The sequence below is a fragment of the Theropithecus gelada genome, chromosome 12 (assembly GCF_003255815.1).
Source record: "Theropithecus gelada isolate Dixy chromosome 12, Tgel_1.0, whole genome shotgun sequence".
NCBI classification, from domain to species: domain Eukaryota; kingdom Metazoa; phylum Chordata; class Mammalia; order Primates; family Cercopithecidae; genus Theropithecus; species Theropithecus gelada.
In genome coordinates this window covers 51,163,156-51,451,513 of record NC_037680.1, presented here as the reverse complement: position 1 = coordinate 51,451,513, position 288,358 = coordinate 51,163,156, and the positions used below count along the sequence as shown (strand labels likewise).

The 288,358-nt window shown below is 38.7% G+C and overlaps 1 protein-coding gene, 2 non-coding genes and 1 pseudogene across 9 annotated transcripts; 1 reads left to right on the top strand and 3 right to left on the bottom strand.

The window, feature by feature from the left end:
* Window positions 1-49,202: 49,202 nt before the first annotated feature.
* On the bottom strand, window positions 49,203-49,311 carry LOC112636763. Its single transcript, XR_003122240.1, has one exon. It is a non-coding gene; the product is annotated as a U6 spliceosomal RNA (small nuclear RNA).
* An 8,306-nt stretch (window positions 49,312-57,617) lies between these two features.
* Window positions 57,618-57,723, bottom strand: LOC112636765. Its single transcript, XR_003122242.1, has one exon. It is a non-coding gene; the product is annotated as a U6 spliceosomal RNA (small nuclear RNA).
* A 17,595-nt stretch (window positions 57,724-75,318) lies between these two features.
* On the top strand, window positions 75,319-275,473 carry CHN1 (chimerin 1). 7 transcript variants are annotated; one of them, XM_025405368.1, is made up of 13 exons: window positions 75,319-75,732; window positions 126,374-126,412; window positions 133,967-134,026; window positions 158,799-158,826; window positions 162,228-162,341; window positions 197,326-197,614; window positions 229,632-229,709; window positions 251,720-251,804; window positions 262,597-262,770; window positions 263,492-263,569; window positions 265,973-266,110; window positions 273,059-273,164; window positions 274,565-275,445. In XM_025405368.1, the coding sequence occupies exons 5-13, from the start codon at window positions 162,238-162,240 to the stop codon at window positions 274,734-274,736; spliced, it is 1,224 nt and encodes a 407-aa protein (XP_025261153.1). In that variant the 5' UTR covers window positions 75,319-75,732; window positions 126,374-126,412; window positions 133,967-134,026; window positions 158,799-158,826; window positions 162,228-162,237; the 3' UTR covers window positions 274,737-275,445. The 7 variants fall into 7 exon arrangements, with proteins under 7 accessions (XP_025261153.1, XP_025261152.1, XP_025261157.1 ...); XM_025405367.1 differs by lacking the exon at window positions 229,632-229,709 and adding an exon at window positions 75,858-76,056; XM_025405372.1 differs by lacking the exon at window positions 197,326-197,614.
* Window positions 225,872-226,523, bottom strand: LOC112636595 (annotated as a pseudogene).
* Window positions 275,474-288,358: the final 12,885 nt, after the last annotated feature.

The window sequence follows — 288,358 nt, the reverse complement described above, 5'->3', positions numbered from 1 at the left end:
GCAGTGAATGAACGTGCTACCCAGCTGAGGAAGCAGCTTTTTCCATGGAACTATGGAACCCACGAATCAGAAGATTCCACTCACGGACCCACGCCACTGGGGCCTAGCGTCCCAACCCTGAAAGGTGCAGATTCTTACAGCCTCTCAGCTGGAATCTGCTTAAGCCAACTGATCTCCCAACTGACCTGCACTGGCTGCGGCTACTTGCTGTGTAAGCGGTTTGAGCTCCTTGGGGGAGGGGCAGCAGCCAGCACTGGGACTCGCTACTGCCTCACAAGCTAAGCTCCCTGGGCGGGGGTAGGGTGGCACCTATCTCTATAGATTCAGGCTGCGCTTTGTCCCTGCTGGAGCCAGGGAGGCTGGACGGCTTGGTTCCAAGAATTGTCCCCACAGCCCAGCACACCAGCTGTGGTAGACTGGCATGGCCCACACGTGCCTCTGTGGGCCAGAGTGTCTGTGGCCAGAGTGCCTCTTCCTCGCTGGGTGGGGATTCCCTGCAGAATCTCCAATAACCCTAGCCAGAGGCTTAGGGACACAATCCAGATCTCCCTGTGCCTGAGCCCCTAGCGGGAGGGGTGGCGGCAGTCTCTGTGGAGCAGCAAACTTACCCTCTCCTAGCAGTTCTGAGAAATCCAGGCAGCCCGGACAAGTGGGTTCCCCCCAGCGAAGCACACTGTCTCCACCAAGGGACAAAGTGCTTCATTAAAGAGGTCCTGTGCCACCCAACTGGGCGAGACCCTCCAACAGGGGTTGTCAGACACGCTATACAGGAGCGATCCTACTAGCATCAGGTTAGTGCTCCTTAAGGTTAGAGGTCCCAGAAGAAGAAGCAGGCACTCATCTTTGCTGTTCTTCAGCCTCCTTGAGTGACATCTCCAGGCGTGGGAGCAAATCAGATGAATAGGGCCTGAAGTGAACCCCCAGCAAACTGCAGCTGCCCTACAGAAGAGGAAGCTGACTATTGAAAGAAAAACAAGCAAAAAGCAACAACAGCAGCATCAACAACAACTAACAGCCCCCACAAAAACCCCATCCAAGGGCCAGCAGCCTCAAAGACCAAAACTAGACAAACTCATGAAGATGAGAAAGAATCAATGAAAAAATGCTGAAAATCGAAAAGACCAGAGTGCCTCTTCTCCTCCAAATGATCACAGCGTCTCTCCATCAAGGGCATAGAACTGAGTGAAGGATCAGATGGTTGAATTGACAGAAGTAGGCTTCAGAAGATGGGTAATAAAAAACTATGCTGAGCTAAAGGAGCATATTCTAACCTCATGCAAAGAAGCTCAGAACCTTGATAAAAGGTTACAGGAATTGCTAACTAGAATAACCAGTTTAGAGAGGGACATAAACGACCTGATGGAGCTGAAAAACACAGCACAAGAACTTTGTGAAGCCTACACAAGTATCAACAGCTGAATCAACAAAGCAGAAGACAAAGTATCAGCGTTTGAAGGCCACCTTGCTGAAATAAGACATGCAGACAAGAATAGAGAAAAAAGTATGACAAAGAATAAACAAAGCCTCCAATAAATATGGGAGTTCATAAAAAGACCAAACCTATGATAGATTAAAGTACGAGAAGGAGACGGGGAGAATGGAAACAAGCTGGAAAACACACTTCAGGATATTATCCAGAAGAACATCCCCAACCTAGTAAGACAGGCCAACACGCAAATTCAGGAACTATAGAGAACACCATTAAAATACTCTATGAGAAGATCAACCCAAAGACACAATCGTCAGATTCTCCAAGGTTGAAATGAAAAAAACAAACTGTTAAGAACAACCAGAGAGAAAGGCCAGGTCACCTACAAATGGAGGCCCATCAGACTAACAGCAGACCTCTCAGCAGAAATTCTATACAAGTCAGAAGAGATTGGGGGCCAATATTCAACATTGTTAAAGAAAAGAATTTTCAACTGGGTGTGGTGGCTCATGCCTGCAATCCCAGCACTTTGGGAGGCCAAGACGGGCAGATCACGAGGTCAGGAGTTCGAGACCAGCCTGGCCAACATGGTGAAACCCCGTCTCTACTAAAAATACAAAAATTAGCCAGGCATGGTGGCGGGCACCTGTAATCCCAGCTACTTGGGAGGCTGAGGCAGGAGAATCACTTGAAACTGGAAGGTGGAGGTTGCAGTGAGCCGAGACTGTGCTACTGTACTCAAGCCTGGGCAACAAGAGCGAAACTCCATCAAAAAGGAAGGAAAGAAGGAAGGGAAGGGAAGGGGAGGGGAGGGGAGGGGAGGGGAGAAAGAGAGAGAGAAAGAAAGAAGGGAGGGAGGGAGGGAGGGAAAGAAAAATGAAAAAAGAATTTTCAACCCAGAATGTCACATTCAGCCAAAGTAAGCCTCATAAGCGAAAGAGAAATAAAATCCTTTCCACACGAGTGAATGCTGAGGGAATTTGTCACCACCAGGTCTGCCCTGCAAGATCTCCTGAAAGAAAAACTAAATATGGAAAGAAAAAATTGGTACCAGACACTGCAAAAACACACCAAAATATAAAGGCCAATGACACTATGAAGAAACTGCATCAAGGGCCGGGCGCGGTGGCTCAAGCCTGTAATCCCAGCACTTTGGGAGGCCGAGGCGGGTGGATCACGAGGTCAGGAGATCGAGACTATCCTGGCTAACATGGTGAAACCCCGTCTCTACTAAAAATACAAAAAAAACTAGCCGGGCGTGGTGGCGGGCGCCTGTAGTCTCAGCTACTTGGGAGGCTGAGGCGGGAGAATGGCGTGAACCCGGGAGGCGGAGCTTGCAGTGAGGAGATCATGCCACTGCACTCCAGCCTGGGAGCCACAGCGAGACTCCGTCTCAAAAAAAAAAAAAAAGAAACTGCATCAACTAGTGTGCAAAATAAACAAATAGCATCATGATGACAGGATCAGATTCACACATAATAATATAAACCTTAAATGTAAATGGGCTAAATGCCCCAATTAAAAGATACAGACTGGCAAATTGGATAAGGAGTCAAGACCCATCAGTTTGTGGTATTCAGGAGACCCATCTTATGTGCAAAGACACACGTAGGCTCAAAATAAAGGGATGGAGGAAAATTTACCAAGCAAATGGAAAGAGAAAAAAAAAAAAAAAGCAAGGGTTGCGATCCTAGACTCTGATGAAACAGACTTTAAACCAATAAAGATCAAAAAAAGACAAAGAAGGGCATCACAAAATGGTAAAAGGAACAATCCAACAAAAAGAGCTAACTATCCTAAATATATATGTACCCAATACAGGAGCTCCTAGATTAATAAAACAAGTTCCTAAAGACCTACAAAGAGACTTAGACTCCCACACAATAATAGTGGGAGACTTTAACACCCCACTGTCTATATTAGATCAATGAGACAGAAAATTAACAAGTATATTCAGGACTTGAACTCAGCTCTGGATCAAGTGAACCTAGTAGATGTCTACAGAATCCTCTACCCCAAATCAACAGAATATACATTCTTCTCAGTGCCATCAAGCCCAGCTAATTTTTGTTTTTTTAGTAGAGATGGGGTTTCTCCATGTTGACCAGGATGGTCTTGAACTCCTGACCTCAAATGATCCACCCACCTCAGCCTCCCAAAGTTTTGGGATTACAGGTGTGAGTCACTGTGGACCTGGCCTTTCAAACATACTCTTATATTAGACAGAAGAATCTAAATTTTGAGAAATGTATTAATAATTACTGGGTGATGGTAACACATGTTGGGATCTAAAAACACTAAAAGAAAAACAATTATTGGGTGAGTGTATTAGTCCGTTCTCACACTGCTATAAAAAACTACCCAAACCTGGATAATTTATGAAGAAAAAAGCTTTAATTGAGTCACAGTTCCACAGGCTATACAGGCGGCATGGCTGGGAAGCCTCAGGAAACTTAAGAAACATGGCGGAAAGTAAAGGGGAATCAAGCACATCTTACCATGGCAGAGCAGGAGAAAGAGAGAGAGTGAAAAAGGAAGTGTCACACACTTTTAAATCAGATCTTGTGAGAACTCACTCACTATCATGAGAACAACAAGGGGGAAATCTGCTCCATGATCCAATCACTTCCCACCAGGTCCCTCCCCAACACTAGGAATTACAATTCAACATGAGATTTGGGTGGGGACACAGAGCCAAACCCTATCAGTGATTATCCATTTGAGTCTATCAAGCCTTTGTGAGGAGTATGGATTTTTTTTTTCTTGAAAGTGATGGGCTGGACGCGGTGGCTCACGCCTGTAATCCCAGCACTTTGGGAGGCCGAGATGGGCGGATCACAAGGTCAGGAGATCGAGACCATCCTGGCTAACCCGGTGAAACCCCGTCTCTACTAAAAGTACAAAAAACTAGCCGGGCGTGGTGGCGGGCGCCTGTAGTCCCAGCTACTCGGGAGGCTGAGGCAGGAGAATGGCGTAAACCCGGGAGGCGGAGCTTGTAGTGAGCCGAGTTCGCGCCACTGCACTCCAGCCTGGGTGACAGAGCAAAGACTCCGTCTCAAAAAAAAAAAAAAAGAAAAAAAAAGAAAGAAAGTGATGAATATTCCCACTCCCAGTCATCCTGGGAACAGCTCAGGGCTCATGAAAAGGTTTTGACTGGAGTGAGTGACAGCGTCCCAGGGTACTGATTGGCTGGGATTTGAGGCATGTGGACAGCACGCTACTCCTAACTCAGGAGGGCTGAGAGTGAGGAAGGGACCACCAGGTTAGGTGCCCTGGGAAGGTAGAAGTAATGCGTTTCTGGTTTTTGGTTTTTTTTTTTTTTTCTTCCTGTAAGGTACTTTCTACCCATCATCCCAGGACTTTCAGGAATGTTTCATTAAGTATTATTAAATGTGCCCACCTGGTCTCAGCTATTGCTGTGGGTAACTGAGGCAAAGTTGGTGTGGGGAGAACAGCCGCAGCTGGAGAACATAGTCTGGCATCATCAGGCTGAGGTGACTGTGACAAGCAGAGAGCCCTCGTGGCTTCTTAGCCCCCACACCTCCTCAGGCAATCTTCGGACTCAGTAACCAGATGTGGTTGCCACTGAGAGTTGGCTGGGCCTTGCGCTCTGGGTCTGGAGTCACCTGTGGTCACCATGGCCAAAGAGGCTCCGGGCCCAGACCTTGCCACCTGTGTACCTTCTGCTCAAGAGGAAGAAGCCCAAGGCAAAGCTCCCATAGCCCCTGGGCTGGGACTCCTTTTATAGGCAGATTCTGTTCCTCGCTCATTTTCCTAGGGGTGCTATTGCCATTGGTATTTAATCATTGGTCCAGAAGAGTTATTGAAACTGTGCTAAGTGGCAGTGGAATCACAGAAGGAAAAGCCCCAAGTCCACAATGCCTGCAGTCTCATCAAGGAAGCCCTGGGGGTAAACATTTGGTGCTCAGAGTCCTTTGGAATGTTTCTTGCCAACTTCTTCCAACAGTTCTCTAGATTCTACTGGTGGGATCTTAGGGATATAATTATCCGTGGAATTAGCTGAGGAGTTAGCATGAATGTGGAGTGCCTTATGTAATTGATGACTTTGTGGAGCCTGTTTGTTTTCCCCAAAGGTCAAAGATAAGACCGTTTGTTTCGTGGAATTCCAGAAGAAGGGCCTGGGGAAGGTAGACTGAGTGGTCACCAGTGGTTCAATCAGAGAAACAGTGGGAGCTGGATGACATGAGATGACAAATACCAGGGGCTCATTTGGGAGGAGAACAGGTTTTGGAGACAGTGAAGATTGCTGTAGCTGGGTGGGATGCTGTGGGGTCTCTGCCCTGTTCCACCCTCACTCTTCAGCAAAGTCACAGAGCATCACAAAGTATGAAATGTGTTTGGAATTCTTGGGACAAAGGAGAAGGGATGGAACTTCACTTCTGGGCCTGATCCACAACTGAATCCAAAAGATCTAGGCTCGGGCCAGGCGTGGTGGCTCATGCCCGTAATCCCAGCACTTTAGGAGCCCAAGGCCGATGAATCACTTGAGGTCAGGCATTCAAGACCAGCCTGGCCAACATGGTGAAACCCCATCTCTACTAAAAATACAAAAATTCACTGGGCATGGTAGCGTGCACCTGTAGTCCCAGCTACTCAGGAGGCTGAGGCAGGAGAATCCCTTGAACCCGGGAGGCAGAGGTTGCAGTGAGCTGAAATCATGCCACTCTGCTCCAACCTGGGTAACAGAGTAAGACTCCATTAGAAAGAAAGAAAGAAAGAAAGAGAGAGAGAGAGAGAGAGAGAAAAAAAAGAAAGAAAGAAAGAGAAAGAAAGAAAGAAAGAAAGAAAGAAAGAAAGAAAGAAAGAAAGAAAGAAAGGAAGGAAGGAAGGAAGAAAAGGGAAAAAAGCTCTAGGCTCAGGAGCTCAGGAGCTGAAGAAAGCGAGAGAACACAGTAGTAGAAGTAGTAGGGGGGACTTTTGAACTCATCCAGGTTCTGGAATTGGTGTTCAGGCCAGGTTTCACCAAGGTTTCTGGAGGAGCACAGAGGCCCCAAGCAACCAACAGCCTAAGGATCTTTCTAGTGGTGGCCTTCAAATTAGTTTACTGCCTGGATCATGGGGACCAGCAGAAAAAACATGGCATGCTTAGGCAATGTGACAGGAGTTTAATAAAGAAACTATATACGGAGGTGTGGGCAGGACATAGGGATTCTACAAGTTTAGTAACTGGAGCCAGTGGTGGTGAGGGCAGAGGAAGAGAGAAAACTGTGTAGGGAGCGCTGGATGGCAGATCCGGAGCTCAGCTGATGGTTGCAGCCAGCAAACAATGACCCCCCACCAAGGAAGGGAGCTGGACAGACAAATATCCCAAGCTCTTTTTTCTCCTTCCCTCAAACTCAGTCAAAAGCCAGAGGGCAAAGAAACCTGTTTGTGCAGTCTATACAAATCAACCCCTCAGAGCATGAAACAAGATAGAAACAGGCGGACACTGGACCCGTGGTGGAGGAAGGAGAGCGAAGAGAAGAGGAGCCACACAACTCCCGTATGTTATTTAACTTTTTCAAGCAGAAATATCAGTGAATCTAAGATGCCCTTGTACTTAATACCTACTATCTATCATACTATCTATCAAGTGTTCCATATCACCACCCCCATGCCCGGCTAATTTTTGTATTTTTAGTAGAGATGGGGTTTCCCCATGTTGGTCAAGCTGGTCTCAAACTCCGGATCTCAAGTGATCCACCCACCTTAGTCTCCTAATGTGCAGGGATTACAGGTGTGAGCCACTGCGCCCGGCCCCACGTCAACACTTTAAAACATTTTTTAAAAAGTCTGTTCTAACAACCCTGGGAGGTGGATATTAGCATGCTCATTTACAGATGAGAAAGCCAAGGTTCAGAGAGATAGAGACTCGCCCAAGGCCAGAGAGCAGCTGAGCAGCAGAGTTATGATGCAAACCTCAGTTCAACATAGAGGAAAAGGAAGTCTTTGGGTTAATACGTAAAATCCTCTTTGCATCAGTGTGAGAGAAAACATATTTATTTTATTTAAATAGTTGTTTTTTTAATTGAAAATACTTTCTTACATGATCCATAATTAGGCAACTTTGGTTTTTAACAAAGGGTTTTTAGTAATAAACTTACAGAAGATTTAGTGTATCCATCACAGGAGTTGCAGGAACTGTTAATTAAGGAGACTAAAAGGTTAGTATGTATCTTTAGTGTAAAAAAAAAAAATGTTGATTTTTTAAAAACACGAAATGTTTATTGAAAAGAAGAGTACAAGAATTATAAATACACAATGGTTTCTCAAGCAGGCATAGATTCATACTTCTTATAGAAGGCTGCCTTCTGCATCGTTCCATTCCCCTGGTCTTTTTAAAGGGAAGAAAAAATGCACATTCTCATTTTCACTGTATTTAAAGACAAATAAAACAGGGTGTAACACTTGAGAAAAGCAAAGTTTTCATTTATACCATAGTTGGTCTAGAAAATTGGAATTAGTGAGAAAGTAAAGATTAAAACCAAAATGCAGCAGGTAGCATGTCTACTTTTCACTGTGTGTCCTGAAACAGGAGTCAAAAGGAAGTTTTACTCTTGAATTAATTGAACAAAACACCACCTAGTGGTAGTGGAAAATAAATACTTCGGAAGTAAAGAGAACATTCATTGTTTGCAGAAATGCAGGGTTTGGGGCTGTAACTAGCCAGGCAGGTCCGATCCTGTTGCACGAAACATCATTGAATAATCTTCTTTATGCATGTGTTCCAATACAGTGTAGATAGCCAAGGGGATAGAGTCTCTACTTTGAAGCACAGAAAAATCTCTTTCCCAAATTTCAGATTTTTCATTTTCAGAACCAGAATATGATGATAATTTGCTTTATTAGGCCTATCAATGAGTCCCATCATGTTCCCCTCTCTGTGAAGCCCTAGTAGTCACCTCCATTCTTCTCTAGCCTTTATCCATGTCCCCGTCTCTCTGAAAGAGATGGCTTTGCTTTTGCTTCACAGAGCAAAGGGGAATCTTCAGATGAGACCTTGCTCAACTTCCTGCCCTGGATGTGTACGCTGACATCTAGACCCATCTTCTCTCCTTCCCTCCTCTTTGGAGAGAAGAGTTTTCCTCTTCCTCTCTGATCTCAAGCCTAATGCTTCCACCAGGACCTGGGTATCACTCCTCAGCCCCCTGATGATCTTTGGCCATCTACTCATCTCTACTGTCCAGTACCTTCCTTCCTTTCTCCCCACTGACTTGTTCCCAGCTTTGTTAAAATGAGAGATAGCTCCCGTTCTAAAAACAGACTAACCTCAAATTTATTCCGTGACTCTCTAGCTTTAGCTCTATTGTCCTTTACAGCCAGCCTTCTTTAAAAAGACTGTCTACACTTGCTGTCCCCAATTCTTCATCTGTTATTCATGCCTTAACCAAATGGTATCTGGACTCTCAAGGCATCTCTGCAGCATTTGCTTCAAGTGGTCTTTTATTCCTTACTGAAGTGATTTTGTCCCTTGACTTTTATGACATCACATGCTCCTGGTTTCCCCCACCACTCTCGCCTCCTTTGAAGTCTCCTCTTCTACCTGCCCTTTAAATGTTGATGTGTGTTGGAGATGGCTGTGACTCTCCTACATTCTCCCTGGACATTTAATCCATGCCCATGGCTTGATTTCTTAGAGGAGTCTACAACCGATTAGTGCTTGCCATGTTACAACCACCTCAATATTGTTCAAAATATTTAACACATTCTTTTGAGTGTTCATTTGTACTCCACCTTGTTGCAAGATGGAATTGGGTGTAACTGTGTGCCTTCAAAATCAAGAACTATGTGGTACATATGGTGCTGAAACTTTAGATTAATTATCTCAATCCTCAAAGCACACTCACAAAGCAGGTTCTGTTTATTTCTTCTATTTTGTAAATGATAACACCGTAGAACTGGGCAAACAAATAATTTATCCAAGGTCACACAGTCTAGGATTCTGTAATGGTTAATGTCCTAAATTAAATTATACAATTTGTATTCCTTTACTCTCCCTCCCACTCCAGCTATCAAGCAGTAATCGTTTTCTAGATGCATGACCAACAGAGGAATGCTGGAAACAGTCTAGAACAAAGAAGTTATTGCCCAATTTTGACTTTCAAAATAGGCATTTCAAAGCCCATGGTAGAAAAAGTAGTATTAAGGAAGCCTTTCTGTTACACGAACTAAGCCCTTGAATGCAATAAGAGGTTTTGCTATACTTTCAAACACTTGAGAACTAAGCTTAGAAAATTAATCACAGAGTGTACCATGAACCACTGAGAAGGGAAATTGCAGAATGTGACAACCAAGTCAAGCTTCCTAGTTGGGGGAAGAGCTTGGAGAAATCTGGGGACATGAGCATTTGGGGAAATGAGTATATGTGTGGTCCTGTTCCTTGGCCTCCACTGCTTTGGGGTTAACACTCTGATGTAAGGGAGCTGTAATGGTCCCCCGATAGGTTTGGAGAAACAGGTAGATGGGCTTGATTCCTGCTTTCCAGTACATGGCAAAAAAAAGTCGCAAACTTCCTAGAAACTTGCTGTGTTTGGAATGTTGTCAGCACTATAGGACCCCAGGAGGTGGAGTAGCAGTAGATGAGAGAACTGTTTAGGCGAATGTGCCCTGGGGCAGCTTCATAGAGGCCTATACCCTCCAGAATGGGACAGGGAATGCAGCTAAGAGGGCCTGGACTCCAAAGAAGGGACACAAAAGGGCTGAGAGACTTAGGAGCCCGGAAGAGTCATAGGGTCAGGATGTGGGGCCTCAGGGAATTGTGAGCTCACAACCAGACACTTAGGCAAGACTCATCAACAGCAGCGCAGAAGTCTGTGTACCATGATCAAAGACCAGGTGGCTTCAGTCCACAAGAGGGAAAGACCTCAGGGGATTCCAGCAAGGATGAGATGACAGCCCGGGGACTGAGCCATCCTTCCTTATTGCCATTATGTTATTTGAGGTTTCCTCTGAGCCAATATGCCCCCTTGGAAAGGAGAGCAGGTGGAGTTAAAGCAAATCCCCTGAAAGATGGAGCACTAATGCCAAAGAAACCTGGTAAACTTAGCAGACACGGGTGCTTAGGGCAGGGATTTAGGACAGAGTGAGATAAGGTTCCAGGCATGGAGCTCTCAGGTCATGGAATAGTTCCCCATGTCACATGTCCTGTAGAGCTGTCTTTGTTTTTCTGCTTTGTCCCTTTGAGTGACCAGTCACAGTCGCCCTGGTGGCCAGTGGTCCTGAACATATTTGGAGCAGGACTTTACCACTGCTGTACATATTATGTTTGCTTTTTCTTTCTTCTCCTTTTTGGGAGATTGAAGGGCAAGAATACTTTTTGGGTGGTAAGAAATAAAGTTGGTCTTATTAAAGTTTTAGAGCTAATTAATTTGAGACATTCATTGTGAGAGTTTGTGTTTGCAGAACATCTCTGGGTCTAATCAAACAACTCAGAGTTAAATAGAAGAAACTGATCCTTTTCTTTCAGTGTCCACTGAGTTCTGCCCTCAAATGCCATGTCCCTCTTCTGGCTCATGTTCTGGGCATCCTGATTAGGTTTTTCATCAATGGAAGTCATCTGTGTGTGTATGTTCCTCAAGACCCAAAGGGGCTGGGTGGTTAGAACACTACAGAAACTGGCGTCCTGAACAGGTCATAAGGAATAGACCCCCATTTCATTGTGCATTCAGCCCTGACTTTGTTCAGGAATCGAGCATACAAATGCTTCAGCGAATGCACCTCGACCCTGCCTCAACCAGTCATTGTGATCCCAGGCCCTTTACCAGGGATTAGTTTAGTCATGGGCTAAGTTCTGTCCAATAATCCATAAAGAAAGGGCTGCCAGAGAGGTCCTGGGAGAGCTTTGGGATGGCATCTGTATTTATTTGCTGAGGCTGCCATAACAGAGAATTACACAATGGGTGGCTTAAACAACAGAAATTTATTGTCTCATAGTTCTGAAGGCCAGAAGTCTGAAACCAAGGCGTCAGCAGGTTGCTTCCTTCTGAGGGCCATGAGGGAAGACTCTGTTCCAGGTTTCTCTCTTTGGCTTGGAGACTGTTGTCTTCGTCTTCACATGGCGTTCTCCCTGTATGCGTGTCTGGTCCAAATTTCCCCCTTGTAGGACACCAGTCATACTGAATTGGGGCCTACCCTAATTCCTAGTTTTAACTTAATTATTTCTGTAAATGCCCTGTCTCCAAATAAGGTCACATTCTGAGGTCCCATATGAATTTAAGGGGAGCACAATTCAACCCATGGCAGTATCTCTTCCAGTCTTCCAACGTTGTTGAATCTGTATGTGCCAGGCTGCCCTGTCTTTTTATTATGGCCCTGAGAGGTCCTGGAGGTCTCTCTTATTTCTCTGATCTGACAGTGTAGACCGATACCTGGGAAAGTTGCCATCACCCTGAGAGCTCAGCTTGCCCTTCCAAAGCCACATTCCGTTTCATCACCCATAACTGCTCCACTTTGGAACCCTTATGTTCAAACATCCCTCTCTCTGGCCCTTAACCCATAAGCTTTCCATACTTCACTTCAGTCACTCCGATCACAAGGGACTCCCCTACTCATTTCTTCTCAGCCCCTCATCCTGTGTCTTCACTATGTTCTCTAACCGACTAAGATTCTACGGTGCATCACTTCTGTCACACTCTTTCCATGATTCTAAACTCATGTGTCTTGTTAAACTTCTGCTGCACCTGCCCAGCAGACCCAGCCTTCATTCCATTTTCCTGCCCACCTCCTTGTGCTCACATCCAGCCTGAAGAGCACAACCAGGAAATCCACATGCAGAAAAGACTGGTGTTCCTGTGAGTTCATGGACACCAATGTCAGCTGACCATCAGTGACATTTTCCATCCTATTTCCTGCATTTATTTAAATAATTCCTATTCTCTCTTTTCATGAGCAACAGACTTCCCTTGACCTAGGTTCCCTGAGTGGCTACCATCCTATTTGCTTCTCCCCTTTGTAGTCAAGCAGTTTTAAAGTTACTGATTTCTACTATCTTCCACTCTCCTCCCTTTTGCTTGTGGGCTCCCTCCAGCTGGGTCTTTACCCAACCCTTCCACTGAACCTGCCATGGTTGAGATTTCCAACAATCCTCACGCTGTCAAATCTAATGAACACTTTTCTTTCTCTATTGCCCTTGGCATACTGCGAGCATTTCAAACCATGGCCTTCCCTTCTTGTTTTCACTTCCAAATCACTGTACTTTCCTTGTTTTTCTTCTACCTCTCAGTCTCCTTGTCAGGCTTGTATTCTTGCATTCCCAAAGTCTCTATTCTAAGCCCCTTCTTTTTTCTGCTCTAGCCACTGTCACTGGATGCTTTTTGGCACCAAATGGCTCCAAAGACATCTACACACTGACGATTCCTGCATCTGGATTTCTCTCCTGGATCTCTCTCCTGAGTTCCAGACCCAGATGTGCAACTGCCTGGTGAACATCTCCACTTGGATGTTACCCAGGCCCCTTAGACTTATCATGCTTATCAACTGAATCCATCATCTTCCCTCAGAAAATCTGCTCTCTTTCTTGTCTCTTATCTAGGTAGATGGCACCCTACAGGGTAAAGGTCCTGGAGGCAGACTGCTTAGGTTTGTAGCCCAACTCCACTGCCTTCTAGCCAGTAAGTTTGAGCAAATTACTTAATTTATGCGTGTCTTGGTTCCCAAATTCCTAAAATGTGAATAATAAAATTTCCTCTATCAGAGGATTGTCATGAGTTTAAATAGGAGAATACCCATGAAACACTAAGATGGTTCCTGGCATATATTACCTTCTCAGTAAGTTTTAGCTATTGATATCACTGCCCAAGTAACAGCCCTGGGATTCAGCCTCGATTTCCATAGCCAATGAATCACAAAATATTTTGATTTTATCTCCTTAATATCTCTTGAATATATTCATTAGAAGTGAAGGGGGGTTATTGATAGAAGTGAAAGTAAATATATCTCCACTGCTACTACCTTCATTGAGGCCACAATTATCTCTTGGCCTGTCTACTCTAAACCGCTTCCTAAATGGTCTCTCATCTCCAGGAATGCACTCCCCAGGCATTTTTCCACACTGTAGCCTAAATGCTCTTTATACACACAAATATTATAAGATTTACAGCCATTCGATGTTTCTTTCTGCCTTCAAAATAAACCCACAATTCTTCAGAGAAGATTCAAGTTCCTCATGATGAGGCCTCTGCCTACCATTTCAGAACCATCTCTTGCCATTTTCAATTTTGCATTCTAAGCTCCAAGTATAGGCTGCAGTTTCATGAAAGCAACATATTTATTTGCATACACTGTTATCCCTCATCCAAAGTCTCAGTTTGGAGGTCACTTTCCGCAGAAAGTCTTCCTTGACCAAGTTCTTTGTATGGTTGTACAATTCTTGCACTGCACATCTTAGGGGCTGCTTCTCATAAAGACTTTGACATGCAGTTCTCAACCTGCAGAACCACTCATGGCAGCCTGTGACCTTGTGAGGACATTTTGGAAGTCTCTAATAGTTTGAATATATGTCCACACCAAATCTTCTGTTGAATTGTAATCCCCAATATTGGAGATGGGGCCTGGTGGGAGATGTTTGGATCATGTGGGCAGATTCCTCATGGATGGCTTAGTACCATCCTCTTGGTGATAAGTGAGTTCAGGCAAGATCTGGTTGTTTAAAAGTGGGCTGGGCACAGTGACTCAGGCTTGTAATTTCAGAACTTTGGGAGGCAGAGGTGGGTAGATCGCTTGAGTTCAGGAGTTTGAGACCAGCCTGGGTAAGGTGATGAAACCCCGTCTCTACTAAAAATACAAAAATCTGCCAAGCGTGGTGGCGTGCGCCTGTAGTCCCAGCTACTTGGGAGATTGAGGAGGGAGGATTGCTTGACCCCAGGAAATCAAGGCTGCAGGGAGCAGAGGTTGTGCCATTGCCCTCCAGTGTGGATGACAAAGAGAGAACTTGTCTCAAAAAAAAAAAAAAAAAGTGTGTGGCATCTCCCACTCTTTCTCTCTTGCTCCTTCTGGTCATGTGACATGCTTGCTTCCTCTTCAGCTTCCCCCGTGAGTGAAAGCTCCTTGAAGCCTCCCCAGAAGCTGAGCAGATGCTGGTACCATACTTGTACAGCCTGTAGAACCATGAGCCGGTCAAACCTCTTTTCTTTGTAAATTACCCAGCCTCAGACATTTCTTTATAGCAATACAGGAACAACCCTACACAGTCTCTTGTGGGTTTCTATGACACCCTGAACATATTTCCATCTTCTTACCCTATTGTAATTGTCTGTTTTTTCCATTAAACAGTAAACCCTATGAGGGCATGGATTATTTCTGTTAACTTTTCTCTGTATCAGAGAAGTTATATGTATGTATATTAGAGAAGTTTTATATGTATAATTTTATTATCTATTATTGATATGTATATATCTTTATTATCTGTCTTTCTGCAGACCTAACACACAGTATATTCTCAATGAATATGTACTGAATGGAATAAATGAATCTAACTAGAATGTGAATATTCATTTAAAAAACTAGATGCCTTGCAGCTCAGTAATATGCAATTCTATTTAGTTTTACATAGTGATTATGAATATCCATCTTTAGGAGTTGAAATATTGGTTTTCAGAGCAGGAAGAAACACGTCGTAACTTCTCCAGCTGGCTCTTTCTGGTGGGAGCACATCATTCCTGCAGAGCTGACCCTCTTTGTAAATCAGAGCCTGAGTGATGGGTTCATGGCTAGCCTCTGCTAACAGTTTTTCAGTAGAGTCTATGCCTCAGGAGATACGTGGTTATCTCCTCGTGGTTTTTGTTTTTTTACATATCCTGCCATTCTCTCTCTGCCCAAGTAGTTAACTGGGATGTTTCCCTTCTATCAGCCCTGCATGGTACAAAGACGCACCCCCACGCCAGATATGTACTGCTCTCATAGTGAAGCCTTACTGTCCTTCATAAGTCAACAATTTTTTATTTTCTCCCCAAAGTGAAAATGAACCTTGAATAAAACTTGTATTCGTTTTGTGCTCCAAAATTCCACTACCAACTACACAGCACATAATTCTGGACACATACAAATGTAAGATATCAGTGTCCATGCTTATGAAACTTCACACTGGCCTCAGACCCTCTGCTATGCTGGTGCCAGAATGATATCGGATCATGTCACTTTCCTGCTTAAAATTATTTAACATACTTCTCAAGATGTATCCACTCAATTTTCTTAATGACTCAGGATCATCATTATAATTATCATTTTTATGTAGTAATATATAGTTTATGTAGTAATATAGAGTTACCTTTATTGATCTTGGATGTATAGAAACTTTAACAATCTGGAATATGAAAAGGGAGTAGACACCTGTGCAGCCATAAAGAGTGGAATGTACTGTAACCAGAAGCCTGGTCAGTAAGTCAATACCAGATTTAGACCAGTGATTAGAAGGGAAGAACATGGCTGATACAGTCAGACACACTCCAAGCAACAGGAAGACACTTTATAAACTAAAAAGAAGTAGAGGAAGAGAAAGAGAATGAATCTGACTGCATGAGGAAAGAAGGGATATGGAAAAACAATAAAAAGAAGACATAGGAATTTAAGCACCATAGGAATTTGGGGCCACTTAGTCACCAAGATAAGCCACTTTACACATTTCAGTAGACCAAGAGATCGTTCACTGCATTATAGTTCAGTATAACTCCTGATGTTTCCAGTGGCAACTTTGGACCATGAACAGTTTGATGATGCTCAACACATTTCATTTATGATGTTTTATAAAGAGCATACAAAAATCCCAGAAGAGGCCTGGCACAGTGGCTTATGCCTGTAATCCCAGCACTTTGGGAGGCCAAGGTGGGCAGATCACCTGAGGTCAAGAGTTCGAGACCAGCCTGACCAACATGGAGAAACCCCATCTCTACTAAAAATACAAAATTAGCCGTGCTTGGTGGTGCAGGCCTCTAATTCCAGCTACTTGGGAGGCTGAGGCAGGAGAATCACTTGAACCCGGAGGTGGAGGTTGCGGGTAAGCCGAGATTGCGCCATTGTATGTTAGCCTGGGCAACAAGAGCCAAACTCCATCTTAAAAAAAAAAAAAAAAAAACTTAAAAGAATAGCTATTCAGTGTAGAAGTCATAGGTTGCAAATTGGGGTTGGTGGGGGCGGGGCTTGCTGCTAACAGCTAGTGGTAGAAGTCAGGGATGCTGCTAAACATTGCACAGTGCCCCCTTCCCTTGGCAAAGAATTATCCAGCCCAATAGTGCTGAAGTTGGGAAAATCCTGGCCTAAAGTGTCCTTGCTCCTTTTTAAAAAAATCTTCATTCGGCATGAATAGAACTTGGTAGAGAATTGGGAGTAGTGGTATAGAATTGGGGAAAAGTCACAGGATCTAAATTTCTGTTAGATACCATATTTTATAAACCAACAATGAAAAGTCATTAAAGGAATTTTCCCTACCTCAGGATCATTTCAGCTTTCATATTAAGCAGCTTAATGTATACTTTACAGACTTTTTTTACTTAGTGTAAGAACGATGAGATTTATTACACAACCAAAATGATGACACTCTTGTCAGAATAACTTTTTCTAAAGCAACCTCTTGCCTTTGCTGACAAAGCAGAAGACAGTACTCTAGGCTGCCCGAGTCTCATTTTACTTAGTAACCTGCTTCTCATCACATCTTCACCCCTTTGTTAGGGTAGTTGGGGTTATATGTAATACGTTTCATGCATTTCTGTCAAATATTGATCACGCCTTTGGCATGCTAATGCTAGCAGACTCTTTCAGGGGCTCAGACCAGACAATAGCTTTCTTTGAAGGGGATGTTGAGTAAAGAGGACCCATTCTGCAAAAAAGACTGTCTTCCCTGAGCCAATTGAATATCTACCCTGTGGGGAAAAGAAAGATCAGACTGTTACTGTGTCTATATAGAAAGAAGGAGACATAAGAGACTCCATTTTGTTCTGTATTTGAGATGCTGTTAATCTGTGACCCTACCCCCAACCTTGTCCTTGCAAGAGACCTGTGCTGTGGTGACTCAAGGTTTAAAGAATTTTGGGCTGTGCAGGGTGTGCTTTGTTAAACAAGTGCCTGAAGGCAGTATGCTTGTGAAAAGTCATCACCATTCTCTTAATCTCAAGTACCCAGGGACACAGACACTGCCAAAGGTCGCAGGGACCTCTGCCTAGGAAAGCTAGGTATTGTCCAAGGTTTCTCCCCATGTGATAGTCTGAAATATGGCCTCATGGGAAGGAAAAGACCTGATGGTCCCCCAGCCTGACACCCGTGAAGGGTCTGTGCTGAGGAGGCGACTAGTATAAGAGGAAAGAAGGCCTCTTGGCAGTTGAGATAGAGAAAAACATCTGTCTCCTGCCCGTCCCTGGGCAATGGAACATCTCGGTGTAAAACCCGATTGTATGTTCTGTTTATTGAGAAAGGAGAAAACCGCCTTAGGGCGAAAGGTGGGACTTGCTAGCGCAATGCTGCTCTTTATGCACTAAAAAGGTTTATGGAGATGTTTACATATGCATATCAAGGCACAGCACTTTTCCTTAAACTTATGTCACAGAGATCTTTATTCATCTGTCTTACTGCTGACCTTCTCCCTACAATGATCCTATTATCCTGTCACTTCCCGTTTTCTAAGATGGTAAAGATAATGATCAATAAGTACTGAGGGAACTCAGAGACCGGTGCCAGCGTGGGTCCTCTGTATGCTGAGCGCCGGTCCCCTGGGCCCACTTTTTCTTTCTCTATACTTTGTCTCTGTGCCTCATTTCTTTTCTCAAGTCTCTCTTTCCACTTAAGAAACGCCCACAGGTGTGGAGGGGCAGGCCACCCCTTTACTACCCAATGGGGAAGGATGGAGGGGAAGAGGCATTGGGATGCATTTATCTCACAATTTTTGCAGAGATTTCAATGTATAATAACAAGTCAAAAAAATTGTGTTGAAAATGAGAAGACATGAATAATACAACACTATTGTCTCATACATCATGACATTCACCTTTAGAGAGATGGGGGTCCTGACATGGGTCAACATTCTATTATTTCTCTTTTGTAGTTTAACCCTCAGAACTAAATTTCGAATATCTGCCTGTTAAGTCTTATGTAGATATTAAAATGTAAATTCAGGCAGAATATAGCAAGACTATAATGCAGTAGGTTGCTGTAGAAAAATCTTGAGTTCTGCAGCCAGTACAGCAATATTTGAATCCCTTAGGAATTTTGTCTATTATAAAATAGGGAAATGCGTTAAGGTAGCTAAAGTACTCAGCACATAGTAGGTGGTAACTATAACATTAATTAAGCACCTATTATGTGACAAGGACTTACCAAACACAAATTACCACAAATACACTAGAGGAAGGATTCGTTTCTTTTACAAACTAACCTTACGATTTATTAAGATTCCAGTTATGCTACCATCTATATTTTCCGAAATTTTTATACATTCAACTTACAAAAGGTCTTCTTCTCTTTTTTCCACTCAGGTTACCGAAAGCAGGAATCTTAATTTTAAAAAATTTTTTTATTTTAAGTTCTGGGGTACATGTGCACAACGTGCATTTTGTTACATAGGTACACATGTGCCATGTTGGTTTGCTAGACCCATCAATTCGTCATTTACTTTAGGTATTTCTCCTAATGCTATCCCTCCCCCAGCCCCCTAGTCCCCAACAGGCCCCGGTATGTGATGTTGCCCTCCCTGTGTCCACGTGTTCTCATTGTTCAACTCCCACTTATGAGTGAGAACATGCAGTGTTTGCTTTTCTCTTCTTGTGTTACTTTGCTGAAAATGATGGTTTCATTTCATCCATGTCCCTGCAAAGGACATAAACTTATCTTTTTCATGGCTGCATAGTATTCCATGGTGTATATATGCCACATTTTCTTTATCCAATCTATCATCGATAAGCATTTGGGTTGGTTCGAAGACTTTGCTATTGTGCACTGTGCTGAAATAAACACACGTGTGTATGTGTCTTTATAGTAGAATGATTTATAATCCTCTGGGTATATACCCAGTAATGGGATTGCTGGGTCAAATGGTATTTCTAGTTCTAGATTCTTGAGGAATCACCACACTGTCTTCCAGTATGGTTGAACTAATTTACACTCCCACCAACAGTGTAAAAGCATTCCTATTTCCCCATATCCTCTCTAGCATCTGTTTTTTCCTGACTTTTTAATGATCATCATTCTAACTGGCATGAGATGCTATCTCATTGTGGTTTTGATTTGCATTTCTCTAATGACCAGTGATGATGAACATTTTTTCATAAGTTTGTTGGCTGCATAAATGTCTTCTTTTGAGAAGTGTCTGTTCCTATCCTTCACCCACTTTTTGATGGGGTTGTTTGTTTTTTTCTCGTAAATTTATTTAAGTTCTTTGTAGATTCTGGATATTAGCTCTTTGTCAGATGGATAGATTGCAAAAATTTCTCCCATTCTGTAGGTTGCCTGTTCGCTCTGATGATAGTTTCTTTTGCTGTGCAGAAGCTCTTTAGTTTAATTAGATTCTATTTGTCTATTTTGAGTTTTGTTGCCATTGCTTTGGATGTTTTAGTCATGAAGTATTTGCCCATCCCTATGTCCTGAATGGTATTGCATAGGTTTTCTTCTAGGGTTTTTATGGCTTTAGATCTTACATTTAAGTCTTTAATCCATATTGAATTAATTTTTGTATAAGGTGTAAGGAAGGGATCCAGTTTCAGCTTTTAGCATATGGGTAGCCAGCTTTCCGAGCACCATTTATTAAATAGGGAATCCTTTCCCCATTGCTTGTTTTTGTCAGGTTTGTCAAAGATCAGATGGTGTATTTTATTTTCTTTGTAACAATTGTGAATGGGAGTTCACTCATGATTTGGCTCTCTGTTTGTCTGTTATTGGTGTACAGGAATGCTTGTGATTTTTGCACATTGATTTTGTATCCTGAGACTGCTGAAGTTGCTTATCAGCTTCAGGAGATTTTGGGGTGAGACGATGAGGTTTTCTAAATATACAATCATGTCATCTGCAAACAGGGACAATTTGACTTCCTCTTTTCCTAATTGAATACCCTTTATTTCTTTCTCTTGCCTGATTGCCCTGGCCAGAACTTCCAATACTATGTTGAATAGGAGTGGTGAGAGAGGGCATCCTTGTCTTGTGCCAGTTTTCAAAGGGAATGCTTCCAGTTTTTGCCCATTCAGTATGATATTGGCTGTGGGTTTGTCATAAATAGCTCTTATGATTTTGAGATACGTCCCATCAATACCTAGTTTATTGAGAGTTTTTAGCATGAAGGGCTGTTGAATTTTGGTTAAGGCCTTTTCTGCATCTATTGAAATAATTATGTGGTTTTTGTTGTTGGTTCTGTTTATGTGATGGATTACGTTTATTGATTTATGTATGTTGAGCCAGCCTTGCATCCCAGGGATGAAGCTGACTTGATCATGTTGAATGACCTTTTTGGTGTGCTACTGGATTTGGTTTGCCAGTATTTTATTGAGGATTTTCACATCGATGTTCATCATGGATATTGGCCTAGAATTTTCTTTTTTCTGTTGTGTCTCTGCCAGGTTTTGGTATTAAAACCTCATAAAATGAGTTAGGAAGGACTTCTTCTTTTTCTATTGATTGGAATAGTTTCAGCAGGAATGGTACCAGCTCCTCTTTGTACCCCTGGTAGAATTCGGCTGTGAATCCTTCTGGTCCTGGACATTTTTTGGTTGATAGGCTCTTAATTACTGCCTCAAGTTCAGAACCTGTTATTGGTCTATTCAGAGACTTGACTTCTTCCTGGTTTAGTCTTGGGAGGGTGTATGTGTCCAGGAATTTACCCATTTCTTCTAGATTTTCTAGTTTATTTGTGTAGAGGTGTTTATAGTATTCTCTGATGGTAGTTTGTACTTCTGTGGGATCAGTGGTGATATCCCCTTTATCATTTCTTATTGTGTCTATTTGATTCTTCTCTCTTTTCTTCTTTATTAGTCTGGCTAGCGGTCAATCTATTTTGTTGATCTTTTAAAAAAAAAAAAAACAGCTCCTGGATTCATTGATTTTTTGAAGGTTTTTTTGTGTCTCTATCTCCTTCAGTTCTGCTCTGATCTTAGTTATTTCTTGTCTTCTGCTAGCTTTTGAATTTGTTTGCTCTTGCTTATCTAGTTCTTTTAATTGTGATGTTAGGGTGTCGATTTTAGATCTTTCCTGCTTTCTCTGGTGGGCATTTAGTGCTATAAATTTCACTCTACACACTGCTTTAAATGTGTCCCAGAGATTCTCGTACATTGTGTCTTTGTTCTTGTTGGTTTAAAAGAACATCTTTATTTCTGCCTTCATTTTGTTATTTACCCAGTAGTCATTCAGGAGCAGGTTGTTCAGTTTCCATGTAGTTGTGTGGTTTTGAGTGAGTTTCTTAATCCTGAGTCCTAATTTGATTGCACTGTGGTCTGAGAGACAGTTTGTTGTGATTTCTGTTCTTTTATATTTGCTGAGGAGTGTTTTACTTCCAATTACGTGGTCAATTTTAGAATAAGTACGATGTGGTGCTCAGAAGAATGTATATTGTGTTGATTTGGGGTGGAGAGTTCTATAGATATCTATTAGGTCTGCTTAGTCCAGAGCTGAGTTCAAGTCCTGGAGATCCTTGTTAATTTTCTGTCTCATTGATCTGTCTAACATTGACAGTGGAATGGGAGTCTAAGTCTCTTTGTAGGTCTCTAAGAACTTGCTTTATGAATCTGGGTGCTCCTGTATTGGGTGCATATATATTTAGAATAGTTAGCTCTTCCTGTTGCACTATTCTGTTTACTATTATGTAATGCCCTTCTTTGTCTCTTTTGACCTTTGTTGGCTTAAAGTCTGTTTTATCAGAGACTAGGATTGCAAACGCTGATTTTGTTTTTGTTTTTGTTTTTGTTTTGCTTTCCATTTGCTTGGTAGATCTTCCTCCATCCCTTTATTTTGAGCCTGTGTATGTCTTTGCACATGAGATGGGTCTCCTGAATACAGCACACTGATGGGTATTGACTCTTTATCCAGTTTGCCAGGCTGTGTCTTTTAATTGGAGCATTTAGCCCATTTACATTTAAGGTTAATATTGTTATATGTGAATTTGCTCCTGTCATTATGATGCTAGCTGGTTGTTTTGCCCATTCGTTTATGCAGTTTCTTCATAGCGTCAATGGTCTTTACAATTTGGCATGTTTTTGCAGTGGCTGGTATCAGTTGTTCCTTTCCATGTTTAGTGCTTCCTTCAGGGACTCTTATAAGGCAGGCCTGCTCTCAGCATTTGCTTGTCTGTAAAGGATTTTATTTCTCCTTCACTTATGAAGCTTAGTTTGGCTGGATATGAAATTCTGGGTTGAAAATTCCTTTCTTTAAGAATGTTGAATATTGGCCCCCACTTTTTTCTGGCTTGTAGGGTTTCTGCAGAGAGATCTGCTATTATCTGATAGGCTTCCCTTTGTGGGTAACCTGACCTTTCTCTCTGGCTGCACTTAACATTTTTTCCTTCATTTCAACTTTGGTGAATCTGAAGATTGATTATGTGTCTTAGGGTTGCTCTTTTCAAGGAATATCTTTGTGGTGTTCTTTGTATTTCCTGAATTTGAATGTTGGCCTGCCTTGCTAGGTTGGGGAAGTTCTCCTGGATAATATCCTGAAAAGTGTTTTCCAACTTGGTTCCATTCTCCCGGTCACTTTCAGGTATATTAATCAAATGAAGATTTGGTGTTTTCAGAAAGTCCCATATTTCTTGGAGGCTTTGTTCGTTTCTTTTCACTCTTTTCTCTCTAGTCTCGTCTTCTCACTTTATTTCATTAAGTTGATCTTCAATCACTGATGTCCTTTCTTCTGGTTGATTGATTTGGCTATCGAAACTTGTGTATGCTTCACGAAGTTCCTGTGCTGCATTTTTCAGCTCCATCAGCTTGTTTATTTTCTTATCTACACTGGTTATTCTAGTTAGCAATTCGTCTAACCTTTTTTTCAAGGTTCTTAGCTTCCTTGTTGGGTTAGAACATGCTCCTTTAGCTTGGAGGAGTTTATTATTACCCACCTTCTGAAGCCTACTTCTGTCAATTTGTCAAACTCATTCTCCATCCAGTTTTGTTCCCTTGCTGGTGAGGGGTTGTGATCCTTTGAAGGGAAAGAGGCATTCTGGTTTTTGGAATTTTCAGCCTTTCTGCACTGGTTTCTCCCCATCTTTTTGGTTTTATCTGCCTTTGGTCTTTGATGTTGGTGACCTACAGATAGGGTTTTGGTGTGGACGTCCTTTTTGTTGATGTTGATGCAATTGCTTTCTGTTTGTTAGTTTTCCTTCTAACAGTCGGGCCCCTCAGCTGCAATCTGTTGGAATTTGCTGGAGGTCCACTCCAGACCCTGTTTGCCTGGGTATCACCAGCAGAGGCTGCAGAACAGCAAATATTGCTACCTGATCCTTCCTCTGGAAGCTTTGCCCCAGAGGGGCACCTGCCAAATGCCAGCCAGAGCTCTCCTGTATGAGGTGTCTGTCAGCCCCTACTGGGAGGTATCTTCCAGTCATGCTATTGGGGGGTCAGGGACCCACTTGAGGAGGCAGTCTGTCCATTATCAGAGCTTGAATGCTGTGCTGGGAGAACCACTCCTCTCTTCAGAGCTATCAGGCAGGGAGGTTTAAGTCTGCTGAAGCTGCGCCCACAGCTGCCCCTTCCTCCAGGTGCTCTGTCCCAGAGAGATGGGGGTTTTATCTATAAGTCCCTGACTGACGCTGCTGCCTTTTGTTCAGAAATGCCCTGCCCACAGAGGTGGAATCTAGAGAGGCAGTTGGCCTTGCTGAGCTGTGGTGGGCTCTGCCCAGTTTGAACTTCCCGGTGGCTTTGTTTACTCTGTGAGCACAAAACTGCCTACTCAAGCCTCAGCAATGGCAGACACCCCTCCCCCAACCACCAAGCTCCAGCACCCCAGGTTAATGTCAGACTGCTGCACTAGCAGTGAGGATTTCAAGCCAATGAATCTGAGCTTGCTGGGCTCTGTGGGCACAGGACCTGCCAAGCCAGGCACTGGAGGGAATCTCCCGGTCTGCTGGTTGTGAAGACCACGGGAAAAGCACAGTATCTGAGCAGGAGTATACTGTTCCTCCCAGTACAGTCTCCCACTAGGAAAGAGAAATCCCTCACCCCTTGTGCTTCCCAGGTAAGGTCACGCCCCACCCTGCTTTGGCTCTCCCTCCATGGGCTGCACCCACTGTCCAACCAGTCCCAGTGAGATGAACCAGGTACCTCAGATGGAAATGCAGAAAGCACCCACCTACTGTATGGATCTCATTGGGAGCTGCAGACTGGAGCTGTTTCTATTTGGCCATCTTGCCTGACCCCCCTCCACCCCTCAGGAATCTTATTTTTAAAAACAATCTTTTTCAGTCTTTCCTTCTATTCTGGGTTAAATTTTGAAAGTGATCACATTTTTTTATTTTGTTAAATTAATGGCTTACAAAGCAATTCTAAGAAGAAGAATAAAGTCAGAAGCATCACATTAACAAACTTCAAAGTATACTACAAGGGTACAGTAACCAAAACAGCATGGTATGGTTCAAAAAGAGACACACGGACCAATGGAACAGAGTGGAGAACCCATAAATAAAACCACCTACTTTAACCAACTGATCTTTGACAGAGTCAACAAAAATGAGCAATTGGGAAAGGATTCCCTATTCAATAAATGGTGCTGGGATAGCTGGCTAACCATATGCAGAAGAATGTAACTGGACTCCTACCTCTCACCATATAAAAAAATTAACTTAAGATGGATTAAAGAGGGGCAGAAGGATGGAACAGGATTGTGTAATAGAAGGCTGCACTGATCCTCCCTCCCTTGCAGGAACACCAAATTTAACAACTATCTACCCAAGAAAGCACCTTCATAAGAACCAAAAATCAGGTGAGTACTCATAGTACCTGGTTTTAATTTCATATCCCCGAAAGAGGCATTGGAAAGGATAAGAAAAACAGATTTGAATTGTCAACACTAGCTCTCTCTCTCATCCCTTGGCAGTAGCTGTGTTGTGCAGAGAATCTGTACTTGGGGAGAGAGAATGCAGCAATTGTGAGATTTTGCACTGAACTCAGTGCTGCCCTGTCACAGTGGAAAGCAGAATGTGGTTGTACTTAGCTGATGCCTGCCCACAGAGTGAGCATTTGGACTGGCCCCAGCCAGAGGGGAATCACCCATCCCAGTGGACAGAACTTGAATTCTGGCAAACCTTGCCACTGCGGGCTTCAGTGCTCTGGGTCCCTAAATAAACTTGAAAGGCAGTCTAGGCCACAGGACTGCAACTCCTAGGTGAGTCCTAGTGTTGAGCTGGGCTCAGAGCCAGTTGACTCAGGGGGCACATGACCTAGTAAGACAGCAGCCAGGGTGGCTAAGGGAGTGCTTATGCCATCCCCCCCAAACCCAGGCTGCACAGCTTATAGCTCCAAAAGAGACCCTATCCTTCCACTTGAGGGGAGGAGAGGAGAGGAGAGGGAAGAGTGGGGAAGACTTTGTTTTGCATCTTGGATACCAGTTTATCCACACTAGGAGAGGGTATTGGGCAGCATCATGAGGACCCCATTCCAGGCCCTAGCTCCTAGACATTTCTGGACACAGGGGCCAGAAGGGAACCCACAGCCTTGAAAGGAAGGACTCACTCATGGCAGTACCCATTATCTGCTGAGTAAGAGCCCTTGGGTCCTGAATAATTAGCAGCAATATACTGTGGACCTTGGGTGAGACTTTGAGACATGCCGGCTTCAGGTGAGACACAGCACATTCCCAGCTGTGATGGCTACAGTGAGAGACTCCATCTGCTTGAGAAAAACAGAGAGAAAAGTAAAAGGGAACTTTATCTTGCGCCCTAGGTACCAGCTTAGCCATAGTGGAATAGAGCACTAGGCGGGCTCTTGGGATCCCTGATTCCAGGGTCTTGAACAGCATTTCTAGACCTGTCCTGGGCCAGAGGAGAGCACACTGCCCTGAAAAGTGAGTCCCAGGCCTGGCAATATTCACCACAGCTGACTGAAGAGCTTTTGGGCCTTAAGAGAACATCAGTGGAAGCCTTACATCCCCCACGATATGGGGAGTAGTATCACCCTCTCCCCGTCTGGATATTATGAACCATATCACAGGAAGGTGTACACCCCCCACAATATGGGGAGTAGTATCACCCTCTGCCCCCCTGGAAATTATGAACCATATCACAGGAAAGTGTACAACCCCCACGACATTGGGAATAGTATCACTCTCTCCCCCACTCCCTGGATATTACAAACCATATTACAGAGGGGTATACACCTTCTGAGATATTGGGAGTAACAGCATCCTCTCTTCCACTAGATATTAGGAACAATATCACAGGGGGAATGTACACTTCCTGCAATATTGGGAGTACCATCATCCTCTCCCCCTCGGATATTAGGAACAATATCTCAGGGTGGGTATACACCCCCTACAATATTGAGGGTAATATCAACCTCTCTTCTTCTGGATATGAAAAACAATATCACGGGGGAGGTACACCCCCTGGGATATTGGGAGTAATATCATCCTCTCCCTCCCTTGATTTTAGGAACAATATCACAAGAGGGTTGTACGCACCCTGCGATATTGGGAGTAATATCATCCTCTCTGTCACTGGATACTAAAAACAATATCAGATTTAGGGTATACACCCACTGTAATATTGAAAGTAATGTCATCCTCTCTTCTCCTGGATATTAGGAAAAATATCACAGGTAAGGTGTAAACCCCCTGTGATACTGACAGTAATATCATCCTCTCTTCACCTGGATATTAGAAACAATATCACAGGATGGGTGTACACACCCTGCAGTATTGGGAGTAATATCATCCTTTTCCCCCTGGATATTAACAACAATATCACAGGGGGCATGTACACCCCTGCAATATTGGGTGTACAATATCATTTTCTCCCTCACTGCATACTAGAAACAATATTACAGAGAAAGTGTATACTCCCAGTGATATTGGAAGTAATATATTCTTCTCTCCCCCTGGATATTAGAAAAATATCACAGGGAGGATGTACACCAGCTGTGCGATATTTGGAGCAATATTATCCTCTTTCCCCGTGGATATTATGAGCAATATCACATGGGGTGTGTACACACCCTTCAATATTGGGAGTAATATCAGCCTCTCGCAGTTTTGAATATTAGGAACAATATTACGGGGGGGGGGCGGTGTACAACTCCTGTGAGTTGGGAGTAATATTATCCTCTCCCCCTCTGGATATTAGAAACAATATCACACAGGGGGGTGTACACCCCCTGCCATATTGGGAGTAATATCAGCCTCTCCCTTTTTGGATATAAAGAAAAATATCAGAGTGGGGGCATACACCCCCACAGTAATGCGAGTAATATCATGTTCTTTGTCCCTGGATATTAGAAACAATATCACAGGGTGGGTGTACACCCCCTGCAATATTGGGAGTAACATCATCCTTCCCCCGCCCCAGATATTAGGAACAATACCACAGTGGACGTGCACGCACATTACTTATTTGAAGTAATATCATCCTTTCCCTCATTAAATATTAGGAACAATATGATGGGAGATGCACACCCTGTGCCATATTGGGAGTAATATCATCTTCTCAGCCCCTGAATTTAGGAACAATATTACATGGGGGGGTGTATACCTGCTGTGGTATTGGGAGTAATATCCTCTCCCCCACTTGAAATTAGGAACAATATCACAGTGGGGGTGTAAACACCCTGTGATGTTGGGAGTAATATCATTCTCTCCCCCCTGAATATTAAAAACAGTATCACAGTAGGGGTTACACCCCCTGAGATATTGACAGTAACATCATCCTCTCCCCCCACCCCTGGGTATTAGGAAAAATGTCACAGTGGGGGTGTACATCCCCTGCAATTTTGGGAGTAATATCATCTTCTCAACCCCTGGATTTAGAAACAATATCACAGGGAGTTGTACAGCTGCCACGATATTGGGAGTAATATCCTCTTCCCCTCTGGATATTAGGAACAATATCACAGGAGAGGTGTACACTCCCGGCAATATTGGGAGTAATATTATCCTCTCTCACCCTGGATATTAGAAAAAATATCAGCAGGGGTGTACATCCCTGCACTTTTGGGAGTAATATCATCCTCTCCCCCTCTGGATATTAGAAACAGTATGACAGGAGAGTTATACAGCCCCTACGATATTGGGAGTAATATCATCCCATCATTCCTGGATATTAGGAACAATTTCAAGGTGGGGAGAACACCCTTCATGATATTAGGAGTAATATCATCCTGTCACCCCTTGGATATTAGGAATATCATCACAGGGATGTTGTACACCCCTTGCGATGTTGGGAGTAATGTCACCTTCCCCCTGCCTTGGATATTTAAAACAATATCACAGAAGGGGTGTACACCTGCTGGTGGGGGTGATATCATCCTCTCCCTCCCTGGATATTAGGAACAATATCATAAGGGGGGTGTACACCCCCTGCAATTTTGGGAGTAATATCATCCTCTTTCCCCCTGTATATTAGGAACAATATCACAGGGCGTGGTGTAAACCCCCTGAGACATTTGAAGTAATATAATTTTCTAGCTACCAGGATATTAAAAACAATATCACGGGGGAGGGGTGTACACCCCCTGCGAATTTGGGAGTAATGTTATCCTTTGCCCCACCTGGATATTAAGAGCAATATCACGGGAGGGGGTGTACATCCCTGCGATATTGGGAGTAATATCACTCTCTCCATCCCCTGGATATTAGGAACAATATCACAGGGAAGATGTACACCCCTTGTGATATAAGGATCAATATTATCCTCTCCCCAGTTGGATATTAGCTCCAATATCACAGGCAGGAGTGTAGACCCCCTGTGATATTGGGATTAATATAATCCTTTCCACCATTGGATATTAAAAACAATATTACCGGGTGGGTGTACACCCCCTTCGATAATGGGAGTAATATCATTTCTCCACTTCTGGATGTTAGAAACAATATCACGCAGGGTGTGTACACCCCTAAGATATTTGGAGTAATATCATCCTTTCCCTGCCTGAATGTTAGAAACAATACCTCTGAGGGGTGTACATGCCCTGTGATATTGGGAGTAATATCATCCCTCTCCTCTTGGATATTAGGAACAATATCACAGGTGGGGCGTACAGTCCCTGTGATATTGGGAGTAATGTCATCCTGACCCCCCTGGATGTTAGGAACAATATCACAGGGGGGTTACACTTCCAGGGATATTGGGAGTAATATCATCTTCTCCCTCCTTAAATATTAGGAAAAAATCACAGGGGGTTGTACACCTGTGTGATATCAGGAGTAAAATCATCCTCTGGCCCTCTGGATATTAGAAACTATATCACTGGGGGAGGTGTATATTCTCTGCCATATTGGGAGAAATATCATTCTCTCCCCCCATGGAAATTAAAACACATTTCACAGCAGGGGTGTACACTTTCTGCAATATTGGAAGTAATATCATCCTGCACCCATCTGGATATTAGGAACAATATCACAGGGTGGGTGTACACCCCATGCGATATTGGGAGTAATAGTCTCTCCCCTGGTGAATATTAGGAACAATATTACAGGGTGGGTGTTCACCCCCTGCAATATTGAAAGTAATATCTTCCTCCCTCCGCTGGAGATTAGGAACAATATCACTGTGGGGGTGAACACTTCCTGTGAAATTGGGTGTAATATCATGTTCTCCTTCCCCCGGATATTAGAAACAATATCACAGGGGAGGTGTACACTCCCTGATATGTTGGGAGTAATATTATCTTCTCTTCCCTGGGATATTAGGAACAATATCACGGGGGGGGGGTGTGTACAGCATCTGCAATGTTGGCAGTGATATCATCCCCCACCCCGATATTAGAAAAAATATCCCAGGATTGTTTTACGCCTTCTGCGATATTGGGAGTAATATCAGCCTGACCCGTTTGGATATTAGGAACAATATCACAGAGGGTGTGCACACCCCTTGCGATTTTGGAAGAAATATCATCCTCTCCCCCATGTACATTAGAAACCATATCACAGAAAATGTGTACACCGCCTGCGATATTGGGAGTAATATCCTCTCCCTCATGGATATTCGGAACAATCTCATAGGAGGGATGTACATCCCCTGAGATATTGGAAGTAGTGTCATTCTCTCCCTTCCTGGATATTAGGAACAATATCACAGGTGGGGTGTACAGTCCCTGCGATATTGGGAGTAATATCATCCTGTCCCCCCCCCCGGATATTAGGAACAATATCACGAGAACGGGGTGTCCACACCCTGCGATATTGGATGTAAGAAAATCCTTTCCCCTCCTTGCATATTGGAAACAATATCTCAGAGAGGTGTACACCCCTTGAGATATTGGGAGTAATATCATCCTCTTGCGTTGTGGATATTAGAAACAATATAACAGAGCGGGTGTACATACTTAGCGATATTGGGAGTAACATCATTCTCTCCTTCCTTGGAAAATAAACAAAAAATCCAGGTTGTGCATCTGCTGCGATATTGGGAGTAATATCACATTCGGATTCCCTGGATATTAGGAACTATATCACTGGGGAGTGTACACTCCCTGTGATATTGGGAGTAATATTAGTCTCTTCCCCTTGGATATTAGGAACAATATCACAGCAGGGGTGTACACCCCCTGCGATATTGGGAGTTAAATCAGCCTCCTCTCCCCTGGATATTAAGAACAATATCACAGGAGGGGTGTACACACCCTATGATATTTTGAGTAATATCCTCCTCCTCTCACCTGAATATTAGATACAATATCACAGAGGTGGTACACACCCTGCGATATTGGGAGCAATATTATTCTCTCTCCCCCTAAATATTAAGACCAATATCACAGGGGAAGTGTACAGCTTCTGCAATATTGACAGTAACATCATCGTCTCTTCCCCTGGATATTAGGAACAATATCACAAGAAAGGTGTACACCCACTATGATACTGGAAGTAATATTATCCTCTCCTCTTGAAGATATTAGGAACAATATCACAGAAGGGGTGTACACCAACTGCGATATTGGGAGTAATATCATCCTCTCCTCTCGTGGATAATAGGAAAAAAATCACAAAAGGGTGTACACCCCCTGTGATATTGGGAGTAATATTATCCTCTCACCCTCTGGATATTTGGAACAATATCACAGGGGGGTGTATATCCCCTGTGACATAGGGAGTAACATCATCCACTCCCTTCCTAGATATTAGGAACAATATCTCAGAAGGGATGCACACCACCTGCGATACTGGGAGTAATGTCATCCTCTCCTCATGAATATTAGGAACTATATCACTGGGGAATGTACACCTCCTGTGATATCTTGAGTAATATAATTCTCTCTCCCCCTAGATATTTGGAACAATATTACAAGGGATGTGTACAACCTCTGCTATATTAGGAGCAATATCATTTTCTTCCCCCTGGATATTAGAAACAATATCAAAGAAATAGTATACACCCTCTGTGATATTGGGTGTAATGTCACACACTGTGATATTAGGAGGGTAATATCTCCCCAGAATATTACAAATAATATCCCAGGTTGTACACACATTGTGTACACTCACTGTGATATTACTATCTCCCCATTATATTGTGAATAATATCCCAGAGTGGACACACATGGTGTAAACCCACTGTGACATTAGAAGAGTAATATCTCCCCAGGATATGATGAATAATATTCCAGGCTGTACAAACATAGTGAACACCTACTGTGATATTAGGAGAGTAATATCTCCCCAGGATATTATGAGTAATATCCCAGGATGTACAAATGAGGTATGAACGCACTGTGACATTAGGAGAGTAATATCTCCCTAAAATACTACGAATAATAATAATACTACAAATACACCATGTGTGTACGCCCTCTGTGATATTAGGAGAGTAATATATCTGCAGGTTATTACAAATAACATCCCAGGTGTACACCCCCTGTGGTATTAAAAAAGTAATATCTCCCCAGGATATTAGGAATAATATCCAGGGTGTATGCACATGGTTTACATCCAATGTAATATTAGGAGAATAATATCTCCCCTGGATATTACGAATGATATCCCAGGGTATACACACATGGTGTAGACTTACTGTGATATTAGGAGAATAATATCTCCCCCAGATATATCCCAGATGTACACACATGATGTACACTTACTGTGATATAAGGAGTAATATCTCCCCAGAATATTATGAGCAATATCCCAGGGTGTACACCCACTGTGCTATTAGGAGTAATAATCACCCCAGGATATTATGAACAATTTCCCAGGGTGTACACCCGCTGTGGTATTAAGAGTAATATCTCGGCCGGGCATGGTGGCTCACGTCTGTAATCCCAGCACTTTGGGAGGCCGAGGCGGGTGAACCACGAGGTCAGGAGATGGAGACCATCCTGGCTAACACGATGAAACCCCGTCTCTACTAAAAATACAAAAAATTAGCCGGGTGTGGTGGCAGGCGCCTGTAGTCCCAGCTACTCGGGAGGCTGAGGCAGGAGAATGGCGCAAACCCGGGAGGTGGAGCTTGCAGTGAGCTGAGATCGCACCACTGCACTCCAGCCTGGGCGACAGAGCGAGACTCCGTCTTAAAAAAGAAAAAAAAAAAAAAAGAACAACAAAAGAAAACAAATACTATTTCAGTGTGTACACACAGCATGTACACCCACTGTGATATTAGGAGTAATACCTCCCCAGGATATTACAAATAATATTCACAGGGTGTGAACCCACTGGGACATTAGAAATAACATCCCCCTATGATAACACGAATAATATCACAGGATATACACACATGGTGTACACCCACTGTCACATTAGAACTAACATCCCCCTAGTATATTACGATTAATATCACAGGGCATACACACATGGTGTACACTCACTGTGACATTAGGAGTAACATACTCTTAGAATATTAGGAATAATATCACACAGTGTACACACAGGGTGTGCACCCACTGTACCATTAGGTTTAACATCCCCCTAAAATATTACAAATAATATCACAAGTTGTACACACATCGTGTAATCCCCTGTGAAATTAGCAGTAATATTTCCCGAGGATATTACAAATAATATCACTGGTGGTTTACACACATCGGGTATACCCCCTGTGACATTAGAAGTAACATCACTGCCGGGCGCGGTGGCTCAAGCCTGTAATCCCAGCACTTTGGGAGGCCGAGATGGGCGGATCACGAGGTCAGGAGATCGAGACCATCCTGGCTAACACGGTGAAACCCCGTCTCTACTAAAAATACAAAAAACTAGCCGGGCGAGGTGGCAGGCGCCTGTAGTCCCAGCTACTCGGGAGGCTGAGGCAGGAGAATGGCGTGAACCCGGGAGGCGGAGCTTGCAGTGAGCTGAGATCCGGCCACTGTACTCCAGCCTGGGCGGCAGAGCAAGACTCCGTCTCAAAAAAAAAAAAAAAAAAAAAAAAAAAGAAGTAACATCACTTTAGGATATTATGAATAATATCACAGGGGGTGTGCACACATGGTGGACTTCCCCTGTGACATTAGGAATAACATCCCCCTAAAATAGTATGAATAATATCACGGGGTGTAAACACATGGTGAATATAATATGAATATATGAATAATACAACAGGGTGTACACCCACTGTGACATTAGTAGTAACATTCCCCCAGGATATTATGAATAATAATCACAGGGTATATACCCTCTGTGACATTAGGAGTAACATGGTGTACACCCCCTGTGATATTAGAAGTAACATCCCCATAGAATATTACGAATAATATCACTGGCGTATTACACACATGGGGTACACCCCCTGTGACATTAGAAGTAATGTCACTTTAGGACATTACGAATAATATCACAAGGGGTGTGCACACATGGTGGACATCGCTTGTGACATTAGGAATAACATCCCTCTAGAATATTACGAATAATATCACGGGCGTGTACACACATGGTGTATACCTCCTGTAATATTAGGAGTAACATCTGACTAAAATATGATAAATAATATGACAGATGGTGTACACACACAGTGTACACCCCCTGTGACATTAGGAGAAACATACTCTTAGCATATTATGAATAATAACACAGGGCTTGTACACACATGCTATACAACCCATGTGACATTAGGAGTAATGTCCCTTTAAAATATTAGGAATAATATCACAGGTGGTATACACACATATTGTACACCCTAAGTTACATTAAGATTAACATCCCCCTAGGATATTACAAATAATATCACAGGGCTTGTACACACATTAGGAGTAACATCCCTTTAAAACATTAAGAATGATATCACAGGTGGTGTACACACATGTTGTATGCCCTAAGTTACATTAAGATTAACATCCCCCTAGGATATTACAAATAATATCACAGGACTTGTACACACATTAGGAGTAACATCCCCCTAGGATATTAGGAATGATATCACTCCCTGTGGTGTACACACATGATGTACAAACCTGTTTTGTAGTGTAACGTCCATTAAAATATTAGGGATAATATCTCCCTGGCATATTATGAATAATATCACAGGGGTTGTACACACATGGTGTACAATCCCTGTGACATTAAAGGTAAAATCCCCAGGGTTTATTAGGAATAATATAACACAGGGTGTACACCCCAAGTTACATTAGGAGTAACATCCCCCGAGGATATTACGAATAATATTACAGGGTGTGTACATACATGGTGTACACCCCCTCTGACATTAGGAGTAACATTCCCTTAGGATATTATGAATATTATCATAGGAGGTATACACACATGGTGTCACTCCCTGTGACATTAAAAGTAACATCCCACTAGGATACTACAAATGATATCACAGGGAGGTGTACACATATGATGTACTCCTGCTGTGACATTAACATTCCCCTAGGATGTTACAAATAATATCACAGGGTGTTCACCCACTCTGACATTAGGAGTAACATCCCCCTAGGATATTAGGAAGAATATCACAGGGTGTACACCTTCTGTGACATTAGGAGTAAAGTCTCTTTAAAATATTATGAATAATATCACAGGGTGTACACCCTCTGTGACATTAGGAGTAACATCCCTCTAGGATATTAGGAAAAATATCACAGGGTATACACTCCCTGTGACATTAGTAGTAACATCCCCATATGATATTATGAATAATATTACAGGTGTACAGCACCTGTGGCATTACAAGTAACATTCCCCTAGGATATTATGAATAATATCACAGTGTGTACACCCCCTGTGACATTAAGAGTAACGCCCCCCCAAAATATTACAAATAATACCTCAGGGTGTACACTCTCTGTGACATTTGGAGTAACATCCCCCTAAGGTATTACGAATAATATCACATCATGTACACCACCTGTGACATGAGGAGTAACATCTTTTTAGGATATTACGAATAATATCACAAGTTGTACACCCCCTGTGACATTAGGCATAATATCCCCATAAGATATTATGGATAATACCACAGGGAGTACACCCCCTGTGACGTTAGGAGTAACATCCCAGTATGATACTATGAATAATATAACAGGGTGTACATCCATTGTGACATTAGTAGTAACATTCCCCTAGGATATTATGAATAACATCACAGTGTGTACACTCACTGTAATATTAGGAGTAATATCTTCCTAGAATATTACAAATAATATCACAGGGTGTACGCCAACTGTGATATTAGGAATAATATCTCCCTTGAATATTATGAATAATATCACAGTGGGTGTACACACATCATGTGTGTACTCCCAGTATTACTGGGAGTGCACACACGTTGTGTACACTCACTGTGACACTAGGAGTAACATCCCCCTATGATATTATAAATAACAACACAGGATGTACAAACATCGTGTACACCCCATGTGACATTAAGACTAAAATCCCCTAGGATATTACAGGTAATATCACAGAGTGTACACCCACGGAACATCCCCCTAGGATATTATGAATAATATCACAGAGTGTACACACATGGTGTACACCCTCTGTGACATTAGGAGTAACATCCCCTTAGGATATTACAATTAGTATCACTGGGAGTACCCACACATTGTGTACACTCACTGTGACACTAGGACACTAGGAGTAACATCCCCCTATGATATTATGAATAGTAACACAGGATGTACAAACGTCATGTACACCCACTGTGACATTAAGAGTAATATCCCCTAGATATTATCACAGAGCATACACCCATGGAACATCCCCCCAGGATATTACGAATAATATCACAGAGTGTACACACATGGTGTACACCCACTGTGACATTAGGAGTAACATTTTTCTAGGATACTATGAAAAATACAACAGGTTATACACACATGGATATATCTCCCTGGATATTACAAACCATATCACAGGGGGTGTACACCCCCCACGATATGGGGAGTAGTATCACCCTCTCCATATATGATACAAACCATATCACGGGGCGGGGTGCAGTACTCCTTTTGGGCCTCTGGTGATGGTGGCCACAGGCTGAGGCTCCTCTACCTGTGGAAAGACGAACAAAGAGTGGGAAGGACTGCATTTCCCGGATTGAGAGCCAGCTCAGTAGCAGTACAATAGAACCCCAAGTCGATTTCGAAGGTCTTTGACTCCAGTCCCTGGCTCCTGGACAGCCTCTGTGGACCTACCCAAGGTTTAGAGGAACTTACTGACCTGAAGGGAAGGACACAAGCCTACCTGGCTTTGCCACCTACTGATTGTAAAGCAGTAGGTCCTTGAGAAAATATAGGTGGTAGCCAGGTGGAGGTTACGGTGGGCCTTGGAAGTGGCCCAGTGCTGTGCTGGCTTCAGGTATGACCCAGCACAGTCCTAGTGGTGGTGGCCACAGCGGTGCTTGTGTCACCCCACCTCCAGCTCCAGGCTGCTTAGCATAGATTAAGAAAGATTGTGTTTGTTTAGAAGAAAGTAAGAGAAGAGAACAAGAGTCTCTGTCTGGTAATCCAGAGAGTTCTTATGGCTCTAATCAAAGACCACCAAGGCAGTACTTTACTTCTATGAGTTTACAAGAGCCACAGGGTTACTGGGTTTGGGATGCCCCCTAATGCAGACACAGCTTAGATTATGACACCCAAGTCTTTTTGAATACCGGAAAGATTTCCGAAGAAGGACACAAAGAAGGGTACAAAGAAACCCAGGCTGAGAAGACTACAACAAACACCTAACTCTTCAATGCCGAGACACTGATGTATATCTACAAGCATCAACACCATTCAGGAAAACATGACCTCACCAAATGAACAAATAAGGCAACAGGGACCAGTCCTGAAGAAAGAGAGATATGTGACCTTTCAGGCAGATAATTCAAAATAGCTGTTCTGAGAAACTCAAAAGAAATTGAAGATAACATAGGGAAGGAACTCAAAATTCTGTTAGATAAACTTAACAAAGAGATTGAAATAATTAAAAATAATCAAGCAGAAATTCTGGACTTGAAAAATACAATTCACTTATTAAAGAATGCATCAGAGGCATTTAATAGCAGAATTGATCAAGCAGAAGAAAGAATTAGTGAGCTTGAAGACAGACTATTTGAAAATGCACAGTCAGGGGAGACAAAAGAAAAAAGAATAAACAATGAAGCATGCCTACAAGATCTAGAAATAGCCTCAAAAGGGCAAATCTAAGAGATATTGGTCTTAAAGGGGAGGTAGAGAAAGAGATAGGGATGGAAAGTTTATTCACTGGAATAATAACAGAGAACTTCCTAAATTTATAGAAGTAACATCCCATTAGGATATTACCAATAAAATCACAGGGGGTGTACACACATGGTGTGTACCCCCTGTGATATTAGGAGTAACATTCCCCTAGGATATTATTAATAATATCACATGGTGTACAACCCCTGTGACATTAGGAGTAACATTAGGATATTATTAATATCCTAAGGAATATCCTAAGATATTGATATCGAAGTACAAAAAGGTTATAGAACACCAAGCAGATTTAACCCAAGAAGACTACCTCAAGGCATTTAATAATCAAACTCCTGCTTCCTTTTGGCTGGAGTTGCCATCTTCCAGTAATTCACCAAAATGACAAAAACAAAGGGAAAGAAGAGAGGCACCCAATGTATGTTGATCTTTTAGAAAACATAGAGTTGTTCTTTTGGCCATGTATATGCAAATCTGTAAGGAAGATGATATTGTAGACATCAAGGAAATGGGTACTGTTCAAAAAGGAATGCCCCACAAGTGTTATCATGGCAAAACTGGAAGAGTCTATGATGTTCCCTAGCAAGCTGTTGGCATTGTTGTAAACAAGCAATTTAGGGCAAGATTCTTGCCAAGAGAATTAATATGTGTATTGAGCACATTAAGCACTCTACGAAACGTGATAGCTTCCTGAAACATATGAAGGAAAATTATCAGATAAGGAAGGAAGCCAAAGAGAAAGGTATTTGGTTCAACTGAAGCGCCAGCCTGCTTCACCCAGAGAAGCACACTTTGTGAGAACCAATGGGAAGGAGCCCAAGCTGCTGGAACTTATTCCCTATGAATTCATGGTGTAATAGGTGTTAAAAAATAAATAAATAAAAGACCTCTGGACTGTAAAAATGTTTCTCTTCATTGAGCAGAAATTTGGTGTCCCCTTCCCCCAAAAACAAATTTAAAGTAAATTCTAATTGTGTCCTAATTCATTATGTAATGTCTTTACTATTCAAATTTAATGTTCTTCTTGCTGAAAAATGTGAGGTGACTTACTGTGCAAAAAATTACTCAATTCACTAGAAAGTGGCCAGATATTATTTATGAAATATTTGTACTGGTTTGAAGATAGTTCCTGTAAATCATCATGGAAGAAATAAAATAATTTTAAAAAGTACTTGACCTCCCAAAAATCAAGAATAAAGAAGGGATCCCAAAAGCAGCAAGAAAAAAGAAGCAAATGAAATCCAGGGGAGTTCCAGTTTGTCTGGCCGCAGACTTTTCAGTGGAAAGCTTACAGGCCAGGAGTGTGTATATGAAATATTGAAAGTGCTGAAGGAAAAAAAAACTTACCCGAGAATAGTATATCCAGTGAAAATATTCTTCAAACATGAAGGAGAAGGAAAGACTTTCCCACAGAAACAAAAGCCAAAAGACTTCCACACCAGACCTGTCCTACAAGGATTGCTAAAGAAAGTTCTTCCATCAGAAAGAAAAGGACGTTAATGAGCCATGAGAAATCATCTGGAGGTACAAAGCTCACTGATGATGATAATTACACAGATTAAAAAAGAAAAAGAATATTATAATGCTGTAACTGTGGCGTGTAAACTATTCTTGATATTTTAAACAGGAAAACAAAAAGACGAACCAGTCAAAATAATAACTACAACAACTTTTCAAGACAGGCAATATAATAAAATATAAGTAGAAATAACAAAAAGTTAAAAATCAGGGGAATGAGGTTAAGGTATAGCATTTTTATTACTTTTCTTTGCATTTGTTTGTTTATGCAAACAGTGTTAAGTTGATATCAGCTTTAAATAATTGCTTATAAGATAGTATTTGCAAGCTTCATCATAACCGCAAGTCAGAAACCATACAGTAGAGGTGAGTGGATCACCTGAGGTCAGGAGTTTGAGACAAGCCTGGCCAACATGGTGAAACCCCATCTTTAATAAATGTATAAAAATTAGCTGGGCATGGTAATATGGGCCTGTAATCCCAGCTACATGGGAGACACATCCCTTCGTGATTCAAACAAACAAACAAACAAAACTCTCAAAAAACTGAGTATAGAAAGAACATACCTGCTGAGTGCAATGGTTAATACCTGTAATCCCAGGACTTTGGAAGGCCAGGGTAGGCAGATTGCTTGAGCCCAGAAGTTCGAGACCAGCTTGAGCAACATGATGAGAGTCTGTCTCTACAAAAAATACAAAAAAATAACCAGGTGTTATGGCACATGCCTTTGGTCCCAGCTGCTTGGGAGGCTGAGGCTCCAGGAGGATCACCTGAGCCTGGGAGGTTAAGGCTGCAGTGAGTCATGATCACACCACTGCACTCCAGCCTAAGACCCTGTCTGAAAAACACACACACATAAAAAGAAGGAACATACCTCAACATAATAAAAGCAATGTGCAACAGACTCATGGCCAGTATCATATTGAATGGAGAAAACTGGAAGGCTTTCTCAAAGATGTGTAACATGACTAGGATATCCACTGTCACCACTGTTATTCAACATAGTACTCGAAGTCCTAGCTAGAGCAATCAGATAAGAGAAAGAAAGAAAGGGCATCCAAACTGGAAAGGAAGAAGTCAAATTATCCTTGTTTGCAGATATAGTCTTACATTTGGAAAAACCTAAGATTCCACTAAAAAAACTTTTAGAATTGATAAATTCAGTAAAGTTGCAGGATACAAAATCAGCATACAGAAATCAGTAGCATATTTACATGCCAACAGTGAACAATCTGAAAAAGAAATCAAGAAAGTAATCCCATTTATGGCCAGGCACGGTGGCTCATACCTGTAATCCCAGCACTTTGGGAGGCCAAGGCGGGAGGATCATTTGAGGTCAGGAGTTTGAGACCAGCCTGGCCAACATAAGGAAACCCCATCACTACTAAAAATACAAAAATTAGCCGGGCATGGTGGCACACACCTGTAATCCTACCTACTCGGGGGGCCTGAGGGAGGAGAATTGCTTGATCCCAGGAGGCAGAGGTTGCAGTGAGCCAAGATCACACCACTGCATTCCAGCCTGGGCAACACAGCAAGACTCCATCTCAAAAAAAAAAAGTAATCCCATTTACAATAGCTACAAATAAAATAAAACACCTACCAATTAACCAAAAGAAAGAAAGCTCTCTACAATGAGAACTATAAAATGTTGATGCAAGAAATTGAAGAGGATAGAAAAAAATGGAAAGATATTCCATGTTGATGGACTAGAAGAGTCAATATTGTTAAAATGTTCGTACTACCTGTATCAGTCCATTTTCACGCTGCTGATAAAGACATACCCGAGACTGGGAAGAAAAAGAAGTTTAATTGGACTTACAGTTCCCTATGGCTGGAAAGGTCTCAGAATCATGGCGGGAGGTGAAAGGCACTTCTTACATGGCAGCAGAGAGAGAAAAATGAGGAGCAAGCAAAAGCGGAAGCCCCTGATAAACCCATCAGATCTCATGAGACTTATTCACTATCATGAGAATAGCATGAGAAAGACTGGCCCCATGATTCATTGCCTACCTCTGGGACCCTCCCACATGTGGGAATTCTAGGAGATACAATTCAAATTGAGATTTGGGTGGGGACATAGCCAAACCATATCATTCTGCCCCGGCCCCTCCAAATCTCGTGTCCTCACATTTCAAAACCAATCATGCCTTCCCAACTGTCCCCCCAAATCTTAACTCATTTCAGCATTATCCCAAAAGTCTACAGTCCAAAGTCTCATCTGAGACAAGACAAGTCCCTTCTGCCTATGAGCCTGTAAAATCAAAAGCTATCTAGTTACTTACTAGATACAATGGGAGTACAGGTATTGGGTAAAAACAGCCACTCCAAGTGGGAGAAATTGTCCAAAACGAAGGGGTTACAGGGCCCATGCAAGTCTGAAATCTAGCAGGGCAGTCAAATTTTGAAGCTCCAGAATAATCTCCTTTGACTCCAGGTCTCACATTCAAGTCTCACTGAATCAAGAAGTAGGTTCCCATGATCTGGGGCAGCTCAGCTCCTGTGGCTTTGCAGGGTACAGCCTCCTTCCTGACTGCTTTCAGGGGCTAACATTGAGCATCTGTGGCTTTTCCAGGCACACAGTGCAGGTTGTCAGTGGTTCTACCATTCTGGAGTTGGACTTATAGTCCCACATGGCTGAGAAGGCCTCAGAATCATGGCAGAAGGTTAAAGGCACTTCTCACATGGCAGGGGCAAGAGAAAAATGAGGAGCAAGCAAAAGCAGAAACCCTTGATAAACCCATCAGATCTCGTGAGACTTATTCACTACCATGAAAATAGCATGGGAAAGACCGGCCCCCATGATTCAACTATCTTTCCTTGGGTCCCTCCCACAACATGTGGGAATTCTTGGGGATACAATTCAAATTGAGATTTTTTGAGATTTTGGTGGGGACATAGCCAATACCCAAAGCAATCTACAGATTTAACACATTCCTTATCAAAATACCAATGACATTTCTCATGGAAATAGAAAAAACAGGCCGGGCGCGGTGGCTCACGCCTGTAATCCCAGCACTTTGGGAGGCCGAGGCGGGCGGATCACAAGGTCAGGAGATCGAGACCACGGTGAAACCTCGTCTCTATTAAAAATACAAAAAATTAGCCGGGCGCGGTTGTGGGCGCCTGTAGTCCCAGCTACTCGGGAGGCTGAGGCAGGAGAATGGCGGGAACCCGGGAGGCGGAGCTTGCAGTGAGCTGAGATCCGGCCACTGCACTCCAGCCTGGGCCACAGAGCGAGACTCCGTCTCAAAAAAAAAAAAAAAAAAAAAAAGAAAAAACAATCCCAAAATTTATATGGAATCACAAAAGACCCATAATAGCCAAAGGCATCCTAAGCAAAAAGAACAAAACTGGAGGAATCACATTACCCGACTTCAAATCATACTAGAGAACTATAGTAGCCAAAATGGCATGGTACTGGCATAAAAACGGACACATAGACCAATGGAACAGAATAAAGAAGCCAGAAATAAATCCACAGATTTACAATGAAATCATTTCCAACAAAGTTCCAAGAACATACAATGGGAGAAGACCGTCTTTTCAATAAATAGGGCTTGGAAAACTGGATATCCATATGCAGAAGAATGAAACTAGACCCCTATCTCTCATCATATACAAAAATCAAATCAAAATGGATTAGAGGCTTAAATCTAACACCTCAAGCTATGAAACTACTACAAGAAACATTGGAGAAATTCTCCAGGACACTGGTCTGGGCAAAGACATCTTGAGAAAGCCCCCACAGGCACAGGCAACCAAAGCAAAGACAAATGAGATCATATCAAGTTAAAAAAAACTTCTGTAAGGCCGGGCGCGGTGGCTCACGCCTGTAATCCCAGCACTCTGGGAGGCCGAGGCGGGCGGATCACAAGGTCAGGAGATCGAGACGACGGTGAAACCCCGTCTCTACTAAAAATACAAAAAATTAGCCGGGCGCGGTTGTGGGCGCCTGTAGTCCCAGCTACTCGGGAGGCTGAGGCAGGAGAATGGCGTGAACCCGGGAGGCGGAGCTTGCAGTGAGCCGAGATCGCGCCACTGCACTCCAGCCTGGGCGACAGAGCGAGACTCTGTCTCAAAAAAAAAAAAAAAAAAAAAAAAAAAAACTTCTGTAGTAAAGGAAACAATCAACAAAGTGAAGAGACAACCCACAGAATGGGAGAAAATATTTGCAAACTAACCATCAACAGGGATTAGTAGCTAGAATATATAAGGAGCTGAAAGCACTCTATAGGAAAAAAATCTAATACTTTTTTTTTTTTTTTTAAACTGAATTTCTCTCTTGTCACCCAGGCTGGAGTGCAATGGCACAATCTCAGCTCACTGCAACCTCCACCTTCCAGGTTCAAGCAATTCTCCTGCCTCAGCCTCCCAAGTAGCTGGGATTACAGGTGCCCACCACCACACCCAGCTAATTTTTGTATTTTACGTAGAGACAGGGTTTCACCATGTTGGCCAGGCTGGTCTCGAATGCCTGACCTCAGGTGATCCCCCCGCCTTGGCCTCCCAAAGTGCTGGGATTACAGGTGTGAGCCATCACTCCCGGCCTAACAAACTAATTTTAAAAACGGACCAAAGACTTGAATAGACATTTCTCAAAAGAAAACATACAAATGGCAAGCACATATATGAAAATGTCCTCAGCCGGGTGTGGTGGCTCAAGCCTGTAATCCCAGCACTTTGGGAGACTGAGGCAGGCAGATCACCTGAGATTGGGAGTTCGAGACCAGCCTGACCAACATGAAGAAACCCCATCTCTACTAAAAATACAAAATTAAAAGGGCGTGGTGGTGCATGCCTGTAATTCCAGCTACTTGGGAGGCTGAGGCAGGAGAATCGCTTGAACCCGGGAGGTGGAGGTTGTGGGTGGGCCGAGATCACGCCATTGCACTCCAGCCTGGGCAATAACAGCGAAACTCCGTCTCAAAAAAAAAGAAAATGTCCTCAACATCATTGATCATCAGAGAAATGCAAATCAAAACTATGAAGAGATATCATTTTATCCTAGTTAAAATGGCTTTTATCCAAAAGACTGCAATAAATGCTGGTGAGGATGTAGAGAAAAGGGAATTCTTGTACACTGTTGGGGGTTGTAAACTAGTACAACCACTATGGAGAACAGTTTGGAGGTTCCTCAAAAAACTAAAAATAAAACTACCATATCATCCAACAATCCCATTCCGAGGTATATACTTAAAAGAGAGGAAATCTGTATGTTAAAGAGGTATCAGCAGTCCCATATTTATTGCAGCACTATTCACAATAGCCAAGATTTGAAAGCCACGTAAGTGTATATCAGCAGATAAATGGATAAAGAGAATGTGGTACTCATACACAATGGAGTACTATTCAGCCACAAAAAAGAAAAAGATCCTGTCATGTGCAACAACATGGATGGAATTCCAGGCACAGAAAGACAAATGTCACATGTTCTCACTTATCTATGGAAGCTAAAAGTCAAAACAATTGAATTCATGAAGGTAGACAGTAGAAGGATAATTACCAGAGGTTGGAAAGGATAGTAGGGGGAAGTGGGGATGGTTAATGGGTACAAAAAATAGTTAGAAAGAATGAGTAAGACCTAGTATTTGATAGCACAACAGGATGACTATAGTAAAAAAAAATTTAATTGTACATTTTAATATAATTAAGAGAGTATAATCAGACTGACACACAAAGAATAAATGCTTGAGGTGATGGATACCCCATTTATCTTGATGTGATTATTTCATATTGCAAGCCTGTATTGAAACACCTCATATAACTCATAAATATTAATATCTACTATGTACCCACAAAAATTAAAAATAATAATTTTGTTTTAGAAAAAGAGGGATTAAAGAGTTAAATGTAAGACCTCAAACTATAAAAATCCTAGAAGAAAACCTAGGAAATACCCTCCTAAACATCGGCCTAGACAAACAATTTATAACTAAGTCCTCAAAAGCAATTGCAACAAAAACAAAAATTGACAAGTGGGACCTAATTAAATTTAAGAGCTTCTGCACAGCAAAAGAAACTACCAATAGAGTAAACAGACAACCTACAGAATGGGAGAAAATATTCACAAACTATGCATCCAACAAAGGACTAATATCCAGATTCTATAGGGAACTTAAAGCAACAAGAATAAAACAAATAACTGCATTAAAAAGTGAGCAAGGGACATGAACAAACACTTCTCAAAAGAAGATATACAAGGGGCCAAGAAACACGTGAAAAAAATGCTCAACATCACTAATCACTGGAGAAATGCAAATCAAAATCATAATGAGATACTGTCTCACAACGGTCAGAATGGCTATTATTAAAAAGTTAAAAAAAAAAAGAAAAAACAGACGGCAAGGATAAAGAGAAAAGGGGATGCTTATACACTGTTGGTGGGAATGTAAATTAGCTCAGCCACTGTTGCAAGCAGTTTGAAGATTTTGCAAAGAACTGAAAATGTGATTACAATTCAACACAGCAATCCCATGATTGGCTATATACACAAAGGACAGGAAATCATTCTACCAAAAGGACATCACAGCACTATTCACCATAGCAAAGACATGGAATCCACCCAGGTGCCTATCAATGGTGGATTGCATAAAGAAAATGTGGTACATACACGTTATGGAATACTATGCAGCCATAAAACAGAACAAAATTATATCTTTTGCAGTCACTTGGATGCAACTAGAGGCTATTACCCTAAGCGAATTAATGCAGAAACAGAAAGCCAAATATTGCATGTTCTCACTGATAAGTGAGAGCTAAACCTTGAGCATACATGGACACACAGATGGCAATAATAAACACTGGGGACTCCAGGAAGAGGCAGGGATGGATGGGGACAAGGTCTCAAAAACTTCCTATTGGGTATTTATGTTCACAATCTGGGTGATGGGATCAGTAGAAGCCAAAACCTCAGTATTATGCAATATACCCTTGTATCACATCTGCACATGTACCCCTGAATCTAAAATTAAAGGATAAATTTTAAAAATAATAAATGAATGGCTTAACACTAAAACACAAACTAATCTGAACTATTCTAATGATTGACAGTAAAAGCACTACTGAAAAGAAAAGGATACTAATTGACATCTAATTCAAGTGCTTCTGATACAGCTACCATGCCTGGTTTTGTGAGACTAAAAACAGAGAAACATGGGCTTAGAGTCTGATTTAGCCTACAATTGAGAAGAAAAGCTAGAATTTGGGGCAAAGAACTAAGAAGAAATGCCATGCAAGAATTTTTAGGAAGTTCCAGGAGCTGTCATCCAAAGAGTGTGCAGCTAGGAAGCTGCCACTAATTCACCTGCCCGTGGACACTGACCCTACACACTAGACTCTGCGCTGTTAGCCCTGTGAATAGTTTCTTTTCTTTTCTTTTTTTTCCTTTGAGAAAGAGTCTTGCTATGTCAGCCAGGCTGGAGTGCAGTTGTGCCGTCTTGGCTCACTGCAACCTCCGCCTCCTGGGTTCAAGCAATTCTCTGCCTCAGCCTCCCAAATAGCTGGGATTACAGGTGCCCACCACCGCGCCCGGCTAATTTTTGCATTTTTAGTAGAGACGGAGTTTCACCATCTTGGCCAGGCTGGTTTTGAACTCCTGACCTTGTGATCCACCCACCTCAGCCTCCCAAAGTGCTGGGATTACAGGTGTGACACACCGCGCCGGGCCAGTGAATAATTTCTTAATGATACCTCAATCTTTGCGTTATTGCTCAAGAGTTAAAGCTGCAAGTGGTAGCATCTGATTGGCTGAGCTCAGCCCCCAAGCTCCTCATGCTAACTCCTTAGGGATGGTGAAATGGGTACCCTCCCCTTAAAATTCTGTAGTGAGAGGGAGACCTTTTCCCACCAAGATTTATGCAATAGAAGACTCACCCAACAGAGAAATGAAGTTTGAATGCTCAGTAGCCAAGGAAACTAACAAACATCCACCATAGTGAAATATGAAATTGAAGCATCAGAAACAAAACTGAGTATAAGCTAAAACCCAAAATGCCTAGAACTGCTTTTCAGGTTGAAATGGCCTAGGAAATTTAGGGACACTTCACTGATTTAGGTAGGAACAATTTCGAATTTGTTTACATTTCAGCTGAGCAGGGCAGGACTGGGAAATACCTTATGGGGGATACTTCCATGAAAAAAGTCATATTTCATGTAAGGAGCCTAGGAAAAGCAGAAGCAACTCTGAGGACTCAGGAGCTGGCTGGGAGCAGCAGCCAGGCAGCTGGGCACATGGGCACAGTATAGTTGGGACTCTGGGTCCACCTGCTGGTGCAGTTTTTCTTCAACTTTTCTTTCCCTGAGCGTTTCACTGGATGGTTCACATTTCCCAGCAGTGTGGCAATGAGCAAAAATGGGCCCAGATACAAAGTCTAATGTGAGTTCCCTGCATGACAGTGAAAGAGTGGGTGATTAATCAAGAAGACAGTTCTTCATGGGTCGGGATGGGGACCTGCCAGCTCCGGGAGTGCTTTTCATTTAGGGACACACAAAACACTTCAGTACTGAGGTACAGAATTTCTGTGATTCTGAGACTGGATGCCCAATTGACACCAGAGCTCTTAGGGGTCTCCAACTCATCCTTAGGGCCAAGATAGCAGACAGACACCTGCTAGAGCTGTGGTCCTGTGAAGCCCCTCTTGGTTCATGCGTCATCCTTCTTCCCTCTTTCCCACAATCCTCTTCTACGGACTATATCAGCAGAGAGGCTGCCTGAGCAGCTCTGCTCTCATTGCTGTGTCTCTTATGGCCTTTGACCACGGCTTCTCTCTTGCCCAACACTTGTACGTACCACCTGATTGGCTGCATTTAATCACTGCTTCCTAGGTTTCTCATACTTTCCTTCTCCAATTTAAAGGTCCAGCACTTTTTTCCACCTGCCCCTTTTGGTTTCATGTTAGGGTTTCCTGTGACTGTGCCCCAAAACTTAGAGATGTACCCAGGATGACATCAAACAAGTTGAGGTTATTGCTTGGAGACTGACTTACTGCTAAACAATGTCAATAAATGTCTCTGGGGTTGCTACCCACAGATGTCCTTGGCTGTCAGTATCATGGAATCTCTTTATCATGGCAGTGATGCTGTGGGCAAGGCCCCTGGATCTCACCACCTTTATTCAAGAGACAAGCTGAACCCAGCCAACTTTCTTAGAAATGTAATTTAGCAGTGTTTTTTCTTTTTTAAATAGATTTAATTAAATTCAGTAAAATGTATGTATCTTAAGTGTAAAGCTCAGAGAATTTTTATGGACATGTGTCCCCATATAACCATCACCCAAATCCATGTATACATGTAAATGAAGTTTGAGAGTGTGAGTCAATTAGAGCTAATTTCTACATTAGGGGGAAAACACCTAAGACAGTGATTCTGAAACTTTCGTATGCTTCTGGATCACCTAGAGGGCTTATTAAAACACAGATTGTTATTCCCAGGTAATATTTATGCTGCTTGTTCAGGGACCACCTTAGGGAATCCCAGGGCTCAGGACTGCTAGTAAGCTCTAAACCGTCTCCAATTCATAGTCCTACAAAGAAGGAAACCCCATTAGCAAAATAGTTTTAGTTATTAATTTTTCTTTTTAAAATATACAATGTGTCATGAATTTGTGTGTCATCCTTCCATAGGGGTCACGCTAATTTTCTTTGTATTGTTCCAATTTTTTAGTATATGTGCTGTCCAAGAGAACACAATTTTAGTAAAACTGAATTGGCCATATACTTAACTGAGGATCTTTAAAGGCTAGCCTTCTATTTTCTGACCCAGAATTTTCTGAGTGCGTCTTGGTTGCCAGCAAAGGAGTCAACAAAGTTATAAGCATAGATTGCATCAGAACAATGCCCTTTTGACACTACTTTCCAATGAATTAATCAGCGCTGAGTATGTGAAGAGCTTGAAAGGATCAATATGCTTTTAAAGACTGGAAGACTCATCATACCCTTTTTACAGTCAGAGCAGGGGTATTGGTAAATTGCTCTGAGATCCTCAGAGGGAGATTAACCAGCCAGCACTTATTGTTAGGGCATTTAAAGCATTTTTAAAAAGTAATACATTTAATAAATGTAAAACTAACCACCTAAAATATGTACTTTTTTGTTTTATATTCATTCTGTGGACATAGAAAACCTCATAATTTTCCAGATTTTCCTATTATGATCGTATATTGCTCTTATAGTCAGAAAAAAAAAAAAACCCAAAACAAAAAAAATAATCCAGGGTGACTCACCCCTCCTGCTGCCTCTATTTAGTTAAACAAGCTGTATTTAATTAAGGTTTTTCATATTGCAAGATATTTACTCTTTCTTTTTTTTTTTTTTTTTGAGACGGAGTCTCACTCTATCACCCAGTCTGGAGTGCAATGGCGTGATCTCAGTTCACTGCAACCTCCTTCTCCCAGGTTCAAGCAATTCTCCTGCCTCAGCCTTTGAGTAGCTGAGATTATAGGTGCCTGCCACCACGCCCGGCTAAGTTTTATATTTTTAGAGACAGGGTTTCACCATGTTGGCCAGGCTGGTCTCGAACTCCTGACCTCAGGTGATCTTTGCACCTCGGCCTCTCAAAATGCTGGGATTACGGGCATAAGCCACTGCGCACAGCCTGATACTTACTTTTTTTCCCCCTACAAACACACATGTATATCAAAGTATCCATGGGCTGTTTTTCACTGCTATTTAAATCTACAATATAGAAGAAATAGATTTTTTTTTTAACAATAACCTTTTAATATACTATCTTCTTATATGTATATTTTTTCTTTTTAAAAAGGTAGCATTAGAGGTGGGGCAGCTTTTGAGAACAAAGTTCTTTTTTAAAAGAAAAAGTAAGCCACTTTCACTGTGGAGTAAATAAACAGAGGAATTCAGATCCCCCTGATTTGTTTTAATTCCTTTGTGTTTACTTAGTGTGGGCTCATCTAGGCAGTCGTTGTTCTATGAGCAAATAGTCTGGCAACACCTTCTTTAGAAAGAAAATGCACTTGCAGATGGATTTGCACCATCTACTCTGTCTCCTATGCCTCCAAGGCTGACGGCAAGTGACCAGAATGAAAAACGATGACCCAGTGGTTTCACAAGTCTTCATCTTACACAGGGGCAGGACCACAGCTTCTTCCGCATCCTTCCATGGCTATGGCCACAGGCATCAGCAATACAGAAAGTAGACTCAACTTTGACCACGTGGGCACAATCCTGAAAGTGAGACCAGTTGGGAGCAATCTGTCCCAGGAGGCAGTCATGCCTCTTTCCATTCCCATGGACTTTTAGGGCCAAAGCCAACAGGCAGCTGCTTCTACTTTTTACAAACTGCAATTCATTGGTCTAGTGTTTGGTTATCCTCCTTTAAACCTAAACAAAAATCTCAAAAAAGAGTCATGCATTTTTAGAATATGAAATGAAACAGAGCAGGCCTGAATGATCCACCTATCTTCCATTTAGAATTCCTTGTTCATGTGTCCCTGAAATGACATTTACCTGGCTCCTCTTGGGACCAGTGGATTGCGGCCCTCCATCACCAGGCAGCTGGCGCTGGGAAAGAGCATGTCCTCCCACTGGGCCGGAGTCTGCACCAGGCCCTTCCTCGCAGGGCTTCAGGAGCAAGTCAGAAGAAGTCCCATCTCTCTTCTACAGGACGGCACTTCTGGTATCTGAAGACTGTTATTTCATCTGCTTTGCATCTTGTGTTATTCAGAACAAGCCTTTTAAAGGCTCTCAACTGTTCTTCAAATTACATGGTTGTCTCTCTTCTCACCCTCCTCCAGGGCTTTCCAGCCCCTCAAAGTGCTGAGTACATACTCTATTTTGATGGGTGCTGAGGAGAGAACTCAAAAATTATAATCTTCCATAATCAAGACACACTACTTCTAGCAATGGAGTCTCATCTTTGCAAGTTTTATAATAGCCTTGCCATTTTAACAGCTCAAAATGGACTTGACATCAGCTAATCTCATGTCAACTTCCTAACTCAGGGTCTTTTAAAATTTTTTAATTTTTTCATATTTTCTTTTTTCAAAGCAAGATACGGAGTAGGAAGACTTAGAGTCTTTAATCCATGAACTTCTGTTAAACTGTCTTATTTCCAGGTATTTGAGCCTGAATATGAGACTTTATATTTGCCTGGTTAAATAGTGAAAAAAAAAAAAAAAAAAAACTGCTTCTCAGGGAAGTTAGGCATTTCATGCAGTAACTGAGTAACTGAGGTTTTAGCATATCATTCCTTGATATCATATCAACACCTTTTCCATCTCAACTCTATCATTCAAAAATTATGAGCACGGGCCAGGCACGGTAGCTCATGTCTGTAATCCCAGCACTTTGGGAGGCCGAGGTGGGCAGATCACCTGAGGTCTGGAGTTCGAGACCAGCCTGACCAACATGGAGAAACCCCATCTCTACCAAAAATACAAAATTAGCCAGGCGTGGTGGCACATGCCTGTAATCCCAACTACTTGGGAGGCTGAGGCAGGAGAATCTCTTGAACCCGGGAGGCAGAGGTTGCAGTGAGCCAAGATTGCGCCATTGCACTCCAGCCTGGCAACAAGAGTGAAACTCTGTCTCAAAAAAAAAAAAAAAAAAAAAAAAAAGCATGAAAATAAAACAAAAATAAAAAAAAATACTTGCATGTGTCAGGCATTGTTTAAGTGCTTTTTGTAAATTAACTCATGTAATCCTCATAACAACTTTATGGGACAGGTCTTATTATCAACAATATTTTAAGCTTGAAGAAGCTGAGACACACAGAAGCTAATTACATGCCCAAAGTCACACAGGTAATATAATAAGTGACAGAGCTAGGATTCAAACACAGCAGTCTGACTCCAGAAGAGGTGTGCTTAAGGACTATGCCTCTCAAAGCAACCCTTCTAGTTTTTTGTTATCTATAGATTTGATTAAGTGTCTTTTATTTTATTTATTTGTTTGTTTGTTTATTTATTTATTTATTTGAGACAGGGCCTCACTCTGTAGCCCAGGCTGCAGTGCAGTGGCATGGTCTCTGCTCACTGCAGTCTCAACCTCCTGTGCTCAAGCAATCCTCCCACCTCAGCCTCCTGAGTAGCTGGGACCACAGATGTATGCCACTATGCCCCCAGCAAATTTTTAAAGTTTTTGTGGAGATGGGGTTTCACTATGTTGCCCAAGCTGGTCTGAAACTCCCGGGCTCAAGTGATCCACCTGCCTCAGCATCCCAAAGTGCTGGGATTAAAGGTGTGAGCCATTATGCCCAGCCTAAAATGTCTTTTATTTTTAAGAGGATACTAGTTTATTTATTCAGTACTTGCTGATTCCCAGACCTTATGCTTGGCACTGGGTACATGACACACAGAACAGATGTGGGGAAGATTGGGCACAGGGTGATTTCAATTGTAACTGAGAGAAATATGACTCAAACTAGAGTAAGCCAAAAAGTGGAGTTATTGGCTCATATGTCCAAATTATTAGAGGAATAGAGTTTGGTTTAGAGGCAATGGAATCTAGAGACAAAGATGCTGTGGTAAGGGGGATGGGTGAAATTTGTTACCAGTACAAGATGAGGAAAAGCCTGATTTTCATAAAATCATAAAATCAGCTAAAGAGCCAGGCTCACCAGGAGCAAGAACCAGGGCAGCTTTAGGGATCCAAGGAGCATGAGATTCACTCAAGTAATCTTTGCTAGACNGGCCGGATCTCAGCTCACTGCAAGCTCCGCCTCCCGGGTTCACGCCATTCTCCTGCCTCAGCCTCCCGAGTAGCTGGGACTACAGACGCCCGCCACCTCGCCCGGCTAGTTTTTTTGTATTTTTTAGTAGAGACGGGGTTTCACCGTGTTAGCCAGGATGGTCTTGATCTCCTGACCTCGTGATCCGCCCGTCTCGGCCTCCCAAAGTGCTGGGATTACAGGCTTGAGCCACTGCACCCGGCCTTCCTTGTGTTCTTTCACTGAAGATTAATGAGGCATCTCTGCACACTAGTAGAATGGCTAAAATTAAAATGACTGACCATACCAAGTGTTGATGAGCATGTGGAGGAACAGGAACTCTCATATACCATTGGTAGAAATGTAAAATAGCACACAACCTTTTCGCAAAACAGTTTGTTTCTTAAGAAGTTAGACATGCATTTATTATCTGACCCAACCATTCAACTACTAGGTATTTATGTAAGAGAAATGGAAACATATGTGCATAGTAAGACTTGAATATGAATGTTCATAGTATTTTGCTCATGATATCCCCAAACTGGAAACAATCCAAATACTCATCAGAAAGTGAATGGATAAACTACTATATCTATGCAATAAATTACTACTCAGCAATAAAAAAGCATGAAGTACTGATGTACACAATGACGTGGATGAATGTCAAAATAATTATGCTGAATAAAAGAAGCTAGACCAAAAAGATTGCATACTGTATGATTTCATGTATATCAAATTCCAAAAAATGCAGACTAATCTATAGTGACAGAAAGGAGATCAGTGGTTTTCCGGGGATGGGGAGTGCTGGAGGAAAAAAAATACAAATGAACACAAAGAATACTTTCTGGGGCCGGGCGTGGTGGCCCACGCCTGTAATCCCAGCATTTTGGGAAGCCAAGGCAGGTAGATCACTTGAGGTCACGAGTTCAAGACCAGCCTGGCCAACATGGTGAAACCCTGTCTCTACTAAAAGTATAAAAATTAGCGGAGCATGCTGGCATGTGCCTGTAGTCCAAGCTATTTAGGAGGTTGAGGCACGAGAATCACTGGAACCCAGGAGGCAGAAGTTGCAGTGAGCTGAGATTGTGCCACTGCACTCCAGCCTGGGCAACAGAGCGAGACTCCATCTCAAAAAAGAAAAAAAAAAGGAAACCTTTTTGGAGTGATGAATGTGTTTATTATCTTGATTATGGTGATGGTTTCACAGGTATACACATATGTCTAAGTGTATCAAATTCTACACTTAAAATATGCATAGTCAACCAGGTGTCAATTATATCTCAAAAAAAAAAACTGCTAAAAAGGTTTTTAATAAGCTGTTTAAAATGTTTTCTAGTCTCCATTACAGAACTGGAAAAGAGATGACCATCCCTCTCCTCTTTCAGTCACCACCCAGTCTTAAGATAATACTTTCGGCCGGGCACGGTGGCTCAAGCCTGTAATCCCAGCACTTTGGGAGGCTGAGACGGGCGGATCACGAGGTCAGGAGATCGAGACCATCCTGGCTAACACGGTGAAACCCCATCTCTACTAAAAAAATACAAAAAAAAAACTAGCCGGGCGTGGTGGCGGCGCCTGTAGTCCCAGCTACTTGGGAGGCTGAGGCAGGAGACTGGCGTGAACCCGGGAGGCAGAGTTTGCAGTGAGCTGAGATTCGGCCACTGCACTCCAGCCTGGGCGACAGAGCGAGACTCCGTCTCAAAAAAAAAAAAAAAAAAAAGATAATACTTTCTTGGAAATCATATTATAGTGCGCTCATGTGCAGTGTCCACTTCGTGGTTTACATTATACAGAAATAGTTTGCTTTTCTATTGAAATAATTATTAAACATGTGCTAATTTCTTAATGAGCTTTTGGTAAATTAGTCTTTGAAGGTGTTGACTTTGGTGGATTTTAAATGCCTTTGGGGAATACAATATTTGATTAACGGTTTCATACAGCCCAATGCATTTTTACATGGGAAACTGGTAAATCAGTAAATTCACTAGAACTTTTATGTTTGTAAAGGATTTTTACATTTGTAGGAACATTAAAAATCATTAGGAAACATTAGAAATCATCTACTTCAACTGTGACATTTAGGCTACAGTTATTTGACTAGGTTTTTTTTTTTTTAATTTATGATATAATGAATTTTAAAAGGATCTTGCTGGGCAATGACACACCCCCTAGAAATAAATAATAACAATCTTGTCAGACCTTAAAATTTATTTGAATGGTTTCTGCTTCTACAATCTCTGATTTCTTCGGTGTAGAGACCTTGCTTTTTCACAGGTAAAAAAGGATGGGAAAGACATGGTTGTCACTTGCCTGATGGTGCCTTTCTGAATTCAGCTGGATTTTCCTTTTCTTTTCTTTCTTTCTCTCTTTAATTTCTTTTCTTTTCAACATGGGAAACCTTTACTTTTAAAACTTTCTGGGTGATTTTTAAAAATACTTAATTGACAAAGATTGTATATATTCAAGGTGTACAATATGCATGGTGTAAGGATTGCCACAATCAAATTAATTAACATATCCACCACCACCCATGCTGTACCTTAGATACCCAAAACTTCTTCATCTTATAACAAAGTTTGTACCCTTTGATCAACAGTTGTTTCTTCACCAAGTTCTGGAGAAGGATTTTGTAAACATGGTGGCCTCGGGGAGGCTCCCATATTCTTTTTGTATCGATGAGCCATTAGGTAGAGTAATCTTGTTGGTATGATCCTAGCCTTTGGTCTGTTTTTTAACAGGTAAGGAACAACAACAAACATATAACCATGAGAAATTTCCAACAATTAGGAAAACATTATTTCAATAGCAGTAGTTGTCAAAAGTTTTTTTTTTTTTTTGAGACGAAGTCTCACTCGTGTCCCCCAGTCTGGAGTGCAGTGGCGCAATCTCGGCTCACTGCAACCTCTGCCTCCTGGGTTCAAGCAATTCTCCTGCCTCGGCCTCCCGAGTAGCTGGGATTACAGGTGTGTACCACCACACCCAGCTAATTTTTTGTATTTTAAGTAGAGATGGGGTTTCACCATGTTGGCCAGGCTGGTCTCAAACTCCTGTCCTCAGGTGATCCGCCCGCCTCGGCCTCCCAAAGTGCTGGGATTACAGGCGTGAGCCACCGAGCCCGGTGTCAAAAGTATTTTAAATAGTCTAAAAATTAAGACGTCTAGTTCATTTCAATAGCAATTTGCGCACATGTTCAATTTATTTTTCAATCACATTTTGGGACAACTGGCTAACCTTTTGCAATAAAATACAAAATAAAATAATGTGAGAGTTCTAAAGCATACCTAATATAAAAATTTATTTTAGATATATGGAAAGTTTAAAAACTATAAGAGTACTAGACTAAGATATATATGAATGTGGATTATATTCTTTTATGGCAAAGACTCAACACATATCCCATGTGCCCTGTGAGAACAGCTCTTTCTGTACATGCCCTCGTCAAGATAAGCCCCTCGTATCTTGTGACTTCCATACTCCCTGGCCACAGTTCATTTGTTGGGAGAGGGCGGAGATGGGAACTTGATCCCTGGACCAGCCAATCTACTAGATGAACTGTGTGAATCAGCTTCTGTTTCCCACAAATTGAAATTGGGGCACAGAGATACCAGTCCACTTGTCAGTAGTTTTGGAACTGAGGTGGCCACATCAGTGATGTGTATAGATAAACAACTTATCAAAGAGGAGGAAAGGAGAATGAAGCAGTTGCTTAGAGAGAAGCAGAGAGGAGAGAGAAGGCAAGCTTAGAGAAATGGATAAGGATGTTTTGGTTCTGGACAAGGTTTCAATTCCTGGTTCCCAATATCTCATGAAGCCTGGCTAAATCTTCTACATCTGGGTTCCAGTTCAAATCCCCTGTATTACAATGAATTTCCCTTTAATTAAGGCTTCTTCTATTGCTTGCAAACAAAAAAGCCTAGACTGAAGCAATAATCTTGGCAAAATACCAAGTATGATATTAAACATAGAACCTGTAAAGAAAATGTTTTTAAAAAATCTGTTCTTATAAAAATTAAAAATGTCTTTATCTAAAAAAATCATAAACAGCACTAAACTGAAAGAACAACTGGGGACAGAGAACTATACATATATGAAAAACAGCAACATTTTAAATATCATTGAAAATTCATACAAAAAGGTAAATATTCTAATAGAAAAATCATCCAATGTCTTAAATAGGCCATTCCCAATAGAAGAAATACAAATGACCAATTTATATATAAAATGTTTGGATGGAAAATAAACAACAAAGAAATATTAGTTTTGGTCAAGCAGATAGGCAAAGTCTTCTACCTGCTCTCCTACTTCGAATATTTTTAAAAATGTATTTTAAAAATATTAAATACTTCAGGAACTTGCATGTCATTCTTGCACAGGATCATGCTAATTTTCTCTATATAGTTCCAACTTTAGTGTATGCACTGGCAGAGCCAGCACATCCTACTTCCAATTTTACTTTCACTATACAGTCATGCTCTGCATAACAATGTGTCAATCGATGACAGGCCACATACACTACAGTGGTCTTGTAAGATTATAATACTGTATTTTTACGGTAGCTTTTCTGTGTTTAAATACACAAATACCATTGTGTTATAATTGCCTACAGTATTCAGTCCAACAGCATGATGTACAGGTTTGTAGCCTAGGAGCAATAGACCATATAGTATAGTCTAGGTGTATAGTAGGTCACACCATCTAAGTTTGTCTAAGTTCACTCTACGGTGGTCACACAATGTTGAAATCACCTAACAATGCGTTTCTCAGAATAGTACCCCATCAATTAAGTGATGCATGGCTGTAGTCTTTTCTTTTCTTTTTCTTTTTTTTTCTTTTTTTTTTTTTTTTTGAGACAGAGTCTCATTCGGTCACCCAGGCTAGAGTGCAGTGGTTCCAACTCGGTCATTGTAACCTCCGCTTCTCAGGTTCAAGCGATTCTCATGATTCAGCCTCCAGAGTAGCTGGGACTACAGGCACACACCACCATGCCTGGTTAATTTTTGTATTTTTAGTAGAGACATGTTGGCCAGGCTGGTCTCGAACTCCTGACCTCAAGTGATCCACCCACCTTGGCCTCCCAAAGTGCTAGGATTACAGGTGTGAACCATTGCATCTGTCCTGTAGTCTTTTCTTAATGCCAGGGTGCGCCCTTCAAATCATAAGTGGGAACAACATACTCTTCTACTAAAATCCCTCTAGTGGCTCTCCATCTCACCAAGAAAAAGCCACCTTCCTCAAGATGACGTGGCAGCCCTCATTACCTCACTAACCTCATCTCCTAGTCTCCCACTTGCTCCGTTTGCCCCTGCCTTTGCATACTGCCTTGTTGCTACTGCTTGAACATAACAGGCATACTCCAGTCTCCAAAACTTGGTCCTGGTTGTTTTCTCTGCCCCAGATGCTCTTCCTGCCCAAACCCCTCTGCCCCTACCAGTATGCCTACGACTTTTTCCTTTACCTTCTTCCAATCTTGGCCGAAAAGCCATCTTCTCAGAGAGGGCATCCCTGACCCCTGCACATAACATGGACGCCCCTCACCTCCTGCACTGCCTGTCCCCTCCTGTGTCATGTGTCTCCATGACATTTGCCACCTTCTAGTGTACAATACCACTTACTTATTTTGTTTATTGTCTATCTCTTCACACCTAGAATGGAAGCTCCACTGTGGCAAGGATTTATCCCCAGCCCCTAGTACATAGCCAGGCACATAGTAGACACTCAATAGAGATTTATTGAATGAAAAAGTAAAAAAGGATAATATCAGAGTTGGACAGAGTCTAGGAAATGGTTACTTTGGCATACTATTAATGAGAATGTAAGCTGGTGCAGTATTTCTGAAGGATAATGTGGCAATGGGGATTAAAATCTTAAAACTGTATCACTCTTGTGTAACATTAGTTACTTTGAGAAACTTATCATAACCAAATAATATGTTAGTTAGAGCCCTTTGGTTGCAAATAACAGGAAGAAGCACTTGTGCTAACTTAAGTACTCATGGTGGGTGGTTTGTTTATTTTTTTATTTGTTTATTTTTTTACTGAGATGGAGTTTAGCTCTTGTTGCTCAGGCTGGAGTGCAATGGAGCGATCTCGACTCACTGCAACTTCCACCTCCCGGGTTCAAGCTATTCTCTTGCCTCAGCCTCCCGAGTACCTGGGATTACATGCATGCACCACCACACCTGGCTAGTTTTGTATTTTTAGTAGAGATGCGATTTCTCCATGTTGGTCAGGCTGGTCTCAAACTCCTGACCTCAGGTGATCCACCCTCCTCAGCCTCCCAATGTGCTGGGATAACAGGTGTGAGCCACCACACCCAGCCAGAGTGATTTATTATGATACATTATATGCCACATTACAGAGGAAGAAAGCAAGAATGCATTATATGGGACATTTAGACTGCTCTACCAAACCCACTGGCTTAAGTTAATCTTCCCAGGAAACAGATGGAGACGGAAAGTTTTCTAGGCAGTGCTCTTTGAATCAATACCTGTAACAGAGTGAAGGAAGCAGGACAGAGCAAAGGGCAAAGTTGAACTGAGATGCCAGTGCAACCCATGCTACAGTTAATTCCATGGTCAGCTCTGGCATTGTTCCCTTTTGAGGCAAGGGACTCAGACCTTTATATTGATATATTAACCAATAATTGCTTGTAGGATAATCCTGGAAAGAGTGTGAAGCCTTGGTCCAAACAGCTGCCTTAGTACAAGGGCAAATCCTAGGAACTGACTCAGCTTTGAGCCATCAGTAACCGACTCTCCTGGCATCTCGGGCAGTGGATACCTTGGGCCTGATGGGGAGGATCTGGAAAGCAGCATACCGTAGCATCTGCTCTACCAGGGAAACTAAAGAAAGTTTAGTTTCCTCCAGGCCTTCGGATAATTGGAACCAAATACTTGGATGCTGCCAGGGCTCTCTCTCGACCATTTCTTTCTATGCATCTCTCTCACTCTGGACTGTTTTCCCAGTTTCTTATTTCACATGGTCAAAGATTATTTCCAGCACCTTCATCCTCAGAGACAGGGTAACTCTGAATGGTCCAGTTTGGGTCACTGTCCGTCCATGGACCTAACCACGTAACTCTAGTAGAGGGTAATGTTGTTACTTAGTATTAATATGGTGGCACCTGCTGTAACTATTTGTATTCAAAGAAGTAGAGAAAGGGGGCAAACCCATACTTGCATGTGCCATATCTATAGAGTCAGGAAAAAAAATCTCAAAGAATATAAAGTGTTAACAGTAGTTACTTTTTGGTAGTAGAATTGACAATGGTTTCTTTTTCCTTTCGTATACCTTTTTTCATTGTTATATGTAGAATCATATTTTAGTAATTGCAAATTTTTTTTTTTTTTTTTTTTTTTGAGACAGAGTCTCGCTCTGTCTGGAGTGCAGTGGCCAGATCTCAGCCCAGGCTGGAGTGCAGTGGCCGGATCTCAGCTCACTGCAAACTCTGCCTCTCGGGTTTACGCCATTCTCCTGCCTCAGCCTCCCAAGTAGCTGGGATTACAGGCGCCCGCCACCTCGCCCGGCTAGTTTTTTGTATTTTTTAGTAGAGACGGGGTTTCATCGGGTTAGCCAGGATGGTCTCGATCTCCTGATCTCGTGATCCGCCCATCTCGGCCTCCCAAAGTGCTGGGATTACAGGCTTGAGCCACTGCGCCTGGCCGCAAATAGTTTTAAAAAGGAAAAAGTAGATACCTGTTTCTGTCTTCTGCATGAAAGATCCACTAGTTATAGGCTGTAGGAAGAATATTCATATCAAGTATGATGTTCTGGGAACTGGTATAGAAAAAAAAATCTGGCTTAACTTTGCAAGCTTATTTCATCAAATTGCAAACTAACTAAACAGGGGTGATTTTTAAATAAAACATTTAATTGGCTCATGATTCTGCAGGCTGTACAAGCATGCCTCCAGCATCTGCTCCTGGTGAGGGCCTCAGGAAGCTCGCAATCATGGCAGAAGGTGAAAAGGGAGCAAGCATGTCACATGGTGAGAACGGGAGCAAGAGAGAGAGGAGGGGGAGGTCCCAGACTCTTGTAAACAACCAGATCTTACATGAACTGAGCAAGAACTTGCTTATCATCAATGGATGGTGCTAAACCATTAATGAGGGATCCACTTCCATGATCTAGTCACCTCCCACCAGGTCCCACCTCCAACATTGGGAATCACATTTCAACATGAGATTTGGAGAAGACAAACATCCAAACCATATCATTCTGCCCCTAACTTCCCAAATCTCATGTACTTCTCACATTTACTACAATCATGCCTTCCTAATAGTCCCCCAAAGTCTTAACTTCAGACAAAAGCCTCAAGTCCAAAGTCCAAAGTCTTATCTGGAGGTGAGTTTCTCCGCATATGAGCCTGTAAGATAAACAAGTTACTTACTCCCAAGATACAATGGTGGTACAGGCAATGGGTAAATATTCCCATTCTAAAAGGGAGAAATTGACCGAAAGAAAGGAGCAATAGGCCCCACACAAGTCTGAAACCCAGCAGGGCAAACATTAAATATTAAAGCTCCAAAACAATCTCTTTTAACTCCACGTCCCACATCTTACTGTGAGGGGTGGACTCCTGAAGCCTTGGGCAGCTCCGCCCCTGTGACTTTTCAGGGTACACCTCCTGTGTCTGCTGTCATGGGTCGGAGCTGGGTACCTATGGCTTTGCCACACTGAGGCTGCAAGCTGCTGGTGCCTCTACCAGTCTTGGGTCTGGAAAGCAGCTGTCCCTTTCCCACAGCTCCACTAGGCAGTGCCTTGGTGAGGACTCTGTGTGAGGGTTCTAACCCTACATTTCTTTCAGCAGTGCTCTAATAGAGTTTATCTATGGGTGATCTGTCCTGCAGCAGGCTTCTGCCTGGGCACCTAGGGTTTTCCCGTACCTCCTCTGAAATCTAGGCAGAAATTGCCAAGCCTCCTTGTTTGCATTCTGTGTGCCTGCAGGCTTAACACGTGGAAGCCACCCAGGGCTTATAACTTGTGCTGTCCAGAGTGGCAGCCCAAGCAGTATCTGGTGCCCTTTGAGCCTTGGCTGTAGCTGGAGCAGCTCGGATGCAGAAAGCAGTATCATGAGGCTGTACAGGGCAGCAGCACCCCAGGTCTGGTCCCAAAACCATTCTTTCCCTGTAGGTCTCTGGGCCTGTGATGGGAAGGGCTGCATCAAAGATTTCTGAAATGCCTTTGCATTTAGTCACACTCCCTTTTAGTCATGTTAATCTCTCTAGCAAATGGTTGTTATCCAGACCACTTGGATTCTTTCTCTACCTCAGGACCAGGCTGCAAATTTTCCAAACTTTTATGCTCTGCTTCCCTTTTAAATATGAATTCCAACTTTAAGTCATTCCTTTGCTCCTGCATCTGATTTAGGGTGTTAGAAGCAGGCATGCCACTTTTTGAATGCTTTGCTGCCTAAAAATTTCTTCTGCCAGATACCGTAGGTAATCACTTTTGAGTTTAAACTTCCACAAAGCCCTAGGACATGAACACGATGAAGCCAAGTTCCTTAACTGGGGAGTAACAAGGGTGACCTTTCCTCCAGTTCCCAATAAGTTTCTCATTGCCATCTGAGACCTTATCAAGCTGGCCTTCATCATCCATATTTCTATCAGCATTTTGATCACAACCATTCAGCCAGTCTGCAAGAAGTTCCAGACTTCCCCTCATCTTCTTATCTTTTTCTGAGCCCTCCAAACTCCTCTAGCTTCTGTTACCCAGTTCCAAAGCTGCTTCCGCATCATCAGGTATCGTTTCAGCAAAGTCCCACTACTCATTATCAATTTTATTAGCCCATTCTTGCATTGTTATAAAGAAATACCTGGAGCTGGGTAGTTTGTAAAGAAAACAGGTTTAACAGGTTTACAGTTCTGCAAGCTATACAGGCATGCCTTCAGCATCTGCTCCTGGTGAGGGCCTCAGGAAGTTTCCAATCATGGTGGAAGGCAAAGGGGGAGCAAGCATGGTGAGAGCAGAAGCAAGAGAGAGAAGGGTGAGGTCCCAGACTCTTTTAGACAACCAGATCTCATGTAAACTAACTGAGTGAGAACTCACTTATCACTAAGGGGATGGTGCCAAGCCATTCATAAAGGATCTGCCCTCATGATCCATTCACCTGTCACCAGGCCCACTTCCAACACTGGAGATCACATTTCAACGTGAGATTTGGAGGGGACAAAACATCCCAACTGTATCACCTTCTTACCTCCTGGTGCTCCTTAATCCTCTATGGTGTGACCCCGCAATAAATACAAACTTTAAACAAAACCATCCATTGCATTTGCCAAAATGTAGGCTGAAACAGGACAGTGTAAACCATTGACAAGGATGTCTTCAATATCCTAGCACGCTACCTGCTGGGAGGTCCCGCACAGCAGTGGCCTATTTGAAATCACTATTTGAAACATAAAATCGCTTTTATGTTTATATTAACGTATTCATCCATTCATTTAACTGATGTTGGTGAGTACCTATATGCTGGGAAATACAAAAAAAAACAACAGAACCCTACTCTGAATGAGCTAAGGATCCAGTAGACAGAATGGTAGAATATGTGTGTAAGTGTGTGTGTACAAAATATATATTTGCATATATACTGAAATAGTTATAATAAAATGTATGAAACATTAAATGCATTAAGATCCATCTTGAATAGTTCTCTGAGTGTTAAAAAAAGGATGAGTTACTTCTGGGTGGGCTGGCTTCATGGAGAATTTCAGTTTAAATGATTGTTTTGAGATTTCAGCTGAACAATATCATTATCTATCTAAATATATATATATGTGTATATATATATTTGTTGTTGTTGTTCATTTTGTTTTAACCAAGCATCTGGATTATCTCCATACCAGTGGGATGCACAGGTTTTAAACAAAGGTGGGACCCTAAAGAACTAGTATTAAATGTTTTTGATTAAATTAAACTCTCACAAGTTTCAAGGAGGGAAAAGAAGGATGAAGCTTTAAGGCCCTGAGGGTCTGGGAGACTGGGAAGGACTGTGGAATGTGGAGGCTGTCAAGGCTGATTCCCTTATGCTAAGAAATGCCTGGGTCTGAGACTGATTACCCTAAGATAAGCAAACACCAGCTCTTCCCTAAGAAGACTGTCCTATATTAAAAAATATAAGCTGGAGAAATGAATTAGCTGCTCCATTAAGTAATGGGATACAAATGTATGTTGGATGGTAGAAAGCCTAATGTTTCCCATTACAGTTGGAAAGGAGGCCGAGCTTTAATGTGGAGGGAAAAACTTAACCTAATGCACTGAGGACAGAAAAGAGGTGGAGAATACAAAGGTGTGGCCAGGCTGATTGAAGACCGGACATGAGAAGCTTTTTCTCATTCTGGATGTTTTCTTCTTTGGGTTGAAACTAGCACTTTACTTCACCCTGTCTCTGGAGGTTATCTTTCTCCAATTTGCATTGTTCCTCAGAAGAAACACAGGAAACACAGGAAGACATTCCCTAAGACAGCTGGCTTCCCCTCACAGCTAAGAGGTACCAGGCACTTAAAACACTTTTAAAGCCAAAGAATCAGACTTCTTTCTGACCCAAGCTCAGAAAGAAAGGGGTATTAATGAAATCACTTATGGGTACAATAGAAACTCAACAGAAAACTCTTGGTTCTACCTTAGAGTGGAATTTAAAAATTTTACTTTTCAGTAAAATAAATTTCATCCTGTCACTCAACTGCTAAAGAACCTATTATCTTGTCATTTCTGGGCCAGCAATATCTGGGCATTCCAGTGACACTAATGGTCCAATGACAGGCAGGTTCTCAGGACCCCCTTCCCTGCTTCCTTTCCCTCTCTGCTCTCAGCCAGCTGTCTCACCAGCTACAATTATCCAGAGAGATTTAAGGGCAAGAGTTGCAGGTTAACTCTCTCCCAGCAGGTTTTCAATTTAGATCTACTCCAATTATATAATTTTTTTTTCAGTTGGTCTATTCAAATCCTATGTAAAAATTTTCTGTTAAAGCTCTTTGCAGAATACTAAGTTCATAAGCAATATTTTATAAATACCTGTTATTTGCTTTATTACTTGGAGTTTATCTTTTTTATATCTGAACTTCTAGTAGTGACATGGTTTGACTGTGTCCCCACCCAAATCTCACCTTGAATTGTAATAATCCCCATGTGTCAAGGGCGGGACCAAGTGGAGATAATTGAATCATGGGGGCGGTTTCCCCCATACTGTTCTCTGATGGTGAGTGAGTTCTCACGAGAGCTGATCATTTTGTAAGGGGCCTCCCCCTTCTTTTTCCTGCCACCATGTGAAGAAGGGCATGTTTGCTTCCCTTTCCACCATGATTGTAAGTTTCCTGAGGTCTCCCCAGCCCTGTGGAACTGAATTAATTAAACCTCTTTTCTTTATAAATTACCTATTTTGGGGTATTTCTTCATAACAGCATGAGAACAGACTCGTACAGGTACATTATTATCATCAATGAATGTTTTGTCAAATGAAAATAAAGGTGGAATTTCGAAACTGGATTCTAATTGGAGCATCAACTCTAAACTCAATTTTTTATAACAAAATATTTGTTTATGGTATTAGGCTAACTTTTACAGTAAAGGATACTGAATGAGCAAACTATACCAATGTATGTGAATATGCCAATGATAAAAATTTGTGGCTAGATCCTTTCCTATAGAAAGGTGATGTGCAATGGAGTTCTGAGTTGAAAGTCCTGGATTCCAGGATCTACCCTATAAGGTTGCTGAGAGATTAAAAAAAAAAATGTATGCAAAGCATTCCACACAATCCCTAACATTCACTTTAAGCTGGGGACAATATTTATTAGAATTTTATCTAGGCCATATTTCTTACTATTTCACCCTCCCACATCAAATTTCTCAGCTTTTTTAGTAGTGTTGAATCAATATGGTGGGCACAGAGAAACTAGAACTGGAGGCAGGAAGACCAGGAGGAAGATTCTTGGTTGCTGTGCCAGTTCCTGAGTCCCCTTTACATAGGAGAATTTAGGTAATACTTGAAGGTTAAGGAAAGTAAACAGAAACCAGGGGAACAAAGCTACATAATAAGAAATAGGGGCTGGAGAGAGGGGCAGGAAAGTCATATAGGCTGAGGTATAGGAGAGAATTTGTGGGGTTTGAGAGTGCTCTGCTCCAGAACACTCTGGAGTGTTCTGTGGGGTATGGCAGAAAAGGAGGAAGGAAATTTTAAGAAGAGTCTATATATTATACACTATAGTATTCCTTGTGAAATGCAAGTAAAGGCTACAATTCCTTTTAAATTCCTTTTGCTACATAGACTCTTGCTTAGAATGCAACTCTGCAGACACTAGGCCATTTGGGGTCCTGGAATCTATTTATCTTATTATAAACTCTATAGTTGGTAGCCAGTTATGAACATAATTAATACTTACCCATCCCTGTATAGCAATTTATGTAAGTATGCTCCTATAAAGCTTACTGGTTCATCACATACAGGCAGATGTGAAATTCCATTTGAGGCTCAACTGGAAATCCTAAAACATATACAAAATAATGTTCCTGATGTTGAATAAATTATATTTTAAGAGGTTTAACTTATTTTGAATTTGAAAAATATGACAAAACAAATGGCTGATTTAATGAAAAAAATCCAACTATTTGGATGGCATTGCATAGTAGAAAACACACTTTGTGAAATAATTGATTAAGTTTTTATTTCCAAAAGGTTGTGTTGGTGATGCTGCCATGACTGTATATAGTCTGGGGAGCAAATACTTATGGGGTTAAAGGAGAAGGGCTCTGCTCTGGCATTTCAAGAGACTGTTTCATAAAAAGAGGACCTGAAGCTGAGTGTGGTGGTGTCTCACGTCTGTAGTCCCAGTTACTCGGGAGGCTGAAGCGGGAGGATCACTTGAGCCTAGGAGTGTGAGGCTGCAGTGAGCTATGATTGTGCCACTGCACTCCAGCCCGGGTGACAGAGTGAGACTCTGTCTCTGAAAAAATAAGTAAACAAAAGATAAATGAAAATATTTAAGACTTTATAAGAAACTGGCTTTTACTGAATACTGAGGAAGATAACCCACATGGAGCGAGGAAGAAAAATATTCGTTGACTGTCCGCTCTGTGCTTTTACTCCTCAGACTGACCCTAGAAGCAGACGTGTGCTAGTTGCCTGCCTAGTTCCTTTTCCGTTCTTCTAGCTGTTGCCTGGTATTTCTACAGGAAATTCACCTCAGCCATGTGGTTTGAGATTATTCCCCTCAGGTTCAGGGTGACTCGTGATTGGCTTGCACTTACCTCTTCCCCCTGGCCACAGTGATGAGTCATGGATGGGCACACAACCCAATTCAGGCCAATGAGAGAGACAGAGAGAGAGCGAGAGAGAGAGAGAAAGATTCCAAGATGTATGCACAACTCTCTTCCCTTGGATGGAGAGGTGGGACTATATGATGTCTAGAAGCTCTGAAGCCATTCTGCTACCAAAAGGGGAGAGTCTGGAGATGCCATGAGTTGGGATGCCCTGTGGTATATGATACAGTGACTACAGAAATGAAGAAACTAAGTCCTTGGGGACATTCTTTGCACAGCTGGATCAGCCTCCCCTGAAACTCACCTTGACTCTGTTCTTTCCCATTACAGAACAAACAAATTCTCTTTGTTCATTTAATTCAAAGCCAATTTGAGTTAAATTTTCCATCAGTTGCAACCAAAATATTGCAAACTGATACAGAAGGTACCCTTATTTTGCAGAAGAAGAAACTGAAATCCAGAAAAGTTTAAGCATTCTCCAAATCACATAGGTAGTGAGAGTTGAAGCCAAGATTCAGATCCAAGTCTTTCTGACCAGTGTTTTTTCAAGATGACTGTGGCATTCTAGAAGTCCCAGGGAAGTGGCAGATGAAATGATGAGCTTAATCTCAAGGGTATCTTGTGCCTTAAGTTATTAGCTTACAATAATGGCAAGTGTGTGTGTGTGTGTGTGTGTGTGTGTGTGTATTCGACAGTTTTACTGTAACTCAAAAATGTGTTACTGGAAAATAGGGCACTACAAATAATCTGAGGCCAGAGTTTTACATAATGAATCCAAATTCCTATTTGCCTTAAGTACTTGTAGAAAGCAGGTTTCAGACAACGTAATAAGCATCAACTCAACAGACTGGCCTTCTATGTCTGTCCTCAAACTTGCCTGTGTAGCCTCTTCTTCCATTTCTTCCTCTCACGAGTCCTTTGCTACAAACTGTCCTGCCAGCAAATTTTCTCTCATGATTTTCCTCATGTTCTGACTTTCACTAGAAAGTCTCAGACTTTCCTCATGCTCTCTCCTCTTGCCTAAACTCCATTTCCCTTTTTCTCTTTTCTGTTTGCCTAATTCCTGTTCAGACCTCAAAGCACAGCTTCATCTGTCATGAACATTTTACCTATTTCATCAGCTAGAAATCATCTTTCTCTTTTCTGAACTCCCACAAAATTTAATCTGTGCTCCTGTTATGGCCTCTGTCATTGTCCCATTTTCCCCAGAGACTATTTTTTTTTTAAGATCTGGATACATGTTTGATTCATCTTTTGCTTCTTTGCCAGAAGCTAGCATGATGCCTGAAATATCATAGGTACTCAGCAAATACTTGTTGAATGGATGAAGGATGGATGGATGATTTTAAATATGTGCATTGTCTCAAATATCTGACACAGGTCCTATTTTACAACAGAATACAAAAGAGCTTTATGAAAACTCCATCACAGCAGTAGACGAGTTTCCAATCCAGATTGTGATTTTAATCACGGAATTTCACTTGTCCTGTTTTTCAGTTCTGTTTTCTAATTAGAGATTGTGTAAGTCTCATCCAGAGTTCATAGCTATTTTCCTGATTTATAACTCACAATGTAATCAACTTGAATAAGTCATTCTTATTGTGAACACCCACGTTAACCAAAAAAACCATGGCCATGTTAGGGAGATTTGATTTGTAGCCAAATCCACTTATACCCTCTTGAAAACTAAATCTGGCAGAAATCCAACTGCTCCAGTCAAATAGACATTTAGCCACACTGTGCATTAGATATGCCTGGTGACCTCAGAAAAATACACTTGAATAGAAATGCTGGCTTAAAGTACTATAATATGATTGTAGTTCAGAACAAAAACTTTTACTTAAGAGCAGCCAGAATCATTCTTCTGTTATCTAATGTGTACTTGAAAATGTATTTGACTTTAAGCCTATACAAAAATTCCAAAAGATCTCCTATACTATTAACCAGGAAATAACTATTCTTTTAAAACATGTATTCAAAACACATTGAAAACAGACCTTTTCTTTACCCACTCCCTTCCTTTTTTGTTCCACTCCAAACCAGTAGTGATTTTGACATTATATCAAAATAAATCGTATCACAAAATTTAAAAAACTAGAACCCACGTCTTTTAGAATATTCTAACCTAGGGTTTACAGTAATATATGCAGTTTTATTGCCTATTGAACTAAGAATTCCTCTTGGTGCTGAGCAGTGAACAAGAACTCCATTCTCCTGGGTCAAGGATAGAAAACCTTATTTTCATTCCGATTTTCAATTCCAATTTCCCCTCCCTTCACACCTACACACAACACACACACACACACACATACACACACACAGCTCCTACAAACACATTTTCTTTTTACTTTGAAAGTGATATAATAAGGGCTAAGCAGTGTTTCCTCAGTAATAATCCAATTCCTAATCTGTTCCTAGCCAGATGATAGCCACCTCTCATTTTAGCATATTTTTGGTGACAGTATCTTCTGCTAATATAGCAAACACTGTGTAGGGGAACTGAGAAAGTTTTAAATTCTTAAGGTTTCTTATGTATTTCTCAAACTGAGTTTTACTTCATTTCTAAGGCCCAATATTACTACTATAATTTAGGCGTGATGAACAGAACACAAATAATTCTTCTAAACATTGAGTTTTTTAAGCTTAATGGGCAATTTTATAGTTTATGACATAGGTTTTTTTAAAAAAATAAATAGTGTTATAACGGCCGGGCGCGGTGGCTCAAGCCTGTAATCCCAGCACTTTGGGAGGCCGAGATGGGCGGATCACGAGGTCAGGAGATCGAGACCATCCTGGCTAACCTGGTGAAACCCCGTCTCTACTAAAAATACAAAAAACTAGCCAGGCGAGGTGGCAGGCGCCTGTAGTCCCAGCTACTCGGGAGGCTGAGGTAGGAGAATGGCGTAAACCCGGGAGGCGGAGCTTGCAGTGAGCTGAGATCCGGCCATTGCACTCCAGCCTGGGCGACAGAGTGAGACTCCACCTCAAAAAATAAATAAATAAATAAAAAATAATAAATAAATAAATAAATAAATAAATAAATAGTGTTATAGTCTAAATCTTTATGTTTGAGGCAAGCGCTGCCTTAGTTACTTGTATGCATATGGCTTTGTCCTGTGAAAGTGCTATTTGTAAATCATGGAATGCCACACAAATTACAGGTAAGGTATTAATTCAGAAAGTCTGAGATAAAAAACAAGAAGGGGGATAAAAAATCATCGGAATTAAGTGTTTAAGGAAAACGTTGTTAAAAACAAGCCAAATAGTCTGGGCCTGGTGGTTCACATCTGTAATTCCAGCACTTTGGGAGGCCAAGGCAGGTGGATCACTTGAGGTCAGGAGTTCAAGACCAACCTGGTCAACATGGTGAAACCGATCTCTACTAAAAATACAAAAAGTTAACCAGGTGTGGTGGCTCATGCCTGTAATCCCAGCTATTCAGAAGGCTGAGGCAGGAGAATCACTTGAACCTGGGAGGCAGAGACTGCAGTCAGCTCCGAGATTGCATCACTACACTCCAGCCTGGGTGATAGAGTGAAACTCTGTCTAAAAAAAAAAAAAAAAAAACACCTAACAGACCAAATAGCCCAATACAGTGGCTCACACCTGCAATCACAGCACTTTGGGAGGCTGAGAGGAGTGGATTGCTTGAACTCAGGAGTTCGAGACCAGCCTGATCAACATGGTAAAACCCTGTCTCTACTAAAAATACAAAAATTAGCCAGGTGTGGTGGCATGCACCTGTGGTTCCAGCTACTCCAGAGGCTGGGGTAGGAGGATCACTGGAACAGGCGAAGTCAAGGCTGCAGGGACCTGAGATCGCAACAATGCATTCCAGCCTGGGTGACAGAGTGAGACCTTGTCTCAAAACAAACACAAAACCAAAAACAAATCCACTTTAAACAAATTCACATAATGGAAACAAACACTTTCACTAGCAACATAAATATGGGATAGAGAGAATGTCACATATTGTGAATATCTAAATAAATAATTTTAATTTTCTTAATCTTTAGCAGAAATATACTGTGTAATTTTTCTCTTCACTAGCAAACTTCTGCACTATTTTGGGAACTGTGCTAATGGCACTGGTATTCCTAGTGTTTAAAGCTGTGCTGACATGATAAAGTGCTATAATTTTAACTTGTTATTGTGAGGCAGAAACCGCCTCGTTAATTTCTGCTTCATTCAAAATGAGGAACAAATCAATGTTTACCAATGGGAATGAAGCTAAATAGGTAACAAAAAGAAAACTCAAAACACTTGTGATAAGTCATTAGTTTAAAATGTAGGAAAACCATTTTAAAGGGTTGTCTAGGTTCTGTTTAGTCAACAAAACTTAAATAAAAATGAGAAATTGTTTTAGTAAATTTGAAATGGGTTGTTCAGCGCACACTTTTAATTTTAATCCCGTTAAACCAGAAAAAGGTTGCTTTCTACATGATTAATGTAACATTATTAGTACAACACACTGCAGAAGAAATAGCAGTACCAGTGGTTTAATAAAACATGACTTCTTTATTACATTAGGTATGTATGAACTTTAGATATAACAGTACTTTAAATATATTGAAGATTCAAATAAAAATATCCTGTTTTATCCATAAACCAGTTAATTTAAAGATTTTAAAATATCACAGAATGACAGATAAACCTAAAAGGGATATTAGAGATAACTTAGTACTATCCTTTCATTTTACAAAGGAGAAAGATAAGAACTAGAAAGAGTAAAACATTTGTCTAAAAATCTGACAGCTAGTTAGTAACGAGTAAACAAATCTGGCTCTTCTAAGCACTTGCATGTTAAGCACAAAATGAAATCGTTGAATGAAAACATAAATAGTTTGAGAAGTCAATTCATTCTTTGCCTTCCTTTTATAAACAATCTAAGTCACCACCCGTAATAATCACCTCCAAGTAGTTAACGCCCTTCCTTGCATTGAATCTGCAGCTGAAAGGCTGTGGCTTTATTTTCAGCTAAGTGAGAAAAGAAGCACATGCAATAGAATAGGAGTAGCTCATTGAAAAAAATACGCTATTTTAGACGGAGTCTCACTCTGTTGCCCAAGCTCTGGAGTGCAGTGGGGCGATCTTGGCTCACAGCAACCGCCGCCTCCTGGGTTCAAGCGATTCTCCTGCCCCAGCCTCCCAAGCAGCTGGGATTACAGGCAGGCGCCAACATGTCAGGCTAATTTTTTTGTATTTTTAGTGGAGATGGGGTTTCACCATGTTGGCCAGGCTGAGTCTCGAACTCCTGACCTCGTGATCCACTCACCTTGGCCTCCCAAAGTGCTGGGATTATAGGCTTGAGCCACCACGCCTGGTGAAAAAAATACACTATTCTAAAAGCCAATACTATTTCCAAGACAGGCACTTTGATCAAGTATAGAGAGCATTTTGTTAGAGCATCAAACCATTTGGAAGTCAGTTGAAAGGAATGGCTTGTGGAAAGCAGGATGCTTTAAAGGGAAACATAGCAACATTCACACTGTTTTGTTCCAAAGTGTACCTTAAAAACAGGGGTGGGTGTGTGTGTGTGTATGTGGGTGTGTGAGTAGAAAGGGGAGAGGAAAAGGATCTTCACTTGAGTTTAAGCAGGGTGTCACTAGGATTCAGCTGTACTTGGCCAGACTAGTGAGAGGAAAGCTGGTCCAGTAACCAAAGGCTGGCTGTATGATGGGAGGGTAAATCTGAGCATATGGAAGCTCATTTCCCTCTGTCTCACTCCCAGGACAACCTCGCAAGGGATGGAGAGAGCTACTAGCAAGCCCAGCTGCAGCACCAAAAGCCTGATGCTCTAACAGAGCTCAACAAAGTGAGAAAGGCATTGTTTCTCTTTTAGCATGATTGGACACATAGTTCTGAGTAGAAGGGCATGTTAATAAAAACTCTTTGAGACGAAACGCAACTTCCCAAACCCTATGCAAAATGGCTAAGGACAAAATACTCTTGTTATTTTGTTTCTAATACTAAACAGATTTTTCTTTTGAAATTCAAACCATGCAACGTCTAAATTGATGCGGGATGGGGGTAGGGAAGGTGGTCGGTGAGAACACCAGAACCTATTTTCCCATTGGTTCTGCTACTAAATAGGTGAACACATTTGCGAAAATCTTTTAACAATGGGGAACTCAATTTTCTTATCTGTAAATCATGGGAGTTTTGGTCTTTTCCTATTCAAAATTCAATGGTTCTATTCTGAAGGAAAATATTTTCTTTTAAATTATAAGGGCAAAAGCTTTCTGAGATTACAAAAAACACTTCCAGGGGATAACCTAAGGTCCCTGAAGAGCCCATAATCCCCTTGAAATTATGTGAAAAATTTCCGGTGAATGTGTGTATGTATGCAAGCACTTTTCTAAGAGGAGGAACAGTATTTTCATGAGAGCCTCAAAAGGAAATTAGGTCCAAAAATGTTGAAGACCACTGGTTGAAACAGTAAACGGAGTCTTCAGTTTCTGATTTATTTGGCTGCAAAGCAGATTAGCAGCAATCTTTATATTGTTATAAAATCTATCCCACAAAGCTTTCGTGAGTTTCTCATTTATCTTTATGAGCTGTGTGTTTGTAATTTTTCATGAGCAGAAAGGTTGTTCAAAATCAAGAGCCCATTTTCATGAAAGATTTTAAATTCTGGAGATTTTAAAGATTTATTTTGATTAGTGGCCAAAGAGAGCCATTTTACATCACAAAATTCCAAGCATATAGCATCTTAAACACTTGCCCATTCATGTTGAATCATTTTAATATTTCTTTCTTTCTGAGTTAACTGACTTGAAACAAAAGGCTTGGCTCCTCCTTCCAACCTGCTTTTCTTCTGATGCTTAAGTCAGTTGTGAAATAATGATGGTGAATTAACTGTGGTTCCATTGGAAGTACTGTAGTAATCCCCCACTTCATCACGACTCGGTCTCTAAGATACATTAAATACAAGATCTTTCTATAATATTCTTAAATAATTATTTGAAAATCGAAGAGAAGAGGGAAATGACACCAGGGAACCTGAGGAACTAAGAGCAAAGACGCCTGTAGAAAGAAAGGAGAACCAAAGAGAAGATCTACATGATCAGATACCAAAATAGTACCAAATCCCTAAGCAGAGAAACAAGGAAAAAGAAGGAATTTCTTAAACAGGGCACACATATAGCAACTAGAGAAGAATGACTTTTTGAATACATTAAACGACAACGACGGAAAACATCATAACCCAGCTTTTCAAGAACATCTTTTGGCTGACAATCTCAAGGCGTTGTATGGCTCCTCATGGCAGAGACAGAGGTGAGGAGAGAACATCACAGAAAGGAGGACGTTGCCGGTGATTATCAGATAAATACAAGAAGCTCAGGGGAACAATCTTTTGTGGCAAATAAGTGCCAGTCAGTGACACATGCTGATATTTTTTTCCCTTGAGACAATATCAAAGAGGTATAATGTAAAGGGAAAAAAATCAGGTGTAAGGTAATTTTAACAAATTATCTGAGGTAATCTCAGATGCTTTTTAAGCGACTCCTGTTTCCTAATGTGTGACAATTTGATCAGAATTACTCCTAGCGGCTCCTAAGTCCAAACGGAGAGGAAAGCAGCATTCAGTGCCTCTGTTCCTTCCAGAGCCCTGCATCTTCAGGTCACTGGCTCCAGCCTCAGTGAACCCGGAGGGCGCCAGAAGGAGAAATATGTCCTCACACGCACCAGGTCCCCAGATGACCCTGCCCGGACGCTGTATTCACGCAGCATCCTCCTGTGACTCTTCCTCTTTCGAGTAACACCGTTTTTCTCCTCTCTGCGCCTCCTCAAATTCCATTCAAGAAAAAACCTGGGCTTTCAGCTAAAACGCACACCGGCCCCGCTCCATCCCCGCTCCCGGCGGCCGCCTCTAGGGGGGTGCGGGCGGCTCCTCGCCGCCGCGTGAATGAGGGCGCACCCCCGCGCCCCCGCGCGCGCCCGTTGCCATGGGAACGCACTGGGCCGGGAAGCCCGAGGGAGAGGCGGGAGGCGGCGGCGCGGCCAAGCTCGTGGGAGACGCTATCGCAAGATGGCGTCGGCGAGGCCGCGGGATGCGGAGTGAGCGCGCCCCGCCGGGGGCTGTGCGAGGCTGCTGCTCTCCCCGTCGTCGCCGCCGCCGCCGCCACTGCGGCGCCGCCTCTCCGCCTGCCACTGCGCCGCGGCCAAGCCTCCCGCCTCGCAGGTACCTCCTCCCGCGCGCACGCTCCGCGCCTGATAGCAGCGACAAGTGCCGGCTCGAGGAGAGCTAGCGGGGCTCCCTGGGCCCGTTGCGCCCGACAATAACGCGTGAATAACTTTTTCTTGCAGCGGTCCCCCGCGTCCCGGCCTGCAGCCTCCCCGGGCGCCGGCGCCCCCAGCACGCACCATCGGGCACCCCACTCCCTCCGAGGTGTGGGTGCGGCGGGCCGATGAGGTGATCCCTAGCCCGCCTGGGAGGAGCGCGTGGACTCGGCGGGCGGCGGCGAGCAGGCGGCGAGCGCCTTTACAATGGCCCTGACCCTGTTTGGTAAGTGCAGCTGCCTCCCCGCGCCGCCGCAGGTGGGCCGCTTCCCGGGGCTGGCGGGCGGGGACCTGGGGGGTTCTGGGCGCCCGGGGACGGGGCGCGGCGCGTGGGGTCGGAGCGGGCCGGGGCCGCAGAGTTGGGGCGCCCGGGGCGCCGGCTCGCTCCCTCGCCCCTCTCCCATTGTTTCCTCTCCAGGCACGGCCGATGGGCGTGTGCTCCCTTGGCCAATTCTCGGCTGGGAGGCTCAGAAGTCCTGGGTGTTTTGCAAACGCACAACGGTTCTTTAAGATGCCAACTTGGGAGTGAAGTTAACCGGTTGTTTTCAAACCTCCCTTTCCCGTCGGTAAATAAAGGTCCTTGGAAAGTTTATTTATTTTGAACGAGGTATCTGTGCATCCCCAGCCTCCTTGGAATTGCCAAATGCATGTGTTGCTTCCTGTTGGACTATTGGGGAATTTTTTTTTTGGACTCAGTATATTCCGTTGGAAATAAGTATGATTTGTGAACTGAATATGGGTTAAAATTGAAAATGTTTGCGCTAACGACTGAGAGCAGACAGAAGAAAGTTGGTTACCGGAAGGTAACTGTAATCTCAGGAGACTGAGTATTCATTAAGAAAGAAATGTTATTTTTGTGGTGTAATTACTGCAACACTGTTGCTTTTAGTGTTTAAGACTTCAAGGTGTTTTTTTCTCAGTGACAATGAGAAATGACAATGGGTTGGGAAAAAGGACTGAAAAGATACATTCTTTCCTTTTACAAAACTGGACTATGGTACATACGTACCTGACTTTAAGAAAACTCAATATATGAACATTTAGACGTTCAAAGTATTCAGCGTTTTCGAAGAAGCAATGTACAATGATATGTAATTGATAGCTACAAGAACAGCCTCAGTAAGTTATTCACAATATCGAGTTTCCAGTTCAGTTTTAATTACGTCATTTGATTCAAGCACGTTAGAGGTGTTACATACCTCAAATGCTTTTTGATGTAAATACCTCCCAATGAATTAAGCTGCTGGAATCAAAATGTTACTTTTATTTAACTATCTTATTTTATAAATTAAACTTAGATCCAGAGAGGTTGTTTCCCAAGGTCACAGGGCTCTTTTGTGGCAAAACTGAGCATAGAATTCACTTCACTAGGCTTCACTCTGGCACTGTGTTTACTATGCCCAAGTACGTTACTAGAAGTGACATTTCTTACTTGGTGATGATCCTCCATAGGTACTTAAAAAAAGTTTATTCTTTTTCTGAAAAATAGTAAAATTCTCGCTGCTTCTTAGTACTTTGTATCTAAGTATTATTTAATAGCAGCATTTTCCTTAAATGTGGAACTTTTTGGTACAAAAATTTTGTTTCCTAAAGAGATATTGAGCGTGTTCAAGGTTTGATTTCAGAAGTAAGGTTTACAAGTCAACTTTTCAAATACTGGCTTTCCTGATGAATAAAAAAGATAAATTGGGGTGAAAAACGCCCTTTTAAAGGATTTCTAAATTCTAAATCTTTAACCACTGAGGTGAAGATGAGGAAGGGAAAAGTACGGAATGTGGCCTGTAGAAGAAAGTATAAGAAATCACTCCCAGCCTTCAAAATGAATAATGTATATTTAAAATGTTAAAGTCTACTTGTGGGAAAATAGAATTCACTTCACAAAATCCAGTTTGTTACAGTGTGAACGTTTCTGTGTTATAAAACCACTCTTGAGTGCAGAGGCTATTTGGTAAGTAGTGATAGAGCAGCAGCTGTTTTTAAAAGTGATTGTACACGACTCATCAGTCATCTGGGATGTCTGTTAAAAATGTAGATTCTTAGGCCGGGCGCGGTGGCTCAAGCCTGTAATCCCAGCACTTTGGGAGGCCGAGGCGGGCGGATCACAAGGTCAGGAGATCGAGACCATCCTGGCTAACGTGGTGAAACCCCGTCTCTACTAAAAATACAAAAAACTATCCGGGCGAGGTGGCGGGCGCCTGTAGTCCCAGCTACTCGGGAGGCTGAGGCAGGAGAATGGCATAAACCCAGGAGGCGGCGCTTGCAGTGAGCCGAGATCGCGCCACTGCACTCCAGCCTGGCATAAACCCAGGAGGCGGCGCTTGCAGTGAGCCGAGATCGCGCCACTGCACTCCAGCCTGGGGGACAGAGCAAGACTCCGTCTCAAAAAAAAAAAAAAAAAAAAAAATGTAGATTCTTTTGCCCAAAGACATGGGGGAAGGGGATTTTAAAGTGACTCCCTTTGTGATTCTTACGCTCACTCAAGTTTGAGAACTGTTGTATTAAAGATAGATACTAGGAGATTGGGTCAAACTTGCCCAATTCAAAATAACTTTTTGTGTATGTTGAGAGACATACCCACGGGTTAGAAGAAATGGATTTTATTTTAGATTTTACTACTTTTAACTAGTTGGTTTTAGTCAGAAGTGCCTCACGTCCCTTTATATTTACTCTTAATGACTTAGAACAGAAGAGCAATGGAGCAATAAAGTTCTGTGAGATGGTAGTGAAAAGAGTTAGAGGCAGGGACCTAACCAGATCAACGGAATTTGTCAGAGCTCAGCAGAGTTTATACCTGAGGCTCCCCAGAGTAACCATTGTCAGGGCCGTATCTTTTGTATCTTGGTTAATGAGTTAGCCCAGTCCAGCAGTAGAGTCTAGACTAGTTATTAGCTTTGTGTTTTACATTTTCTTTCAGGCTTTTTATAAATTTAAGAAATGTTCTTTTTATAGGGAGTTGGTGACTTAGTTTTAAAAAGTGGAACCTCTAACATTACCTGATTTTGCATTTGCATACATTTAATTTTTTTCACTTGTTAAGTATGTTATAGGAACTCAAATACTTGTTAAATTAAGCTGAATGGCTAAGACTGTCTTATCTCTCCTCCTCACTGTTAATCACCTTTGCCGCTTAAAATGATATTTTTAATGCATATTTGTTTTATTTTGGGATAGAAGAACCAGACCCCAATCTTGAATGATTTTAGTCTCATTTGGGAATTGAAAATGTGCATTTTTGAAAGCTTAAGGATTTGCACCCATTTTTCTTCTCCTTTCAGATGAACTCACATCTCATTATCAGCTTCGATATAGTTTTTAAATCCCCCAATTTCAAAAATTATCCATATGTATTACAGACTCTGCTCACTCACCCTGTCATTTGTTCAGCAAACATCTGTCACAGTGTACAAGAGACATGGTCCTCTAGTGGCACTCCAGAGTCTTTTCTAGAACTATAGCAAATGCACCTAATTCACTAATTACCTAATTCCATATAGTGAGTGGCACTTAACTATTAACTAATTCCATATAGGCTTTGTGAGAACTTCCTTGGTAGAGAGCACATGTTTTCTAGTAATTACTGGGATAAAAGGAAAGTCTCAGATCCTTGAATGTGGGAATTTGTAGCTGGTGTACCTGACAAAATGTCCTGATTGGCCACACCAATAGAGTCTTAGTTGGCAGAGCTGGGTGAATAAGCATTCTGCCAGCTCTTGCCTTGGCAGGAATTTCTGTCATTTATAGCTTAATGGGGCTGTGGTTTATAGCCCAGACCAACTGATGAGATTGGGAACTCAGTTACCATCCACTGGCCTGGCTGAACCTTGAATAATGCTCCTCGATCTGGGTATAGTCACCTCTAGCGTTGCCACTCACCCTCCTTGCCTCTAATTTTTCTATTCTTGTTATCAGTTAGTCACCATCGTTACTACCATGGATCACTTCTAATAATACTTACAATTTTGCTATATTTTTATACCATCTTTCCTCAGACGCTTCTGCCATGGAAACCTTTTCATTATCTCACTTTATTCAGCATCTGTCACTAGCCTGACAAACCTTCCTATGGACATCTTTTGGAGCAGTTAAATAGCAATGGCATATCCTTTGTGATATAGTTAGGAAATCTTCTGATTTCCCAAATGAGTGTCCTGAAATTAAAATGTATTTTTTAAAAGACAAGTCAATTGAACATTTTCAGTATGCTTTATTTGACTGAAAGCTAATTTTATAGGAAATTCCCACTCAACTATACTCTCTGCTGACATTTTTATTTTTCAGTTATCCAAAGAATACGAGAGGGTGGCCCAGTGGTGTGAGCTCATCTGCCGTTTTCAGAATATATTCTTTTCAGCTGTCATTTAAATAATCATCCTTATTTAAATTTTTCTCCGTGTTCCTTCTCACACTGGTGTCAAAACTTAATATTTTAGTCAGACATGGTGGCAATGTGCCTGTAGTCCCCGCTACTCAGGAGGCTGAGGCAAGAGAATTGCTTGAGTTCAGAAGTTCAAGACTGTGGTTGCACTATGATTGTGCCTGTGAGTAGCCACTGCATTCCAGTCTGGACAACATAGCAAGACCCTGTCTCTAAAGAGTAAAAATAAGAAAACCCAGCTGAGCATAGTGGCTCACGTCTGTAATGGGTGGCCCATGCCTCCTGGCGCTTTGAGGGGCCGAGGCTGGAGGATCACTTGAGCTCAGGAGTTTGAGACCAGCCTGAACAACATAGGGAGACACCATCTCTACAAATAATAATAATAATAATAAATAAAGGCTGGGTGCAGTGGTTCACACCTGTAATCCCAGCGTTTTGGGAGGCTGAAGTGGGTGGATCATTTGAGGTCAGGAGTTCGAGACCAGCCTGGCCAACGTGGTGAAACCCTTTACTAAAAATAAAAAAATTAGCCAGGTATGGTGGCAGGTGTCTGAAGTCCCAGCTACTTGGGAGGCTGATGCAGGAGAATCCCTTGAACCCCGGGAGGCAGAGGTTACAGTGAGCCAAGATCGCGCCACTGCACTCCGGCCTGGGAGACACAGGGAGACTTTGTCTCAAAAAAAAAAAAAAAAAAAATCAGGCCGAGTGTGGTGGCTCATGCCTGTAATCACAGTACTTTGGGAGGCTAAGGTGGGTGATCACTTGAGGTTAGGAGTTCAAGACCAACCTGGCTAACATAGCAAAACCATGTCTCTACTAAAATTACAAAAATTAGCCTGGCGTGGTGGCACATGCTTGTAGTTCCAGTTACGTGGGAGGCTGAGGCAGGAGAATAGCTTGAACCCCAGGAGGTAGAGGTTGCAGTGAACTGAGATCACATCACTGTACTCTAGCCTGGGCAACAGAGCGAGACTCCATCTCAATTAAAAAAAAAGAAAAATTAGCCAGGTGTGGTGATGCATGCCTGTGGTTCTAATATTTTAGCTTTAAAGTTTGTCTTTTAATGTGTGGAGAGCTGGTACAATGTAAGAACAATAAAATAATTATAGTTTTTATAACTCTGATAGTCACCATCTGTGTACAAGGAATATTGGTGCTGCAGTCTTTTGAGTCACATCTGGCTCTGCAGATAACCATCCTATAAGCAGCCTAATTTTTGAACATAGAAAATAGTGATACGTATAATTGTACAAATTTGACATATTTTCAATAAAAGTTTTAGTTTCTTTTAGATTACTTTTTCTCAACCTTTTAAAAAATCTTCCCCCTCCCAGCCTTTTAGGCCTATTTTCTAATTGTTCTCCCCATGAAAATTTAATACCAGAAATATACCGTGTATCTCTTTATGTACTGTAGATATATCTGCTTTCTGCATAATATAAATACAGTACTTTTTTAACCCAACTCTCCGTCTCCCCAACTCATTGAGAATACATGTTTTATACTAATTTAAAGCAATCATAAAATAGGCAGAAAAATACTGTTTGGTGATGTTTTATATGTTATAATAATAGTTTTAAAGGAATGACATTAGTATAATAAGTTACAGATTTTTCATAAGATTGTTTTAACCTAGGAATTTACCATCATCTTGAGAGCAGCCATGACAAAGAGTAGCTTGCTGGGGCTGGTGAGGGTGTAGCGTTTCTCAGAGTCCCTCTGATAAAGACAAGGTCCTTTTCTATGGGCAATTGATGTTTTCTCAGTCTTACAGAAAGTATCAATTACAGCATCTTTAGAAGACTTTATTTATCTGAAATATGTAAACTAAATGAAATCACAGAACTTTCTGTGCAAACTCAATTCAGGACAAGTCCTTGAGCCTGGCCTTGTAACCAAATCACCAGCCATAAGTCATTCTTACATAGAAAATAATTTCTATGAACTTTGATTTTTTTATTAATATAATCCTACTATCCTTAAAAATAGGATAGGACAAAACTAAGGAAAGAGGATACAGTATGACCATATTTACATTGAAAAGTCATATTGAATAGAAAAAAAGCCTGACAAAATAAAGTTATAAATGTATATTCCTAATTTGGCTGTTTATATTTAAAAGAATAGATACTTTGTGAATACACTAGAAACCGCTACATTGTATACTTTAAAAGGGTGAATTTTATGGTATGGGAATATATCTCAGTAAAGCTGAGATATATTAATTTAAAAAACCACCTGAGCTTTAAAAATAAACATTAAAGAGAAGAAAAGAATGGTTTTATATCCAAGAACCTTTAAGAGCTTTTTACATTTTTAGAATTTTTTTTACTTTTCTTCCCAAAGAACAAAAAATAAAATTAAAAATGGATAGGTAAAACTGTTCCTACCTGTTTTACAGTTAGAAAAGTAGGCACTTCTTGGGAAGAGCCAATACCCACAGTTGAGAGAATGGGGGAGAAGGGAAGATGAGTCAGGCCAGCATGTCACCAGCTGCTCAGTGGCCTGGCATAGAGCCATCTCATTGTTTTTTATCCAGCTGCACTGAGAGTGGTTCCTTTCTCTTTCTACTCTGACTTTGACCTTTCGATTCCTTTGGATTGCATGTGTTCCGTGGTGTAAGGCAAGCACAGGGATGTGTCAGACATATCTCTCCTTGAATAGATTTTTGTGACCACAGACTTGACATTTCAAAACTGAATGAGTCTTTGAGGCTTTTAAAACTGCAAATTCTTCCTGATTTTTCCCATTTCTGTCATATCTTCAGCTCTTAAAGTATGTGGTTTTTTTTTTTTTTTTAAATCTTGTATGTTTTTTTTTTTGAGACAGAGTCTCACTCTGTCACCAGGCTGCAGTGCAGTGGCGCAATTTCAGATTACTGCAACCTCCACCTCCCAAGTTCAAGCAATTCTCCTGCCTCAGACTTCTGAGTAGCTGGGACCACAGGCGTTTGTCACCACGCCTGGCTAATTTTTGTGTATTTAGTAGAGACAGGGTTTCACCATGTTGGACAGGTGGTCTTGAACTCCTGACCTCAGGTGATCCACCCATCTTGGCCCTCCAAAGTGCTGGGATTATAGGTGTGGGCCACTGTGCCTGGCCCTATCTTGTATCTTTTTTTTTTTTTGCCCCCGAGACAGAGTCTTACTGTCACCCAGGTTGGAGTAGAGTGGCGTGGTCTCAGCTCACTGCAACCTGTGCCTCTTCGGATTCGAGCAGTTCTCCTGCGTCACCCTCCCGAGTAGCTGGGACTACCACACCCAGCTAATTTTTGTTGGCCAGGCTGGTCTCGAACTCCTGACCTCATGATCCTTCCGCCTCGGTCTTCCAAAATGCTGGGATTACAGATGTGAGTCACCACGCCCGGCCTTTTGTATCTTTTATATAGAACTTTGCTATTGTTTTCTAGCTCTTTAATGGCTGTGAAGTTACTCTGGTAAAGATGATTTTAGGGTTTGAAGTAGTCGATGCTAGGTCAGGCAGGGAGCAGGTGAGTGGTGTGGATGTCCATTTGAGGGATATGGAAACATCTGTTTGACTGAAATATTTTTTCCTGCAGACCTCCCATGGTAAGTGAAATTTACACTATTAAGCATGATTTTTTAGCATGTTACCTATGAGGAATTACATGCTAAATATAGATAAATACGTTCTTTTAGCATGAAAGAATTATTTCAGTTTATGGATGGGCAGTCTTAAAGTAGTAAAAACATAGAGCAGGCATTTTGATTGAGGGAATTATACTGTAAGAGAAAGTAGAAGTTGTAGAGGGTGGGGCTTTACTAAAAAGGTTTGTAGGAGGTGATGTCATAAGCAAAAGTGCATGAAAAAGCAGAGGACATTTGAGGTCTGGGGAAGGAGTGGATGATACCGTTAAGTGAGAGAAGGGTGTAGAAACTAGAAGAGTACTCTTCTATAATTTTGCCAAGGAGTAGCTTTGAGGCTTGGGATGTGTTTTCCTATTTTGTGATTCGTTTATCCATCTATCTGATGAATATTTAGTGAGTGCCTAATATGTGCCAAGTAAGTATTCGTTCCTGCCATCAAGGAATTTATATTTGCAGTGGAGGGAAACAGACAATAAAACATGTATAGTGTGCCAGGTGGCAAATGCTTTGAAGAAAAATAGAGGAGAGTGAGGGGTAAGGGGTTACCTGTCTCGCAATGTAGGGGGAGGGGGAGTAGGCCTCACAGACAGGTGAATTTTGAGCAGGCTTGAAAGAAGTGAGAAACCCATTACATGAAATTGGGAAATTGCCTCATGGAGCAGGCTTTGAAGCAAGGATGTGCTGGGCACTTTTCAGGAACAGAAGGGCCAGTGTGGCTGGAGTGGAGTCAGCAAGGGGAAAGGTGGAGGAGATGAGGAGAGAGGCAGCTGGGGGATAGAGAGTACTGAGGTGTATCCCCCAGGGCCTGGTAAGGACTTGAGATTTTACTGAGTGAGATGGGAGGTTCATGGAGGATGGTACTTTCATAGCATGTAGTGTAGTGGAAAGAGCTTGGATTTGGCGGTAAGTGAGCTATGTTTAGTCCTTTCTCTGCCAAGGGTCAGCTATATGTTCTAGTCTCAATTTCTTGATAGGTAAACAGGGACTGTTCCCTTATCCCATCTGCGCAGGAATAAATGAGATTATTATGTAGGGTTCTTAGCACAGTGGTTGAAGATACATAGTAGCTCTTATTGTCACCAATATTGTTACTGTAAATATTAACAAAGGTTGAAGATACCAGAACAATTTCTCCATTTAACAAGTCTGTTGACCCACTTGAAAAAATGGTTTTGTAATATTTCTACTTTGTGTGTGTGGCTGAATAAGTGCTATGTGCCACTGCAGACCTGGTTCAGGGGGCTTACAGTGAAGATCAAGTAGATTTCTGTGATAGTGCTGGCCACTGTGACACTTTCTGTTACTCTCTGAAAATGTAAACAATACCCTGTTCAACAGGCAATGCTTACTTCTCCTTTGGGAGGTAACCCAGATGATACAGTAGTCTCCCCTTATCCTCAGCGGATACATTCCAGGAGCCTCAGTGGATGCCTGAAACTGGATACTACAGAACCCTATTATCTACTATGTTTTTTCCTATACAAACATAGGATGGTAAAATTTTAATTTATAAATTAGGTACAATAAGAGATTAACAGTAACTAATAATCAAATAGAACCATTATGATAGTATGCAAGCATTGCTACTCTTGTACTTTGGGGCCACTGTTAAGTAAAATAAAGGTTATTTGAGCATAAGCACCATGGTACTGCTAAAATGGCTACTAAGTGTCTTACAAGCAGGTAGTGTCTACAGCGTGGATATCTTGGACAAAGGAATTACTCACATTCTTGGCAGCAGGGGTCCTCACCCCCAGGCCATGGACTGGTGCTGGTTGGTGGCCTTTTAGGAACTGGGCCACACAGCAGGAGGTGAGCAGCAAGTGAGTGAGCATTACCACCTGTGCTCCACCCCATCAGATCAGCAGTGGCATTAGATTCTCACAGGAGTGTGAGCCCTGTTGTGAACTGCTCATGTGAGGGATCTAGGTTGCACACTCCTTAAGAGAATCTAATGCCTGTTGATCTGAGGTGGAGCAGTTGCATCCCAAAGCATTCCCTCTGCATGCCCCCATACCGCCACCGTCCATGGAAAAATTGTCCTCCATGAAACCAGAACCGGTCACTGGTGCCAAAAAGATTGGGGACTGCTGCTTGGTGGGATGGAGCTGTGTAGTGTAAGACTTCATCATGCTGCTCAGAACAGCATGCAGTGTAAAAACTTGTGAATTGCTTATTTTCTGGAGTTGTTCATTTAATATTTTCAGATTGCAGTTGACTGTGTGTAATTGAAAGCATGAAAAGTGAAACCGTGGATAAGGATTTCTGTAATCAGTTATATGCCTGCCCTCATAACACTTAAAATGTGTCAAGGACTGTAAACTCAGTGTTTGGCACGTAATAGGTACTCAATCTAAGTTAAGTGAATAAATGAAGAAAGAAAGAATAAACATATAACAATACTGTCACTGTATATCTGTAACTTGTGAATCACCTTCAATCAATTTAAACATTTACTTTTATGTTTTTTCCTCCTTTATTATTTTACATTATCCTTGCTTATTATATGAGGGTCTGTAATCGGAAACTTAAACCTGCCTCTTAGAAATTGGTTAGTTTACAATTTACTTCCCTACTTAAAATCCTTCAGTGGTTCCTTGTCACCATTAAGTCCAAATTCCCTAGCTTGTGTATAAGACTATCAAGATAGGACCCTTGATTACTTGTCTGACTTCATCTCTCACTGTCTCCCACTTAGAGACTGTGCTTTAGCCATACTGGACTACTTTCCAGAAAAAAGTGTACCTAATGAGCCTTTGGCACCATCATGTCCCTATCCCTTCTTTGCTCTCACCTCTACACATCTTGCAAAACTCAGCTTGAATAATCATCTCTTCTACCTGGCCTTCATTTGTGAGTTATCCCTTTTCTGCATCCGGAGTGCCCTATACTAAACATCTCTGCCCTAGCACTTATTATGTGGTAACATAATAGTTTATAGTCTCCTGTCTCCCCATTGGATGAAGTTCCCTAATGGGAAAGCTATAGGTTTTTTCTTTGTATATTTAACAACCGTTACAGTGTCTGCTGCCTACTAGCTACTCAATAAATGTTGCATGTTATGGAGTCTACTGTATTTATTAAATATGGGAGTTAACTGTAAGGCCCAGATCCATACGACATGGACCCCCCGTTTTCCTTTCATCATTTTCTGTGCATTTTTAAAAATTCAGTAAATGTGTCATTCTGTCATCCCTTGGTTCTATATTCTAATATGGATTCCCCAACTGTAAGCTCACAAAAGCTTGAATAAAATAGAAATCTCTCTGGATCAAATTCCGTGAGGTTTAACTATAATATTACTAACCACCAGCAGATGTTTCTAAATTATTTGGCATAATTAGATAACAAATTCCACTTCCTTAAACTATTGTTCATTTTCATTTCAATAGTACAAAGGGATTGTACATAAATTAGCTTGGTTTGTTCATGTTTTACCCTCACAGTAGGGAACATAATCAAATTGAATATGAATTCAGTATGAAAATGGCTAATTTAACCTTTTAGAGGTCTGAAAATAAAAACAACATAATCTTTCATTAATTTGTCTGCTACATGAACATTCCTATTATTTTTCAGATGGTTGTGAGAAGAGCAGATATAAACAACAGGTTAAACATTAACATTTTTAAATGGATTAAAAAACCTTTTATTTCTCTTATTTATTAATGCCTCTTATTTTTCTAGGAAGAATTTGAGGCAATTTACAAAAAGATTCAGTGCAAGAAGATTGAAACAATAATCATGGGAATTTGTTTTTCTCTGTCTTGTGTCATTAGAGTCTTCCTCTCCCTTGGGTTGTTTCTCTCTGACTGCAGCCGTGATTTGTCATTCCATATGGTAAAGCCTTTTTTTTTTTAAACTTTGGTACCCTCTCAAGCACTGTCATGTGTTTTTTTGGTGCTCCTCCCATTACCAAGGACTTATTGAAAGAGAAGTCTCTGTATGGTCCCCTTCCACTTCTACATGTCTGTTTTCATCTCTTCCCAGCCACAGTGCCACAGATAATAATTAGTTTTTAGGTGTTTGTGAATGTCATTCATCTCTAGTGAAAAACAAGAGATTGACAACTATTAAAGAAAAACTTATTCTAACACTTGTTAAAGCAGCAAAGAAGATTTTATTTAAGATGATCATGACAGGTGTCCAGACTGCTGTGATAGGGGAGAGATATTGGACTCAATTCTGAATACAACAAGAACAAGCAGGAATTTATAACCATGAAGCAGGTTGTGGGGTGGTCGATGGACAGTTACTAAGAGGAGACATCAAGGGTGGGGGGAATTATTGCTAAACTGACATAACAGGATTCTTACTGAGGGCATGTCAGTGTGATCAGATAACAAGAGTAGGGGGATGAGGAATTCCATTAGCTAACAAGTGATTGGAGCCAGGTGTGGTGGTGGCTCATGCCTGTAATCGCAGCCGTTTGGGAGGCTGAAGCAGAAGGATTGCTTGAGGCCAGGAATTCAAGACCAGCCTGAGCAGTATAGCGAGACCCTCATCTCTACAAAAAGTAAAAACATAGCTGGCATGGTGGCACACACCTGTAGTTCCAGCTATTCGGGGAGGCTGAGGCTGGAGGATTGCTTGAGCGCAGGTGTTTGAACCCAGGCTTCAGTGAGCACTCCAGCCTGGGTGACAGAGTCAGATCCTGTCTCTTTAAAAAAAAAAATTGATTAGCTATCAAAGGTGGAAGGATTCTCTCTAAACTGACTTAGCAGGCTTCTTGGTAAAACTGGGCTATGCGGGTCTGGTGGGGCCTGGGCCAAGGTGGAGCCTGGTTGAGAAGAGGGCCTAGGAGAAGCCTGACTAAAGTTTGGTCAAGGAGAGCATCTTGCCACAAGTGTCGTCTTACATTTGCTTCTGATCAACTGGAAGTGCTTTATCCTTTAGGAGCCAGTATCCAGTGGCTTGTTTGAATATTTGTTCTTTCTGCACTATTTGATGTCTTTGATTACATCTTTCTTCTTAAAACTTTTTTCTCTCGTCTTTTGAGACATTGTGTTCTGCTGCTACTCCTTTTCCTGCCTTTCGTGTGCGTCAGTTTGTTCTGTTTGATCCCCTCTATGTCAGTGCTTTTGAAGAACTGACCTTCTTTTCTCGTTTGGAAGCTTGTAGGCTTCAACAGTGAACACCGTGTGGATGATTCCCAAGTCTTTATCTATCTCCAGCCTGCCCTACCATAGACTCCACATCTCTGTCTGGATTTCCTATAGACACTTCAGGTGCCACATATTCCAGCCCCACATTCTTAGTGTTTATTCTTCCATCCTCTCTTTCCTTGCCTCTGATATCCAACTAGCTGCTAACTCTTACAGATTGGTCTTTGCATGGCTTTCATACCTCTTTCTTTCTGTGGCTCTGCCTTTCCTTTCAGTTCTGCAACCTCTTCCTCTGCCCCCTGTCACCCATCAGAAGGAGTCCCTTCATGTTCTGAATTCTGTATCATTTTTTCTGTGAATCTCTCATAACATTTGTGAATGCATTTCTTTCATAATAGTTATGTATCTTATTTTTGTCATCTTTTCTAGACTGACAGTTTCTCCAAAGTAAGATTTATTTCTTTCTCATTTCTGTATTCCTCACCTTTCTTAAACTTAGCACAGTGCTTCATACATAGCAGGTGCTTGAAAATATTTGTTAAACGAAAAAATATCTCCCCTAAACCATGGTGTTCCTGTAGCTTAACAATTTCCAAGGTAGAAATATAAAGCATTTTTAAAGTTATTCTATTGCTTTATAATACTTTAATCAAGTTATCAACAGTTAACATTTCCAGATTTCTTTTTTCTTTTTTTTTTTTTTGAGACAGAGTCTCGCTCTGCCGCCCAGGCTGGAGTGCAGTGGCGTGATCTTGGCTCACAGCAAGCTCCACCTCCCGGGTTCATGCCATTCTCCTGCCTCAGCCTCCCGAGTAGCTGGGACTACAGGCGCCCGCCACCTCGCCCGGCTAGTTTTTTTGTATTTTTTAGTAGAGACGGGGTTTCACCGTGTCAGCCAGGATGGTCTCGATCTCCTGACCTCGTGATCCGCTCGTCTCGGCCTCCCAAAGTGCTGGGATTACAGACTTGAGCCACCGCGCCCGGCCTCCAGATTTCTTAAATATTGTTTTTGTTAACTAATTATCTTTTTTCCAGGCTTTAACAGAAAAAAATACATGTATTCCTGCAGTATTGTTTCATGTCAAGGGCAGGTATATTATTTACTCTGGGATTGGTTCCTTTTGCTAGCTTTTCTTTCTTCAAAAGTTTCCTGTGAAATTACAGTTACATTTATACTGTGTTATATTTTATAAAAACCTCTTTATCCGTCTTTTAACTTTCAAACCAGAGGAGAAGGGACACTAAACAGTATCTATAAACACAGGGATTGTTATAATCCAGGTTGATTTTCTGGCCCCTTTAATGTCATGGGTCCAGTAGTCAACTGAAAACAGAAACCTTCTGGAGGGACCGTGCTAAAGGTAAGAAAAATGATGGGTTCTTCTGCTCTGAGAGCTGTTTTCTCTTCTTTTAGACTTTTCTAGGCTGATGGCAAGGAGTTGTGAAGGGCAGCCTTTCTTTGTTCAGGTCTCCCTTTCAGACCCTGGTGGGTTAGCCAAGTGCATAGGACATTTGCATATTAGTCCTCCACTTAAAAACTAGCTTGTGTTTTGAAGGTTGCTGAATAGATGTCACTAAGTAGTAGACCGAAAAGCTCACACTAATGATTGTTTTACAGAGTGGAATATATTTAACCGTGACCCTTGAAAAAGATGCAGTCAGTGGTTTATAGGACATTTCACTTATTGCTTATTATAATATTTAATTGTGAAAAAAATGTTTTGATGAATTTGACTTTGCTACTCCTGTAAGTTGTTCCTATAAGATGATTTTGCCTATTAAGTCTTTGGATGGTATTTGTTACTGTTCTGAGATTTGGATCTCAGGTTTGGATGTTATAAAGATGCTCATTGTGTATGTGTACAGCATATGTAATTAAAGATGAGAGCCATAAAAATGCAATTCATGTTTCTTTTATCCTAATGTTTAAAAGTTAACCAGAGATTTTAAAGTTATTGTATATTCCTGGAATGAGAAATGCTTCTCTGGGCATGTCAGTTCATTTTTTTTTAGTTGAAGTTAAAAGGATAGATTATTTCAAAAGGACAAGAAAAGGAACAAGATGGATTAATAATACAGTGGTAAAAAGAAAGGGGGCAACAGACATCGCTATACAGTAGGGACACTTGCAGAATACTTAAAGGCTTGTCATCCTGAATTTTCCAGACACATGACTCTGCAGTTCTCTGGAGAGCCACAAGCCCCTTTCTTGCAGGGGTGGGACAGATTGGTGAGGATAGGAGTGGGTAGGGGAACATCTGCTGTTCCTAGGTCTCTCCAGACAGAGGAGCTCTTGCTTTCTCTTTTAGTGTTTATTTCTTCCTCTCTTCTCCCTCACTCTCCATCTTCCCCCTCTCGCTCTGACCTCGCACTTTTGCTCTTGCTCACTCTCTCTGTCACGTGCGCATACACACACACACACACACACACCCCCACACCCACACCCACACACACACACACCCCAAGTCTGCCAATGTCAGGAGCAGTGGGAAGGAAAGAGCAGTGATCAAACACACAGATCCCAGAACTTACTCATTTGGGATGAGACCTCATTGAGCTCAAGATGCCTTCTCATCTCACTCTTCTAATCCAAACTTTTCTTCTTTTACTTTTATTCAAGTACAATAATTGATTTTCAGGAAAACAGGCCTATGACCATTTTTAAACTATTTTTTAGAACTAATTTTTAGTTAAAGGTTGATCAAAATCTTAATAGAAAAAGTCCGATGTTTTCAGGTCTTATCTGTTTGTACCAGGGGAAGAAGGAAAATTGATATATGTTATTTACATTAATATTAGATAATTTGTAAAAGCTCTGTCCCAAAATAGTGTTTTTTTCATTAGTAAGAGTACATTTAAGATAAACATGCAACTTCTTTTTTTTCTTTTTTTTTTTTGAGACAGGATCTCGCTGTTTTTCCCAGGCTGCAGTGTGGTAGTGTGATCACTGCTCACTGCAGCCTTGACCTCTTGGGCTCAGGCGATCCTCCCACCTCAGCCTCCCAAGTAGCTGAGACCACAGGTGTGTGCCACCATGCCCAGCTGATTTTTAAATTATTGGTAGAGACAGGGTCTCCCTGTGTTGTCCAGGCTGGTCGCGAAGTTCTGGGCTCAAGCACTCCTCCCACCTTAGGAGGAGCCTTCAAAGTGTAATTCTTCAAAGTGCTAGGATTACAGGTGTGATCCACCATGCCCAGCCTAATATGCAACTTTAATATGTTGCTTACTATGTGTTTTCAGCTGTCATAATTATTAGGTGGCAAGGCACACTTTTTAAAAGTTGACATATTTATCTTTTTTTTTTTTTTTTTTGAGTTTCGCTCTGATTGCCCAGGCTGGAGTGCAGTGTGCAATCTTGGCTCACTGCAACCTCCACCTTCTGGTTTCAAGCCATTCTCCTGCCTCAGTCTCCCAAGTAGCTGGGTTTACAGGCACCCGCCACCACACCCGGCTGATTTTTGTATTTTTAGTGGAGATGGGGTTTCACCATGTTGGCCAGGCTGATCTCGAACTCCTGACCTTGTGATCTGCCTGCCTCGGCCTCCCTAAATGTTGGGATTACAGGTGTGAGCCACCATACCCGGCCTTATCTTTTATTTTAAGATTTACATAGGTTTATGGTAATAGAGTTAAACTACATAGTTCATAGGACTTTTAGCAGATTGAGAGATCAAGACTTTATAATAGATTAATTTCACTACTATTTTTTGAAAAAATGCGACAGCTTTTAATAAATACTATCAAGCAGTACTTTTTCTGACTTAAAATTTTAATGCAGACAAATGGTAATGTGAACTGAAATAAAACTAAGCTACTTTAAACCCTTGTGTTCTTTCAAATCTATTTCCCTAAATTACAGCAATATACACCTTTTTTCAAATTATAGAAATAATTTATTGTTAATGCTGAGATATTAAGCTGAGATGAACTGGTATATTTCATACTGTATTTATTAACACTTTACATACTGTCTGTTTTCTAAAGAGCTCAAACCAGTGATGAGTTTTATAGGCTTTTTTTATTTTCCAGTGCCTTATGATAAGAAGATTCATAGCCGCTGAGAAAGCTGCCATAGAATACTATCTGTCATGTTGTCTCAAGGCAACTAAATATATTGTTATATTATAAGTAATCACTAATAAAGCACTAAGAAAAAGATATTAGCAATATTTGCAAAACGGTACACTCTGTGCTAATTTTATTGAAACAGGGTTGGGAAGTTGTAGACAATTAAAAATGCCATCAAATCTTAAGCCAACTTAGACTTAGACTTGGCTTAACTTAGGCGTGGCTTAAGTTCACCTATTTTTTCCCAAGTATTTGGTCTTTTTATTTTTTCTCATAAAGAAAATGTCAAGTATAACAAAAATCTCCTCAGATCTACCGTCCAGAGGCAGGCAAAGCAGAAAGCCCTCTCAAAGTTTTACATTTCAAAACATAAATTTAAAAAGGTGAATACTGTATAAACTTAGGTGTTGCTACATCATCAACCAGTAGCAGACTTGGGATTAAGCACCATTTAAGAAGAACACTGGTGAAGAATCCTCAAGTAGTTACTATTCCATGACATCATAGGACATAATCTTGTCCTATGACTGTCCTATGTCTTGTCCTGTGTCTGTGCAAACAAACAAACAAACAAAAAGAATACCAAGAGAAAGAACTTGAAAAAAAAATTTGGGAAGTTAGAAAGAAGAAGAGTATAAACCAGGGCCACAATTCAGATGTTTATGGTGGGCAGACAGGTGCCATAGACAATAGGGAATGCTGAGGCATTTCCTGATTTTAAATGTTGGTAATTTGGGCCTTTAAAAAATCACTGATAGGCCAAAGAAAATGCATCAGCAAAGTGACCCCAGGCCACTAGTTGATGACTTTTCACTTGTAAACTCAATATTGTGAAAATGGGAACCTTGACTGACCTGGTACGAATCTTTGATGAGGCAACTAGGGAGGACAAGATGATCCTAAAGATGATGGCTGAGTTGAATTGAGGGGAGAGGTAGGGTAGATAGTGAGTTGAAGATTTCTACAGTTGAGATATTGGCAGGGTCTGGAGAAGACTGTTGACAATACATTATATTTTGTGCTTTCTCCCATGTTAATTGTACCTTTTAAAAAGGGACATATTCTCATTATTCAAGGAGGACTACATATTTATCAAACATGCCTTTCACCTAATACTTGTTTGTTGTCACTTTTTATGGCCCAATTTTACTCATACTTGGAAAGTCTCATTATGTACGGGCATGTTAGTGTTCTTTAGCATGTGAAAATTTTCGAGGTTTTTTTTTTTTTTGGTCTTTCTCAGTTTAGACTATCCTCACAATAATTAAAACTCACATCTCCCTCTCCCTCATCCTGGATAAGGTAAAACTGACTGTCGATAACCAGGTCTAAGAAGACAACACATCTATATAAAATTGCCATCATCAAATATTTAGTCTCAACAGTTATTAAAATTTGTCTCCCTTCAATCTAAAAGTGAAATAAAAGCAGTTTCTCCTTACTTACCTCTGTAAAAGAGTGTTATGACCTGGCAGGTGTGATGGCTAACGCATATAATCCTAGCACTTTAGGAGGCCAAGGTGGGCGGATCACGAGGTCAGGAGTTTGAGACCATCCTGGCCAACACAGTGAAACCCCGTCTCCACTACAAATACAAAAATTAGCTGGTGGTGGGCTAATACAAAAATACAAAAATCAGTGGTGGCAGGCGCCTGTTACCCTAGCTCCTCAGGAGGCTGAGGCAGGAAAATCGCTTAAACCCGGGAGGTGGAGGTTGCAGTGAGCTGAGATCGCGCCACTGCACTCCAGCCTCGGTGACAGAGCTATACTCCGTCTCAAAAAAAAAAAAGTATTATGACCAAGAGTCAGTAATATAATTTGAGTTTCTATGTATATGGCAGTGCCATGTAAATCTAGAATGTTAATATTTCCTCTTGCATGCTATGTGAAATAATAAAAGCATACTAGAGTTGACCCTTGAACATGATGGTTAGGAGGGCAGATATCATCCCCTGCCCCCCACCCCGCCTAGTCAGTCAAAAATCCACGTATTTTTGACTTCCCCAAAACTTAACTACTAATAGCCTACTGGTGACTGGAAACCTTACCAATAACATAAACAATTGATTAACACATATTTTGTGTTACATGTATTATATACTGTACTCTTACAATAAAGTAAGCTTTAGAAAAAATGTTATTAAGAAAATAAAATCGGCTGGGCATGGTGGCTCACGTCTGTAATCCCAGCACTTTGGGAGGCCGAGGCGGGCAGATCATGTCAGTAGATGGAGACCATCCTGGCTAACACAGTGAAACCCCATCTCTTCTAAAAATACAAAAAATTAGCTGGGCGTGGTAGTGGGTGCCTGTAGTCCCAGCTACTCGGAAGGCTGAGGCAGGAGAATCGCTTGAACCCGGGAGGCAGAGGTTGCAGTGAGCCCAGATCGCACCACTGCTCTCCAGCCTGGGCAACAGAGTGAGACTCCATCTCAAAACAAAAAAAATCATAAGGAAAAAATATTTACTGAAAATATGTGGATCGTCGTAAATGTCTTCATCTTTATCATCTTCGTGTTGAATAGGCTGAAGAAGAGGAGGGGTTGGTTGATCTTACTGTCTTAGGGGTAGCAGAAGCGCAAGAAAATCTGTTTATAGGTAGACCCACGTGGTTCAAACCCATGTTGTTTAAGGGTCCGCTGTATTTCTAAAGTCTAAAGAGAATCATGAACATTGTGACTCTGGGGTATTTTCTTTCCTATTAGTCTTGTGTTTGTTTTCGTCTTTACATACTATGTATCTTAACTCTTAATCTGTAAACTTTTGATTATTAGGCATACACACATGGTGAATCTATTGATGTGTCTATTCATTAGTTTCACTATATTTTAGAATTATTGGTAACTTTTTTGGTTTAGTTTTTATGAAAAACAAAGGGCCCCCCCTTTTTTTTTGCAAGATGTATTCTATAGCTATGTTCGCTATATTATAAAATTAGGAGAGTAATTCTAACTTCTCTGCTGAGTAGATGCTTTTTAAATTTCTTTGGTATATCAGATTCTCAAGCTTCATTGCATAATATATCTCTCCGGCATAACTCCTGAAGATAATGTATGGATCCAGTGTGATGGTTTGGCTATAAATATTTCACGTAATTTAGAATAATCTTACCTCAAATCGACAATCGCAATTTATTACAGTTATTGATGTTTGGACCCTGGAAAATTAACCTTTTAATTTAAATTAAAGAAACATTTTGAATATTGGGAATATTGTATTGAACATTTATAATGATTTGCTTTTCGAATTATACTGCTGAATAGGTGAAAACATTTTCCAGAGAGTCCACAAGATGGCACTTGCCAACCTGTTTCCTCTGTTTTTCCTTAACTTACGGAAATGCAGCAAAATTTAAGAAGGAACATCTAAATATTTATGCACTTAAAATGCTAAAGTTTAGATTTCTAGAAGCTTTAGTCAGGACTCCTTGAAATTGATGAGCTTCAATTCAACATTTTAAACAGCGTTCATTTCTGGTATAGGAGCCAAAATCCTTTGTTGAAGATCTGTAAAACACACTGGGATCTGTAGAATACAAAGGGCTGCCTGCATTCACTGTGTTTGCCTTTACTTTTAAAAGAATGTATATGATTTATGAGACTTGTAGTCTATATGCCTCATTTCTGGACATCTTAAAATATGGACATTTATTAGAATAGTGGGCATTAGTAATTGCTCTAAAGTAATTGTTATTTTCTATTTAAAAACAAGATGATGTAGTTGGACTATATTATATAATTTTTAATTATGAATGAAATTTAATAAGTGCAGTGGTAATGAAGGACAACAGGAATCCAATCACAGTGTTAATTAAATTGGGCTTCTTTTTTACTCTTGTATATTTAACAATACCGTTTTACATGTTTACTGTTTACATTAACATTGTCATTAGGGAAGGGAATGATGTTAAAATTATGTTGAGGTTGGTAGGGAAGTTTTATATTGTTTATTGCTTTCTGAAATCCTGTCAGTAATTTCAGTGGAAAGAGCTACATGTTCATAGAAGACTGAAACAGTAAAGTGTATCAACTAAAATCTAGAGCAAGTTAGATTTATGTCTATAGCATTCTGATTTTTCTCAGCCTCATCATAAAAATCATCAAGCAAATAATATCAAAGACATATCACAGAATAAGAAAAGCCCAAGGAACTTTCTCTTGAAAACTAAGACTTGCAAAAATCTAAATTTAAGCTTATAACCACATGTTTTAGAGAGTTGTGAAAGCACTCGTTTTTTTCATCTTTCTTGTGAAGGTTTGTTGAAGAAAGAATCTATTACATACGAAGAAAGAATCAATACAGGTTTCTTTTTAAAAACGATTTTGTATGTACTGGCTGCTAAGCTTGCATAATGAATATGTTCTGTGGGGAGGCTGCACATTGAAACTATTCCTTTGTTAGCTTGCCCTTTCTTCTATCAAGGGTTTAGTGTTCAGTTTCAGGTTACCATCATTTACATGAACTGTTTTGCAGAAGATCTCTTTTTAAAAGCTCATAAAACACAGCCGGGCACAGTGGCTCACGCCTGTAATCCCAGAACTTTGGGAGGCCAAGGCAGGCAGATCATAAGGTCAAGGGATCGAGACCATCCTGGCCAACATGGTGAAACCCCATCTCTACTAAAAATACAAAAATTAAGTGGGTGTGGTGGTGCATGCCTGTAGTCCCAGCTACTCGGGAGGCTGAGTGAGGAGAATCCCTTCAACCAGGGAGGCAGAGGTTGCAGTGAGCCAGGATTGCGCCACTGCACTCCAGTCTGGCAACAGAGCAAGACTCTGTCTTTAAAAAAAAAAAAAAAAAAAGAGTGAAAGATCCAGGTTAGCTTCCTCAGTAAATAGATCTTTGAGCACATTGAAAAATATAATTTGATCATGGCACCTTTCTTTAATTTGATTTCCTTCTTTTTGCTAAATGTGGATTACATTATATCCACAGTGTAAAATTCGGTGAAATTTTACATCTAAGGTTAATTCTCAACCTGATCTCTTTGTGGAAGCTTTAAGCAGTTTTTAAATTTGCAAATTAGCTTGAGTGTCTTACTTTATTGTTTCTAGCTAAGTCGTTTTTTCTGTTTAGTTGCAAACTATCTTTGGAGCTTTTCCTTCAAAATTACATGATTACAGGTCACTGGAAGAGTAATAATTTCAATGTAGTTTTTACTCAGGTATTTCTTACATACAGAATATCATAGTTTAGATTCATTTGCAAGTTTGCGACAATCTACCCATTTAAAAAATTGTCTCTCATGTTTTTTAGATGTCTGCTGCTAATTATTACTGATTGGTTGGTTGTAGTCAAGGAAAAACAGAGCATCTTCATCACTCTTAGGAAACCAGGCATATCTCACCTGAATTTTAAATTTGTGCTTCCATTTTTACTTTAAGCTTAAATCTTCAATTAGGAATCAAAGAATTGTTTTTAACCAATAATGCATGTTCCTATTTGAAAACAATTTTAAAATCATAATTTAAAAAAAGGGGAAAAAAATTTTCACATGTATAAACAGGACTCTGGGTATTTTTATGTTCTGAGGAGCTCACAGTGGCAAAGAAGTGGAACTAAATACAGTGTTTGTATACTAAATACTTGATCAAATGCAATTACAGCAGGAAATTAAACTGATATGTGGGAGTTTGTGGAGTTTGTTTGTATTTTGTTTTCAAGTAAACAAGCAAGGAAACCAAACATTGGTTTCTAGAGTGAAAACTTTCTTTTCCGTAAGTCTTGCTGTTGAGTAATTCCCTGGGTGAATTAGAGATAGCAGAGGTTGTTTTGGTCAGTATTAATGGCCTCTCTTATTCTCAAAGCATTAGCATTTATTGTTCACTTACACTTGAGGAAAAGAATATGCTAATAACATAAAAATGCCGACAGTTCTAGTTATTTTTTTACAGAAGCGTTTCTACTCTTAAGACTTTAACAACTTCTCCTTCCTCTATAGAGAAGCGAGAGTCAGGTGGTATATATAAACATTCTTAAATTTTCAGTCTTGGAATGAAATTGTTCTAAAAAGGTATGCCATGTTAATACTGTGTACATATTTTTTTTGAGGAGGGGGGACGGAGTTTTGCTCTTTCACCAGACTGGAGTGCAGTGGTACGATCTCAACTCACTGCAACCTCCACCTACCGGGTTCAAGCGATTCTTCTGCCTCAGTCTCCCGAGTAGCTGGGACTACAGGCGCCCACCACCATGCCTGGCTAATTTTTGTGTTTTTAGTAGAGATGGCGTTTCACCATGTTGGCCAGTATGGTCTCGATCTCTTGACCTCGTGATCTGCCCGCCTCGGCCTCCCAAAGTGCTGGGATTACAGGCATGAGCCTGTGTATATCTTAAATATTGCCTTGTACCCCTTGGGTTACCCATAACCAGAGCCTGCCAATAAGCAGGTTTCCTGGGTTGACTGTAGAGAAAGAAAATAGAGGACTAAGATTCTGGCTTAAGTCATATATTAGTAAACTGATATTTCTTTATTTTAAAATAGATAAGTGTGTAATCCAGAAAACCTTCCATTGCTCATGAGTATTTTATCAAATGGAATAATTATTCTGTGTAAAAATTCCAATAACAAGTTGTTATGGTTGATAAGGATAACACCTCTCATTTTCCTGTATTACTTAATAATTTTCTTCTTTTTTTTTTTTTTGAGACGGAGTCTGGCTCTGTAGCCCAGGCTAGAATGCAGTGGCGGGATCTCAGTTCACTGCAAGCTCCGCCTCCCGGGTTCACGCCATTCTCCGGCCTCAGCCTCCCGAGTAGCTGGGACTACAGGCGCCCGCCACCTCGCCTGGCTAGTTTTTTGTATTTCTTAGTAGAGACAGGGTTTCACCGTGTTAGCCAGGATGGTCTCGATCTCCTGACCTCATGATCCACCCGTCTCGGCCTCCCAAAGTGCTGGGATTACAGGCTTGAGCCACCGCGCCCGGCCAATAATTTTATTTTCAAAGTGCTTTCTTTCATTGTAATTCCACTGTAAAATATCTTGACTGTTCATAAAATTGAGTAAATGATGATGCCTCAACTTGAAATTGGCTCTCCTTCTGGTATCTATTAGCAACCCTCGTCCAGCTTTTCTCATGCTGCATTGTGATTATTTAATGTCTTTCCTCAACCCTAAACTATGGAATTCTCAAATACAGAGACTGTGCTTTACTCATGTTTTTTTTCTGCAATTTAGCCTTAGTTGGTACTTAATACATGTTAGATGAATGGATGAATGAAGGACTGAATGGGTGAGATTTTATCTGATTGATGGTGATCAAAGATTTTTTTTCTCTTCAGTCACTAAAGGTCTGGCTATCATTTTGATTTCCAGAGTATTTTGAAAACATTTTATTATTGGTTTGGTCAGCCTGTAAGGACAAAGGATAACATACTAAGAGCAGTTTAAAATGATTGTGTATCATTAACTCCATTTCACACTATCAAAAGTTATTAAAGATATATTGAAAATCTGGAATCTTTATTGCATTTTGACAAATGTAAGTGAAAAAAGAACCAGAAGTAATAATAAACTAGAATTGATTAGAGATGCATTTGGAGCCTTGAATTAGTGTTTACAAAATGGATTAGTCTCTCAGTGTGATGCAGGGAAAAGTATGAGCCATTACCTGAGTAGTAAGTAGGTTTGTAGAAATGTTTAACCTGAATCAGGGCTGGCTTCATTGGCATGTGACCTATGCAGTCACTCAGGGCCCACATGCAGAGGAACCTCATTCTTTGTTTAATGCCCTGTGCTGCCATTTTGAAATTTTTAATAATTTTTGAACAAGGGGCTTGCAAATTATCTAGCAGATCCTGATCTGAATTGTGGGGAAATAATCACAGAAATACAGAATGTGGACATTCTACAAGACAGCTGGTCTAGATTTTTAAAAAGATGTCATTGTCATGAAAGATGTTTTTAAAACCTAGACGAGTGGGAAATGAACACTAACTAAGGAGACATGGTAACCAAAAGCAATGCATGAACCTTGATTGGATCCTGGATCAAAGAACAAAATAAAACAACATTTTTCACATAATTGGAAATACTTGATGATATGTTTAAACCTTAATATACCATTAGGGTCCTTTTTGCCCAATATTAATTTTTGAGTTTCTTTTTTGAACAGTTCTAAATCTTTATATAGTTTGACATTTCATTACTTTTATTTTTTCTTAGAGGTCTTCCATAGAACAAAGAAAACAATTTACCTGTTTTTAATAGAATGAAAGTCATTGTATCTTTTAAACCTTTTATTTGTTTATTCATTTTAAAGCCAGTCAAATTTAGCAATGGGGGGTTATATATCAACTTTAGTGACACGAATGTTAATAAATTCTGATAACTCACTACCATTGGAGCAGCCAAAAGTCATTATATCTAGCAATTACCCTACGGGTCCATTTAGAAATGTAAGTCTCATGAAGGGATTTTAGTGATCTTATCCTGAAACATTTTGCCACTCCATCATCCTAGGAATTATTTGCTCATTGCTTATCAATTACTCCCAATTATACTACAAGTAAAAAGACTAACATAAAAAATCAAACAAAAGAATTGTATATTTGTGAAATACATGATCCGATTGTGTCATCCTTCAGTTTTCTTATTGCATTGCCTAAGGTATTGCATCATCTTCAACAAGGTATAAAAGCAGCCCGAAGACGCTGTCTTTGTTGTTTGTTAAATTTTCATTGAATACAGTTTGTTAAACACAGTTGAAAATTTGTAATGGTTTCTTTTCAGCCCATATTGGCAAACAGAAATTCTTTGACAGAGGAAGGTTTTTCTAATTATTAGATAAATCAGATGAACTGATAATGGTACTCTAGACTCTAATGATAATGGTAAAATTGATTATATAGAAGAAATGTCAATATAAATTACCAGACGATGATATCCTAGGTCTAGGATTGACAAACCGGCCAAAGTTTTATCAGGAAAGCCATGCCCACTCATTTACATATTATCTATGGCTGCTTTTCTGCTACAAAGGCAGGGTTCAGTCATTGAGACAGAGATGGTTTGTTTTGCCAGCCTAAAATATCTACTTTCTGAAACTTCATAGAAGTTTGCCAACCTACTTGTCTAAGGTGAATTTCATCAAACTGAAGAATTGACAGTGAACAATGTGTCGAAGAACAGAAGGAGAAATAGTATTCAAACTCACGTAGTCATTCAACAGGAAGGATTTTATTGCAGCAAGATGCTGGACCATCCCGTTTGCTAATAGGACCATTGACAGTATTTTTTCATCTTTTATGATGTTTGTGTGCCAGAATATACTTGATGCAGTTATTTAGTGGACAAATGCCAAAGACAGGTATGTGTATAACAATGACTGGAAGGAAATGAGTGATATAGAAATGAACAAATTTATTGGATTGATCAGTTAAATTGGTTTTTATAAATCTAAAAATGAAAATATTTTGCAATTATGGAGCAAAGAAGATGGCTGTCCTTTCTTCAACAAAATTTTGAGCTATCTGATTTCTTTAAGGTATTGTGTTTTGAAGATGCAAGTGCAAGAAGAAAAACAAGAAGTAATGATAAGCTAGAACTTAATGAAGCTAATTTTGAAGTCTGGAATCTTGATTGCATTTTGACAGGGTAAGTGCAAGCAGAAGAACCAGAAGCAGCTGGGTGCCGTGGCTCATGCCTGTAATCCAGCACTTTGGGAGACCGAGGTGGGCAGATTACCTGAGGTCAGGAGTTCAAGACCAGGTTGGCCAACATGGTGAAACCCCATCTCTACTAAAAATACAAAAAATTAGCCTGGCATGATGGTGGGCACCTGTGATCGCAACTACTCGGGAGGCTGAGGCAGGAGAACTGCTTGAACCTGGGAGGCAGAGGTTGCAGTGAGCCGAGATTGCGCCATTGCACTCCAAACTGGGTGAAATTTATATAAATTTGAAGTCATTTTATGAATGATTTACAGATGTAATAAAATGATAGTGAAACATAACATGGCAGAAATTTTAATAAAAATTTAAACAGGAAAGCCGAAATCTTATTTTTTATATTTTTTTGTTTGTTTTAAAGATACATACCCCAGATGGGCAGCATTCTTTGAAGTCTCATCAACTAACTACTCATTAATTCTGTCATGTATGAACCTGGGATATATCCATTTATGTAAATACTGATTCCAGGCTTCAAATACATCTAGTTTATATCAAATAGATTCTAGCTTATCATTGCTTCTGTTTTTTCTTTTTTTTTTTGCCTGGCTAAAATTTATATAAATTAAAAGAGTTTATGGACCTCGTTGATAAATGGTAATGACTGCTCTTCCAGGCACAGAGGGTTAATTTCTTGGGTGTGATAATGTTTTCGTGGTTATATAGGAGAAGGTTCTTATTTTTTCAGTAGGTAAGTGCTGAAAGATTTAAAGGTGAAGTGTTGCATGCCTGCAGCTTACTTTGAAGTGCTTGGGGAGGGCGTAATGTAGAGAAGGGAGAACAAATAGGACAAAGTACTAACAGTTAGTGAATTTAGATGAAAGAATACTGATTTCTTATACTATTCTTTCAATGTTTTTGTAGGCTTGGATATTTTAAAAATTAAAAATGAAATAAAATCTAAGAAATGAAAATTTGATTCTCAAACACATGTAAAGAACCATTTCCCCCCAGTACTTGTCCCTTTTAGAGGAAGTACTTGCATTTATACTATAAATACATATTTTAAAATTATTAGTTTAGCTTAGTTATGATTGTGTCAGCTTTTTGCTACTGAGCAGTAGAGGAATAAAATGGTGAAGTTAATAATATGCAGTTGTTGGCCACCAGGGGTTTTCTAAGAAGTTCTTATGCTTTCAGAAAATGTTACGTTTAGCAGTAAAATGCATAAATTATTTTCCTTGTCTGTTAGGCAAGATTGCTACAACAGTTGACCCCAGTGGGCAATTTAGCTTGTGTCAATTTGTTCTTTGTGTGTGTGTGTGTGTGTGTGTGTGTTTGTTTTTGTTTTTTTTTTAAATCATTTCTTATGGCCTGTTTGCAGAAAATCAGAACTTAAAGTTACAGGCATATATACTGAGAACTCAAGTTTTCTGAATTTATTTCATATATATTATATGTGCATGAAGGAAACCAGTCTCATGTTTGTGTGTTTATTAATGATATGAACAAAAGTATATTACTCTTACCTTTATTTTATTTACCTTTATTATTACCCTTATTTTTGAACATTTTATTGGTGCTGGGAAAACATTTACTACTAGCATATTTGCCTTGACTTTGAAGAGTAGGCCAATATTTAAAAATTTATGAGAAAACAATTTGATCTAATTGTCACTTGCGAACAGTAAAAATTCATTTTTTGGGGGTATATTATGGGAATTTGAAAAGTCTTATTAGAGATAAATAATTCTCTCTTATAGACTGATAAAAGCACATGAAAAATTTTTTTCATTGCTGTCATTTGTGCTGATGTGGGTTTGAATCAGATAACTTTTTTCATTTTCCAGTGACAATGACCTTTTGCTTTTCAATTCCTAGTATTCAACATCCTTGCGGGCATTCCAACAATGTTAGTGCAGTAAAGCATGCAGACGATATTTTCAACAAAATGCTTGTTCACAGCTGCATGACATAAATCACTCAGAATGCTCTTTGAATAACAAATAATATTGCTTATTAGAAGTCCACATCAAGTCTGGAGTTGAACAAAAGAAGACTCTATTTGAATATTTAAAAACCGATTATCCACCTTTCCATTTTGGTAAACCTATTGGACTATAACATTTCATATGTGAAGTATGTTTGGCATTGTCACAGTGTTCTGAGTCCTGAAGTGGAAATGGGAAAAAAAGAAATAATATTTTCTAAATAAGGGCATTTTGGAAAATTCTTTAAAGTATGATATCTTGAGATTTTTAGGTATTCTGTTTACATATATTCGTATAAGAGATACCTTGCACTACTTTAATTCACATATTTATTCATATTGCTTTCTAGTTACATCTGTATTTCTTTCCCTGGAAATTTCTTCAATGTCAGATACTTTAGGAATAAAGTTAAAAGATTTTTTGATGGTAATAATAATAATAATAACAATAGCTAATATTCATTTGTCCAACTGACATGCCCGGGGTCAGACTCACAATTAGGTTTCCAGGCAGGTTTGGTACAGGCAGGTTTCCAGACTTCCAGGGCTCACACTTCTAACTGCTGTACTGCACTGCCAAAGCTGGCAGCACAAAGTGAGGTGGGTCCACATTGTCAATCCTGAAACTCACATCAACCTGGCTGAAAATGTGTAACTTGTCTTCCTCCTGAGCACCCAGAAGTGAAGTGCCCAGGCATCCTTCATCTTTTGCTTGCTTTTGCTGCTGCTTCTTCATCACTTTGTCTTCCCTTGTTTTGCTTGTGCATGGAGAAATATCCCAGAACTTACTTTCAGTCATTAGTTTTTTTCCCTGGCCTTGATGTATATTTTGTCACCTCTTGCCTAGGTTTCTGCCCTTCCTGAAAAAAACGTGTTTTGTGAATGGGCTTCCAGCAGCCTGAGTTGGCCTACTGATATCATCAGGAAGATTTCCAGTGCTCTGTGGCATCTAAAACACTGAATAACTGTGTTCATATGTATGTTTTCTGTTTCATGATCTGGCAAAATGTTGTCAAGATAATTCTGCATATCATATGTTGAAGCATGGGCTATAGTAGGAAGGAGGCATGCAGATTGCCCAGTTGCCCATTCAACTGTGGAAAATACCAGTGAGCATAATCATTGTTATCCAGTATTCTCTTTCTAACTCTCAGACTTTTACTATGATGACCCAGTATGGAAGAATTTGTGGTTGAATTACTGAAGGGTTCAAGGCAAAAACAGTGTGAGGGTGATCCTGGGTCACTAGTAAAGCTATGAAAGCCCTCTTAATTTTCTTTTTGTATCTGCTGATATAAAATGAGAATAGAACACTAGAAAAAGAGAATATCAGTGATTATATTAGGAACTTTTCAGGATCTCCCTCATTTAAAATTTGGAGAATATGTTTATAAATTCACTTTTTCCATGGATTCAGATATTATGCTTACTAAGGGGTTATATTTTTTATTTCCGATCTTCCTTATGCATAGCTGAGTCAGAATTTTTAAAACATTCTCTCTGATAGAGTTATGTAGTATAATTCCTTATGTGATAACACTTAGCCTTGGCACTGAATCAACCTGACTTTATGGCCTCCCTCCCTCCCTCCTAATAGAATGAGTGAGGAGGACAGTTCCAGGATCTCATGTTACTGCTTTGCCCCAACTTCCATTGTCTGAATGCTGCATAGCTCAAACTACGACTACTGCTTTGCCACCCACTTCACCTTCTTTTTTTCTTCCCAATCCTAGATCGCTCATTTATTAATCATCCCCAACAAAGTGATTCATAGACTAAATATTACAGGAAGTGTAAATTCCAAGATTTTAGAAAGTCTGTCTGCATATTCTAGCAGGAATGTTTAGCTTAGGGCAATTTGAAATTGGGTAAGGGATTACTGTTCTTGACCTTACAGGACTCCTTGAGATGCAGACAGTAGGTGTCTGTCTTGTCACTAAGCTTATTGGAGTGATGAAGCATCAGGATAGCACCCTGCCTTGGGTCAGAGAGAAGATATTTCTTGGACTTGATGGTTTTAATGAGATGTCAACTCTTTTTGGACATGGGAACCAGAAAACATCCTAAACATTTCATTGAAGATTATACTTAAGCTTGAGCTACAAGGAAACCAGTAGTAGCAAGGAGAATACTTTAATAGCATCACGAATGAACCTGACTATAAGGGATACCAGTTTGTTGTCCTGGAAGCTACACTTGAAGCCAGATACCTCAGGGTTATTATTATTCATTGTTTAGCCTAGTGATAGTTGTCTGGCCCTTGTGGACTGTACTTGAAGCATTTCCTCAAGCATCTGCATCTGCCTCTGAGAAGTTGTCCTGGCATTTCTCCTGCTCATATGAGCTTGCTTAGGTTATCTCCCTTCAATCCCCAATTCATTTTGCTTTGTATTTTGGCTACTTATTGCCTTGATATTTTTAGATGTAGTCACCTGGCATGGCACTTTTTGCCTTGTTTCTAACTTAGCATCCCTTTATTATACTATCAGTTTTGGTCCAGGAGTATGTGATCTGGAGGCACATGATCTTGGTTCAAGGACTGGCTCTGCTCCTCGTGACTTTAAACAGGTGCCTTGATCCCTCTCAATTACTGGTTTTCTCATTCATAAAATGGTAATAGTAATCATACCTTATAACATTGTTTTGAGACATAAATAAGTATAAAAACATTTAACAAGAGACTGGCACATTGTAAGTGTTCAGTGCGACATAATTTACTGTTGTGTTCTAGTTATTGTTTTAGGTCAGTGGTTTTCAAACTTTTAAATCTCAGGATCCATTTATATTCTTCAACATTGAGAATCCTAAGGTGCATTTGTTATGTGGGTTATATGTGTTGCTATTTACTGAATTTGAAACTAAAATTGAGAAGTTTTTAGAAATTATCAATTAAAAAATAATTACATGTTAACATAGATAACACATTTTATGAAAAATACTATATTTTTAAATGTAGTAAGAAGAGCCATTCTTTTACATTTTTATAAACTCTTTAATGTCTGGCTTAGGAGAGAGCTAGATTCTCTGTTTGCAGTCATTTTTTGAAATATATTGTTTTGTTTGGGATACATGAAGAAAATCTGGCCTTATACAGATATATAGTTGGAAAAAAGGGCAGTGTTTTAATAATCTTTTCAAATAGTTATGGATATCTGTCTTGACACTAACACTTGACAAGTGGTAGTTTCTTAAAGGTCAGTTGCAACGTAGACTTTGAAACCATATCAATGACATTTTTACTCTAGTACGTTATAATCTACTGTTCTATCTTGTATTTGACTGGATCTTTTGCCCACACATGATACTGTGTTATCATACATTCATCATTTCAAAAATATTAGTTCATTGATTTATGTAAATCTTGTGAATGTTAACACGTTTCGTCATGCAATATATCTTAAATCATCTTCTTTAATATCACCATCGATCTCATGGGAAAAGTCTTTAAATATTAACAAACTGTCAAACTCATGGTGGTGGATACAAGTTTCCTTGAATTCTTATTTTCACTTGAAAGCTTGAATTTTTGTGACTGACAGTAAATACTGTTAGTTATTTTTGTTGGAGTCGCAAGCTCACTTTGCTTATTCTTGAGAAAATATCTATTAAATACCCAAGTCTGATTAATCATAGTTTCTGAGTCCTTCTTTCAAGTGAAATGGCTACTATGAAGATGGAGCTAGTTCAGCTTGCAACCCCAATGACCTCAGATGTGCTTTTCTTCAAGACAACCATCATACTTGGTATATGCAACAACACATGGTGCTTTATGCACACTTCACACTTTTTTAACAGAATGACCAAAAGAAGTGTACTCAAGGATCAAGATTTAATGAAACCAATACTTTAAAACTGCTTCATCAAGGGCATTCTTAGGTTAAACGATTTTTCTTTTTACTATGAGTGTGTACTGGTGAAGTACAGTGACAGCCTAGTTGCCGCAGCTTTGTTTTACCCAGCATAGCTTTTGTACCACCAGTACAAATGTCAATGTAGTGAAAAAGGCAAAATCCTTCTTAGGATTACTATTAAAATAGTTTGGGTTTTGTGGACCTCTCCTGAAAGGGTCTTAGTGACCCACAAGTGTTTACAGACCACACTGAGAATTACCGTTCTAGGCAGTAAGAACACAGCAGTGTGAACAACAGATGACAAAAATATCCTGCCCTCATCGAGCTTACCTTGTGGTGTAGAGAGACAAACAACAATATAAAATTGATAAAATATATAGCATTTTAGATAGCAATAAGTACTAAGTAGAAAAAAAAAAAAAAGAATATGAAGTGCCAGGGGGTTTTGAACTTTTTAAATGACAGGGAAGGCTTCACTAAGTCAAGAACTGAAGTTGGTGACGGAACAAACTATAGAGACACCTGGGCAGGAACATTCCAGACCGAAGAAACAGCTAGGTGGAAGTGTGTCTTATATGTCTGATGAATGGCAGAGGAATAAAGAGCCTGGAGAAGAGTGAGTGAGAGGAAGTGAAGCAGATGAACTTGGGGGCTTAGTGGGGACAGATCACCCAGAGTCTTGTAGGTCAGTGTTTCTGAAAAATCGGTGTGCACACACATCACTTGGTCTTGTGAAAATGCAGATTCTGATTTGTAGTTGGGAGTTGGGTTCTGTATTTCTGCATTTCCAAGTTACAAGACGATGGCACTGTTGTGGTCCTCTTTAAATAGCAGTCTTTGTAGGCAGTTGTAAAGAGTTTGGCTTTTATTCTGAGTGACACAGGAAGTCATTGGAGAGAGCGCAGCAGAAGAGCGGCATGTTCTGACTTATGTTTTAACATGATCAGCTATAAATATTAATAACAGTAGCAGGGCTGTAATCCCTTATCCACAACCCTTGGGACCAGATTTGTGCTGGAATGCAGGATTTTTCAGACTTCAGAAAGGTAGTACATTTCACATATATATATAGTATATTTTATAACAGTTGCAACAGTGTCTGAGGCATTACTCTGTAATCACACATTAGTATTTCTGCAATGAAATAAGTGAATAGTCACACTCAACGGGATAAATAAAGACTAAATATTCTCACATTGACCAGGTAAGGTTTTTGGCACCAAATGAGTTATAGTTATTAAAATACTTTGACGTTCAGGTCAGACCAGGCTTTGCTGCCAAATGCGTTATAAAAATACTTTCACTTTTTAAGGCATTTGGATTTTATAATTGAGAAAATACGGACCTTTGTTGGTATTATACTTGTTAGTTACTCATATCCCTACACTGCTGGAACTTCTTTAAGACAACCAGTCCATTACACGTTCATTTTAGGCCTTGTTGTATGCAAGTGTCAGCAAGAAACATTACAGCCTTTCATGTTCTCATGTTCTGGTTCTGCTCTCAGGAAGAAAAACAAGTACCTATCAATTTGAAACACAGGTTCTCATTTATAAAGAGTTTTTACCCCTTGGCAACTTATTCTGTTGTGTATGCCATAAAAGCGTAGTTAATTAAAAGATGCCAAGCATTTTACTATACTTTAGGATAGTTAACGTGCTTTAGAATTATCCAACTCTGCTCATTTGTGGTTGCCACAGTATTACTTCCATGTCTGACTTTGCTTTCTTCCTTACAGCTGTGAGCTGCCTTATTCCACATTTGGCTCTACAATTTATAATCTAAGGCAAACCTCTCTGTGTTCCTCAGAATCCACTTTTTTTTTCCTTAGTGACTGAGTGGTTTTCCCAGAGGTATCCAGTTTAAAAGAAATGCATTTGGAAATGATCAAAATAAGATGAGAAATGTTGTGATCTTTTCCCATCTCATTTACCTGTGATGTGAGTATTAGTAATAGGCCTTATCTCTTTTTTCCCAGTAGTTTCATTTAAGTGTTTATCTTACTTTCTGAGCAGCTGTCCTTTTGATAAAGCTTGAAAACATGGATGTAAGGAAGACTTTGAAGGGTTGCTGTTTTAATGCCTGCTGGCAAAATGACATATTGACTCTCATCGTTGGAAAATGCTATGAATCCGCATTACAGAATAATGCACATTCTAATAAACACATTACTTTAAATACTCCCAGGCTAGGGAATATGATGATCAATTCCTGTTCCTAGGGCAAGAATCCAAGTAGGTCAGTGCTACAAAACTATGTTGGAGTATGGGGAAAGCATGGGTTAGGAATAATTTGTGCCAAAGAATGAATAATAGCAAGGAGAAAAACATCGTTTGCAATTTTTCTTTTAAGAAAAGGTTGAGGAGGTTATATACTGGGTCTGCTGAAGGAGGTGAGGGTTATCTGAGACCACTGAATTATAGTTGGAAAGGTAACTGACAAGGAAAATCTCCACTAAAAGTATAGTTAATTATTTTCCAGAACTTGTACTTATAAAAAGTAAAAATTCTGCAAAGAATGTTCATATGGTTACATTTTTTAACATCTGGAACTTCAAGTGTTATAAATGGTTAAAAGTCTAAGTTGTTGAATTGGAAAAAATTGAAACATTGGAACATGAATATTGGAAAAAATGTTCATCAAGCATATATTATTTTATTGTAGTAAAACATATATAACATGTAGTATATTCTTTTTTTTTTTTTTTGAGATGGAGTCTCGCTCTGTCGCCCAGGCTGGAGTGCAGTGGCCGGATCTCAGCTCACTGCAAGCTCCGCCTCCCGGGTTTACATCATTCTCCTGCCTCAGCCTCCCGAGTAGCTGGGACTACAGGCGCCCGCCACCGCACCCAGCTAGTTTTTGGGTTTTTTTTGTATTTTTTTTTTAGTGGAGACGGGGTTTCACCGTGTTAGCCAGGATGGTCTCGATCTCCTGATAGTATATTCTTTTAAGGATGAATTATAAAGACTTCATAAACATATTGCATTTTAATTTAATTTAATTTAATTTAATTTAATTTCTGAGACAGGATCTCACTCTGTTGCCCAGGCTAGAGTGCAATGATGTCATCTCGGCTCACTGCAGTCTCAACCCTCCTAGCTCAAGCAATCCTCCCTGCATGCCACTCCTGGCCCCTACCCCAGTAGCTGGGACTACAGATGCATGCCACTACACCTGATTAATTTTTGTATTTTTTGTAGAGACAGGGTTTCGCCACATTGCCCAGGCTGGTCTTGAACTCCTGAGCTCGAGTGATCCCCCACCTTGCCTTCCCAAAGTGCTGGGATTACAGGTGTGAGTCCCTGCACCCAGCCGCATTTTAATTTTAGACGTGAGATGCCGAGAAGTAGAAGGATCTACTTTATTGTCGTTGTTGAGTTTTGCATATTCTATTTTCTGGGGCAGAGGGTTTTAGGAAATGTATTATATTATTAAAGGTGAATTTTTGAAATGTACCCAGCAAAATCCAAATGGGAGCCAGTTGGGAATGTTGAGATGTCATTGAGAGGATTGACAGGAATTAAACATCATCTTGGAGTTCCCTTTTGGAAAACCTGTACGTAAACAGGCCTGTCTGAGGACTTTCTGTAATTATGCCGACATGTTAGGAGAAACATTATCAGAAGTTCTCTTCTTCTCACCTCAGATTTGACTTGTCCAGAAGACTAATTAGTAGGTTGGAGAGTGACACTCTTTACCTTTGGATTGAGTTAAGCGACCCATTTCCTGTGTATAGCTTTTCATTTTCAAGAGTATAGTGAAAGATTTGAGTAAGCAGAAGGACTTTGTATAATCTGTTTGCTAGGTCTGCCAAGCTGGTTAGAGGAAACTGCTTAGGTCTTTTATTGAAGACCAAGCTTTAAATAGGAGAGGTTTCCAAGTTTGCTTCACATTTCATTTAGGAGGCTTTGTTTGCCCAGGCTGTGGGTCCATGGTGAAGAATTGAGCACTGCACTTGCAAAATATTTGTTTCTGGGGATCTTTGATGAAGTTACATGTGAGCACTGTAGTTGCACAGTTTCAGAAGTTTTATTTTTTTTTCTTAGTATTAACAGTTCTGGGTCACTATTCTCTGAAGAATTAAAAATAATTGTCTTTGGTTTTAAAAATAGTTTATTTCCATCAGAGTTGAATCATGACACATCAGTTTTCAACTTGGAACAATTTTAAATGACTTTGTTGTTTCTAAGGGTGAATTTAACTGACCTGATTTGGCCATGGCTTTGCAGGGTGAATTTTAATTATCTTAGTTATAATGCCTTCTTTCCACATTTTGAAGCATCTTCTAGGAAAGAAGTTTAGTCAGGATGTGAGATACCTAGAAACCTAGCAAGGCTCATTTTTGTTTCTCATTAGTTTAGAATCGTGTATGTTATTAGGAGCCTTTTCATTTTCACTGCAAATTTTTGTTTTCCAAGAAACTTCTTTTATTAAAGAGCTTGGATGTTTTCTTTGTGACTCTTTCACATATTACCTATAGGACTTGTTTGGTACTTACATTTTTGGATTAAAGCAGTACAGGAAATCTCACCAGTTGGTTGAAAGGCGACTCGTCATTTGAAGGGAAGAAATGGTCTTTTTTCTTGCCAATAAATGTCATTCTGGTTATACAATTCAAAATTGTTAATTTTCAAACCAAAGGCAATCTGAAACTAATATGCTTTAAAACCTAAATCACAATTTTTGAATGTTTATAGGTCATTTGTCTAAACCTCATTTAAAATGCAATATAGTCCTTTTTGAGAATTCATTATATTGTTTAAAAGTTGTAACAGCCTTTGGCTTGACCCTAAAACAATAAACAGCTTAAATTTAACATTCTAGTCTGTTCCAGAATGAACTGTTTAACTTTAAAAGTAAAACGTTAAGCAGGTTTAAACTTCACCAGAGGAATATTATTCTAAACCAAAGAATGCATAAGATACAGATTATATAATGATACAAAAAGAATATATAATAAAAAGAAATAATTTTTGTTTTCAGAGGTCATTTTTAACAACTTCTATAGATGTAGTGGATGTAAATAGGATCTAATTGGAGAGAACATGAAGATGTATTCAGTCATAAAATGTTATAAATTAATCCAAAAAATCAGCACATTAAGGTATTTATAAGTAAATTTAATCCTATCAGTCAGTAAATGAATACTTTTGAGTATCTCCTAAATAACCATAATGTTATAAATTATATCAAAGATGGATTTAACTAGGGATTTTTTAAATCATTGCCTAAAGGCACAGATAAATATCCTGAAAGTTTTGTTATTTAAAGAAAAATGAATGTCCTGACAATACTAATATTTAGAGAAAAAGCAGCACAAACGATTATGGCAACAATGAGTTTAACACTAAATCTTGCTTAAAATTTAAGTTTGAGCTTAAAACAGCAAGAAAAATTGGAATCACTTTTCATAAACATGATAGAATATGTAAAAATATGTTTACGTAAAGTTTTCTTGACTTGCAATTCTAGCAGTTAACCAAAAATGAAAGAAAATTTAATTAAGAAACTGTTTTTCATTTCCTATAACGAATGCTTGACATTCAGTAAATTCAATTAGAACCGGCAGAACAGGTAAAATGAAGACCTCCACAGGGATTCTGAGGGGAAATTCAAAGACTTTAGAAGAATATGGTGCTTTATTATGGATAAGTTTGCCACAAAGCTATAGTTGATTTCTAAGCCTCTCAGACTGGGATTTCTCTGGTAGTACATGCAGTTCAAGGACCCACCTAAAACAGTTAGAGCCTCCTGTGGAGTTTATTAAAGAGGACTTTTCTCTGTCTGATTCAGTTTCCATGTTTTCTTCATCTTATAGATAGTTTACTTGCACTTTTTTGTTTTTAATAGTTCTCTCAGCACAAATGTAATATATTCGTTGTATAATAGAGAGGCCTTTCTCCTCCTGGTTCTGGGAGAGAATAACACCCTAAGACCATAGAGCATCCATTACATGTAGTAAGGTGACCTCTCTCCTGTCTTCCACAAGGAGTTTGTTATCTCCCATACTTGGGAGAACTAGGAAAACAGTCACTTGAAACATTATCCAGGCTTGCTTTAGAAGAGGGGAAAGGCTGATCTAGAGATGACTGTTACCCTTCTGGTGTGTGTCTTTCTAGTTCTTTCATCCTCTCTCTTCCCTCTATGTACACATGCAGAAATATCTTTTCTTTCATTTATAAAAAAAATGAAAAAATTCACTGATGAGGTTGTACTGTACATATGAATTAACTTAGGCTTATTTTGATCTCATCTTTTTCTTTCATTTTCATGAATTTGTTTATGTTTTTACATCAAGTCTCGAGGAGAATGTCTCGCACAGAACCTAGCTTAGACATGAAGCTGTCTCTCCCCTTTCCCAGGCCTTGCTGCCACCTGCGATTTTCAGTTCATTACTTTGTGCTCTTGTGAGTCTGCTCCATGAGTTGTGCTTGTTGTCTTCTGCCTTTGGCTTTCCTGCTGCCTGACTTGCTTTCTCCAACTCTTGAGAAGTGAGCTGGACCTGACTATAGCATTCTTCTATCCTCAAATAACAGTATTTAATTGGAAGAACGTACAAAGCAGAGAAAACCTTGCAGTGCGTTATTTATGGATGCCTCCTGACAACTCAGCCCAGGTTCCCTGCAGGGCCTAAGTCACAAACTTTCTTCAGTATATCTTTATTTCAGCCGCTCTGCATTGTTTACAGTTCCTCAAACATATACTGAACTTTCTTGTTTCTGCCCTCTTATTCATGCATTCTCCTCTGTTTAGTGTCCTTCTGCCTTTTCTCAGCCCCTTTATTTTAAAAACTGTCTATCTTTTAAGGGCCTTGTCAGGTAATACCTCTTCTGGTATGTGTTTCTTGACACTCTGGGCAAAAGTGATTCCTTCTTTCCTTCCATTCGTTCATCAATTCAGCAAATAGTGTAGACCTATTCTTGCCAGTCATTTAGACAAGACAATGGTTTGTAAAACTTCTGTTGCTCTTACTTTATTACCTTGTTTGTAAATAATATCCATCATATTTTTGTTACTGCCATTGAAGGCACAAATTGTATCTGGACCCACCTCGTAACTGACACCCTCACCCATAGAAGGTGTTTCATGTGTAATTACTGAATGAGTGAAACTTTCTGATTGTTTTAACATTTCTGTATGCCACCATAACTGATATTTTTATAAAATTATCTTTTATATTAGGTATGAAAAGTATTACTGACACTTCATGGCAATGGAGAAAACCTTTTAATAGATTTTATGGGTATATACTTAATTTAAATAGTCATACATATCATGATAAGGATATAAGTATATAATAATAATAATTATTTTTTGAGACAGAGTCTCACTCTGTTGCCCAGGCTGGAGTGCAGTGACACAATCTTGGCTTACTGCAACCTCTGCCTCCCTGGTTCAAGCAATTCTCCTGCCTCAGCCTCCTGAGTAGCTGGGATTACAGGCATATCCCACCATGCCTGGCTAATTTTTGTGTTTTTAGTAGAGACAGAGTTTCACCCTGTTGGCTACGCTGGTCTCGAACTCCTGACCTCAGGTGATCTGCCCCCCTGGGCCTCCCAAAGTGCTGGGATTATAGGCATGAGCCACCGTGCCCAGCCATACCATGATAAAGATATTTTAAGCAGCTGTTCCTGAGTCATAGGTTATCTGCTTCTCATTCTCAGTCATATTCTACTGGAGTTTGACATGTTCGTATGATGGGTCTGGGCAGATTTTGTGACAGAATCAAAAAGAGGTGTTGTGGGCTCTTGAGACCTTCAGCTGAAGGCGATCACAAACATTTTCGGAGTATTAGCCCTGGATAACTTTGAACAAGCTGCTGTTTTCTGCCAAAAGAACACATGATTTTCTCTCTTTTCTCTTCCTAATTTTTGTATTTCTTCTATTAGATGAAATATTTGTTTGTTTTTGAGACGGAGTCTCGGTCTTTTGCCCAGGCTGGAATGCAGTGGCGTGATTTTGGCTCACTGCAACCTCTGCCTCCCAGGTTCAATCAATTCTCCTGCCTCAGCCTCCTGAGTAACTGGGATTACAGGCATGTGCTACTATGCCCAGCTAATTTTTGTATTTTTAGTAGAGACGGGGTTTCACCATGTTGGTCAGTCTGGTCTCGAACTCCTGACCTTGTGATCCATCTGCCTCGACCTCCCAAAGTGCTGTGATTGGTGAACCACCGTGCCTGGCCTTAGATGAAATGTTTACTACCTCTACTTTATCCCATATCTTAGATATGCCAAGGAAATTATGGTTTAAAATATTCATTTTCAAAGCATGGTCCAGGGACTCCTGAGGGAGTTTTTACAAAGTTAAGACTATTTTTGTAATAATACTGAGACATTATTTTCATCACTCTCATTCTGTTGCAAGTATCTAATTGAATCTTCTAGAAGCTACATGGCATGTGGTATAACAACAGATGTAGATATGAGAATCCAGCTGTCTTATATTAGGCTAGACATTAAAGAGATTTGCAAAATGTAAAACCATTTTTTGTTCTGAAAAATAGTTATTTTTCATAAAAATGTTAAGATGTAATAGGCTTATTATTTTTAAATGAATTAACAAAAAATATGATTCAAGTTTCTGCCTGCCTGCCTCCCTCCCTCCCTCTGTTCCTTCCCTCCCTCCCTCACTTCTTCCCTCCCTCCCTTCTCTCCCTCCCTTCCCTCCCTCCCTTCGCTTCCTCCCTTCCTTCCCTCCCTCTGTCACTGTCACCCAGACTAGTGTGCAGTGGCACAAACACAGCTCACTGCAGCCTCCAGTGCCTGGGCTCAAGTGATCCTTCCACCCCAGTTTCCCATGTAGCTGGGACTACAGTCATGCACCACCTAATTTTTTTTTTCTTTTTGTCTTTTTTGTAGAGACAAGGTCTCACTTGTTGCCCAGCCTGGTCTCGAACTCCTGTACTCAAGTGATCCTCCTGCCTCAGCCTCCTAAAGTGCTGACATTACAGGCATGAGCCACTGTGCCCAGCTGTGTTTTTGTTTTTATTTTTATTTTTTTTGAGACGAAGTCACGCTCTGTCACCTAGGCCAGAGTGCAGTGGCACAATCTCGGCTCACTGCAACCTCTGCCTCCTGGGTTCAAGTGATTCTCCTACCTCAGCCTCCCGAGTAGCTGGGACTACAGTTGCGCACCACCACACCAGGCTGATTTTTCTATTTTTAGTAGAAATGGGGTTTCACCATATTGACCAGGTTGGTCTCGAACCCCTGACCTTGTGATCCACCTTGGCCTCCCAAAGTGCTAGGATTACAGGCATGAGCCACCTCGCCCGGCCCCAGCCGTATTTTAATTTCCAATGTGGCTAATATCAATAAATATTAAAAACTCTTTAGAATCCAGATTTCTGAGACCCAAAAGATCGACAGCCACTGGTTTATAAGTTTTTAAATATTTAAGATAACAGAGAATAGACTTTCTAATAGATTAAAAGGTAAAGTCCTTTTCATGTAGTCCAGGTATCTTCAAACTGGAATACTTAATCATACTTAATCATAATTGATTAAGCCGGTTTTCAGTTGTTGGACATTTAGGTTGAGTACAGTATTTTAGTCTTTAAAAGTAATATTGTGGTAATATTCTTCTGTATTAATATTTTTCTAACATCCTTAATTGTTTACAGTGAATTTCTAAAAATAGAACTGCTGGGTCAAGAGGTATGCAGAAGGAACTGGCATGACGTGTTACATAAATTCAGGGGCCAAATGTACTCTCATATTTTTTTCTATTAATCAGCAGGAAATTTAGTATCTTCTTTTTTAGACATTCTCCACCTCCAAGTTTGAGCCCCAGGAGGCTTTCCCAGTCCAAGAGTTGTCTCATCTGCCTCCAAATGCCAGAAGGAGAACTGACTACACTATTGCTCTTCCTTTCCATCATCATTTTCTGTCAGCATTTAAGACCAGCCCCACACTGTTGAACAATAGTTGCTTGAACTGCCACTAGGATCCCGTTTCTAGTCAGACCATGGCCCAGGTCACAGCCATCACCCCAGTTAAAGGTCAAGATTGCAGTTTTTTAAAAGTTCATTTTCTTTTACTCAAGGATTTAGTGTACCAGGGAGGCTGAGGTCAGAGACACTTCCAGCATCCACCTTAGGCTGTGCCAGAGTCTGTCCTCCCTGATAAACACAGAAGCTTTTTGTGTGACCTTAGACCACCAGTTTCAGTTATTCCTTCTTCAAGGCCATTTTATTTCAGGAATGTCTCTGCCTCTTCTTGCCAGTGGGACTTGGCTTGAGCTAGGCGTGTCTTCTGTGACAGAACTCTTTAATTTTTGAATCTCAGGAATCAAAGATTGGGGTAATGTTTCTTCCTTTCCAGGTAGATTTAGGGTCCTGGAAAATTGGTCTTCCTGCCTTTAGCAACTAATTCTGCATATCAAGAGATTGAGGCACTTTTTCCTAAGCCATTCAACTTTCCCCTCCCAGTGTCCCCTCCTCCTCTGAGTCCTAAGGACAGTGGCACCTACCCACTGGTCAACTAAAGGAACATTCAAGCCATTTTTCTCTCAGCAAAAGGATCCACACCAGTGATCTAAGGTCTCTACACATAAACATAAGAAAGGCTGAAATAATTTTTAAGTGTTCTCCTTCAAAGAACATCTCATCTAATCTCTGCCGTAACAGATACCTGTTACACAGTTAAGCTTATGGTATATATAGCTAATTGCTCTGCAAAGAGACTATGCCAGTTTACACTTCCACCAGCAAAAAATAGGAAAATATATTTAAAACCTAAACAGTGCTCTTAAATGTCATTAATTAGAATTGTTTTAATATTAAAAGAAACTCAAACTTTTCGCCTAATATTTCTTATTTTTTTTGACAAATACTAAATTTGTTTGGCCATGATTGTGATCTGTAGCATCTTGAATACTGTCTTTTATAACAGAGCAGGTGTACATGGAAGACCAAAATAGTAAGAAGGGCTGAAATCATTAACAGTGGCTTGAGGCTAATATGGTAATATTGTGTTTTCAGAATTAATTTTTGGTGAAGGCAGGAGAGGGTACTCATTTACTGAAGGGTCTCCTAAGTACAAGGTGCTTTTTAGATGATACCTAATTTAATTCTCAACAACAAACCTATGTTGTTACTATTCCCATTTTAGATGATATTGTTATTCCATTTTTATAAATAAATAGATTAAGATGCAGAGAGGTAGTAAATTTTCTAAAGTCACAGAGCAAGTAAAGGTTGATATTCCCTAAGAAAGCCCCACCTAGCACTAAGTACACAGTTCTCAGAGTAAGGACTGTGAGAATTAGCCTTTCTCTCTCACCTTCTCCAAAGTCAGAATGACCTCCGGGAGGCCTTCACCGCTCATAGGTGCAGCTTTGCACAAGGTCTGTGAGGCGTTAGGGCCAACTACAAAGTCTTCAAGACTTCCCTCACTTTTGACACCAACTGCAAATTGGGTGGGGGGAGTTCCCCAACCACCTTTCACGGACTAAAATTCACTAGAAGGACTCAGCGGAACTCACTAAACATTACTTACAGTCATGGTTATTGCCGGGAAAGGATACATATTAAAATCAGCCAGGGGAAGATGCGCATAGGACAGGGTCCAGGAGAAATGCAAAACGCAGAGCTTCCATTGCCCTCTCTATTTGGAGTCAGGACACATGTCCTCCCTCCCTCCCTCCCTCCCTTCTCTCCTCCTGTCCTTCCTTCTTACTTCCTCCCTTCCTTCCCTTTCGTTCCTTCCTTGGTGCCCAGGCGGGTCTTAAACTCCTGGGCTCAAGCAGTCCTCCTGCCTCAGCCTCCAGAGTAGCTGGGATTACAGTTATGTCCCTGACTCCTTCTTGCATTTATGTGTGATGATCCACGTGGGATATTTCCTACCAGAGAAGTTCTCCCGGCCTCGGTGTTCAGAACTTTCATCGGGGCTTTATTGCATAAGCATGGTTGATTGTCCATATGGTTCCTTAACTGATACCAGTGACCGAAAGCCCCAGGTTACTCTCTGGCTAGCCCCAGGCAAACAAAAATTATCTCCAGGAGTTGAAGGCAAAGTCTAGACCTCTTCTGAGACAAGATTAAATTATTTACTACATAGGGTCCAAGGCTGGTTGAGTATCTCCTCCCTTCCTAGTCCGCCATAGTGGTGGATCAGGAGGTGCCTGGTCACTACCTCTTATGGTTTGGAGCCCCACAAGGAAGTGGAGACACGCATAGAGTATGGGTGTCCTGTTATAAACTGGAAACTCACTACATGTCATACTCCTTAGGATTGAATAATAACAGCAAAATATCAAGGAGATAATAACATGACTTGAATACTTACAGGCAAATTTTTTCTGGTATTAAAACTACAATTGAATTAATTATGGTTTACTTATTAAGACAAACTTCAATATAATTAACCCCCAACACACACACACACACACACACGTATGCACACACCTTCTAGCACAGGAAAGATGTATGTATCATCACTGCATTAAGGTTGTGTTTCATTCTAACTTTTTATCATCACTGGATAAGTTCACCTGAGCAAGCTGTTTTCCTAAATAATTGCTTATTATTTATTTATTATTCATGGATTCCGTAGTTGCAAGTTTGCCCCCTTTCTAACATTTATTTGTAACCCTAAAATAAATCATTGTGGTATTTTTGTGGTCACTTGCAAATAATCACAGAGCAGCAAAAAATTTGAGTCATATGACCTGCCTGTTCCCGGCTGTGGCCAAGCAAGGCAGTGCTCCGCCTTGTTTCAGCTCTCATGCTGTAAACAAGTCCTCTTTTCATGGTCTTTTCAGGGGCACACCTTTTTACATTTTTGTGGGGATTTTGTTGTTGTTGTTAGTGATTTTGCCATTTAAAATGGTCCCCAAGCCTCGTGCTGAAGTGCTGTCTAGACAGTGTTCCTAAGAGTTAGAAGGCTGTGATATATCTTTTGGAGAATATGCATATGTTAGATAAGCTTCATACAGGCATGGTTATAGTGCTGTTGATGTGAGTTCAGTGTTAATGAATCAACGGTATATACTAAATAAGGTATCTTTAAAGAGATACACACACAACACAAGTTTATGTATTTAATGGTTGATGAAAATGTTGTGACCAGAGGCACCAAGGAACCTAACCCTGTGTTGCCCCTAGGAGCAGTGGTTCAGTATATGCTGCTAAATTCAGTGTTTGAGGTAACTTCATAGTATATAATTACTGTGAATAATGAGAAATGACTGTATTTGCTGCATTATTTCTTTCATTATTCATTTTATTCATTTATTCATGTAATCTGTTATTCTTTTTTTTTTTTTTTTTTGAGATGGAGTCTTGCTCTGTCACCCAGGCTAGAGAGCAGTGGTGTGATCTCGGTTCACTGCAGCCTCTGCCCACTGGGTTCAAGCAGTTCTCCCTGCCTCAGCCTCCTGAGTAGCTGGGGTACAGGTACCCACCACCTAATGTTTGTAATGTTTGTAGTTTTAGTAGAGATGGGGTTTCATCATGTTGGCCAGACTGGTCTCGAGCTCCTTACCTCAGGTGACCAGCCCACCTTGGCCTCACAAAGTTCTGGGATTACAGGTGTGAGCCACCGTACCCAGCCTGTTATTCATTCTTCAAGCAGACATATTTGTGTGTATGTTTTGTTTTTTCATTTTATCATTTATTCCTTCTCTGATGCTCTTTCTTTCTTTATGTAGATTTGAGTTTCTGACTTACATCCTTTTCCCCCTCTTTTTGAAGAATTTCTTCTAACATTTATTTTTTGCCAGGTTTGTTGTGATGAGTTCTCTCATTTGTTGTTTGTCTGAGAAAGTCTTTATCTTTCCTTCTCATTTGAAGGATAATTCTAGTGGATATAAAATTTGGAGCTGTTATTTTTTTCTTTCTTCAACATTTCGGATATTTTACTCCTCTCTCTTAATGCTTTTATGGTTTCTAATGAGAAGTCTGCTTGTAATTCTTACCATTATTCTTCAATGGAAAAGTTATTTTTCTTCTTGCTTCTTTCAAGATTTCCTCTTTGTCTTTAAGTTTTCCTCAATTTTTTTTTTTAATTTTCAGCTTTTATTTATATATGGGGGTTCATGTGCAGATTTGTTACATGAGAATATTGCATGATGCTGAGGTTTGGAGTACAGGTCCTGTCACCCTGGCAGTGAGCATAGTGCTTAATAGGTAGTTTAACTTACCCCTCTCCTCACCTTCTGGTAGTCCATAGTAGACATTGTGTCATATTTATATGCTTATGTGCTCAATACTTAGCTCCACTTATAAGTGAGAAGATATGGTATTTGGTTTTCTGTTCCTGTGTTAGTTTGTTTAGGACAATGTCCTCCAGCTGCCTCCATATTTTTGCAAAGGACATAATTTCATTCTTTTTTTATAGCTGTTTAGTATTTCATGGTGTGTACATACCACATTTTCTTTATTTTTCGTTTGTTTTTCAATTTATTTATTTCAATAGGTTTTTGGGTGGTGTTTGGTTACATGAATAAGTTCTTTAGTGGTAATTTCTGAGAGTTTGGTGCACCTATCACCTGAGCAGTGTATACCGTACCCAATGTGTAGTCTTTTATTCCTCTCCCCGCCCATCCTTTCCTCTCACTTCCCAAAGTCCATTGTATCATTCTTATGCCTTTGCATCCTCATAGCTTAACTCCCTCCTATAAGTGAGAACATACAATGTTTGGTTTTCCAATCCTGAGTTACTTCACTTAGAATAATGGTCTCCACTTCCATCCAGGTTGCTGCAAATGCCATTATTTCATTCTTTTTTATGGCTGAGTAGTATTCCATGGTGTGTATATATATGTCTGTCTCTCTCTATATGTAGATATATAGATATATATACCACATGTTCTTTATCCACTTGTTGATTGATGGGCATTTGGGCTGGTTCCGTATCTTTGCAATTGCGAATTGTGCTGCTATAAACATGCGTGTGCAAGTGTCTTTTTCATATAATGACTTCTTTTCTTCTGGGTAGATACCCAGGAGTGGAATTACTGGATCAAATGGTAGCTCTACTTTTAGTTCTTTAAGGAATCTCCACATGGTTTTCCATAGTGGTTGTACTAGCTTACATTCCCACCAACAGTGTAAAAGTGTTCCCTTTCACCACATCCACACCATCTATTATTTTTTGATTTTTTGATTATGGCTATTCTTGTAGGAGTGAAGTGATACCATTTTGTGGTTTTAATTTGCATTTCCCTGGTAATTAGTGATGCTGAGCATTTTTTCACGTTGTTTGCATATCATCTTTTAAAAATTGTTTATTTGTGTCTTTAGCCCACTTTTTGATAGGATTGCTTGTTTTGTTCTTGCTGATTTGTTTGAGTTCCTTGTAGATTCTGGATATTAGTCCTTTGCTGGATGTATAGATTGTGAAGATTTCTCCTATTCTGTGGGTTGTCTGTTTGCTCTGCTGATTATTTCTTTTGCTATGAAGAAACTTTCATTTAATTAAATTCCATCTCTTTATCTTTGCTTTTGTTCTGTTTGCTTTTGGGTTCTTGGTCATGAAGTCTTTGCCTAAGCCAATATCTAGAAGGGGTTTTCCAATGTTATCTTCCAGAATTTTTATGGTTTCAGGTCTTAGATTTAAGTATTTGATCCATCTTGAGTTGGTTTTTGTATAGGGTGAGAAATGAGGGTCCAGTTTCATTCTTCTGTGTGTGGCTTGCCAATTATCCCAGCACCATTTGTTGAATAGGGTATCCTTTCCCTACTTAATGTTTTTGTTTGCTTTGTTGAAGATCAGTGGGCTGTAAGGATTTGGCTTTATTTCTGGATTCTCTATTCTGTTTCAGTGGTCTATATTCCTATTTTGATACCAGTACTATGCTGACTGTGGCCTTATAGTATAGTTTGAAGCTGGGTAATGTAATCCCTCCACATTTGTTCTTTTTGCATAGTCTTGCTATGGCTGTGCGGGCTCTCTTTTGGTTCTATATGATTTTTAGGACTGTGTTTTCTAGTTCTGTGAAGAATGATGGTGATATTTTGATGGGAGTTGCATTGAATTTGTAGATTATTTTTGGTAGTGTGGTCATTTTCACAATATTGATGCTACCCATCCATGAGCATGGGATGTGTTTCCATTTGTTTGTGTCATCTATGATTTCTTTCAGTAGTGTTTTGCAGTTTTCCTTGCAGAGGTCTTTCACCTTCTTGGTTATGTGTATTCCTAAGTTTTGTTTTTGTTTTTGTTTTTTTTGTTTGTTTGTTTTTTGCAGCTTTTGTATCAGAGATCGAGTTCTTGACCTGATTCTCAGCTTGGTCACAGTTGGTGTATAGCAGAGCTACTGATTCGTGTACATTAACTTTGGAAACTTTGCTGAATTCATTTACCAGTTCTAGGAGCTTTTTGGATGAGTATTTAGGGTTTTCTAGGTGTGCGATAATGTCATCAGCAAACAGCGACAGGTTGACTTCCTCCTTATCAATTTGGATGCTCATTGAAGCATCTTGAAGCAGACATATTTGAACACTCCTATGGGGTCCCAAGCAATTTCCACATGATTTAAAATTTCCATGTTATGTTAATATGCCCACTATTAGTAGTCTTGCTATAACCCTTTTTCTCAAAGTATTTGTGTGATTTTTGATAACACATTATAAACCAAGTGTGATATTGCAGTTTAAAGGTTGCAAATTGGAGGCTGAATGTCTTTCGTCTGTGACCATTTTACCTGAGCTACTTGTTTAGTTTTCTCAATAAACTTTCCAGGGATTTTTTTGCTTCCTTGAAGATGAAGATTTTAGGATCAGATTGCCTAATGGGTTCATGTTGGTTTCCAGCAGAGCCAGGTGATGTGGCTGGCCATATCTTTTTTTTTTTTTTTGAGACGGAATCTCACTCTGTCGCCTGGGCTGGAGTGCATTGGCCGGATCTCAGCTCACTGCAAGCTTCGCCTCCTGGGTTTACGCCATTCTCCTGCCTCAGCCTCCCGAGTAGCTGGGACTAGAGGCGCCCGCCACCTCGACCGGCTAGCTTTTTGTATTTTTTAGTAGAGACGGGGTTTCACCGTGTTAGCCAGGATGGTCTCGATCTCCTGACCTCGTGATCCGCCCGTCTCGGCCTCCCAAAGTGCTGGGATTACAGGCTTGAGCCACCGCACCCGGCCCATATCTTTATACCAAAAAATGTTTCTGCAGTCTTGGCTATATAGTCTTGCAGGCAGAGCTTTTGGCTGGCAAAATTAGCCCCCAGCTATACTTTACTGATGAGAAGCCAGACCACACTGGCTCCTTCTCCTTTCTCTGATTACTTCACGTCCCTCATGTGTTTGTATTTTCATCTCTTTCCACTTCCTATTTATACTGTCTCCTACATCTGCACTCAGGCAACGTGAGGGGAAATGGACTTGAAGAGCAGATGTTCACCTCATGTTCATTGTCGTTCCCTAGATACGCTCTCTTCCATTGAAGTGTTTCTCATTTCCTGGTTTTGATTGTCCAGGATGTGTGAGGACTGAGATCTGAATCTTGCTGTTCTCTCTTCATGTTAGTAAAAACATGTACATTGGAATCCCCTAAATGTAATGGGGGAAAATAATAGAAATACTTAACTTTTGGGGTAATTAAAATTATTAATCTGGTCAATTTGACTGAAAAAGAAAAATTCAATAATTTTAGGGATCTTTCAGTGAAATAATCATTAAGCCCAAAGAAACAAAGCCTTTATTGACTATTACTTCAGTGATAGTAAGAAATGAGTACCAGCAGTAAAAGTTAACCTTGATGTTTTATGTAATAAGCAGTTGAATAAATACAATAACTTTCTTTAAACATCTTCGGAAAATTTCTCCAACTAAGTAAGGACCAAGGCTAAAAAAAAACCCTTGAATGCCCCTTCATGCCTAGCACAATACCTAGAACAAATAGATCTCAAATATGTATTAAATGAGTTAATTATTAAAATGTCTCATTTAAAATTTAAATGTTCGGTAATGTTAATTTGATGTTTTTTCTTTCAGATACAGATGAATATAGACCTCCTGTTTGGAAATCTTACTGTAAGTCTACAAATAAATTTAATTGTGTGGGTTATAGTGCTTTATAAGTAATATAAAAATATGGGATTATTAGATAGAAATTCCATTTTGTATCCATTGTTGAAAAATTAATTTACAACAAGGTTTGGGAATAGCATAGAAGTAATTGTGGTTAAGTAAGTGTTTCCACAAAGTCTGTTCAGTGTATGGTTTTCTGTCTGGAATGCATTTCATCCCTCTGAGCTTGCATGAATTTCATGTAGTGAAACTTGAGACCACTTGTTAAGAGTGGTTAATAAAGCTAATACAAGGAGACACTGAGAATTCAAACAGTCTAATTATTTTCAGGTCCTGTTTCTTTATGTGAAGAAAGGAATATTTAAATGACAATAATTCAGGAGGCTATGTTGACAGAAAGAATAAGTGAAAAGAGGCAAAAAAAACCAAAAAACAAAAAAAAAGGTGATCTAACTTTTAAATAATTACTTTCCCAAAATATAAGGGAGATACTTGATTCCATGCTGCTCTTTAAACTGCGTTAGGATAAGTATTTCTTTTTAAACGTCTAGGGTTTTAGTTCTTTGTTTTCCTTTCCTTGTTTTCTAGAGAATATTATTTCATCAAGTAAAGGATATTTCAGATTTTAAGAGTTGAAATAGGGCTAATATAATCAAAATGGTTTTTTAAAATTTATGAATGCATTATTATGGAAAAGCACTATAAGTTCTTGTTTGTTTCTGTAGTTGAATTAGCAGCCTAAGAAACCTGTACTTTAATTATAGATTAACATCTTTGTAAATGTTGAGGTTTATTATAAATTTGATGTTTGTAGGTTGCTGAAATTTGCCGACTGAAGGAACAGCGATTCAGATTCTCATTGGTCTTATGTTCTCAGAAGAGATAATTTTGTTTTTAATAGATTGCCACTTTGGGCTAATTATAAGTAAAACATGAACAATCTTTAAAAATATTGCCATAGATGCTTTGCCCCAACGCTGATGGTGCCTTTTTCTTTTTTCCCTTGGGAGTATAGTTATACAAATATGTAAAAATGACTAATGTTCTTTACCTCCTGAAGATTTTGTCTTGTAATCTCATTGGCTGGAAGCCTATTTAAAATTCTTCTCTGGCCGGGCGCTGTGGCTCATGCCTGTAATCCCAGCACTTTGGGAGGCTGAGGCAGGCGGATTGCCTGAGGTCAGGAGTTTGAGACCAGCCTGGCCAACATGGTGAAACCCAGCTCTACTAAAAATACAAAAATTAGCTGGGTGTGGTGGCACACACCTGTAGTCCCAACTACTTGGGAGGCTGAGGCAGGAGAATTGCTTGAACCAGGGAGGCAGAGGTTGCAGTGAGCCAAGATCATGCCACTGCACTCCAGCCTGGGCTACAGAGTGAGACTCCATCTCAAAACAACAACAACAACAAAACAACAACAACAACAACAACAACAAAAACTTCTCTGCATTTTCTGGTTTTCAGTTTATCTTTATTCTCTGACTCTGACTTGCACCCTGCACATTTTTAATGTAAGAACATTTATGAAGCCTCAGACTATTATTGAGTTTGTGGTGATCTTTTCCTCTGTGAAAAATATCAATTAGTAAATGTAGTATATGCAATTGGTATTTTTTGTAGCTTCACATATCTTGCATGTCTTGCAGTAGCTATCATTTGTTTTAAAAAATGGCATTTATGTAATCCCAGCACTTTGGGAGGCTGAGGCGAGTAGATCACCTGAGGTCAGGAGTTCGTGACCAGCCTAACATGGTGAAACCCGTCTCTACTAAATACCAAAAAATTAGCTGGGTGTGGTGGCGCATGCCTGTAATCCGAGCTACTTGGGAGGCTGAGACAGGAGAATCCCTTGTACTTGAGAGGCAGAGATTGCAGTGAGCCAAGATCGCACCATTGCACTCCAGCCTGGGCAACAAGAGCGAAGAGCAAAACTCTGTCTCAAAAAAAAACCAAAAAACAAAAAAACACATTAAAAAAAAAAGAGATAGGCTATTACTTTGTCGCCCAGACTGGCGTTCAGTGGTGCAATCTTGGCATGCTACAGCCTTGACCCCCTGGGCTCAAGTGATCCTACCGCTTCAACCTCCTGAGTAGCTGTGACCACAGGTTGATTTTTAAAAATTTTATTTTGTAGACTACAAGGTCTCACTGTGTTGCCCAGGAAGGTCTCCAGCTCCTGACCTCAAGTGATCCTGCCTCCTTGGCCTCCCATGTGTTGGGATTATAGGTGTGAGCCACTGTGCCCAGCTGAATCTTTCTTTAATAAGACTATAATTCTGTTACTGAGTTTTATCATTTCTCTTAATGACTTCAGTGTCTGAACTCCCCATAATCATTTTAATAGTAGAAATGTGTAGGAAATTATTAAAATAAATATTTTATCTTTTGACTGTCAAAGGAAAAAAAACTTCTGATTCAAGGAAATTTTATAATTAAACTATATTAAAAGCAAGTGGAAAAATCCTTTTTAGAAATTTTCTTATAAGATTATGATATTAATCTTCCAAGATTTGAGTATGTACAAATTTTAACAAATGAGGAAACATAAAAATTGCAGCCAGGCATGGTGACTCAGGCCTGTAATCCTAGTAGTCTGGGGAGACTGAGGTGGGAGGATCTCTTGAGCCCAAAAGTTTGAGGCCAACCTGGCCAATATACGGGGATCCCATCTCTACCAAAAAATAAGAAATAAAAACATTAGCTGGGCATGGTGTTGCCCTCCTGTGGTCCCAGCCGCTTGGGAGGTGGAGGTGGGAGGAACTGCTTCCGGGGTGGAGGTGGGAGGATTACTTGGGCCCAAGGGGTGTGGAGGCTGCAGTGAGTTTTGATCAGGACTCTGAACTCCAGACCCTGTCTCATTCATTTATTCATTCATATTAAATAAATAAATGCATTCTAACGATGACTTTTTATGATCATATAGATGGTTATTGTGTTTGTCAAATTCCGATCTTAGAAAAAAATGTGATTAAGTTGAACTTTTTGTTTATATTATCTTTACCACTCAGGCAGTTTTACAGTTTTTACAACTAGCTCTAAATAATCTTCAGTAAGATGTTTATTAATTGTACCTTAAGGACTTCATCTCTTAGGAGTCTTTACATTTTAGTAGGAAAAATTTTAAAGACTGATAGGCCTGTAATACCCTGATGTCATCAATAGAGACTGGAATTTTAAATAACTGAGGTAGGAGGCATTATTCAGTTTCCTTAATATTTGAGCCATGACAATCTTAGGCCAGATATATGTATACAGTTTAGAATTGATAATTGACAATATTTTCTACTAATACTCTTTGGGACCGATAAACTGTAATGCTTCAGCATCTCCGTAATGTGACTTAAATTTAATTATTAAAAAATTCTTAAAATGGTAATGAAATAGACATGGGCTGAAATTTTAAAAATAATTAGGTATGTCAATTCATGTAAGGCGGTACACCCGTTGAAAGCTACTCAAGAAGTTCTAATTGTTCACTTCTGTAATAGATCTATAAAAGTAAACAAGATGATTTAATTTAATGTCAAAAGTTGCTACATGTTAGTGTGTTTTGTTTTTCCATCTTTGGCATGGTGGAATCTGAACAGCATTTCACAATTTGATTCTAGAAGAAACTTATTTTACCCATGCCTATCTTGTACTTCTTACTGTTAGTTCCACTGATCTTGTTAAAATGTAACTCTGAAGTCTTACAAATATAAACCAATAGGGAAATAAAATTAGCAAGAAGTCTAAGTTTTGGACTCTTTTTAAACAAATATGGTTTTATTGCTTTTCAATACTTGTTGTGTGAATTAAACCAGGAACCTTACATGTAATAAATGAGGCAAGCAAGCCAGATTAGGACTCTGAGACAGTAGACCGTGGAGACCCTGTCTATAGAGAGTAGCTCAAAATTAGCATCTTTTATTGTCTTGTTAGACTCTGGGTTCAATATTGCTAGATCTGAGTTTTCAAGAGAGGCTGGCATTCTCTTTTGCTTTTGTTGTCCTTAAGTTTCTTAATTTTTTGATGTTAAATACCTACTCAAATTTAAAAGACAGCAAACAAAACACATGTGGGCCAATTTTGACTTCAAGATACCAATTGTGATCTTTGGACTTGATGAACAATTTATTGTCTGTAGGGATTGAGAATTTCATTAATAAGTATATATGATTGACACTTCTAAGGTGATTGAAGATATTAAGTACTTTAATCATATATTCCCTCATCTTGAATTTAGCTATTAATTTTTGGTGAATCTTTTAATGATTGTGCTGATTTAAATTCAGCTGAGTTCCAATTCAGATTATCAGAAATTCTAAACTGAGAGAGAAGGGCCTGAATTAGACGTCATTACTTTGTATAATTTTTTAATGATCTTTTTGATAGGTGTTTTTTGAATCCAAATTTGTTATATTTGTTATAAAATATCCAAGACTTGATCAGGCACAGTGGCTCACACCTGTAATCCCAGCATTTTAAGAAGCCAAGGTGGAAGGATCACTTGAGCTCAGGAGTTTGGGACCAGCCTGGGTAAGATGGTGAAACCCTGTCTCTATAAAAAATACAAAAATTAGGCTGGTCGCGGTGGCTCACACCTGTAATCCCAGCACTTTGGGAGGCCGAGGCGGGCAGATCACGAGGTCAGGAGATCGAGACCATCCTGGCTAATATAGTGAAACCCTGTCTCTACTAAAAATACAAAAAATTAGCCAGGCGTGGTGGTGGGCGCCTGCAGTCCCAGCTACTCGGGAGGCTGAGGCAGGAGGATGGCATGAACGTGGGAAGTGGAGCTTGCAGTGAGCTGAGATCATGCCACTGCACTCCAGCTTGGGTGACAGAGCGAGACTCTGTCTCAAAAAAAAAAAAAAAATTAACTGGACGTGGTGGTGTGTGCCTGTAGTCCCAGCTACTTGGGTTCTGAGGCATGAGGATTGCTGGAACTCGGGAGGTTGAGGCTGCGGTGAGTTGTGTTTGTGCCACTGTACTCCAGCCTGTATGACAAAGTGAGACACTGTCTCAAAAAAAAAAAAAAAAAAAAACAGGAATTAAAAAAAGCGAGTCTTAAAGGTAGATTAACCATTGGTAACCACTGGTAGCCAATCAGGAAGCATTTGTCTAAAAGTTTCTCTTTATGAAACAGAGCTTTATCCTTTGAGACAATTAAGAGGATTTGAAAGAAACTGAAAAGTAAATAACCTTATGTGACTTAATGTTAAGAAAATACTGTACCCTTTGAAACTCTGATGAAACAAATTTGAAACCCAAATCAATTCTCATATGACAATATTGTCTCCCCTTTTTTCATAGTGGCTCATCTTAATGTATGCTTACTGAACAGGCAAATGCTTACTGCTGATAACCAGATACTACAGTATTTGTGCTTTGAGTCAAAATCGACATTTTACTTTCTGTATTAACTTTTAATGTTCTTCTTGACTATCATTCAGTTCTCAGAATTGGATTTTCATAGATGGCAGCACTTTCCAGAGCATTTTCTTGACAAAGGGAAATACCAATGTTTTGAGAATTACTGATCAAAGTAGAAATGTGAACTGAATTTTTGCCTTATGATTACCAATATGGAGGAATGGACTTGAAGAATCTTTTTTTTTTCTTTTTACATTTTTTAGAGACGGGGTCTCGCTATGTTGCCCAGGCTGGTCTCTTAAGCTCAAATGATCCTCCCACCTGGGCCTCCCAAAGCGCTGGGATTACAGGTGGGAGCCACTGTGCCTGGCCCTTGAAGAATGCTTCTTTCTTACAAATCATGTTTTGGCCGCTTTTAAGGAGGGTGGAGATTTACACATATCATGGGGTGATACACATGTACTTTTCATTATCAGGGCCAGACAAATTTGACTTTAGTGCTTTTTCTTCCCTTTTCTACCTCAGAATTAACTCTCTTTGTGTCATCTCGTAACAATATATAAAACTGTATCCACAGGAATATTTCTTATTAACTCTCTCAATGAAATATGGGTACCTAAAACTATTTTAATGTATTACTTCTCTTGGGGACTTTTGCCATCAGGAGAAAAAGGTAAAGGAACACATTTCTACCAGTAGAATTTAAACATTACTGATGAAGTGGCTTTGTGTTTGATTTTTAAACAATAAAGCTGTATTTTCTCAGTTCCTTTTAAATTATAGCATTGCTCTGATAACTATGTTTTAGTGAGGAACTCAAGATGCATCCTAGTAATCAAGTATTATTATAAAGAATTTTATGTATTAATACCAGTCACCTATGCATAATAATGAGTAATTTTCATTGAGCATTTACTGTGAGCTAGGGACTATTTTACATCTTTTACATAAATTATTTATATCCTTATCTGTGAAGTAGAAATTATTATTAATCCCATTTTGCAAATAAGGAAAATGAAGGCACAGAATGCAGTGTTAGTGACAGAGCCCCAGTGTTCAGACTCCAGATTGTTTGATTCAAGAGTTCAAATTCTTAACCACAGTGCTGTATCCCCTTTGCATAGAAGTACACATGGTGATTGTATCTGTGTGTGTTCACTGTGTGTGTGTGTAGAGAGAGAGAGTGTATATATACACACACATTTATATGTACACACACAGGCTAATTATGTATGTGTGTATATATGTATAGTCTTAATTGCATTTATTCTATATATGTTCCTATGATGTAGATGAATCAGTGTGGTCAGAAGTAGAGTCTGTGTAATAATATCCCTTTGAAATCTGAGTCATCTGTTACCTGATGGCCCCAGATTACTGGGTAGTTTGATGTTATGTTGACAAAATATCTTAAGTATTTAGAATATTAAATTATATGTGATTATATATGTAGGAATAGAAAAAAATCTCTAAGAGATAAACTTAGACATATGTAACCACACATCCTATTCATTCTTTTTTCATTTTAAATAAAAAAGTCTGAAGTGAGGCTAGAAGGAAGTCATGGTATCGGTATAATTTTCACTGATACATTTTCATATGCCCTGAAAATGATTCACTCTTTTGGCAAGTTATTTGAATATCTGAATTCTTTCTTTTGCTATATTTGCCCTAGTTGAATAAGCAGTGGTAACTTTGGCTCAGAACTTTTGTTTTTAGGGAAAGAGGAAGATTATCTTTGAAGGTAGATGTTTGCAATATAAATAGGGGAGAAAAACAGTGTATCCGTTACATTTAGCCTGTAAATCTTGATTTTAGTTTCAAGCTTGACAATAACATGCTTTAAATATATGTATATATAACCATTATTGGTTTATATCAAAGACATCCTTTAATATCCCCACAAAGAATTGGGAAAAATAAATGACCAGATTTCAGAGAACAGAGCCAAATATCCAGCACTGACTTGTTACAAGGTAAAAAGACACTTATTTGGATTATGATTTTTCTGTTTGTATTGCTCCTGGGCTTTCACTAAATGTAGTTTTGTTTACTTTCTTTGTTTTGTTCATAACACCATTTAATAAATAAGGTTATACCAGTTTTCTTGTGAACATAAAAAGCAGCCAGGTTTTTATTTCTAATATATTGATAAGTTCTATGGAAGGGACATTGACACTTTTTGTTTCTACCTTCTCACAGTATATCAGCTACAACAGGAAGCCCCTCATCCTCGAAGAATTACCTGTACTTGCGAGGTGGGTGTAATGAAATTGCTACCAAAAAATGTCTCTCAAACATCTGTTTCCCAAACTTTCACCTTCTTCAGTGACTTGGTTGTTTGTGAGATAAACCACTTAACACTAATTGATATCATAAAATTATAACTTGAATACATTTTTCTTAATCCTTCTCATTTGATTTAACTTCCACTTTTTAGTGGACTGTTTGGAACACAGTATAGAATATGACGATATAGTTTTAAGGGTTGTTCGTATTCTTTTCAGTTAGTTCTTACATTGTTTTTTCATTGTTTAATATTCTTTTTTTAGAACAAAGTTTGAAGCCATCATTATAGGATTATTGAATTCTTTTTTACATTGAAATAAGTGTTTAACTTATGATTTTAAAAATGAACAAAAGATATGGATAGTTCACCAAAAAAAAGATATGATGTATGACAATATTTGTAAAGATGTTCAAATTTCATTGATAATAAGAGAAATGCCAATTAATATACAGAGAGATCATTTTTACTTTGCAGATTGGCAAAAGTTAAAAGCTCAGAATATACTTAATTGGCAAGCCTGTGAAGAAACAGGCACTTATGTTGCTGACTGGAATGTGACAGTGTAATTTTATGAGAATTTTGTAGTATCTACCAAATTATACCATCACCTACCTGTGACTTACCAGTCCAAATTCTAGGAATTTATCCCGATGAACCACCTGTACAAATATAGAATAACATATGCTCAAAGTTTTTCATTATAGGATTGTTAGTAATAGCAGAAAAAACCTAAATGTCTGTCCAGAGGAGACGGATTGAATAGAATAGAATACTAAAAAGAATAAGGAAGATTTCTATGTACTGATATGGAAAGATTTCCAGATATACAATGTGTATAGATATAGTGAGTATGGTCCCTTTTTCATACGAAAGAATAGAAAATAAAAAATATGTAGTCTGGCCAGGCAAAGCAGCTTATGCCAGTAATCTCAACACTTAGCGAGGCACAGGCGAGAACAGTTTGATCCCAGGAGTTCAAGACCAGCCTGGGCAACATAGTGAGAGCTTGTTCTCCACAAAAAGGAAAAGTATATTTATAGATATAGTTTATTTTTTGCAAAAGAGAAGCACAGAAAGGGTTAAACCAGAGACCAGTAAAATAATTATGATAAGGATTGGATGAAGAGCACTGTGGAGGAAATAGGGATGGGAGTGAGATTTTTCTAACTCTGATTTTATAGTTGTGACTTTTGACCCATGTAAATGGTCATGTATTGAAACAAAAAAGGTAAAGAAAAATGATTTTTAAAAAGCAAACCCAGCCGGGCATGATGGCTCATGCCTGTAATCCCAGCACTTTGGGAGCCTGAGGCGGGCAGATCACAAGGTCAGGAGTTTGAGACCAGCCTGGCCAACATGGTGAAACCCCGTCTCTACTAAAAATACAAAAATTAGCTGGTTGCGGTGGCAGGCGCCTGTAATCCCGGCTACTGGGAGGCTGAGGCAGCAGAATTGCTTGAACCTGGGAGGCAGAGGTTGCCGTGAGCCGAGATCGCACCACTGTACTCCAGCCTGGGCAACACAGCAAGACTCCATCTCAAAACAAAAACACACACACACACACACACACACACACACAAAAGCGAACCCTAAAATTCAAAACAAACAAGAACAAATGAGCCTTACAAATTCACGACGTAATCACCAAAAAAATAAACTTAAATAGCTTTTATTTATTTATTTAACTTTTAATTTTTTTGAGACAGAGTCTTTCTCTGTCACCCAGGCTAGAGTCCAGTGGCGTGATTTGGCTCACTGCAACCTCAACCTCCTGAGCTCAAGTGATATTCCTACCTCTGCCTCCCAAGTAGCTGGAACTACAGGCATGTGCCACCATGTCTGGCTAATTTTTGTATTTTTTTTATAGAGATGGGGTTTCACCATGTTGCCCAAGCTGGTCTCAAACTCCTAAACTCAAAGGATCCACCCACTGTGGCCTCCTAAAGTGTTGTGATTACAGGTGTGAGTCAGGGCACCTGGCCTTTTAAGTTGCTTTAAAAACTATATTTTAAATTGACACATAATAATTGTACATATTTGTGTAGTACAGAGCGATATTTTGATACATGTATACACTGTAATGATTAATTAGGGTTATTAGCATATCCATTACCTCAAATATTTATAATTTCTTTGTGTTGAGACATTCACAATTCTCTCTTCTAGCTAATTGAAAATATACAATAAATTATTTGTAACTCTTATCTAGGATAATTTTATATTTATTAACCAACCTCTCCCTATCCGTTTCTTTTCTCTACCCTTCCCAACCTCTAGATACCACTGTCTTGTTCATCTCCTGTGAGATCAATTTATTTAGCTTCCACATATGAATGAGAATGTGCAGTATTCATCTTTCTGTGCCTTTCTTATTTCATTTAACATAATGTCTTCCAGGTTCATCCATGTTGCTGCAAATGACAGGATTTCATTCTTTTTAATGACTGAATGGTATTCCGTTGTGTAAATAAACCACATTTTCTTTATCCATTTGTCTATGGATGGACACTTAGGTTGATTCCATGTTTTGGCTATTGTGAAAAATGCTGCAGTAAACATGAGAACACAGACACCTCTTTGACATACTGATTTCCTTTTCTTTGGATATAACCCCAGTAATGAGATTGGTAGTTCTATTTTTAGTTTTTTGGTGGAACCTCTATACCATTTTCCGTAATGGCTGCATTAATTTGCATTCCCGCCATCAGTGTATGAATTCCCTTTTCTCTGCATCTTTGCCAGCATTTGTTTTGTCTTTTTGATAGTAGCTATACTAACTGGGGTGACATAAAATATCTTATTGTGGTTTTGATTTGCATTTCCCTGATGTTTAGTGATACTGAGCGTTTTTCCTTATACTTCTTGGCTTAAGTAACTTTTAAACATATTATTCTGATTGTACAAACTCAGAGGGAAATATTCTAAGGACAAAATTTGCAAAAGGCAGAGGTGAGAAGACAGCTTGAACCCAGGAGTTCAAGACCTGCCTGGCAATATGGCGAGATACTGTTCTCCACAAAAAAGAAAAAAAATAGTTTATTTTTGCAAAAGAGAAGCACTGAAGGATTAAACCAGAGACCAGTAAAACAATTATCATAAGGAGTAGATGATCAGATGTTCAACATGTGAACATTTACATAGTTCAAAAGTCACAACTAGGTAAAAACAGACTTAGAGAAGTCTCACTCCCATCCTTAACTACATGTATAGTAATCTTGAAATTATTTTGTTTGTAATATAGGATAGAGCAAAGAAATAATTTTACTGGATTAGGGGGAACCAGGGTTCTTAGGAGATATTAATTAGGAGAATGGGATGAAATTAGAAAGTGTACTGTGGTATTAGTTTTGAATTGGTGGCATTAATATTAACTCATAGATTTAAAAAATTTGTTTTCTATCTCAGTCCAAGGAAAGGGCCTAGAAGCCCCAGTAAGAATGAATATATCCAGGGTGTAGATTTTGGGTTCCAAATATGGTTTCCTACCAAAAGGAGGCAATGTTCCTTAGAGAAGTTCCTGATTTCTTAATGGGGGGCAAAGAGGTCCTGGAGCATACCGTGTCGGAAAGCAAGAACGTGCTCAAAAACTGTTGGGGACATGTCAAAAAGGCACAGGAGCCTATTTGAAAGTTTCCTACCATCAAAACTTGAAACAATTTGAACATCTAAAAGAATAATGGTAGGTATGGATTATAACACATTATGTGAAAGAGAATTTGTAAGTCCATAATCGTACTTTAAAATTGAAAAAAAAAAAAAAACTCACTTTGTTACAAAGAGAGAAAAGGGGGAAATATAAAGTTGTTCGTTACAGAAGAAATGACACTTAAAATGTAGACGAAATATAAAATTACAAAATCACTAATTTGCACTAATGATTGACTCCAGGCAAGGATCATCAATCATTGGATGTTAAAACCATTGGGTGAAAGGCTGTAGGTGAACAGGATATTTACATGGTCTTAAGGTATGACAACACCAATTATGTGTTAATTGCAAAGAGAAAAATACACCTTTATAGTGGAGAGATCTGGTGGTCAAACTTAGCATTACCTGTAATGGGACAGACTGACACGTGTCTACTAAAGTGATGCAGTGAAACACACAGTATCACCTGTATAATATTTTTGCCAAAACTATTTAACTTAAATCTAACTATAAAGTATGAATCGGACAAGTTCAGAGTGCGTACATTCCATAATACATCTGCCCTGGGTTTATAAATCATGTCGTTATCACACACACACACACAAAACAGAACAGTGGTGGGACGATATAAAATTGAAGGAGACTAAAGAGACATGGCAATCAGATTCAAGGACCTTGATCGGGTCCTCAACTTTATACATATATTTTAAAGCTATAAATTTTGGGTACAATTGGATAAATTTGGGTATGGACTGTGTTAGGCAATATGGAATCATAATAACTTTCCTAGATGACACATTATTGAAAAACAATTACTTCTCGGCTGGGCGTGGTGGCTCACGGCTATAATCCCAGCACTTTGGGAGGCCGAGGTGGGTGGATTACGAGGTCAGGAGATCAAGACTAGCCTGGCCAACATGGTGAAACCCCATCTCTACTAAAAACACAAAAAATTAGCCGGTCATGGTGGCACATGCCTGTAGTCCCAGCTACTCAGGAGGCTGGGGCAGGAAAATTGCTTAAACCCTGGAGATGGAGGTTGCGGTGAGCCAAGATCGCACCACTGCACTCCAGCCTGGGCAACAGAGGAAGGCTCTTTCTCAAAAAATATATATATATATATTAAATAAATAAAAGAAAAGTAATAAAATAATTATTTTTCTGTTGATAAAAATGTTAAAATGGATTTTGTCATTGTGACATCTGTTTTAAAACACAATATAGCTTTGAAAATATATAGTTAGTTACAAAGAGAACCAATTTAGAGAATTAGGTAGGAGTTTCATGGGATTGTCTTTTGAATGTCCAGTTGCATTTTAGATATATGTAGATTTCCAGTCTGTGTATTTGTAAGCATAGAATAAGTATGAGGTACTTGATTATTGCCTTTCATTGCTACTATGCTGTGATCAAGGATGATTAAACAATTTGCATGTAATGGGAATTTTAAAAATGCTTTTTAATAAGATGTTTCATTTTGTTTCATGTTCTCTTCAGACATACTTTTAAGTATGTGAGAAACTGAAGGTGAGAAATTGGCAGTACTTTGGAAAGTCCTGAAGTATTTATTAGTAAGACTATTATCTTTATTGAAAAACAGCTATATCATTCCTTTCTTAAAATAATTTGAAGCCACACAAATGAAGATGTAATAAAAAGAATAAAGAAAAGTTGAGGAAATAAAAACAGCAAAATGCCAGTAGATTGCAGTGCTGATTGAGGATCAATGTAATTGCGTGAAAAGTGTTTCACAGTTATAAAGTATATAAAACTCTGAAGGCCAGTATTATCCAGTTTTTTCCTGAATTAAATTGTTCTTAAAAAATTCATTTGGCATGACATTAAGGTATGATAAATCAATGGAACTGACTTTTAAAGGGCTAAGCTGATGTGGTCAAAGTAGATTGCTTTCTGGTGATTCACCCTGATGCAGAGACACAAGATAGAATAAGATATTGGAGGAAGAGATGGATGTTAGAGTCTCTGAAAATAATTTCTTTTTATTTACCTTTCCTCTATGATTGACTGAATGCTGCTATCCCGTGAGGAACTAGACCAGTTGTATTCTCTCCTTTGGTTAAAAGCAGGCATGAAAGCATTGAAAAACCAGAAAAGCAAATTGTACAAGTGACGTTTTCCTACTGAAATTGAGCAATGTATTCATCATTTCCACTTTGTAATATAAAAAATATTTATTGTATTAACTTTTCACAATATTTTGTGAAATATTTATGTTTCACAAAAATATAAATTTTTTGTAAATATTCTATGTTTGTTTATATTTTAAAATATTTATATTTTTTTCTCCAAAAAATAGCAGTCATGTTTTAATGACTAAATTGGTGGGCAAGGAATGCTGTTCAGAATGAAAAGATTTACTGTGACTGACTCTCCTTGTACATTGTAACTATCCTTACATATTCACAGCTTATAGTCTGTTTGTTATTTCATGTTAAGCACCTGGTTGAATTCAAGTAAATGTATATATGTGTATATATGTGTGTGTCTGTGTGCACACACGCACACACGTGTATGTATATAGAGTGACTGAGTACACACAGGTATAAATTACATTGGTATAAACTATATCTATTTATTACATAGGTATAAAATCTATCTAATTCAGATGGAGATATGAGAGAAGCTCCATATCTTTTGTTCACTGATATTAATACAGTGTATTTGGCATCTGACCATTATTAAACATGGACCTTCAAAGTGGACGCATTTTTTCCCCTGCTATCCACACAGTGGGAAATGTAGTGATTTTTTTTTAAACACATAAAACCAAATTTCTATTCCCTATGATACATTTTTCAAGATAGTATTGCAGGGAGTTGGATAGCATTTTTTTTTTTTTTTTTTTTTTTTTTTTGAGACAGAGTCTCGCTCTGTCGCCCAGGCTGAAGTGCAGTAGCTCCATCTTGCCTCACTGCAAGCTCCGCCTCCCGGTTTCATGCCGTTCTCCAGCCTCAGCGTCCTGAGTAGCTGGGACTACAGGCCCCCACCACCATGCCTGGCTAATTTTTTTGTATTTTTTTAGTAGAGACGGGGTTTCACCGTGTTAGGATGGTCTCAATCTCCTGACCTTGTGATCTGCCCACCTCAGCCTCCCAAAATGCTGTAATTACAGGCGTGAGCCACCGCACCCGGCCTGGATAGCATTTTTGAGTACAGGTGCACATTATGGTAACAATGAGGTTGTCTTTCTCTAGGCTAAATGGGTAAAGTAGACTGAGGCTGGACAAAATGTACTGAAACGCAAGTCAGTGCTATTAATGTAATGAGAAATGTAGATAAAATTACACAATTTACACTGTATTCAAGTTCTAATTACAATACCAATTAGAGGAATACTGAGTATGTATTTTGGTAGCACATGTTTTATTTTTATTTACTTTTAATATTTTTTTTAGGTACAGATTCTTGCTCTGTTGCCTGGGCTGGAGTGCCGTGGCCCAATTTTAGCTCACTGCAGCCTTGCGCTGCCAGGCTCAAGTGATCCTTCTACCTCAGCCTCCTGAGAAGCTGGGATTGCAGGTGTGCACCACCATGCCTGGTTTTTTTGTTTTGTTTTGTTTTGTTGTAGAGACAAGGTCTTAATGTTTTTTTTTTGTTTGTTTGTTTTGTTTTGTTTTTTTTTTTTTTTTTTTGAGACGGAGTCTTGCTCTGTCACCCAGGCTGGAGTGCTGTGGCCGGATCTCAGCTCACTGCAAGCTCCGCCTCCCGGGTTCCCGCCATTCTCCTGCCTCAGCCTCCGGAGTAGCTGGGACTACAGGCGCCCGCCACCTCGCCCGGCTAGTTTTTTTTTTTGTATTTTTTAGTAGAGACGGGGTTTCACCGTGTTCACCAGGATGGTCTCAATCTCCTGACCTCGTGATCCGCCCGTCTCGGCCTCCCAAAGTGCTGGGATTACAGGCTTGAGCCACCGCGCCCGGCCGAGACAAGGTCTTACTATGTTCCCCAGGCTTGTCTTGAACTTGTGGGCTCAAGCGATCCTCCTGCTTCAGCTTCCCAAAGTGCTGGGATTATAGGCGTGAGCCACCGTGCCAGGCCAACACATGTTTTAAAAACATTTTTCTTCAGACCTACTTATAGAAGTAGGAAATTGACTGTAATCATTTTACTCACTTGTCTCCCGCAAGCAGATTATGTTCAGCACCTAGGTATGCTGACTGGTGTGTAGTATAGGTTGTTAAATGCTTGTAGAGTGAAATGAATGAATGAGATATCTTTATCTAATTTATTTTTCAATACAATGTTCTTATAATATGGCTTACAAAATGTGTGCATTAATACCTATATCTGGCCGGGCGCGGTGGCTCAAGCCTGTAATCCCAGCACTTTGGGAGGCCGAGACGGGTGGATCACGTGGTCAGGAGATCGAGACCATCCTGGCTAACACGGTGAAACCCCGTCTCTACTAAAAAAAATACAAAAAACTAGACGGGCGAGGTGGCGGGCGCCTGTAGTCCCAGCTACTCGGGAGGCTGAGGCAGGAGAATGGCGTAAACCCGGGAGGCGGAGCTTGCAGTGAGCTGAGATCTGGCCACTGCACTCCAGCCTGGGCGACAGAGCGAGACTCCGTCTCAAAAAAAAAAAAAAACAACAAAAAACCTATATCTGTTAGAGATGCTCTGGTTCTTTCTGTCACGTGTGTATTTGTTTATTCAATCAACATTCTTGGAGGGGCTGCCATCTCCCAGGCCCTCAGGTTTCAAGTCAAATAAAGCAAGATCCCTGTCCTGAAGGAGCTTCCAGTCTAGGTGGGGAACGGAGCAGTAGCTCAACCTTTACTTAGCATTGAAGCACAGAGTTGGTAGTACTTACCTTGATACATATGTATGCAGCTCCTCTGGCCAAGGGCAGAGTACTTGTGGGAGAGTGGTAAAAGATAAGTCTGGAAAGCTAACCAGGCATTAGTAATAAAGCGTTCTATGTCCTAAGCTTAGAGTTTAGACTATAGAAGTGAAAGTATTTTAAGCAGGAGAAAAACATGATTGATTAGGCTTAGAAAGAACATCTGGCTTCAGGGAAGAGGATGGATATTTTAGAGACAAAAAAACTGGTTTAGGAGGCTATTATGATAGTCCTTGTGATAAGTGGAAAGAACCTATAAGACACTGGTTCTGAGAATAGTCAAGAGGAATTAGGAAACAGGAATATTTAAAGCAGTAGAATTCTCAGGACTTGGTGACAAGATGGTCATGGGTTGCATGGGAGTCTAGTAGATTTTCAGGAACCAGTCAACTCTCCTAATCTTCTCTTATGTCATACTTGCTTGGCAAAACTGCAACCCTATTGCTATCTCTGCCTATTCTGTACATTCTGCCAAGTAGCAGTATGGCTGGAGGACAATGAAATATTTCGGAATTTCTGAACTTCAAGTTGGTACTTAATGCTCCCTGTACTGCCTTTATTCATGTCACACCCTTTCTCTCTTCTCAAACCTCTAATACAGGGGTCCCCAACCCCCGTGCCATAGACTGGTACTGTCTTGTGGCCTGTTAGGTACTGGGCACCACAACAAGAGGTGAGCAGCAGGCAAGTGAAGCTTCATCTGTGTTTATAGCTACTCCCCATTGCTCACATTACTGCCTGAGCTCTGCCTCCTGTCAGATCAGTAGTGGCATTAGATTCTCATAGGAGTGTGACCCCTATTGTGAACTGCCCATGCAAGGAATCTAGGTTGCACACTTCTTATGAGAATCTAATGCCTGATGATATGTCACTGTCTCCCGTTATCCCCAGATGGGACTGTTTAGATGCAAGAAAACAAGCTCAGGGCTTCCACTGATTCTACATTATGATGCATCATATAATTATTTCATTATATATTACAATGTAATAATAATAGAAATAAAGTACACACTAAATGTAATGTGCGTGAATCATTCCAAAACCATCCCCTTACCTCTGACCCCGGTCTGTAGAAAAATTGTCTTCCACGAAACTGGTACCTGGTGCCAAAAAGGTTGGGGACCACTGCTCTGATACCTGACTCCCTCTCCTAATTTTCAGCTCATAATTTTATATCCTACTTTACCCCTGCTTTTTTTTTTTTTTTTTTTACTTTTAATATCTTTTTAAGATACAGAATCTTGCTGTGTTGTCTGGGCCATCAGAAGGGAACTTCCACAAACTCCCACCATCACATCCACCCAACCATCAGCGTTTGTGTCTGTATGCTCTGCATTCTTGCTTATCTTCATAGAAGATAACCAACTCTTCACTACACTGAACCTCATTTCCTCTCATCTACTTAAAGACATAATCCTAGCAATTCTGTCCTTTCCTCCGCCATCGACAGCTTTTCCCTTTCTACAAGATCGTTTTTGTCAGCCCACAAATATCCTATTATTTCTCCTATCTTAAAAAGTTCTCTTGACCCTGCTTTCTCTATTTGCCTCGCTCAATTTCTTTGCTTTCTTTTGTAGAAAATATTTCAAAGTGTTGTCTGTACTTGCTGTCTGCACTTAGACCTTTACCAACTGCCACTCCAAGCGGAACTGCTTTGGTGAGGTCAGCACTGACTTCCACATACATACAAATCTAATAGTTGGTTTTTCTCTCATCATCCCATTAGGAGCATCTGATACAAGTGATGACCTTCTCCGCCTTGATACATTTTCCTTACCTCGTTTCCAGGATACTACATTCTTTTGTTTTTTCTCTTGCCCCACAGTCTATTTCTCTGGTGCTACTTCAACCTGATCTCTTGATTTTGGGGTGCCCCCAAATCCTCTCCTCTTTTCTTCTCTACCTATATTTACTTTATTATGATCTTACCAGTTTCAGGTTTTAATGTGACTTACATTTCTTTATATGTCCAGTCCTTTCTCCCAAACACACACACATACACACGCACACACACACACATATACACACACACACATATATATCCAATTTCCTACTCTACATCCCCTCTCGTATGTCTAATAGACATCTCAAACAGAAATAGCATGTTCAGAACAGAACCTTCTATTACCACAGCCTTCCATATCTCAATTGATGGCAGTTACTTAATTCTAGTTGCCCAGATCAAAATTAGGAAATCATATTGGGTCTACCTTCAGAATATGTCCAGAATCCTAACTGTATTAGTCTGTTCTCATATTGCTATAAAGAAATGCCTGAGACTGGGTAATACACAGAGAAAGGAGATGTTTAATTGGCTCATAGTTCCACAGGCTATATAGGAAGCATGGCTTGGGAGGCCTCAGGAAACTTTTACTTGTGGTGAAAGGCAAAGCCAGAGCAGGCATCTTCACATGGCCATAGCAGGAGGAAGACAGAGAGCGGGCAGGCGCCACACACTTTTAAACAACCAGATGTTGTGAGAACTCTATCACAAGAACAATACCAGAGATCCAAATCCACCCCTATAATCCAATCACCTCCCACCAGTCCCCACCTCCAACACTGGGGATTTCAATTCAACAGGAGATTGGGTGGAGACACAGATCTAAACCATATCACTAACTTTTAGTAGTTACCTGTTTTCATGGCTACCAGTTGAGGATGAACTGTGGAAACTGAGATACTCAGCAAAATCCAGTCTTCCTTTCTTTGGAAACCTGGCTAGCCTAAATTTCCCCAGCCTCTTTTAGGTACTTATGTCAATTTGACAGTTTTCTCTAGTGGAGCAGACATTCACTTTAATGCTGGACCCATTAAAACTTTTTGCCAATTTAAATCCTGCTTGCATTCAGATAAAAACATCTCCACAAGGAGGTGGTGTAGCTACAAGATGGAGGGGATATGGATGTAGGACAGTTGTCTTGCCAACCTGAGTACATATACAGGAATGTTATATAAACAAGAAATAAACTTATGTTGTGTCTAGTTATTATATGTTTAGGTTGATTTGTCATAGTAAATTATCCTACCTTACCACACAGTAATCCCTCAGGAGGGTTACTGAGCTAGTTCTTAACTGATCTTTCCCCTCATAGTCTATTCCCAGCACAGAGTAATCTTTTTGAAACCACAGTCAGCTCATGTCACTCATCTGCTCAGAACTCTCCATTGGCTTTCCCTTTCACTCAGAGTAAAAGCCAAACCTTCACAATGCCTTATAAAGTTATCTCTAACTCATGTCTTACTACTTCCTTGCCTCCTCTTCCCTGCCCCCTTTCTGCTTCAGCCCCACCAGTCTTCATGCTCCTCAGATACAGCAGGTGTGATCCTTTCTCAGCCCTCCCGCTGACTCCTCTTCCTGGAATGTTCTCTCTGATACACACTTGGCTCATTCGTTCATATCCTTCAAATCTTCCCAGCGAGGCCCATTGTGACCACTATGTTAAGAATTATACTTTATCATCCCCCCAGCATTCCCAGTCTTTTCCTGTTCTACTTCGTCTTATCTTCACAACACTTTTTCCTTTTGTTACATGCTATATAGTTCACTTACTTATTATTGTTTATTGCTGTTTTCTCTTAATAGAATGGAAGCTCCATGCAGGTGGCAATTTTGGTCTGTTTTGTTTATCAGTATTTCCCAGGTTCCTGGAACAGTGCTTGACACATAGTAGGTGCTTAATAAAGACTTCTTAATTGAATGGATGGGAAGTACAGTGTGCTTGTTTTATACTTAGTCCTTTTTAGAGGACATGTTCTGCTCGGTGGGAGCATTGAGTTTGGCACAGGAGTGGGAGGAAAGCACTCTAATTGAAATTAGAATTTGGCCACTGGTAGCACTATGTGCTCACACAGCCTATTTTGGTTCCAAAAAAATAGATTCACATGCTCATATATCTTGGTGTTGTGATAATCTGTTATTTAACACTTATAATATGTTTTGCAGATAGAAGCATTTTATATGAATGCTGAGTGATAGCTGTGAATTATTGAAACCAACCATTTATTTAAAAATCATCCTATCACTCAAAGGCCTTTTTTTTTTTTTTTTGCTATATATTTCTTTTGAAGTGGTCTTTTAGTGCTATCTTTTGCTCCTGTTTAAAATTCAGCTGTAGTAAATTCCTATAATTGTTTGCTACCTAGGCATCCATCTTGAATATTAAGTTGGACTTTTTCATACCAGAAACAGGGCTTAGTCACCCTTGACACAGTTTCTATTTCCCTTCCCCCTGCCAGTTTCTTAATGTTGCCGATCCAGATATTTGCCTTATGCAGCCTCCTTTGTTGACCTCCCTTCGGGCCAGCTAGGTGCAACCTACTTGACTTGCCCCCTCTAACCCCCATACCCTGCATGGGCTGCCCAGATATGTCTCATTGACCACCTCTGAGTCCTAGCATGACTCCATGGAGCTCATGCTTGCTTTCTGTAAGCCCGCTGGTAACACCCTGGGTCGTAATAAAGTGCTTTGATCTCTTCCTTTCTCTCTTGTGATCTGACCTGCTGGTTGAGCATGCAGGTGGCTTCCTCACTTTTCTGGCATTTTGAGGTGTGCTGTCCTCTTCTCTGCAATAATCACCAAGTAATACACTGCTTCTGTTGTGTCATGCACTTTGCTTTTTTGTGTTTCCTTCTCTGTGTCTCACCTGACATATCCATACCTGACTCTCCTGGTCAGGGCTCTCCTAGAAAGTGGCTATCTTGGGAGAAATAAATTGGACACAGGTCAGACAAGAGCCACAAGTGTATCTGCTGGTATAAACAAGTTTCCTGTGAGAGGGACACCTGGTCATGGGTCAGAGACTTAGGCATTAGGCCATCAACTGGATAAAAAAGCATCCTGTGAAAGACAAGCTATGTACATCCGTGACCACCACTTCCCCTGGAACCCTGTTAGGGCCAGGCTTGAATTTATAGCCACTCTCCAGAGAGAGACTACCCCATCACTAAGAGGAAAACACACATCAGAGTTCACAAACAAGTAGTAAGATATGCATTGGAGTAAAAGTCTGTAGTATCCTAATGTAGACACACATTTGTAAAACTGAAGATCACAGTGACAATTCCAAAAGGAACTTCTTACCAGTTAAATAAACAGATTAGTAGTTTCCACACCTTAACCACTACTGGTTACTTGAATCTAAGGTAGGAAAGTAGTGAATACAAAGACGTTTGAATTATCAAACTCATGTATTATCCTTTTCCAATGCAGTCTGATTTTTTGAAAACTGAAAACCAAAAAAGTAATCTTAAGAAGCTGAGTTTTTCGCAAAAGTTTTTCTCAAGTTTTTTTCCTTTTTTTAAAATAGAGTCTCACTCTGTCACCCAGGCTGGAGTGCAGTGGCGCGATCTCAGCTCACTGCAACCTCCACCTCCTGAGTTGAAGTGATTCTTGTGCCTCAGCCTCCTGAGTAGCTGAGACTACAGGCACGGACCACCATGCGTGGCTAATTTTTGTATTTTTAGTAGAGGCAGGGTTTCACCATGTTGGCCAAGCTGGTCTTGAACTTCTGACCTCAGGTGATCTGCCTGCCTTGGCCTCCCAAAGGGCTAGGATTATAGACATCAGCCACCATGTCTGGACTTTGCAAGTTATTAAGTAGTATTTATAGAGTCTTAAAGAAAAAACTTTTAAATATTCTTTATTGAATTAGTAAAATTTGATCATAGTGAGCTAACTTACTTGGCATGCTGAAGGTTAATGGTTTTCTTTGAGAAAATGGAAAACACAATGAAAAACAAGCTGCATTTCTAGTTCTGGTAACTAGAATGATATAGCACTGAGTAGGAAGGCAGGTATCTGAAAGTCTGCCTTACTACAAATGGAGTAATAAAAGTAAAATAATCTGTGTAAGTTTCATAACATATCTGATTCTCATTTTCCTGATTTTTCACCTGTAAGTCACTTCCAACTCTATGTAGCTCTTTGATAAGTATTCCTCCACTTTGCTGTTACTCAGTTTTTTTCTTGAAGATTTTGTAAGTTTAAACTTTATTGATTTATTGTAAGTTGAAGCTTAGCTGTTACCATATTGATATTTTCTATGGCTTAAAGTGCAGTGAGAAAAATAATTTAGAAAACATAGTGAAATATGTGTTTCAATGGAAAACTGCATTGTCTGCATGCAGCACATTTTCCCAGGTTATCTGATTCTAGTCTTTCATTGGCTTTGGCTTATTTTAAACTCTGTAACTTGTAGGTAACTGGTAGTAATGCATTTATAGACATGTACATTTTGCCTTGTTCAGCGAAGGTTCAGTCATATACCTCTGCCATGCCTACCATTGTGGAAAAACTCATTTTGCCCTTATTTGCACATTCATTTCAAAATTTCTAATTTATAAATGTGTCTGTTCTTCAGATTATCTTTTGAACTGGTTATATCATCTGCCTGATCCCCTCATTAATGATTACAATTAAACTTTTAACGTGTTTATTTTTATATATGTATGAGTCATAATTTTCCTTTGTGAATTCTCTTTAAACAACAGATCCCTTACTTTGATTTTTTCACTTAAATATAACTGTATCTTAATATGATGAATAATTTATAAGAAACTTGTAAAGTTTGTTATTCAGTTCTAATTTTGATTTAAAATGTGATAGCAGTGTATATATAGAATTACTATGATTATTTTCCTAAGCCACGAGGCAGTGGCAGTGGCTTCTGTTTCTCTTCCTCCCTGCCCTTCCTCCTTCCTTACTTTAGTATAAGGAATTAAAATAGATCCAAAGCTAGAGTTGAATGCTAACTGACTTGCTAGCCTTTAATTCGGAATATAACTCTGTAGATAGCAAATATGAAGTGCATATTGTTCTTCCTTTTCCCTTTCTCCCTCTCCAGACAACTGAGCCATTTTGAAGTACAATGCAGAACCAAATCTTCAGTTGAGAATACTTATTTTTTTAATGTATAATCTTTATATACATATTCTCTAGGTTGTTACCTGAAAAAAAGTATTATTTTGTCAGTGTAGTCATATTGTTTTATGTATGTAATGTGCTAGCTTTTAAGAAGCATCATATAGACTTCCAGACTAGGTTTAAAATGCTAAATTGCCTGCCTATGTGTATCATTTTTCACAGGGTGAAGAAAGAAGATAATGATTCCTTTGATTTCTGACCAGATCACTACTGCTGTAGGCAAGAACAATGTTAAACATTTTTGAAATTTTATAAATGTTTTAGTGGCATTACCTGCAGAGTTTTGTTGTTGTGGTTTTTTGGGTTTTTTTTTTTTTTTTTGGACTACTGTCTTGAACTGTAGCCATGGAAAAAGTTTCCTTACTAAAAGAAATAACATTGTTAGGGAGAAGAGAAGGGAATTAACATTTATAATACTTTTATTGTTTATTTCTACTGTTTTCAAATTTCCTGTGGAGAGCAAAATACTTCTACATTAAAAAAGCTTTTATTGTCTTTGTTGAAAATAAGATATAAGAAGTCAGACTTTAATTTGAAAAAATACAATGTAGTGAATTAGATTAAAATGTTTATGTATGAGGAAAATAGGCCTAGCATGGTGGCTCACGCCTGTAATCATAACATTTTGGGAAGCCAAAGCAAGAGGATTGCTTGAGCCCAGGAGTTCAAGACCAGTCTTGGCAATGTGGCAAAATCCCATGTAAACCGAAAGTATGTGAGACAGGTCTTAATTAATTTAGAAAGTTTATTTTGACAGAGTTAAGGTCGTGTGCTTGGGAGGCAGGAGTCTGTGCCTTTCTCTAAAGATGATTGTGAGGGCATCAGTATTTAAAGGGGAAAGGGCAGATATTGAGGAAGGAGGAAGGAATTTCAAAAAGGTGTAGGTAGACAAGAGACAAATGGTTGCATTCTTGAGTCTTTGATCAGACTTTCACCAAATACACAATTTACCTTGCGAGGGGGAATAGGGCAATAGTCACTTATGCCTTTGTCTAGCTCAGTGAATCTGCATTTTTCCATCAGAGGAAGCAGTCAGACATGCATTTGTCTCAGGTTGGCACAGGAATGACTTGGAGTTCTGTCCTTTGTCCAGTACTTGTGAAAATAAGCTATCAATTTACATTACCAGGGTGAAAGTCAAGAGGATTAAATGAGAGGCAGGTTTGCCTGATGCAGTTCTCAGCTTGACTTTTCCCTTTGGCTTAGTGATTTGGGGGTCCTGATAATTTATTTTTCTTTCACACCCATCTCTACAAAATTTAAAAAAATAATCAGCTTGGTGTGGTGGCATGTGCCTGTAGTCCCAGCTACTCAGGGGTCTGAGGTAGGAGGATTGCTTGAGCCCCAGAATTCAAGGTTGCAGTGAGCTATGATCCCCACTGCACTCCAGCCTGGATGACAGAGTGAGACCTTGTCTCACAAAAGAAAAAAAAAATGAAAGTAGTTCATTGTGGGTAAAACTGCACAGTAAATGTTAATTTAATGAATTTCATTGATATTTTAAATATTGTAAAATGATCTGCTGTTCAGTTATTTATTGAATTCCTATATTGTACTATGTATTTTATACCACATTCAATAATGGTAGATTAACTTAAAGGTTTTTTTCTCCAGTGAAATAGCATGTAGCATTTATGCAAACCATGTTATTGTTAACAGAAAAACCAAACACTGTAAAATATTTTAAAATTCATTCTGAGCCAATATGAGTAACTAAGGCCCAGAGAACATTCTCAAGAGCTTGTAAGAAAATGTGCCTGAGGCAGCTGGGTTAGTTCACATTTATACATTTTAGGGAGACAGAAATTATGGGTAAAATCATAAATCCATACATGGAAGAACATTAGTTCAGCCTAAAGAGGTGGTATATCTTGAAGTGTTATAGTCATAGGTGGATTCAGATATTTTTTGATTGGCAGTTGGTTGAAAGAGTTAAACTTTGCTTAAAGACTTGAAGTCAATAGAAAGAAATGCTTGAGTTAAGGTAGAGGGAGTTGTGGAGACCAAGGTTCTTGTTATGTAGATGAAGCCTCTGGATAGTAGCCTTTGGAGAGAAAAGATGGTAAATGTCTCTTTTAGACCTTAAAGGTGTCACATTCTCATTTAATCACTCCTAGGTCCAGGAAAGACCTAGAAAGGGAAGGCCTGGATGTATTAATGGAAATTCTCCACAGTTGCAAATTCCCCCACAAGGGATGGCTTTGCAGGGCCTTTTCAAAGTATGTCAAAGAAATATATTTTGGGATAAAATATTTGTATCTCCTTTAGAATCTGCTATCTGTCATATGATACCATACCAGAGCTGGATTGGAATTTGGTATCTTATTGCCACAGTCTGTGTTGTCAGCCTTATGATCTCTATTTCAATGTTAATGCTGGTTAGTTGTGCCTAAACACCAAAAGGGAGGGGGGTATGAGGAGGTGTGTTCAACGTCTCTTCCCATCATGGCTAGAAATTCAGTTTTTCAGGTTTCTTTGGGGCCCCGTTTGGTCAAGAGGGAGTCCATTTAGGTGGTTGGAGACCTTAGGGTTTTTGTTTGTTTGTGTGGTAAAACATTTTATAGGTACCTTTTATTTTCAGTTAGAAATCATTTTTCTTCTCATTTTTCCTACCCATTTTATGGTATCATGAAAAAATGTTAACTACTAAATACAGAAAATTGGAGAAAGTGAAGCATATAATTCAATACAAGTACTCATTTTAAAACATATCTTAGTTACATTGAGTTCAACCAGTTTTAGTCTGTAAATAGTTTCTTATTAATTTATAAAACTTAGAAACAAGCATATAAATGTTTGTGTAAGCATAAAGGTGTTTTTCCTATAGCATGTAACACTTGAAATTCCTCATTTGATGTATTTGCAAGTAAATTAATTTGGGGTTATTAATAATCATTTTTATATCATGAATTCCTTAATTTAATTATCCAAGTAATGTTATATTGTCTCTGAGTTTGAAAAGACGATTCCAAATCACTGAAGTAATCATACCTTAGATATCAGCAAAACATCTAAATGCTATTGTAGAGGAAGAAAAACTTCTCTACCCTATTAGGTTCAGTAGCTGTGATTTTTGGACTATACTGACAAAAGGCAGATTAACAGGAGAAAAGGTTTATTTCATATGCACATGGAAAGGGAGATATCACAGAAAATAAGTGAAAACACCAAGAAGGCAGTTAGACTTGGGGGTTATATACCATTTTAACAAAGGGTGATAGAGATAAGAGACTAGACAAAGAAAAAGGGATTTGGGCTTGGCAGGGTGGTAAATTGTGGGAAGGAAATATGTAGTAGATAAGGATTTTTAGTAAGATTTGTTATGCAGACTCAGGTCATCTCAGGAGATTAGAATTGTCTGGAGTTGGTTTCCTCTTCCTAGTATGGTGGAAGAGTATGTCTTTACATTTCTTTACAAATGTAAATTTCTTTTACAAAAGGGAATTTATGCTATGTTTTTAGACAGAAAGGGGGAGTACAGAAAGCATCTATGTTTGATGCTTCTAAATTGCCTTCAGTTTAAAATAATTCTTTTTTTTGTTTTGTTTTGTTTTGTTTTTTTGAGACGGAGTCTCGCTCTGTCGCCCAGGCTGGAGTGCAACGGCATGATCCCGGCTTACTGCGAGCTCTGCCTCCCGGGTTCATGCCATTCTCCTGCCTTCGCCTCCTGAATAGCTGGGACTACAGGCACCTGCCATCATGCCATGCCTGGCTAATTTTTGTATTTTTAGTAGAGACAGGGTTTCACCGTGTTAGCCAGGATGGTCTTCATCTCATGATCCGCCTGCCTCAGCTTCCCAAAATGCTGGGATTACAGTGTGAGCCACTGCGCCCAGCTAAAATAATTCTTATGCCAATATACCATGTTTTAGGGTAGTGTATTGTGATCCCCTTTACTATCTAGACATGAGAGGAAAAAAATCTAAAGTTTTGATTGACATTTCAATTATAAAAATACAGTAAAGATGAAATTGGTGTGTGAATTTTATTTCTGATATAGTGCTTATTATATATAAAATGCTCTTAATTATCAGTGCTTACCTAATTTCCTTTAATTCAGAATTATTTTGGGTAAAGCAAATAATTATTTAGTAACATAAGGCCATAATCAATTGTTTTCTGAAGATGATTACGTAGGCAATTAATGGAAGCAGACTATGGACTTACTATAGGACTACTGAATAAATAATCAGCATTTCTTTTAGATTGGGAAATGTAGTGGATTGCCACACCATTTGCAGCCACCAATCTCACTACTGTCACCACTTACTTGTACTTGCCCAGGATTTTCCTTGGTAAGTAGAGTATTTTCAAAAACTCTCCTTTAACTTCAGTGCCATATACCTTCAACTACCTTCAAAGTTCTCATGATTTGAAGGAAAGGCCATGATCTCTTCTCAAAATGCTGGGAGACCCCATTCTAATGTGTCTCCAGCTTTGATATTAGGTTACACAAAAGCTAATCTTAATTTATATTGTTAAAGGTAATATTAGGTATATAATTAATGTATGAATACATTTTTCTTTAAGAGTTATGATATTATGGTCAAGATTAAAGTTCCTTTTATGCCTTTTCCTTGGCCCCCTCAGGTCTGTTCTCCACCCACTTTCCTTGAGGTAACAATTTGAATTTAGTATGCATACTTCCAGATCTCTATTTATGCCATAAATACATATCATGTGTATATGTGCTTTTTCCTAAATGGTGTCATTCTGTATTGTTATTTCATAATTTATGTTTGTATTCAATAGTTTGTCTTAATGATTTTGCCATATTAGTCCCGATAGATCTACATTATTCCTTCAAACTGTGTATGTTATTTATATTATAAATCAGGTTAGTTATTGCCCTATTGATGTATATTTAAAATATTTCTGTTTGTTTATGTATGAGTGAATGAATGAATTAATGAATGACAGGGTCTTACTCTGTCACTCAGGCTGAGAGTGCAGTGATGTGATCATGGCTCACTGCAGCCTCAACCTCCTGGGCTCAGGCAATCCTCTCCTCTCAGCCTTCTGACTAGCTAGGACTTCAGGCACGTGCCACCACCAAAAAAATATTTTTAAAATATTTTGTAGAGATGGGGGTCTTGCTATGTTGCTAGGCTAGCCTTGAGTTTGTGGCCTCAAGCAGTTCTTCTACCTTGATCTCCCAAAGTACTGGGATTACAGGCATGAGCCACCATGTCTGACTGCCCCATTTTAAAAATGACTATGTCAAGCCTGTAATCCCAGCACTTTGGGAGGCCGAGACAGGCGGATCACGAGGTCGAGATCGAGACCATCCTGGCTAACATGGTGAAACTCCGTCTCTACTAAAAAATACAAAAAACTAGCCAGGCGAGGTGGCGGGCGCCTGTAGTCCCAGCTACTCGGGAGGCTGAGGCAGAATGGTGTAAACCTGGGAGGCGAAGCTTGCAGTGAGCTTAGATCCGTCCACTGCACTCTAGCCTGGGCGACAGAGCGAGACTCCGTCTCAAAAAAAAATGACTATGAAGAGTGCATATGAGAACATTCTTATTCACGTTTTCATGTGTACATGTACACGTATATCTTCCTCTAGAGTAAATACTGAGCATCTTCACATTTTTAGTTGGAAAGAACACTGCTGAATGATTCTTTTGAGTAACATTTTATCATATAATGCTATAGAAAATTAATTCTCTAAGACTTAAACATTGAAATTTCATCTTCGTAAGCGAAGATTTATTCTCAAGCAGTTGCCTGACCCCACTCTATAAGCTCTGGACTAAAACTAGAATAGCCATCATCTGTAGCTGTAGGAGTCAGCTGGCATATTCTTAGTACATTGAGTTTTATGAGCAGAGAAATTATTATGGAACAAGGCCAAATCAGGTGGAACTCACCTCGGGAAGATAATAAATAACCTGACTACAACCTCACAGATAACAGAAGATTCATGAGGGATAAAGTATTATTTAAGTATATGATATGGTTTGGCTGTGTCCTCACCCAAATCTTATCTTGAATTGTAGTTCCCATAATCCCCATGTGTTGGGCGAGGGACCCGGTGGGAGGTAATTGAATCATGGGAGCAGTTACCTTCATGCTGTTCTCGTGATAGTGAGTGAGTTCTCACAAGATCTGATGGTTTTATAAGGGGCTTTTCCCTCTTTTGCTTGGCACTTCTCCTTGCTGCCGCCATATGAAGAAGGACCTGTTTGCTCCCCCTTCTGCCATGGTTGTAAGTTTCCTGAAACCTCCCCAGCCATGCGGAACTGTGAGTTAATTAAACCTCTTTCCTTTATAAATTACCCAGTTTCATCACGTATGTCTTTATTAACAGTGTGAGGATGAACTAATACGGTATAATTTTTATGAAAAGTTAAAATCATGACTCTCCTATAGATATGAAAATGAACACATGTTAAAAATTTATTTTACTCGTAAGATAGGAGAGAACTAGGTAGATGTTATAATCAGTTGAAAGGAAAATGCCAAAAACTCTTATATGGAGTCAAGGAATATTGAGATGAATTGCACATGGAGACAAAACTAGTTTTTCCACTCGGAGAGAAGGTAGGGGAAAAGTCAGTTCAACCACCAATATGCAGGAAAAAATGTATCTATTAGTTACCTACAACTTAGGCAGCACCAAAATAGCTCAGACACGAGGCACTGGGCTAGAATCTGATAAGCCAGTAGGGTATGCTATAGATTAGGTGTCCCCAGTCCCCAGGCCATGGACCAGTACCACTGTGTGGCCTGTTAGGAACCGGGCTGCACAGCAGGAGGTGAGTGGTAGGTGAGCCAGTGAAGCTTCATCTGCAGCCACTCCCCGTTGTTCACATTACTGCCTGAGCTCCGCCTCCTCTCAGATCAGCAGCCATATTAGACTCATGGGAATATGAACTGTATTGTGAACTGCACATGCCAGGGGACCTAAGTTGCATGCCCCTTATGAGAATCCAGTGCTTGATGATCTGTCACTGTCTCCTGTCACCCCCACATGGGACCGTCTAGTTGCAGGAAAACAAGCTCAGGGCTCCCACTGATTCTACATTGTGGTGAGTATATAATAATAATAGAAATAAAGTGCACCGTAAGTGCAATGTGCTTGAATCATCCTGAAACTATACCCCTACCCCTGCCCCGGTCCATGGAAAATTTGTTTTCCACAAAACCAGTCCCCGGTGCTAAAAATGTTGAGGATCACTGCTATAGATGAAGAACAATTTTTTATTGAAACAAAAGTTTTTCTATGCTGTGAGTAAATATATCAAGTTTGCTGAAAACAATACCAGACTTGGCACGCAAGCTATATGCAGAACTAAGGGAGAAGATCACTGAAAAGATAGGCTTTGAGTTGCTTTGGGAACTGCCATATTTAACCAAATTCACATGAGTCAGTGTTAAATAGACAGAGGGCGTGTTCCCTTTTTGCCATTCTTAAGAATCCCAATTGTGCCTTGAGTCCCACCGTTTGAACAAGTAACCTTGAATAAGTTACGTAATCTCTCGGATGCTCAGTTTCTCCACTACCATGATTCTGCAATCTCACTAGTTGGTGTATACCCAAAGGAAATGAAATTAATATGTTGATGAAATATCTGCACTCCCATGTTCATTGCAGCATTATTCATAGTATCCAAGATACGGAACCAACCTAAGTGTTCATCAGTTAATGAATGCATACAGAAAATGTGGTGTATAAATACATAATGGAATACTGTATATTCCATTTCAGTATACAGTGGAATACTGTTTATTTCAAATTGAATACAAAAGGAAGTCCTGTCATTTGCAACAATGGGGATGAACTTAGAGAACTTTATTTATGTTAAGTGAAACAAGGCAGGCCCAGAAAGACAAATACTGTATCATCTCACTTGTGGAATCTAAAAACGTTTAATTTGTAGTAGCAAGAAGTAGAATAGTGGTTATCAGTGGCAGAGGGAAGGAGAAGGAAAGAATGTGGTTGGGGAGGGAATTCAGGAGATACTGGTTAAAGGATACAAAATTTCATTTAGGTTGGAGGAATATGTTCAAGAGATCTACTGTACAACTTAATGACTATAGTTAATAACAATGTATTATATACTTGAAAATTGTTGAGGGTAACTTTTATGTGTTCTAACCACAAAAAAATAAGTATGTGAAGTAATGTGTGTTAGTTAGCTTGTTTTAGCCATCCTACAATATATACAAATATCACAACATCATGCCATATACCATAATACACCACACATACCCCTTTTATTTGTTAATTATAAGCACATTTAAAAGAAAAGGTGAATTTTGCCAAGAAAAATAAATAAAATGAGGATGATAGTACTATTTCATAAAAAGTAGAATAATTCCTCTTATTTTGAGGATTCAGTGATCTTTAAATGTAACTAAACGCGTAGCAAATAGCAAGAGCTCAATAACATAGTACGTGGTGTCATCAAAATACCTACTAGGGAAAAGCTTTTTTGTTGTTCCTGTGATTTTGTAGTCAGAGTTCGCATCTTGTCATTCAGGACTCAGTTTAAATGTCATCTCAGAGAGAGCTTTGCTAACCACCCAGCTTAATAAGTACCTCACTGGTCTTCCCTTTTGTTATCCACTCCTATTTTCATTACAGTATTTACTACTACTTTCTATTTTGTTTTTTAAACTTCTTTATTATCTGTCTGTCACTATTAGAATGTAAGTTCCGAACGAATTTTGGTCTTATATAGTACTGTGTCCCTGCAGGTAGAACAATGCCTGTCACATATTTGCTGTTCAGTGAGTGTATTTTGAATGAGTGGGGTACATGCCCTCAATCTTCCTGTGAAAATTCCTGGGCATTTATCTTGCTGGGGCTTTTCTTAGCTATAGCCAGCACGCATGCCCTGACAAGCTGTGGTGAGGGAAGAGATGATGGGAGAACAGAAGGGCAAGAGTATATGGAGATGCTAACAGAATGGAGAGTCTGGAGCAAAAGGGAGAGGAATAGCAGGGGAGGATGGAGGAGAAAGCTACAATTGAGTGTATCACAATTGTGGCTATATGTTTTGGGGTGTTATGTTTACTCTTGAATAAAGTGAAATTTTTTCAGCTCATTAGATTCTAGAAATTAAAGATAGTTTAGTCCAACTACATACACAGCATTTTATAAATAAGAAATAGGTCTGGAGAGATGAAGTGACCAGTCCAAATGGCACAGGTAACCTGCTGGTAGAACTGGGACTCCATACTCTGTTATTTGAATTCTTTTTTTAATATATGCTTTAGTTTGTCACATGCACAAAATGTTGAATTATGTTCTGCACATTTGCATTTTTACAAATATGCCTTTTTTTCCCTTCCCAATAGGTAGAAAACAGACCAAAGTATTATGGAAGAGAGTAAGTATGAATTATGAGAAATAATTTTATAGATTGGTATATGTAAAAGAGACAGGGTAAATGGATGCTTTTAAATGAAAGCAAGAGGAAGAAGTATTCAAGTTCGGTGGAGTGACATTTATTTCTTAAAAATTTCTAATGTGATCTAATTGGTGAACAATATAGACAATAAAGACAAGCATAAATAAGAAAATAGCATGGGAAAATGTACATGCAATAATGTTAAGGATGCAAACCATACAAGTAAATAATCTTAGATGTATATGAGAAAAATGTACATATTTGTGTTTTTCTGTACATGTATATTAGGCATATAGACATGTACATATGCACACATGTATGTACAGTGGGATGTGAGTGATTTATTCTATATATTTTTATTTTTCAGATTTTCTTAAATAGTATGCATTTATTATGAGAAAAATATAATTCATGCTACTGAGAAACAATTAATGTTAACAATTTGAAGTATTACTATCTGAAGAAATATTTTCCCCATGGATTTGAACCAAATTGAGATATTATACATACCATTTTATAGCCTGATTGTTACCATTTAAAATTGACAACGAGCATTTTTCTGTTTTGTGAAAAATGCAATGATTTTTAAAGTCCTTAATTTTTCAGGTTATTGAAAAACAGAAATGTAGCACTTTGAGGAAAAGAATAAAAATCACTCATAATCTCATCATTCCTCAAAATTGTTTTTTATGACTGGAGATCATATCAGATAAAAGTATACGTAACAAATATTTTTAAATTATTTCAAATTCTATATGTTTTCAGGACGTAGGAATGAATTACAGATGCACACCTATGAGTTGATGAAAGGGTGATTTCAAAATTAAGAACCACTGGTATTCTACAGTACAGTTGTATTGTAATTTATATAGTCATTCTTCTGCTTTTGGTGTTATAGGTTGCTTTTAAACTATACTATTGGAAGTAACACCATAGGAAACATCTCAGTACATGGGGTCTTGGGGAGTTAGAAATTTTTGATTAACTTGTGCAAATAGTTTTAAAATTCTTTAAATATATTGTCAAGTTTTGTTTCAGAATTTGTTTTCTTTTAAGTTAATTGAATTTTTTTTTTTTTTTTTTTTAAGATGGGGTTTCGCTCTTGTTGTCCAGGCTGGAGTGTAATGGTGCGATCTCCGTTCACTGTAACCTCCGCCTCCCGGGTTCTCCGCCTCCCGGGTTCAAGCGATTCTCCTGCCTCAGCCTCCCGGGTAACTGGGATTGCAGGCACCGCCACTACGCCCCATTAATTTTTTGTATTTTTAGTAGAGACGGGGTTTCACCATGTTCGTCAGACTGGTCTTGAACTCCTGACTTCAGGTGATCCACCCGTCTCGGCTTCCCAAAGTGTTGGGATTACAGGCATGAGCGACTGCACCCAGCCTGCAATGAGGTTTTAAAAATTACAAAACCTCCTGGGTTCAGGCGGTTCTCCTACCTCAGCCTCCCGAGTAGTTGGGACTACAGGCACCTGTCACCACACCCGGCTAATTTTTTGTGTTTTTAGTAGAGACGGGGTTTCACCATGTTGGCCAGGCTAGTCTCAAACTCCTGACCTCAGTTGATCCACCCGCCTTGGCTTTCCAAAATGCTGGGATTAGAGGCATGAGCTATTGTGCCTGGCCAGTTAATTGAATTTTTAAACAAATAGATAACTATATTTTACCAACTGTATTATTTGATATTATGTAAAGTTAAAATATATACCAATGTGCTAAATAGCAAGGGATAGGTTACCATCTCCTTGCTTCCAGCAGATTCAGAGCATTAGCCTTTGGACCTAGTTCTCAAAGATTGGGAAATTTATGGAGATAAGAAATTCAGGAGCCCATTGTAAACCTAGCTGTCATGATTTGAACATGCCTACTGTGAACTGTTTGAAGACTTAAACTGAGAGACTGAACCATCCCTATCAGGAAAAACTCCAGAAAATTTCCTCTTGTCCCTCATAATGTTCCTGAATTCTTAAAGTGCCATTTCATCGCCTTTTAAATGTATCATTCCAAATTCAAGTGACTATTGTTTCTTTAGTACCAGTAAAAGCTGCAAAATTTCTTCTGAGCAATGGGTCATTGTGGTTATTGTAGGGGAGGAAAGACTTTCCCTCTACCTCCTATGTTTGAGAGCTGGGTCTATGAAATAAGCAAACAGTGTGCAGATTAACAGGAGAGAAGGTATACAAATTTATTAATTTTTAATACTACTTGCATCACAGATGCAAGGGGCATCACAGAAAAAAATAAAGTGAATACCACTCCAAAAAGTGAGATTTGACAGTTTGTATGCCATCATAACGGGAATGGGAGGGAAGTTTCTGGCCATTGATGGGAAGGTAAATGGTAGTTTGTGACAGAGTTTGTCTGAGTAGGTTGTTGACTTTTAGTCTCCTCTCCTCTATAAGAGTCAGTCTTCCCTGGTTGCTGAAACTGATGGGAGGGCATTGATAACAATTGAGTTCCTTTTGGATGATCTGTCTTTAGGTAGATAGGGAGAGTCAGAGAAAGCCTGTCTCTGCATTTGTTATTTTTTAAGTGCCTTCAGCTCAAAATACTTGATACAGCAAAGTGGCGTATTTTGGGGTGACATGTCCTGAATTCCTTCATTATCTTTGAGTTATACAAGGACATATAGGTTCTTTGTAAATTGTAAATCGCTATACAAATGTAAGATGGTTTTTTATTTTTAATATGTGTCACCGACATTTTTTTTTCAGTGTTTTATGCCAGATTGTTATAGATTCATCTGTGTTTGTGTAAAGAGCATGTTATTTATGTTATTTATGTTTATTCTTTCTCTATTTTTCTGTGTTAATCAAAGATAAGGTTTTAGTAGGGAATGAAAACAAGTATTATACTTGTTTGCTTTGGGCTTGAGTGTTCAGTAACGCAGATTATGCACATTATTGGGCAATCATGCCAATTAAGGACAACCCAGGGTCCTGGAAAATTGCCAACATGGACTCAGAGCCAAAATTTTGGAGCAGTGCTACTAATGGGAAGAAAGGAAAATAGGATACATTTCTGGGTGGTTTTTTTTTTTTTTTTAAAGCAAGCCGTATGGTTAAATGGATACATAAGAAAGGAATTGTCCTCTTGAGAGAGGTGGTTGATCTTCCCTTAGATGGTTGTGGATTTTGATTCCATGGTTGTTAACTGGATTGGGTAGTCCTTTGGTGCTGTTCTTATCACCACAGAGAAGCTGGCTGGGGGCCAGGCCCAGAGAAACACAAGCATAGTTAAACCCAAGTGCTTCCCCTCCATTATGTGGCAGTACTTTGTCTAGAAAACAACAGGAGAAGGTGGTGGTAGTAGGATGTTGTTTTATCTTGTTTTATTGAAAAATGTAGAAAGCACAGTTTCTGAATAGACTTTGTTTCTTAGGTTTCATGGCATGATCTCCAGAGAAGCAGCCGACCAGCTCTTGATTGTGGCTGAGGGGAGCTACCTCATCCGGGAGAGCCAGCGGCAGCCAGGGACCTACACTTTGGCTTTAAGGTTGGTCATGGGCCTGCAATTACTACTGTGCTTTATTTAAAACTCTCTTAATAGAGGGCTTTCAATTTTAAAAGCATCCAGCATGTAATTGAATTGGTTCTTGTTTTCTTGGGATCTAATTACCATTTTAATAGCTTTGAGACCCTTTAAAAATTCCTCGTGAATGGTAGCACTCAGTAATTAAGAATAGAGAAACTTTAAAAAAATTTTTTTTTTTAAGACGGAATCTCACTCTTGCCAGGCTTTCAGTGGCATGATCTTGGCTCACTGCAACCTCCGCCTCCCGGGTTCAAGCGATTCTCCTGCCTCAGCTCCTGAGTAGCTGGGATTACAGGCATGTGCCAACACTCCCAGCTAATTTTTGCATTTTTAGTAGAGACGGGGTTTCACCATGTTGGCCAGTATGGTCTTGATCTCTTGGCCTTGTGGTTCACCCACCTCAGCCTCCCAAAGTCCTGGGATTATAGGCATGAACCACCACACCTGGCCTGAACAACTTTTAAAGCATTTTGTGGGAGCTGCTTCCTTCCATTCCATCTTACCCCTTCTTTACTGTTTGTCTAGCTTGTCAGCTTCCATCAATTTCTTGAATAAGGAAAGAGACCAAGAGAAAAGATCTTCATAACTTGTAAAGCTAAAGTCAGTGCCATCTCTCTTAGGTTGCCTTTTGGTTGGAGCAGTTTTTCTTGGGAGCTCTTGGCTCTTCCCTATCAGCTAATCTTCACTTAGTGTTTTGGCTGTTCTTAGCTTACAGTACAGTGCCCAGAAACAAATACTCCTGTTAATCCTGCAATAATAACCCAACAGTAAGAACAGTAATACAAGAGCATACTTATCCATTGTACTTACCTTATGCCAGGCCTCTAACCTCATTTAATCCTCACAACAACTCTGTGTATTGTTATTACCCCCCATTTTACAGATGAGGAAACAGACAACCTGGATGGAGATTGAGTAACTTGGTGAAGGTCACACATTTAATAAGTTGTATTGCTGCTATTTGAACCCAGATTGTCTGACTTCGGAGTCTTTGCTCTTAATTTTTCTACATTGCTGCCTCACCAAAGGCTTAGAGTAATTATCTGTTGTCTTTGTTCATCCCTTTATTTGTTCATTCATGTATACATTCATCTATTTGGAAAAGCAGAGACTTCTGAAGACAGAGATCAAATATATGAAATTTCTTTTGGTAGTCACAAATAGAGGATAGAAAGTTGATGTTAATGTTTAGGACTAACATGTCTAATTTCTTCTCCAATCACTTATACCTGTGTGAATGAGCAGGGCCTGCTCTGATTCCTGTCCACAAGATTTCATATTAATCTTTCTGTTAAATAGAAGGATGTAATTCAGTATTATTTCATACTGAATGCTGAAATAATTAAATACTTGGAGAATAGAGCTTGCCACAGGAGTTCATGGAAATTTGCTTTCTATGGTAAATTATAAAGTGTAAATTCCCCTTCAATTACTTAATTATACTGTTTTTTTCAGGTTTAAATTGTGGTATATAGGAAAAAAAATTCTGGTATGGTAATTCAAATACCTATTTAATTTATCATTAATTGAAATAGAAGACTGATTTGGGGCAAATCACAGAATTTCTTGAAGTTGGTTTCTTCATCTTTCTACTCCTAACATACTATAATTCTGGAATTCTTCACCACCGTATTTCCAAATAGTCTGGTCATCTGATTGTCTATGGTAAACAGCCTTGATGTAAATGCTGGTGGTCCAGAATAAGGAAGGAAGAAGGTGGGGTAAAATGAGAAACAGAAACTTCTCTTTCTTTCCCCTTGGTTGCCATTTCCCCTGCATTTCTCCAGGATCACATAGAAGTTATAAAACTTTAATTTGAACTCAATTTTTCCTAACTGCAAAATTCAGGTACTTTCACCACATTACACCACATTGCCTATCATCTTATATCTGTCACACAGTTTTCACCAGCTGATACCAGCAAATATTTGAAGGCTAAGGATTTAGTTTGGAGAAAAGTAGCACCTGGACCTTCCTATCTCTTTCTCATTCCCGCCTTCTTGCCCTCTCTCTTTCTACTCAGGGCTTTACATTTATAATCACTTCCCATCCACTTTGGCCCAGTAAATCTTGATGGTAATGTTTCAAATTCATATCTCTGGGGTAACTTACAGCCTTTCTTTTGTTACTGAAAATTACCATAAAATCATTACTTGGAAAAGAAATAATAGTGAGTAAAAGGGGGCTGTAATGGTCATAGATAGAGGAATTTTACTCATAATATACATTGAGTAATTTATGTGCCCAAATATGATTGACAGTTTCCTTGTTTTAAACTTATTGTATGGCTGAGAAGTGTTAGGCAAAATCTGAAATAGAAGTTATATAGATATATGTATTATTCTTATCTGATACTCGCATTTCACCTGATGATTCTCCCAGTTCACATCAGTTTGTTTTTAACATACACATAATCCATTAAGGGGTATCCAGTTTGTCTATTTTATACCCATCAGTGTTCTTTATGCATTTACTGTGTCAACTGGGGCCTCTAAAATTAGGAATAAGTCCTTGAACTTGATTCCTCGTAGACACCTCAATCTCAATATATCTAAAACTGAACTCAACGCTTTTCTCCCAAATATGCTGTGGTATCTATATTTCCTTTGTTAGCTGGTGACACTATTATCAGTCGATTCCATAAAACAGAAACCAAGAAATTATTTTCACTTTTTCTTTTAGGTATATTTTATTGTATATTTGTAAGGCCTGGCACTATTCATCTAGAGGCCCCTACCTTACATTATACCACACACTGTACTTCATATCAAATACATATTTTCTGCTGTTAAAATTGTGTAAAGATTTTATGTAAATTGCTTTTGAAATTAGCTTTAGTTTTATAATTTTCTTTTTTTGTGTTTTGGAGCCATATCTTTCATGTTTCATATTTTTTATATTTTTGTATTTCTCACTTTTCTTAGACCCTGGCAAGCCCTGGGTACTGTACCTGTATGATAATGATTAAGAGGACTTTTTCTTTCTTGCTCATGTCACACAGCCAAGTCCAACAATCTTATTTCTTAAGTATTTCTCAAAATTACCCCTCCTTTTCAACCCTAAGCCACTTCCTGGACTAGTTGAGTAACTGCCTAAGAAATATCTGTGTGTCCAGCTTCATCCCTCTGATGTATCCTCCCCAGTAATATAAATGATCCACCTGAAAATCCGATGGTGTGATCAGCGAGGTTGTAAGGTTAAGGAAGGCACAGAGTTTCAAAGAACACACCTCCCTCACACATTGGCATCTCTCCTTGACTTAAAAGGGACTAGCCCTCCACTGAGGACCCTAATGAATGCTATGAGGTGCTCTTTAGGGAAGTGTGTATTGTATGTGTGCTGTCACAATACCAACTATCTGCAGTCAGAAAAGAAGTTTTCACCATGTGGCATGTCAGGTGTTCTATGGGTGAGATATTTTTTGCTCTTCATTTGCATCTTCTTCCATGCCCCATCCAGCCTAAATTTTAGGCTGAGCCTTGTCTGGCTTTCCTACCTATGCTCATATTCATCTCTTGACTCAGGAAAAATGATTTTGACTCAGTGAAAGTTTGTCACACAGGGGAAGCATATAGACAGACATTTGCATGTTCAGAGTGTGTAGTTGTAAAGAAGATGCTAGCCAGGCACTTGGTTATGACTCATGAAGTGTTTCAAAGTGATTCTCAAATTTTCTGTATGCTGATTTTGACAACATTTGTATTCATTGTAGTTTAATGAGATATGGCAAATATCAGTTACAAGTAACCTAAAATAATTTAAGCAGTTTGATTGAAAACACATGGCTTTCATCATTTTAGAACTAATTATTTAAAAGATATGTTTTATAAGGCACTCTAGTTTTTCTCACTAAAAGAAAAAAATACTAGGTTGAGTTTGGACGTTTTCTATGGGCCATTTTTCTGGTTTACTATTCCTGACTTCTGCTGTTTCTGATCTGCTGTTAGACCCATCCATTGAGTTTTTAATGTCAAATACTATGTTATTTGGTTCCAGAATATTCATTTGATTTTTGGAAATAGTGAAGTTTAAGGAGGTGAAAAACCTTGTGGAGAGCTAATATGAGTGAATATATGAAATCTTTTAAATATTTGATATCTACTTTCTCATTGTCACCACTGTCCTGGATAAAAACCCAAACAATTTATGGGCATAAATGCAATCATAGCCCATTCAGAACTAATTTTTTTCCTGCTGTTTTTATCTAAACATTTTATTTTTGGGGGGATTGCTGTAAATGCCAAGAGGCCTTTACTAACTCAACAAATTTGTATCATTTTTATCCTAATGACTGTTTACTTTTCCTCCTTTAACAAAAATAATGCAAATAGGTGAATTATAGCCTAAAATTAAGATCTTTCTATTATTTCTCCTAAGTCATCCATGTATTGCAGAGCACATTTGCTTAGACTCTCCAAGAGTTTTCTTGGAAATTAAAAAAAAAAAAAAAAAAGAATTCTTTATCACTATTGGACATTTAATATGGCATAAGACTAAAGTTATGCATTAACTTTGACTTATTATTGGGCCCTCTGTCAATGTTGGCTCCCTTTGATATAAAATACCCCTTTTTCACAATGACTTGAGCTGCTAAATTAGTTCATTTTTACTAAGAAAAATAAATCTTGTGTGTATTTTACTAAAACTGGAAAAAGAAACATTTAAAATGTTAACAACTTAAAGAGGAACACTTTCTATGTAATGTATAGATTGAAAGAATAGAGGAAAATCAGAGAGAATAAGGAATTGAGATTTAAAAAAAAACTATCAGAAAAGAATTGCAGTTACCCACTCTCACTGTTAGAACTTTGGAAATGAAGTTGTAGTGTAGACTTTAGAATTAGACAAACCTGCATTCTAGTTGCCTGACCTTATTTTGTATATTTAACCTTTTCATGCTTTAGTTTCCTGTTTATAAAATGGGGATAATAATCCCAGTATATCTCAAAATAGACCCTTTAAAATTCTGTTATTAGCAGCATCCCACTTTCAAGAATCATATTCTGTATCAATTGAGATGCTTTCAGCCGCAAGTATTACCTGACATTCAAAATAAGCAAACTCTGCCCACTTAAACATAAGTTATTTAAGGTAATATCTCACATACTAAGTTCAGAAATGTAATAATAACATAGATGGTCAGTATTCTAGTGATGTTGTGAAGGACTTGTGATCTTTCTGTTTGTATTCATGGCCAGTCACAGCATCAGCTTCAGTCTAAGGTTGATTTTCCTGGTGGTCAAAAGGTGGCTGCCAGTGCAATCAGAATTGTAAGCTTTTTTGTTTATGCCCAGCAGGAGAGTGTAAGGGAACCTCTCTTCTCTCTTGCAGTATGCATCCTTTCCTTCAGGTTGATAAGGCTAGCATGAGTCTGCCTTTCCCATTCCTGGACCAATAACATCTCAGGGAAATGCATGTACTGACTGCTTGTCTAACCTAGCACCTGCTCCTAGAACTGGGAAATGAGTCAGCTTCTTCTGGAAGATAAGGCTTTGGAAGGAAGAATGAATGACCAAACAAAATCTGGTTTTCTTTTCTTGTTTTAAGTGAAGGAAGAAGGTTGGAGGAAGGAAGGGAACGTGTATACCGTTTAGATAGTTAACCATAGCCAAGTACAGGCTGTACTTAGAAAGCAATTTCTTTGTTAGGCAGATCAACCCATGGTGTAATTTTTCAAATATTTTAGCTCTGGTCAATCTCTTACTAAAGTTGTATATCTAATTTTAGCTTTAGTAAATACTGTAGTAAGAAAATCAGGTGTGAGTTCCAAAGACAGTTTTATGTGAGGGCAAGCATCAAAGAGTTTTGTAAAACATGTTTTGATAATGTTCTTTTGTCTATAATATTTTAGAAATTTGATTTGAAATGTTGTTTTCCAAACTGACTTTAGGTCAGTATTTTAAAGGTCATATGGAAAACCTAATTATATTAATAATTTTAGCATAATGAAATCCATAGATTTTTATTAATATCTAAAAAATTTATTCCTGGTATGTCACTAATATGTGTCAAGGCCTTTTCATGGAAATTGAAGGGGCGTGCTCTTCACTGTTAAATTGGACAATTGAAATAATTCTCCAGATTCTGAATTATCAAAAGAGCAGCACTTATTGAGCTTTTATGTTGTGCCAGATACTATTCAAGTGGGTCAAGAAAGAAGATATTTAAGCTAACTCTTAAAGGTAGACTGGCTTACCAAGTAAAAGGGTAGAATATGATGAAAAACAAGCATTTTGGGAAGAAGAAATGGTACCAGAATGTAGAACACCATGGAGCATTTCGTGTATGGCAGTCTGTTGAGGGACTGGGAGCAGGGGAAATTTTAGCACTTAGTGTGCCAGGAGAGCCTAGAATTTCATGCTTAAGAATTTGGACTTTATCTGTAGGAAATTGAAGGCTTTTGGTAGAAGACAATAAGGGTTACATTTACAGTTTAGAAAGATTTGCTGGAGGAATTAGAATGCTGAGTGGAAAGGGTGGTAGGAACTATGTTTTACCAGAATTATTTAGATGATTAATTTAGTAAGCAGTTTTTCTTTGGCTATGGAGAACTGATATTTAAAAGGTCTTCTGTATACCATATAGATTTTAAAGAGTTCACTTTGAGGAGAACTGTTAACTCCAAATTTGGCAACTCCAGAGACATTTCTGTTAGTCTGACTCATTTTAGCTTCTCTAAATTGGGAGAAGAACAAAGTGACATGTGCAAGAGTCTTGATAATCCCCAAACTCTGTATCTGGATATTTTAGGGCATATTTGGACATACTCCAGAGAATGCCTTATACCTACAATACTTGGCACTTTCCTGTTGATTTTATGCTGACTATAATGTAAGAATTATTTGGAAAAATTTTAGTAATTGAGAACAAATGATAAATCCTGTAAAAAACATGATGTTTGGGAAAATTATATTTTCTTTTAAAAATATGTCACATTTCATAAATTCAGAAACATAACTTTTATCAATCTGAAAAATAAAATTTATTATACAGAATAGTATGTATATAGTATCATATTACGTATATAAAATTTCATACCTATAGGTGTATATTTAAGTAGAACAGTGTCTAAAAGAATGATCATCAAAATGTTTGGTGTTTATTGCTTAGTGACTAACTTAAACATGATTGTTACTTCTTTGTATTTTTTGAGTTAACTAATTTTTTTTTTTTTTACAATGAACATGTATCATTTTATAAACAGAAAAAAACAAAAGAGCTATTTTTATTTTGAGAAGAAATGAAGACATTAGTTGTAACCTTGGGTCAAAACAAAAGATGATACCTCCTAAATCTCCAAAGATTTGACACTAAACAGAATGTATCAATTTATTTAAATAATTCCTTGGAAGAAGGATTGGTCAGCCCTGGGGCAATAGAAAGAAAAGTCATAGAGGCCTCTGTTCCATCCAAGGTCTATATGGGAAGGGAGTCTTGACCAGCATTGGCAGTGCTGTCGCTGGCATGGAGAGGAAGAAGGAGCCATGTGGGTCTCTCTGCCATTAAACGTAATCAACTGAATGTTTTTTCCAGTAGTAGTTCCCAGAGCCTATGAGTATTGTTAATAGGAGTGTACTGCATTTCCCAAACTCATTTGGTCATAAGACCCCCTTTCCATGGACTTTCTCAGTGGAACACACTTTGAGAAATGTTCCATTCAACATTCAATCCCTCAGTTCCTCTTGCTGTGGACCTCATGCTCACCAAGCATGGCTTCCCATGTTGTCTGTCTACAGAGTGGGAAAACTTAAAATATATAGGCTGAGTGCTGAGAGCCTTTGAGTTATTATTTCTCATTTTCAATTAACAAATTAAGATTAAGTGCTGGTACTACCGGGAGGAAAAGAAGGAAGAAAATCTACCAGGTTTCTTCTGTTTGGTAAATTCAGATAAACATGTACTCCCCAGCCCTCATTTTTTCCCCCTTTTTAAAAGACACCCTTTTTTGGTCAGTGAACCTAAAACCACTGCTTATTAAAGTGTTAACTTGATAGAGAAAAAACGTTAAGGGTTAATTGCCTCACTGATCCTTTTTCTTCCTGTTTTCTGATTTTTTTCCTGGACCAAAAAAGACTTGCCTCCTATCCAAAGAGTGTCATGAAACATCTACTGAAGGCAACCAAACACTGTTTCTATGTATTATAAATTGCACCTTTTTTTTTTCTTACTCTATTTGCAAGCATGGCTTTTGCGTGTTCTCATATCTTACTTTTTAAAAACTGTTTCTTCAGTTACGTAGCATAGGAATTCGCCTATTTCAAGTGTACAGTTCAGTGGTTTTTAGTACATTCACAAAATTATGACGTAATCAATTTCAGAACATTTAATCACCCTGAAAGAACCTCTATACCCATTCACCCTCACTTTCCATTTCTCCTCAGCTCTCCCAGCCCTAGGCAACCACTAATCTACTTTTGTCTCTATTGATGTAAACAACCTAGACATTTCATATAAATGGCATTATATAATATACATTCTTTTGTGACTGACGTTTTTCCCTTAGCATAATGTTTTCAAAGTTTATCGATGTTGTAGCATGTATAAGTACTTTATTCCTTTTTACTAATGAATAATATTAGAAAAATATTCCAATAGTTGATGGACATTTGAGTTTCTATTTTTTGGCTATTATGAATAATACTGCTGTAAATAACGTTATTAGAATAAAATTGTGTACAAGTTTTTGTATAAACATATGTTTTAATTTTTTGGGGTATATACCTAGGGGTGAAGTTGCTGGGTCATATTGTAACTCAAAAGTAACCTTTTTAGGAATCTTTGAGGAATCATGGAATGGTTTTCCAAAGTGGTTATATCATTATAGTCCCACCAGTGATGTATGAAGGTTCCGGTTTCTTCATGTCCTTTTCAACACTTGTGTTACGTCTCTTTGAATATAGACATCCTAGTATATGTGAAGTGCTATCTTTAAAAACATTTTATCCCCAGCATGGTTTTTATTGACTAGTATTCTGTCTATTCAATCTTCAGTTCTCTCTCAAAAGTATGCATACATAGCAGTGGATTTAAAGTAGAAGGCAGAGAAAGCCAAAAAGCTGATTTCAAGGTCTTTTTGGCGTTTGTATTTTTAAGGCATGGTATAAAGCAAATTTTATTATTTAAGGGTAGAGTTGAGTTTCAAGTACATTTTGGGGCTAATAGAAACTTTTACATAAAGAGGATGGCTGTCTCTCCAGTTATCTACTTTGCAGAGAAGAGCTAGAATCTCATTTGTGTATCTGCTTTAAGGTACAGTGGAAGACATGCTAGATTCTCTTAATATCTGTTTTTTAGTAACTAGATACAGTCCTAGCATAGGTGGACAATGTGATTCCTTTTCTGTGAATGATTTGGAGCCACCAAATATTTTATTAATGGACTTAACAGTTTTATAAATATAATAATAGCTAACATTTCCAAATATTTCCTCTTCCAGGCATTACGGTAAATACTTTATGTGAATTATCTTTTAGATAACCCAAACTTTTTTCATACTGCCACACCCATACAAAGTGATAATGTTGTGTGGTACATTAAGGTAAATGTATGAGACTGATCATGGGCCAATGTGACTGGCTCAAGGACTTCAGTGTATCAGATACTTTCTGGCCTCTGAAAGGGCTGGACAGATTTGCTGTCTTATAACCCGTAACCTCTGTTCTTGGCAACAGGTTGGAAAACTAAGTTTTATCTATAAAATAAGACCATGTGGTAGATACTATTATTTTCCCCAGTTTACAGATGAGAAAACTAAGGCTTAACTTGCTCAAGAACAAACAGCAAAAAAACTGAGAAATATAACTTGTTTAAAAACAATATCTGGCTGGGCCTGGTGGCTCACGCCTGTAATCCCAGCACTTTAGGAGGCCAAGGTGGGTGGATCACCTGAGGTTGAGAGTTCGAGACCAGCCTGACTAACATGGAGAAACCCCATCTTTACTAAAAATACAAAACTAGCCAGGCGTGGTGGCACATGCCTGTAATCCCAGCTACTCGGGAGGCTGAGGCAGGAGAATCGCTTGAACCTGGGAGGTGGAGGTTGAGGTGAGCCGAGATCACACCATTGCACTCCAGCCTGGGCAACAAGAGCAAAACTCCATCTCAAAACAAACAAACAAATATATATATATATATATATATATATATATGTCAAAAAACATGCAGCACTTTTTCTAAGTTGTCAAGAGGTGTGACACACAAGTAAACTCTTAGTTTTTAAATCAATGCCATTTTAGTAATTAAGATTTTAAAGTTATCAGCACATTACTATTTTTATAAACAGATATACCTTGTTTAAAGCCTTTAAGGATAAGGTTTATTCCAACTTATTCTCAAGGGTTCACTTTCCACCCCCACCACTCTCAAAAGAGAAAAGCCAAATTAAGTGCATTTGAAGTTTAATAATTTAAACAAAAATCCCATTATAAGATCACTTGGTAGTTATTTGTACTTATAAAAATAATTAACTTTGTATAACTTTATCAAAGAAAAACAGCAATAATTCTTTATAAAAATAACAGCATATTTGCATCTATGTAATTTATTATATTTCTATTATAAAAGCAACACATAGATATGGTTAAAAAAAAACTGAAATAAAAATGTTTAGAATGATAAATTATAGTACTTTCCCACCGTGACATACTTCTAATTCCACTCCCTAGAGATAACACCATTCACAATTACTTGTCTATCCTTCCAGAAACTGGTCATGCATAAAATATACTTCTGTTTTTATGGCATATATGCATATCGTGCTTTATTTTAAGTGAAAATTGTTAAGGAGTGGCCAACCAGAACAGCAAAGATGATCTCTAGTCTTTGCAGAGGTTTGCCCTATTGTCTGCCTGACTATATAGTTGTGCAATAAACAGCTAATGCCTGACAAAAGCCATCATTACCTGTTTATTTAGTTTTGGCTGATTGGTAGTTTAAGATCATGTTGAGCCAGATTCTGTGAGTTTAGCTTCAGTGCCCAAACTAAACTTATTGTAGCTTTGAGTTTAAAATACTGATAAGATTCCGTTAAGCAAGGGATTTCTGTGAGAGGGTGATATAATCTTTACAGTTCTGAAGATTTTGTGTGAAGAAACTATTGCTGCTATATTAGAAAATGATAAAATGCACTGAAATAAAAAATGTAATTTTGCTAATGATTGAAAACACCCAACAATTCATAACTGAATCTCGAAACATTAGGTTGACTTACAAAGTGAGCTTAGCCAAAGAGTTCCTGAGTAAAGCCAGAGAATCATAGTAGATATTGATAAAGGGGCTTTTGCAGTTTTAAAATATGAAAATTGGTTGAAAGCATTTTTCATGTTAAAGAAGAAGGATCAAAAGGAACTGGGGAAGGATTATGCTGCTAGTAGGCGTTGACGTGTAATGTACTGTGTGTTCTTTTGATCTGATAGCTCATGTTAGGTTCAGTTGGTTACCATGGTTTCATTCCATCTCCTGCAAACCTTCTTGTTGTGCTATTTGGAATAAATGAAAAATAATGTTCTGTAGAAAATTTTTCAAAACTGTTTTTCTCCTCTTAGTTTAGATTATGAATCATTTTATGAGAAAATTTTAAGATGTAAGAGTAAGTGATAACACATAATGACAGTAACATTTAGTTCTGCAGTATTGGAAAATTAATATTGATGAAGGGGATAGCACAATTTATTTAAAAATATATTATTGCTAAAAAGCTTTTAAAAAACATTGATATAATAATTCCAGTTTATGTAAGGTATTCTTGCTCAGGTGTTCTTTAATAAAGCAAACTATAGAAAGTAGTTGATATGACACAGTAGGAAATGGGTAGTTTAACATAAGGCATCCCTTACTTGAAAAAATTGGTATGTTCCTGAAAATGTGTTGCAAATTGAACTGTATTGTAAATGCACAAGAGGAGATAGCTATTCAAAAAGATTAGTATTTTTTCCCTGACAAATATACAATACAAAAAATATTTTAAAATGTAGAAAAACACAAAAGCAAAAAGCACCCCTAATTCTACCATCCAGAAATAATCACTGTTAAAACTCTATTGTATAGAATTCTAGCATTTTCCCAAGTTATACAGAAATGACTTTATACCAGGTACACTATATTATGGTATGCTTTTTTTCAGTTAGCTGTGTATCATGAATATTTTCCATGTTGATAAATATATGGGAAGTTTGCTATTTGAATTAATTCTTCATAAGGTCAGGTTTTACCTCCCCTTTTTAAAAATTCTGATTTTCACTTATATTTACTTATTTAAATGTAGGTCTATCAGTAACTTTGTTTTTATTACCATGTGTACTATATATAAAATGCAGAAAAGTAGGAAAAGAAAAATATTACCTATAATCTCATGGCCCTCAAAGACAAACATTATTTTTTGGCATTTATTAAATGTATTTTTGTTGTTATTGTTGTTGCTTTGTTTTTAGAAAACTGCAGTCTCCTTCTAGGTGCTGGAGATACAAGGAAGAACAAAACAGTCAAGATCCTTGGCTTTATGGAGCTTAACAGTTTATTAGGTAGAGAGAGGATTAGACTTTAATGAATTGTCCCACAAATGCCAAGCTAAAAACTGAGGCAAGTTGCTGTGGAAGGAAAGCAAGGGAACTATGAGTGCATAAAGGAGGAGCTGATCTAAACCCGGATTCTCAACTCTAAATCTAAATTGCAGTCAGGGAAGGCTTTTCTGAGAAAGGAAAATCTGATTTAAGAACTGAAGGGTTGTTAGAGTGATCTAAAGGAAGAGAGTGAGTGAGAGGGCAAAGAAAAAGAGCCTAGAAGCCGGACCAGCATGTCCATGCAAGGGCTGCAGTGCACATCTCTGAACTGAAAGAAGAAGATGGCCAGGAGCACAGTGAGTTGGAGAGGGAAGAAATGAGGCTGCACATCTGCTTCTTGTAGGCCACGTTAAGAATTTTGCTCTTTATTCTAAGAGCTAGGGTGACATGACCCAAGTTTGAATTTCCCTTTGGCTTCTGAAGAATAAACAGCTGAAGTAGATCAATAGTGGATGAACACAAGAAAGTTGCTTATTACCTTTTTTCTTGTTACCTTTTTTCTTAGTAACCTGTTCATGTCCATTGCCCTATATATTTTGTGTATAGTACTTATGCAACCATTTATTATATTTACCATGCAAGTTTTCTCTATTTTTGTTAGTCTTTGACATAATTTAGTGTTTCCTGGTTACACTTTAGTGAATCTTTTTCTAAGTGAAAATTTTATTTTATAAAATTTATTCCATTTTTCTTTGCCCTAGATAGCACACTTCCACAAGAGGTTTGATAGTTACTTTTTTTTTTTTTTTTGAGATGGAGTTTCACTCTTTTTGCCCAGGCTGGGGTGCAATGGCTCAATCTCAGCTCACTGCAACCTCTGCTTCCTGGGTTCAAGTGATTCTCCTGCCTCACCCTCCCGTGTAGCTGGGCATACAGGCACCTGCCACCACACCCGGCTAATTTTGTAGTTTTAGTAGAGACTGGGTTTCACCATGTTGGCCAGGCTGGTCTTGAACTCCTTACCTCAGGTGATCTGCCCACCTTTGCCTCCCAAAGTGTTGGGATTACAGGCGTGAGCCACTGCACCTGGCCTTGATAGTTACGTTTTAAAAATTTTTATGAGACGGCCTTCCTCGCTCTATTGTCTAGCCTGGAGTGAGATCATAGCTCACTGTATCCTGGAACTCCTTAGCTGAAGTGATCCTCCTGCTTCAGCCTCCCAAGTAGCTAGGACTACAGGTACATGTCACCATACCTGGCTAATTTTTTCATTTTTATGTGGAGACAGGGTGCCACCAGGCCGGTCTTGAACTGGCCACCTCCTGAGCTCCTGGCCCGAGAAGCAATCTTCCCTTCTCAGGGTCCCAAAGTGCTGTGATTTTAGTTGTGACTCACTGCCCCTGGCCTTGGTAGTTACATTTATTCTCTTCTAGATTTTGTGGTGTGTTTTATACATGTAACTTGTTTATCTACCAATAATTTATTATGAGATATTATGTTATATATATTATATATTATATGAGATAAATATTTTCCCAACTGTATTTAATACTTTCTTCAAAATATTAATAGGTACCACAGAAGTAAAGTAGAATATATTTGGGGATTGTTGCATACTGTATCCCTGTCCTGGGGATATTTTTTGTTTGTTTGTTTTTGTTTATGAGACAGAGTCTGGCTCTGTCGCCCAGACTGGAGTGCAATGGCGTGATGTCAGCTCACTGCAACCTCCGCCTCCTGGGTTCAAGCGAGATTCTCCTGCCTCAGCCTCCCGAGTAGCTGGGATTACAGGCACCCACAGCCATGCCCAGCTATTTTTTGTATTCTTAGTAGAGATAGGGTTTCACTGTGTTGCCAGGCTGATCTCGAACTCCTGACCTTGTGATCCGCCCGCCTTGGCCCCCCAAAGTGCTGGGATTACAGGTGTGAGCCACAATGCCCGGCCAACCTGGGGATAGTTTTAAAGACTCTGAGAAGTTTTGCAATGAAACAAAATGAACATACATATACACATAAAAACTGACAGGTTGTTATTTCCCTAACTTTTTTGAAGATAGATTACACTAATGCCTCACAGAATTTCACATAGTATAATTCTAAGATTTGTTTGCTAATAGCCAAGCAGTGGTTCGAATTCAATCCTGGTGGCCTTTCTGTCCCCCTTCCCAATTTTGGGGAATTATTCTTAACGTCTTATTGCTGTCAACTCTACTTTGGAATTTGACAAGTTCCTAAAAATTGAGGTTACATTTATTTTTCCTGTCCTTAATTTTAGACAAAAAGACATGGCTAGGCACATAGATCAGGTTTTGGCAAGCTCTTTCTGTAAAGGATCCTATAGTAAATATTTTAGGCATTGCAGACCAATTGAGAATATTATGTTATATAGATACTTGTGTAGCTGTTTAAAATGTAACCACTGAAAAATTTAAAACCAATGTTTAACCTGTTGGTGATACAATAATAGGCAGTGGCCTAGATTTCCCTCTAGAGTTAAAGTTTGGCGACCTCTGTCTGTTACTGCTACCATCTTTGGCAAATCTTTGACCTCTTTACACAATCTAGAGTTGACATATCTACTCAGTCGCAAACACAGGTACAATAAGATATTCACAGGATGTAAGTGTTTTGTTTTGTTTTTTTTTTCACTTTGCTTTTGTTGTTCTCATATAATTGCTATTATTTTTTACTGATGATTTTTAAACTTACCTATACTGTGACTCTTTCTAATTCATATATATTGTGTCTGTCTTCTCCTGAGTGCCCTACCTTTTCAATTACCAAAATTTTTCTTAGACTAGGCTTCTTAAACCACTTTTTCATTCAAAAAGCATCTACTGGTATAAATGTATATAAAAAAGGAATTGAGAAGGTAACAAGGCTGTGTGGGGGTCTAGGAACCAAAGGAGCCTGTCCCACTGGCAGCCAAGGAGTTTTAAATCTCTGTGACTCCCCCAGGATTTTCTTGGAATTTTCCAAGCAAGCCCAATTCCCATAAAAATAACTAAAATTGTACTCTTTATTTTTCCTATATCATTGTAACAGACAGACAAGAGCATATTTTGGGGTGGCAATAATAGGTAATTGAGAATATTTTAGGGGCTTCCTGTTTATATTTTTTTTAGTTTATTAATTTTGTTATTATGGTAGAATTCTTAGACAAGAATTTTCTGCCACTGTTGGGGAGAAAGTTAACATAGAATCACCTTTTTAAAAATTTATCGTAGTATGCCCAGAGAGACATGATCTTGTAGAAAAAAACTCTTGAAATAATGAAATTATTCTATCTTTGCAGTAAGGAATGAGAACTGGAATTAGGTTTGACTACAAGTAACTCAGTAAGAAGTTACAATTTCTTTGTTTTTTTGAGACAATCTTGCTCTGTTGCTAGGCTGGAGTGCAGGGGCACCCTCTTGGGTCACTGCAACCTCCGCCTCCTGGGTTCAAGTGATTCTCCTGCCTCAGCCTCCCAAGTAGGTGGGACTACAGGTGCGCACCACCACACCCAGCTAATTTTTGTATTTTTTTTTTTTTTTTTTAGTAGAGACAGGGTTTCACCATGTTGGCCAGGATGGTCTCAATCTCCTGACCTCGTGATCCGCCTACCTCGGCTTCCCAAGTGCTGGGATTACAGGTGTGAGCCACCGCACACGGCCAGAAGTGACAATTTATTTCCCAAAATAGTTGTTTATTTTTCTCCCATGTTCAAAGAATTGGGAGTGACTTCAAGGCTGGTGTGGCTCTCCACAAGGTGAGAGGCCCAGACTAGTTCCATTTTGTTGCTTTTCCTGTGTGTGGCACCCAAATTTATCTCGTGGTAGCTGCAAGGCACCAGACTTCATATGCACATTCCAGCTAATGAGACGGAGAGGGGTGAAGATACCATTTTGATTTATTCTCATTTGTCACTCCTACCAGCAAGGTAAAAGAAGCTGAGAAATGTAGTCATTAGTCTAGGGAGCCGTGTTCACACCTGAAAACCAGAATTCTATCACTAATAAAAAAGAGAGAAATGATTATTGGGAGGCTATCAGTAGTCTCTGCAGCAGAAATAAAAGATGGATTTCTGTCAGATTTAGGAGCAAGTCATTCAGTTGCAGAAATACTTTAAGTGCATTCTTTCCTTCTCTCTGCCTCTTTTTTTCACCGCAGGCCTTTTTTTATTAATAGTCCCAGAAGAGAATAGATTGTGAATCAGTTCTAAGGAACCTATTATTTCTGTGTTGTCTGAACTGTCTTGCTTAGCCAGCTTTCATTTTCATTGTATTTATTTTTGTGTTTTCTATCGAGTTATGAGTTTGCTTGTTTTCCAAATAAAAGTACTTACATATATAGGTAGCTTAACTAGCCACTACACGGGCTGATGAAACTCTACATTGCTTCTTTGAATTACCTTAGGAGCTGAGGGGAATACTTTATTACATGCAGCTAAACTTTGGAGTATTTTGATTTTTTTAAACTATCCTGCCAGTAGAACTAACACATCTAAGACGTATCTGAAAATGTATATGTTTATATATATGTGTATATATGTATAACACACACAAGCACCCAGAGGTTTATTTTCTCTGTTGATAATTCTGTTGTGATCTTAAGGCAAATGTTGATCTTCTGTCATTTATGCTGACAACCGTTCAAGGACAGGCTTCTGCTCTGCCAAAATACAAAAGAGTAAATGCATTTCTCTTACATTATAATGTGCCAAACAATAAAAATTCAGTAAGTGTACACAATAAGATATTGCTTTATTCAGGAATAATCATCTTTTCAGTCTTTAAAATCAGCAAATTTCAGAAACTGGATAAGAGAACAAGGTTGCAAATGGTTATCCAGCATTTTATATCCAAATTTTGCCAGAACACACAGATTTCGGAATACACCAATTTTAGAATTTGCCAGAATGTATCAATAGAAGGTGGGAGGAGAAATTCCTTTCTTTCTTTGCTTCCCTCCTCTCTGTACTCTTTCACATTTAATTATAAACCATTTCACTAAATTTATATATATAATTTGAACGTTGATATGATATTTACAGCATAGGTAAAAAGGTAATTTATACCATTAGATAATATATGTATATTTTTTATATATATATATGGTTGGTGATATTCATTAACCAATAAATACAAATTTTGAAGATTTGTTGATAAACAGAATTAAGTACAGTGGTGTTGGAAACAGAAAAACTAGAAGCACCAATACCCATCACCATTGAAGGTTAAATGTTTAATGTAGTCATTATCTGAATTTACTCATTTACTTTGCAGGTTAAGAGGATGAATATGATATACACAAAATGTGGGCTTCTGTGTAGTGCTGTCTGCATGTCTTTCTCAAAATGGTGTAAAAGCGTGATGTGACAAACTGTGAATTGGACTGACATCATAATTTTCAGCACAAATACATGTATTGGTTACTAAAATACTTTTATTGAAAGATATATATTAAGTTCATATAGTTACCTACCTAATTAAACTGTCCTCTCTAGCCCAGCCAGATGTCACCATATGCTTTTTAGAAAACTGTGATTTAAAAGTGTTTAGTTTTTAAGAAATTAGCAAAGCTTAGGAAGAGGTGACAGGCTGGTAACATGCCTTGAAAACAGTATGAAATAAAATAAGGAACTTGATTTTTAGAGGGAGGAGAATACAGATAAATATGTGAAGTTAAGAGGTTTGTGTTTTCTCTTTTATAAGCTTAATTTTTAGCATATCTAATACCTAGAGAAGTTAATGAGTTATGTAGCAGTATCCAGTTCTATCTTAGGAATACACACCAGGCTCTTTATACTGTACTGGGGCTTATAATGAACATATGTAGATTTCATATATAAAGGAGTTTTTTTTTTTTTTAATTTTAGATTTGGTCTTTGTGACTTCTCGTTTTCCAGCTTCTATAATTAAAAAAAAAAAAACTGAAGCCCAAAATTATTAAGAACTTTATAAATGTCATATAAGCATACATAGATGTGGATTTAGAGTCAGTATAGGTGTTTTGGGTGTTCTTAATTAATTGGTCCGAAGTCACTTTCCTCTTTTATCAGAAATGTTTCAATGTCTTGATTTTAAGCACATTGACTTCTCTCTGCTCACTGAAACTGTTGATGAACCTTCAACTCTCCTCTGTGAACAGTTTTTTGTGAGTTGAGCTGAGGAGAAAATGGAAACTTTGCATATATATAATTAATACTTATAGTAGAATCTGAAGGGATTGAGATTTCAGAGACCTACTTTGCTGTGAATAGCGTAATTTTTCAGATGGTCCATTCAGTTTTTGGATTAAGGGTAATGACTTCTGTTGTCTTGCATGAAGAGATGTGCTTGGATTTACAGAGGGAAGGGCAGCTATTAATTTGTCTCAATGGATTGTCCGTTTGGTTCTAATCTATACCCCTGTTTTTCTGAACTTGCTTATTTATCTTTTTAACTTAATAATTTTTAAGTGCAATTACAGTATTGTTAACTCTATGCACATTGTTGTACAACAGATCTCCAGAACTTTTTCCTCTTGTGTGACTGAAACTCTATACCCATTGAACAACTCCCCATTTCCACCTTCCTCCTACCCCATAGCAGCCACCATTCTACTTTTTGTTTGCATGATTTTGACTACTCTAGATATCCGTATAAGTGGATTCTTTTTATGATTGGCTTATTTCATTTAACATGATGTCCTCACAGTTCATCTGTGTTGTAGCATATGAAAGGATTTCCTTCATTTTAAAAGCTGAATAATACTCCATTGTGTGTGTGTGTGTGTGTGTGTGTGTATACACACAGTAGTCCTCTCTTATCTGCGGTGTATACATTGAAGACCCCAGTGGATGCCTGAAACTGTGGATAGTACTAAATCCTGTGTGTGTGTGTGTGTATACTATGTTTTTTCCAGATGATAATGAGCTACTAAGTGACTAACAGGTAGGTAGCTTATACAACATGAATATGCTGGATAAAGGGACAGTTCATGTCCTGGGAGAGACAGAGAGTGAAGAGGCAAGATTTCATCATACTATTCAGAATGGCACACAATGTAAGACATGTGAATTATTTATTTCTGAAATTTTCCATTTAATATTTTCAGACCGTGGTTGACCATAGGTAACTGAAACCACAGAAAACGAAACCATGGATAAGGTGGACTACTGTACCACATTTTCTTTATCCACTCATCCATCAATGGACGTCTTGGTTGCTTTCACATCTTGGCTATCGTGAACAATGCTGCCATGAATATGGGTGTGCAAGTACCTTCAAGATCCTGTTTTCCATCCTTTTGAATAGATATGCGGTAGTCGGATTGCTGGGTCATTTTTATTTTTGAGGAACCCCCATACTGTTTTTCATAGTGTTTTTCACCATTTTACAGTCTCACCAACTGTACACAAGCATTCCATTTTCTCCACATCCTCACCAGTATTTGTTATTTTCTGGCTTTTTATTTTTGATAGTGACCATTTTAATGGCCATGAAGTGATATCTCATTATGGTTTTGATTTGCATTTCCCTGATGATTAGTGATGTTGAACATCTTTTCATATGCTTTTTGGTCATTTGTATGTCTTCTTTGGAGAAATTTCTATTCCTTTGGCCAGTTTTTAACTGGGTTATTACTGCCTTTTGGTTATTGAGTTATAGGAGTTCTTTATATGTTTTATATATTCTGGATATTAGCCCCATATCTGATAATATGGTTTACAAATATTTCCTCCCATTCCCTAGGTTACCTTTTCACTCTGTTGATTGTTTCCTTCATTGTGCAGAAGTTTTTTGTGCTATAGTGCCATTTGTCTGTTTTTGCTTTTGTTACTTGTGCTTTTGGTGTCATAGCCAAGAAATTACTGCCCATTCCAATGTCATGAAGTTTTTCCCCTGTGTTTTGTTCTAGGAGTTCTATTGTTTCAGGTCTTCTATTTAGATCTTTAATCCATTTTGAGTTGATGTTTGTACATGGTGTATACAAATGATTCCTTTGCATATAGATATCTAGATTTCCCAACACTATTTGTTGAAGAGACTATCCTTTTCCTGTTGTGTAGTCTTGGTACTCTTGTTAAAGATCATTTGACCATACACATGAGAGTTTATATCTATTCTCTTTCACTGGTCTGTGTCCAAAACCATACAGTTTTGATTACTGTAGCTTTGTAGCTTTGTTATATACTTTGAAATGAGGACATTTGAGGCCTCCAGCCTTGTTTGTCTTTTTCAAGATTGTTTTGGCCATTTGTGGTCTTTTGAGATTTCATATGAATTTCAGGATTTTTTTTCTATATCTTTAAAAATCCTATGGAGGTTTTAGTAGGGATTGCTTTAGTTTATAGATTGCTTTGGATAGTATGGACATTTTAACAATATTAAGTCTTCTAACCCGTAAACATGAATGTCTTTGCATTAATTTGAGTCGTCTTCAATTTCTTTCAGTGATGTTTTGTAGTTTTCAGTATAGAAGTCTTTTGCCTCTTAAGTTTATTTCTAAGTATTTTATTCTTTTTGATACCCTTGTAAATGAAATTGTTTTCTTAGTTACCCTTTCAGATTGTTCATTGTTACTGCGTAGAAATACAGCTGATTTTTCAGTTTTGATTTTTATATCCTGCAATTTTACTGAATTCATTTTTTTTGGTTCTAATAGTTTTCTTGTGGAGTCTTTAAGGTTTTCTACATATAAGATGATGCCATCTGTGAACAGAGGTAATTTTACTTGTTCCTTTGCAATTTGGATGCTTTTAATTTGTTTTTCTTGCCTAATTGCTCTGCCAAGAACTTCCAGTACTAGGTTGAATAGAAGTGGTGAGAGTGGCCATCCTTGCCTTGTTCCTGATCTTAGAGGAAGAGCTTTCAGTTTTTCAGCATTAAATTTGATATAAGGTGAGGGCTTTTCATCTATGACCCTTCTTATGCTGAGGTAATTTCCTTCTATTCCCAGTTTGTTGAGTGGTGTTTTTGTTTTTTGATTTTTGTTTTTAAATCATGCAAGGGTGCTGAATTTAGCTAGATACTTTTTCTGCATCAATTCAGGTGATCATGTGATTGTTGCCCTTCATTTTGTCAATGTGGTATATTACATTTATTGATTCTGTATGGTGACTCATTTTGCATCCCGGGGTAAATTTCATTTTATGTATGTAATTCTTTTAATGTGCTATTTAATTCGGTTCACTAGGTTGTTGAGGATTTTTGTTTCAATATTCATCAAGGATATTGGTCTATAGTTTTCTTGTAGTAATCTTTGTCTGGCTTTGGTATCACAGTAATGCTAGCATCATAAAATGAGTTTGGAAATATTCCTTCCTGTCTTAGTCTGTTTGTGCTGCTGTAGCAAAATACAGCAGACTGGGTAATATATAGACAATTGATATTTATTTCTCATAGTACTGGCATCTGGTAAATCCAAGACCATGGTGTTAGCACATTTGGTGTCTGGTGAGGGCCCAGACTTTGCTTCCAAGATGACAATTTGAACACTGTGTTCTCACATTGTGAAAGGAACAGAAGGGAAAAAGGCCCAAACCCTTTGTGAAGCCTCTTTTATAAAGGCTTTAATTCCATTTACAAAGTAAGAGCCCTCGTGAACCGATTGTTTCATAAAGGCCCCACCTCTTAATACTCCCGCATTGGAGATTAAGTTTTAACATTAATTTTGCAGGGGACACAGACATTCAAATAACACCTCCTCTTCAAATTTTTAGAAGAGTCTGAGAAGGAATGACAATTATTCTTTTTTAAATGTTTGGTAGAGTTTTTCACTGAAGCCATCTGGTCCTGGCCTTTTCTTTATTGGGAGGCTGTTGATTACTGATTTGATGTCCTTGCTAGTTATAGGTCTGTTCAGATTTTCTGTTTCTTTATAATTCAGTCTTGGTAGGTTTTATATTTATGTGAATTAATTCATTTTTAGGTTATCCAGTTTGTTGACATATAATTATTCATGGTCATTTCTTTTACTTTTTATTTTTGTGGCATCTGTTGTAATGTTTCTTGTTTCACTTCTGATTTATATGAGTCTTTGCTATAGTTTTCTTAATGGCTTGTCAATTTTGTTGATCTTTTTAAAAAACTAACTCATAGTTGATTTTTTTCCTCTGTTGTTTTTCTAGGGTCTATTTTGTTTATTTCAGCTCTAATCACTGCTGTTACCTTCCTTTTGCTAACTTTGGGTTTTACTGGACCTTTTTTTCCCCCTAGTTCCTTGAGGTATAAAATTATTTGATTGGGATCTTTCTTTTTTAATGTAAGTATTTACCACTATAAACTGCCTCTTAGTTCTGCTCTTGCTGCATCCCAAAAGTATGTTGTGCTTTTATTTTCATTTGTCTCAAGATATTTTCTCGTTTTCCTTGTGATTTCATCTTTGACCCATAGTTTTTCCAAGAGTATATTATTTAATTTCCACATATTTGTGAATTTTTTAGTTTTTCTACTGCTATTGATATCTAGTTTCATTTCATTGTGATCAGAAAAGATACTTGGTATGATTTCAGCCTTCTTAAATTTTTTAAGACTTGTTTTGAGGCCTACTGGAGAATATTCCATGTATATGTGAGAAGAATGTGCATTCTTCTGCTGTTTGGTGGAGTGTTCTGTGTATGCCTGTTAGGTTCAGTTGGGGTATAATGCTGTTTAAGTCTTCCTATTCCTTGTTGATTGTCTATCTGGTTTTTCTATTCATTATTAAAGTAGGGTATGGAAATTTCCTACTATTATGTTACTATGAATTTCTCCTTTCAATTCTGTCAGTGTTAGCTTTTTATATTTGGGTGCTCTAATAGGTGAAAATATATATATATATATATTTTTCCCCTTCCTCTTCTTCTTCTTGTTTGAGATGGTCTTGCTGTATTGCCCATGCTGGTCTCAAACTTCTGGGCTTAAATGATGCTTCTGCCTTGGCCTCTTGAGTAGCTGGGACTAGGACAGGTACACACTATGCATCTGGCTAGGTGCCTGTATCCTTATATTTATACATGCTATATGTTTTTGGTGAATTGACCCTTTTATTATCATATAATGTTGTTCTTTGCCTCTTGTAACAGTTTTTTACTTAGTAAAAGTCTGTTTTCCCTAATACAAGTATGGTCACCTGCCTTCCTTTGGTTACCATTTGCATGGAATATAAAGATATCCACCGTTTCACTCTTGGCCTGGGTGTTTTTACGTCTAAGATGAGTCTTTTGTAGACAGTGTATAGTTGAATCTTGCTTGTATATTTATTCAGCCACTCTCTATCTTTCAATTGGAAAGTTTAATCCATTTACATTTAAACTAATTATGGATAGTGGAGGACTTACTATTGCCATTTTGTTAATTGTTTTCTGCTTATCTTATAGCTATTGTCACTGTTCTCTGGTTGCTTTCATTTTTGTTTCATTCTTTTTTTTTATGTGCTTTGATTCCCTTCTCATTTTCTTTTGTATATTTCATGTATATACATACACACACACACACACACAAATTTATTGTGGTTAGAATTCTTCAAGCTTCTTGAATTTGGATTTCTATTTCCTTTCCTCAAACTTGGGATATGATTTCTTCAAATTAGCTCTACTGCTTTTTCTCTTTCTGGAATTCCCATAATGTGTATATTGATACACTTCATAGTATCCGGTAAGTCCCTTAGGATTTCTTCACCTTTTTAAGTTCATTTTTCTCTTTATTCTTTGGGGCCAGTAATTTCAAATGACCTGTCTTTAAGTTTGCTGATTCTTCTGCTATATAAAGTCTGCTGTTGAACCCCTTTTTAATCCATTTATTGTATTCTTCAGCTATAGAATTTATTGGTTTCTTTTTTATAGTTTCTGTGTCTTTGTTGATTTTATTTTGTCATGCATTTTTTTCCTTGACATTGTTTAGTTGCTTATCTGTGTTGTCTTGTAGATCATTGAGTTTCTTTTAGACATTTATTTTGAATTCTTTTTCAGATATTTCATAGATACCCATTTCTATGGGTTTAGTTTCAGGATATTTATTTTGTTCCATTGATTGTGCTATTTCCTTGTTTCTTCATATGCTTTATAAGTTCATTCTTGTTTTTAGCTGAGTGTGTTTGAAAAAAATAACCACCTTTTTCAGCCTTTATGGACTGGTTTCATACAGGAGAAAACCTTTATCAATTAACCTATGTAGAGATTCTAGGGGCCTCTAAAACCTTTTAGGGGAGATGTGTTTTCTCTGGCCTTGTGTGTGTAATTTCCCAGTTAGAGAGATTTGCTGGTTTCTTTTTCAGGAGCTTTTAATCTCTTGCTCCCTCTGGTATCTGTGGGTAGTTTTGCAGGTTCTTGGTCTGCAGCAGCAATCTGTCCCACTCTCCCCTGAATCAAGTGAGACGTTAGTCCCTTGAATGGCTCCCTGAAAAGTTGGAGCACCATATTCACACTCCAGTCTTCTCCCTCCCACCTTTGGTGGATTCACACCGGGCTGCACTGGCTTCTCTGTGGCACCATAAGACCTCTTTTGCTGCTGCAAGCCATCCTTACATTACCAGTTCCATTATTGCTTTGAGTTCTGTGAGGCAAGAGGAAAAACAATCCTTCAAGAAACCCTCTGAAAAGCCAACATTGCATGCATGTTCTTCTTCCTGCTGCTCTCCCCCATCACCCAGAAGCTGCAAAAAGAGCTTAACTATGCCAGCTTGGGGAAGAGGTTATTGTGGATAAAGTGAAATGGCTCTTCTTACCTTTCAATGCACCTCTTCTGGGCTTTGCACTTACCTGGAGTACTGCAACTTCTTAATTGGTTTCTGAAGTTCTCATAAAGGTATTTTGATTTATTGATATATTACCCTTATCTTATTAAATGCACTGAATGTTTGTTTTGATTTGTCTCCCCTCAACACCCCATATTGCCCTTTCTTCCTTGAGTATAGTACAGATCTATGAATGCTTCATGTTATCCCCAGGCTACAATCGCCACCTTATGGTTCTTGTCATCCTTCCGAGTGAGTGTTTCTCCCTCCTCTTGCTCCCCATCTGCTCTTATTTCAGACAATTGTGTAGCTTTTGGCTCAGCTTCTGCTCTCAATTATGGTTATTCTCCAAGCTGCAGATTGACCTTTCCTGCTAGGACTTTCAAAATTTCGCCAAGGGTTCCAATAACTGTTTGCTGCCAGGCTTTTAGGTTCACTGAAAAAAAAAAAAAAAAGTCTCTTCATGACTCAGGTGTTTTGATTTTTAGAGATGGTACCTAATGTGCAAGGTTATATTTGAGTCTCTATTGAATATGGTTTTTCCTGGTGCTTTTGATCATATAGTTATTAATTTATTTTCTGAAAATATCTTCACATGTTCTATAAATATACCTAAGTGCAGGCACTACCTATAGTAAATATTTATAAGTCTATCTGTCTTTAAAAATGAACTAAGGTCCTCCAGGGCAGAAATGACATCTTGTACATCTTGGTTTCCTTAAACCTTGTGCAGTGGTTGGCATATACTGGGCTTATTTAGTAGAATTGCATTGAATAATAAATTGTCAGACTTAGAACGCTTTTCTGTGATACAGTTCTTGGCATAAATAAGAAACTGCAGAAATCCATTTTTCATTCTGTTTACCACTCTTGTCTTAGGACCTCTTAAGTAGACAGATATTTATGATTTCTTTGTTATGTTGCTCTAAAAAATACATAGCCTAATTATGGGGCTTTTGATAATCTTTTTGGCCCTGTGATTTAAAATAAATATAGGTGGTTGATTATTCAGAACATGCCTTTGCAGTCAGACAGTCCTGGATTCAAATTCTGTTTTACATTTTCTATATGACTTTGGGCAAGTTACTTTATCTCCCTAAATTTCAGTTTCCTTATCTATTAAATGAAGATGTAATAATAATAATAATAATACCTCCTAGAGATACTGGAGGGATTATTTGAGATAATACATACGTGGTGCCTAGGATATAACACTAAAAAAGTGTTAGATAGTATTATTAAAATAAACACACAGAGATACATTCTGTGTTACATTTTAAGCCTTTTGCTTCTTAGCCATTAAAAATCAACAAGTGGTAACTATTGTTATGTTGATAATTCTTTTTTTCATCTAATAGGTTGATTATATCTGATGCCTAATATCTTCATTAGAGAGAAAAAGCTAATTAACCCCAGAAACTAAGTAGCAAATACAAATATGGTTTATTGCTTTTCCAGAGTCAGAAATCCTAGTATAGTTGTATTTAAAGTCTGATAAGAATAGCCAGCAGCTTAATGTAATTTTTTATCTTAAAAACTTAGCTCTCCAAGCACAAAATAATACATGTTATATAATTCCATTTATATAAAATAGAAAATTAAAGCAACAGAAAACAGATTAAGTGGTTAAATAGGACAAGGCCAAACTGCAGAAAAGCATGAGGAAGCCATTGGAGGCATTGGAAATGTTCTACATCTTGACCATGATAATAATATATACCAAAACACATTGAATTGTGCACTTTCAGTGGAAGCAGTTTATTCTATGTAAATTATACATTAATAAACGGATTTTTTTTTAGTAAGACTTTTTTTCTGAGAAAAATGTGGTACTCTCCTGATTGTTAATGAATACTAAGTCCTAAACCTAAAGGCATGTACTTGACCAAATTTAGGTCTGTGTCTGCTCATTTATAGTAGCATCCTGCCCATATGGAAATCAGACTGTTAGCAGCGTCAGACCTCCAAAATATGGTCCTGAAGCTGGAAATAAATGGGAAATGCCTAAATACCCATCACAAAACCCATACCTTTATTCCAAAAGAGTGCTCAATAATCCCAATCAGAGTCTATTTAAGACAGTTTTATATAAAAATTAATAAATCCTTTTGTCTTGTTTCCAAGCTTACAGTGGATAAAAAGCAAATTGGAAGGAGAACACAGTTAATAACCTGCAAGGAGGATTTAAAAATATAAAACTAGATCTAAGAACTAGAAGTTCAATAATTGGGGTCAATTTAGGTTAGAGAAAGGCAGCTCAATACACTACAATAGTCTCTGGGATGTTTCTGTATTCAAACAGTAATATGTTAATAAACTCGAGTCATCAAGAAAAATGTTAAATTGTATTCCACATATGATACTTAGGATGGTGTAATTTATATAGAAATGATTAAATGAAAGCATTGTATTGTTTAACAGAATTAAATAGGGATCTGAAAAATCTACATATGAATTTGTGGGTTTGTGTTTGTACACACGCTCACACTTATGTATTACTCTGTGCTTTTGTAGACTTCTGTCACGGTGTGACTTTTTATCCTGACATAGTAGTAGCCTCATTTATAGTAAGACTTCAGTTAGCTTTTAGTGGGACCAAACACCAACTCTTGAATAAGCCAAGTCTATTATTAATTATTCAAACATATTGATTATTTCTAGGCCTATTCTAGTTTTTAAATGATTGGAATATGTGTAAAATACCTTTCTGTAAGTACAAATACAAATTTATGTAGTAGCGGGACACAATATTTAGTATTGGTCCTATGGTTTAGCAGTAAAATGAAACATAGTAGGTAGCAGAAGTTACTATAATTGGCTCACTACATTAAAAAAGTTGTTTGTAGGCCAGGCTCACTAATGTAATCCCAGCACTTTTGAAGGCTGAGGTAGGCAGGTCACATGTAGCCAGGAGTTCAAGACCAGCCTGGCCAATATGGCAAAACCCCAACTCTGCTAAATGTTAGCTGGGCTTGGTGGTGCACATCTGTAATCCCAGCTACTCGGGATTACTTGAACCAGGGAAGTGGAGGTTGCAGTGAGCCAAGATTATGCCACTGTACTCCAGCCTGGGTAACAGAGGGAGACTCTGTCTCAGAAAAAAAAAGACAAGTTGTTTATCATTTATTTACTCCCAACTGTCAATAGAAAAAGCAGCTTCATATTATACCGGTCATCACACTAAGACCATTATGGCTGCGTAAATGGCAAACACTCTATCATGGTAATTATCACTTTTTAAATTATGTCCAACAAAACTACAGTAATCTGATTATATTTTGGCAGTTATATGTAATTTCTGTATATTTTTAAGAATTCTTTTTATTATTACATATAGCTAGCTAACTTAGGGGAAACCATTTATGAAGTCTTTACTAATTCTATTCCACCTAGGAGGCATGATATATGCCAAGTACTATGCCTGTCTCTGGTGCTTTAAAGTAAGTAAAACTAATAACCTGTTCTTAAGGACTCACAGGTAATAGCAAACCATTAACAATTTTCGAGAAGGAAAAAGCATGTGATAGGATCCCTCAAACGCATAATAGTAATTATCACAGTATATGTCCCATAACTTTCTCTATTTTACTGGATACTTAATGTGGTTTCCAGGTTTAGCTATTTATGGATGTTGCTGCCAGATGTATATATATGCTGGTACATATAATCACACATATTGTCTAGGATATTACCTAGGAGTAGGATTAATATGTTGTAGGGTATGTATATATTCAACTTTAGTAAATAATATAAAACTCCTTTGTTAAACAATATAGCAGGTACTGATAATATTAGCTACTCTGTATCCTTGCTGGTACTTAGTATTGTTAAGCTTGTTAAATTTTGCCAGTCTGAGGATTTATTTGCAATTACTGGACTATTTTGTGAGGACCAGTTCTTGGTGTGGGTGTGCTTTCATCCATTGTGTAAATGTGTGTTCTTCCATTATAATAAAAATTTTTGAGTTATCACTTTGATTCCTTCCCCTTCCATTTTGTCTCTTCTCTCTTTCTATAAATGTTAGACTTTCTGGATTGATTCTCTATCTTAATTATTTTCTCTCCTTTTTTTTTTTTATCTTTTTGTCTTTTTGTTCTTTAAAATTTTCTCAACTTTATCTTTTTTAAAAAAGACTTTCATTTATGCTATATTCCTTTTTCTACTTATTTTTCTATGTATTCTGTATTCCTTTTTTATAGCATTCTAATTTTTTTTTGTTAAATTCTGTTCAAGAATAGGAACAGGAAACATCTTATTTTGGGTTTTTGAGCGTATTTTCATTCGCATGCATGATTTTGTTTCCTCTAACTTGCCTTGATTCTGTTTGTTTATCATAGTCTTTGTCTTTCATGAGAGGAGTTTTCCTCGGATGTCAGGTGATCCTTGGCTGTCTGCTCATACTCAAGCATATGGGACACTAAAAAGCTGGCTTGTAGAGCTTGGGGGAAGCCTGACAATTATAGGATGATGGTCTCTACTCTTAAGTCTTTTTAGTTGAGTTGATCAGATTTCCAAGAGTAGAATCTTTCAGTCTCCTATCAGGGAAGGTACAAGCCTTCTGATAACCTCATGTTGAAGAGAAATGGAGGTATCAGTTTCCTCAGTATTTAAATTTTAGGTATTTAAAACTTTCACTTAGTTTTCAAGATGATACCTCTGCTTGTATTCCCTTAGTTCCCTATCTCCATGTTTTATCCTGCCTAGAAAACAGAACTTAAGCCTTCTGCCATGGTGGGGAAGGGATAACAATGGGGACAGGATTGGGGAGGGCAGGAGGAATATCTAACTGCTTCTTTAACAGACTTCAAGTTAATCCTTCCAGAGCTATGTCAGTTCCACTGTTCAGAAGATAGCTTCTTTGGAAGTTTAATTAGGCAAATTGGATTTCTTCTGAAAATGATTTATTTGGCCAAGGAAATATCATTATGAGTTGACATAATTTAATACTTTTCCCCATAATCCAAAATTATATAGCAAGATAGACAAAAGTCATAGCTTAACAAAGTTTTGGATGGGAGATCATTTAAGGCTTTGTCTTCCATAGCCTTCCTTAATTCATAGAATTCATCTAAATTTATTTTTTAGTATTTAATTGAATGCATCATCATATTCTTATTTCTGTTTCAACTTTTCTTCCAAGAGTGTCTTATGATTGAATGAATGTGTGAGATATTTATATTTCACCATTAGATTAGCTTTTTTGACTCTGGCAAACAACACACAAATTATATTTATGATAAATAAAAGTGTTTTTGTATGTTGGTTGCGGGAAATACTTCTAACATTTTATTGTTAGCTTAGACCAGTGTGTTGTATATGTTTTGTTTTGTGTTTGTTAACACAAAACATCTGTTAGCTTGGAGCTTTCCTTCGAAGAGATTCTTTCAAATCACTTTGGCCTCAAATTAGAATTAATTCTTGGTTTTGTACAAAGTAAAGTAAAATTCTGAAAGCTATTCTTTATACATTTTTTCATCATTTTTTTCTTCTAGACTGAATTTGTTGCTGATATGATTTATTTGCTGAAAAATAGAAAATATGGTATATTAAGGATTTTGTTTATTTTGGAAAAGATGTTAGAATTATATATCTTGAAAGGCATCTAAATATATCTGGGCACAGCATTAAACAGCTTTTTAAAATAGGAAACCCAAAACCTGGAATCACTGGAGGAAGATGTTCTTTCTAGAAAGCGGTATTATGTACAACAGTAGCAGTTAAAAGCCTTTCTTTTCTATTTGTTTACTATAGTACCACTCTGGAAAAAATGAATTTTCATCTTGTTGAACTCTACCTAGATGAGAATTGGGCCCATTCAGCTTCAAGTATGTTCACCAAGGAATAAACAGCTATTAAGCAAGGGCAGAGTCAGATAATAAAAGGAAAAGATGAAAAGAAAATTATCCTATAAAAGTCAAAGGGAAATGATTTTGGCAGCTATATGTAATTTCTGTATATTTTTTAAAATTCTTTTTATTATTACATATAGCTAGCTAACTTAGGGGAAACCATTTATGAAGTCTTTACTAATTTTATTCCACTTACTTAGGAGACATGATATATGCCAAGTACTATGCCTGTCTCTGGTGCTTTAAAGTAAGTAAAACTAATAACCGATTCTTAAGGACTCATAGGCAATATGAGTAGCCCTCAATAGTTTTTACAAATCAGTGCTCTGCCGTCAAGGGTTCAGTAGTTGTCACTAGGTCCACTTAATATGTCCTGCTTTCAATATATGTAAATCTCTCGGCTTTCGCCTTTGAATTCAGAGGCCTCATTCCCAGGACGCAGTGGAAAGACCTTCTTTGCTTGCTTCTCCTCCCCGCTTTGCACACTGTTGTCTTCCCACTCTATTTAACCAAGTGGCAAATACAGACTTATTCAGAGACATCCAGAAGAAAATTTCACAAAGAGCCCCTCCTTGCCTTTTGTTAACTGTAAAGTAAATCAGTGCAGAGATGTTTCTGTACAGCCAGTGTTGCCAGTTATTTATTTAGCCATCTTCCATGCATATCTATTGAATATTTTTGCTGTTTTACTTTAGTGTTGGTAACTCATTCTGTCATTCTCTGCAGGGGCCTAAGCTAACAGAGAAGGAGAAAGGAAACTACCATTTGAGCCTACTATATATATTTAGCTTTCACTTAAATATCCTCATGTAATCCTCCCAGCCATCTGGGGTAGGGTGATGTTATTCCTATTTTTTAGATGCAGAATCTGACGAATGATTTTCCCAAAGTCACCCAGCTAGGAAGTGGCAGATCCAGGATTTAAACTTACAACTGTCTGATGCCAAAGCCTAAGGTTTTCTCTTAAACATATAGGACCCACATTTGCCTGCCCCTGGCCAAACCGTATTTCAAGACTACAGGAGAAGACTGCAAGGGTGCTTTTGTACTTGGACATAAGCAGTAGCTCTGAGATCTTATGTAAGCTTAACTGTTGTGCTCTGTTGTACTAGGCAGTGAGTTTCTTGGTTTTATGGTGTGAGGGAGATACTGGATTCACTTGGTTTTGTGAATCACTTTACAGAATCTTTCTACATAAGAGCAAGATTCTATATGTATATAGTTATTAAAATAAATCAATCTGAAGATGGACTTTTTAAAATTTAGCATTTTGTGCCTTTGTATTGACCCTGTTTTATGTTTATCTTTTTACCATTGGGGTTACCAAGGGACTAGGAACTTTATTGTGAACCACCTAATACTTGACAGTAAAGTACCTGGGTGTTTTGTTAACTATTTGTTGAATAAATGACAATCTGCAAGCAGTGAACTTCAAGGAAAGAGTCTTTCTTTGACCTTAGATTTGGAATCTCCCCCTTTATGGCTCTTCCTATGTAGAATAGGCACATCCATTCCCACCTTTCTCAAAGATTTTCTGTCCTCTTTCTCTTCTTCTAATCCCACAAAGCACAATATGCCTTTCAGATAAAGTGGAGAAGTCTCTGATAGTCTGCTGTGGTGCTGTTCCTAGGTAACTTCCCAAGTTAAAGAGAGTAGCTCAGAGTAGGCAACGAAAGCTTGGCAGTTCTCTTAGTAAAATATAATGCAATTTTTCTTTAAAAAGATTAATCATAATTCCAAAATGGAAATTCTTTTTTTTTTTTTTTTTTTTTTTTTTGCCCTTTGAAGCCAAGTTTTAATCAAACCATGTTATAAATTTTTTTCGTTATCTGATCATCTCCCTTTAGACTGAAAGTTTTATTGAATTTGAAGCCTGGAGCTGAAGTACAGGCAGAGCGGGAATTAGAAATTGTGGGTAGGATCTTCTGAAGTCACTGAGTTGTGAAAAAAGGACAAATGGGGTTTTTTGCACAGCTCCTTTCAGGTAGCCAGGCCTCTTCTCGGATGAATTAGGCATCGTCCATTGGAAAGAAAGTTAACTCTAGATAGACTTCCACTCTTCAGTCAAACCATTCCCAGTGCAGCCATCTTCCCTTCATGCCCTGTGCCCCCTATACTTCTCAGATTTCAGAAGGCAATTGAGTACTTAAATGACTGACACCATTGTTGAATTGTTTTTAAATGCTATATCCACTGTGGAAATGCCCACTGTAAAATCGTAAGTCCCAACAGGAGTAAAATGGTCTGAGCCCTCACTGAAATGTCTCTGATACAACTGAAATATAAAGGGACTCAGTATTATGTGTGTTTATTATTGTAAGAGTCTTGTAAAAGCTATGAAGTTACTTTCCATGTGGCAGATATTGTATATTAGAAAAAAAAGGAAATGATGAAAGCAGTATATTAAACTGAAAAACTTTTGTATTTAACTTTGCTGTAGAAATTTCACCTTTCTAATTTTTTAGGCTTTATAATGAAAATTTGCTTGGGAGAAATGTGTCTTTAACATTAGAGGAAAATGGAGAACAAGAAAGTTTAATTATATGGATAGTTCACTTAAGTGTAAATCAAAATTTGATTGTTACTAAAGGATGGATAAATTATACTTTAGAAGGGCCAACATGGATAGTACGTTGGATTCTAGATTAAATCGTTATTAAAGTCTAATTTGAACCAAAGAAACAGACATGCCTCTGGCCATTATTTTTAAAAATGTTTTATTTCCTTTCCATATTTTATTTCCACATTAAGATGTTTCTAACTCCTATCCATTTGGAATATAACCTACACCAGAACAATTTTGTTATGTAACAAGGTTGTAGTCCCATTTAACACTTTACTTAAACAGCGTTTATTTTAGTGTTTTAGTTCATCCCTGTTCTGTGTACTTTTAACAGTGAAATTAAATATATCCTTTGTGACTTGTTTAGTTTTTAATTAGTCTCACTCAGGGTTACCTTCAGGAGACCATGACATTGGCAGCTCTTGTTACCATGTTGCCTTTTGACATCTGCTTTCATTAGAGTCAGTGCATTTTCTTGCCTGTGTCTTCCTGCAAGGACACTGATGTTAATCATGCCAAATTGGATCCATTTCTGAGGCTTGCTGCAGGAAACAAAATACTGAAATTATCATAAAAGTAAACCATTATTCTTCAGTTGTTAGAGCACATCATCAGAACATAAAATTGAAAACAGAATTTCTATAGTCCAGTAGCTTATGACTTTTGTGCCATATTTGTGCCATATATGTGCAATATATATATTGCAAACATTTCTTGCACAGACCTAACTAGCAGACAGAATAATGACTTTTTAAAAAGGAAAGAATAAGTCCTTGGCTTGTGGCTAGAAGTAGCAAAAGTGTGTTTCTGTGCCATGCTGCCTTGCATGGCTCAGGTTTCTGGAGTCAGCTCTACTTTGATTGCTGGCATCATATTCTGGTTAGCCCTAAATGGAGCTTTCCTTTTAAAAGACATGACTGCTGAGGTCTAAAGTACATTGAATATTCTTATTGATCAACTTGAAGAAAAAATGTTAGTATAGAAATGTCATCTATTATGGAGTTGGCCAATTGAATATTGACTATGTTTTAATGTGGTGTGAGGTTTATTTTCTCCCATTTTTTCCACAGGCACAATAAAGTGGTTAAAAAAGATAAATAAAAAAAAAATTCTTCCTTCTATGGTAGGCATGCTTTTGACTAGTTGTCCCTAGTTATTACAAGTTCATTCTTTGTGTTCAAAGGTTTAATTTTATATATTCCAGACGATTCAGAGAGATTAGCCACAGCTTATTTAAACAAAGAAGATACACACAAAACAAAGCAATAGTTTTTTGTTTTGTTTTGTTTTGTTTTTCAGAAAGAATTCAGTTGCTTACTTTTCTTAAAAACATCTTTCCCATTTCATTGAGGCAGATTTGGAAGTCAAACCAGAAACTTCAGGCTCTACTACGATGGCAAGCACTTTGTTGGGGAGAAACGCTTTGAGTCCATCCACGATCTGGTGACTGATGGCTTGATTACTCTCTATATTGAAACCAAGGCAGCAGAATACATTGCCAAGATGACGATAAACCCAATATATGAGCACATAGGATACACAACCTTAAACAGAGAGCCAGCATACAAAAAACATATGCCAGTCCTGAAAGAGACACATGATGAGAGAGATTCTACAGGCCAGGATGGGGTGTCAGAGAAAAGGGTAAGCTACTATGAAACCACACTTTATCTTTTTCTGTTTGGGGTTCTTTTAAGAAAGCCATTATTGCCAGAAGAGATTGATTTCTCCACAGTGCTTTGGAAAGTATATGCATTTTTCTTAATGTCTAGTTTCTGTGATGCTGAGCTTTGCATATAATTAATTCTTGTTCTATTAAAATATGTCAGGTATATTTTTATATTCCTCATTGTGTTCTGTTTTATCCGTTTCACAATTTGAAAACTATGTTGGAAAAATGGCCCCTAATAAAAAATAGTTCAGGGAATTGGTCAGAAGCATAACTCCTGGTCAAGAAAAGATAGCAACTATTACATAAGTAATTGAGGGGGTTGCATTGTCTCACAAAATTACTTTTCTGTTTTCCTTGAAGATAATTTACTTTATAAATAGTTGTGTTCTTAGCAAGATGTTATGTGTGTGTGTATATATATATACACACACATTTTGGGAGTCAGTCATTCTTGAGTAGGAGGACGATTTTTCTCTTTATAATCTGTTAAGAAGTAATTGAATGAGTATGATTTACTTTTACTTTTCTTTAATTATAAAAGACAATTTAAGTTTTTTAGCTGTCATATTTTAATTGTGATATATTTCAGGTTAACATAAAAGTTTTAATTTCTTGGCATTAAGATTATTTTACTTCTGAAAATTGTCCCCAGCCTCCTACTCACCCCCAAGAAAAAAGTAAGAGATTTTCCTGATGTTTTATAGTATGTGACATTTAGTTGGGGGCATTTTATGTATTATAATTGGAACTGTGTTAATTCATAGTTATGTTTTTAAGTATCTTCAATTGCTAAATCAAAGAAATGCAGTAGGTCTTGAGCTTGGATTCTATCACCAAATAGATCTGTGTGCAAGTTGTAATACCTGATTTGTCTGTGCTTTTGATTGTCTTATTTGTAACATTGTGATAATGGTCAAGTTGCTGTGAGGAGTGAGTGAGATAGCTAGTGTAAAATGCTCCATCAGCACTTGGCACATGTAGACACTCAGTGTAAGTCTGGTGTAATGTTATTATATAGCAGCCATCTTACCTCAAGGCAGCATCCTCAAATAATTTCCCATTACCTTAGAGTATTTGGGTACAGAATGAAAATAAGAAAGTTTGTGTCCAGCTCAAATTTTAGCTTTTGGCAGATCTTACATTGGCATTTTGTGGCTACGGAGAAATCAGCATTTAAAAGGATAAACTGTAGAAAATATGTAAAAATGGTTTTTTATATATTCATATTTGCTAGGAATCACAAATCTTGTTTGGAAGTAGCCAGAGCTTAAAATCCTAAATACCTGTTGTATTTAATATTGTTCTTTTCATGGTCTAGTTCCTATTTTCTCACTATTGGTTGGTTTTCCATCTATGGCATTTTTCAGTAATGCTTATATTTGAATATCTAATACTGACATTATATTCTTTGCAGATTTGCTAGAACATTCTAAGTCAGCATTTGTGAAATGTTTAAAAATGTGTACATGTGAGTCTTCAAAATTGATCAGCCTAGTGATAACCTTTGTTAATGCATTCTGTACGTGCTTTCCAACACCAAGGGACTTCAGCTAAAGACACTTAGCTGTTTAACAATTAGGCAAGTCATTTGATTTCACCAGGCCTTGGTTGTCCCCCCATCAAAGTGGAAGTGATATTCACAGAGATAGTAAGCTGAGGTAGATACCTAGAAGACCCTTGTAGCTCCAGGAGTCATGGTTCCCTATGTATTCTAGCAACTTTCTGTGCTGAATTCCCTGGATTGTTTTGTGCTGGTGGACAGCAATAGCTACTGAGAGTGAAACTGCTGGCGCTGGGAAATATCTCTCCGCGGCAGTACATAATTAAGAATCATTTTTAAAATTATTCTTTGCTTTAAACCGCATGCATCTTAAATCTAGCTGGCTTAAAATCTACTCACTCAAAAATAGATTTATTTTATTTACAGGTGTCATCCAACAGGACAGGGTTGATGACCTGTTCAACAGCTTGAAACATTGATTCCCTGTCACAATGGATGACATTTGTAAGTAAAGACAATCATGTTTAATTGATTTAAAGTATCTATTGACACAAGTATGGTTTAATAAATATTTAATGGGCCCTTAATAGCTAAAACCCCTCTTGTTCATGAATTCTTTACCTCAGAGGCCAAAAGTGTTGGCTTTGCAGGAATTAGCATGCTGTTGTGGAAAGATACTAGTGTTGGAATTAAGAGCTATGTTCTAGTTCTACAAGAATGAATTTTATATGTCACTTTGGGCAAACTGCTTTACTTTTCTGAGACTGTATTTCCCTAGCTTTATGGGAGGGCTTTGGACTAGGTGGTCTCCAAGATGTGGTTCTTTTAGTCTGTGATCCTTTAAGGAGTGTAGGTATTGTAGAAGAAAGACAATATCGTACCAAAAGGAATACCTGATGGGGTCCTGAGAGGTGAGGTCTGTTTTTAGCTTATTCACCAACTAATTGTGTGACCTTGGGACAGTCACCTCACCTGTCTGGATTTCAGTTTCTTTGTATGAGATAAGGTATTTTCTACAAAACATTAATTACACAGGATTTTAATAAATACTGCAAAAAGGGTTCTATGCTCAAATAGGTTTGATGAAAATTTCAGTTTTTTTAAAAGTCTGATCCTTTCTGTAGGCCTTCTCTGCGTTATGCATGACCTAATGTGATTATGACTCTCTAAGAATGCTCTCATACTTATTTGATCACCCTGCCGTTATTAAGAACATTTTTGAAAAATAATGTTTCATGAAACCCACCTTGGAAAATTTTGAGCCAGCTAATCTCCTAAGGCCTTTCTTTGTTTTAAAATAGAAAGATGAGAATTCCAAGTGTTTTTATTTTTTTGTTGCAATCCTAAAGGTGTAAGTTGTGCATCTGAGCTTTTGGGAAAGGCTGGCAGGATGGTTTCATGGCCGTGAAGGTTTTTACCATGAGGAGTGAATCCTGAAGATTCTTACTTGTCCCTAGGATCTGGTAGCCTGTTGTGAGGGAAAAATATTTTTTTCCAAGTGATAGCTATGTCATTTTCCTCATTAACTATTTAAGTTGCTTCCTCAGCTTGAAATATCGATTGGAAAACACTGAAATAGATAAAAATATTTAATCATGAAATTGCAGCATCTTGAGAAGCCAGACTTTCTTCCCTTCTAAAATGGCTTAATTTAGTAGTCCAGACTGGCCAAGAACCCAACTTTTATTAGTTACTTCTTTTTATTTATCTTGGAACTATATTTGAATAGTTTGGTATTCCAAGTGGTGAATACAATATGTTTACGTCAGCAGATACTGGACCAATGGCTGAATGCAATAGTTTTTATGATAATTTTACACTTAATAATTTTAATTCCCCCAAGCCATGCTTTCAAAATGTCTCATATAATTGTTAATAATATAAACTATCAAACATGATATAATTTACATTTCAGAAGCCATACTGTGAGCCAGATCTCTGAATCTAGGCAGAATGTCCTTACTTTGGGATTTTGTTATCTAAGATCTAAACCTGTCCCACACATGTGTAAGGGTGCCTGCGATGTCAAGGGTGTACAAAATGAATTTTTTTGTTTTATGGAACTTTGACACACTACATAACCTATGTGTGTTCTGTGTATTTTTTTCTTCCCCTCTAAGCTTAGAATGAATGCAATGCTTGATACATTGTCATATTAATTTATTTTTAAGGAATTTCTTTAACATTTAAGTTCCATTGTTGAAGAATTCTTTTGCGATCACCAGACTGTGTGTTGTATTAAAAAGCCTTGTGAAATTTTAAGTTGAAATGTAAGTGGGGTCCTTGCCCAAAACTGCCATAACTACTTGAATTCTTTGGATATCTCCACAAAATGCTAGGAGTCTTTGTTCCCTGCAATAGCAAAAGGGGCATGGTCAGTCTGCTTTGTTGATTGACTTAGTCTCTCACAAAGCAAGTCTTCTAAATGTTTTTACTTTGCTTCAAATAGATATATAGGCCGTTACCTGTATCCATGTAATCTCAGTGTACAAATCAGCAGTAAGGTGATACTTAATCACGAATAAAAGTAACAATACCAGAGGAGTACATGGCACAAAGAAGTTTGCAGAAAACTGTTGATTTCTTGATTTTGTACCTTCCCAGTCTTTTGGGCCTTTTTTGTCATTCCTTGTTCATGCTCAAGCTGTGCTCCTCTATTTGTTCTTCTCCCTCTTAACCCTGCCTTTTAAAATCCACTTCTCACTGTCCCCCAAATTTACATGCTCTAGTCTCCAATGTGGCTTGTTCAAGGTTAAGATCAGTTGTTCTGGGATGAACAGGCTCTTAGAGATTGCCAGTTGTGCCCAGGGTTACTGATTTGCATTAAAAAGCCAGTTTAGTAATTTATGAGAGAGACTATAATTTCTGCACAGAACTTCTCATAGTGCATTTATCCTCTCTAAACAGCCTCCTTCAGAAATTAAGTTAAATTTTTTAAAAGTATGTATTAGTCTGTGTGGTCTTGAACAAGTCCTTAACCTCCCAAGTCTCAAGTTGCCCCAGTCTCTAAAATGGGGATTATGGATACCATTACACTGGTGGGCAGGAGTATTGCAAGGATTTTATAATGTGGCCTTCCTAGTAAATGTGAAGCATTGCATGAAGAATTATTGCTTTCTGGGATCAGAGTAGTTCCCAACCAGGTGCCCATTCCTTAGTCTTAGTACTATCCCCCTAGCTTTTGCTAGGAATAGCATGTTCAGATTTCTCTTTAAGATTCATCTTTTGAGTGCTTGAACTGCCCTTTAAGTTCACAAGATTGTTATCTTGTATTAGGAGCAAAGGGCTCCTAATTGCTTTATCAAGAAAGCAGAGTTTCTCTTTTAATAATATGGTGATAGCTCTGTCTCTGCTCAGGAAACATATGCCTTTGTCCAATAATTCTCTAATGACTTTTAAGGCCAAAATATATTATTTTCCTGTGATATTTGCATTTTAGTATTGAACAGTATTTTAACTCTCCTTTCCCTGAATATAATACAAGTCAAACTTTCTGCTGCTATGCCTGTCAGTGAACTTTTATTAAACCTGCACTCCATGTTGAGCCCATTACAATCTTTCAGATTTTCTGTAAGTCTGTTTAATATCTTTATATTTCATTTTCTTTAAATAGTCTTTCATGAGCCATCTACACAAATAATTTCTTCTTGATATTCAGACATTATGTTGGATCCTTTTTTATTTGAGACAGGGTCTCACTTTATCACCCAGACTGGAGTGTGGTGGCACAAACATGGCTCATTGCAGCCTTGACCTCTTGGGCTCAAGCTGTCCTCCTGCCTTAGCCTCCTGAATAGCTGGGACTCCAAGCCATGCATTACCATAGCTGGCTAATTTTTGCATATGTTGTAGAGACCGGGTTTCTCCATGTTGCCCAAGCTGGTCTCAAACTCTTGAGCTCAAGTGATCTACCCACCTCAGCCTCCCGAAGTGCTGAGATTACAGACGTGAGCCACAGTGCCTGGCCTTATGTTGGAATTTAAACAAGTTAAGAACAAGGCAGGAATATTATCTCTATCTCTTCTTCAGTCTCCTGAACTAACTTATCTCCTATCAAAATTAATTGCACTTAATTCAACATTTATTATATGCCTCCCATTTGCAAGGAACCAGGCTAGGCTCTGGAGGAAATAAAAGATGTTTAAGATTTAAGCCCTATCTCAAAGAACTTACATTTTCATGTTTTGTTATTTCTACCTATTTAATAACACTTAGGCATCTTGAAAGCAGGAGGCAAGCTGCCTTTATCATCTCTATATTATCACAGGCATTAAATAAATATTAAGTTGGACTCACTTTGATTTGAGTTTGCCATTATCATAGCCCAGCAGACCACAGAAAACACTTTTGTAGATAAGAAAACTGATTTTTCAGAATCATGAATAAGAAATTAATATGAGATTCTGGCATTCCACCCCAGTTTCAAGGCTTTCGTCCTCCAGTATTGTTTCATTTGTGACTCGACACCTTGAGTTTTGTTTGAACAGTTGTTGACTGACTAAATAAATGACTTTTTAAAAACGAGTTCAGCCAAATCCAAGGTCCTAATAGAAATCAGTCCTGAGGCTGAGAAAGAAAAACAGTCATTCAGTTTGATTTGCTACTATATATTTTTCCCTTAAAGAATTCAGAATCCTTAGAATGTCCTTGGGAGGTGGAGAGGGTCATTCTTCATTCTATGGTTAAAGCATCAGAGATAGAAAACAATTGTCTTTTGTGACATGAAATAATTTGTGAGGGTGGTGGCTAGATGCTCCTCTTTAGGGATATGTTGAAAGCAGCTAAGATGGTAAGTGGCCAAGCTCATGGCTGTCAGTTGTGTATTGGGACCATGTATACCTTAACAGAGAATCCCATGCTGTAATGATTAAAGAAAACTCAAATGGGGCCCAGGAAATTATTTGTGTTAATCTCATCCATCCTTCCATCTTATCACCCACAGAAAAGATTAGTAATTGAAGGCCAGTAGGGAAAACCAGATGGAAAGAGGAAGATGGAAGATAAACATCAGTTTCCCAGTTCCAAAGAACCAGGCCAACAGAAGACCAAATTGTAATTTTCCAAGCCAGCTGCAGTTTTGGAAGGTTTCTGTATCTGGGCCAACTAAACAAAATCACTTAAATTGCTGATTTGAGGGTTAGAAAAGAAAGCGATTCGAACACAACTGCTATTTCAAAGTCTTTATTTTGGTGAGGAAATAATCATTGGTGGCAAAATCTTCATTCTTCTAACTTTTCAAAAGGAATCAACTCTGGTAGCTTATAGAAGAGTATCACCATTTGGGGTACAAAGCAAGATGAGACTATCAAGCAGTTAATCTGGTCTTGGCCACGTTGCTCACTAACTTTGTGGGCAGTTCTAAAAGAATCTGCTTTCCCGTTGTAAATCCTCACATTAGACCACATGCTCCGGATCTGTAATTTTCATCTTATGCGCTTTGCTCCATCGTATTTTCCTTTTTTGTTTGGAATCATTTCTCTTTTCTCCTAATATTTGTACCTCTCAGAGATTGGAAAACAATAGCCATACCTCTGAGCCTTTACTTAAGTTATGAAAACGCTTGTTTTTATATGGCCTCATAAATTAGTCCCTAACTCTTTGGGGGCCTCTTTCAAATCACTACAACTGGTCAGAAATGCTTAACCATAACATTATATTGCAATAACTGGATTCTTTCAACAGGAAATTATAGGCAGCTATAATGGCTACTAATCTTATCCTTGTCTTTATATCCCTTTTAAAGTATGCTGCATTATTTTCACTGTGGTTTGTCAGTAACTTGAAGGAATCAACCTTCATTTCGTTAGCTTCTAACACCATTCAGTCAACATTCACTAAATGCTGTAGGTTTGCTGATGGCTTCATTTACATTCTTAAATTTTACATCTCATCCAGTGTAAACATTTTCCTTGATAATATCTACATTACTTCATCTTGTACTTATTTATTAACAATGTTTAGTAGAAGATCATCTTTATGGTAAAATTTCCCTCCAAAACAGGGGCTTTTATGCAAGCTGCAGATTGTTTAGCACCTTCTAAAGAGATTTTGCACCCCTCTTCCTTTCACCCACTCAACAGGAAAGGATCTCTGTTCTGGGTATAGTTTGCTTATTAACTTTAGAATGGCTTTGGGCTGCCGCCTAAGTTCATAGTGAGAAAAAGAGCTATAGTCTTCATCCCTTGAGAAAGTTCTGTTTTTCTTTATAATGTGGAAACTCTACAAATGAGCCTATATCTCCATGTTTCTAAGAATTTTTAAAAAGTCAACTTTTTAAGGTATAATTTACATGCAGTAAAATGTGCACAGTTCCATGTACAGTTTGATGAGTTTTGACAACTATATGCACCTGTATAACCAACCCTACAGCCAAACTCCAGAAAGTTCCCTCATGCCTTCTTATAGAAAAATTTTAAATTGTTGACATAACAGGTGACATCTTATTTTTAGTTTCTTATATTTGAAGTACTCCTTTCTTTGTTTTTCCTCTTTTTATTTATTATAAGCATATCATCTAATTATCTTTAATATCTACCTTCCTTAACTCCGATTTTGGAATGTAAAATTTCTCATCATTTTTCTTAGGGAAATATGAGCAACGAAGGAATTAGAGGTGTATAGTAGTGATTACAAGGCAGTATAACTTGTTGAATCTTTCTGTCTTATCATTAGGGAGTCTTCACCTTTTAATCAGTAATAAATGCTTCAATAAATTTGAGTACACCAATGAGGGAGGATACCTGGGTGCAGGGAGGAAGAGCCTCTCTGCTCTGTTGGGATCTTCGACCTGAGCCAGAGTCATTCAGCCAGCCCTCCTTTAATCATTGGCTATACCTTTGCTCTTCCTTTCTGGCCTGAACAGGTCTCCCAGAAGGTGATACTCATGATCACAGTTGATGGGAAAGTAGAGCACCCCCTACTCTCTGAGTGTGAACTGTACCTCATGGTACCAGGTACCACAGTGAGAAAAACTATCATTTCTGCATTTCCCTCTCCCAGTCTTACTCAAATGGGAAAATTATGGCAGTTGTATGATTTCAGAGTTTCCTATGGAACACCACTACAACATTTAGATTTCTCTCCTTATACTCCTTAAAACTATGTAGGTGCAGCCCACTCAGCTGCCCTGTAGAATGGAGTTCTCCTTTACCGAGTCCCAGGTGAAGAATGACATTCTCTTGTGTAACAGCCTCCTATGGGTAGATTGTGGGTTGTATAAAATTCCTAGAGAAATGATTATAACTTTTCTTCTGTTACCTTTAGGAAAACTTATTGGAATATAATTGTTTGAGGAATGTTAATATAGGCAGAACCTTGACTTCATTCTAATTTCTTTAAAAAAGATTAAATCATTTGCATATTAGTTTTAGTAACTGATTTCAATGCACCTTGACTGGAGTAGGCCCTCCGGTGATCTGGAATTGTTCTCTAAGGAAGCAGCCATTAGGAACTCAACAATCTCTTCTTGTGACCTACCTTTAGAATTCTGCATGGTTTGTTGGCCACATTCTAGACGTGTAGTGTTTCTTAAGGCTGGGAGCACCAGGAATCGTATTGCAGAGCGGAGGGCACCAGAGTACCAAAGTAGTAGAAAATTGTAGAAATATTTCATTTGCACTGACTAATTCATCATGTTATGCCAGCAAGTATAGGTGATATTTGTGAGCAAGTCCAATCATATTATCTAATATATCTAATTAATAAATTTAAGATATTTTTCCAAGTTTTAAAGAAATATAAGCTCTTTATTAAAAAATTGGAAAGATATGAAAAACAGAGAAAGAAGGAAGGGGCTTACTTATGGCTCCACCATTCGAAGACAACTTTATGTTAACGTTTTGATGAGTTTCCTTTCAGTCTGTCTTCCTATGCATAGATTAATGTACACTTTTATATTTTAATTTTAAGTAACTCATGTTTATTGCTTACAAAAATAATAAAACTATGAGAAACAATAAGAATATATAAATTACCCCAGATTACACCATTGACAGAAATATAACTAATAATATTCTGCTGTTTATCCTTCCAGAGTTGGAGGGCAAGGAGTCTTTCTTCTATATAAACTACTTTGTAATTTGCTTTATTGACCATTAGGCTATGAACAATCTTTCCATGTGAATATACATATATATTTCTGCTTTATGTTTTAAATGCTTGTATAATATTCCTTTATATGCAGGAATTTAGTCCCTTACTTTTTTTTATTCATTCATTCTTTAAATATTCATTGTGTAATTAACAAGACCATCATGGCTCTGTTCATGAAGTTAATTTTTGTCATTCACACCCAGAATACAAAAAAAGAAACTTGAATATTATTTGCATCATTTTTAAAGATGAGGAAACGAGTAGAGAGAGAGAGACTCTTTTTGCCAGGACATTTTGTTCTTTAGTGATTGGTAATCAGTACTCTTTTTCCCTGTGCTCTCTATGTTTAATAATAAATCTTCCTTAAGTAATCTTTTTTTTTTTTTTTTGAGACAGTCTCGCTCTGTTACCTGTGCTGGAGTGCAGTTTGACGCAATCTCAGCTCACTGCAACCTCTATCTCCTGGGTTCAGGTGATTCTCATGTCTCAGCCTCCCGAGTAGCTGGGACTACAGGCGTGCACCACCACAGTCAGCTAATTTTTTGTATTTTTAGTAGAGATGGGGTTTCACCATGTGGCCCAGACTGGTCTCCAACTCCTGAGTTCAACTGATCCGCCTGCCTCGGCCTCCCAAAGTGCTGGGATTACAGGCATGAGCCACTGTGCCTGGTCCTTAAGTAACCTTTAAAAAAAAAAAGAAAAATTAAGTAAAAAAAAAGTTGTCATTTTAACAGTCTTTGTAAGTTTAGAATTTTGTTTACTCTTGTAAAATGGCTTTTTCATGTATTTCCAGAATATTTAATGCTCTAAAAATCAGCATTTATTTATAAATAAGGATAACTAATAAAAATTTAAATTTATAAATTAATTTCCTTTGATGATAATTAAAAACTTGTGCAAATTGTTTTTCTTGAAATAGTCAGTATATTTAAAATTATAAAACTTCTATATGAGAGAAACATTTTTCTGAGTTTGCTGAATATAGAAAGTTTGTACATTAGCTTCATATGTAATCATAGTCAAGCTTGTCTACACTTTAGAGTTGCCCAGTTCTAAATTCACAAAGTATTTTGAGAGGAAAGGATTTCCATAATTTCCATCTGCAGCATGCATAGAGGGGCTTAGCTGTAATTGTTATTTAAACCAGAACTATTTTGCTATCTTGTGGCTATAACATTCTAATTACCACGTATTTCAACGTGAATAGTGAATTCCCTTAGTCCCCTTACAGATAAAGCCCCCCCCCAAAATGCCTTTCCCTAACTAATGAATATGAAAATGCTTTTTTTTGGAAGCAGTGTTACTGCAAAGGGATGGGTTTTTCTGTATTTTATTTTTAAAAATCATACCGACATTGATTATAAATGTTTTTAATATTGCATCACTTTTGATTTCGTACAAAAATATTTTAAACTTTTAAACTAATTTATTTTTCTTTAGAACAAGGTACTTAAATAGTAATGGATCTTTAATGTTTTATCTGGTGTTAAGACTCCTAAAAGAATTTCTATATCCTGTATGCTAAGTGTTTGGTCATAGCTTGGAGTGATCCACAGTATCTGGTTCTTTTTCTGCTATTCTTTTCCTCCCTTAATTTCTTAACTTTTTGAGATTTGTTTTTCATAAAGATCCACCTTTACTCTTTAAACAGAAACACTTCAAAAGCAGCTTTATTACATGTTATGTCCTATTTATCCAGCAGTTCCCTCACACACAGAAAATAACCAACTTTTTAATTGGGCATCTACTTGGAAGAAGAGATCTGGATCCTAGTCTGTCACTTTAGCTAATGATTTTTGCTTTAAGCATGTCTTAATAACCTCTCTGGGTCTCAGTAGTAAAATGAAGGACTCAGCTTCATAGATGACCACAAGGTCCCTTCTAACTGCCATAATTTTCTACCCATATGTTCTTTTCGTTAACCCTTAAGAGGTTTTTCCGATTAAAGATTCTGTACTTCTGACAACTTACTCCAAGAGGTAGAATAGGCTGAACATATACATGTTTAAGTATAGACATGAACACTTAAATCTGCTACTGACTAGGATTATAAATCTTTGAGCCAATCAAACCATTCCCTTTGGCCTTAAGAAATTGAAAGCCTCTTCTAGCTCCCTACTGTATTTTTCTAAGAATTGTAAAGCTTAGAATTATAACAGAAATAACTAACATTTATTGAGCATGGTGTATCAGAAGCTGTGCGAAGTACTTCACCAGGTTATCTCCTTTAATCTTTAATGCAATCTTTTAGGGATAGGTATTAACGTGGAGATCTTTGGGGGTGATAGATTTATGGTGAGTTATCAAGATATTCTTAGGGGCTGTCTTAATAGTGCATCCTCTATTTTTGGGAATGAAATCATAGAGAACAGCCAGACCCTTCCACACAATGCCCCTTGGTATCACTGTAGAGACTTAATGTTGGACTGAATAAAGACTAAGTAGATCACTATCTTTTGAGTAGTTAGGTTACCAAAAGGGAGTAGTACCTCTAGAGCTGCCCAAAGGAAGTTGAAGCATGGTTCAGACGGATCATTAAAGAATGTCACTCTAGAATTGCATCTCTTATGTTCAGTTTTTTAAATAAACTCTTACCAAATGCGAAGGAACGAAGATTCCAATTCATTGAATAAGAAAACCTATGATACCGAATTTTAAATATAGAAAAACAAAATACCATTTCTTAAAGTGTAGCTTAGTTCTCTCTTAGTTGCTTATGTCAAATGCTGTCCTCTCTTCATTAAGTATCACACAGATGTACAGATTCAAATAGTCTTGTTCCTTTCATACAATAAACAAATAAATACAACATACAACAACAATAAATAAATAAGAAAGGATTTAGACTTAGTAGTTGTGTAAATTTACACATAAGTGTGCACTAATTCAACAAGTGAATTTTATTTTATTTTTATTTATTTATTTAGAGACAGGGTCTCCATCTGTCAACCCAGGCTGGACTATAGTTGTGTGATCATGGCTCACTGTAGCCTCAAGAACTCCTGGGCTAAAGCAATCCTCCCGCCTGAGCCTCTAAAGTACTGGGACTACAGGCATGCGCCACCATGCCTAGCTAATTTTTTTTGTAGCGATGGGATTTTGCCATATTGCCCAGGCTGGTCTCGAACTTCTGGGCTAAAGCGGTCTGCCCGCATCGCCTCCCAAAGTGCTGGGATTACAGGCATGAGCCACGGTGCCCAGCCAGAACATGTCAATTTTAAATAGCAGTATAAGGATAGATACAGGTAAACTTTTAAATTTTTTAAATAATTGAGCCATATTAAATGATTAACCTAATTTATTTGCATATTAATGAAATCTGATAACTAAGATTTATAATATAATGCATATTGCATTTATTATATTTTAGATAAGTTAGCTTACATTTACATCTTCAACAGTTGACTTAAACTCAGTTTGACAGTTTCAGGTTTTCATCGTTTCAGTCTTCAAAGTGCTTATTAGCATTTCATTGTCATAGTTGAAGCATACCTAGCTCTTTGAAACTAACAAAAGACCTCTGAGTTGACAGTCACCTCCCAAATAAACAAGATTTTTAAGACAGTTGAAGTGCTTTCCAAATAAATACTCTAGAGTCTATATGTAACACTTACTCTAGAGAGTTTATTATTATTTAGAAGTTAAAAAAAGGAAAAGAAAACAGAAACAAAAACCCTCTCAGGTCTTTAACACAGTTTGTCAGTTCATCATTTTCTATGTTATCTCTCAGAAGAAGAGAAATCAGTAACACTGAAGGATTAGCATTTCATAACTATAAAAGAAAAAAATTAAAGATGGTCTTACTAATGACAGTACTTATGAAAAATAAAATAAGTAGAATAAAACTTTAAATTTGGGGGAAGTTCTGAAACATGCAATGATAAATAATTTTTTATTAAGGTGCTAAGTCAGATCAACGTTCTCACCAATGAAGCTTTCTATAAAATCGAGATGTCTGCAGAAATTTTGATTCAGTATAATCAACATGGAGCCTAAACATCTGTATTAGTATATTTATCTTTCTGTGTACACATCTATATCACATGTGTGATTCTGTTGCTCAGTAGAGTTTACAACTAATAGATTAGATATGTGATTCTGAAGCTTTTTGGAGTTAGGACCCCTTTACACTTTAAAAATTACAGAAGACTTTAAAGAGCTTTTGTTTGTGTGGGTTATATCTATTGATATTTACTATATGGGAAATTAAAATAGATTGTATAAAATATCTTTAAGAAATAAAAATTACATGTTAACAATATTATTAAATAACCAATTTTTAAAACAAAAAAATTTAGAAGAGTGGCAGTGTTTTACATTTCTGTGAATCTCTTTAATTAATGGCTTAATTTTAAGGAAATGAAACTGGGTTCTCATAAATGCTTCTGTATTCAGTCTGTGGTGATAGATTGTTTTGGTTGAAGTATATGAAGAAAATCTGGCCACACATAAACATGCAGTTGGAAAAGAGAGGAGTATTTTAATAGCCTTTTCAGATAATTGTGATATTCCTCGTTGATACCATGCCAAAACTAGACAAGTGGTAATTTATTAAAGGTTACTTGTAATGTGGAGTCTGAAACCTTATTAATAGCCATTTTTTTACTCTGTTACACTGAAACCCATTGGTCTATTGAACTTTGAATGGATCTTTCAACTGTGCATGATTTTGAAACATCATGCATTGGTCACTTGGAAAATATTGGTTCACTGAGTTATGTAGGTCTTCCAAATGTTGACATATTTTATACAATATAAAAAAGTCACATTTGTTAATATTCAGAAAACTCATTTAAGTAGCAGGAAGCTGTCAAGTTTAGGGTGGCAGATACAGATTTTCCAAAATTCTAATTTTACCTGAAAGTTTTAATGTTGCCATTGACTGTCAGTTGTTTTCCTTGAGGTAGCCAAAGCACTTCATTCATTTTATAGAAAATGCCAGACACCTGGCGGGGCTCGTTGACTCAAGGCTGTAATCCCAGCACTTTGGGAGGCCAAGGCAGGGGAATCACAAGGTCAGGAGATCGAGACCGCCCTGGCTAACATGGTGAAACCCCGTCTCCACTAAAAATACAAAAAATTAGCCGGGCATGGTTGCAGGCGGCTGTAGTCCCAGCTACTCCAGAGGCTGAGGCAGAAGAATCGCGTGAATCCAGGAGGCGGAGCTTGCAGTGAGCTGAGATCACGCCACTGCACTCCAGCCTGGGCGACAGAACGAGACTCCGTCTCAAAAAAAAAAAAAATGCCAAACACCCAAGTCTGAACAACCAAAATTTGTTTTACACATTCTTTCAAGTAAAAAATGGTACTTCTGTGGAGAAAGGTGCTAGCTTAGCTTACTAGTAAAACAAAGAATACTTTTCCTCAAGACAACCAGCTCTAAAGGGAACCCAGAAATACCTTTTATATCATGTGATGTGAACCTAACTTTCTCTTTTGGAGAGGTTTTCAAATGTGGAAGTGTAAAACTCTAAATTTAATGTAAGCTACAGGAGAAGAGACAATGAAAACAAACAAAAAGCCTACAGTAACTAATTTAATATGCTATTGTTCATTAAAAACAGTATCGTGGCCGGGCGCGGTGGCTCACGCCAGTAATTCCAACACTTTGGGAGGCCGAGGTGGGTGGATCACTAGGTCAGGAGATTGAGACCATCCTGGCTAACATGGTAAAACCCTGTCTCTACTTAAATACAAAAATTAGCCAGGCGTGGTGGCACGCACCTGCAGTCCCAGCTACTCCGGAGGCTGACACAAGAGAATTGCTTGAACCCAGGAGGTGGAGGTTGCAGTGAGCCAAGATTGCGCCACTGCACTCCAGCCTGGCAACAGAGCAAGACTCCATCTCAAAAAAAAAAAAAAGAAAGAAAAAGTATCATTGGTATAACATAATGTATTAAATTCTATACCTAGTATCTCAAAGACCCTGAAAAATGAAACCAACAAAGAAACATTATTCAGCTGAGGACATGGTTTGATATTTTGATAGTGAAAACATAACAAAAGCATATGCTTTAAGAACCTTTCTACAGCTGATCCTGCAGGAGGAGATATTTTAGGCAAGTTTTTTTTAAAACAACATACTTCTTATTTTCATGTCTCTATTATTAAGACATGCATTTTAAAATAATGAAAATAACTTAATTTTGCAATTTTATAGCAAGTTATGGGTTTGAGTTCATAGAAGGAAAAGTGATCAGACTTTAGGCTTAAGAATGGTAGATACTGCCTAAATTCCCTTTTCCTTCTAATATTTTCTTGGAATTTATTGCAGAGGGTTTTTATTTATCCAAAATTTTCATGGCACTTTACATTATTCCTCCAGTAATAGTTGTTTTGGTCCTGCAGATTAGTTTAAACCACAATGATTCAACAACCTGTGGAATAGAAAACTACAGTTCATGAATCCTAAACATCCTCCTTATTTCAGGTGGCACATGTTCTCTCAGCAAAACAAATGTTTTCAATTCAGTGTCTCCTTTAGTCAGTTATGTTGCTAAGATACCTATGTTATCAAAATTTTCTCTCTAACATGTTTTTAGTTCATATTCTGCATATATTTTGACTGCCAAATGAAGAAACATTATTTAAAATGCCATTCTTCTTAGCACCTCTGACCTGCCATTACTTTTTGAATAACCTAGATAAAAGACAAAAGGTTTATACATTTCTTTGTATTAAATCTATTCTGACCGCATAAGGGCAGGAGACTGAAATCATTCAGACAGGCACTCATCTATGAGTCTGAAGAATTCAGTGAGGCTTACGAATGTGCCATGAATTTTGCTCATTCTTTTAACATTTATTTAGCATCTACTTTGTCCCAAGTCTTGTGTTAGGCTATAAGACTGATGCTAATGATGATAACAATATCAACATCGCATCACCACATAGTCTTTGAGAGTTTTGAGAGCTCTCTGCATGCTGGGTACTAAAAATATATGCCTTATGTATATTCCATACATCCTACCTATATTATCTCATCTCATCCTTCCAGTCCCCATGAAGTATAGGTACTGTCTTCATTCCAGTTTTACAAATAAAGAAACTGAGACTTATCTAAGATCCCATAACTAGTAAATGGAGCTAAGATTTTTTTTACAGATAGTCTTTACTCAAGAGCCAAGCTTTTAACCACCTAACACTAAATTTTAAAAATTTTAAATTTTTAAATTTAAAACAATTTAATTTTTTAAACGCTTTATGGAAGGAGGGATTAGGCATATTGAGGAGGAGAGTTTATAAACTTCAGCTCCCTGTCTGTGTTATTTCTGATAAAAGGATTGTATGAGATGGTCAAAAACTACCCTGTGGTTTGGACTTCAGAGTTCTTTAAAAACATATCCCTATTGGAAAGAGCGAGAAATCTGGGATGGAGAGAGGTGTAGAAGTCACCTGTGAGAGTGTCAGAAAGCCCGTGAGAGGAGGGAGCAGTTTGGAAGGAGGGCGTGGTCATAGATTTCATAGACAAATTCAACTTTTGGTAGAAAATGTGATTATGGGACTAAAATAGGGTGGGAAAATACATTATTCATGTAGCACTTATCTCAATTATAATTTATTTATTAAATATGTATTTAATATTTGGTCCTTGTAAAATAGTATACCACCCTAGTCTCTGGTATGAAGCTGTAGATTCATTAGTGCCTAGCATATAGTAGATACTCAATAAAATGTATGTTGAGTGAAAACTATGAGCACTTAGTATTGTACATATATACTTTGAGCATTTCAGTAGTTTCATTTAATGAATTTGTGGGTTTTATAAAGTTTTTACACTTTGGCCACATGTCTAGCACCCAGAAATTTTTGTTTTTTTACATTATATTCTTTTAAAGATAAAATGTGTCCTAATTATATAATTACTCACTGAATTAGCCAATCTGCAATCTCTGTTATAAATTTAAGACTTGTTTAATTGTTTTACCCATAAGATTGAAATGGCTTTCCACCTTGTAAATTATGTATGTCTATTTGGTGGATTTTAATGGAAAGCTTAATTAGCTATTTCTAAAACAGTTTAATTAGTTGCTCAAGAGACTACACTCCCATTTCATTGGTTTGGAGGTAGTTTTGTTTGTTTTTAATTTAAGGATCAGGAAAAGCCAGTGCAAAATTAACAGAAACAAAAAGACATGCTACTCAATGACTCTCTTTGAAGCCCTGATACACTATCTGACAAAGAACTGCATGTATCTAAATGAGATCAACATATCACTTTACCCCCATCCCCCACCATCAAAATAATGGGAAATTTTTTTTTTAATTCTCAAGTCAATCACCGAGGCTGACTTTACCACTCTATATGTTGTAAACCGATTGTCAGGCTTCGAAGTGAATTAAGAGTGGTCATTCTAGTTGTGAATGTTTCTGTTTGCTGATGGTTCTGGGTCTTCGTGACAGCTAAGCCTTGCTTAGGGTTAAGAGTCAGCCTGTTAAGTGATTATATCCCTATGTCTCAGGCAAGCACAGTAGAGTAGAGAGAGGATAGGGTGTGAAGTGGAGAGAGGATAGGGTGTGAAGTCAGAAGGCCTGGTTTCCATCTTGGCTGCTTTGCTTACTGATTATCTGCCCTGAACAAATACCTTAACATCAGTGAATTTCCTTTTTGAAAAACAAGAATAGGAAGTTACAATGAAATAGTGTATATGACAGATCACTTTGTGGAATGGAAAGCTCTTTCTAAGTGCTACCGATTTGGGGGCAGTGTAAGTGTGCCTGGATTACTTTTTAGCCAGGTTGGCAGAAGACTACAGTAATTAAAATTATTGTGAAGTAGAATTAGTACCAGATTATTAAACCAGTTACCTCACAGATTATTTCTTGATATGCCACATGGTTACAGAATCAGGATGAGGCCTGGATGAGGTTTTCTAAGGCCTCCTTCGGACACCCAAGCCTGTTCTCCTGAAACTGTGTTTTTCCTGCTAGTTGGCGGGGATATGCTAAACCTAAAGGTAAATATGGCATATCTTCCTAGAGCATTAATTTTACTCAATAGTAATGGACTGAAAATATTTTTATATTAAACAAGCCTAGGTACATTCTGAGATAACATTTGACCTTATCAACCTAAAATCTTCAATTGCTTTCTCACTTTAACCTTTTTTTTTTTTTTTTTTCCGGTGGAGGAGGAAATCAGCATGGTAGATTCTTCAGTCCATTAAAATGTCACTGAAAGATATTAAATCATCCTTTAATCTTTCTTCTTCCTCACAAGTGCCACTTGTTGCAGTCTGACTTTCTGTGTCTTCCTTCTAACATACTGACCACATGTGGACCTTGTCCAGATGCCTCAAATCACTCTTTTTTTTTTTTTCCCCTGAGACAGAGTCTCATAGTATTGCCCAGGCTGGAGTGCAGTGGCATAATCTTGGCTCACTGCAACCTCCACCTCCTGGGTTCAGGCGATTCTCCTGCCTCAGTCTCCCGAGTAGCTGGGATTACAGGCACCTACCACCACGCCTGGCTTATTTTTTGTATTTTTTAGTAGAAATGGGGTTTCACTATGTTGGCCAGGCTGGTCTTGAACTCCTGACCCTGTGATCCGCCCATCTCGGCCTCCCAAAGTGCTGGGATTATAGGTGTGAGCCACCACGCCCGGCCTCAAATCACTTTTAATATACCGAGTTCCATGTGAGACACAGTATGTATAAAAATAAGAACCTAATGACTATCTCTTATATGAAGAACATATAAGTTAGGGGTTTTTAAGTTCTCTATTAGTTTTATTAGGATCCTTTGAACCAACAGGAATTTCATAAGTGAAATGCTATGGACACGATATAAAAAGTTTGTTTTAGAAAATGCCCAAAAGCAAGCTACTTTTACTTTTCAAACATCATCATCTTATAAAACGTGAGTTGTATAGCAGAGTCATTACAAAGAAAATTGAATGTGTGGTGGTACAGTGGACAATTAACACATCTGTGAATTATGCCCATGCTTGTACTTCTTCCCAGGGTAAAGTTATGAAAGTTAAATCTTTTGTCTTCAGGCCACTGTTGCCATTTTCAAAATAAAAGCAAATTTTCAAAAGTATGTTTGAACATCACAAATCTGCCTCATACCATGAATCAATATATATCTCTATTGAGGCTTAAAGTGAATATTTTAAATAAATTACAATTGACATATTCTAATCAAACTGTAGTTTATTTTTGCCATATAAAGGAAATTAGCTTTTCTAACTGAAGTTTAAAGAAGTCTGTAACAGGCCCTTTTTAAAATAACCAAATCACTTAGGCTTCATCCTAGCCTAATCAACAGAAGTCACTAAAAGAATGAGAAATCTAAAAATATAACACTTAGCTTTTGTTTTGGTATACTAGATTGCCTCCATTAAATTAGTCAGTATGGAATGTTCGCTGAGATGCAATAACTTGAAATAACCTCATATAGCAGTTTAAAATCAGAAAACACTCCTAATAATATCAATCTGATTCTGCCTTTTAGTTGTATTTTTATATGTATATTATATCCAAAAGCTTTTTGAAAAAGTGAAAATGTTTATGGTTAAAGAATTTTGCACTAGATTTAAAGTTCCTCATTGTTGACAAAGTGTTAGACCTTCTCTGATTTCACCTTCTCTATTGTTACAGAACAATAATAGTGTTTCTTTAAGTCTCGCAGGTAATAGGTGTCAAAAATTGGACAAAAATTGACAAAAAATAAAAATGTAATGACACATTTCCCCGAGTATCCCCTCAGATTCATGGGGGTTGGGGGGAGGATCAAGAAGACCTTCTCATGAAGCCCAGTTTCAGCTTTTCATTAGGAAGAGCCAAGGAAGAATGTTGTTATACAACCATCACTCCTGGTAACCAAACATTAGATAGTGTTAGATTAGAACGTTTTATTCTTATGTAATTTTGTTTATATTTACATACTGTTACATAATTCAGAATAAGGACATCTTCCATTTATTGTATAAGTTGTTACCAATACATCAGGACCACAATCTGCCACCCTCCAAGAATTTATAAGTGAAAAAATAAGACTGTATCTTATGAATTAACTTTAAGATCACCTAAGATATGTGAGCAATGATATGTAAAATCATAAAGAAATAATTAAAAGAGGAGACTAAAATAGGTAGAAGTTGATTATGCCCATTCAAGCACAGACCTAAAGTGAGGGGAGACCCATGAAATGGATGCTGAGTATTCTAGTCCATCAGCAAGGTCATCCTAATTGTAAAGGTTGTTCTAACTCTACATAATAAGTGTTCAATTTATCTCACTCCACTTGCTCCAATTCCATTCCCACCAACTTCCTAATTATTTTTTGTTTGCAGTGTAGGTGTGCTACCAAAAAGAGCATGTTGGTCACTACTTTATGATATTAATAACTGTATCTCGTATTTTGTTATAAACTAGACGAATGCCATTTTGATTTACCTATGAGTTTCATGAGCTTGGTATTTTTAGTCTCCCCTTAAGAAATAGATATAATCTCCTTGTGCTGACAAACTCCATTTCTGAGCCTGTCTGATTGGGTACCAGCCAAAAGCCCACTGTAAATTTGCCAGAGCTACCTTCTGAAGATCCACTTGATCAAAGAGCCAGCAGGCATTTCTCTCATAGACTTCCCCAGATCTTTCAGCACATACTTGTGTACTAAATGAGTATGAACCTTTTCTTTTCTTTTGAATTTCTATTAAAAATATAGAGAAGACCATTGAGCTCATTTAGTCCCCAGGCCTGAGACTTAGAAAAGCTAAGTGGCTTGTCTAATAGCAGTAAGAACAAGGCTTGGAAGCCAGGCTGTGTGCTATTCCACCCCCTCCTCCTTGGGCATAATGTTCTTCATGTAGTGTGAAAAAGCTCCCTTCACAGCTCAGCTGGTGCTTGGAGAATTTCTCATATTTCTGTTGTTTCTTGAAAGAAGAATGCAAGGGCTATCCTTTTTTGTTTGCATTGTTTTCAAATGTCTTATGTTTAAATCTTATTGCATGTGAATCGGTCAGGGAGCATGTGAATCGGTCACAGAGTATACAACATTTGGTAGTGGCAGTGTTAGTATAGTGTGATTTAAATTTATTATATACGGAGATGAATGCACTGGTGTGCCTTATTGTTATCTGTTTAGATGGATACTATATTAATGCTAGAGGAGCTATGTAATGAAAACTGAGTTAGGAATTATGATGTGATTGCTGCCAGTAGCATAAAAATTGAGTCCTAGCGTAATGTTAAGAGTTTTCTGTGTAACATAAACATTTATTTATCCCAACATAATTTAAGGAATTTATAGAGTTCTAATACAGAAGTCTCTAATGTTTGACTTAAAATACATTTGAAATTTTTGCTTGATTGTTGAATCTGGTAGTTACTATAAATTCAAATATAGCAGTAGTAAAAGGCCTAGTGATCTGAAAGGCACTAGAATATAAATGCTCCAGAAATTTATTCAAATGGCAGCCTTTCAAAAATGGCATGTTAACAATAGATAATATGAGAGGCAGGATAGTCTAGAGGAGGGAGACAATTTGATATCAAATAGACATGGGTTCAAGTCTTACTTTCATCATGTAATAGTTAGGTGACCTTCAGCAAGATACTTAATTTATCTGAACTTTTGTTTCTTCATCTACAATAGTGTTTCTTTAAGTCTTTAAAGTATACAATTCTTAAAAGTCTCTAAGTCTAAGTATACAATTCTCATCTATAAAAAGAGAATTGTAATAACTACCTTACTGGTTGTTTTGACAACTAAACTATATCATACATGTAAAGCATTTACTAGTACAGTGCTATGCAATTGTCAGTTAATTAATGGAAGCTGACATGTTGTTAAGTACCTTGGAATATATTTCACTCTTGACTCTAATGGAGAAAAAAATAGGTTACAAATTATAATTCAGGGGATGAAGGTAGGAATAATCTGTGTATCTAAAGTGAGTTGAATTTGCTTGAATCCATAAATGTTTATATTATAACTTGATATTGGAGGTTTCAGGAAAGCTGTGTTTGTGCCTCAATTTTAACATTTTATAGAAATTGCAGGATTTCGCTAAACCTGAACCAGAAACTCGTATTACCCAAGAGTTAATCCAGTTACTCAGCACCTTCCGAGTCATAAGGGTCATGCCAGCTAGAACATTCCTCTGTGGTGCTTTTTGGATGGATTGTTGACTTAGCTTTGATAACTGGAGCATTGTGCTAATGATTCTATGGTATCACCTTGATGTTACAAAGGAGGTGGCTGTTTGTGTTACATGAGGTCCTTCCAGTGTCCTAGAGAACATTCTTACTATAAATAAGTACTGACATTCAATAGTTGGAGAATTATCTCTTTGGCTTAAGTCTCGATTCCACATTAAAAACTAGATATTTGTGGAAAAGAGAGTATAATCGGTCATTTGTAGTTTAGTGTGAATTGGTAAGACCCTTTCCTATAAGCAGGATTTGATGGGATTACTGAGTTTGAGAATGGATGTTCTTTTAATTATAAAATTGCCAGAAATAAGGTAAGGTAAAAATTGAAGAACAGTGATGCTTATAATGTGATAATGTGTCCCTAAACTATTGGTTATAATTTGACCTGAGCTCACATTGCATAGAGCAATGACCATAGGTCTTTAATCCATATCATAGTCACAAATTATGCTAACTCTTATCTTGGAAATGTAGGTCCTTTGACACAAGGGAAGGGAGGCAAACTTCCATTTATTGATTTACTTTCTGTGCCAGAAATAATGCAAAAATGCTTCCCACATAGTATCTCATTTGATTCTTAATAATTCTATACCATAAGTATTTTCAATTCATTTTACATATAAAGAAACAAAGACAGAAATAAATCAGTTACTTGACCAAGGAGGTGCCACAGTGAGTAAATGACAGAGTTAAGGTTAGCGCTTTTGTCTGGCCCCTGAGCCCTTGAGTTTCCTATTCTACCACACTTGGTGAAAATGAGAGGCTAGCTCAATGCAAATCCAGTATTTGTGGATTTTTGTTTATTGGACAAACAACAGGGTAGTAAGATCAGTGGGAATTTATTTGAAAAACAGTGAATGTGTTCCTTTTCAAGGTCACCTATTTCACCTTCTATTTCTTATTCCTCACACTGCTCCTCTACCCCACCCCTTACCTTTCTTTTTTTTTTCTTTTCAGTGACATAGGCAATGTACATTGTGGCTTAAAATGCATGTCTCTTCACAAACAGGTGAAAAGTGGTTCTCAGGTTGGCACTGAGTAAAATTGATCATTGTAATTATAATCACAAAACAGTATTAAAATGAGAAAAATAGAATATAGTATTTTAAACACTTTCTTGTAAAATGCAAAGATCTGCTATGAAAATTTGATCATATTTTTTGAAATATTAACAGTACTTTAAATTTTTATTTGTTTTTTTACTCAGCTTTGATTGTAGATACAGGGTGTACATGTGCAGGTTTGTGACATGGGTATATTGCACTCAGGCAGTGAACGTAGTACCCAACAGGTAGTTTTTAGATGCATCCCACTCTCCGCCTTCTAGTAGTTCACAGTAGCTATTGTTCCCAAGTTTATGTTCGTGCATGCTCAGCATTTAACTCCTGCATGTAAGTAAGAACATGCATTATTTGGTTTTCTGTTCCTTCATTCATCTGTTTAGGATTATGGCCTCCAGCTCTGTCCATGTTACTGCTAAGGACATGATTTTTTTTTTTAAATGGCTGCATAGTATTCCATAGTGTGTATGTACCACATTTTCTTTATCCAGTCTACCCCGATGGGCACCTGGGTTGATTCCATCTCTTTGCTATTGTGAATAGTGTTGTGATGAACATGCAAGTGCATGTGTCTTTTTGGTATAATGATCTATTTTCCTTTGGCTATATGCCTAGCAGTGGGATTGCTGGGTCAAACAGTAGTTCTGTTTTAAATTATCTGGGAAATCCCCAAACTACTTTCCACAGTGGCTGAACTAATTTACATTCCCACCAACATTGTGTAAGTGTTCTCTTTTCTCCACAGCCTCACCAGCATCTGTTGTTTTCTGACTTTTTTAGTAATAGCATTTCTGACTGGTGTGAGATGGTATCTCACTGTGGTTTTGATTTGCATTTCTCTGATGATTAGTGATGATGAACATTTTTTCATATGTTTGTCAGCCATTTATATGTCTTCTTTTGAGAAGTGTGCATGTCCTTTGCCCATTTTTTATTGGGGTTGTTTTTTGCTTGTTGATTTGTTTAAATTTGTTATAGATTGTTACAGACTTTGGTTATTCGCCCTTTGCCAGATGCATAGTTTGAAATATTTTCTCCCATTCTGTAGGTTGTCTGTTTACTCTATTGATAGTTTCTTTTGCTGTGCACAAGCTCTTCAGTTGAATTAGGCCCACTTATCAATTTTTGTTTTGTTGCAGTTGCTTTTAGGAATTACACAAAAATTATTTCCCAAAGTTGATATGAAGAAGGGTATTTCCTAGGTTCTCCTCTAGGATTTTTATAGTTTGAAGTCTTTAAATCTTTAATCCATGTTGAGTTAAGTTTTGTATATGGTGAAAGGTAAGGATCCAATTTTCATTCTTCTGCATATGACTAGCCAGTTATCCCAGCACCATTTATTGAATCCTTTTCTCGTTGCTTGTTTCTTAGGGAGTCCTTTCTTCATTGCTTATTTTTGTCAGCCTTGTGGAAGATCAGATTGTTTTAAGTGTGAGGCTTTATTTCTTGGTATTCTGTTCTCTTCCATTGCTGTCTTAGTTACTATAGCCTTATAACTGAGTTTGAAGTCAGGTAGTGTGATACCTCCAACTTTGTTCTTTTTGCTTAGGATTGCTTTGCGTAGCCAGGCTCTTTTTTGGTTCCATATGAATTTTAGAATAGGTTTTTCTAATTCTGTGAAGAATGATGTTGGTAATTTGACAGGAATGGTGTTGAATCTATAAATTGCTTTGGGCATTATGGCCATTTTTATGAATTGATTCTTCCAATCTATGAGCATGGAATGTTTTTCCATTTATTTGTGTCATCTTTGATTTCTTTCAGCAATGTTTTGTAGATCTCCTTGTAGAGATCTTTCACCTCCTTGGTTAGCCGTATCCCCAGGTATTTTATTTTCTTTGTGACTATTTTAAATGGGATTATGTTTTCGTTATTGGTTTTGTTTTGTGTGTGTGTGTGTGTGTTTTGTTTGTTTTTTTGTTTGTTTGTTTTTGCAGACAGAATCTCTGTTGCCCAAGCCAGAGTCCTGTGGTGCAATCTTGGCTTACTGCAACCACCGCCTCCCAGGTTCAAGTGATTATCCTGCCTCAGCCTCCCAAGTAGCTGAGCTTACAGGTGCCAGCCACCACGCCCAGCTAATTTTTGTATTTTTTTTTTTTTTAGTAGAGAAAAAAGCGGGGTTTCATCATGTTGGTCAGGCTGATCTCAAACTCCTGACCTCAAGTGATCCTCACACCTCAGCCTTCCAAAGTGTAGGTGTGAGCGACTGTGCCCAGATGGGATTATGTTCTTGATTTGACTCTCAGCATGGACATTATTCCTGTATAGAAATGCTACTGATTTTTGTGCATTGATTTTGTAAACTGAAACCTTCCTAAAATCATTTATCAGTTCTGGTAGCCTTTTGCCAGAGTCCAATTTAAGGTTTCCTTTAGTATAGAATCATATCGTCAATGAAGAAATAGTTTGACTTCTTCTTTTCCTATTTGGATGCCTTTTCTTTCTTTCTCTTGCCTGATTGTTCTGACTAGGACTTCCTCCTTGCCATTTTTATAGTCCTCCTCTCTATATTGCAGATGGTATGGACAAAGGTAGAAACAGAGGATTGTGGAATTCACCCATTCTCCATCCCATTTTCCAGGCCTCATTCAGATAAACCTACAGAATTGATATCTGTGTCAAGGATGGGCAGGATCACTGGTTGCAATGGCTGACGCCTATAATCCCAGCACTTTGGGAGGCTGAGGCTAATGAATCATTTGAGCCCAGGAGTTCCAGACCAGCCTGGGCAACATGGGAAAACTCCATCTTTAGAAAAAAAAAATACAAGAATTATCTGGGTGTAGTGGCATGTGCCTCTAGTCCCTGCTACTCGGGAGGCTGAGGTGGGAGGATCAATGGAGCCCGGGAGGTTGAGGCTGCAGTGATCTGTAGTCACACCACTGCACTCCAGTCTGGGCAACAGAGTGAGACCTTGTCTCAAAAAAAAAGGATGGGCAGGATCAGGTCTGACAACAGGTCAAAGATTCCCAGTCAAAATAACAAGCTAGATACTGTTAATGTTTCTATCAAGAATGGCCTTGTGAGATATGTGCCCAACCAGTTTAGGCTCCCACCCAGTTAAACCATTTCTTCTGTTTTGTAGAGCCAGAATATGAGAGGTGCTATATGCCTAACACCTTATGTTATATACTACTCTCATAAGGTAGCAGAAAGAGCTGTTAGGCTTTGAAGACAAAAGATAGGGATTCTGAGCTCAGACCTCCACATCCTGACTGTGTGACCTTGAGCAACTCACTCTGTGAGCCCCAGTTTCCTCATCTCTAAAGTGACCATTATGCAACATACTTCCCAGGATGGCTGTGGGAACAATAGATAAGACAGCCTTGGGAAGCATCAAGCAGTGTTCCTGGATCCTTAACAATACTGAGTATCTCCTTTTCTTGCCGCTTTCCACTTCCCTCCTAACCCTGCTTCCTCAGCTGGCATACATGTCATTATATGCCTTTTAAAAATTACGATTAGATCCAGAGTATGAGTAACTGGGTAGGGACAAAACACAATGGGAAGGGCAACGTTTCCAGGCATGCTTATGTGGTATAGACCTAAAGCAGATTACAGACTCCTTGAGGGCAGGCACCTGTGTCCTATACTTACACTATATACCTACAGCTAACATTGGGCTCAGCAACCCTGTAATCCTATCATTTATTGGGTACTTACTCCCTGCAGATAGTGGTTTTTATTTTTGTTTTGTTTTTGGGTCATTTCTTTAAACTTCCCAGTAACCTGTGAGACAGGTATTATTATTCATATTACGTAGATGAGGTAACCAAGAAACAAAGCAGAACTCCCAAGGTCAGTATTCAAACTTCAGTTTCTCTGATTTTAAATCATATTTTCTTCTTTATACCACACTGCCCCACAATAAAAATAACTGCCTTCGTTTGGTTTTATTTTTTAACTAAATATATATTGAACCTTTGTGTAAGCTGTATGCTAGATTCAAGGTGTGTAGAAATATACATAAAGCCTAATTCTATATAAACAGCTACACAGATAACTGATATGAAGTAGAATGTGGTAGTCTCATAACTAATGAACCAGTGAAAGACTGTGAGGTTCACAAGTGGATGAGATCACTTCTAATTGGTGTGGATTATCAAAGCCATCACATAGGAGGGGGTGTTTGAATTGAGCCTTGAAGTCTGCATTTCCTACTACATGCTAAACTTGAGATCATAAGATCTTGGTTACTACATTTTTCTTTTTTTTTTTTTTTTTGAGTTAAATACAGGGTTTTTTTTTTTAATCTGACATTTGATTTTAAGAAGACACTTTACATCAGGTCACCACAAAGCAGATTTACATACAACCATCAATTGCAGAAAAACAAAGTTTCTTTTTGATCCAAACACAAAAAGCTTTGTGTTTTATTTTTTTATGATCTCTTCCTTGACCATAAAAAAAAAAAAAAGTAAAAAATGCAGTACTTTTCGAAGGCGAAGCTAGTAAGTTTACAGAAGTGCAAAACACCAAAACACTTTAAGGAATAACTTTTTTTTTTTAAGAAAAAGGTATGACTTCTCGTTTTCTGTTCTTGGCATAAATTTTAATTCTTTCCAGTGGAACCAAAACCACCTGAACCCCTTTCGGTGTCATCCAAAGCTTGAACTTCTTCTATTTCTGGATAAAAAATCCGTTCGCAAATGAGCTGTGCAATTCGATCACCCTTTTTGACTTCAAACTTTTCTTTGCCAAAATTAAACAGTACAACACCAACATTTCCTCTATAATCTTCATTTATGACACCAGCTCCTACATCAATAAAGTGTTTTGCAGCCAAGCCTGACCGTGGAGCTACTCTTCCATAACACCCAGAAGGGAGCGCTATCTAAATGTCCGTTTTCACAAGAGCTTTCTCCATAGGTGGTATTGTGTAATCATAGGCACTGTACAGGTCGTAGCCCGCGGCCCACGCAGAGCCCCGGGTGGGGGCCGTGGCGTGCTCGGAAAGCCGGGCAAAGCGGAGCTGCATGCCGCCCTCCTCTGCAGGCCGGGGCCGCTTACTGGGTGAAATGGCGGGTGTCTCTTCAGAGCAGGGCATGGCAAAGCCAGAGGGCGAGAGAGGAGAGCGCCCAAGAAACAAGAGAGCACACGATGAGTTCGGTTACTACATTTTTCTTACCATCCTTTGATAATTACCGCTAGTCTGTCTTACCATCTATTGCAGCTCCTCAAAATTGAAAGAACGTAACTAGAGAAACCACCTTGAATAGAATCAGAGAGAAGACTCCATGGTTTCTTCCCATTTTCTCATCTGGGTGAATATCGCATAGTATTTATGAGCCCAAGCCCACCACATACTAGCTGTGCAACTTTGGGAAGTAAACTGTAGGTCTCAGCTCTTTCAACTGTAAAATTAAGATAATTTATGCCTCATAGGGTTTATCTGTGGATTCAGTGGGATTCTATATATAAAGTGCTTAGTTGGGTATCTGGAATATATGTGCTCAATAACTAATAAGTGATAACCATAATTAATAGATTCTATATCTAAGTAGATGGAAATGTACTAGATAATGTAAGCATGAGTGATACACATTTGTCTAGAATGTCAGACTATTGATTATATTGGTTCTGAATTTTAGAGTTAGCAATTTTTGTTATTTACAAGTTCTTCACCAAAATTAATGCAGAAGTGCTGTTACTGCCATGTTGAAGGCATAATAGTGACCAAACCCTTAGCCATTTGAGAGTAGCCAATGCTGTTTTCATCCTGAGCTATTGTTTTCTATCTCCTTACTGCCCTAGGTAGCTGTTCAGATTGCAGTTAATCCAGTATTTCTTGACTAAATAGAACATTACTCAGGAAATACAGTACAATCTGTGGAGTCTACAGTAGACCTTACCTCTGAATGACAAAATGTTTACTTTTACCTAGCTATAAATTTTCTGGGTAACTATCATGAATATTTTTATGCTTGGTTGAATTTAGTAACTCTAGCTGAAGAACCAGGAATGATCTATAAAATAGGATGTTGATCAAAAATACTCAGAAAAAAGATGCTACTTTGGTTACATGTGTGATTGTTTTAACTTAGTAACTTGATATCAAACATTGTTGAAGAAAAAATTTACTGTTCAACTTGCCTTTGGAGCTATTTTTTCTGGTTCCTACTGAGAACTAGTTAAACTTCACTTTAGGCTGTACATGTCTAGAGTCGGTTGGCCTTTATATTTTTAGTCATCATGTGACAAAATAGGTCCAATCTGAAAAGCAATTTAGGCTAGGGAAGGAGACTCTTTCCATTGCATTTCTTCTTGCAATGGGAGCATTTTATGTCTCATATGAATTATCTAAGTATACAAACTTGTGAAATTGAAACTCCTATGTAAATACATTTTGCCTTTTATTTACTTAGACATAATTTTAGAAGAATAAAAGGGACTAAAGACTCAATCAAGTAAACAAAAATAATTTGAGGATGTTTAGAAAATCAATCATTTGTTATTTTCAATGTCTAGCATATCTTAAGAACCACTTCATGCCCTAATTAAACTAGAATATGCACTGGGCACATACCCCCTGTAGATTATGAAATCTGAGATTAAAGTGTTTACACTATAAATATACTGAATCCATTTAAATGTATAGAGAATTTTAGATGCTTTAAATACAGTGTAACATTGGCATGATTATTGGTTTAACTTTATTATTATAGCATGAGAAATCGATGATGGGAGGTAGTTAGGGAACCAAAATGGGAAATTTAAGCATCCTGTAGCACCTTAGTGAAAAAATGTGGGTATTGCTCCTAAATCAAGTTGTGCTAAGTCTCTCACCTAGCCACCCTGTTGCTACACCAGCAAACAAAATATATCTGAGTCCTATAAGTAGTTACACTACAACTGGGACCTGTGCAAATAAGGAATTTTTCCCAACTGGCTTCCACTATGACCTGGCCTCAAGCTCTCTGAATAAAAAAAAAATGTTGAGACTAGAGAATTAAAATAATGGTTTCTTCTATGTAAGTATAGCCCACAACAAAACTACTCGTAATACAGACAAAACTGACCACTCCAAGCTATTAGCAATGTGATATGCATGCTCCTTGTTCTGCATGAAAATAGTACGATACCTAGTTAAACTTATTTTATTTTTCATCAAAATATTCACCAGTTTTTCCTCATCTTTAATAAACTTGGGTTTTGGTTAGCTAACCTCAGTCCATAATGAGCAAAGGATACAGATTAGCCTTTCATAATTTACGTGGCAGTGGTGCCTTATTTCTAAAACCTAGTGCTATATGTATGTTAATTTTCCTCTGCTTTTAATAGGTTAAAAAAATTCCATTTTGCAGTAATGCATGACTCATTCATTTCTCATTACCTTCCCACTGATTTTTTTTTTTTTTTTTTTTTTGCCTTGAGCCAGCAAGAAACTCTTACATGAGAGGAGGGAGAAACAGAGAGACAGAGTGAGTTGAGGAATACAGTACTTAAATACTGTTGCTTGATTTTCATTGGTTATCTCCTTTCTTACGGTGGCCAGTCTAATGCAGCCTTCCTTGTGAAATCCTTCCCTTCCCCCCACCTTCCCTGCTAGGGGCTTCACAGGGTGTCTGTTGCTAGAAACTGATTGCAGGCAGTATGTAGGCATCTTTCATTCAGAATGGACATTAATATCTTGAATAGAGAAGAAAGCTTTTAGAAATGTATCATTTGTCAAAATTGCATGCCTTTTAAAAAGCGATAGAGAGAGATGCTGAGTGTTTTGTATGTTAGCATCTACTCTTTTTATTTCTGTTCATACTCAAGTTTTTAGAAGCTAGAATATAGATCCCTTTAAGAAAAAAAGGAAGAAAGAAGAATTTGCTGGTTAGTCGACCTCTGTTTAAGAAGTGCTTCATCCTCCTCCTCCACCTCTCCGTGGTGTTTCTCTGCAGCTCTCTGTAGGTTAGGGTTCCGTGCTGCCTGGCAGAATGCTCATGTGTTAGCTGAATAGATTTCATCGACAGACATAGACCACTATAGGTTTTCTTTCCCTGTGAATTCCAAAATGCCATCCAAAGAGTCTTGGTCGGGGAGGAAAACTAATAGGGCTGCAGTTCACAAATCAAAACAAGAGGGCCGTCAGCAAGATTTATTGATAGCAGCCTTGGGAATGAAACTGGGTTCTCCAAAGTCGTCTGTGACAATCTGGCAACCTCTGAAACTCTTTGCTTATTCGCAGTTGACATCACTTGTTAGAAGAGCAACTCTGAAAGAAAACGAGCAAATTCCAAAATATGAAAAGATTCACAATTTCAAGGTAAGAATATTTGCTTTTAGTCTTTTAAGAAATACACATTACTTGAAATATATAATATTAAAGGAATATCTTCTTATGTCTTTTTAAAACTAGGATGACTTGACTAAAATGTGCTTGCTATTTAAGGAGTGAGATGTTTTCAGCCTGATTTTACTTAAGGAATAGCTGAATAAAGCTAATAGAAATCCAACCCCGTTTTTCTCTAATGCTGTTTAATACTGTTTTATCAATGTGTACTCACTGGTAAAAGTCTTGCCTGATATTTAAAAGGTCTCAGTTAATGATGATTTTGGCATTGTTTTTATTTGTGATACAAATGTGTCTGAATACCTCTGTTGGAGATTTTATGAGAGGATTAGATCTTATCTGTGTTTCTGGTAAAGAGCTTTGGATATAAGAGGCATGTGCTATTGCATCTGGATTGAGCAGATGGTTTGCATTTCTCATAGTTTCTGTCTTTTCTCCCCTGTTAATGAATTGACCATGATGAAAGGAGGATGGCTACCATGGGACTGTTGATGCTGCTGACACTAGCAGCTTCTCTTCACTTTTTGAGTATTTGCTTTCACCATGTATGCGTGTGTATGTGTAGTTTTTAATTATTGTGTTAATGTGGTTTATCAATTGTACTTGAATTTTCTTTCAAGGTGATATGTGTGTTGATTCGAGCTGTATGTAGATCTTGTCTGTATTTATAGCATGATATAAGGCCTTGAATTTCTGTCCTTTGCAATCTAATTCAGAGATTAAACAACGTGAGGTCGTGCATAAGGAGACCCAGCTACATTTAGTAGGTAGATGCACTGGCATTTCTACAGTAACTTCCCAATAGTTAGACAACTTTATGATGCGGTTCTTGAGACATGAATGTTCTTAGTTTAGACAAAATATCATTAGGTTTTATTTTAGAAAGGGAATAATTTGGCTTCAAAATGTGATAAAGCTGGAAATCGTGATCTTTCATTTATTTATTAATTTATTCAACATTTACTCAGCACCTATAATGCACCAGGCTCTGAACTAGATAATTTCATTCCACATTTACAATTTATTCTGATTTTTAACACCAGTATTTATTTTACTCAATTGCTAAGTACCAGCACCCCCCCCACCCACCCACCCATATGCTCTGCATTTTCCATAGTGAGGAATAGGTTTTTTGTGCTTTTCAGATCATTTTGGGATAAAGGAGAAATTACTTAATAATGTTTCTTAAATATGTGGGCTATGTAAAAATTGCTAATATTTTAAAATAAATAACATTTTCTTCTTCTTTAAACATATTAAGGACCTTACCTTTCAACCAATATCTTCATTTAAAATGAAAAAGAGGCAACTTAGTAAATTAAAACCGGATAGAAAACAGATATCATATGTGTCTCTAGCTTTCACTACATCTTTCATTTAGGAACCTAACCAATACATGCAGGCTTCTAGGCCTCAGTTTCTTCTTGCATGATATACAACCTGGTCTGACAGGATTTTTATCAGGAAAATGACCCCAAATAAATCCTTTTGCCAGTATGAAGTTATGTCACAAAAGAAGTCTTTAGGTTACTAATAAAGAAGAAATTATAGGTACACTGTTTAGAAATGGCTGAGATCTTAAATATATCTCCAAAGATGTACTCTGATTTGTTCAGCAAAAACCTACTAAGAATGCCATTTGAGTACTAAGTCAAGTTCCTTATACATACTTTTTATCAATATTGATTAAGAGCAACTAGGAGGTCTATTCAAGAATTTGCATAAACAAACTTTTTGTGGTTGTATCTTCCAGTTGTTTCTCAATTTTAACACATGACTTTAATGAATAAATTCTGTATAGCCGGAAAGTTCTGACCCTGCAATCAATTGTGACTCTTAACTTTGGTATCTAAACTGCTTTAAAGATACTTGTGTGTTTTTTTAAGCCTTAAAAAATAGAAAGCTTCTTCATTCTCTGGAGCTGAAAAATAATGAAAACCAGCTTGGACTTTTTAAAAAAGAGTATGCTCAAGAAAGAGCTCATTTTAGACAATAAGTTGCATTACATATTATTTAGAGCTGCTAATAAGGTCAGGAATCTCAGAATTGACTCTTTCCGTTGAAATTACTCTGTTATTTAAAAATTGTTTCTGTGGGGTGGCATTATAAAAAAAAAAAAGAAAGAAGGGAAGAAAGTCATACTTGACTTCCAGGAACATCCCAGACTCTGTGGCAGGCGCAGTTCTCTCCCACACAGACGCTCGCTTAGAAGGTCACTGATTGTGATACACACATCTATATGTGTACAGTTCAGAAATTTATGTGGGGAAAAACCATAGCATTTCCATGATGATAATCATTCATGTGTCCTTGCCATTAACTATTTTTCTATGGTGGTAGAAGTGTATTCTGTCACAAGGCCACTCACCAAAGCCTCATTTCAAGGTGGTTTTCTTTTTTGCTTCTTGAACTGCCTTGTTATGTAATAGTGCTCTGTGGAGTCGAACAGCTGTCAAACCTTATTTCAGGGAGTGAAGCCAAGAATGCCTTCTACCTTTGGTGAAAGCACTCACCAAGGTGAAAGCCAAACAAACCAACTGGACCTAACCTCAGCCTACAGACAGGCGTTTGTTTTTCAGTTTTGGGGTTTTTTTTAGTAGAATAAAACAGGAAGGCTTCCATTTTGCTATGTTATGTAACACAGTCTTTTTTTTTTTTTTTTTTTTCTATTGTTACTTATAAGGATTTGAGAAACCTTCTATCACAAGAAGGATACTTATATCCCTTAGGGAGGTTATTTTACAGATAAATGCACCAAATCCTCTAAAAACTATTACACTATAAGTTATATACATCAATTAGAGAGAAAATAATTGTAATTGTCCCCTGGATCAACCTCTTAAGAATTATCTCATCCTAATACAACATACGACACACACACACACACACAGAGAGAGAGAGAACAAAACAAAGCAACCTCTAACATTAAAAATAAAACTCAGGCACCCCTCCAGCAATGATTGTGCCCTGCATTCTGAGGCCTTCTGAGTAAAATGATAAAAGAAGTCCCAACCTTTGCCCTCAGGAGCTTGCTTATTGTATGCACCACCTTGGGCCGATTACTTAATCTCTCTCTACATCGGAAAAATTGAGTTCCCTGTACATGTAGATACATGGTAGCCACTATTTTTGTTACTACAAATACCCCTAAGTGGTTTTTTTTTTCCTGAATCCATACTGACATTTATTTATACTTAAGGGTTCATCTGAATCCTCTTCTTCCTGTCCAGTTGCAGAGATTATGATGTGATTGAAAACCTTAGCATGATTGTGGGGGCTGTGCCTAGTTCTCAGGCAGAGTTAGATGTTGCATAAGAATAGCTACATTTGGCCAGGCGCAGTGGCTCATGCCTGTAATCCCAGCACTTTGGGAGGCCAAGGTGGGCAGATCGAAAGGTCAGGAGATTGAGAACATCTTGGCCAACATGGGGAAACCCCGTCTCTACTAAAAATACAAAATTAGCCGGGTGTGGTGGCATGCAACTGTAGTCCCAGCTTCTCTGGAGGCTGAGGCAGGAGAATCGCTTGAACCCAGGAGGCGGAGGTTGCAGTGAGCCAAGATCGCATCACTGCACTGGGCATCAAAAGCGAAACTCCATCTCAAAAATAAATAAAAGCTACATTTTTCATGCACTACAGAATACAGTGAAATCCTCTATATTTATTTTACTCTTTTCAAATTAAACTGTTAAATGTTTCATTTGGTTTGTTGTTTAATTCAGATAGCTCTGTAAAATAAAATCAAGAGCAGGCACAATACAATAACAACAGAAGCTAGGCTACTTAGGCAAATTAAGTAATTAAAAGAAAACAACATTAAGAATTATAGTGAGTAGATACTAAAAATATGAGTTTAATTTTTTTAAGGTAGTCTTGAATTAGTTGTCAATTTTCATTTCAGGTACTTGCATTCTTCATATAAATGAAAGATATGAGATATTATATTAATAGATTTAATGTTGCCAAGATAACAGGCAAACAGTGAATCCTGAAATGTGAATTGATACTGCAATTAAAATAACACTGTCATGTGAACCTTATAATAGTTAATAAAATTACTGATTCAAGACCTACTAGGAAAAAGAGATCATACTGTACCCAGCAATCGTGGCCAACAGACTGGACGCTGTGCGGTCTGATGAACTGAAGGGCGGCAGTGGCCGGCACTCCTGCTGAGGGTAGTCCTTCCCTTCCTCCCAAGGACGTGGGCAAATCCAAGCCCCCTTTGGTCTTTATTTGATTCACATTTATAATAAAATAAATACAAAGTGAATGAACAAATAAAAATAATTTTAATATGAACTGTGAAGTTAAACCACATAGTCTAAGGGTTCTCTTACAGCTCTAAAATTCTCGGATTGCATTATTCCATTTTTCATTAAAATTTTATTGAAGTTCATATAGAGACAAATTTTCAATATGTTGATTTGAAAAGGAACTAAAATTAACTATATATGAAAGAATATTTAAAACTATTTATATTAACAGCAGTGAAATGTAATATTCAGAAACAGTACCTGTCACCTCTTTCATATTATCCCCACCAACTCTCACAACAGCACACCTTGCCTCCCTCCATTCTTCCTTGCCCTTTCCCCATGTCTGGTAAAATGCCTGTAACTAACAGATGCTCAAGAAGCATTTGATAAATGACTAAATGAGTACACAGTGTGACATGGGAGGGACCTTGGTTGTTGTTACTTGAAAACCTCTTCTCATGACAGCAGGAAATTAAACACAAAAATAGATTATTCTATTGATCTTAAGATCTATATTGTTACATTTTCTTTTAATCAGATTTATGTGTTTTAAAAATGAAATAAAACCCAAGATACCATCATGTTATCTGATATTTGACTAGAGAATCTATGTATTTTAAATGCTCAGGAATTTTAATAGTGTTTTGAATTAATGGTATTATAAATGAAGGTAAATGCAATATTACAAAATGGAAATGACAATCTAGAATGCTTCATTATGCTTCTGTGGATATGAACAAGGAGTGTCCAACATAAACATTTTAAAGGAATAATGTGAATTATTCCATGCATGCGCGCGTGCACACACACACACTCACTCACTCTCTTTCCCCAGTTCTTAATGTGGGCCACTTGCAAGAGAAGACAAAAATAGCGCAGATCAGTATGTAGTGTAGGTTCTGTCTGCCTAAGGCAATCGGACATGGAGAGGACTAATGACGAGAAACTAGGAAATTGGTCAGAATCATCTTTAAGGTCCCTGTATTTCTGTTGCTGCCTAGTATAGTACATATCTGATGCTGCGGAAGTCAAAAATGACAGCCACTGCTCCGCTTTCCGCTTCTGCCAATGCTGCTGGTGAGGAGGACCACAGAACCTGTGCACTGCCCCTCAGCACTGCAGCCCTCTCGGCCTCACCCTGCCTGGCCTTCTTATGGTTTGTCATGCAGGGTGGGGAACTGGTATGACACCCCGAGTGCAAGTCATTCAGATCATTAAGGTTATCAGAAAGGTTACTACCTGCCACTAATAATCCGAAAAGAAACATTTCACAAATTCTTGTTGGTTTGCACATAGTTGCATATACTTCTTTGTAGCTGACTAGAGAATTTAAATTGCTATACTTAAGAGAAACCCATATTATTCTCACAGACCATGGCCCTTTATTCTGGAGATGTTTTATAATCTGTCTTTATTCCCCAAGTTCCAAATTTGGCATCTCTCTATTATACTGCCTCTCTATTATACTGCCCATTATACAACTTACTTAACAGTATGTTTTTAATCTCTTCCATTCAAGCTTTCTACTATATCTTTTTTTAATGTTTTAAATAAGGAAGACATGTTTCGGAACCACCTTCCTTTCTAGCCTCTTGTTCCATGTCCATGTGGGCCCTGAAGAGATTGGCTCTTTCAATATACGTATGAAAAGCTGCTGTTGAACATATTAACTCAATCTTTTCAAAGAAAAATCCCTTAACAGTGTTGAAACATCTTGCCCACAGTATTCTCTAACCTAAAACAAGACTCTCCAGGCTTTCCTAGCATGCATGTACTCCGTTTCCCCCTTGCTCATCCGTCAAGTATTTATCAAGCAGCTGTTGTGTGCAGACCACTCTGTTAGACATAGGAGGAGACACAGTAATATGCAATATATAGTCCTTGACTGCTGGATATATGCAAACTGACTGAAAAGAAAGCAAATGTCAATATAATGGGAATGATGAGAAGGACATAGGAAGGGTTTGGGGCCAGGCACAGTGGCTCATGCCTATAATCCCCACACTTTGGGAGGTCAAGTCAGGAGGATTGCTTGAGCTCAGGAGTTTAAGACCAGCCTGGGCAACATAGAGAGACCTCATCTTTACAAAAAATTTATAAGATTAGCTGGGTATGATATTGTGCACCTGTGGTCCCAGCTACTTAGGAGGCTGAGGTGAGAAGATGGCTTGAACCAGGAGATAGAAGTTGCAGTAAGCTGTGAACACACAACTGCACTCCAGCCTGGGAGACAGAGCAGGACTCCATCTCAAAAAAGAAAGAAAGAAAGAAAGAAAGAATGGTTTTATGCATAAATACTGGCAAAATACCTTTAATTTTATGTGCCACATATGTATAATAATGCCATATTCCTCATGGTTCATATACAAATATTTCATATACAAATATAAAAGACATCTCTGCCTGAAATGGAATGACAGTCAGAAGTGAGTATGCAAAGTATAATTCAGCAGAGGGTAGTTTAAACTTTGGGGAGAGATTTTTTTTGTGATAAGAACATGTCACATGAGATCTACCCTCTTAAATATTTAAGTAAGGCCAGGTGCAGTGGCTTATGCCTATAATCCCAGCACTTTGAGAGCCTGAGATAGGCTAGATCACTTGAGCCTAGGAGTTTGAGACCAGCCTAGGCAACATGGCAAAACTCTGTTTCTATAAAAAATACAAAAATTAGCTGGGTGTGGTGGCACATGCCTGTAGTCCTAGCTACTCAAAAGGCTGAGGCAGGAGGATCGTTGGGGCCCAGGACGTCAAGGCTGCTATGAGCTGTGATTGTGCCACTGAAAAACAGCCTGGACAATAGAGCAAGACCCTACATCAAAAAAAAAAATCTTTAAGTGCACAACAGAGTATTGTGAAGTAAAGACATAGTGTTGCTCACAAGTTTCTAGAAGGTACTCATCTATTATAACTGAACCCTTATATGCATTGAACAGCAGCTCCCCATTTCTCCCTCTGCCATCCCAGCAACCACTCTCTCTGAGTGTGAATATTATAGATACCTCATATAAGTGGAATCACGCAATATTTGTCCTTCTGTGACTGACTTATTTCACTTAACATCATGTCCTCCAGGTTCATCTCATGGTGTCATATATGGCAGGATTTCCTTTATTAAGGCTGAATGCATATTCTATTGTACATATATACCATACTTTCTTTAATGATATAAATGCATAGGAAAAACACACAATTTTTAAAAGTCATCTCTTACAGTTAACAACATATTCTTGAAAGTCTCTCTGAGAGTAGATTTTAAGTGTTCTCACCACAGAAAATAAGTATGTGAGGTAATGCTTACATTAATCAGCTCAATTTAGCCATTTCACAATGTATTTGCTTTCAAAACATCATGTTGTAGACAGTCAATATAATTTTTGTCAATTAAAAATGAAAAAAATTTTTAAGTAACCTCTTCTAAAATTTTTTTCTTGTTTTTTGTTTTTTTGTTTGTTTGTTTTGTTTTGTTTTGTTTTTTTGAGACAGTCTCACTCTGTCGCCGAGGCTGGAGTGCAGTGGTGCGATCTTGGCTCCCTGCAACCTCTGCCTCCTGGGTTCAAGCAATTCTCCTGTCTCAGCCTCCCTAGTAGCTGGGATTACAGGTGCCCGCCACCACACCCACACCATGTTTTTGTGTTTTTAGTAGAGATGGGGTTTCGCTGGTCTCAAACTCCTGACCTCAGGTGATCTGCCCACCTCAGCCTCCCAAAGTGCTGGGATTACAGGCGTGAACCACTGCACCTGGCCTGTAAAATTCTTAATACTTCAGTTTACATGTTCATACAATAGTCCAACCTTCAGGGGTTGGTTTTTCCCCCATTTGAGATATGTTGGTACTCTAATGCCCCTTCTAATAGTCTCTTCTATCTTATATTCACTCACCCTTTCCAAATTTAACTGAGGATTGGGTCTTAATTCTCTTTTGCTTATTTTGTAAGTTAATAGGAGAAATACCATATGTAATATTTCATGTCTGTTTCAAGCCTTGTTTAACTGACAAATTGTGCTATCACACTTCATCTTTTTTGTGACCCACTGTGTCAACATTCCCTAGAGGACAAAGTCTTATTAAGAGTGAGGTTTGGCTGGGCACAGTGGATCACCTGAGGTTGGGAGTTCAAGACCAGCCTGACCAACATGGAGAAACCTTGTCTCTACTAAAAATACAGAATTAGCCGGGTATGGTGGTGCTTGCCTGTAATCCCAGCTACTTGGGAGGCTGAGGCAGGAGAATTGTTTAAACCTGTGAGGCGGAGGTTGCCATGAGCCGAGATCACACCATTGCACTCCATCCCGGGCAACAAGAGCAAAACTCCATCTCAAAAAAGAAAAAAAAAAGAGTAAGGTTTACCGTGACTGTTAGTAGGATAGTTAAAGCATGTGCCTAAAGAATAACGTACATGTCTTATCATCTTGCCTCAATTATTGTCTATGTTGTCAAGTACTCCATATCTCAGTAAACTTAGTATTAGTCAGTGTTCATCATTTGTTATGTAATAGTACATGACACAAAAATACCATTGCCTTCATCAAATATCCCAAAGGATAGAGAATAAAAAAAAAATAAGAGATAGAGAATAGAAAAAAAAATAGAATCTTTTTTCTTCACTTACTTTTTAACCTATATATTCCACTTCCTTGTACACCAAAGGAAGTGGAATATATAGGTTAAAAAGTAAGTGAAGAGAAAAGATGACAAGCAATGATTTTTCTTTGTAAATATTTTTGCTCCACAAGAACTTCTGGTAGCTGAAAACCACTGTAAATTATTTTTTTGACAAGCAACATACTAATAGATTTTTTTTTTCAGTTTTCTAATCGCTCTTCTTAAATTATCTTGAGATTCTTCTGGTTACAAAATAGGAAAACTATAAAGGAAAAGGCCAGTAGCCCAGCAGTTGAAGAACCACTATATCATCAGCTGCTTATTTTCTATATTTTTATGTTCTTTGGGGAGCAAAAATAGAACTGCCGTGTTTTGTAAGATATTATCCAGACTTAAAAATTAAAAGAACACATCTATTTTTAGGTCATAGTAGTCAGAGGTTTGTTGTCACTTTAGGTGATACCCTCCTGTCTTTTGTATTAGAGGTGACGTTTTGGCTATCCGTGTGAATGGATTTCCCCAAATCAGGCCTAAAATATCATATTCCCTTTTTCTCTTTTTAGAACTACCTTTGTTTGGAGCTTCACCTCTTGCATGTGACACAACACTGATCTCTGCTTGTGCTCTGCCTGGTACACATGCCCTTGTTCTTAAAGAGAAGTCCATCTCTAGGGGGCGTGCTAATTTGCTTTGATGGTTGCTGTTACAGCTCGTTACTCCACAACTGTATTACTTCAGTGTGTTTTTCTTGATCTGTTACCATGAATACATTTACTATTTGATGGAACAGTTGAGAGACTTTTATTGCAAGTGTCAGAAAACCCAGCCCACACTGGACTAAGAAAAAAGGAAATTTGTTGTGTCGCATAGTAGAAAAAGTCTAGCATTAATTGAAGATATCCTTTGACTTAGGGGCTTAAAATGCCACCGGAACCCCATCTCCCAACTCTTTCTTCATTTTTAGGCTCCCTCTGGTAAGAAGATGACTGTCAAAATCTTCAGCTCTATATCCTCCCAGATTCTAGTCAGCTTCAAAGACAGACTGTTTGAACAAAGGTTCTGGGCCTGGCATTCGTTGACCAATTATATCATATACCCATCTCTGCACCAGTAGCTCCAGTCAGGAGAAGGGAATGTACTGGCTTAGATCCAGGTCTTCCCCTGCAGCTGGGGAAGAGGTCAGCTCTATATAATTCACATGGATTGGGAGCTTTTATGCAAAAATAAGAAACTTGTTCTGTGTACTGAAAAATAAGCAGTGCCCTCTACAAGATTAAATGTCAAATGAAATCACCCATTGCAACATCTTAGTGAACAGCCTACTGAATATGACAGTGTTAATGTAACACTTTGCTGGGTGAGATGTGCTCATAGAACATGGATTACAGAAGAATCCTGAAGCAGTTCAGTCTGTATAAAGGGAGTTGAAAATTACTGATTAAGTTAATCTTATTTTACCTGTGTAGAAACTGAAGCCTAGTGAAGTCACTGGTTGGCGCTCACGTGAACGAATCAATAGAACCAAGAATATAAACAAAATTTCTACTTTCAGTCATGATGGAAGAACTACATTTACCTTCCCATCTTAAACAACTAGCAAACCAGAAAAAGTATATAAAAACCACAGCCAGACATTGATCAATAGGTAGTATAAAACTGTGATAACTGAAAGAAGGAACACAAAAAAAATTATCCTTAAGATCACTCTTACTGCTTGGAGGCAGTTCCCAGGCCACAACACATAGAGGGGGAGTCGAACCAGAGTCTTGTGGTCTACCCCAGTTAAGGACAAAGAGATTAGGGTGGGGTTGTGGGGGAGGTGCAAAGCAGCTCATATATATGGGGCAGAGGCTGCCTGAGGAGACAGCTGCACACAAAAAGCATTCTGGAGATCTGCAGAGGAGCCTTCTTGAGTCTTTTGCTGATGACTTATCTGTATATACGTGGGAAGAAACTATTGGGAAACCACCAGAAAGCAATAGGCTAAACAATGGCTGAAACTCACTGAAGACTGAGACTCATTCTGCCCACTAGTAGAAACAGAAAGAAGTCACAACACATGGAGCATTGGTTAAGACTCTTCAAGAGGGTATCATCTTAGTAGTGTGACCAAAATTAGCAGTAGACTAAAGGTTGTAGTGAGGAAAGAAATGGAAGCTGTTTTAAAAAATCCAAATTGAATCTCTAGAGGTGAAAAGTATACCTGAAATGAAAAATACACTGGATTATATTAACAGCATATTAGACACCACAGAAGAAAAGATTAGTAAACCAGAAAATACAATAATAGAAGTATCCAAGATGAAGAACAGAGAATTAAAAAAAAAAAATGAATACAACATCAGTGACCAGTGGGACAATAGCAAGCAGTCTTAACATAAGTGTAATTTGGGTCACAGAAGGAACAGTGATGGGAAACCAGGAGACAGAGCAATTATTTAAAGCCATAGTGACCAAAAATTGTATAAATTTGATGAAAAGTCACAGATCCAAAAGTGCAGTGAACACTAAACAGAAAAAAAATATGGTGAAAGCAACATCAAAGCACATGATAAATTGCTGAAAACCAGTGTTAAGGAGAAAATTGTAAAAGCAGCCAGAGAGAGTGAGAAAATTTGGGGAAATAACAGTTTTCACTGTAAAGTGATACCAATGGCCCCTGGCTTACAATGGCTCAGCTTATGATTTTGACCTTATGATGGTCTGAAAGCAATATTCATTCAGTACAGTCCTGGATTTAGGATTGGGTTACATCTGGATAAATTCATCATAAATTAAAAATATCACAAGTAGACACCCCACTCTCAACTTATGATATTTTCAACTTATGGTGGGTTTATTGACATGTAACCCCATCATAAGTCAAGGAGAATCTATACTTTGCCTCAGCCTAAGAGTCAAGATTGTTCATCCCACACAATGTATAGAGGATGTCTCTTAGATCTAGAAATTATACATACGTTTGGTTTGTCTTAAGTTTTATTTTCACATTTCAGTTTCATAATGTGTTTATAGTTTTATGGTTTTATAGAATCTTAAATGTGCACACTTACACTCAAGAATATAAATGCACATTTGTTTAAAAGAATAGAAATTATTTTTATACTCTTCTCTGTTAATATCTTTAAGGATTACTTTAGTGTAGGACAAATATGTCAACTTTGAGGAAACAAATTCTTTTCCTTTTTCACTGGTACTCACACATCTTACAAAGTTTTTTTTAAAAGCAGTTGGGGGGATGCACATTACATAAAAATAAATAAAGAATGGCAGCAAAATTCTCATCAAAAACTATGCAAGACAATGGAGCTTCATCTTCAAAGAACTGAAGGAAAAGAAACCTATTAACGTTGAATTCTATATCTAGCAAATATATCTTTTAGAGATGAAGATAAAATAAATTTTTATTTTTTAAACAAACAAAAGCTGAGTGAATTCATCACCAGGAGACTGGTACTACAAGAATATTACAGTAAGTTTTTGAGTCAGAAGGAAAATGATATCAGGTGGAAATTTAGAACTATACAAAGGAATAAAGAACACTAGAAATAGTAAGCATGGGTAACTTTAAAAGATATTTTTCCTGACTTGGTATCTTTAAAAGATAGTTGATTCTTTAAGGCAAAAATGGTCATATATTATGTAGTTTATACAAACAAAATGTATGACAACAATAATGTAGAGTAGAGGATGGGGGAAGTGGAAGTATACTTCATGTATAGGATTCTTGTGCATTACATGAAGTGACATAATATTATTTGGAAGTAGACTGCAAGTTAAAAATGTATATTGTAGACTGGGCATGGTGGCCAATGCCTGTAATTCCAGCACTCTGGAAGGCTGAGGCAGGAGGACTGTTTGAGCCCTGGAGTTCGAGACTAGCCTGAGCAACATGGCAAGACTCCATCTCTATCTAGAAAAGAGAGAGACAAAATTAGCTGGGTATGGTGGCACATGCCTGTGATTCCTACTGCATAAGAGGCTGAGGTGGGAGGATCACTTGAGCCCAGGAGTGTGAGGCTGCAGTGAGCTATGATTGTGCCACTGCACTTCAACCTGGGTGACAGAGTGAGACCCTGTCAAAAAAAAAAAAAAAAAAAAAAAGATGTGTATGTTCTAGACCTTAGAACAAAACTAAAATTGATATAGTTAAACTAGCAGTGGAGACAAATGGAATCATAAGAAATATGCAGTTAATTCAGAGTATGTAACAGAAAAAAAAGGAATAAAGGACAAATGGAATGCATAGAAAACATGTTGATAGTTACATTAAATGAAAATGACTCAGACACACCATTAAAAGGCAGAGATTGTCAGGTTGGATAAAAAAGCAAGATCCAGTGATACGCTGTGTACAGGAAACCCACATTAAATATAAAGGGCACAGAGAAGTGAAAGAAAAAGCAAAATTCTCATCAAAAACTATGCAAGACAATGGAGCAACATCTTCAAAGAACTGAGGGAAAAGAAACCTATTAACCTGGAATTCTGTATCTAGCAAATAATATGTACATGTAGACAATAATTTAAAGAAAATTGGAGTGACTGTACTTTTTTAAACATAATTTTTAGAACAAGGAATATTGTTAGGAATAAAGAAGGTAAAATTCATCAAGAAGATATAACAGTTTAAAATTTATATGTACCTAATAAAAGGTGCAAAATACATAAAGCAGCAACTGAGCTGAGGGTGAAATAGACAAATTCACGGTTATAGTTGGAAGTTTCAACCCTTCTGTCTCAGTGATAGAATATTCAGAAAATTAGAATATAGAAGACTTGAACAACAGTATCAACCAATTTGACCTAATTGATATTTATAGAGTACTCCACTCAACAACAGCAGGATACACATACTTTTCAGGTGAACTGGAAGATTCACCAAGATACACAATATTCTGGACCATAAGACAAATATAGCCATGTGTCACATAACTGTTTCAGTCAACAACTGACCACAGTTATGACAGTGGTCCCATAAGATTATAATACTGTATTTTTACCCTGTCTTTTCTATGTTTAGATACATTTAGATACACAAATACCATTGTGTTACTGTTACATATTCAGTACAGTAACATGCTGTACAGGTTTGTAGCCTAGGAGCAATAGGCTAGACCATTGAGCCTAACACATCGTAGGTTTTACCATGTAGATTTTGTGTAAGTACACTCTATAGTGTTCACCTAATGAAGCATTTCTCAGAGAGTGTCCCTACCATTAAGTGACACATGACTGTATCAATAAAGGTAGAAGGGTTAAAATCATACAAAGCATATCCTCCAACCACAACAGAATTAAATTTGAAATCAGTAACAGATATCTGAAAATTTTCCCACATACTTATAAATTAAATAACATACTGCTAAATACATGGGTTGAAGAAGAAATCACAAGATATGTTAGAAAATATTTCCAACTGATTGAAAAGAAAAATACAACATATCAAAATTCGTGGAATGTGACTAAAGTAGTACTTGTCAGGAAATTTATATCATTAAATGCTTATATTTAGAAAGGGGGGGAAAAGGTCTTAAGTCAAAGAGCTAAGCTTCCACCTTAAGAAACTAGAAAAAAGAACCAATTAGACCAAGTACTTGAGAAAAGGCAGTATTAAAGGTAAAAGCAGCAATCAGTGAAACAGAAGAAAAACAATTTTTAAAATCCAAGAATGTACTGGGATTTTAAAAAAGGTTTTAACTACATACTTTAATAACTTTCTGTGCATTTTAGTCAGATCTTTTTCTTAGTATATTATAGGAATACTTGCATTCATATTATAATATATGTTAACAGTACTTCTTTAGATGACTACTTTTATAACCAATTCTAAAAGAAATTGAAACCTGGTTGTATGGAAATAATCTATTAATGCAGACTTAACTTCAAAGAATTGTGGATCACATTTTATAGACTGGTCTGAGGGTTTTCTGTATGTCAGTGTTCAGTTACCTATCTATAATGTGGGTATAGAGATTTTCTGTCACTCAGCTGTGGAATGTAAGTGGTTTTTACTGCACAACCATTTACTTATTTTCCTATTGTACCTACATAATATAACCTTAGGGGACTGGTATTTCAAAGAGTTGATTTTTACTACTGATATTTGAATACAAACTCATTCATCTAAGTAATGAAGCTAACTTTCTAAGTAGAAGTGTTTTAGGTTATGGCATTTAACATTTTTGAACCTTGAGCGTGATTCACTTTGGAAAGCTATCAGGGGAAAAGAAATTAAAAAGAAAGTTGCTTCTGAAACTTAAAAGAAGCCTAAACATTAAAATTGTGTATTTTACAATACTCTACTCATATTTTGAAATGGAAAGTGTCTTTGAATTAATGGTTATATTTTTTATTATTATACAATCTATACCTTGTAGCATATAATAATCAAAGGATTGCTTTGAGAACTTTGATATTTTCCTGGGTTTCAGATTGGTGGTTCTGTGCGAGGGGCCACTATTTCAGCTCCGCACAGAGCATTGACACCAGAAGTTGTGTTTGTGTTCTAGCATTAATGTGGTTGTTTATGATTCTAAGCAAGTTCTGTGCAAGCTTTGCATTCATTCTGTAATTTTAGATATATTTCTCACTCAAAAACATAGTGGTGATTGGGACTGTATAGATCATAAAGAAAACTTTTAAAAAATGTAAGCTCTGTTAATAAGGCCTATATTGAATTGTGGTGAATGTATTTTTATGAGAATTGATCATTTATTTTTTCTGCACATATTTAAAATACTGTTTTGTATACCAATTAACATAAACCATTTTTATAACATTCATGTGAGAGCAGAACTAAATTACTATATTGCCCTGGTGACTGTCCTACTAATGGTCAGTCTTGTTGTAGTATGACCATATTTTACTAGCTTTTTGCTGTAGTTACTGCTCACAGTTAAAGGGACATCATTTATTTGTGGTAGGTCAGTGTATGTCTAGTAGGATTTTATGGTATTTCTCTCAATTTTGAACAATTTTCTTACCCTTAAAATTAGGTCACCAATTTTCTGTCATTTGTCATTCTCTTTGAAACGATGCTTCTGTGTCGACTACTTGTGTGGTTAAGTATGTGGCTCAGAAAGACCCTGCAAATTCTCCCCCGTGTGACCACCTCTGTAGCAGCTGCTTGTACAGGCCATTAGCACCTGGGCCCCTTCCCCAGCTGCCTAGTGCCTCTGACTCCTGCCTGCTGCTGGCCAGTGGGCATGCCCCTCTATTCCAGGCACTTAGCCTTGGCCAATGCTTAAAGCTATGTTTCAGCAAGTGCCTGATGCATTTCTCCTGCCTTTCCTGCCATGGTCATCAATTACACATCCGTTCGATCAGGACAAGAAGACCAGGAATGGCCAGCATAATGTCAGTGCTTAACTGACATTATCATGGTGATTAACTGAACCAAAACCTTGCTCTTTGTTATAAATTATTACTCCAGAGTTATAGAGTGGTTAGTAGTTTTGACTAGATATAACTAAACAACAAGGCAAGAAGGTATTACCTTGATACTAAAGATACTCCTATAGTAAGTATTCCTCCCAATTTAAGTACTCCTGTATGTATTTCTTGCTAATGATCGTAGCCAGTATTATGTATTTTCTTTTCATGGCATAATAGTATAAATCAAAGTACTTTAAACTGAAGTAGTAAAATTAAGGTTTGATTTCTAAATTCCATATCATATGGACCAAAAAGTTTAAGACCATCTTGGTGAGACAAACATTGGTCTCTTAAAAGAGTGCATTCTGGTTACCCTAAACATAAAAATGAGGGAAGAAAAAACTTTGCTGCCCAGCTGCCTGCCTACCTACATTCCTTTTGTTTCGATTTTGTTCATCTGTTCTCTCCCCTCATTGCCCAATAGTGTGCTGGAGAACTGACTCATCATAGTCCCAAATGAGAAGCTGCAGCTGAAATGTCATTGCCACCTTCCCAAGCAAAATTTTATTTCCCATAATGATCATATCACCTCCAACGTGGCTTACATTTGCAGCAAGCTTTTCCTGGCATGCTTCTTGGCTATTTGCATCCATGCTTATTTCTAAAGAGACTGTTTTGACTTGAAAGGAATAATGAAGATTAATGGTGAATTTTTCTTTATCTTCCCATATCGTGGATTTCTTTTTCAGTTTCTGTTACTGGCATTCAAACTGGAGATATGAATGCTATAAACATGATGAGAAGCAGGGTGTTTGTTCCCTTGTGTAAGCCAGGATTTTAGTCTGAATAATGGCAGGCCCAACTGAGAATGACTTCAGTTTTTACCTGAGTCATTGCCCAAGAGACACATGACACTTGGCCTGTGCCATATGGGCCCCTCAATAGCCCACCCTCTCCCACCCTGTCCTTTGCAGCCTGCTTCTGACCAATGCCTTCACTGATAAGACTGTACTGGGGATCAATTAATTAATCCAGTCTTTCATCTCTGTTTTCACAGAGAGGTTAATGTGAAAGGAGTTGTTCACAGGTTAAAAGCAACCTCAGATGTCATGGTAATAAAATGGTCTTCTTTCCAGTTGCATAAGAGGGCTTTAAAACTAGTTCATTTTGCCCTTTATTCATTAAAGTGTAATTCATGCCTTATACTCTGTCACTTTCATTTGTCAAGATGGACCAAAAGCTTTGGAGGTGGCCTAGAAAAAAATATGTGGCCCACTTATAAGGTTGCCTTTCTTGGGACCATTTTTGACTTCACTAATAATGTAATATGCTGAAACTGATTGTTCTTTTGAATTATGTCTTATCAGGCACCATACCCAAAGGAATGGATTGCAGATTTCTAGGGAGTGTGGCAATTCTAGGCAAAAGTCACTCTCTGTTGTGATCTAGAGCTTCAGGCCCAAGCCCCTGCACCCTTGTGAGCCCCTCCAGGCCTTCTTTCCCACATATCCCACCTAGTTCTTCCTTAGCATCCTGCGACACACAAATAGTCTTCAAGATGCAACTTATGGCCTTTTAATTATATTTTGAATGTTCATTACATTCGGATTTCATCATTTTTAAAAGAGGTAATTAAAATACAACAATGTCTAGTAAACAAAATTGTCTGCAGATGTCAGTGCCTGTAGAATTATCTATAGGAAACAGCACCTATTACCATCATGCTAGATGGTACAGTACAACTGAAAAGCTTTTCTAAGTTGTATAATTTGTGCAATTGATTTTTTAAAGATATCTTTTTCTGAGTTGGCAAAGTATGTGATGTAAACATCACCGATCATGTAAAACTGCATATAAAGTGAAACATTTAGATAAAGCATAACCACCCACTTAAAAAGAAAATATTCATCACTTTTTCTTTAATGTGCTTGACACTGGCTGGTATAGTATGATTTTATAATGTATCACCCAAAAAGGAAACTTGCTTTCATGTCCAGCAACCCTTCTCTGAATTCCTGGCCAGTTTTAGCTCTAGTTCCTATTCCCCACTTTGCCAAAACTCCTCATTTGCTCCACAACTGAACTTACTTCCTGATTCTCAGAGACTGTAGACTGTCAGGCATGAATTCCTGTAGCTTTCTGACCCCAGGCCCCACCACCAGTCCTGCAGAGTCCAGCCCTCTCTCCTCTTACCCTCTTCCCTTCCAACTCAGGGAGGGGGAAAGTGATTTTCCTTGTATTCAAACCTGATTGCTCTGCCCTGGATTCTGTCTCCAACATTTGACTTCTCCAGAGCCTTGCTCCATCAGTGACCCTCTCTTTCTTATGAGTCAGCCTTCCCTTTCCCTTCCACAGTCCTCCCCACCTCACTTCCAAAGCAGTTTCTCTACTTTTGTACCTCTGTTAATGTCATTCTGCCCCAGTCACCAGACCTTAAACCCTAACAGACCAGTGTCTTTCCCTCTCCGTTGCCTCTGATTCAATTGGTTACCAAGCCCTATTGATTCTGCCTCCTAAATAACTCCAGTTTGTCCCTTTTTCTCAGTCAGCAGTGCCCGAATTCAGATCCATATCGTCCGTTGTCTGGGTGACTGCCATAGCACCACCCTACCTAGTCTGTCTTCCCTCAGCCTTGTCCCCTTCACCGTGTCACTCTCCTTAACGATCCTCAGTGGCTCTGTATTGTTCACTGGACAGAATACAAATCTGTAGGCGTTGAAAAGGCCCTGTCTGCCTCTCCTGTCTCCTGCCAGGACAGTCGTTTCCACTCCACCCAGACTGAACTTCCTTGCAGTTCTCTAAACACCACATTGTTTCTCTCATGCCTTGTATCTTTGCTTTTCAACTCGGGACTTAGCTCACGGGGTGCATCTCTTCCCAGCTTCTCTCACACTTTGCAAATATTTTGATTTAGAGTATTTTCACACCGTGTTTAATAGGAGAAACCCCTTTTTATTTTTGTATAGGCCATCATTTAATAAATGTTTATGAATGAATAAAAATGACTAATTAATGAATAAAATCAGTATTTGTTTTGATGACCTTTAGGGGAATAAAAAAAGACTCAAAGGCTACAGTAATCAACTTTTTACAACTATAATCCAGTGTCATAGAGTCATAAAGGTTACAGAACAAAGGAAACTTGAGATATATGGATTTTAGATATAAAAATTCTAGTGAGTTTTAGATATAAAAATTCAAAAGGGAATCCAGTTAAGCCCTGTTATACAAATACAGTTTTGTAAGCTGCTGGTTCTGCAAGGCCTATTTCTAGAACGTTTTCATGGAGAGCTACATAAGCTACCTTCTAAACGATTTAAAAAACAAAAAAACCCAGCCTCAAATGACTCAGGATGCCTTCATTAAAAAGCTGCCCAAGAATGAACTGTAAATAAGTAACAGTCTCCTAAAGTTTGCTTTCTGAGATCCATGTGTGACCCTTTCATTGGAGAACATGGGTCTGCTCGGACAGTTAAACAGTTAAAATCCTCCCTTCAGCGTATCTAATACAAAGAAATATCCCAGGCTTTTTGAAACGCCACATTCACTGCTACTTTCCCGAAGGTGAGGAAAGGACTGCTTCTGTTACAACAGCTCAGTAGCCAGTGCTGTTTCCCAAATGCCTGTTTGTTTAATAACTAACAAAACACCATCTACTCTTTTTGCTCTCCCTGTGTAACTTTCAGACGCTTTCTCATGAGATAACTGATAGGCACAAAATAATTCCTGGGACTTCCTTCATACTTTCATTGCACCTTTAGTCACCTTACCAAGTAAATGATACTGATTATCCTGAGGTTTGGCAACCTATGTGAGTTTGCATCCCAAAGACTTTCTCTAAAAGTAGCTTCACAATTCTGTTGCTGTTTCATGATTATATAACTCTCTTTCTGAATCAGCACTGTCTACTTCACTCATTCCCATAAGAAGAAAGCACGATTGCATGCTTTATCCAGTTTTATCCACTCGGAAGAACACAGGGACATTACAGAGTATCTGGATGTTGATCTTGGGCTCTACTTCAGCAACTCCAGGAAATACTTTGAGTTTACAGGCTCTGAACATCGTGAACAATCCAGAGGCAACTGTGCCTGCATTCCTGACCCTCCTCCATAAAACACATAGAAGGGATTATGGCCTTCTTTTCAAAATCAACATAAAATTTTGTACTCAGACTCAGTTGGCAAGAACAAAGAGTCACAAGCACATACCTGCTTTGAGTGAACCCGTGGCTATCCATTGCAGCTTTATATGGATATTTGGGCCAATGTAGTATTTTGAATTCTGATATACTGTATTTCATTGATTCTTATATGCACATTTTATTTTCCATTTTAATGTCTCTGAATTTGGGATTTATCTTACAACCAATGGCTTGTCATAATTTAATTGGTATGGTTTTTCTAAATGGAATACATAATGGTATGTCTTACATTTATGGTATTTTCACTTGAAGAAATAAGTTTCGTATCTTAAAAATCATTTACTTGGTTTCTAAGACTTAGTCAATACATTAATACAGCAGTTGTAAAAATGACGATCTTAGCTGTGAATTTTACTGTGTACAGTAGTGGTTTGGCAGATATTTATGTTGGAATCAAATTGTAATTTACTGATAATATTAAAATTTTTTTTCATTTTTTAATGTTTAGAGTTTGGACTCATTGCTTCTGCAAAATATTCTACCAATATTTTTTCATCGGAGTTAATGTAGAATGCCTTCTCTTTCCTGTATTTAAAAGAGATAGGTATCTTAACATTTGAATCCTTTCTTCTTTGGGGATTCCTTTCTTTTTCAAGGAAAAGAAATACAGTAGAAAGAACCTTTGTGAGCTGGAATGGTTAGCGAGTAATTACTTAAACAATGTTTCTGATAAACTGTAGCTCTGCAGTTTCTAAAATACATTTATTCTCTTTGCTAACATAATAAATATCAAAAGTTTTAAACAGAAATTGGGCCTTTAATGATTCTGATGTGACCCATCAATAATAATCTCCTTTAATATCTGTGATCCTTCTCATGGTCACAGAAGGTAAATTATCTGAAAAGCTCCTGACAGGACCCAAGACATACTTTATATGGCTGCTGATGCCTTTTCATGTCATAGTACTGTAGAAATAGCATAGTACATAGAAATGCCAGTATTTGTATAGATTAGGGTGCTTGCACCTGAGGGGACATTGGAAAACTCCACTATATAGTTTTCAAAAGTAAGTTACAGAATATTGGTCTGATTTATCATTCCTAAAACAAAGAAGAAATCAAGTTCTGAGAAAAATGTTAACTGCTTGTCAGTTTCACTCAACCAAGATTCTTCTAAATGCAGCCATGTTGCCCCTTCATTACTAACTGTGGGCTGGGTGTGGTGACTCACGCCTGTAATCCCAGCACTTTGGGAGGCCAAGGCAGGCAGATGCTTGAGCTCAGAAGTTCAAGACTAGCCTGGGCAACATGGTGAAACCCCGTCTCTACAAAAAATATCTGGGTGTGGTCGTGTGTGCCTGTAGTCCCAGCTACTCGGGAGGCTGAGGTGGGAGGATCACTTGAGGGAAGCCGCAGTGAGCTGATACACCACTGCAGCCCAGCCTGGGCAACGGTGAGACCCCATGTCTCTCTCTCTCTCAATCTCTCTCTCTCGTGTATATATAAATATGTGGCTTGTGTAGTAGTGCTTTGATATGAAACAGTCTTCTCATCCATGTGTTTCCCCGTCCTGAATTTGCCCCTTTTTTTTTTTCAGGTCCATACATTCAGAGGGCCACACTGGTGTGAATACTGTGCCAACTTTATGTGGGGTCTCATTGCTCAGGGAGTGAAATGTGCAGGTAAGAGCTCTTGTCTCTGGATTGAGTCAGCTGTGAAGTTATAAGAGGTAAGGTAGAAGGAGACTTGTTGTTATACATATCCAGTAGGCTGGATCCTGGTTTGGTATTATGCACATGCAGTAGGCCAGATTTTCAGGCAGCCACTTTGGAAATTTGATATTTTATCTGCTCTTAACCTTCTGGCTCTTGATGGACAGCACACTAGGGATCTGGCATTAGTCCACTGAAAAGAGAAAAGTCAGCTTGTTCAAAAAGTCTGATAAAAGGAGATAAAAGTAAAGCAGTTATATTTAATACTTGCCTTTGATGTTGCAGTAACTAAATTTATAAAAATGATTTTTTTAAAGCAATGTACAGGGACCTATGATTGTTGCCTTGGAAACTGAATTTTAAAGATAACTTGTTAAGCTGGATTGTCCTTACTAAATTTTTGTGAAATCAGATTGAAGCTTTAAAAATCTGTGAATTCATCTTCAAAGATGGTTACCAAATTCTGAAAAACCACTTAGTCACTAATATTTTCTGTGTGACATTTTGAAATCAAATACATCCAATACTTTTTGTAAAATATGACCATGAATATTTAGATATAAATTTAGAAACCATGAGATTTACACATACAGAAATAACCAACACAAGGATGTATTGAGATACTTTGTGAAATAAAGTACTTGTTTATATACGTGAAATCCATTTGTATAGAACAACTATACTGAATACTGGCCATTTATCCAAACTACTCTAAATTCTGACATAGGCTTAAAAATAATCATGTAAATTTTAAATGTCTAGTATTTGGTCATAAAAGTTTCCTTCTGCTATTTAATTTGTAAAACTAAAAAATGTCTTCTTACGTATCTTTTAGCATGAAGCTTTACACTAAAAAATATACTAAGTATTTCAAAATGGTAACTATAGTAACTGTCAGATTTATCACTATAAACATCATTTCTTTTGTGGCATGATTTTTAAATGGAATATTTTTGTTGTCCATTATGTGCAGGAATTTCTGGGTTCTGATTCTTATTTCTAAATTGCATTTCCTGGCCGGGCGCGGTGGCTCAAGCCTATAATCCCAGCACTTTGGGAGGCCGAGACGGGCGGATCACGAGGTCAGGAGATTGAGACCATCCTGGCTAACACGGTGAAACCCCGTCTCTACTAAAAATTACAAAAAAACTAGCCGGGCGAGATGACAGGCGCCTGTAGTCCCAGCTACTCGGGAGGCTGAGGCAGGAGAATGATGTAAACCCGGGAGGCGGAGCTTGCAGTGAGCTGAGATCCGGCCACTGCACTCCAGCCTGGGCGGCAGAGCAAGACTCCGTCTCAAAAAAAAAATAAATAAAATAAAAAATAAATTGCATTTCCTTTGAATAGTAAGGTATATGTGTTGCATGAAAATGTTCCAAGTCACTCTTCTTTCAGTTATTATTCCCTTAGTATCACTAAAATATTATAAGGTTCCAGGCATATATCACCATTCAAGGACCTTCCTGCCACAGGGAGTGGGATAAGAATCCTACATGTGTGGACTTGGAACTGTGCAGAGGTGTTCGTCAGGGAGTGCCTCAGCTCAGAGTCGAAGCTCAGAGTGTATGAGGAAAGCCTTGCTGTGGCTGGTGGTTATCCAGAGTTGGGATGAGGAACCATCATGAAGAAGGCTATGGTTGTGCCTTTGCTCTGGAGGGAAACAGTAGAATGGAAAGTGTTGGTAAAGTGGAGGTATTGAGGCAGTCTGCATTGCAGTTTCACAAAGGCAGATGGAATACTCTTTCCAAAGCACAAATTACCTACTGGAGAACAATGATCTTAATGAGCCTAGTTTGCCTTTATGAGACTGTCTTGACCAGCTGATACTCTGCAACAGTTTTTTAAATGTTTTATGGCTGTCACAAAAGCTTTTCTTTCATGAGTAAGGGTGTATATCATTTCCATTTTGAAAAAGTGAAGGCCATCTACATAAGAATTCTTAGCTATTAATAGAGAACAGGTACAGCACCTATGAATAATCTTTGGGAATATGCTACAACCCCAATCATGTTGGAAAGAAATGTTTTGGAACATTTATCATGACAATAATATGGGGGAAAGGAGAAAAAATTCATCCCCATCTCCCCAGCCACCCACATTAATAGCCTCTACCTCTTATTGTGAGTAAAGGTCAGGAATTGAAAGAAAAGCCTCGAGATTTTTCATTTTATGTTATATCTTGTCCTTAAAAGCATTATATTCAGTGTGATTTGAACCATATTAATGTGTAATACAAGCACGAATCAACTCATTTTGAAAACACAGAGGGTTGGGATTTGAATTCGTTCTGTTTTCTATGACAACTAATTATATTTGGATTGATAGTGGGATTCTTAGGTCTAAAGTGGCTTTGAGGCTCATCTGGCCTTTGACTATCTAAATCCAAATGCAAAGAATTGAGAATTTAAAGCGAGAGTGTACACTAGCTGTGATCAGCTGAAAAATAGGTCCCCAGAGATGTCCACTTCTAATTCCCACAACAACATTCCTTGTTCCTTTCATGGCATGAAGAATGTTGCAGATGTCGTTTAAATTAAGGATATTGAGATGGGGAGTTTTGGGTTGCTATGACAAAATACCACAGAGTGGGTAATTTATAAGTAATAGAAATTTATTTCTCATATTTCTGGAGGCCAGGAAGTCCAAGATCAAGCTGCCAGCAGGTTCAGTGTCTGGTGAGGGTCCAAGTTATGCTTCCAAGATGGTGCCTAGAAAACTGTGTCGTCCAGAGGGGAGGTGCCTAGAATGCAGTGTCCTCAGGAGGTGGCAGAAGAGTATAAAAGGGGCCAACTCCCTCTGTCAAGCCCCTTTATAAGAGCATCTAATCCCATTCGCAGGGGAGGCGCCCTGACAACCGAATCATCTCTTAAAGGTCCCATCTCTTAGTACTGTCACATTGGCAACACCTGAATTTTTGAGGTGACACTCTCAAACCACAGCAGGGAGAATACCCTGGATTGTCAAGGGAGGCCTAGTATAATCACAATCATAAAGATCCTTATAAAAGGGAGGCGAGAGGTTGATAAAGATGATATAAGGACAGAAGCAGAGGTCAAAGGGAAGAGAAGATGCTATGCTGCCGGCTTTGAAGACAGGAAGGAGTCACAAGCCAAGGAATGCAGGTGGTCTCTGGAAACCGGAAAAGGCAAGGAAAGAAATGGATTCTCCCCTAAACCTCCAGAAGAAATGCAGACCTGCTAACACCTTGATTTTAGCCCAGTGAAAGTGATTTTGAACTTCTGACCTCCAGAATTGTAATATATGCTTGATGTTTCAAGCCAGGAGTTTGTGGTATTAATAATTTGTTACAGCAGCAATTGTAAACTAATGCACTAACCACTAAACACTAAAGGTATTCTTTCCAAAGAAAAATGGCAGGCTGTCAGAAAAGAAATGTATATATCTGCCTTTGATTCCTGAGACAGCTTGGTTTGTTCTGCCTTCTTTTTTCAAAATCCACCAAGGCAAAAGAGAGCTTGTCAGGAATGTTTAAAGGAGGGTTTGCCAAAAGCAGCAATTTTGTAGCCCTCACCACAGCCCTTTTTTAAACATCATGTAAAGGTATTGGGTGATGTTCCAACCACCAGGCTGGCAAAGTTGCTGTAGGAGTCAGACTAAATCCAGCTAATACCAGGCAAGCTGTCCCTTCAGGACTGAAAACGCTGGCTTGCTGCTAAGCACACCACAGTGATAAGGACAACTGAGGGAGCAGCAGGGACAATCCTGAGAATGCTAATCATTACATGGGCTATTCAAAACCACGCAGTGCAAGGTGACATCGCAGGCATTACACAGTCTGACCCACTGAAGTCACCCTTCCTGTAGCCTCCTCTGAAGTGAAGAAAGTGATGTTGCAAGGGCATAGCTAACTGCAGATTGGAAACGGTGCTCCTCTGGCTAGAATATTTATGACCCGAGTAGGTAGCCTTTAAAAATCAAGTTCAAAGGATGGTCGTTGTTCATTTAGAATAGTTCCTCTGAATAGTTTTTTTTTAATTTATGAAAGGAAAGCTTATAGGTTATTATTATGTAATCATTGAGACTGTCAAACATTTGTCTTTAAAAAAAGATTATTCCAGCAGCATTCCTGAATTGTTTTCATCTTAGCCTTACCCCAGAATATTCTAAGAAATTAAGAAAGATAATTATTTCAAATCAGACATGTCAGTTTAATGTGGGTTGTTTATGAAAGTGACTTCCTATTTTCAGTGTATCATTATCTTTGCTGTCTCCAAAGGGAAATGGCAGGAGTTTTCCTAATAGTAAAGTGTAAGTATTTATTACTTCAGGTATACAAGCCCTTTTAGGTTGAAGAAAATAAGTGGAAGTAATGTTTTTTATTTTAACTACGGTTTTGATTGATTGTACCTAAAGAGTTATGTTTGTCCTTGTAAGCCAGTGAGAAATTGGTAAGACTTGCTTAAGTTTCGTGGAGTCCCTTTTAATTGGAAACAATATTTTCATCAGTATCCCAAAGAATAAAGCATTCTTCTTAATTTTGCTTATGAAAATAATTCTGATGCATATTAAAATACAAACGATTCCACTTTCCTGGGGGGAAAAAAAACAGATATGTTTCAAAACAAATTTTTGCCATTATTTAAAATATGAACATTCAGAGAGAATGATTATAATTTCAAATCTTAACATAATTATATTATCCTTTAATCCTGTCAATAGAATGTAAATATCAGCTATTCCTTTCAAAAAATTGATTTCTGTGCTCTCTAGATATAAAACCTGTGTTTTAGCAAAATCAAGCCCCAGAAGATTTGAAAGTAACCTAAAGTTGGTAGTCTAAGTAATAGAAATATTTTTAAGAAAGTATAGAATAAAATGTGACTTGAATTTTTTATTCCTCCTTTCATATGTTTATTCTATGCTTATTAACTTGAGAAATTGGAAGAGAGAAATGTGGTTTAATAGTAACATAAAAATAACCTACCAAACCAAGAGATTCAACAAATGAAATCATTTATGGACCTTTGATTACTATTATTATTTGTAGTATAGAGCTTCCCTGAGAGAAATGGAACTATATAAGAGTTATATGACTTTAATAAATAAGTATGAAAACCAAATAAAGCCTTAATGGCAAGCTGAAATCTTGATATACTGTTAGTCCCTGAAGCAGCAGTTTTCAGAGCAAGCTCAGGGCTAGTGAATTGCACAGTGAATGTAAGTGTATAAAAAGCAGATTTTAATGACTTTGCCATCTTTGGCAAAGACTTCATATCCAGTCCACCAAAAATTTAGCCTTTGAGATATATTGTTAAAATTGAGCATAACATACTAATATTTTCGCATAGTTTTATCTTATTTAAATAAAAGAGAGAACATCAGTTTAAAAAACATTTCCCTCCTCTTAAATACCTAAATCTGAGCTCACTCATCACTTTATCCAGTCTTCACTGAGTCACAAATAAACTTAGGAACCTGCTGATGTTTAAAATGGGAGATGAATGCTGGACGTGGTAACTCACACCTATAATCCCAGAACTTTGGGAGGCCAAGGCGGGTGGACTATCTGAGGTTAGGAGTTCAATACCAGCCTGGCTGATATGGTGAAACCCTATCTCTACTAAAAATACAAAAAATTAGCTGGGCATAGTGGCGCGTGCCTGTAGTCCCAGCTACTCAGGAGGCTGAGGCATGAGTATTACTTGAACCGGGAGGCAGAGGTTGCAGTGAGCCAAGATCGCGCCATTGACTCCAGCCTGGGTGACAGAGAGAGACCCTGTTTTAAAAAAAAAAAAAAAAAAAAATTGAGGGATGACTCCAAACATTCAAAGGAAAAAAGTCAATACCAAACCATTAGTGCCATTCAGATGTTTTATGTATATGCATCACAATTTTACTTTTTTGCTTTCTACTGGATTTTTATACATAGGGAAAGAATATAACAAAACAAGTTTTATCACTGCATTTTAAAAACCCTACCAGATCAATTATATATAGAGATATCTATAAGGGGACATTTGGGTAAAATATAGCAGTGTTTTTTAAACTCAAATCTATACAATGAATAATGAGCACAATATACATTTTTGAATAAGAGGTTGAAAATAGCAAATTCATCTTCAATAATGGAAAATATAACCACGAGTACATGATATACTGTATGGTATACGTGGGGAAAAGTGGTGTGTATGACCCAGTGGGAAGAGGACAGGCTGGGAATCAGCAATCTAACATTTCAAAGTCAGTTCTAGCACTTTCTGGCTGAGTAACCTGAACAAGTCATTTAGCCTCTCTCAACCTCATTGTCTTCAGCTTGAAATGAACATATTGGGATAGCTTTTTACCAAGAGCCCTTTCTGACTCAATCTGTGACCTGTGTGTATTACACTTAAAGTATGAAGTATATCAACACTATTATTAGATTTTGAAGCTTGTTGAATTTCATGCTTCTAAAACATTGTTATAAGAGTTCTTCCAGTTCTGGACAAGGTGGATAAATATGCTTTTATTACTCCCGATAATTATAACAAAAGGCACTGGACAAAACATATACATCAACTATCAGAAGACTGTAAAAGTTGAAAGGCAGACTAAGCACCTCAGGATTCCGCAGCCTAGCAGTGAGTTCCCTGGTGGCTAATTTTGTCTGTTTTAACCTCCAATGCATCCCAGCCTGGTCACCAGAGAAGCCCACGAACCATAAATGCCAACTGGCAGAGATGAAAAATAATCCCCAAAAAAGGCTGTTCTTTCTACCTAACGCAGTGGGAAAAGGGCAGCCCAGCAACACAGAAACCTTTCAGCCATACCTTCCATTCTCTAGGTAAACAGAGACCCTTCTGCTACACCTTGTCAGTGGATGCTGCAGCAGCAGAGTCTGTAGGTACAACCTAGTTTTCCACCACCGTCTTGCAATAGCAGTGGTGCACTCTACTGCAAACCTGTGAGTGGAACCCTAGCTTCCTTCCATTCCTGCCTTGCAGAAACTGGTATCCCTCCTTCGCTGAGCTTGAGAGTGGGATCCTGACTTTCTTCCCCACCCTATAGTAGAAGCAGCACCCTCTCAGCCCAAGTCTATGGGGAGAGCTGTATCTTCATCCCTAACCTGCAGTAATGAGGCAGCTGAGAGTGGTGAAAACTCTATCATCTATGCCCACCGTGCAGTTACATGTAAAATAGTACTATTCCCCAACCAAGTTTGTGGGCACAGCTTTGACTTCAACCCTACCTGCAGTACTCTCCCTCCCACCCAGTGCCACAGAGAATGTGGAGCAGAGTCCTGCCATTTGAGTAATAGACAAGTGGGGCAGAAACAATAGCACTGCAGTAGTATTAAAAAAAACTTTGTAAACTAGGTTGACATTTGGATCACGGGCTACAAAAGGGCATTCTAAATCCAAACAGATTGACTACAGGCTACAATTTTAAAGATTTAGTAGGAACGAGAGTCAAATAATACTCAAAATATCAAGGATACAGTTCAGAATTACTCATCAAAAGTTACTCTGGAAATAACAAGGAAAATCTTAAATAAAAAAGGACAATTGACAGACACCAATAACTACAATATCTGTGTCATCTTGATGTTGCTATCAGACAAGAAAAGCAGCTGTCATAAAAAATGCCCCAACAAGCAATTATGAACACTCTTGAAACAAATGAAAAAAAAAGGAAATATCAGAAAAGAAATAGATATTAGGAAGAACCAAATAGAAATTTTAGAACTGAAAAATATAATAACTAAAAGGAACTCACCGGATTATGGGGTCAGTAGCAGAACAGACATGACAGAGTGAAGATGAACTTGAAGTGAAGATCAGTAGAAATTATCCAAGTCAAACAACAAAGAGAAAATACGTATTTTTTAATTTTTTTTTTTTTTTTTTTTTTTTTTAGAGAGGGTCTCGCTCTGTCATCCAGGCGCGGGTGCAGTGGTGTGATCATAGCTCACTGCAGCCTTGACCACCTGGGCTCAAGCAATCCTCCTACCTCAAGCCCGCTGAGTAGCTGGAACTACAGGCACACACCACCACAATCACCAATTTTTAAAAATTTTTGTAGAGACAGGGTCTCACTATGTTGCCTAGGCTTGTCTCAAACTCCTGGCCTTAAGCAGTTCTCCCACTTCAGCCTTTCAGAGTGCTGGAATTATAGGTGTGAGTCACCATGCTTGGCTTAGAAAATAGATTTTAAAAAGTGAACTGAGCCTCAGAGACCAGTGGGACCATAACAAAACTTTTAAGCATTTGTATTGTTGGAATCCCAAAAGAAGATAAAGAATGAGAGGCTGAAAAAATATTTGAAAAAATTAATAGCTGAAAACTCCCCAAATATGGCAAAAGCAGTCAAGAGAGAAATGATGCATTACTTACTTGGGGATCCTTTTATTGAAATGAAATACATTAAGAACAGTGTAGATATGGAAGCATCTGTATCCCTGGTTATCCAGTTCCTTTTCAGGACCTGGCCTTCACATCTGACAAATATGAAATTTTTAGCCTTGAGTTCAACTTAGCTTCTAACCTTAAGCTGATTGACAACCTTGAGGTACTACATAGAAAAAGCCTCTCAAAGTGTTATTTCATTTTTCTAAACAACAACATAGTTATGGTAAACACAGTTTACTACAGGTATGCATTTTACATATATTAACATTGAAGCCTCACATGAACTCTAATAAATACTATTATTGTTCCCATTTTACATAACTGAGGTACAGAAAATTTGAGCAACTCACTCAAAATCACATAGCTAATAAATTCTAGACTGAAGTCTAAGTTATAAAAGTTACCCAAAACATTAAAATATTCAGGAGACAGGAGATCTTTTAAGTGGACAGTTGGTTTGCCTTATGATTGAATCAGATCTCTTATGTATTCTCTAATACAGAGATAAAGAAGAATTTGGGACTTGGTTCTGAAGTCATTTGGACATTAATGATATGGAATAGTGTTGGGTCATTTGTTCAGATAGTGCAGATTGAGCTGTTTGTTCTGTAAGCCATTCTGTATTCACAAGCTGACGTTCCTTAGGGGTGGTAACTTTTGGCACCATTAGCACTGGTGATGCCATCTTCCACACATATGCAGAGACCCAGCTTCACTTGACACCTAGCCTTTCTTTGTACCTGGAGGTGTTCAGTTCATATGAATTCTTTCCCTAGAGTTGCCACAGGCCTTAAATTCTTACTTCAAGTTGTCAGTGTCTACACATTTAATGAAACAATGATATTGTTTGTAAGTTTTGGCTAATTTTCCTTGTCTCTGTTAACTGTTACCGCTATATATAACTAGATCACAGCTAATAACTTTTACCAAAAGTCATGATAATGATCACCAGCATTTGTCTAGCATTTTACAACATTCAAAGCACCTGAATGCATTGACTCATTAATTCTCATAACAATTTTGTGAGGTGAATATTAGGATCCCTTTTCTGCCAGAAACAGCAAGCAAAACTGAATGGCATTGTACGATTTTCAAATTGACTTCCTTAAGACCTGGCTATAAATCATATATTCGCCACTTGGACTAGATTTACAAGAGGTCAACATCGAGTTTTTATGAACTTAAAAACAAATAGGTTATGTTCTTTTAAAACATAAAAATGACATTTATTTTAGTTGAATTATTTAGGTATGTTTCTCACTCTGCAGTCTAATTTAACAAAATATTTGTATTCCTCTCTACCCCATCTAAAATGTCTTTGTGCTTTTCTTGTTGAAAAATAAAGTGTCTCACAATATTAACTAGAAAATGTTTGGTTTCTGGCATCTTAGGAGTTATAACTAAGTAAAATTACAAAGCAAAAGAGTAACTTCAGTAGAGGCAGTATGTGTCTAGGTGTTAAAATTGTAGACTGACTCTAGGGGCTTCCAGATAGCTGAACATGTGGTGTTTCCTAGAGGGTGATGCACCCAGGGAGGGCTGGAACCACCACATTCCTTTCTCCATTCCTCATTCTGTACATCTTTTCAGCTATATCCTTTGTAATTAAACAGTAAACATTTTTAAAATGTGGACTCTAGAATCATCCATAGGCTTGAGTTCTGCTGCACTGTGTACTAAATGCATGGCCTTGGGTAAATTACTTATTACTTGTATGCTTGGTTTTCTCAGGTATAATATGAGGGAAAAAAGTACCTGTTTCATAGAGCTTTGTGAGTTTAAGTGAAATAATAAATGTAAAGCACTTAGAATAGTGCCTGGCACTAGTAAGCCCTCAATAAATGTTAGCTGGTAATAGTATAGCAATAAATAATAGTTACAGCTATTTCCAGCTACTAGAGGAATTTATATATTAGTTATCATATATATAGAGAGGATTACGGATAGATATAAACCTGAGCAGCACCATTTTAAGAGGGCCCTGGATACTCCTACTTTTGGAGGTCCAATTCCACTTTATATCATATATACTTAGAATACAATTATACCCCACATTAAATAAACTTTTTATGTAACTTTAAAGAAATGGGTTAATTTTTTATTGGCTATTTGACATATTTTGTGGACTTTGAATTAAACGCTTACTAATTTTCATTTTTCATTGTATTCTCCTGAGATCATATAGCAATTAAATGATGAAGCATGAGCAAGAATTCTGGTCTCCTGGCTTATAACCAAATCGTTCCAAGAGAAAAGATGAGAATATTGTTTTCCCACCCAGAAGGAACTGCTGGAGTCTAGTCCACTTTAAAACCTAATTCAAGCTGGAGTGCCTTTTGCTCAAATTAACACTCCAGAATGCTCAAAACTCTGAAAATAATACTGAATGTTTCCTTTCTTTATTCTTTTCTTAGATTGTGGTTTGAATGTTCATAAGCAGTGTTCCAAGATGGTCCCAAATGACTGTAAACCAGACTTGAAGCATGTCAAAAAGGTGTACAGCTGTGACCTTACAACGCTCGTGAAAGCACACACCACTAAGCGGCCAATGGTAGTAGACATGTGCATCAGAGAGATTGAGTCTAGAGGTGAGGCATTTGCAGTGTGGGTTGCAGTGGTCTCCTTTCACTACCAGTACCAGTCCTGATGCCTTTTGGGTACCTCATTGCACAATACGGTTGTCTTCTGTAATTTGGAGGGGAATGGTTTCATATGTGAAATGATCTCAAAGACTGAAATGAATTAATTTAACAAGTAATTAAATAGCTTGATTTCAAGGTACATTTAACCAAGTATAGCAAATATGCTTATATAAACATATATTTATAGATGATGCTTCCAGTCTGCAAAAGTTGACAGGTAAAGACAAATTCATTTTTCAGTTTTTATATTTTTCTTTGGTTCAAGAAGCAAAAGTGTAAATGCTCTACTGAAACTATCTAAAGCCGAAAACAGAGCTGCATCCTAATTATTCTTTCCCACTTGGGAAAAACAGGCCTATATTTTATCTTAGTCTTCTGTTATGTAAAAGAATTTATGATGTAATTGGGGTGATGAATTATTTCCCTTAAGACTTAATATATTTGACTTAATTAGACCAAATGATGAGCCAGAGATATTCAGGTGACAATAGGTAAGAGTTAAAGAACTGTGTGTGAAATCATTTTATTTTGGGAGAAGAGTGTGAAAAGATTTCTAAACATGTATATTTTATTTCTTCTGACACATTACCTCCCAGCTTAAAGTGTGAAAAGTTAAAATCTGAAGAAAAGACATAATTCAGAGAAACTAACTAGTTTTATTTGTCAGGTCTTAATTCTGAAGGACTATACCGAGTATCAGGATTTAGTGACCTAATTGAAGATGTCAAGATGGCTTTCGACAGAGGTATGTTTTTCACAATGTTCCATAACTTAAGACAATAATACTCTTTGCCAGATTTTTATGAGGTATTTTTTGCATTATTTTTTCTAAATCATCGATGATTATTATACCAAATTTAAAAACTTAGCTTATAATTTTTTCTTTTTTGTGAGTTGTAATTATTAAACAGTCAAATTTCAGAGTGCAAAAGAAGTATAAAATAAAACTATGTTACCAATATTTGAGTATCCAAGGCTGGTCCATGTTCACCAAAATAGAGAGCAATTACATTCGCCAAAAACAATAGAATAAAGAGTAGGATCTATACCATGACAGATCTCAGGCTTCTCAGGCTTGAGTTAACCCACCTCACCCTGCCTGTCATCCATGCCCCCCTGGCATCTTCATCACCATCTTCGATGAGCTGAGACCCAAGCCTGGACTCGTGTGTTGGGGCCAGAAAGCTGAAAGCAGCTTTAGTGGCCTTCCGTGGGGCTCCCATCCGCCACTGTAGGAGAAGGGGCCTAGTCAAAGAAAAGCTCAGTGGAGCTTAATTTTCTTAGCTAACATTTAAATTAAGATTTGCTTCCATGGTTCTCCAATTTGTCTTTGCTTTAAGGACTAGAACAAGGTGGTTCCAAAGAAGACCTGTAGCCTTGACAGGAAGTAAAGGAGTAAGAGTTAGTGATGTTTTAAAGAACCACTTTCCTTTGCAAGTACGTATTCCAGTTCTATCACAGAAACCTCTCCCTTTCACAGACCTCCTGTAGGCAACAGGGGCAGAAAGCAAAAATAATTAAATATTCATTACCAACCTGAGGGAAACAAGGCCAGCCCAAGTACGTGATTAAGAGCAAAGAAAGGGAGGTGAAGTAATGGTGTATTCACTCCGAATAAGCATCAGGAAGAGCAGTCCTGAATCCCTGACAGGTTGAACGGGAAGAAGCATCTCTTTACTCTGGAAGCTCTACAGCTGAGCATGTCCATTCCCAGCCTCTGGCTACGAGTCTCAAAACTAAATTCACACTGACAAAGAAATTGAATGTTCCTATGGACCCCAGAGAACAAAGAAATGGCACAGTTTCCTCTATTGAAAATATAAGACAACCATTTTGTGACCTGAAAACACCAGTAACAGATTTTAAAATTCATGGAGAGCTCACCTTGGCTCCCTGTAGCCACACTGCTGGGGGCCAGTCTTTGGCCTCCCAAGGCCAGATCTTGCAGATGAGTGTACCAGCACTCATCTGCAAGATCTGTAGGAATGATGCAAAGGATTTTAACAAGAGTTACAGGAAGCCAGTGACTCAGATCATTAAAATCAGTTCTGTATATAAATACTGCCCAATTCCATGCATGTTCAAAGGAATAGGATATCAAATAAACAGAGCAAAATAATTTGGAATAATTAAGGATGATCACTTCTGAGAGACATAAACCTCAAGTAATGAGATCCAAGAAAGAAGACAATATCCATAGGATGCTGGAATGAACTCATTTAAGAGCCAAGGTAAAAAGGCAAGTTTGGGGAAATCTTCCCCAGCGTAGTCACTGAATGGAAAGCTGACTACTCTGACATCAGCAGCTGCCATTATACCTCTGCTACATTTTGTCCTTTGGTGGAATCACAGATACTTATGTGACAAGTACAGTGAGAGATCCATGGTCAAAGCAAATAAAATCTCATGAGCTTTACCCCAGAAGAGCCCTAGTCTGGTGGAGGCAAGAGCAGAAAGTAAAGAAAGAATCAGGAAACAGATATTATAGACTGTGCTGATATGGTATAGCCCTACTTAGAATGTAGTACATAGATATCAGATTCCAGGATTTGTTTGCATTATTTCAAAACAGAAAATAAGTAAATAAATAATACAGGTGGAAGAATGTATTTGTGTATTTGTGTATACTTACTAAAAAGCAGGTTTTAAAAGAACCAGTTTAATAACAACATACATAGGAAGCCCCGGCATGTTACTCTTTTAGGCTCCTAGCTTGTCTAAACCTATTTTCCATTGATTCGTTAACTCAAAAATATTAAGCAGCTACTATATGCCAGGCACCATGTTCTTTACTTTAGATACGATGGTTAACCATGTACGCTTGGTCCTTGCACTCATGGAGGGCTCACTTTAAATAATAATCACGCAGTAGCTATTGATTTTATTTTAATAAGGGCTATAAAGGAAAATATTAATAACTGGGGAGCTTAACCTGTCTGGTAGGGCAGGTGAGGCATGCTGGAGATCAGAAGAGGCTCTTTCACAGAAAATTAATCATTAATATGTGACATGTAGCACACTAAACTTTATGTTAAAAACTGAAGCATTGCTAATCTTTAAAATCTGATTTATATACAGATATGTCTTTCATTAAAACAGTGCTGTGAATCCAGGTATTTATTTTTGTTTCTTTCAACATCCTTAAAAGATGGTGAGAAGGCAGATATTTCTGTGAACATGTATGAAGATATCAACATTATCACTGGTGCACTTAAACTGTACTTCAGGGATTTGCCAATTCCACTCATTACATATGATGCCTACCCTAAGTTTATAGAATCTGCCAGTAAGTATGAATGCATGTATTTCAAATAACCTGACAACCTCTTCTTGGTAATCACTCTTCCTGGTTTTCTAGTTAACTTGAATGCATTTTTGAAATATTTCCCCTTTGCCTCTCTCTATGGTTAATATACTCACAAGAATTTTGCATTGTTCTGTAACATAGATTATTTTATAACTTAATACCATGAGAAGCTTCTTTGTAATGTGCTAAACCTCATTTTCCAAAATAAGGCTTATACCAGTGCTCTTTAGACGTAGGCCAATGCTTTTGTAAAATAAAATAAAAATGAATAACTGGAAAAGTAAAATTAAAAAAACAAAACCCCATGGTGAAACCCCATCTCTACTAAAAATACAAAAAATTAGCTAGGTGTGGTGGCGCATGCCTATAATCCCAGCTACGCAGGAGGTGGAGGCAGGAGAATTGCTTGAACCTGGGGCGGAGGTTGCGGTGAGCCGAGATTGCGCCACTGTACTCCAGACTGGGCAACAAGAGCAAAACTCTGTCTCAAGAAATAAAAACAAACAAAAACCCAACTATCTTTTATTAAATTCAGCAAGCATAAGATTTCTGTCAGATTGCTATATGTTTCTAAATTCTTATTCTCAGTTTCTGTACTCATATAAGTTAATGCAGACTATTAACAGCAAACTGGCACTGGCCCACAGATCATACTTTGAAAAGCACTATTTTATATCAAGAAGTTTTTTTAAATTCTAGTTGAAATGAAAATGAGAAAAAGCAAAGGTTTATTTGTCAAAGTTTATGCTGTAAAAATCGTACCTGTAATTCACACTTCATTTTTTAAAGAAGGGAGTTCTTAATGGTTTTAAGTATTAGCATTACCAGTTTTTTTTGGAAAAGATAGGCTATTTCTGTCACTTTGCTTTTCTCTCTTTAAAACCATATGTTGTCTTCATCTTTAAATGATAACATCACTTCCTTAGTAACACTAATTTGCTTTTTGACTTGGGAATTTCATGAAGTACAGTCTTTCTTTGTTCTAAATTTTAGTTTCCCTTTCAGGGCTTTCATGGAGGATTTTTGTGGTTAGTTCCATGGAGCCCTGATTTCTTGTGGGTCAGCTCAAGCTCCCATGTAGAGAACAGCCATGAGAATTACACTGAATTCTTTCAAAGCATTAGGTTAGAAAGCATGACAAATTCTAGGTCTCTTATGGACTCAGGGCTGATCATGAAAATTTGTATGAGGGATCTCACACATCCTTGTCTCATGGGGCAGACATTTCCTCTCCAGACGGGTAAGTCTCTTTGCCACTCATCTAGAAAGCAACACACACACACACACACACACACACACAGAGCCTGTGAAAAGCTGCGTGGTCCACGGTGTGCTGTGATCACCAGGACTCTGATCCCACTGAAAGTGGGTGAGTTCCCACTCTGTTGTTGCTTGGAAGTAAAACTGAAGCTTGGCTGTATGCCTAACTCCAGGGCACATGATCAGCAGAGGACAAAGCAGTGATGCAAACCCAGGTTCTGAACTCCACATACCGCCATATCTAGGAAGAAGTAAAAGCCAAGCTTCCTCTTGGATTTTGAGGCCTTTGCCCCCACAATTCCAAATGACCTCTCCTTTCCTCACACCCACCTTAGCTGCTGAAAAAAATCTCTTTTTATTGTCCTTCCAAATCATTTGTCATCACTGTGGAGTTTGTTTCTGAAACAGCCTTCTCGTCCAAAATTAGCACCCCTTATCTCACCTCTCAGAGAACTCTGGAAACCACATCATAAGAAAGAAACTTTTGGAAATCAAGGTAGAAATTTCTCCTTATAATTTCAGCTATTTGGATGTCTTGATTTATGTGACACCAAAAACCCTGGCATAATATTGATATATAATATAAATGTTTGTTGTACATGTTTGATAGCAATATCTTGTTTGTGGAACATTGTGTCCTTGTACACTCTCTTCTGGCAGTAGAGTAAGTTTCTTTCTTTAGATGTGCAGATACAGCCATTCTCTTAAAAGGCAGATAAGAAAGATGAGAGAAATTAACATTTATAGAGCATAGACGAGGTGCCATAGACGAGCACTTTACATCCATGATGTAATTTTAGAAAGGAGGAGATGTGATGGAGTATCAGTAAATTGTGTAAGGTCACATTGCTCACTAGGGGAGGTGGCACTGGCATTCACACACATTTCCAAGGTCAGAGCCCTTGCTTAACCCACTCTGTCACACTGCCTGGCTCACTTGATAGAACAGGGAATGAGACTTACACAAGGGAAGGAAGGAAGGAAAGAACGCCTTTCAAATGAGAGACAGGGTTAAATGATCCTTCCTAATGCAGATATAGTCTCCAAAATTTTTTTCTCTCTCAGCTCCTAAAAATGTCTCTGGCGTTTATTAGCATCCTTTGCCAACAACAACAAAAAAAACCAGAATTTACATTAAACTTTTCTTCTACAAAAGCTGTTTGAGCTCTGCTTTTGCTGCCTTCTTGGAGGAACCTGCAACTGTAAAGCTGGAAGGGAGTGACCGCAGGAAATGAAAAAAGGAAAGCAAGGGTGGAGAAGGCCAGATCATCCCATGCTACAGCTGGAAGTTCTTCCAAAGCCCCTGGAAACTCCATGATAAACCCACCTGAAGTCTGGGTTCACTAACCCCCCCGTTCCTCATTCCCTCTCCCCATCAGTTAAGACATTGCTGCCCTAGGATAAAAAGACAGGTGCTTCTCACAGAGCCTCCAGTAACCCAGCATTATGGATGCTTCCTGGTCACGATGGAAACAGCACTACCAAAGTTGCGCTCATGGTAATGAGGGGAGAAATCTTCCTCTGGCCAAGGATTCTGAGAGCTCTGTTCCCAGAGCATCTTAGAAAAGCTACTTGTCTCAGTGTGTAACCTTGAGTGAGTCAGATCAACTCAAATAAAACCCAGGGTTCTTGGTCCCAAGCAACTTAAAATTTCTGGAAGAGAAGCCTGGGAAGGAGAACTTGTTAGTGTTTCCTCAGCCCTGCCACTGAGCCACCCCTTTTGCTAAGTTTTAATCTTCTTGTATTCAAGTTTCTCTATGTAAAATTAACTAGACATACTGTAGAAGAGCTTTTAATTAGATCTTTATGGCCTTAGAGTCTTTATTTCCTTCTCCGACAGTGTTCACATTTTCCAGATCCTTCCAGGCCGTCCTCTAATGCCATCTGCTCTTGCCTGGACCTCTCAGCTGCAGACCGTCTTTTTCCTCTGATTCCCATCACCTCTAATTGGATATCTTTACTGCCTCCTTCCTTCATGCTGGAAGGTTATAATGACGTTTTGTCTTCCTACTTCACGGGAATCCCTTTTAAAGGGAGGAGTTCTCGCTCATGTTCCTTTTCCCACAGTACCTGTGACAGTCCCTTACTTACATAATAGGTGTAATAAATATTTGTTGAATAAGTCAACTTATAATTTTATATTGAGAACTGTAGGATGTTAGAGTTTGAACATATTCTAAGGGGTCATGCAGCTAGACTCTCTTCTATAAAACATTCTTTTTGAAATATTTAGTTCCTGCGAGCTCACTCACTGCTTCCAGAGGCAGCCAGTTCACTGCTGGACAGATGTAACAGTCATGAAGCCCTTCTGTGTACAACAGAAATCTGCCTATTTTTATTTAATAATTCCCTCCCATTAGCAGTGTTCTTGGCTTCACCCTTTTCCATGTGTATTTTGTATATTTGACAATTGATGGTCATTCATCTCTGAATACATTCCGTTTTGTCTATTTCTCTCTTAAATTATGCTTCTTACGGCTAAAGAGTTGTGTTCTCTAAAAAATGGTAATGGGTAATACTTTAGTAAGTGGAAGAAAAGGAGAAATGAGTTCCAGGGAAGAATGTCTGCCAATTTGATCTCAGTATATTCAGTGCATTTTGTCATTTGTTTCCAAATGTATATCTCCAGCCTGGAGATGTAAATGTCCTCTCCCTGAACACCAGATTAATCCACAGTCAGCATGTTCATTTGAATGCCTGACAAACATCTCAAATGGAACTTTTCTCCACCAAACCTCCTCCACCCACAGTCTTTCCGATCTCAGTTAACAGAGGCCTCGTCCTCGCAGCTGCCAAAGCCAAAAACTCGGATCATTCATGATTCTTCTGTTTCTCATACATCCTTCGTCAGGAATCCAATGAACTCCACTTTCAAAATATACCCAGAATCCAACAAATTCTTATCACCTTCACTGATACCCGCTGGTCCAAGCTACTGTCATTCTTCACCTGGATGTTTTTAATAATTACTGGAATGGTCTTTCTGCTTTTATTCTTTGCCTTCCAGTCTGTTTTCCATTGGCCAGCCAGAGTACAGATAACTGAAAAATACATGTCAGATCGTGACCTTTCTTTGTTGCTAACCTTCCCATTTATCTTAGTAAATGCTAAATCCTTAAAATAGCCTGCATTGCTTGACATGATCAAGTGCCCTGTTGCCCTTCTGACCATACCTGCTAATATCCCCCTCTTCACTCAACTGGCAGCCACAATTGGCTCCCCGCTTTTCCTCAGACATTATAGGCATCCTTTCCCCTCAGGATCTCTGCATGGCTGCTCCTCCACTAGCGCTGTCTTTCTCCAGATCTCCACATGGCTCATTACCATTGAGGTCTATCCTGACCACACCACTTAAAATTGCAACGCCCCAATACTTCCGATGCTTTTATCGTGCTGTATTTCCCATCGCTCTTGCCTCATTCCAATCGTGTAACTATAATATGTCATATTCATGGTTTATTGTCAGTCACCCTCAGTAGCAAGTAAACTCGCCATGCGCAGATTTTTTTTTGCTCGCCCGGTAACACTGTCTCACAGTTCTCCCTACAGAGATTAACTGTGGGAATTAAAAGGAAACGGTTATTCTTTAATTTCCAGATTTGTGTAGTTTCAAATTAATTTAATTTATCTTATAGTAAAAACTAGAGCTGGGTGCAGTGGTTTATACCTGTAATCCTAGCACTTTGAGAGGCTGAGATCGCTTGAGCCCAGGAGTTTGAGACCAACCTGGGCAACATAGTGAGACCTCGTCTCCAAAAAAAAAAGAGTAACATTTAGCTGGACATGGTGGTGGCAACACCTAGAGTCCCAGCTACTTGGAAGGCTGAGGCAGGAGGATGACTTGAGCCCAGGAAGTCAAGGCTGCAGTGAACCATCATCATGCCACTGCACTGCAGCTGGGGTGACAGAGCTGTCTCAAAAAACAAACAAAAACCCTAACTAGTGGTTGTTATAGTAAGTGGAGTATTCTTTTATTCTAGAAATTCGATGATTAAATTTCAGTATCTGAGCTGGCACCACTGTTATAAATTGGCACTTTTTAAAGGCCCCGAAGTTCAGAGACCATACATCATTTATCATGGCAAAAAGCAAATCCATTCTTCATTCAAAGAAATGAGCCAGGAACTATGAGGAAATTTTGGGTAGACATTGTAAAATGGTCAAAGTTTGTTTGAATTAAAAAGCTTCAGTCATTGTTCAGTTTCTGAAATTTATCACATCTGCTTTACCAATGCTAGGAAATTTTCACATTCATCTTACACCAATTTTTACCTGACTTCAATTCATTACCATTGAGTTGGTTTGTTTTATAAGTTGGAAACACTAGGATTTTTGGTCTTGTGTCTTGGATGTTGCATTCTGGTCAGATGTAGTCTTCATAGCATTTCAAGGCCGCCATCCTGATTAGGACTCAGCAGCATGTAGTCTCATTGAAATTACCTTGAAACCCAATTTTTTTTTCCCCGCCAGATGGAGTCTTGCTGTGTCACCCGGTCTTAGAGTGCAGTGGCACAATCTCAGCTCACTGCAACCTCTGCCTCCCAGGTTCAAGTAATTCTTCTGCCTCAGCCTCCCGAGTAGCTGGGATTACAGGCACCCGCCACCACACCTGTCTAATTTTTAGTAGAGATGGGGTTTCACCATGTTGGCCAGGCTGATCTCGAACTCCTGACCTCATGATCCACCCTCCTCAGCCTCCCGAAGTGCTGGGATTACAGGCGTGAGCCACCGCACCCAGCCTAACCCAACTTTTAAAAGCACCCCATCCTTTGACATTTGAGTAGAAGCAGGAATGTACTGTGGTGCTCTTTTTTTTTGAGATTACAGAATTCCAAATATGTTGTTTTCAGTTATACAGATGACTAATGAATTGAATGCAGTCTGACCTCAAAGGAATGTGCTGGGGTTTTGTTCATTTGGAACTAAAACATTCAAATGTAGATGGTTCCCTTCAAAATTTACACCTTTGGAAGAGTAACATTTATTTCAGGGCTCCCGCCATCAGGCAAAACACTTGGAAGTGCCTTCAAAGTCTGCCGTGCATTCTTCTGAATGTCTGAGTCATAGAAAATTTTGCATTTTGAAGGTAGATTTGATTTTTCTATATAAAACAAAGTAATTTAAAATTAAACATAATGAATAAAGCAAGTAAATGTTGGATGGTACATGTTTTGGTTTAAAAAGAAAAAGGTATGAATATCAATTAATAAGACTTTCCTGGGGTCAGAGTGGGTAATGGAGTGACAATGGGTAATGAAAATGGATATTTTAAGCAGTGTACCATCCCGTAAGTATTATTCTAAGGTTACTTCATTTGCATGTATAAGTTTTTATCTGTGTCGACATGTCTGAATTTTTTGTAGTTACATCCTGTATTCAATGTCCAATTTCTGAAGTTGTCAGACTCCAAGACACTCAAGTGACAAAATTAGATTTTCCCTCCATCCCCAAAAGTCCAAGTAAATAGTGTTGCCACATTGAAACTAAGAGCCTTTGGAAATCTGGACTTGAACCTTAAAAATGATTTACGAAGCTGTTGGACAAGGAATTATAAGAAAGCATTTCTTACCAGTTTCAGAGGATTATCACAAGAATAGAATTCAGTGAACCATTTGTATCAATTTTGTGTTAATGCTTTTCTTCTTGGTATTCAACTTGCCATTTTAGAAATTATGGATCCTGATGAGCAATTGGAAACCCTTCATGAAGCACTGAAACTACTGCCACCTGCTCACTGCGAAACCCTCCGGTACCTCATGGCACATCTAAAGAGGCAAGTTACAGACTTTGAGTCTTATACTTGTATTGCATCCAAATTTTAAGGACAAAATGAAATGAAGGGTGAAAGAAAGGACAAATGATCTAATGAATGAATAAATGCATAGCTATATTGTCTTTTGCGAAATTGTACTAGTTGAGAAGGAATGCTAAAAATATTTTACACTACAATGCTGAGTACAGACTTGATTGTGTTATAAATGGATTTGCAGTTTCAGTATATGTTTGCAGATATGCTAGAAATACCAATATTCTGCCAAGGACGTGCACTAATTTTTGTGGGGAGAGTTGTGGCTGCAGAGACCTTTGCATAATAAAGCAAGAAGAAAGCAACTTAGAACTTGCACGGCAGCTCACTTTTCCTGTCTTATTGCTCCAAAAAAAGCACTTCAAACTTGGTGATGGAATTTTTTGATTATTGAATTAATGTTGCCAATACTGCAAACTGATGTAAAAAGTGGTGCAGTAAAGAAGTAAGGGATAAAGGGAGGAAAGAAAAAGTATTTCAGTTAGTTGTGGTTTGATGTTTTCAGGCGATTGATAGTCATGCAGTTTACTCCCTTACTCGGTCACCCTTGGTCTCTATCAGTTGAAGCAAAGGTTTCCAGATTATATGACCAAGTTTTGGTAGTTTTAGGTTTTCAAAATTTAAAACCAATCAGAAACAAAAATACATTTGTGGCCAAAGGCATGAGTTATACAAAAATGATATTTTAGTCACTCATGAATGTTTAAATTTTTCCTCTCATTTAAAACCTTTGTTTAATGTGCTTACAACTTCACTTATAAATTCAGGTTTGCTTCCTATTGGGATGTAATTAAGTGTTCCACGCTAAAACAAAGGACTAACTCTCAAATGATATTCTCTGTGCTACTGTGCAGTGGTAAAAAGCATATAAACACATACCCTCCCTGACGATGCTGCCTACCCATAGCCATTGCTTATTACTGTCGCTGCTGTTCTCTCCCTAGACACTTATTCAACTGTCTACTTGCAAAACTACTCTATAGCAAAGACAGCCAGAGTGAAGGGAGAGTGGGTGGATTAAATCAAGGTGACCCAGTTCCTTCTCAGCTATTTGCAAATGTAGGTTTAGAACTATAGGCTGTGGGCTGTGGGCTGTGGGCTGTGGCAGGAGGATCCATAGATAGAACTGAATCCATACAGTCCAGCACATTAACACAGGCTTGAGCCTCAGTGATCACCACAAGTTTAAATTATCTCTTAACATCGTTTACTTTAGGGAAAGTCAGTACTTTGATATTACAGAGAAATAACCTGTTGATAAGTAGATGCAAACTTTTATTGTGAATCTTGTTGTTTTAGTGTTCAAGCACAATGAAGAACATATGGCTTACACAAAGTCATTTATTCCTGGTACTTGCATTTTTCAGAGTGACCCTCCACGAAAAGGAGAATCTTATGAATGCAGAGAACCTTGGAATCGTCTTTGGACCCACCCTTATGAGATCTCCAGAACTAGATGCCATGGCTGCATTGAATGATATACGATATCAGAGACTGGTGGTGGAGCTGCTTATCAAAAACGAAGACATTTTATTTTAAATTTTTAATTTGAGGGGAAAAGAAATGTTTTACAGATGAAGGAATGTTTTATAGTAATTTAATTTGCTCCTGTAGCTGCATTATTTCTTGATTAGAGGTTTGGGCATATAACCAGATTAAAGTGAAGGAACTTTCTGTTGTTTTTGTAGCACCGCTCAGCTGTCTTGTAAAACAGTGAACACACGCTTTCCGGTTCTAGTAATCCTGGGTGTTTATCACGTTCAGAGAAACTCAAGCTATTGCATGATTAGCCCCCTATCTGGCAAGGAAACCCCATACAGAAGAAACAACAAACCTGCGCCTGCACCGCCTCTGCGTCCTGGGTAGTCTGTGCTTGTAATCCAGCATGTTTCACAGAGTAAGCCTGTTGTGACTTTGCTTTTGGGGTCTATGTCATTGGTTTCTGATGCTTGTACAAACATGCACACACAAATGGATAAAACAGCACCTCTGGCTGTTGCATTACCATAGACCATATCACATGCCTACATTTTGCAAATGATTTCTGGTTTCTCTTAGTTCTTCTCTAACATAGTACTTTCTTTCCAGCAAAAGCAAAAGGTGTTTTCAGATTTGTTACTTTAATAAGTTATCCATACCAATAAAAAGTGTACAACACAGCATTTTCTGTTAAATTATTATTGGTTTTCAGTTGTAATTTTGTATTTTTTCTGGCATGCATTTATTTATTAAATTGGCCTTTAGAAATCAAAAATATTGATAGCTTACTTTTTTCTGGAAGAATATTCGGGAAAATGTGTTTGGCCATTTATTAAATACTGAGTACTTCTTCTGACCTCTTTTGTTTACTGTTAAAAGTGATAAGCTCCTAAAATAATCATTTAAAACTGCTTACAGTTAGAACAACCATTAATTATATTTATTTTTCTTCTTGTATTACTCTGGCAGAAATCTAGAAAATATTTTCTTCATACTTTTTAACGAGGGGTTGGGCAGGAGTTCCTTCCAGAGCTCTCAGAAGAAGAAAGAGGCTAACTAAAAAGAGTGACTTCTTCTAAACATTTGATTTGTCAAAAATGTACGACATCGACATGCATTGAGCTGACAAGGCTGCCTGAGAGATAAGCCCCAGAGGGCAGCCTGGTGGCCAGAGAAGGGGTCTGCAGCTAGGGGCCAGGAACCCGGATTCTGGGCCTGGTACTGTCACTGGCCACCTGTGTGGCTTGGAGCCAACGTTTCTGTGCCTATCAGATGAACGCCCTTCTAGAACAAAAGTTCCATCCTGCTTTCAGATTTTTAACAATAAAAGACACATGTTCAAACTTTTAAGATTATTCCAAAAATAATGGGAACTGATGAAAATATGGACTGTTTCCATATTTTTGCCCCTAGGCTATAGTAGGAAATTGATAGCATGCTTTCATTAATCTTGATATTGAGAAAAATATGGTTTATTCAGTAGATATTCCATCTCAACTCTCCAGTCAGCCAGTCTCCTGTGAAGAACACCACTGCACTGAGCAACAGCAAATACATGGATTGATAATATACAGAGATTTGTATAGCATAGAATTTTTTTTTTAAATGGAGGCCACTAAAAGGCACTAAACAGCAAGGCAGTGCTTCATCAAACACAGTTCATATGAGAAATCTGATCAAACGAATCTGTCCCTGGGTTAAGTAAACCAATTGGACTGCTATGTGTTCGTTGCTGAATTCAGTTTTCTACAAAGTTTTACTTTTAAAAGAGAAATTTGGTTGTAAAGAAGTATGCTTTATTAGAATGGATTCACCATTTTTTCCTGAGAGAAATGTTCGACTTTAGAGCAGGCACTTACTAGAATTAGAGGTATATTTGGAGCAGAAGGTCATAGTAAATAGGAAGCAGATGTTCAGAGAAAGTTCTGAGCAAGTCTTCAGACAGTTATTGCTTACTGGCTCTGTGAAGAATGTGCTTAGTATGTTTTTACACAGAAGGATGTGTGGTTCATACCCTCGGGATGTATAGAAAGAAATAACAGCTACTTCATCTGTGAACATGCTTGGACTGTTGGGTGACACTTCCTTGAAGAAACAATTCCCAGTTGCCTAGGGAGGGTTTTGCCCAATGATTAACCAGGATCTTCTACACATATCTTTCTATGACCAGTGGGAGATTTCTTAAATCATGACTTTTTATGATGAGGCAGATGTTTCTATTTCTAACACAATCAGGAGTGAGAGAAGGAACCAATAAACCACTCCACCATCACCCACAGGTTTGACAGCACTACAGATACTTTGCCCTGAATGCTAAGTTCTACATCATCTCAGTTTTCTGGATATCATTTTTGTTTATATATTGGGAAACCAAAGACTTCCCTTTTACATTTTTTTGTCTTTAAATGCCAGTTATATCAGCTGACCAGAAGAACTAGTCCTTCACTGAATTGAGATTTAAAACGTTTCTGTAATTGGAAGAATGGATCTTTATCAAGATGTTTCTGGTTACTTGATGAGGTCAAATAGAGGCCCTCTGAATAAATTAGGTTCAGGGTTCCGATCATTTTGTGTTTTTTTTTAAATTTCCTTTTGTGAGTTTTTTGTTTTTTATATCTTTTGTTTTGGGTTCTGATCATTTTAAATAAAATTATTTAGAGGCTACTGCCCCACAGCTGATTATATATTATGGGCAAGTCCACTTAAAGAGCAAAAAGTGTTTTTATAGCTTGATTTGTCCGTAACAACTGCATGGCACTCACATTGGTCCATTAGAGTTGAGCCGAAGTGGTAGTGCCCTTCATGTATGTCATCACCATGCATCACACGCCCACTGAACATCCAAGTTGGTTCTGCCCCTTAGCTGGCATGCATTGTGGTAGAGGGGAATGCTAAGGAGTCTGGCATCAGCAAGGATCTGTCAGCCTAATTTTTAGAGATCTAGTTCTCACTTGCATTCTCTCCAAAAAAAAAAAAAAAAAAAAACTGCATCCCTTGTAGCATCTCTGCTGCTTACTCCATACACAGATCCTGTGTGCCAAGCACTATGCTAGAACTTGGAACAAGATTGGTTCTGATTCTTGAGGAACTCACGAGATCCATTTGGACTAGGCAGAGTTTAAAGTACTGTAAGCCTCAGTGCTAGATGTCAATAGAAAGCTACAAGACAGCGTGGATGGATTTGCGTTTCTTTGGAAAAATGTGAACTCACAAGTCATACCCTTAAAATTCCATTTGATACTTTGAAGTTGACCTTAAACATTCATTTGACCAATAAGGAAAACACAGAAATAAAAAGAGAGAGCCAGTGTAAGTCTATTTGGAAAAATCAAAAGCCTAATGCTTAGCTGCCCGTGCCTTTGGGTGAGTGTCATCTGGGATGGGACACCACCACATGAAAGAGCTACAGTATTCTCTGCCATGGACTCACTAGTCCCTAACTTCCAGGCATCAGATGAGGATAGATGATGATGCTATCAGTTCCATTGCCTTCTGGCATACTTAACTCATTTTAACCAATCCCATGCAGTTGGCAGTCGTTCTGACACAAGGGATGGTCTCGATCTGACAGCTCAAAATCTCCATGGCATATATATATATATTTGGTCTCTGTCCTGGCTCCTGGGCTACATCTCCTAAAACCCCTGGAATTTCCAGGGTGAAAAGAGTCTTTTGTTATTTATAATGACCCTTTGTAAGTACACCAGACTGTATGCTAATGAAGTGGCTTAGGCTGGGGCCCTTTGATAGCCTCACAATTGGGCTGGTCATAGGAAAGACCAAGTGATTAGGGGCTTGGAACTTTCTCTCCACTGACCACCAGAAAGGGGAGGGGGAAGTCCAGAGATTAAGCTCTGTAACAACTAGGTTTGGTAAGCTTTCTGGTGGGTGGACACATGGAAGCGCCAGGAGGGGGCACATCCCAGAGGGCATAGAAGGCCCCCCACCTCTTTCCATACCTTGTCCTATGCGTCTCTTCTATTTGGCTGTTCCTGTTGTATCTTTCCTAATAAACTGGTAAACATAAGTGAAGTATTTTCCTGAGTTCTGTGGACTGTTCAAGCAAATTATCAAACCAGAAGAGGAGGTTATAGGAACTCCTGAGTCATAGCTCAGCACAAGTATGGGTGGTTCCCTGGGACTTGCAACTGGTGTCTGCATTGGGGCAGTTTTGTGGCATTGAGTTTTGTAACTTGTAGGATCTGACACTAACTTGAGGTAGAGAGCGTCAGAACGGAATTGAATTGTAGGACACCTAGTTGGCGTCTGGAGAGTTAGAGAAGTTGGTGTGGAAAAAACCCACACATCTGGTTTTAGAAGTGTTCTGAGTAAAAATATCCCACTCACCATTTATCTAAAACAGGCTGTGACCATCTTGACATTTCCCAAATAGTAATGAAGGAAAAAAACTAAAGTTGCTGTTTTCCCTTTGTTTTATATAATCAGGGAATTAAGTTATAATTAAAACACCAAATCCTTATCAATTTTGTTAATGAAGGTTGTATTAATACTTTCATTACAAATTCAAACATTTGTTGGTTTCATCACTGTTCTGCCTTATTAAAGTCATTAGGTATCTTAGCAAATGCTTAAATAATTTTTAAAGTGTATTTCACTAGTTTTGTATCTCATACAAGGATACTGCTCAATTGATATTTATACATATTGAAACCAAATCAAGAGAGAACTAAGCTAAAAAATTATAATTCATCACTACATATTGGAAGGAAAATCCTGGTTTATGAGTTTCATTGTTCTCTACTGAAGAGATTATATTTTCATACAGTCTTCCGGTCATAGACTATTTCACAATGTAAATGTTTTCCTCTATTGCTTATTCAACTCAATAGCACAAAACATCACCAAGAGTTAAGTATAAGTGCCACGTGGCTGACCTAGTTTTTGGAGCTCTAGCGAACCCTTGGAAGTTTTGGGGGTTTTACAGTTTTTCAGATCCACTCAATTACATCGTAGCAGGAAACATGAGCATGTGAGGCTAGAAATCTTAGGATTGTTTTTTCTAGTTCTGAAGCATAACCACCTAGCTGCCCATGCCACTGTGGTAAGACACAAAAAGCCGAGGAGGTCATGTTTTAGAGATTACAAAGACTCCGGGAAGGAAATGAGCAAAAAGGGCCTTCTAGAGGTAAAATGCCATAAATTTGGGATGTTCTTAAAACACACCAATCTTTGGTTGCCATTACCTCAAGCTTTGACCGGTTGGTTTCCTCTGATGTGTGTATAGGTACAACTGGGGCACAACCCTAGGCTTGTCCGTGCAAAAAAAATCCAGCCTGATGTTTGGAAGCCTCTATATATGAGTGAACATTTCCCTAAGACAGTTCTTACCAGTGAATATACATAATAGGGAGGAATACTTTGCTCACGTTCTTTAAAAACGGTATCCAAACTGTGAGCAGGCAATGACACGGGCATATAAAAAAGGTTAAGTTCAGGTTGGGGGTGGAGGCTCATGCCTCCCAATACTCTGGGAGGCCAAGGCGGGCAAATCTCTTGAGCTCAGAAGCTCAAGACCAGCCTGGGCAATATGGCGAGACCCCATCTCTACAAAAAATACAAAAATTAGCCAAGTAGACCTGTAATCCCAGCTACTCAGGAGACTGAGGTGGGAGGATCGGGGGAGCCTGGGAGGCAGAGTTGCAGTGAGCCGAGATCATGCTACTGCACTCCAGCCTGGGCCACAGAGTGAGATCCTGTCTCAAAAATAATAATAATGTTTAGCTACATCAGCAGCAGAATTTCTGTCCTAAGATTCTAGAACCGGAAGAAGCTTGATCAGCACTAGCAGAGAGCAGAAACTGTAGCCATGAAGCTCCAGGCCCTTAATCCATTAGTGACCTGCTTCTGCTTCTCTGACTCTACTCTGCTTTAGGTCTGTGCCGTGGTTTTCAAACTTTAGATCTTTCAGAATCACCTGAAAAACTTGATAAAGCAGCTTGCCAGGCCCTGCCTCCAGAATTTCTGAATTGGGAGGCCTGGGCTGGGGCCAAACATTTGCATTTCTAACAAGCTCCCAGGTGATGGCTGACACTGCTGGTCCCAGGATCACACTTTGGGGATCGCTGTGTTTCTTGCCCCTGGCTGTCCATTAGAACCACCTGAGTCCCTACTGCAGGCCAATTAAATCAAATGCTTGTTGGGCAAGGCCTGGGCAGACGGCGCCCCAGGTGATTCTGATGGGTTGCCATTGTACCGACTACATTACGCTTCATTTCCTGTTGGTGCGTTAAAATGTTCCTGGAATTTGTTTTAATCAGAGATAGTAAGACAGCAGACGTGGAAATGACTGTCATGAAGGAAGAAGTTCATACAGACCCCAGAAACAGGAGGCACGGTAGACTATGCAGGATTACCTGGCAAGAACCACAGTCACTCAGGAGGCAGAAGAAGGGGCAGAGCATGGCCCAGAACCTTTATTGGGGTCTCCAGGGAAGGATGCATGAGGCAGGGTAGGTAGCTGAGTAAGCTACATTGGCTAGTTTGAATATTTCAGCAGGCTCTGGGCTACAGGAGTGGTATCCAGTTGCTGGGTACCTGGTCCTGGGGTGATTTCGAGCAGGGAGCATGTTGTCTGGTATGTGAGTTTGACAAAGGAGATGATTGGGGATGCGAGCGCTGGATGTGTTGGTTTATATGTCAAAGGTGTCCTCAAAGGGGGATTTGCTCTGTAGGACTTAGCTAGCCCTGGGAGGAGCAGGCTCTCCACCATCAAGGCCTCAAATGCCAGAGCATTAAGAAAACAAAAAATTGGAAACTATATTCCATACAGTTGATTGTTCCTACTTCCCTTCAAAGCCACCTCCCAGTTTCTGACTCAAATCTGACTCTGTCCTCAATACTTTCTTTTCTTATTCAAATTTTATTCTAAATTGCATAACTTAACCTAAATTAGCTATTCTTAGAAAAAGGAAATGGGACTTTATCAAATTTTATAAAAATCACAAATCACAAGGAGAATGAATCATATGAACACTTATTAACTAAAATCCTTAATTAGGAAGACCAGGGAGGTTCCCTAGAAACACAGAAAGTCATTTTTATGCAATAGGCACTAAACTCAAGGACTTTCTGTTGGAAATGTTAACTGCAAAGATTCTGTATTTCTCAGAGTGCATTTGAAAAGACTAGCATCCCATGTACTAGTCTCTTGTACATGTGAGAAATATGAATTGTTCTGAGAACTACGACAACCTCCATCAATCGAACACAGCTATAGGTCCTAAGAACTGAGACCACCTGTGTCAACATGACTTAGTTGTTTGGTCCACGAAATCTTTGCCCAAGGCAGATAAGACTATGAAGCAATAACTTCACTTTTGCTTCAGAAACTCCCTACAGAGCAATCTACTTGAGACAGCACGCTGCTCACCTGAGCAAACAGCTTGCTTACCAAACAACAGCTTATCTATCAAAAGTCCCTGCCAGACCCTGCTAGGTTGGCTAGTCTTAACTACTATATGCCCTGCCTTAAAAAGCTTCTTAACCAACGTGGACCCTATAAAATCCTCCTGTCTTCCTCATCCTGAGACATGGCTTACATGCTGTGGTTCTCTCCCTTCCTGAGTTCTGTTAACTTAGTTTTGCTTTATCAGCAGGTGGTTTGGTGATGCATTAGATAGCTCAACAGGTATCCCAAGAGCAAAGAGACTGACAGTTAAATGAGCTTGGGAAATACTGTATACCAATTCCACCTGTGTGGAAATTATAATCTTGTTAGCATAATAAAGCTTCTGAGAAGTTCTGCATTTTAAAAAGCTGAGATTATACAAACTGGCAACTTGTGTGTGGGAAGCCTTGTTGTTCCCGCAAACTTACTAACTTCTCTAAGAACATTATCTTTCCTAATGTCAGTTTTAAAAACATTACTTTAGGTCAATGGATGAATGATTTATCAGAAATGAAGGATCCTGGCATCCTGCAGCTAATGGGAAGTGACAAGATGCCCAGGCTCCCCACACTGAGAACGTCCCCAGTCCACCAGCAGAGCCTCTGCTGGGCCTGCCCTATGCCGCGAGTTTCCATGTGTTTAATAAGTTCGATTTGACTGGAATCCCTGGATCTGTCAACATATAGGCCTTTCGCTGAAGCACCCTCAGCAAGGCACCCACCCACTTTGTCAGAGTAGGAGGAGCCAGGACGCCTTCTTGCCCCAAGTTCCCAAAGCCACTTGAGCAGCCTGCCCACTAACACAGGCCCAACCCGGAACCAGCACTCAGTGAACACCCACCCGATACCCATTCCCATTTCAGATGGTGATGCGGGAGATCAGAGGAAATCCTCACTGAGAACCTTCACAGTCTCTCAGTCAGGACAGCTAACTTCCCTGTTGTTTCCACTCTGGAAACCCCCTGGTTTTGTCCCAGGTCTGGGAGAAGAAACTAATAAATGATCAGATAATTCTAGGATCTGATGCATTGTCTGTGGAACCAGTGGCCAAGCAAAGACGATGCATGGCTCACAAAATCAAGGTTATTCTAATTGCCAGTGAGCATTTTGCAAGTGTGTTTCTTAGTATGTCCCCATTAAGGATTAATCACTAATAGTAATTACAGTGATTAAAAGGAAACATCTGTGAAGACAGGCTTGAATCCTTATAAGCTCTGGCTGGGTATAGCCAAATGAGAGAGCTGCCAGAGGGAAGAAGCATCATGTCACTAGGAAGGGAGGCAGCAAGAAAGAGGGAGGGAGGGAGGGAGGGAGGAAGGGGAAAAAAGAAAGGAAGGAGAAAATATGTTAATAAATAGGCATTACCTTAAACTGTTCAGGCTAGGCCCTAGGACACTGATTCGGTCTCCCCTCTCCCTTTTTCCTCCCTCTCCCGCTTCCCTGCTCTTATTACTCTGGCTTGCTGCTAGTTTTCAGATTGCAGAGCAATGCATCTACAGAGGAAGCCAGAGTTTTTCACTTTGCAGAATTCATGCTGTTCCAAGTCTACTGAACTGAACATGGGTTATGGCAAAGTTGCAACAACTTAAAATATCAAATATTTTACCTGCCCACATGCCATGAACCACTTTTCTTCTTCTTCCAACTTTATGATGGGAAGAAGCGAAGGGTTTGGTGGAAGGTCATTCTGACAGGAGCTGAAAATTTCACACAAGGAAGAAATGCCCAACGCCCCTGAACTCCTCTATAGTGGGGAGTCAAGAAGTCTCAGAGATGGCCAGCGGGCGCGGTGGCTCAAGCCTGTAATCCCAGCACTTTGGGAGGCCGAGACGGGCGGATCACGAGGTCAGGAGTTCGAGACCATCCTGGCTAACACGGTGAAACCCCGTCTCTACTAAAAAAATACGAAAAACTAGCCGGGCGAGGTGGCAGGCGCCTGTAGTCCCGGCTACTCGGGAGGCTGAGGCAGGAGAATGGCGTAAAAACCCGGGAGGCGGAGCTTGCAGTGAGCTGAGATCCGGCCACTGCACTCCAGCCTGGGCGACACAGCGAGACTCCGTCTCAAAAAAAAAAAAAAAAAAAAAAAAAAAAAAAAAAAAAGAGATGGCCAGGAGAGGACTGGACCCGCTCAGCCTTAGCCTAAGATGCAGAAAAGCTCAGTCTGCTAGGAGAGGCCTCCCCAACCACCACCCTCACTCTATACCTGGCCAAACACAAAGAAAATTAGTAAAGAAAAAAAATCTCTGTGATCCGTCAGCAACATGGGGGAGCTCCTTTCTTCCCAATGTGTTTTCCTTCATTGAAAGCCTGGCCCAATCAAAGACAATGCCAAAAGCAAGCTGCTTAGTTCTCAGAATGCCCAAGGCCTTCTACAGTGTTGTGGAAAAAGACTCCAGGCTTGGAATGTAAAAACAAGCCTTGCCAATTATAAAAACCGCATTGTGGGAGAGATGAGAATGCTAGCCAGTCTGGGGCTGAGGCCCCTGAAATATCAAAATCGAGGGCTTGCTTTGATATCTACAAGCCCCGCAAAGCTTTCCTTGGGGTCAGCAGGGGAGGGCGATTGCAAGGATGATGGCCTTCCAGCCACTCCCACAGGAAAGACCTCAGATGGGATCGCCACATTGAACATGGTATGGTCCTAGACAAAAGGACAAAAAATAACAAATGCTGGCAAGGATAGAGAGAGGGGAACACTCACATACTGTTGATGGGAATGTAAAGTATTATTACCGTTATGGAAACCAGTACGGAGATTCCTCAAGAACCTAAACTACAGTATGATTCAGCAATCCCACCGCTGGATATACATCCAAAGGAAATGAAATTAGTATGTCAAAGACACTCGCATGTTTATCACAGCACTACTCACAATAGCCAAGGTATGGAATCAACCTAAGTGTCCATCGACAGATGGATGAATAAAATGTGATGTATACAAAACAGAATATTATTCGGCCACAAGAATGAAATCCTGGCCAGGCACAGCGGCTCACGCCTGCAATCCCAGCACTTTGGGAGGCCAAGGAGGGCGGATCACGAGGTCAGGAGATCAAGACCATCCTGGCTAACACAGTGAAACCCCATCTCTACTAAAAATACAAAAAATTAGTGGGGCGCGGTGGCGGGCACCTGTAGTCCCAGCTACTCGGGAGGCTGAGGCAGGAGAATGGTGTGAACCTGAGAGGCGGAGCCACTGCACTCCAGCCTGGGAAAGAGTGAGACTTCATCTCAAAACAAAACAAAATCCTGTCATTTGCAGCAACATGGATGGAACTGGAGGACATTAAGTAAAATAATATGTTACTCATATACTCACATGTGGGAGCTAAAAAAAAAAAAAGTGAATCTCATAGAAGTAGAGAAAGAATGGTGGTTACCAGAGGCTGGGAAGCAGGATGAAGAGAAGTTTGTTAAGGGGAACAAAAATACAGTTAGTTACACAGAAGGAATAAGTTGTAGTATTCGATTGTATAGCAGGGAAGTTATAATTAACAATTATTTATTGTCTATGTCAAAATAGCTAGAATTGTGACGCTCACAGCTCAAAAGTGTTTGAGGTGATAGATTTCCCAATCACCTGATTTGATTATTACAAATTGTATACAGGTATCAAGATATTATATGTACCCTCATATACATGTACAACTATTATATATCAATTTCGTTAAAGACCTTAGTGAAATGGGAAAAGTTCACTTGTCGCCCTTGCAGGGCGTGCGACACGGGGACCGGCTCGCTTCTTCAGTGCCCCACTACTCAAACCTTTAGGGAGCACACAGATGGGCAGGCTATGGGGCTCCAACCCCACGGCAGTGTCGAGGGGTGGATGTTTACAGCTCCTGAAGCCCCAGTGGGCGTGCGCTACCCTGCGCTCTTTTAGTTTTTTGTTGTCTATAGGCAGCTTGTATTAACCAACTCAATTAGACCCTCTGCCTTGTTGCAAGAACAGGGGGCTTTCTGTATCCTGGGTGCTTGCTTTGCTGTAACTGAAGAATCGGATCACACCTGGGCTTGGAGAATGAGTGCAAGATTTTGAGTAAAGGCAGCTCTCAGCAGATGGGGGAAGTCAGAAGGTGGAGTGGGAAGGCTTTCCCCTGCAGTTGGACCGCCCCAGCTTCATTCTGCTTATGCCGGTCAGTGGCCTGCTGGTGCCTGCTGATGTGCTCCTCTCGAAGTCCAGCTGCCAGTGTGTTCCTCTGCCGTTGTACTCCTCTCCACCTCCTGCCATCTGTATGTCCGCCTGCGCGGGCCTCAGGACTTTTACAGGCACAGGATGGGGGCGTGGCAGGCCAGGGTGGTCTTGGGAAATGCAACATTTGAGCAGGAAAACAAAAAGGCCTGTCCTCACCTAGGCTCGTGGGGGTGGAGCCCTAGCCAGGGGCCACACCCTTCCCCCTGCCTTCCGTATCGTTTAAAGGGACCACGCTCTTCCCTCCAGCACTTCCCTTCGGTATCATTAGGAAGCTCAACAGGAAGGAAGGTGGCATTATCATAGGCTAGCCATTCCAAAATGCTATTGAAAAAGGGACTGAGAGTGTAGTTTGGAAAGAAGTACTTGTTCCGAATGATCAAAGGGCAAGATGACACAGAAACTCTATAAAAAGGTCATGATGTCTGTTCAAGGAAATGAAGCATTAAGGATCTGATTATTCTTTAGGTTTTTAACTGATCCAGGACTCGCAGTTCTTGTGTTACCAAGGGCCTGGTTTTCTGGTCAGCAGCACACAATTGTTTTAAATCCCAACCACTCATCCTAGTACTCCAAGCCCCTGAGTAGCCACAGGGGTCTTGCATTTCCCTGGGGCAATGGCTTGAGGGAGCGTCTCCTCCCCCTCTATGATTTTTAGGAAGAGCCAATTCCCTGTCCCAGGTTAGATGGGTCTCCAGGAATATCCCCTTAGTGACTAGAACAGAGCCCTCAGCCAGCCATCCTGGAGCTTCAAGCACCCTACAGCAGTGGGTGGTATCATCTGGGCCCCATATGTTCTCAGGGAAGGGCTGAAAAGCCCAGGCTTACAAATGGGTGGGTGACCTGGCAATGATGTGTGGTCACAGTGGAATCTGGTTGCCATGGCAATGCGAGGTTTTCTACTCAGGCTGTTTGAGAAGCAAATTTTTCCATTGTGTATATGTAAGCATACTGCAACATCTTTAGTTTTTAAATTCCTCTTCTTTTTCAAATAGCATTCAGGGTGGATTCATACATTAAAAGAAAAATTCTAAAAGGCAATTTCCCAGAAAACAGCCTTCTGGAGGGTAGCTAGGGTTCAGCCTTTGTTGAGGGATGGATGAGGATAGGAGGAAGGGGCAGGGTCCATTTTTCCAGAAGCACCCAGGTCTACCCGCAGTGTTTAACATCTCCGTGCTGCTGCCAGAGGCTGGCCCAACAGTAGCAGAAGCTCCAGGGATAGGCCAAGGAAAGCATTTTTTTCTTCTTCAAACTTCAACAAGGAAAGTTTACCTTGTTTCTATCTTTCTTGCTATTCAGTAAATGATTCCGCAGCCCAGGCCTCTTTCCTCTATCTCAACACACAGGAACAATTTTTTGAGCTCCTGTGGACTTCTTTTTGGAATATGGTAAAATATACATAAACATTACCATTGTAACCATTTTTAAATGTACAATTCAGTGGCATTAATTATATTTACAATATCGTGCAACCATGACTGCCATCCATCTCCAGAACTTTATAGTTATGACAAATAGAAACTGTACCTGTGAAACAATAACTCTCACCTGGGCGCGGTGGCTCATGCCCCTAATCCCAACAGTTTGGGAGGATGAGGCAAGTGGATCACTTGAAGTCAGGAGTTCGAGACCAGCCATGGCCAACATGGTAAAACCCATCTCTACTAAAAATACAAAAATTAGCAGGGGATGGTGACACAGGCCTGTAATCCCAGCTACTCAGGAGGCTGAGACAGGAGAATTGCTTGAACCCAGGGGGCAGAAGTTGCAGTGGGCTGAGATTATGTCACTGTGCCCCAGGCTGAGTGACAGAGTGAGACTCTGTCTCAAAAAATAAATAAATAAATAACTCTCAAGGGGCATGATGGCTCATACCTGTAGACCCAGCACTTTGGGAGGCTGAGTCAGGCAGATCACCACTTGAGCTCAGGAGTTCAACACCAGTCTCTACAAAAATTGCAAAGATTAGCCAGGCATGGTGGTGCATGCCTGTAGTCCCAGCTAGTCGGGAGGCTGAGGTGAGAGAATCACCCTAGCCCAGGAGGTCAAGACTGTAGTGAGCAGAGATTGTGCCACTGCACCC

What these genes read in the sequence shown, in the direction of transcription:
- CHN1 (XM_025405367.1), top strand. An exon ending in TACCTGTACTTGCGAGGTGG is followed by an intron (nt 134,027 to 158,798) that starts GTGTAATGAAAT and finishes CCCAATAGGTAG; the next exon opens with AAAACAGACCAAAGTATTAT. An exon ending in ATGGGGTGTCAGAGAAAAGG is followed by an intron (nt 197,615 to 251,719) that starts GTAAGCTACTAT and finishes TTTTTTTTTCAG; the next exon opens with GTCCATACATTCAGAGGGCC.